A 277831-nucleotide genomic window follows, 5' to 3' on the forward strand; every position below is an offset into this window, starting at 1 on the left:
GGATATTTACAATTAATTGAGTTTTTACAGCTCAGAAAGATGTTTTATCCCTGGTCAAAAAAGAAGAAAAAAAGAAGAAGTATCAGTTGTAGAACTTGAACATGGCTATTTGTTTAGTGAGTAAATTTGGTTTTATTGGTACCATTGGTACCACAAAAAAGGTAAAGTAAATAAATAATAGGCCAAACACAGACCAGTTCTGCATCCATACGTCATCTAGTTTTATTTTTGATATAGATGTGTAAATAGGCTCTATTTAATCTATATACATATATACATATATACATATATACATATATACATATATACATATATACATATATATGTATATATCCCCATCTTAAAGGTTCATCACAATAATGTCTTCAGGCAAAGAGTGGGGCTCCTTCTCAGTAGGTTACATGGTAATTTGGTCATGATATAATAATTTATGTCATTAATATTAATTAATTATATAAATTAATATAAACATACAAAATAGATTTATATACAGTATATTTTAATCAGTATATAAAAATACAAATAATTTTACATCAGCAAGGATTTTAATATCATAGTATTTCACTTTTATTTTTCTCTTTCTTTACACATACCTTTGTTTCATATCTAGAAAGGGGGCTTCCCCCTGTAATTTTCATTCACTCTGTCCAAAGCTCAAAACTGACATTAAGCACTTGTTTATTTTTAATACATCCTTAAATGCAAAAAAATCAACAGAGTATAAATATATTTTAAATATCTAAATGCTAGCACACTGCTCCATAGGAAATACCAGGAAATATCAGCGGATACTTTCACATCATACCACACTTAAAGGGCTTAGATTTTTCTTATCTCCATGAAAAGAGAGAGGGAAAAGACCTATGGGGATAAAGAGGAAGATCTCAATCTCCTTTATATTTTACACTCCTGAAAGTTTGATAGTCCTAATTTTGTAATGCAGGATAAACAAGATGGCTTCCCACACCAAGCAAGATGGGAAACAACTATATGAATGCAATGAGAAATTAACCAAGTTGCTATTAAAACTGCTTTGAACACATAAGGAGTTTAGTAGGCAGCAAGATCTAAATTAACTCTTCAGTCAAAATTTTTATAATTATTAAATTAATGAAATGCGCCTCAGAACATGGATGTTCTAATAAACTGCTTGGGGTTTCAGCCAATTTTACCATTGTAGGACATAGAGCAATATTATGCCAAATAATATTTGGCCAGACCACTCCTATAATCAGAGTGCAACTCATGTGACTCAAATAAGGTCCAAATCAAATGTTTAGATACATAAATACCAACAGACCCAGTCTATTGGGAATGGTCCATAACAAGATCACAAGCTCTGATTTACAGGGAAAACTTGAAGCATTGCCCTGCAGGGATAAAAAAATGAAAGTTGTGAATTCCACACTTTTGTCAGTTCCAGTACCCCCAGATGTTAAAGGCAGTAAACCACAACTTCACCTGTACAGCTTCTCATTACATTCCCACTTCTAAACAATTCATACAGACAGTACATTGTCAAATGCAATTTCAATAGGACTGAACTAAAGAATTAGAATATTTATTTGTTAAGGGCACTGTCAATTTCTCCACAAGCTTTGTTTTGCACACAACAGCTCAGAATAGTGATGATTAACTGAAAGAAGAAAAATGGATCACTGTCACTATTTTTCCAGTTACTCATTATAAAAGGTATGCCTGCACATCAAGTAGACAACATTTCACCTTCCCTTTGTGGTTTGCTGGTGCTGGGGAAACAGAAAAGGACAGAGCTATTAAGAATCAGAGAAACAAACTAGGTGTTAGTTATATCTACATATAATTTATTGTTGTCTGGCAGGATTTCAAGCCCATGACATGCACCTTCATGAATTACAGGCTGTTTTGTAGATTGGTCATCCACAATAAATAAAATCTGAGGCTGAAATCAATTGACCTGACATTTACCCTGCTCCAGTGCCTAAGCATATACCAGGTCTCATGTCTGATTTTTAGGAGGCTCTAAAAGACAAAATTACAAGGGATGATGAACAGTTACTAATGACAAGCCTGTAGGAGTGTGTGAGTCATGAATGGGCCAGAAACTCTGTATGGGAATACTGTGGGCTTTTACCTAGCTGAACTCTGATATCACCATGTGAGCTACCAAGAGATATAGAAATCAGTATATTAAGTGGTAACCTTCACTTTCACATGAGATAGAAAATGATCAAACAAAAAAAGGATTCTTTAAAAAAAATAATGATTTAAAGAGTGACTAGGCCAAGGATAGTGCATTTCTTAGGCAAAGTAATACAATTTTTCTACCTTTACTCTAGAAAAACTCAATTCTTAAAAGACAGTGTTACACTGAGTTGCTCTAAGATTTAGATTATTTGACTTAATACAACACCTATTTTAAAGAAGACAATTCATTTGAAAAAATTAACTTCCTTTTGCCAGGTAAGTTAACCAAGAAATCCCAAGTCCCTTTGTCCTTGGGCAAGTAGTCAAATCTTCCAGTGTCCTAGTTGGGTGCTTGTTTCAGGCTAGATATGAAGGTTACTTGCAGGGCTTTGGTATCAAAACTCACTCATGTTGTCACCCCACCTATTGTTGGTGCTGAAGCACAGCCAGAGTCCCTCAGACAATCTCTGAGACACAAACCTGTCTTCCATGGAACAGATTATTTCTGGTATCAACCTTGTACTGGGACTCATATACATCACTTGTTAAGAAATGTGAGTATTTGGAATGTTATGGTCAGATAAAATCATTCCGTTTCAGATCTGACTGGCTGGGAAGAGCCATGAGGAATTTGGTAACAAAGCAAGCAGCCAGGTAAAAATCCGCTCCTGCCAGCCCACAGCATGGCACATGGACATTGAGCACTCTTGGACTGTCCAGCAAGAGGGTTCCTTCCAGCTTGTCCACATAATTTAATTGGCAGAAGTCCCAACAGAAGTCTGTTCCCAACATCAAATTCATGCCCAAGTTGGATAGAAAGTCATTTGACTCAATCAGTTGCCATTCCTTCCCCTCCGTCAGCGTGAGGCTTTCTGAAGGATCTTCACTCAGCTGCAGTCTCAACAGGTCATTTCTCTCTCATCAGATTCCAAGGCAAAAACTGCTCTAGCTCCATTTACCTTACCCAGCTCTCCCCATTGTCAATTCACATCTGAACAAGCCTTTTGAAGTCTCTTAGTCCTCTTTCTTTGCGTCAGGAAACCTTTGGGACAGTTTATAATCTATATAAGCACTAAGACAGGACCACAGAATTAATCGTATTAATATAATTACAACAAGTAAAACCATCAAAAGGACTGATTCCATATTTAAGCTAGAATAATGAGGTAATGTGAAAAAATATAACCTGGGAGATCTAATTATATAATGCAGTATTCAGCTCTGCATAGCCAGCCCAGCAATTCCTCTAACATTCCAATCAAAGTGATCTCACTAGCATGTGAGAGAAGAGTCCAGCTGACAGATTTGGGACATGTAACGTACTATTTAGTCAAGAGGCCCCATGTGCTATTCATAAAGAATTAACAACTCTTATATTGACAATGACAGTATTGTCAGAAGACCTTTGGAAGGGGGAAAAAAACCTCCATAAACTCAGTCTCTGTGAAGTTGGACTTTTTTCTTTTGGCCCCTCTTTTCTAGTGCTGATGTAATCTCCAAATATCTCCAGCAGCAGCTGCTCAGCGAAACTAGGCACCTTCTCCCCAGTCCCTTTCAGCAGCACACGCAGCACTTTCCAGCTCCCTCAAGACAATCAGGGCCTTTCTTTCAATTAGCTATCACTTTAAGAGTCCTGCGCTGTCCAACGAGCTCTTAAGAATGGTCTTTGCAGGAAACAATGCTGGAGGAGTTGTTTTTTTTTCCCCCTAGACAAATGAAAAGGGGAAGAAGGGGAGGGGGAAGAGGGGGAGACAAAAAAAAGCACAAAAAACCAAATCAGAACACAGAAGCTGTCCAAAATGAATCGCTCATTTAGTACATCGAAAAATGCAGAAATGTCCTCAACAGCCAAGGCTAGAGCAAAGCACACACACACAAACACACAAAAAAATGCTCCTACTTTTTTTAGGAGATAGTTTGTTTAGTCCAATATATTAAAAAGGTTTCATAGAAAGAAGTGCTCTTGTTACAGCAAGTCTGAGCCATGCAAACTGAAAGGGAACGAAACTCCTGTAAGATTATGCTATGTTTCCTTATTTGGCTCTCCAAATGTAAAGCAGCATTATTTGAAGTAGACACTATAGGAAAGAACTCAGTTTAGCTCACTTTAAATATAGATGGATTGATGAAATGAGTAATTACTGGAACTGTTAAGATGTTTTCAGACTTACTAACTAGCAAGTTCCTTTCCTGCATTTTCTGTCTAAAAAGAAATTAAAACCTGATCCAGAGACATAAGGCTTTGGGATTTCTACATTCTTCTTCCCTTAAATTCATGGTACAGTAATACCTTGAGGTCCTTGGACATGCTAAGTCCTCATTAGAACTAGCACAAACTCCAGGACCCAGTTCAGAAGAAAACAAGGAACTGTTATTGATATTTAAGCACTTCCTTACCTGGGCCTGGAAATGTGGAGTTATGAAGGCAAAAATGGGAATGATCAGTAGTAAGTGAAATGACTTGGATATGGTTCAAGCAATAGCCCTGTGTCAGAGCTGCTTCTTTGATTTTTAAAAATTCTGCATTAAACCAAATGTCATACCAAAATACTGACTGACAGTATCCTCTCAAAGTATCACTTTCTGGTCCTTGATTTGGGAAACCGCATGAAAGTCAACATGTTGCCTACTACACAGCCAACAGAACCACATTTACAAAAAAAAAAAAAATACTCTGTTCCTTTTTATTGAATGTGTATCAGAAGCAAAGCCCTGGGCTTTGTGAACAGTTAAATGGCAGGGCAAAGCAAATACTTTCAGGGGTTTCAGGAGTTTGTTCACACTAATGGGTGTTCTCAACTACCACATGGATTCCTTAATGGAGGTGGAAAGTGTCAAAACGGATCAGATTGCTTAAAAGGCAAGAAAGTCTGACATATTGCCCTGCGTGCAATTGTGAAGGAATGGGAATCAATTCAAATTCCTCTGGACAGAAAGGCTCAACCAAGGGATGAGTACACAAAATCAGGATTAAGGAGGAATCTTTGAGGAGGCACACCAAACAATGTCTTTTTATACCTACAGATTCCAAAAGCTGCTGAGTTTAAAGGGACTGCTCCTTTCAACTAGCAAAGACTTTGCTGAAAAAAATGCATAAGGCTGGAGAGAACAAATAAATACACATGTATATGTTACTAGGGTCACCTACAGCTACAGGAAAAAGGATAAAAGGGGCCCAAAAGGTCTACCAGCTTGCCCTAAAGCAAAATCAATTACATCATTCCTGACAGCTGTTTCCCTAACCTGTTCTTTTCTTTTAAGAGATCTACACCCACACAGATGTGAAGAAAGGAAATAATCATCTCATCTGAAAGGGATTTCAGCAGGAAAAACAGTCTGACAAAGTGTTCAAACCTCTATCTTGCTGCAACACAACCCCTACAAGATGGGGACTCCACAGTATGCACTCACTTGGGCAACTGGCTCATTTTGTAGCTGTACAATTCATTATTGGCTGAGGTGATGATATCTTAAATTTTTTCGAGAAGCAATATCTGTATGGCTGCAAGGAAAGCACTTCTTTTGTAACAACCCTCTTTCTCCAGCGTGGTGCAATGCAGCTGTCCGTGCTCCAGCAGCGTTGCTGGAAACCACTGATTTCAGCATTAGCTGTAATCCAGCACATCCCATGCCTTGGCCACCAGCTCCAGCTCACTCTGCTAGTGCTGAGAAGCCCCATAGCTACTTAAGGGCACACTCCAGGGGTGAACTGGGGGCTCATTCCAGTGCCAAGGGAGCAGGTGCCTCCTCCTGCCTGGACTCACAAGCGGCTCTCCGGTGGCTCCAGTGGTCCCTGAGAGGTGTCAGGGCTGGAACAGAGGCAGCAAATCCCGGGTGCCTGGCACCAGGATGTGCCCAGGACAGACTGACACAAAGCCAGGACAGCGTCTCACGGCAGCTCCCTGGCTCCACACGCCATGGCTGGCAGCCTGGCACCCCGCTTGTATTCACACGCAAGAATGCTGCCCAAAACAGAAGGACAGTGCTTTCCTGCTTGGATTTCACTCCTTGGGACAGATTTTCTCCCACGGAAAATTAATGGCATGGCTTGAGCAAGGTGAATTTAAATGCCAAATTAAAAGTGGTGTGGCTGAGTTTTGGAAAATGCAGTTTAACATGGGAAGCTGTTCTTCCCCTCTTTGCAAAGTATTTTGAGAACAAGAGAGGAAAAGCACTATGTAAAGTCTGTACATTGAGCATTATTATTTGGATTTTCCCAAACTTACTTTTTCACACAAGAGATGTTCCTAGTGTCTGGCACCATTTTTAATGATGGGCCTTTTTTGAAGAATGTGTGCTGTATCACCCATAAAAGCATCCTTTCTGTTCAGAGTTTATTTTATTAAAATCATTTTTCAACTAGTCATCTCTCTAGGGAACAATGACATGATAGAACAGTATTTCTGATGGGTAATATTTTATTACTAACATATGTTTTCATCACACAACCAATATTACTACCCTATTCTGCTAGAAATATTTATTAAAATTCTCTAATGTGAAACTATTTCCAGAACAAAGTTCATATTTTGTTTTTAAATTGTCACATAATTAATTGTCCTGGTAAGTGCCCATTGAAGGGTAGTTTAGGGGGAAAAAAAGTACATATTGTGCAGTCTTGTTGACTTTTAAAATGTAAGGCAACAGATTTCGCAGATTTCATCTCATTTTTCAATTCTGTTATAAAGCAATCTCCTAAAATATCACTATGTTCCCAAAATTTTAAAATATCAAGTAAACTTACAAGCAAAGCAGACAATATATCAATAATCCTAAAATGCCCACTGTTATCATAATTTTGAAATATATCCCAAAACGTAAGTAAATCAGAATTTAAAAATAAAATAAATTAGAATTAAATAAGTAAATTAGAATTAAATTAGGATATTTTACTTACTGCATTTTCCACACATTCTAAAGTCAGGATATTTACCAAAGGAAGCTGCAAAGAGTTGCAGGTGTTGGTAAGGCTAATAAGAAGTTCTGAGTTCTTTGTTAAAAAAGAAAAGGAAAAAATTAAGACCAGCACTTATCTGTCAGAATCACATTCCTTCTACAGTTATCAGAGCCAAAAAGGCACCTTGCTCCTGGTTACATATGTGGAAACTCCTGAGCAAGCATTCTACATCACACTGAAAACAAAATACCACTTAAAAAAGAGTCAGATCAAGAAGTCACCGCTTTAGAGGACAAAATCTGACATTCAGAGTCAATTATTGCTCCACCTAAGTTGTGATAACGTGCACATATCAAGATAATTAAATCCTCCATTGAGTCAAAGCAAAGTCAACACCTGCCCCATGGGTTTTCTCCTGGAAAATCCCCAGCAAAAACACTCCTCCCCCACTGCAATCAGCTCAGTATGCCCATGTCCATGATCAAGAACAACAAGAACAGACAGAAGATACTTCATTTGTTACATATTTCATCCCTTAAGACTAACTTCAGCCTCCATAAAACCAGAAGTATTAGTAAAACCCCATCCTCAATGGCGTCAAAAGTGAGATTTAAATGCAACAAAAGAGCACAAATTGCAGGAAACAGCAATAAAAGTGAAGGGAAAGTACTAGGATGAAATTAAACAAAACTTTATAAATCAGTCTTAAAAGTGATTACACAAAGACATCTGTATTTCCAAAAAGACTTGATGAGACCTCTGCTTCATTCCATGACCACCTCCATGTGCTGCTGGATGGGGAAATGCTCAGCAGGACACGTCTTGGTTCCCTTTCATTTATGGGAATTTTGTACTAGGAATGTGATCAGAACATGACCCAGCAGTAGCAGAATAGATCACATACAGGCCATGATACTTAATGGCACCAACCAATTAAAAGATTAGCAATGCCCAAAATGTGCACCTAATTGTGAATAAATATAAAAATACAAAAATACTTTGTGACTTAACAGAAAAAAACAGAGATACATATTTAAGATTTACCTTATAAAGTTCAGAGCAGCTTGTTATCAAGTACTTATTATCTCTTTAGTGATCAGAGAAACCATACACAATTTTGCTAAGTTTTCACACTGAGCTAGATGCCTAATTATTGAGGTAGAAAGAACCTCAGGGCTTTTTGCTGAGGAAATTAAGGAATTATCACCAAATTTGACCAGGCAAAATGATCTAGTCCTAAACCAACTTTTCCTGGTGCTCTCCTTCCATCAGTAGATTTTTTTTTCCCCCACTGAATTAATAGAATTCACATCAATACAGCAGAGAATTTAATGAATACAATTTTTGACAAAACAATGTTTCAACAAAATGCCACTTTTTCAAACACAGAAAGCTGGCATAACACGCTTCAGTTTCGACAAAGTATTTGCCAAGAGCTGCTTTTCAGAGTCCTAAAATTCAAGACCAGTAAAAATCAGACAGATCACAGTCTTCAAACATTATGCAGTCAAGGCACTCATGCATAAAACCACAGTTTGAGCCTTTTGACGAGTGCTGTGGTCACCTGTCTCTGGGCTATTCCCAAGCCTCCCTTCACTTAAGATCCTTGTTTCCTTTTCACTGTGCACAAACCAGACTGTGACTTTCCGAAATGTCACAGGATGGAAAACTCACTTCCCTCTCATCAGCAACTCCATGTCTTTGGCAGACCAGATCACTTGGATTACACTCTGCCTGCGTTATACCAAAAAGAGCTCAGACCCAAACTTGCCTCTGGTTTACAATTAAATTTGGGTGTCCTGGTCATCCTTTGTTTTGACTGCACGAGCCAATACAGATAGAAGCAAACAATTACACAGCTGCCATTTTCCTACAAGGTCCACCATGTGACAAACTTAACAACTAAAGAAAAATTCAAACTTTCTGAAACTAACCATAAGCAAAATGTGCTTTGGCAAATTACAAACCTTGGAAACTACTTTAACATTATATCACCCCACTCATAAAATGCAGTTATTGAAAAGAACTGTTACCCTTTATAAGTGATGGAAGGCAAACATTTCACATGCTGTACTGACACTGCTCCAAACCTCATTTTTTCTATTAAAAAATGAAAGTCGGGCTTTCAGCAAACTACATTGTTCTTTGAAGAAGTTTTTCATTCTACTAACAGGTTATCCTGCTTACTTTCAAAGTCTCTTTGCACACAAAAAGAAGGGGAGCTGGGGCAAAGAAGGAAAGAAAAGAGTCCATTTGAAAAAATTACACTGCTAGATTACAAGAGTTGAAAGCTGGTATGTAACTTTGCTCTGGGTGATCAAACTGCTAATCAGGAATGCTGTCGGGAACAGAATGGAATTCCAAATAAATTAGCCATGTCCAAGAAGCCAATACAACACAGGATTAAGGCTCACAAAGAAAACAAATTTATTCAGCCTACTTTATCAGAATTCTTAATAATGTGTACTACTTTTTCTCATCACAGTCTGAGCTCTTCCACTGGAACAGTGTGGCGAAGGAAAAACGAGTCACACTTCATAAATGTCCTACTTCTACAGACACCTAAAAATGTTACATAGAGCATGACACACAATGCCATTCTATAGGAATACATACGCTTATCACAGACATGGGAGAGTTATGCAGATTTATTTATCTGATTTTATTTCCGAGGCACCTGACCAAAGAAAAGATGCTACACACTTCTGTGAAAATCTATAAAGCTGAAGGAAAAGGTTAGAACTTCATTGACCTCCATGCTAAAATGAGGTTCAATACCACAGTGTATATATTAAATAACTAACTACAAAAATAAACCTCTCTACGACAATTCCATTGCATCATGTTTTTTATCAAGTATAACAAGGAAAATTTGCAGTACTGTGGCTGAGGTACTGTCTGCAACTCAGAGCATTTGCTACTTTCACCTCTAATGGCCTCCCAGAGAAACTCTTCATAACAGCTTATGCCAAAATTGCAGGAACATTAAAAGATGTGCTTAAGCTTCTGCCTCTCCTTGAATTGTAACTTTAATATTTTTCAGGCTGGTTTTCTTCATCTGTGAAATGGAGATTATATTAGGCTCTCACTGTACAGTAATTTGGAGCCAGAACTAAATTTTTGAAGCATTTTTGTAACAAAAAAAAATTTAAAAGGAGATAAAATACTCACAAGAAATACTTCATGCAGGATCTAGACAGAGAGAAAAATCTTCCTGGGATAGAAATACATGTACCATCTTGGCTTCTGAAAAAATTAGATAAATCCTAAACATATTCTCACTTCAGGCCATACATTGTCCAGTACGCTTATTCATTGGAAAATAAGAGACTGAGGACAATACCACTCGTATTTACATGACTCTCCCATATTTCCCTGAGAATTTGTGTATGCAGGCATTTCCTGTAACAAAATTCATCAAGCATACCACCAGCTAAGTGTGAGTGTTGGAGATTCATTTGGCTGGTGGTTCCCAGCCATAGCACTGCCCTGCTTTCCAAATGACCAAACTGTATGAGCCATTTCATATCCATGGTTTGTATACAAGGTATTTTCTAAAGAATTTTTGTCCCAGAAAAGGCGGAGTCCCTAGTAAGACTCTAGTTGCATCCTCTCCTCTTCCCATGATGAAACAAATACTATTTATTATCACCACTGTATCCAGTATTTTATTAAAGCACAAAAACACATGTTTTATCAAGTGTAACTTATGTTTTTATCAAGTTTTTCCTCCTCCATGTAAGAAGATATTTGCAAAATATGGAAAGAAAAGCATATATTCCCAAATCCTCTCCTCTGGAATTGCACCTCCAGAGACTGAGGGTCAGATGATAAAAGCCATTGCTGTGCCATCAAGCCATATGACTGGAAGGGTTCTGTCTGTATATTAATGCCTCCATCAAATGCACATTAAAACAAATGTTTGATTTTAAAAAATATTTTCAATTAAATATTAACTATGTTGTTTGCTCAAAAAAAATAAACCAAGAAAGCAATAAGCACAAACAAAACTTTGCATGAATACCAAAGAAAAGTGCTGATTTTCATTTTCAAAAGGGTCTCCTTGAATAAAAAACACATTTTTATGATTAACTACTGCAAGAAAAGTTTTGATTCAGGGAACAGCAGAAATGGACATTTTCCCAGTGATTTAGAGCATGTTAATAAACTGTTTCAAGCATTTGAGACAACAGTTGTGGCAAATGAACTAGTGGTCTAAAAAATGTTACCTTGTTCTACCTTGACCTGCCAAACAGGGCTGTGTACACTCTGCAGTAATGGATGATCCGTGGGCTTGATCTGAGCACATGTGCAAGTGCTTGAAGATTTGGGGTGGATTTCTGCATTTCCAGGATACAGACACAGGATTTCTGAGGGAAGGGAAGCAGGATGGCTGCTGGCAAGGAGCAATATTTCTCCACTGACTTGCTCTTGACTGATTGCAGGCCAAGGAGATGCATTCTGGGTTACCACAACAAATATTTGGCTTTACAAAATAATGTCATCAGTTACAGCATGATCAGCAAGTGCACTCCTCTTGTACCCTGAAAACAGCATGCTTAAGGTACATCTGAGATTTAAAAAAAAAACAAACCCAGAAAAGAAAGCAAGTAGGTGAAAGGTAACTGTATAACTTTACAGACACAAGCTCCCCTCTGATTACAACTAATTAAGATATTCAGCAGCCTTAAAACAATACCTTTTTTTAATCAGCAGCCTTTAAACAATACCTTTTTTACCCAGACAGCATCCACAGCTTTTTGTGATGACAAATGCCCTTTGAAAGCGTTAATAGGCAAAGGTTTGTACTGGCAATGAATAGGGCTACCTTTAATTGATCCAAGAGCCTTAGAGAGCTGTCTTATAGCATGATGATGTATTTGGGTTGCAAGTAGGCCAAAATAAGCATAAAGAAAATCTGTAAGACCATGAGATCTTTCATTTTTTTTCATTGCAGGGAGGGAGAGGGGGGGAACTGCTGGGGAAAATGAGAGAACTATGATGGGGTTATCTTTGTGCTCTGGCACTTAATATAGATAAATGAGAGAAATTTTGAGGGAAAGAGAGGAAGGGATCAGGCCATAATTCTTAGAACAAAAGTCAAGATGTACGGAAATGTACAATAAAGGCTTCTTCAGAATTTAAAAAAAAGCCATGAAAAAAGAGGAGATGGCCTAATGGTATAAAGAAACATTGATTAAAGAGATACCCAGAGGGAGAAAGATATTCCATCAGCTTTAACAAACACTGCATGGCCCTGCATTCCCTCTTAACTTCTCAAGTAAGGGGATAAAAAAAATATCTGTAGAGGAGGCAGTCACATGGTTCCATTCATAATTTTCCCCTTTCTTCCCTGCTCATCTTTTGCATGGTTTTGTTCAAGATGTACAGGAAATACGCACACTAAAAGTGACTCACAAAATTAAACATGGTAGGTTAGTTGTAAATATTTTACCCTGAGTAGCCAAAGAAGAAACAAAAAAATCATTTTTATAAGGCATATAAAATCCATTCAGTCATATTTTTTCTTGATGAGACTGATTATACATTAATATTACCTAGTAATGAAGGAAGCAGTCTATCCATGCTTACACTAGTCTTCCATCAGAAACTCAATTTTGGCAGAATCCCTCCCTCACAAAGCAAATGCTAAACAGATTTCCTTGAACTTCCACAGGTGCGAACTTTATGTCAAGGTAGAACTTTTCTGGAAAGTCTGAGGCAAATCAGACAAGAAAATTCCTAGTCTAAAAGACTATTTTCAAATGGAATTACTGTGCAAGCATACTATCAGCAACTCTGTAAAAAAAAATCAAACAGAAAGTTGTTGGCATCTGAGATTTTCTTAGAAGACAGCTATGGGAGGAGCTAGGAAAAAACAGTTGACATTGCTCCTTAAAAATAAAGAAGCAGAACGATAAAATATCGTGTTCCAATAAATGCATCCAGACGCATTAGGAAAAGTGAGTCAAGTCCAGTTCCAATCTGAACAGGGAACAGACAAGCTGTTCTCAAATTCCTGTTCATCCCAGAGCCATGAATGAGCCCTCTTCTAGCAGCCACCCAACAGAAAAAGGTACAGAAAAAGGTACAGAGCCTTCACTGTTGTCTGGGTAAAAATGAGGATTGAACTTACCTCTCAAAACAGCAATACATTCCCCCATTAGGAATATTTGCCTCCTGTGAGTCTTCCCCTATGGTACAAAGCTCTGAGGAAAAGATCAGATAAAAACTTCATGTCACACCTTCCAGACATTTTCCCAATCAACCATTCTAAGCCCACATCACTAACCACCACAGACTTACAACAATTTCAAGGTGAGCACCAGCTGCATCCTTCAAAAAAATTCCTCACTTCAGGGCACAAACATCAGTAGGTGAGGAGAACCAGGACATGTGGACAGTGGCAACCTACTATGGAAAGTTGAGACAAGCTGTGTACATCCTTGCGTACTTATGCACGAAGAAACTCAAAACAATGTTTTGTGCTTTGAGTTGCTTTCATTAAAAAAAAAAAAAAGATAATAATTTTGAGAAAGTCTTCTCTCTTTGTTCCATTTCCTTTCAATTCAGACTCCCAGAATCTTCCATTGTAGTTTAAAGCCAAAATATTTCCTTCTACCTTATCAGGCAACATGTAAATTCTAGCTACCAATGAGTTTTCTGAAAAGTAAACAAATAAATTAAAAATTAGGATGTACAAGGACGTTTAAAGGATATCAAGTTCTTTCAGAACAATTTAAAATCAACTGGTTTTTGTGCAGAGGGCAGCAGGTGGATTGCCTATCCCGCTCTCCCCAAGCATGGTGAAGCACCAGTGTTCCACAAAATAGAAGTCAATCATATCACAAAATAACTATGTCCAGTAGCTTCCCACTCAATAGAATAAAATGGCTTCAAAAGTCCCTTGCAAGCTACTTTATAATTCCATTCTATGAACTAGTACAATCAGCTTATTTGTAGGATGCTGCCCTTGGGGACAGCCTACAGAAAAAGAGCCAATATTCAGATCCTGTTCACACACATTCAGTTTCACTAGAGAACACACTCAGAAGGGCACTTTGGTGGCAAAAATCTTTAAAATCCAGTAAAATCTGTGCCATTTTCCCAAATGAAGCCTAAAGGGGGTTTACAGGTCTGTTTGTTTACACAGAGACAAAACATGTCCCACCTGGAAGCATCAGTGGAAGCCAACAGAGTCGTACCAGGATGGTATCTCCCTACAGACTCAAATTGACCACCAAGGCCAAAATGGTAAGAATCTCATAACCACGTGCTTATCTTTGACCAAACAAATACTGTACTGATGAGAAACTGTGGCGTGGAAAGTCTGAACAGAAATGAGCCCAGATTTTCCAAGGGGCATCTACTTTACAGCTGCCTCATGAAGCTAAAAGAAACAACATTTTTAAAGCCAGTTCATGTTGTATTCTTGAAGGACTTTCTGTATTTGGTTAATTTTCACCCCTGCATACACGTGCACATGCACACACCTGGAACAGCAAAAACAAAGACTTAAAGGTGGGGAAAACCGATGAAGAAAGAGAAATGGGTTTTCCAGTGCCAAAGATGGATTCAGTTTCAGAGAGAAGATTAAATCTCATCATTTTTTGTCCCTCATGCAAGTGGTCAGACAAAAGTTTCCCAGGTTCCTTATAAACTGAAATAACTCTCCTGAATAATTTATATTTTTAAAAAGTGGTCTCCAGCAAGCTTTACCTGAGAGCTAGCTGAATCTCCTTGCAAAATGTGCTGTTTAATTGAGGTTTAACTAGACTGTCATCTACAATCCTAGGCCCAAACACAGGGAAATAAAACCCACAATGTTTCCCCAAAGGAGGCAGAAGGCGTTTACACACTGTATCCTAAGAGCTAACAGGCACAGATAAAGTTGTGCTTTCAGCTCCAGCAGAATAAATCTTCAGGAACTCCACGTTGACAGAAACCTCCACCCTAAACTCTCCAAGGACTCTACTCAGCTCAGCTGAGGATACTGAGGAAGCAAACTCTGATCCTCTTTTTCTTCCTAGAAATTTGCTTCACGATTCAGTATCTTTGATGTAAATCTTTTACAAGACTGTGAGGGCATCAAGTCAGGAACAGGATGGGGGAAACGTGTTTCCAACTCCTCTGTGGGGGGACCATTAGGAGGAGGGTTAATAGCCCTGGGCATGCAATCAAATTAAGGTTTGTGCCAGTTCCCCCAGGCTTTCCCTTGCCATCAGCAGCTTCCCCAGGCTGGGCAGTTCACCCTCATCTCCTCCCCAAAGACAGTTCTTAAATAGAAGCACGACAGTCTGCTGGGAGGAAACAGAGAGATAATCACATAACTAACTTATATGGACAAAGTATGAAACGGGCCGAGGGAGGGGAAGGAGGGAGGGAGCCTTTGATAGCTTCACCTTTGGGGCGACACAACCCTAATGCACATCCAGCTTAAAAACCGAGAGGTGGAGGGAGCTGGAATTCGGACCTTCCCAGCATGTGGATTGCAGCACTGAGTCTAAACAAGGCTGGAGTTAGCATTCAGAGCACACAGCCCAGCAAAGTATGGGAAAGGGATCGAGCAGCCAGCCCAAAGAGCTGGCGCCACGAACTGACGAGCAGAGCGCAAGTGATAAAGATTTACTGCGAGAGAGAAGGAAACAGTCCGCTGGCCCGATTAGAGCTGTGAATACCGAGTTGTTCAGGGAGGATTTTGCAGCTGACTGATCACAGGCTGTCGGAGCAGGCCTCGGACAACAGCTGCAAGGCTTGCTGGGCTGCAGAAACAAAAGGCGCCTAGCACGGTGCAAAGAAAGAGTTGACAGGTTGTTGTTAGCAGTGGCAAATGTGTGAGGTATGTCACTGTGTGTGAGAAGGGCTGGGCTGGGGTGCTGGGGAAGAAGGAGGGCAAGAAGCACAGGCAGCGCTCAGAAAAAGAGGGGGCATCGCGGGGGAGGGAGCAGGGACACAGGCTTGGTCAAAGCGTTTTCCTAAAATCAGGCCGGTGTTTGTAAGGAGGACAATCATAAGGTCTGTTCACTGCTGCCAAGATGAATTAGCCCATCATCTCATTTATAGGACGAATCCGGTGGCACAGACTATAAGGTGCATGGCATTAAAGGGACTAATTAGACAATTCTGGCAAATCTGAATTAAGACCCTTTCTTTCTTTGAAAGCTGGAAAGCATTTCTCAGGACTCCAGTCAGATGGCTAAGGTTTTGTTGGACCTTTTCTTTCCCTTCTGAGAAGGGATATCTTGTGCAATTCCCTAACTCACAAGGGTCTGCTCTAAATTCTGCTCCGAGCTTCAAGAACAGTTGTTAGGAAGCTGCTGGCATTTACATAATATCTAAAAAGGTCCAAACGAAAATCCCGGATTCTGCAGGAATTCAGTTCTCAGGGACAAACTTTACAGCTGGTCCCTCCTGTAAGAGTGGGCTAAACCAGAAGCCCACATGAGAACATACCTGAGCTAGGAGACCACAGCTGAATTCTTACTCACACATGCAAAACAAGCGAGGTTTTTCAAAAGCTGGCTTCTAATCTGACACCCACCCCCTTCAAATCCAGTGCCTGCAGCCAAGTGCTTTTCCCAAGCAACTCTGAGTTTTCTGGAGCCATGGTTCACTAAGCATGTGAGTGCTGGGCAGGAACATATCAATGAAACTCCAGAGATGATCAAAGACAGGAGTTGGAGAACAGGAGACCTTACTCCCAGCTCCCTGTTTGGCAAGTTTAGGATCCAGTTCTTGAAGTCTGGCAACACTTTACTCCAATTGTGACCAAAACAAAGTGTTCCAAACACCTCCGAAGCAGTGGTGTATGCTGTTTGCACACAACCACTATATTATAGGGGTCACTATTAAAATGTTTTACAAGCAGCTAAGGTTACCATGGCATTCACAGCATACTCATAGAAGGCAATACCATGAAAATCACAGAAACATCCAGCATTGCAAGCTGCAAATATCAGATGTTTCATAGTAATTAGTGACACTTTGTAAAGCATAGGCTTCTTGCATTTTAACACACATATCTATCACCAACAAATAGGAGATGCTAAGAAAGTGCAGTGGCCTTTATAGTGTTCAATTAATTATACAAACAAACCTTATTTTGATTTTTCTCTTCTAAATGGTCTCTGGGACCCAGTTAGTCTAGCCCCAACGGGCAGCACTTGATACACTGTAAAGGGAACTCAGAACAAGAGGCATTTCAAGTCTTCTAACACAGCTTCATTCTCCCAAAATATATATAAAAAAAACCAACCCAGTGTGCAGAATACTCCATCTAGGGGCAGAAGTGTGACTCAAAATTTCCTTAGCCTTCCCTCTGACATGTGTTAACCTCATTCTACCAGGTCTGAGTGCATGAGAAATAATGTCCATAGATTTTTGCCTTTTTTTTTTTTTTTTTTTTTTTTAAATACAGAGCTTCCAGCTTGAGTTTCCACTTAACAGTAATGAAGAATACTGGCACCACTTTTATACACCTACTAGCACCTGGACTATACTTTAAACTACAAATATTATCTTAGGAACAATTTATAATATATCATCCCCATATGCTCAAAGTTTTCAGCTGAATAAGGGTTACCACTGAGCTCAACTACAAAGAATACTGAAATGTCTGAAGGACTACTTGTGTAACTATATTTTTGGATGTAATTGTGCTTCTGCTGGAGTCAAAGCAAAGTCTGAATTTGAGTGCAATGAGAGCAGAAATAATTCATGGCAGAAGCATATTACTGAATCACAAATTCTCCCTGTAGCTGGATAATTCAGTATCACTTATGATTAATGGAATTTGTTCACCAAATGTATTTGAGAGTAATGTATACAGTAGACAGAAGCAACAATTCACAGGCTCTGAGAAAACCCTGAAAATATAAAATAATCCCCTTTTTTCTTTTTAGGGAAAAATTATTTACATAATCATATCAAGCCTTGCCTTCCAATGATGTTTTCTTTATAAAAATGGCTTTCAGCTGACAAGTCTTCACTGATTTTCCATAGTCAGCAATGGGTTACAGCTTGTCCATAATGCCATAGCTCTCCACTGCACTGTATCTTGCTCTTTGTCTCTCTGGTACTGACAGGCTGCTTCTGAAGGTGCTGTAACACTTTGGAAAGTAATCACATTAGTCCCTACATTTGCTCTCCTTAAACACCTCTGCTTGATCCCCTCCACTCTTCCTGTTCAGCCTCTCAGTCACGAACTTCGTACTTCATAAATGCAGAGGTTAGAATTTTCTAGACACCACTTTAATTTCTCAAATAGCAATCCAATTACTGAGCAAATTGGCGCATGTGCCTGGTTACATAGTGACTTGGCACTGACTCCACTCGCTGCTGGCAGTGATGAATGTGTTTCCCCTTCAGCCCTCCTCATCTATCTGCCCCAGCCTCCGAGCCAACACCAGTGAGCACATAAGGAGAGTGCCTGGCAGCTGCAAGCCTGAGGTGCCAAGAGGCAGATTGTGTTCTGTAGCAGCAGGATCTGGGGCTGTGACTGGCTTCCTGGCTAGTCTTTTGTAAGACCTGTTCCATGGCCTCTAGGTTGGCTCTAATGAAGCCTGTAGAAATGCCTGCAGGGAGCTGGTATAGAAGTGAGTTAAGTCAAAGGTTTAATTTGGTTTCTAAAGTGAAGTGAATGTATATTGGCCTTCTCTTTCCACCCTGCAATTATATTCCTGCCACATTTATGTGAAAATACAGTATTCAGTCAACAATAGGAGTGCATTTCTGGGTATGTCTGCACCACACACTGGGGCAAAGATCCCCAAGCCAGTCTCAATTAACTTTGCTGCAGAACCAGGAGCAATATAGCCATGTTTGCTCGCTGTGACACCCGAGATAATTAACTATGTATGGCAGTAACAGAGCTTTACTGTTTCTGGCATTGACGCTGCTGTCCCTGTGTGGCAAACTGCTACAGACGTGCCAGCTCACTTGGAGGTAACTGGAGGGCTCCCCAACTCATTGCTGCTTTGCACTGCCCAGATGTGTTTAGGAATACTCCGGGAACTGGCAGGAATTTGTTGGCCATCATGTGAGAGTGGTGAGGCAACAGATGTGGTTGCAGTAAATGTGGACTGTTCCATCCCAGTCACATTCTTTTAGTACTCACAACATGATGGTCACAGAGCATCTTTAAGTAATGTGCGGAGCATCTTGAGCAGCATCTGTCACATGTGCTGTTTTCTCAATGTCTCACTTCCTCCTCCAGGGGCAACAAGCTGGACAAAGATAATGTAAAATATTTCTCATATTTGCTTTTTTTTTTTTTTCTTTCCCCCAAGAAATTTAGGTCTTAGTCATAAGTGAACTTCTTTAGACTATTTAAAAAGCCATTTTCAATTGTTGCAATGAACCAGATAAGAACTTTCCCACAACAGGATAGCTTGTCCCCATCTGGTTTTTTTTTTTTGATCCCCAAGAAATGAACTTTCTTAAAATAAATGAGTGCAGGTTCCAACAACCAGAGATGCACTATGATCCCTGTAATTCAAACAGGCTTTGGTGAAGGTAAAAACAAAACACAACTTGCCAGCTATTCCTCTTTTGGAATTCCACCTCAGGCATACCAAGGAGCTACTGGAGCAAATTTCTGATGCAGATGATAGTCTGGAAAGTATCTGAGTGGACTATGAACTGCAGACACAAGAATATTTCACTGAGTTTGCTTGCTTGGACTTTACTGTATGAGTTGCACTTTATGGGTACAATTGTTTGTTACTGATGGAATTTTTCCTATCCCGTTATATTTTTTCCCCTAAATCAGGTATCTTGACAGAGGTACTTAATGAGATGTACTCAGAGGTACTCAGTGAGTGGTTGGATTATATTTAATTAAATCATCTGCATTTATTACAATGCAAGAGCCTTTACCAGTGTTTATCTGTGGGAAGATAAGAAGCCCAAAGTCTTCTGTTGGCTCCCTAGATAAACAAGCCATATTGTAATTCCAAGAACCACCATAAGTATACAAGGACTTTCTCTTCAAACCTAATCAATCACCCCAGATCTCAAGATTGACTTTTCACAAGGCACCAAACATGGTGATGAATTTTAACACACGCACCCCTTGAGCTATCCCTCTGTACTAACACCCACAACTGTGATGCAGCAGTGTGGATTTTAATTAACTTTTTGATATCTGAGTGTGATGTTTTTCCTCTGTGCTCTCAGTCTTTGCCACAAATTTGTATGGAGTCACTTTAAACAAACACTACTAAATTCTGCACAGGCACCAGGCAAGGTAAAGTTACACGTGTTGCTGGTAGGCTTCAGACCATTTTTCAGCACTCTGTGCCTCTGTATTCCAGTGATGTCCAAGAGAAGGATAAAAACCATGGAGCTGCAGATGAAGTGCATCCCTACTGGCATCTTCAATACCTCCTACAGGACACGGGAGCCACGCTCATGGCCACAGGCCTGTCAGATACAGGGAAGAGTTGGTTACCCAGAAGGGCACATGAGCATGTGCCTCTAAGCAGTCATGTGAATGCCCCAAACATGCCAAAGCTAGCAACATTGCTGCAGCCAAGCTGTGCTGGAGCTAAGCATGCACTTAAGAGCTTTGCTGGATGACAGCCATTTACAGATGTACAATCAGTACAGAGACACAGAGGCAGAGACTTCCTTTCATGGATCCTTCTGAATTCTCTTCCTGAAGACACATACTTGGTTATTTCAATTAGCATGTTTAGAAAACCAAATACTCTTTTTCTGATTACATCTCAGACACTGGCATATGTATAATTTTTTCTGGAGTCCTTAATACCATACTTCTTAAAGATTCAGAGCCAGACAAACAACTGAAAATCAAAGGCAGAAAGTAGCTGGATTCTGATAAGACAGAACTCTCCCTGCTCCTGTTTGCCTCCTGCTTCATCCTTGATTTGTTTGAAGATGCTGGTGGGTGCTTGCCTACATGTAATGATAACTATTAACATCAACTTGGTGAATAAGAGAAGAGAAAGTGGAAAAGAAAACAATAGGAAAGGCATTAAGGGCACTAAGTTGTTCTTTCTGGGATGAGCGTTAGGCATATGTTCACAACTCCAGTCTCAGTGCAATCAAAGCTGTCCTGTGCCACTGCCAAAAACTGTAACAGGTGCCAGAAGATTATAGCATGGGTTAAATCCAGTCTTCAGGCACCAGCTCAGGGACTGATCCAAATCCCAGGAGCCAATGAACATCTTCCCCCACATGTCAACTGTTTTCAAATAGTTCCCCTCTTATTTTCAGTGTGATGCTGGGAAGGGGAAGGGGGATAAATAAATTTGGCTGCCAGGAGGCAATCCTCTAATTTCACCATTGCCAGTCTGGTCAGGTGCCAAAGTCATGTACAGCTACTCAAAAACATTTGTAAGGTAATTAATATTTGATATTTGCAACAATAAGAGAGCTTCATTCACACAGGACTATTAAGACAGCTTCTGGTTCCATTCTTCCCAGCACATTACAATGACAACTCCATGCCAGCAGTAGCCACATGGCCTAAAGGTGCCAAGCTGGCAAGGATACTCTCTCTCAGCATTTGGCATCTAAACCCCTTAGCAAAGCCCTCAGCAGTTGTGCTTGGCTGCCATTGGATCCGTCATGTGCTCGGGCTGCTGATAGCACGGGAGGTGCTGTGTCCCCTGGGCACCATTTCACTTTAACACCTGTCTGATTCAGAGGAATGCGCACACATGCAGAGTGAGATCCCTGCACAAATCCTCCCGCACACCCAGAGCACATGCTCCATTTGTTACTGAAAGGGGTCGTTTCCTCAGAACCATTGTGCCTTATTTTTTTTGTTGTTGTTTTTTTTTTTTTTTTCCTCCCCGCTCTCCCCCTCCTCTTTCCCTTCACATATCTGTACACAGCCTTTAGAGGGTCCTACATCCTGCCATGCATTCCACATGTGTTGGAGGATTCCTCTGTGAACAAGGAATACAAAACATAGCCCTTTTGTATATAATGAAATCTCATATTTTACTGTGCTCATATAAGACCATTTTCTTTGTGACTAAGAGTCTTTTTATTTGTGACATTTTAATGATCTACAAATGTTTGGTATAGATGAAAGGAAATTATTATTTCCAGGTCACCTTGCAGTAATATTTTTTGATAGGCACCATAATTCCAATTAAATTGAGTACAAAGGGTGGGAGAAACCCTTCAAATATTTAAAATGCCACTGAAGCAGAAATATTTTTAGGGGAAAACATAAAAACAAGTATACATCCTTTACCACAAGCTACAAAATATCACAGGAGCACAGATAAGAAAACTCAAAACCCTTTTTCCTCTGGGGACCATTCAAACAAATGCAGACCATAAGAATGTGACACTGTGCCCAACAAACACCACGTTTTTGTGTCACGGAATTGGGGCTGACTTGGGCACAAGTTTATTGAGATAATCCCAAGTCTGGTCCCTCAGAGGTACCTGTGAAAAGCACAGCTACTACCCCAAGCTTGGCAGAGGCAGCTCCCAGGAGCTACAGCAGAGAAGTGCATTGAGATGTCACAGAGCACCTCCCCAACCCCTGCCTGTCCCAAAGCACTACCCCCACGAGCCTGCACTGGTTCTTCTGGTACATTCTGACACCTTTGAGCATGGTTATTTTTGGGTCAGACACCCTGAAGCTTGTGAAACACACGCAAGCCTTGGGTCGCTAAGCTCACACCACAAAATAGCTGCTATCGCTCACTCTGGAGGGGAGGCTCCGTGTGCCCATCCCACCCCATCTGCAGCACCCACACACAGGCCGTGGCCCCCCGTGGTCCCCCTCGAGCCATTCCCTCTGCCAGGCACCTTGTCCTGTGATTTTTGGTTTGTGTCAAGCTCAGGCCCCTTCAGCCAAGGCCTCCCTGTTCTAGCACAGAACACAAACCCTGCTGGCTGCAGTAGTATGTACCTATCAGTACTCCTGTGTTTACCCACATGAGTTTTGCTTTTTTTTTAATATTTTTTTAATTGTTCTGAGGGAGCTGATTTTTATAGTTTTGTTGGGCTTTTTTTACCTTCTTGAACAGTTCTTCACTATTCAATCAGGAAAAAAAACCTTATCTGCCCCTCTCTTCTGATACATATCCTCTTCAGAATACTAGGGCAACATACAGGATGGACACTGGGACCATGACAAATTTAGGATCCAGCATCTTGGAGGCTTTCCTGGCCATATGCCATACTTTTCTGGAATGGAAAAAAGCTTTTTAATAAGGTATTTTTTTGTAAGAAATTCACTGTTTAACCCTGGGGAGGCAAGGAAATACTCCAACTTAAAATTATTATTCAGTTGCATATAAAAATGTTATTTTAGATAATTTTTAGGACTTGCTGTAATTGCATTATTTTCCATTTCTTTCCTTCCATGACCTGGGCAGTGAATTTCATTGTGATTAAAGCACCTGGCTTTTGGAGCAAGGGAGACGAAAAATAAGTACCAAATAAACCTATAAAACTCTCAAGCAACATTCCTGGAATAGTTCTTCTGCAAAGTGCATGGCATGCTCAGAACACATGATTTCCAAGTACAAAGATTTCATTGGCTTCAGTGCTCAGTGTGGTCATCTCAGATTCATGCCAAATAAACCTTCCACATCATATTGACATTTTATTTTTCATCTCTGGCTACACCTGCTCTTTCTAAAAAGCAAGTTCCCAGCTCCTGCAGGATTTTCCAGGATGAATGCATGTTTTATGATCTTCCCTTGAAAATTATAACCTAGAAGGCAGCACTGAATGTTACTCTTGGCAACTAAAGCAGAAAGGAGTAAGTACAGGATTTCAGAAGATGAAACAAAAGAACAAAAGCCAGGGAAGAGGCTTTGCCTACATCAGCTTCCTGGCACCTTATTTTGGCAGCATCCCAGTGCCAGGTATCAGGAGCAGACTTGTTCTCACATGAGTGCCAGTCAGAGTGAGCCCTGGGATGAGTGCACCTTACAGCATGGCTTGATACAAATCATGTGGAAGACCAAGGAAAGGAAAAAAAAATAATGTCAAAGTCAGAAAAGCCTTCAGTTTCAACTACATACATGTAAATCTACATGGAAAGACCTTGCCAGGTGTTTCCTTATCATAATCCACTTCCCCATGTTAACTTGACTAAATAAATACAACTCACCCAAATCAAATCCTGACCATTTCCCCATTTTAAACTTAATTAACTTTCTCAGATTTATGCATTTTTTCAGCATGCAATGCAAAGTCAAGAGCTTCTTCATGAGAACGTGCCTGACTGGGAAACTTCTTTTTTTCAGAACAGTTACTGTGCCATAACACAAGGGTAGAACACTGCTTTAAACACTGATGACTCTGGACAATTTATATGCTAATTTCAGAAATGATTCCTCCTACATTAAATAAGGAGCTGAGGAATGTTCCAAAGGTCTAGACAGACCATGGCATTAACAGATTGGGTAAATCAACATTAATACTGCCCACAGCATATTACACTGTATGAACTTTCTTCACTGCCCACACTTTACTAATTTTAGTTCCACGTGGTTCCTCAGCTGACTGGCCAAAATATAAACTACATCAGCTCCCTAAAGCCTCCCTGTGCCCATCTTGACCTTGGACTTGCCTTTAATATTAAACTTGAGAAAAAAAGTCCTGAATGGTCACACTTTCTTATTCAGGGTACATTTATGAATGGTTTATAAAGGATTAATAATGATTAATAGCTTATGAAAATGTTAAAGAAGCATAGACAACTTCAAAAATTAAGAATAGGTGCTTGACACCCAACACTAACTAATCATCCATCTAGAACATATATTCTAGCCCAAACTCCATCAGTGTAAATTCCAAGTCTGGCAAATAATTCAAATATCTTCAAGCTTGTTTGAGCATTGACAAGTTCTCCAGCATTTATTAGCAGTATTCTGTGGCTCTTATTAAAGTACAAGACAAATCTGTCTCTGAATTTATACTTGGAATAAACAAGTTGTTATAAAACCTTAGACTAACAGAAAAATTTCCAGTTTTTGTTCTACTTTCAATGAAAATGATATTTACACCATTTCTCATATGTTGTATGTAATGCTAATAACACAGAATTGAAAAACTCAAAATGCATGCAACAATCATCATCACTAGATGGATCACAAAGTACTAAGACGAATTGAATTTTTAAAACTCCTTCTGTTCCTGCATCTCAGCTTAACAGCTACACTGGTAAAACAAGGCACTGATTAAAAGCATGATGCCGAGTTTAAGTGCTTAGCTGTCACAGAAAAAACAAAAATTAAATCCCACTTGGGATGAAATTTTGGGTTTAGAAATAAATCAGCATGCAAAGCACTTACAGCATTTTGTGTATTATCAAGATGTGATGAGCTCTTGCAGTGTCACTTACTGGTAAACCCTAAAGCAGTATATACTGTCATGTACCTTCACATGACAAAAATCTGATTTCTCTGCAACTGAAGTTAGAGCTGTCTTTCTTTCTTCCACCTTCACTTTCCTCCCCTTTTTCTTTTTTATGTTTCTGCTTAACAGAGGATTATACCAAATCCATGTGAATGACAAAATCCCATCACTTTCTTAACAGACACTGCAACATTTTGGGGGCGCAGAACTGAATATTAAGTCAGAAGAGCACTGGGCAGGCACCTTCTCTCACTGAATTCAACAGCTGCATTTACACAGAGTGCTAAGGGATTGAATTAGGTCTGCTTACCCTAACCAATCATTGCACTAGGAATTAATTATTTCATAGGAGCCACCTCTTAGCAAACTACAGCCAGGTATGGAGTGAAAAAGCCTTCCAAAAATCAGTACAAGCAGGACCCTGAGACCTGACCCAGGTAATAAATACATCACACACAGCAAGAACATGCTTTGCTATACCTGAGACATCTCAGCCAAATGGCTCCTGATAATGATCAATGATGGCAAATTGGCAGCCGGACCACTGGAAAAATTCCAAGCTTCACCTTCCAGCTACAGGAATGAAGAGGATATAAGTGAATGTGATCTTTGGCAGGGAAAGGTACATTGTTTCATTGCTGTGGGAAAAAGTGCTTCATGCCCAAAGATTTCCTTAAAAAAAGATTATAACGAAACATTAGAGGTAGCATTATTAACAATAATCAGTTTTCCTGGCTAAGTGAAAAACAAAACCTTCTCCAAACCCATTTCGAAGATGCAAGACAGAAGAAATGAAATCTAGTGTTTCACCCCTCACTTTTTTTCTGAGCACTTCAGCAGAGATGCTACTGCAAAGAGAACAGGCCTTTGTGCGCTTTGGGTTTTAAAAATCAAGGCAGCTCCCAACTTCCCTGTTCTTTTTCCCCATCAACGAATGAGGAGGAGATTAATTCAAATTTTGGGGTTAGATGATAACACTTGATATACTGAAAACAACAATCCTCACCACCTCAAATTAATTTCTGAATGGTGAACCTTGTGCAGGAAATAGCTCATGTCTGAAAAGAGACACAAAATGCATACAGCTTTAAAAATTATTTGGGGATCTCAGAATCCAGAGTTGTTGTTATGCTCCGTGGAACAGATAAAACCTGAAGAGGCTTTATAACCTTTCCATCAAAACCTAGTGATAAGAATGTTGCTAAATATTCCAACAGGTATTCTTTCTGAGAAACCACAAGTGAAGCTCATGCAGATGTCTGCTCTTGAGTACACATAAATATATGTGTAAAACATCCTATGCTTCTCAACAGGAAGGAAATCATTCCCAAGCCAGGGCTCATCCAGAGGCTCTGACTCATCCCTGTGCATTTAATAAAGAGCCACCTTTCTCAGTCTTTTACCCCAGCTTCCTTCCAACATCCTTTACCTCCTGCAAAGGTTCAGCCAGCTCCTTTCCTCAACCAATCTTCTTAGTTTCTCCCAGAACACACCTTATCTCAACAGGAAAACAAAACACTGGAATGAATGTTATTTTATTACTTCTCTCTATGCCTCTCATGCTGCCTTTTTAGGTTAAAGTTTCTTTATGACAGGGATTAGTTACTATTCTGTGTACTCACACACCACAAGCTGGATCTTAACCAGCCTCAAGGCACTACTGTAAGAAATTGCAAATAAAAAGAGAACTATCTTTGCCCTAGGTAAATGCTCTGCAGAGGGATATCAATCATATTTTTCCATCTTTGTAAAAGGAACCCCAGAAAGCACATAAAAATATGCCAAACATTATAGAACCTAAATCACCAGTTCTTTTGAAAAATATGCATTTTAAACAATTTCTATAGCATGAAATGGAATTACATTTATTCTATGCATCTCTGAAATATTAAACAAGGTGGACATTTTATTTTTGAGTGTTGTTCTTGTATCTTTTCAGGGTACTTAGGAGTAAATTTTACCTGTTCATAATTACCCATTTCTCTTCATTGAGCTACCTGAATATAATTAGAAGAACATTTAAATTGCAAAAGTTTTCCTATGAAAGACCATAATTGGATATAGAAATATTTCAAAATACTCAGGAAGACACCAAAAAAAACCATTAAAAAAAATGATTCAGAACATGTTTAACATCTAATTCTTTTTTTTACTGATAATTTTACAGCAACCATGTACTTCATTTTCTTAGTGGCAAAGCTCTTGGACAATCCAAGAGGTTAGGCCATAGGTATGTTGTCAACCTGTGTTTATCATAGAATGCTAGAATAGTTTGGATTGGAAAGAAACTTAAAAATAATCTCATTACAATCTCCCTGCTCTGAGCAAGGACACCTTTCACTGTCCCAGGTTGCTCAGAACCCCATTCAACCTGGCCTTGAACAATTCCAGGGATGGGACAGCCAAAGCTTCTCTGGAGAGTATGCTAGGGCCTCGCCACCCTACAATAAAGATTTTTTTTTAATACCTAATCTAAATCTACTCTCAGTCGGAATCCATTCCCTCTTGTCCTGTCATTCCATGCTCTTGTGAAAAGTCTCTCTCCATCTTTCTTGCAGGCTCTGTTCAGGTACTGGAGGCCACAGTTGGGTCACCCCAAATTAAATAGGTGATCAAGCCTTCAGCCCTCTGCTGGTGAATTGAGGGAAACAGACAAAATTATTGAAACACTATTTTATGAACAATACATAATGATTTCCTTTCATATAGGGCCACATGAAATTCCAGAGGTCTGTGGTACACTGGAAAAGAGGGTAAACCCTAATTTGGAACAAAGTGTCCCAAAAATGCATTAAAGGTTTTTATGATTTCAGGTGCCTTCCTTCACAATGGCAGTACCTTCTTTCCTCTTTGTTTGCTCAAGAATTTGTGTAGGGTCTTCCCTAATTGCACATTCTGAAACTTTCTAGCTAAAACAAGCTTTCATTAAAAGGAGCAAGCCATTGAGGCCAAAATTCAACCTTTTAAAACATGTGAGGTTTGGACTTTTGCCACATCCACAGCAGTTCCAAAGTCACCTCCTGAAATTCCTGCCAGTGTTACTAACAGGAATGGCTTTTGGTTGTAGTCACTGAGCCTGTAAGGGCTCTACAGTCAGTGCTGACCTTACAGATCCTCATGTTGTTTTGTTAACATGATGGTTTTATGCCTATTGGAGATTAGCCCCAAGATACATCCTTTGAAACAGGTACATGTGGAATTATCAGCCTGCGAACTGCCCTTCTCCACCCACTGGATACTATTGAGTATCTTTGACACAGGGAAGCCGAACTGGGAGGAAATGGTGGCTGTCCTCTTGAAATAACCTCTAGAAAAGATGAGGGTGTCATTGCAAACTTGTGGAAAAAAAGCAAGTTTTCCCATTGTCAGCATGCAAAATAGGCACAGGACAACAGGCACCATGATTTTTCTGCAGTAGGTTGGCAAATCCTTGAATGTGAGGAAAATGAAAGCCAGAGGCAGTGTGTTCCAAAGAACTATTAATTAACTAAGAGTTATAAAGCTGAGATTTAGAGAGCTGACTCCTCAAAGAGACAGAAGCAGCACAGAGCCTTGAACAGAACATTAAACTTCAGTATTAGAACAGGTATAATGTATTTCTCTAATAAAACAGGCTTTTCCAGTATCAGCCTCTTTTCTCAAGCAATGTCTTTGTCCAAAACAAAGTAAGAAAATTCTGCTACATGTACTGCAAATTAAAAAAATGAGAACATTCCCATTAATCACCAATATTTTCCTCCACCATAACCCCAAAGTGACTTCTAATCAATTCCCTACAGATAAAAAGCACAGATGTTACTTACCATCACATTATCGCTGATGACTGTGTTCCTAGGTTAGTGCCAAAGTGGGGTATCCCAACAGTTTTTACATTTGACCTTCAGTACCACACTTCCTGTTATTTCCTGTCTACCACGTTAAAGTTCTGCAAAATGGAATAAATGGAATAAATAATGGAACACTGCATAAGGTGACATTTCACCCATCTATAGGCAAATAAAGACAATCCCAGAGCTGTGTAGGTGCAACAACTAACAAGGGAATTACTTCAACTAATAAGAGAAAAATTCAGGAATTAAGCCAATTCACTGTAGTTAAATCACTGCAGAGAGAACCAAGATGACCTAAAGTAATTATCTCATGACATCCAGTCCAAATACAAGGAACCTTCCTATGACAGAACAGGTTTCTTTTCTCACATTGATTCTGGCCTAATTTTCCAAGCTTTTCAAGACAAGGGACATCTGATGTCTTAGTCACTAAAAGTTCTCATCAGTTGAGAACCTCTTGCAGTAATCTGTACAATCACAATAGCAATATAATTTTAGAGATACCTTTCTTCAGAGAGTTCCCAACAGTACTCACATGTGGTATCAAAATAGGCTTTATTAAGCTCTGCAGGAACCAAAAGCCATTATTCCTTGAAGAGGATATATGCCATCAGCAAACAGGGGGCTCCAGGGAGTTGGGATCCAGAAAATGCTGCCTCTTATTCATGCAAGATCATAACTTTTGGAGACACAGAAGCAAGCACTGAATCCTGAGCTCAGTAAGAGCTTCCAAAACAGGACAGCTCTTGTTCAGAGCTTGTTCTTATTTCTGTGGACTGGGGGCCTTGGGATTGAACCCAACAGAAATCAATGTAGTTCAGAAAAACCTCAGCATTACTAAGGCAAGATCATCAGGCCAGACTGTAAGGATTGGTAGCTGACATTTGGTGCTCAGTAGGAGCAGTGAACCACAGAGGTCCCTCCCTATTTCAGGGACAAACAATTCCCAAAGCCAGACTGTCCCAGATGCCTGAAAGAAGTCCATGGGGACAGTTTTAACTTTCTTATTCCCAGGAAAAGTAGCAAAAGAAAGATGTTAAATTCCTTCCAGTCACTGAGTTTCCACATTTGTAGCGACATTGCCCATAAAGTAGGAGATTGATGGCATTTCCATGGTAGTGACAGCAGAATGGGCAGTTGGAAGGTAAGAGGTTTACTTACAATAGCATCAACTCACAAACAATTTTTAAAAAGCTAGCAAACAAAGATGTAAGTCCATAAAGGAAACAGGCACGTTTGTATGTATGCCTGCTGCAGTTTGTGTTCTCCTTAAGGCCATAACACAATCCTTTATGTGAGCTACATGGTGAGGTGTTAAAGGAAAACACAAAAAAAAGAAAACCAAATGCTCTCTTTACCAAAATGAACACACCCAAAACACTCTTAGCTCCTAGATCCAAATATAGAACAGATCTTTGAAGCCTTTCAGGCACTGTCTACATTCTCCAAAAACTCCAAATACTCACACTGAAGAATAGAGAGCTTAGCTTCTGCCTTACAGGATAACAAATACTGTCCTGTTTGTCAATTTTGCTACAGAAAATCAAAAATTACTAATAAAAACAATCACTTTTTCTGGCAACATTCACAGACCCACTTGATTCTTTCCAGTAGAAAAATAAAGAACTTTTACATGCTTTTATTCACACCAGCTCCAAGATGTATCTCTTGGGGACAAGCTCGGTCTGCCAGGGATATAGGATCTAATTTGGGAGCTGGTAGTTGCAGTTATTGCATTAAAGCTCCTCACTCACTATCACAGAGCAAACCTCACCTGCAGAGACATTGTTTTTATGTTTACATGCATATGCATGCTTATATATAAAAATGTATTTTTTACATATATACACAGACACACAGACACATGCAAATGCACTTTTGGAGAGAAATCTTGTGTCTCAAACACAAAAGGCTGTCTCACCATAAATACTATTCTGAGATGTCATCTGCAGTTACCTCTATCACAAACATGCGGAACTGCAGTTCTTTCTGGCTTTATTTTACTGGGATGCCATAGCAAGTGGTAAATGTTCTGCTGCCACCCAATGACATTTCCTGGGATTGATCCTTTCACAAGAACCTTTTCTCCTACTCTACAATCGGGTTAAAAAAAAAAAAAAAAAAAATCAGGTTAAATTAAAGGCAGCACTTAGAGCTGGAGCACTTTGCATACCTCTGGGGAACACAGGACATCACCACCTCTCCTCACCTGTATATAAATGGCTCCAGTCCTTTTCATCATTCCGCCAATAGCAGCAAAGCTTTATCTGAATTCCCAGTCACAAAACCATCATTGTGCTGTGGCAGTTAATTTTTACTGGTTTACAATGTACTTTCCTGTGCACAAGAGATAATTCCAGCTAAGCACAGCAAACCTCTCACACAGCTGTTATTATGCTTTATAGGCCATCAAAGCATTGATTTTGTAGTGCTGTGTCAATGCCAGACACGCCGACTCCCCAACACTGTTTTCACTGCTCAGTTCCTTTCTTCACCCTCCTGACAAAGTGCAATTTGTTTTAGTCCTTACTACTACGTCCAAATTTAGCTTGCAATGCTGTATAAACACAAGTGATAACCCATCAGGTTTGAGTGAGAAAGGGGAAATGCTGTAATGTGGGCCTTGAGGTTCACCCCACCTATAATTAAGTCCTCAAAAGTATGAACACTTCAGCTTTCTGTGCAGTAAAAATAGACATTTGTACAGTGCCAGTTTGAGGAAATCCAAGAAACTAGGCAAGTAATTTTTGTCAATATGTATTTGCACACAAAAACAAGCTGCTCAGTTCTGAAGAACCTGTCCAGAATTCTAGGGCAACAACATGTGCATCTGCTCAAATTAGTGTAATTTAACATTTGTCAGCCCAGAGTATACAATGAATTACTTTGAAATGTTGTTTACATTTTCAGTTATCAGCTTGAACTGATATAAAAGACCCTGACTGCTCAGGGGTGAATGCTCAATTGAAAATTTATTGTCACAGAGGAACCACAATTACAGGTTTAAAGGAAGCCCAACAGGGCTTGGTTTATTTTCATCTATTTCATTACTATTCTTGCTTTGGCACACAAAATGTAGCAGGATGTTCCTCTCGCCAGAACAGCTACAGATACATTAAAAACCTAAAGGAAGAACTAACTTCTTTCCCAATAAGCATCTACAAGAATATTTGATCACTGCATTAAAAGATAGAAGTTATTTCCAAAACATCCTGTCCACTGCTGCTCTCTGTGATTCTCAAAGATCAGAGATTGTTTTGAGGCTCATTAACAGTTAATGGTATTTATCTATGGCTCAAAAAAACCACAAAAAACAAAACTGGATTTGGTGCTTTATAAGAAGCACCACTTTCTTACCCTTACATTTTCATACTCCAAGCACAGTGCAGAAGTGTTACAGATACAAACATCTTGGTACAAACAGATATGTATTACTGATAATTCACTGCCTCAAAACATACCTTTTTATGTTTTGCCTTTAAAAAACAAAATCTGATTGTAATACAACCCCCTTGATTCAGGCCCCAGCACTTAGTTAAGCTCTTAGTTAACATGCTGAGAATGTTCCATTAAGTGCATCCAGCAGTGCTGATCACACAGCCCAGCCTGTACGGTCAGTGTAAAATAGGAGCTTGAACTCCCTCTGCTGGCTAAAAACACAGCTAAAGAGTTCAAAAATCCTCTCATGTCCAAAAAAATGAAAGTATATAAAAAACTTTTTAAAAATAAAACAAATAGAATCTTTTCCTCCTCATTAGAGATTTTCATCTTTTTAGTTGTTGGCATCTCAAAGCAATTTTGCAGTACCTGAAAGGAAAATTCCTGACCTCCCATGAAACACTGGTCTGTGACTGGGAAGCTCTGCAGATGAGGCCTGAACAATTTCCTTCTTAAGCACTGACAACAGATCACAGAGAGGATGGTAACTGTGGTGAAACACCAACCAGTCTGTACAAAAAAGATGGAAAACTGCTGGGAAAAAATACACCATCAGAGTAGCAAATTAAGATGTATTTTGAGAAGGACCAAAATTACAACTTTAGGTCAGATTTACTGAGAAAGGTCTTCTAAAGGTAATGGAGTGGCATATGGGGTTCAGTCCCCAATCCTAGGAGATTTTTTTGTGCTCCAAGTCATTTTGGCTCAGTTTCTTCCCTGGAAAGTGCTCTTTCTCTTTATCTATCTCAATTTCCAGAGAGAGGAATTCTGCCCCAAGGAGCCTACAGAGCAGATTCTGTGCCTTCTGTGACAGGTCAGATAATCCAGCTTTTTAAAATTCTTCCATAATTATTTTAAGAGCATTGTGTCTGACCTACTACTATCTTGCATGGAAATATTCATTCCTATATCACAATTAAACAGCCAAGAAGATATTGTACAGTCAGAAGGACTGTGACAGCAACTCTGTAAAATGACCTGAAGCATAAAAGCTGGCAAAGCAGCCTTTGCTGGTCAGAGGGCTCTATTCCATTAACCCTACTGGTAAACCCAGCTCAAATAACATTGTTTAACACATATTCTGCTTAAGCCTGAACACCACCACAAGTGAGATTCAGACATGCATTGATGGGCCACAAACCTTTCAGTCCAAACTTCCATCTTATCTGTGTGGGATTGGGATATAATTCAGCTTTCCCTCATTTAATGAACTAGATGTGGTCCTCCCCCAAACACCTGGTCATGAGTGTCTGGCGAAAAGCCAGGTAGCACTTCTCTGTGCAGATCAGAAACAACACACATGGACATTCAGTGCAGATCTGAATGCCTCAGACCTACATTTCACAAGGTCCACCTATACAATGCATGTGAGCCTTAGAACATTTAAGCCTGAACCCAAACTTTCCTCATACCTCACTTTCCAATATCTACGCACTTAGAAAGTAGAGGAGCCTGCTTTACAGATCTCCAGAGGACTGCATCAGGGTCCCTCAGGAGATGAGAAGAGAACCAAGGGCTTTGGAAAATGTCAGAGGCAAAAGTTAATAGTCACTGTGGAGGGTCTCAAATAAGCAGATGTTTCAAACATGTGCCTAATTTTAAAGAGCTGTGTTTCATGGCAGTAGATATTACAGTGGGCACCGACCCAAGACAGAGCTAAGGAGGAAAGGCTAGTGGACAAAACAGGAAGAAAAGCAGAGCATGAAAACCATTTTTTCACATGCTCTCTTAATCTGTGTAATCTACCCTAAAGAGGCCTCAAGCAAGCAAGTTAACCTCAGACCTCAGTTACAACATGTGGGCAACTTTATTGTCCAACAAAAAGTCCATTACACATTTATAATCTTATTTTATTAAATTTTCCTACTTGTGGTATTTACTAGTGGGTGTGTATGTGTGTGAGGTTAGTACAAAAATCTGTATTATATTTGTATATTAACAAGATTAAAAGCTCACCAGCGTGGCAGGTGTTGCTGTGGGCACATACTTGGATTATGGATTAACCAACTCCTATCAAAAACTGGGGTCTATCATCAAATCTAAAGCAAGGAAGGTAGGTGCTTTTTCTGCTGATCATCTATCTGAGGGCTTTGTTTGAATTATATCAGGAAAGAATAGCTTTGCTTCCTTCATGAAGTCTGATTACAGAAAGAGAGGGGTGACACCTCACACAATACAGTGAAGCTTAAAGGACAACCTGTTCCTCTGTGGCCCCTTCTGCTGGCTACTTTGATCTAAGTTTTATTGTCTGGGCTTAACACCTTCACCTTTGATTTCACAGGGAACTTCTTTGGAGGCATTTTCCTATTGCAATTGTCCAAGTCTTTTCAGAGAAACCACCAATTATCCAGGATGCTGGGAACTGAACACTTGTAGTTTTGGTGAAATACAAGATTACTTTCACTGGTATTAAACAGGTATGGGAAGACACATTAAAGACTCAAGTTTTACTTTCTAAGAGCAGTACTTATTTAAAAAAAAAAAAAAGAAAAAAAAAAAGAGCATTGTCAGCAGCTCAGCACATCATGTGAGGAACCAATTCACTCGTAAAGGCAAGAAGACCTAGCATAATAACACAGTAGGGGCCAGACTGGCTTCCCAGCTCACCTTAGAAGGATGCTCCTTATGCAAGGCCATTGTTACACCACCACCTCCACCCAGCTCAATGCTAGTGTTACAGATTTGCAGCAGACACAAAACAGCAGTTCTTTCCTGGGAGCTAACAAATCCTGTCTGCTTTTAGCCAGAAACCTACACAATAACCCTAATTTTAAGCAAAAAAATCAAAATCCCTTCTGCTCTTACCTAACGTGACAGGCTGTATAACACAGTCCTTACAATTCAATTGTAATTTCTGCATCCAGCCCAGCAACCTGGGGCTGTATTAGAGGTCATATTTCACACACCTGCTACACAGCAGAACTTGGTCTTAAAAATGCACTCAATTTTCTTCTTTGATGGGAATCTCCACCCTCTTAAATGCTCATGATCCTTTGCCAGTGAGACTATGCAGGGCAGCTGGCCTCCTGGGCAGTTTTCCACATTCAGTGTGATGCTGCAAACGCACACTAGATCTGAAAAAGACTGTTTACTCACCTCCAAGAACAAAATACAAGAAGTACAAAGGAAGATGAGGCTAAAAGCATTTTTGAAGTGTGTTTCAGGTCCAACAGACTGCTGAAGCTGTTGCTTAGGGTGGTCATCCTGTATTTTTCCTCTAGCTTGTACAGCTGAAGTCATGACTTAATAAGCAAAATCTATCAGTTCACTTACACTTACCAAACTTCCAGCACGTGTGTTAGCCTCAGCTCATTCCTCCTAAATATTTATAAATATGATGGCAAACCAGCGATAGTCCTTCCTCCTCTTTGGATAAGATAGGAAATAAGTAGATTTAGAAATTTAGAGGTTCCAGGATTTTTTTTTTTATACCTTTGAAACAAAGTAAAAAAGTTATATACAAGAATAGGCAGAAACAAAATTAAAAACCAATTACTGTGGAAAAGTCAACATCATCTTCTAAACATCCAACTGAAGCTCACAGCTGGTGCAAAACAAAAAAAAAAAAAAGAAAAGAAAAAAGAAGGCAGCATTGTGTGTTAGCAAAGGCAGTGAGCAGGGACTGCAGGTTTTACTCTTAACTCTCCCATGGATTTCAAGCTCGGCTGTGGGCAGATCACCAAATATCTCAGCTGATCATCTACAAAATAAGGATAGCAATATTTTCCTATCCCAGCAGGATGTTTTCAGAAGAGTCCTTGGGAGGCACTCACTGCAGTGATGGGGTCCATGAAAGTCTCTGCACAGAACAAAGACAACACCTGCTCCACCGGTTAATGGGAAAAAGATGACTGACACTGTTACAAGGAATTTCTAGCATTAAAGAACAAGCTATAATTGCCTCTGGCTTACAGTTAAGAAATTCAGCATCAGTGAACCATTCTTTCATACAATTACTGTAGAAAAATTTAAGTATAGGACTAGATAAGAAAATAATGGAAATAAACTACATCAATGGCTGGAATTCCACATCAAAAGCAATATTTAGGTTTTCTCTTATAGTGGGCAACATACATTGTTCATGACAAAAATATCCTTTTGCTTCCTTTGGCAAACAAGTTCATAGATGATGGAGGTAAATGCACACCACAGTTTCTCCTCGAGGATTGCAACAATTTTAGTTAACTAAGACACTTTTGAAAAGCATTTATTATGCCTTGTGACTTCATTTTATACAGTTTTGAAATTTTTCTCATATTCTCTGTGGGACATAATGATAGGTGGCTCTTCCAGTGGCTTGCTGCACATATCCCCATGTATTTAGCATTTGAAAAATGCCAGCTCAGTCTTGAGGGTTTTTTTTTTCCTGACCATCTTCTTTCACTTTATGCTGGGAAAATTGTAGCTCTACAAATATAGAAGAGGTTTTGAGTTTATAATTAAATATGAACTTTAAGATCAAGGAAGTTTGATGATCTGGTGTTTATCTCTGAATTTGTAACAGATTTCCCATGACCTTAACTTCATGACTTAGATACTTCATGATCTCTTTTATCTTTTCAAAAAAGAGTTTGTATGTCTGGAGGATGCAGAAAAGAAACCAAGAAAAGCTTCAGATTCTACTCTGCCTTGGATCCAGGGAAACATCAGACCTATTTCAATTAACAAAATTAATTTTTAGTCATCATTACCTTTGGTAAGTTAAGGTTCTGTAATATTAATGTTAATTACTGTATCTTTGATTTTTGTAAAGTTTCCTAGTTGTTCCTAGGATGTATGCTGCATCAGTCCCCTGGTATTAACTTTTGAATTCATTCACCAAACCAAGTTGGAAAGAAAAGCTGAAGTGTGAGAGGTATGAATGCCATGCATTTTGTGACATGCGGCAGCAGGCAGAGCAGAGTGCCTGAACTAAGTGTCCTCATCAAGGGAAAAATTAAGTTATCCGACCTACTTGTCTTGTCAGTGAGCCAACACAAACTGGAAGAAGGGCAACACATGCCTTCTTCTTGCCCAAAAAGCTAAAGGATTTAGAAATGAGATTAAAGGGAACCCAGCAGAGTGAATTGCATGGAGAACTACGGGGAGCTAGTGCAAAGTCAAGTACCAGCAACACAGCACACACAGCTCAAACTCATTTTCCTGTGTATAATGGGAAGCTGAAGGAGCATAATATTGGTTTTGCTATCCCTACTTGTACAACGCTTGCACTGTAAACATTTGTTAGCCATTAGCTGGACCCAGCGGAACATGCTGTAACAACAAAAGCGAGGTTTGTTACAGCCACGGGAATTCTTCCCAGAGAAAGCACAGACAGGTGGGTGGGACAGGATCTCAGGGAGCAGCTGAGCCACCACAACGGGGCAGCTTCACAAACATCCAGACAAAGCTGTAGGAGGTGACTGTCAAATCCCTCCTGAAACAGCTCTCGAGCAAAGAGGAGCCTGCTCCCTCTCAGATACAGTGCTCAGAGCTAGGGAGCAGCCTCAAATCCAAACTACAGCTTCTCCTAAAACCTCACACAGCATCAACACTTCACTCCTCTCAGCCATTTACATATTTCGAGTATTGTTTTTAAAAGCATTTGCCTGTCTCTTGTTGATCTGAACAAAATGTTTGTTCTGACCATCTTCTTTCACTTTATGCTGGGAAAATTGTTGCTCTACAAATATAGAAGAGGTTTTGAGTTCATAATTAAATATGAACTTTAAGATTAAGGAAGTTTGATGATCTGGTGTTTATTTGTGAATTTGCAACAGAACTCTAAAGTTCCTCTAAACTCACACCTTTCATATGTCGTAAGGACACTGTTATTGTCCTGTAATGAACACCTTCCCCCAACTATGTATTTTAAAATGCAGGGCCCAAAATGGACAGAGAGATACAAAGGGAAGCACTATTAAAAATTACAGCAAAGCAATTATATTTTGATCTCTTTCAGATGCTGTTAGCTCATTGAATTTGCAGTACACTATCAGCTCTACAATATTTGTCTCCTAATACTACTTTTTCCCTGCCATGTATTGGTAAATTGTAACAGTGCACATTTATCTCAAATTTTACTTCACTAATTTTCGTGCTTTCCCCCAGTTTATCAAGGTGATTTTGCAACAGTATCAAATAGAGTGTATTGCTTAGAGATGGACTAAAAAGCCAGTTTTACCCCTACACCCTTGAACTCCAAATTATTCTTACCTGGAATTCAGAAAACAAATGGTCTTGCATATTTATAACAATGTCGGATTAAGTCAAAACCAGTTGATTTCTGGAAAGCTCCCAAGAGTTATATACACTTTTAATTAGAAAAAAAATCTAGTGGAAATAAAAATCATTAACACCTACATGCACAATACAGGTAAACAGCTTTTTTTTTTTTTTTTTCAATAAAACCCCAGGACAGAGCACTGGAATGACTGATCTGATGAAAGCACAATGTTAAACTACAAAAGCTGGGGTAACACTCCTGAAAAGATAAGCCATCTAGCATGGTAAGACATAGCTCTGAAATGTGAGGTGAAGGTAATTAATCTATACCCTGCACCATTTTCCTATAGGCCCTCTTTTTTCTTCTAGCTTTCTATGTCCTTTTATTTTCTTTCATTTTTTCCTGCACTTTAAGAAGTGTTGGAGTGATGCACAGAAATATTCCCCAAAACGTGTCAAGTTCATAGCTGAGTGTGCCTGTGAGGTTCATCACTGTATTTCTGTATTATTACTAAAAGAATCAAGAACGTTTCAGTTGAATCCTTCTTCTCCCTCCACTCCTAAATCTTTAAGCAATAAAAATTCATAGCAAATCAGGAAGGCAAAAAAAATACATGAAGAATCTCAAATTAGCCTTAATTAGGTGATCAAGGTCTTTCTTCAGAAGCTAGAAAAATCTGATTCTGATTTAATAACACAAGGTGATAATATTTTTACTTTGGTTTTCACATGCTCCACCTAAGCTTCTGCAACAACCACTGCCAGAGACATCACCCTGCTCCAGAACAGATTTTGTTCCGTCCTTAATAAAACCCCACCATCTTCTAAACCAGACGTGCTACTAAAGAATACCACGGACTCTGCTAAATTACATGAGCAATCTGCCCCAGCTGAAGTGCTATGAGGATGCTTTTCCACCAGTCTCTTGAGGAAAAGAGAGATGAAGGAATACCTGGTGTGTAGAAATGGAAATGCAAATGAAAATCAACCTGCTCAAAACCATCAATGCTCGGTTCCAATGAGGTTTCATTGGGTGTGCCAAGTACCAACAAATGATGCTATGTGCCTCCACAACTGGAAAATAACAGAGGAGCGTCCTCTAGGTCTGCATTTTGAAACTAAGCACTTATGTCCCACTTGCACGTAACCTCCTCCGTGGGCCCAGCCTTTAACTGGCAAAAACAATGGGAGCATAAATGTCTGGCATTACAGAAATCAATAGCAAGGGAAAGGCAAAAACAAACCACAAAATTCAATTATTTTCATGGTTTAAGAAGAAAAACTTTTTTTAATAATACAAACCTCAAATTTTACCTAATGGCGTACATTCATTTCCATGATTTATACAATTATTGCATAAGATTTGTGGTCATTTACATCTTCCAGTTCAAGTGACACAATTTTGTATTAAATTCTAGTTACACTTTCAGTCAATTACACAACTGTGAAACAAGAGCAAGACAGGCTATTCCCTTCAGAACTCCTTCTCCACATTTGTCCAGATGTAAAGATGGCATAATGTGATTTTATGGTAATCCCACACCTATTTGTGTTGCTTTGGTAGATTGTAGTGTGATGTTTTAATGTAATGGAAAAAAAAATTAAAAAAAAAAAAATCAATCACAAAACCCCACAGAACCTTAAGAGGCCAGGAAAAATAATCAAACTTGTAGGCTGATAAGAACTGGACACTTTCTTTTTTGCAAGGCAAAGCTACTTCAAGTATTCAGAAAAGTGGAAAACAAAAATAATGTTTTTTTCAGTAAAAAGGTAAAGTAAGAGTGTTTAACTACTATCTAATAAGTCCCAATACTTTGGTGGAAGTGATTATACACCACGCTAGAAGGAACAGAAACTATCCTGCCGTGAAGACATACTGAACAGAACAAACTCAAAACTAGGAAAACCAAGTGCTGATGCCTTTATCAGCTTGGCATGTTGAGTGTTTTAAGTGCATGACTGACAATAAGCATGATGATGCCACTGAAACAGTGCAAATAAGTTACTGGGTGGTTTAATCTGCAACAGAGATAAGAGACTGCACACAGACAAGGGCATGGCTTCAGAAGCAGGATTAGAGCAGCAAAGATAAACTGCAGGAGTAGCTCAGAACTCAGCTCACATTTGTCCTACACATATGAAAGCTACAACATATTTTGCTCCACAGCACAAAGGAAATACAAGCAGAAAGGTAAGGAAAGACAAGGATCATTAAGTGATTTCTGAGCACTGAGACAACAAGGCAAAAACATGGTTTTGACCTCAAAAAAAAAAAAAACATCAGCACCATCATCCTGGGTATTTTGCTCTCTTTCATGCAAGACAAGGGAAATGGCAAATGAAATAAAAATATGAGCAAAGGTACAGAAGATGACTGGCACTTTCAAAAAATGCTTTTTAACTAGAAAAATAATCAAGGGACTTATAAATAGTAGCCAATTACCTCGCCCAATCCTTTGTCAATACCGAGATGACCACAATAATGTCTATTTTGGTGACAAGTGTCTCAATGAGAAGGCAGTGCCCCAACAGGCAGTTTCATTTTTACATCTAAAACCAGTATTTGTGGTAGATTCTATTCTTCATAGCAGTTTACTAGTTATGTGGCAAGAGATTCAAGCAGAAATCAGTTTTTAGAGGAACACTAAGGGATAGCAAAAAGCATGTGGACACAGCTTACTGTGAATCCTCCACTTTGGATTTGCTGAGAAACCAAAAAGTTTTACCCTGGTGAAAGTTAGTGGTACAGTGGTTATTAAGCCATAAAATAATGTGATCCTGCAATACTGGTTGAGCACCTTCAATTCCCACGGGCTCAAATTAAAATTTCAACTGTTAAGTACTTTCATTATCCCATTCAACCTTTTTTTTTCCCCTTCCCCTTTGAGTGGGCAACTCCACTGATCATGGTACAACATTCCAGCCAAAGATGATTCCCATTAGCTTTTTCATGGAATACAACACAGTGTAGAACATGACTTGGAAGAAAGTAAAAGGAAGAGGTTCAGAAAAGAGCAACATGAGAACATTGTCTCTGAAAGAGAGCTTAGTTTTACCACATTGAAAACCATGAATGCAATTGCTCCAGTCCAGGTTCCAACTGCTCTCAGTGACCTGAATGGCTCAATTAGCATGAACCCCCCCATGGAAAGCAAAGAGAAAAGGAGGATGTGCAAATCAGGCAGTCCCTGTTACTAAGCTGGAATTGATTGTGCTCCAACATGATTAACTCCTGAAAATTTGGTAAAATATGCTGGTGTCACATTACAATAAAAGCAGCAATCCAGCTCTCACTACAGGAAGATTAAGGATTTTGTTCTGGTCCTGCCTAATCCATTCATGAATTGCAGGGCACAGTCCTTGCCACACTTGCCTGCCAAAAAAGGCAGCTCCATCTCCTTGTGCTGAAAAAAGTAGTAGGCTTAGTGGTTATAAAGTTCATGTTTTAAAGTGCACTGTCATTTTAAAGAGACTTTCCCTAATAAAAAAAGTAAATAAAACCTGATATCAACACCCTACAAAAATAACAGCTGCAATACTCCTTCTAAAATTGCAACTTAAAATCAAGCTGGCAGGATTCAAATCTTTTTCAAAAAAAAGATATGAACCCAAAATAAAAAAACATTTCTGCAGAGAATTCCCAAGCAAAACCTCATGTAGTGTCCTACAAGTCCCCCTTCTAACAACATCTCACAGAAAATCCACTCAGTTTCTTCCAGCTGACAACCTCAAGAAAACAGAGGTCTAAATAAATCAGTCCTTCCCACTAGTCACCTACATAAGTGCAGGTGTGGGTGCTGGTGCAGTTTTTCCATCAACTCCTCTTCTGTAGGTTCTTCCAAAACATCTCTACAAAGAAAAAGCATGAGTTGTTAGGTGCAGCCAAAGAGAGCTTCCCAGCATTTGTTTTTGCATTGCTCATACAGAGATGTAACGTGTGCTTGTTTCAGGAATGAAACAAGGAATTAAAATTACAATAAGCTGATGCTCCCTAAAGATGCATCTAGTTGCAAGTGATCCATCCTCTACAGATGTGTCATGGAAACCAGCAGCTGTTTTCCCATAAGAAACAGGGAAGCAATTTCCTGTACACAGTAAAATACAACTGAAGGTCAGTAGATTTGTTTTCCTGAAAAAAACTCCCAAATGAGAACATGCTCCCAATGCTACTATTGAGTATCCAACATGCACCACAAGTTCCACTAATGCACAATCATCAAGTATTAACTCACCACCCACAATTTCATAATAAGCCAAGAACATGCATCACTTCCCTCATCTTCCCTTTTCTTCTTTCCCTTGTTTATTCCACCTCTGCAGTTGTTCCCCTCACCCCCAGCACCTCCTCTCCCATCCTACCATGAGCACAAAGCATATAAAGGTTAGGCTACCATGTCAGCTTAAAGCAGGCCTAACTAAAGCACTTGCTGGATTTCTCCAAACTAACAGATGAAACAGTTTGCTTCAGAGGGAGGAAACAGAAGACATCTTGCAGCCAGCACACATTCTTTAAAACAGATAAAGAAAAAAAAAACGACATTGATTATCAAGTCCCACCCAACTCACCTGAACATGAGTTCAACTGTCCTCTGGTATTCAATATCTGAAAGAGACTCTCGCTGGCAGCGACGGTCCCACTTGTGAATAAAGTTCTGAAATGTACAAGGAACAGCAAAAGATATAAAGAATTCTTCTGATGGCACCAGAAAACGGGTTATATCTGGTCACTATGTGTGCAGATAAGGTTTAGGAGGCGGTGAGGTTTGATTTTACATGGAGAACACTGATTTATTTAGGCATCAGCTTATTTACTTGCTGCAGGTCACTACTTTACACCTTTGTTCAGCAATGAAGTAAGTTTCTCATCACAAACTGAAAGAAGAGCAGAGCAGAAGACAGCCCTGCTACCTTCAGCTCCTAGCAAGGACTGCCTCCCCAAGACAAGATTGTGTGAACTACCCACAAGATTTCACCTGATTTTAATTTCTTCATCTTTAAAAACCCAACAACATATAAACATACTGCTTGTCCAGTTTTTGCCATGTTCCCTTACACATTTTGAATAACTCTGGCAGATGAATACCTAGGGACTATACACACAGCTCAGGAAAAGAAATAAAAAAAGGAGAAAAATCGTGACACCCTGCTCTCCTGCTATGGAATGTTGCATTTAGCCACAGCCCTGCAGAAACAAGCAGGTAGAAGATGTCCTAGACCAAAAGTTTTCCCTTCTTCCTACCATAGTAAATTTTAATACTCAGTACACTCAGCAATGTCAAGAACATGTCCAAAATAAACTTTCATAGGGTTTGAGATGGGTGAAGTGCCCTCTACAGGCTCTCAGTACACTCCTTCTATAGGAGAAGTCTACAATGGTGCACCTGGAGGAGATGATTATGATTAGCATTCTCTTCTCCATCAGAAATTTGGATTTGCAGAAAAGTATGCCATGAGTAACTAGCAGAACCACACGTTCTTCATGGCATTGCTCAGGCAACTGCACTCCCACAGTTTCTCTGAAAAACTCTAGAATATGATCTCTTGAAAATAAGTAATAGTTCCATGTGGGAACTCAAAATGTCTCTCAGACATTTTTAGAGGTTCCAGGCCTTGGTCAGAAGCATTTTGGACCCTGGCAGACAACTGAAAAACAGCTGTGATTTTTAGTTTGAGCCATGGAATGAGTTACCAACTTTGGAGTTGGAACAAGCAGTCACAAAAGGTTAGATAGTATAGTAAAAGTAATTACAAAGTAGAGGGGAAATTTTTTAGTATTGTACAGGGGGGGTTTAACACTTGTACAGGGGGGGTTTTACTTTGTACATGGGGGTCAGAAGTTCTAAGATGGAAGAAAGTGGGTTGATCCTGCTCTTCCTCCTTCTTCTTCCTTACCTCCATGTTCTTGGTGATGTTGGCACTCACAGATTGGTTTAGAGTAGAAAAACACTTGGCAACGTAGGTAGTAGGTATTGGGGAATAATTGTAAACATGTTATACGTAATATATCTTATAAAAGAGAGCAGCAGCCCTGGGTGGGGGGAGAGACGAAGAAGACAGCAGATAGAGAGGATGTCAGGGTGTGTGTGTGCCTCTACCCAGGCCACTGATCAAACAGCTGCAGTCCAAGAACATAATCTGTTAGATAACTAGCAATAAACTGCCTTGAGACCGAACAGCTAAGCCTGCGGAGTTTTTCTTTGGAAGCACGGGTTGGAGGAGGAATTTCATCACCATATGAGACCCCAGAGCAAGGCCGGGGTTCTCACAGTTCCACTTCTCTAGAGTAGCATTGAACAATGGTGGTAATTCAAACTGGGGTGGGAAGAAACATAAGAGAACCAAATAAAATAAAAATTTTAAATTTAAATTGCTCATTTCAGTTGCTGACAAACTAATATGCAAAAAAGCCTGCAGCTTGAATAACTAATGCTGAATTTAAATGGTAATGTATAAGAGATGAGCAAATTTATAATACTTTAAGTATATCTCATTTTTATAATAAGGAGAGTATTACAATGAAATTGTACATACCCAATGAGATACAACCAGGTTTGTGACAAAATTGCAAATAAAACATACAATTCTCCAGGAAAAAAAAACAATTCCTCAGCTCCTTGGGCATAGGGCAGCAAGAAAGATAAAGTAAGCACACACACAGACCCAACAAAGTTTTTTGGGTTCTTTTCATTTCCTGCACAAATTAGAACCCATTTTCAGGATCTCACATCAAATAAACATACTTCCTTACCTCCAGAAGTAAAGCTACGAAGAGATTAACCCAGATGACAGAGGAGATCAACCACCAGGCTACAAAATAGATCTTTGACCACCTGCATATCAGATGAACAGACAATACATAAAGGAGGCAGTAAGTAACTTCAGCCTGAGCAGAGCACCATGAAATCACATTTTTTTTCCTTGCAATATAATACTACTACTTCCTTAATGGAAAAGGGGGCCTGAATCAAAAAATTAAAAATAAAAAATGTTTGCTTTTCATTAAGTTAGCAAAACAGACTCACTCTCCTGGGTTAACCAGCCAAGGGTCACTGGAACAGCTCAACCCAGGCGCTATCCAGTTCATTCAAACATTCCCCATGAAGTCAGTAAATACAAAGGAAAGATATGTCCAGAGTTTTAAATCAAGAAAAAATTCTTCATCCACACAGAAAACACAGAAGCATTAAATTTATTTCCTATATATCAAAATTGGTCCAAAAGAAAGGTAAGCAGCACCCTTCTGAGCAGATGGTAGGAATTGTGCTATGTGTATACTTCTTGTTCAAGTACACTATAAGCTGGATTTATATGGGACTTCATCAGTATTACTACAAATATTAAAGTACTTACGGACTTGAGTATCTTGAAAATGCATCCAAAAAGACTTGCCAGTTGTTCACCACCATCACATCCCAGAGGGTCACCACTGCTGCCTAAATAACAGAAATAGAACAGCGTTTAAGTGGCTGTACCACAGATCCAAGCCTCAGAAAATGAGGAGGAAAGACAAGCAGAGAGAGGAAAAAGGAGGGATTTAATCCATGATCAGACTCACAGCAAAGTCATCGAAGTTGTTGGGCCAATATTCCAGTTGTTCATAGGTCCCACACTTCAGAGTGCCATTGCCATGTGTGCTGTTGGCAGCACTGCAAGATATTACAGGCTGATGTGAGCACAGCTCCCTGTGAACTCTGCTTTAGAATTCCTCTGAGCCCCTTGTAGGAAGTTAGATTATCTCACATGGGCAGAAAACAAGGGAAATAGTTCAAAAACATATTTCAGATAAAGCAGGGTAAAACTCCAAGCTAAGATAAACATTCCTGCAATTTCAATGCAGCAAGAAGAAACAGAAAGAGTAATAGATAACGAAGCTGTATGATTTAACATTAAAAGTAGGGTGGCTCCAAGAATGAAAGAGGAAAAAACCCAACAAAACTAACCAAAACAGCTCAAAGGTACAAAGGTGCAAATGCTTTTGAAAAACAGATTCTTTCTGAGCAGGGATAGTTAGAATCTTACCTGGTATTTCCCAAGGAAACAACAGCACCTTTAAATAGTATTATTCCAGTTATAGCAAATGCATAGAAAACCACCTGGAAGGAACACAACCAACTATGAGCTTTGAATATTTCTGCCACAAAATAAGAAATCAAAACACAATTAACACAGAATTTATATTAGTACCACAGTTGGGGTAATTGTATCAAGAACAGTGCCTGAAGCTTTTAAAGAGAAAATACTTCTCAACTGCTTGCTCTTTTTAATATTCTACCTAATTTTTCAGTTATTAAAATGCATTAAATAATTTTATCATCTATTTTACTTCTCTGTGTCTCAGAATGCTGATACTTAACCACAAATATAGCAGAACAGCAACTTAAAATCAAAGCTCAGTACCAGCATTTACAAAGCACAACCCAAATATCTGAGTTTTCTGCCAGAGTCATTGAAAATAAACTTTTAGTATGCTTACCTTACTAAAGACAAAACTATGTCATTATTTTATATTCCATCAGCAACTTCCTTTAAAATGCTAATTAGTCTAAAAATAAAGTTTTAAATAACACAAAGGATTTGGGAACTTCTGTCTTCTAATTCTTAGAAATACAAACTTCTTTTTAAAGAGACACTTTTCAGTCTTTAGCCATTGCCTAGGCAATACTGCAATTTTATCCTAAAAAGATTGTTCTAGAAATAACCCACAGTTTTGCTTTGCTTCTCTGAGAAGGAGCCATTTATCCCAGGAAAGCTTGAAGCAAGCTGAGTCTTCAAACAAAAAGTCTGGTGTGGGTGTTTTTTTTGTTTGTTTTTGGGGTTTTTGTTGTTTTTTTTTTTTTTTTTTTTTTTTTGTTTGTTGGTTTTGGCTTTTTTTGTATTTTGCTACAAAACAAACCCAAGAATGGGAAGTCTGGAAGGAACAGAAGAGAGATGCCCTGGCCTACAAACTCTGAACACCACTGGAGTAAGCTGAAGCTGACATTTCACAGCCTGCCAGAAGATGGGGTATCAGGCTTGGCAATAAAATTAATTTTATTCTTTGAAAAAAGATGTATTTAAAACACTCACTGCCTGAGAAATTGACTAATCTGTTACATTATTTTATCTGCATATGTGTTCCAGGCTAACATTAGGAAAGATATTTTGCATTAGCTGGCAATGGAGTCAGATTTCACTACAGCAGAAGCCCAGTGAGAGCTTCCATGTAATCTCAAGTAAAAGCAAATTGAATTAATGGAAGAGGCAAACACTGTGGCAGACTTGTCTCAGAAGTGTGAGTTGTACAGCACAACAAGGTTTTTACCACCTCATATTTGCCCCAACCAATATCTTTATTTCAAAGTGCAACACAAGCCCATTTAAGGCCTATCCTTTACAGATAAAAGCAGAGATTTTTAATGACAGAAATAAATATTCTGGGTAAATTGTACACCAGGTATATAGACTAGAACAACAAATCATTGATCTTTAACCATTCAAATTAAGGTACCCTACAAAAACCCAGGAACAACAGCAAAACCAAACCTACCCAGGCACTTCTTTGCCCTACCAGGAAGACTTGGTTGCAAAGCCAGGAACTCAAGAGTTGGGAGAATTTATGTAATGGACATCACACATTGTGATCCACCCTTAAATCACATTTGTTGAGTCTATGTTTTACACAGACACACCTAAAACAGGATGGCAGAGGTTCTTAAAAAATCATGTCCACACACACCACCTCAAGACCTTCTCAGCCAAAATTTTAAAGTTTTTTGTTATTTAAGTTAACATATGCAAACCAGGGTAAGGAAAACTGGTCTACTTTTAGCATGGATTAATTTTTAATTTGAATCCATACTACCCAAGTTAAGGCAGACACTCAAAGGAAGCTTTAATTAATCTTTTAAAGATACTCCTCCTGAAGGAGGCACTGCCACTCCTGTGCTGGCCATCACAAACCAGCAGTTTATTGCAGCTTTCCAAGACATGCCCTGGAGAGAACTGGCTGGTTAAGGTGAAATGTTACTGCTTGTGGTGATTGTACAAGAACCTTGTTAACTTTGTTGGTGACATACCCTTACTAAACTATAACAAAGGAAATTACAATCTTGCATCATGACTTACCACAAGGATTCCTGCAAAGGCTCTTAAGTTTTTCACCAGATCCAGCAGTGTAGTAACAACCAGAGACATGAACTAAAACAGAGCAGAATTTTGTACCTATGAAATTCATCACACTTCCAATCCATATCAACTTTTTACTAAAAGGACAAAAAATCACATCAAGAGAACCTGAGCTGGTTTTCTCTGGTGAGGGAGCACGCAAGAGTAAGTGATTTTGTGAGGGGCTGTGCAAAAGTCAAGACAGTTAGAGCTGAGCTATTCCACTCACGTGCAAGAGAATTGCAACCTACTGTCACTGTAAGACACAAGAAAACATCATGCATGTGTTACAGAATTTCTGAGAGAGAGAGAGAGGGCGTGAAAATAAAAAGGAGACCCAAACATTTATATTTTTCCAAAGGTGACAGTGGTTTGGAGGGTGAAAGTGCCACCTCTCCAACGACACTGGAAAAACTACCAGTCCATCAAATTTCTCCTCCTCTAAGAAGGAATGCAAAACAATAAGTTATTTACAGAAAGTTGTGTGAGAAAGTTTTCTACAAGAATATAAACTCAGAAGGCTTAGAAAATCTTAAAAAATCAGAGCGACAACCTACCCTGAAAGGCTCTAACAAAATTTATAGCTTGACCAAGAAAGAAGTGCAAGTTGTGGAGGGAAGAGCAATCACCTTCATGTTGGGGATAATCCGCAGGAACCTGAAGACAATTAACATGTTCACCAGCCGCACCATATCCCACAGGGACAACAAGCCCATGAACTCGGGCCTCCTAGAAAAGGCAGAAAAAGTAACAAATCAGAAGAATGGCCAATGACAGAACAACACAGTTAAATCTACTGGCTACAGGTAGATACATTGATTTACTTAGCAGGAATCTCAGCTACAGTAAACTAATAACTGATGAAGGAAGGAATCCCTTTAGCTTGGCCTCTTAAATATGTACAGAGAGCTCTTTGAAGTGCACATTTGCGCCTTCTGCTGGGGAGAAGGCACCAAAGAGGGTCCTTTCAGAAAACAGAGTGAATCAAAAGGACTTCTAGAGGGAGGTGTCGGAACCCCAGCCTGGTTCAGGGGCTCCGTGTGGTGGTAAAGTCTCTCCTCCAACCCGTGCTTCCAAAGAAAACTCAGCAGCCTTTTGTTGTTCAGTCTCAAGGCAGTTTATTGTAAGCTATTTAAAAGATTGTCTTCTCTGGCTACTGCGGTTTGCTCAGCAGCTCAGGCAGAGGCACACACACGCCTGACACCCTCTCTGTCTGCTGTCTGCTTCTTCTCTCTCCCCACCCTTGGCTGCTGCTCTCTTTTACGTGATACATTACATGTGACATGTTTACAGTTTTCCCCCAATACCTACTATCTATATTAAATGGTGCTTTTCTATTCTACACCAATCCATAAGTGCCAACATCACCAAGAACATGGAGGCAAGAAAGAAAGAGGAGGAACAGGGCCAGCCTACATTCCTCCATCTTAAAACCTCTGACCCCCATGTACAAAGTAAAAACCCCCCTATACAGGTGTTAAAACCCCCTTGTACTAAAAAATTCTTCCCTCTACTTTGTAACTACTTCTACTATAATATCTAAACTTTTGTGACTTCTTGTTCGACCTGCAAAGTTGGTAACTCATTCCATGGCTCAAACTCAAAATCACAGCTGTTTCCAGCTGCCTGCCAGGGTCTCAAATGCTTCTGACCGGGGCCTGGAACCTCCAAAAATGTGTGAGGGACATTTTGAGTTCCAACAGGGAGATACTTCAGGAACTTGCACAAAGATGAGCATTAATCCTTCAGGACATGCCTGGCTGAAGAAGGGGTTTGAAAACAGCACAAGGTTAAAGGACTGTCTTGTCATCCTTCTTCCTTGTGTGTTAACATTTCACAGGACATACACTTCAAAACCCAGCCCTGAATTCTGGCTTTTACATGAGCATGCTGAATGCTTCTTGGCTGGAAAGGAGGGCAGGTGGTGGGGAGCTAAAGCTGTCAATGACTTGGTAACACTGATGCTAAATTGTGATTTTTACCTCCAATATATTCATCCCCAGTCATGAAAGAAATTATCTAAGATAACACTGCATAGAAGGCACAGTCTAGGTAACAGCAACATCATTGTCCTGCTTGGTCTGTGGATGTGACAGCAGCACACATCAGGACTCAAGAGTGACTCATCTGGGTTGTAACCTGCTTGCAGTGACTGACACAAAGACCTAACAAGAATTACTGGTGCTCCAAGATGATAGAGCAAGCAATTGCCTACATTTAAGAATCAAAGGGCAGAATCAAACACAAACATAATGATAACATAACATAATTAGTCTGTAGCAATTACTCTTCTGGCAACTATCACTTCTAGGTGATAGGAATACAAGTAGTATTCAAATAAAAACCCTTCTAAAACCATAAGGTCTGACTTGTTTAACTCTCTTCAGAGTTTCTAGTGTAAATTAAGAGAACTTCTTGATGGCAACATAACAAATATCCTGAAAAAACAGGGAGTGCCAGTGTCTTAAGTGTCAGCTTGCATGAATACACAAAGTAACAGAATGTGTTAGGAATCACTTGTGAAGATTCAGGAAATCTTCCAGAATTCCTTTGCTTTCCTCTCTTCTTGTGGAGACACTTTTTAAATCTTAAGCAATGATTTTTATGTTTTTTACAACAAAAAAGAAATCAGGATAGTTATCCAAAAGCTGTTTGAACTTAAGAAAATAAAAAAAAAAAACAAAACCCAACTGCTTGCTATTACAATACCAACAAAGAGTGTTAAGTCCATGGGAATTTTCTTACTACATTTTACAGCATGAGAAAAACCTCAGCCTTTAATCTACATACAGGGTTGAAGAGGTTTCATCAGCTGTTTGGGAGTTCATATAACTGGATTTATGGACAATCTGATACTGAAATCTGATATCAGGTTGTTTATGCGGTACCAAATTCCCACTCCTACATCCCTGGTAAGCACACACCTGCCAAGATATTACTTTATATTAGATTACAATTTAAACAAATGCATCCTTCTCGGAAGAGCTACACAGAACTCTGAAACACTAGGAACAAAATAAAATTCTTTCACTTACCCATGTTGCATGGTCTCTTATGACTACAGGGGTGCAAAATTCTACCAAATTTGGTAAAGACTGGGCTGACAATCACAGCATCATGACATGTATATGACAATGTGTGTGTTCCCCTGACCCACCCCAGCCACTGAGCAAAGGGCAGCAGGTCACAGAGGTTACTCACCAGCCAGGATGAGGAAATCCATACACAGCAAAAGTTGCAATCTCCAGAATCTTCAGTTAGGAAAGAAAAAACAAAACAAAAAAAGTCAAAACTTTACTCTATAAATCTGCGTACCAGAAATTATTTAAGCTTCTTGACAAGAAACATTTTCAAGGGCTTTAAGCCACTAATACAATTCACTTTAAAGCTCTGAATTATCATATTTGCCTAGTCATTCTCCAAACCGACCAAATGTACATAGAGCATCTAATACTGACTCATAAAAGGATATACAGTGAATACCATTAACCATGAATTTGTCCTAATCTGCCACAGGGGTATCAGGGTTTGACCAAATAATAATAGTCTGACTTTTTTTTTTTAATATAAAGAAAAAAAATGGTTTTAAACTATGAAACAGAATACCTCATGCAATTATTCCAGAAGCTGAATATTTTCCAAATAAAATTTAAGAGGTTTCTTATCAGAAAAGCACCTTTTCCATGGATTTAAATAAGCCTATCTTCAGAACACAGACCCTAAGAGAATCATGTGCTACCATAAAAACTTTCCAGCCACAGAAACCCACAACACTGGCTTATGTTGTTCAGCTCAGCAGATCAGTGTGGAAAAAAAGCAATCCCACCAGCTCCTGTAGTCCCCTAACCTCCCTAGCCAATAAATCCAAGAATGTGTAAGCTAACAAAGCACTTACCAGTAAAATTACAGTCAGAAGTCCATCAAATCTATTGCTTGGGTAAGACAAGTATCTTTTCAAGCCCATTGCTAAGATTTTCAGCAACATTTCCAGCAGATAGTACAGGATGAAGAAGCAGTTGATAGCCTTCACCCCCCCAAAAGAAAAACAACCATTAGAATTCCTGACATCTCAAGGAACAGCAATAACTGCATGGAATATTGTTCTATCTTACCCCCAGGAAGAAGTCATCTCTTTCAGATGGCTGCTTATCTGCATCTATCACCAAAACCACCTTAAAAAAAAATTATTTTATCAATGTTTAATGTAGCTTTACTGCTACATTAAACAGATTTTTAAGCATAAGAATAATCTTTTATGTTTTGTACAGAGCTTTTCAAGCAGCTCAAAACACCTTTTTAACTGCATTTCGCATGACTAAAGCATGCCAAAAAGCCAACTGCTAGAAAAAGCAGTTATTTAAAGAAAATTAAAGAACAAAAGCAGAAATTAAATTCAGAAGAGAAAACCACAAAACAATGACAAAAAGAAAAAGAAAGAAAACCACTGCCCCACAACAAAAAATCCTTTACTTACACAAATAGAAATAATGTTTGCCAGGGCTATCACATTCCCCAAGTAGCCAAAGTAGGGATGGCCAAAGGCAAACTGCATTTTCTGCATAAAATGGGATTGGTACTCTGGACTGGGAGGGTGCTGAAAAGAACACAAAGGATTTGCTTAGTTACAAAGCATAAGCTTTTTTAAAATAATACAATAAATTTTAAAACACACCCCATCTCAAATTTAAAAAACCCCAGACAGTTTCAAAGCAAAACTTCAGGGCCACAGGCTAATTTTGACATGTCATCAGGAAAACGTTTTCCACCTGTGGCTATTAACAGCAAGAGGCCATTTCCATGGCACAACACAAGGGAATGGCAAAGAAGGAAGATAATCCAACCTCTCTCTAATGCCCCAAGCAAATAACTAAACACCAAGCTACTATTTGTATACATCCCTTCCCCATTTCCCAACATTTATTCACAAGTCTTAGATACATGCAAACATAAAAGAGAACATTTCCTAACCCTCAAATAATTTAGTATTTTGGTTTTTTTCTTTCTTCAAGTGGAGAAAACTGCTTTTTGCCTATTTTCATCTGAACACTGAGAGAATCCACATTTTGTTCTTCATTCAGGGATTGGAGGAAAAAGACTTTGAGCTATTTTGCCTGAACACCTCACTTTCAAATGCTGATAGAATAAACAAAGATGCATTTTGTACATTTAACACCACCTGGCAATCCAAAACTAATGCTGTAGAACTCCCAGAGCAATTTTGTCTGTGGCTATAAAAGTTGCTTACAAAAAGCTTAAAATTCAATGCCATGTGATCACACCTTGTGCTCACATGTTGCAAAGTTTGTTTATACACATTATATTAGAGTACTCTCACTTATTTTTGCACAAGGCCAGAAAACTTCTGATGCTTTATAAATGATGATCACATACATACTTGCTTAATGGCATCTTTGTCTAGTTCTTCAAAGAGCTTCTGGAACTGGGCAGCTGACAGCTGGTCACAGGAGCACATTTTGAGTGACTTCACATGAAAGAGAAACATTCAGATCAACATCTGCAATAGGAATATCTGCAAAGTTTGCCAAAACCCCTCAGACTACCTTGGAAATCTAGGAATAAAGATGTAATTCAAGCTGTTGGGAGTAAGGTTCAATATTGCTCTGCTTTAACATGACACTGCCAAGTGACTGAGGACATGTCTGGCCTCTTCTATTTTCCCTCTCTGGGATCACATGCTCTTTTGACTAACTTAAATTTTAGTCCCATGTAGTACTGCCACTATTCTGTTATGATCCAAGGAATGCTGCAACAGAGAGCAGATCTCTGGATTTGCTAGTCAGGATTGACAGTCATCAACATAAAGGCTAAGAAAATTCAGTTCTTACTCTCGTGATGGCTTGCTTGCAGCGAGAATCCATCTCAGCTTTCTGCAGCACCTGCAGTAAGGCCCCAACACTGACACAGGACCTATTTAAATGAAAACAGAATGGGCCCTGCTACAGACAACTTCACAGATGGCAAATTGAACTGTTCCAAATGTGTTCCTGACTCTTTCTTGTTTTGAAAAGCAAAGGAAACTAGAAGCAGGAAAAAAGGAAACAGACCCCATAAGCGTCACAAACAGTGTGTTAAGAACATCCAGTTACAGAAAAAAAAAAAAAAATAAATGAGATGAACAACAAACTGCCATTTTTGAGAATGGAACATCAGTAAATATATTAAAACAAAACAAGATGACCAAAATCTATTTTTTTTTTTTTACTAGATAATCTACTGTTTCAAGATCCTTCACTTACTGTTGTCCACTAGCAGGAGTCTCTTTCAGGGAAGACAGCACCTCAAACGCAGCCCGGATTCCCAGCCGCCTCCTGAGGAGGGAGGACTGAACTGATTTCTGAGCAGTAAAAACACCACAGAGGAAACAATTTACTCACACTTCAGGCACTACTGTGTCCTATGGCTAAATATTATACTGATCCTTGGGCATACATCCCAGATTTGTGATTAGAGATCAGAACAGGAGACTGCCCTAGGCTTCACTCTTTCCAAGAACACTGTGTACAAGGAGGAAGGAAGCAAGTAAGCAAACAAGTCCCTGGGATTCAAGTAAACATGCAGGTTATGGTTTATTTTCAATTCTGGAGTGCACAGGCATATGCTTCTTCCAGAGACACTGCAACAGCAAAGCTTAAGCACTCACAGAAATTCATACTAGCATGCAGAGAGAAGAGTTAGAGAACTTGTCCTACTCCAGCTTCTTGCCTAAAATCACAAATCCAGAGCTATGCTTATTCATGGGGTTTTTATTTACAGTTATCACTTTCAAACTCAGTTACTTTATTAGTAGCCAGATTATGTCATCCTGTCATGTAAGAAAGAAGAAAATTGAGCAAGAAGGGATGAAACAGAGGAGGAGGAAAGGATTACCAAAAATCCTTTCTGCACCCATTCTGTTTATGCACTCCTCTGCCTCAAGAAGGTGGGGGCCATTCATTCTGAGTAATATTGCTTTGGGCTTATTATTCCAACAAACTTCACCTTCTCTCTGGAACTCTACTAGAAAAGCTACTGGGCCAGTCTGGGTAAGGTCCCTTCCCATCCCTTAATATTCTATGATCTACAACAGCAGCTATATAAACAGCACAGCAGATTTCCTTCAGACAGTTTAAGTTACTCAGCCACTTGTCCTTGTCCAGTCACACAACAGTTCCTTTTTTTTCTCCTACAATAGTCAAAACTGCAGATCCACAGCATTCTTGGAAATATGCAAGAAGATAATTTTGTGACCAGAGGGGATCAAGCTGTAACAGCACATAAAGGGAGAAGTATCTGCATCAAAGAACATTTAGTACCTTAAAACTGTATCTGCAATCAGAGTGGGAAGGCTCCTTTAATACACAGATGAAACTTAATTATTCAAAGGTTCAAGGTTATGGCAGAACACAGAAATTAGGATTGCTTTACTCACCAGAAGATACCCTCGAAACTGGTTGTATATTATTGCTGTAAGCAAATTCATCAAAAACAAGTTGCCTATTGGAGAAAAAGAGGCAGTAAAATTTACTGAAAAATATCTGTTTATCAAGGAAGTTCCAACGTATGCAGTAAATCAAATGTAAAACTTAAAGAGGGTTAGTTTTCTTGTGTTTGATTTCCAAAATGTTTTTAATGTTTTAGTATACTGTAAAGTATCCACTGCCCTGTGACATGCTACCAAGAAATTCCAAACCATAAGTACTTTCCATGAAAATGATCTCACAGACATTTTGCAATAACTGGAAGAAACACAAAAGTTAGGAATTAATGACTAAACTTTCATAGAAAAATAAAAGACTGTAGATGGTATACACAAGTGTCAAAGTTGAAGTGCACTGAAGACAAGAGGTAACTTACCCAATACAGTGAAGAGAATGAAGAAGATTGAATATGCTCGATTCTTAGAATATGCAGGCATCATCACTGTAACAAATTTTACAAAAATAGGAAATAGTATTTTAATGCTTGAGATGCACGGTAGAGACCTTTATGAACTTTTGGTAACTAGTAAAAGCTCTCATACAGCTGGATTTTAGAGTGGCATATATAATTATACCACAGAAAGGCAAGAATCAAGCTACTAAAGGCATGAAAAACCTTTACACAAACTTCCTCTGGCTGTACTAAGAACCAGCAGCTGAAAGAATGGTTACAGTAGTCTGAACAGAGCAATATTACTCTGTTGTTCTTCAAAAAGAGAGACAAGAGTTATTTCTGAAAGACTGCTCACCATCAGGATTATTAGCAGTGGTCAGCAGGACCAGCAGTGACGTCAGGGAATCCGGCAAATTCCGGAAATACACCACCCATTCCTTATCCTGCTGGTTATCCTGGGCAAAGATGTGTTCATTGTTAAGAGAAATACCAAGGAAGGGGGGAAAAATTCTAATTTTTTTTAACAATTAACATCAGTCAACAATTTCTTACACACAAGAAATCAAATCTTAATCAAATCTACCCCATGGAAAAAGCAAAAGCCAAATGTAAAAATTAAAATAATAGGTATGAATACAGAGCAATCACATCACTTATTAATAACAATTTAAAAACACAAGTAAGAACAGGAAGGTCTACATGAAGTTATGTCTTGTTAGCACCTCAGACGCCAGAACAATCATGCCACAATCAGACAATATGGAACTAAGAACCTTCATCAAAAACACACTGGGAGGCTGATCTTGGATCCTTGAATCCACCACATACTTTTTTCTTCTGGAGGTCAAGGAGAGACAGATAAAAAAAGATGCAGAGTGCAAACAACACAAACATGAGTCAGGCAGCACAGGACAAACAGCTCTTTAATCTGCTGCAAAGACTGGAATATGTAACCCTAGAGGACATACAAAATGTAATGCAAAGAGTCATTAATTTCATTAATAAAACCTACTTTTAGAACTTGCCTGCAGTATTTTGCCATGTTAGATAAAATTAGTTTGTATAGATGTCAGAGCAGCACACCAAAATAGGAAAGGTCACTCTTTAATTTGTTTTTTTTACCTCAATGTACACACAAGTGATTGGTTTAGGTATACAAATTATAAATATACATTTGCTGGGAAAGCTCATAGCTGAAATTAGATGTGACAATCAGAGATAATACAAGGGTCCAGAAGACAACTAACAGTGGGAAAACTGCTTTTTAACAGTGGGAAAAGACCTCTGCTTCTAATTCCAAAGGTTCTGTATCATGGGAATTCAGGGAATTTGCAGATCATAAGGAAGACTAGAAGCTGACTCAAGTGCAAATTACAGCAGAAATGAAGGTGCAAAACAGAGATTAAGGACGGCACCAAAATTACTGGGAGAAGCATGCAAGAAATTTTTGTGTTTACAGTAACATATTTATGGAAGGCCTTACAAAGTAAGAATGAAAAAAAACCCACAAATAATCTGAGTGTGATAAATTAAGATACAGGAAGTTTAGAAGAGAAAGTATATATCAAGATTACCGGAACACAAAAATTATTTTAACCACAAAATTTCAATTTTACTTTTCAGAAGCAGGAAGAGAAAAATAAGAGGAAAACCCAAAGGGATCAGAAACCAAAACTAGTAGACGCAAAAACCTACCAGGGTATGGCCTGGTAGGAATACCAGTATTGAAAGGTGAGAAAACACAGAAGAAACTAAAGTTAGCAAAAAGCTAGATAGAGAGGATAAAAAAATTAATTAGTGACAATATAAACTAAGAGTGATAAGAGCTTTGGAGACAGAACAGCACAGAGAGTTTCAACAAAAGCAGAGAAAGTAACTCAAGGGATCAAACTGGGTAAATGTATAAGGAAGTCTCCTGCATATGATACTATGCACATGTTAGAGCTCTCCAAATGGACTTCAAACTCAGCACGTCTGACAACGTGACCTTTTTCAGGGAAAACAAATTTCTCTAGTTTGACTATAAAACTAGACAAGAAGCAGCTGTGCAAGTACAGAAAAAAGGCACCCAGAGCTACGAGATAATTGATTACCTTTGTTCGAACAAAGAGCAGCATGGCAAACATGGTGAAGAGAGACAGATGAACAGCCAGTAGTAGAAGAACACTGTTGGAAAGGAAATATATCATAAGTATTAATAGTAACTTTGACTTATTCTTAATATACTGTGCTGAAAATGTAAAATTATGCCATATAAAGAAAACCAGGGATGTTTTTAAGAAGTTATATGGAGATTACAGGAGGAGATGGGGGTTTTGGTAGAAAATAAAAATCACACTTATGTGCCTCAGTTCTTCCCTTACAAAAGGGCTTAGAAAAGCAGAATCAAAACCTCCCACTCCACTAGCATTAAAAAACCACTGCTGGTCCTGCTGACTACTGCAAAGTGTGTCAAAGTCTAGAGATCCTGTACAGACCAAGGGGAATCAAAAAGTTACCACAATCTTCACCCTCTGTGACCTGATCTCACTGAGCACTTAGCTACCCAATCCAGAAGGAAGCTGCTCAGATGCCCCACACCAGAACCCAAAGGATAACAACCTGTCTGCTACTAGCCATCCTGTGAAAGGATGTTTTTTGTGCTATAACCCACCTCATCATTTCAGGCAATGTGCTGTTGATACTTTTTAACGTTTTCTTCATCATAGAAGAATTCTGGAGGAGAAAGAACGGGCGAAGGATTCTTCTTATTCTCACACTCTGCAAAAAACAACAGATCAGACACTGAGTTCCTGCAAGACTGGCAGCTCAAATACTCTGAATGCAAGTTTGTCAGAAAGCACTGGACACACACATCAACTAAGCCAACAGTGGAACAGAAAAAGAACGTAAGCTCTTCTCTTCTGAGCTCACAAAACACCAAAAAAGATTCCACACCTCATTAAAATGAGGAGAGATTGCTTTAAAAACACACATTGACGTTTCAATAGTCTCGTCAGGCCACTAATTGGAAACAATCTAACTTTACTGCCCAGCAGATGTAACAATCTGGCAAGAGATGGCATTTCAGTATATTCTGCCAAGCTCCATTTCAAGAAAGGGATTAATAGAGAGCTACTTTCCATAAAAACAAATGTATATTCTAAAAATAATGCTTAACTTCAATTTTCAGACTGCTTTATAACTAAAGGGCCTGCTAATTACTTAGCAATTTCTGTCTCTGACAAGACTCAAGCTGTAAGTGTTTTTTTTCCCCACACCACTGCAGTAAATAATCTTTTTGATTCTTGCAGTCAAGACATTTGCAAGGGAGAGTACAGTATTACATCAAGGAGGGCACTTCTTGAACCTTTTCCAAGCCTGATGCTCCTCTCAGGACACAACTGTTTTGAACACAGCACACCTCACCTTCAGGTTAGAAAGCAGATGTTAAACTACCTGATTACCTTTTTCTTATACTTCACTACAGAGGCATTGCCATTCAGTCAAGTTAAGCACATAATTCTCCAATTGCATGACAAAATTGGTGCCAGGCAATGAATTTTCCCTGCTCTCTTCAACTGCTGACAAACTAAAGCCATGAGTGCTATTTAATTTTACCAACACAAAATTTAGATTAAGAATCAAACAGAATTCTTTGCTGAGCTACATTACACCAAACTTTTTCTGTGCTTCAGTGAATTATCCAGCTATGAAAGACCAAAGTAAAGCTGTTCTTACCTCTTTGCAGAAAAAACTCAGTGACACAATCCAATCAGCAAGGGAAACAATTAATGTCAGTATATAAGCCATTAGCCATTTATTTTTCCAAAATTCTTTCCATCCAATTAAGTAACTCTGGATAAGGGGAAAAAGAAGAACAACCATAACTTACTTTAATAATAAAATCCAATAACCTAATAAGTCAGCACCAATTTTTTTCCAATTATCTGCAATTATACATTAGTGCTCTTAAAAAGCTCTCCAAAATCCAAACAAAAATACATTGTTGAGAGATTTTTTTTTCTACAACAACTAAATAAAGGTCAGCAAAAGTAAAAGAGAGAAATCCTTTGCATGCAAGAAAATTCTCCACTTAATAAACATAAAAAAGGAATTTCCAGAAATAAGTATCCAAAGAAATGTCAGTTTCTAACAACTTTTATTTTGTGTAAATGAACTGACACATATTTATTATATACCCTGATTTTATAGCCTAATACAAGCAGCTAAGCCAGAACACTTGCACTCTCAGTAAAATTTAATTCACTCACTTAGGAAAATTAGGTTAAAAAAAATGGAATACATGTCTTAAGTAAATATACACTTGCTAATTTCTTCTGAAATGAGACTCTAATAAAGCAAGGCAAACTCAAGATCTGAAAAACAATTCTATCACACACCTACTGCTTCATTCAGTACCAGATGAAGGAGATGCTCACCTTCACAGATACATCAACCATGAACACCAGGAAGCAGAGCAGCTCCACGCTCTCGGTGAGGCCACAGGGAGGATTCCAGCTGGGAAGGCGGTACCGCACATCCGACGTGACAGTGAGTGAGGAAGGCTCTTCAATGAAAGCCAAAGCCAAGATTACAGTAATGGTTAAGCTCAAAATCCTGTTTGGACAGAGATTAAATCAAAAATAAAACCAACAAAACCATTAAAAAAAGGTACAAAAAACCACTACCCCAAAACAAGCCCCATAAAATAGCCACAAAATGAGTCAAAATAATAACAAAGTCTTTACAACTAAGCAATTTTCTTTGAAGTAAACCAAGCTTTCTAAGACCATATTTCACTCAAATGGGTTAGACCACAAGGCAGCACTTGACTAGCATGTTGTTGCTTGCACTGGAGATGCAACTGCTGACCACCAAATAACCTGAGGTGTTGTCCTTTTGAAACTAACAGCACCAAACAATCTTGCTAGTATCCAACATGTTTAGAAACAGACACTTTGAAAACTCTTAAAGCACAGTGTTTTAAATCATGCTAATTAGTCCACTCATGCAACAGTCCTGTGGCTGTTTGCAAACAGCCATCTACATCATCATACTTCCATAAAACTTTCTGCTTTCCACTTCAATCAAGTTCACATGTGGCCACAAGAACTTGCTTCTCAGAATAAGTTCTTATAAAGGTAAAAACACAATTACCTAATTATCTAGCAAGTAAGGAAGAGGAAGAGTAGTTTTTCAGGAAGACTAACTCCTAAACAAAAAAGCAAAGAGAATAAGCAAGTTCTTACCACTGGCAAGTCCTGGAATAGTACCATCGATAAAGCCACAGGGATTTGGAGTCCACACGGTGATTTATAGATCGGTACTGAAGGCAGGAAACAAAAAGGCTAATTCAAACATTACATTCAGTGTGTCTCAAAAACAAGTATCAAGTGACCAAAGCAAACCAGATTAGCACATGTTATTAACTATTAAAGTATCAGGTCACCCTGACCACAGAGGTACTCTATCATGTGTGAAAAAGGCAAGATTGTAAAGACATTCTGCTATCTAAAGACCACAGAGCTGCTCAGATAATTCAACTGTGTGCCAGTCACCTCAAGGAAGCACTGTCATAATTTCAAATAACAGCATTTATTCAGTGATTTTTCAGTGACTATTCTATGTACTCGCCAAAATGGTCCACCCACTTAATTCCTTTCTCCAACATTCACTCCACTCATGGATCTTCTTTTGTCTTTCTCTTCCAACAGGCCATAAGATGCAAACAAATTAATTCTGAATAGAAGAGACTGCAACCTATGTCTTTGAATAAAATATGCTTCCAGATCAGGAAGTGCCTGTGACTCTTAAGGAATCCCCAAAATATGTCCCTCTTCTGGGACAGCTCCTGGGCTGTTCTCAATCTGCCCCCACTGAGTAGATGTTTCCAGAAAGGTGGCTACACCTTAAGGACATCTGGCCCCAGAAATCACCCAACCAAAAGCCATCTAGATGCAGCAGGAGAACTCAAGAACTGCCCTTCAGCATTCCCACTGCCTGGGAGAAAACAGGATCTAGGAACCTGCAGTAATGGCCAGTAAAGGAGAGACAAAGAGGGAATCAAGACTTCCAAAGGCACCAAGTTCAGCTGAAGCCGAGTTCCAGCTTCATGCTTAAAGCCAGCCTTAAACTCTTGAGCTTTTACCAGCTCTTTAGATGTGCAAGTAGTCAGATTGAGAGGCAAATTACAGGGTTTGCTGAAATTGTTTATCTTAGCAGTAGGTTAGTCACTAGCAAAACATCCACAATCAAACCAACCCAAACAGGTAAATAAACAAAAAACCACCATGAAAATCACGCCACAAACCAGCATGTCTTCTCAAATCCTTAAAGAGATTACTTAATTGTGGGGAAAAATATATTTCTCCTAGGCAGAAATTCAATGAGACTTGCATACCACAGGAATTTGGAATTCTGATTTTGCTTTGTGAATTGAGATGGTGCTTACAAACGTTGCCTGAACATAGAAGAACTTAAAAACTGGCAGAGTGTGTCACAAACATCCAGCATGGGAACCATAACAGCTAATAAAAACGTTGTTACTTACTTGTATTGCATCTTCAATAAATACTATGGCTTGGTTTATATGAAGGTCATTATCAGCTCCAGCACCTATGAAGTAAAAAAGAAATAAAAATCTCTTGCTGTATTTTGGATAAACCCACTTATCAGTTAACAGAAGGTGCACAGTCATTGTTCTCACACAAAGGGCACTGTACACACACACAAAAAGAGAGAATTCCTGCCACATCTACTCTCAGCAGCACTGTGCATTACATTAAATAAGTAATAATATCAAACACATCATGCACCTTTCTGTGTTTGTTAAAAGGTTCTCTTTTAGGTTTAAGTAGCCAGATTACACTGGTAGTTAAGTACCAGTGTAGTAATTAATAAAGTATACAGAGACAAGTCCTAACAGGCAAAATAATTGAGATTCAAATTGTTCTTTGACAGAGTATACAGTCAAGTGAAGCCAGGAAAATCAGGCACTACTATTATAGCAATTTTTATTTTTGTTTAATAAAGATACTGCGGTCTAGAGTGATCTTGTTCCTCCAAAACCAACAGGAATCTCCAGTCATATGAAAACTAAATTAAGTGCTTTTTAAATTCGCTCTGAGAGTTACTATTACCATATCAAACAGATCAGAGCTCAAGACACAGCAAGGGTGAAAGAACACCATTTGAAATAAAATACCACTGAATTACTTACTATGACACTTTTCAAAACCCATAATTAAGAAGTCTATGTGAAGATAGACACATAAAAAATAAAAGGCAGCCACTTGTGTTTACTTGAAGTAAGACCTTTCAGGAACTAACCTGGCAAGTAAGCCAAGGAGAGAAATAAAGGTAGTTAAGGTCAAAACAAGGAAGGAAAAAAAAAGGAGATAAAAAGCTGATGGGGACTCTAGATATGAAAAAGATATGCTAGTGTAGCCTTCCCCCACAGGGGAAGAGTCCCAAGGAGCACTTCATACCATCTCAACCCAGGAGACAGCAATCACAGCCCGGGATACTACACAAAAGAGGCCATCCCAGCAGCAGCAAAATGCCCTCCTCCACACACCAAGCAACGCCAAAAACACCACTGATCAGAGTCACAGACAATTTTATGTTCCACATGATTCAGCAGCATCAATTTCCTACAAAGACTGCGAACAGTTTTTAAATGTCACTCTTTATCTGAGCATCAGCAACAACAATTTTGTACTGATCCTGCTATGAACCATGACACAAGAAAGATCTGACCACAAATAGGAGACAAGCCAGGCTCATGCAGTAAAGACTGTTTTTTTTTACATTTCACACTAGTGAGATAAAAACAAAACTTGCTTAAAGGAACCACTAGCTAAAAGCCTTGCAAGAACAGCAAAAGCTTTAGGTACTTGAAGCACACAGCAAGTCACTAGTGTTGATGCCAAGGATTTTGGAAAAGCAGAACCTAAGTGGCCGTTCATAGTATAAAAATAAAACAGGGAAATTAGCCAAAAATGTTTACTATAGCAATTTCTCCATGCATTCTACCATGGATATCCAACTTATTCTGCAATTCTTAGTCACAGCAAGTGACAGTTAGTCACAAGCGATGATTAAAGCACTGCTCGCTTTGGGCACACAGAATCCATCCGAGACTCCGCTGCACTTCGGGAACTGCACGAAAGAACGAAAAGCGAAGGCTCCCTTAGGCGATGCAATATCCTGAAAAGAGAGAACCTGAGGTCTCCAAAGAATTCCATTCTGGGGGAATTGCGATGTCAGACCTACGACAGCCACCGGGTTCGAGAAAACCCTGTCAGCACTTTAGAGGAAAACCCTAAAATTACATAAGGAAACCTGGGGCTGCAGCAGCAGCGCAAGGCTCGCACCCGAGCGCAGCGCCAGCGGCTCCCCCGGGGCCGTGCCCGCCCCGCAGCAGCCCGGGAGCTTCCTGCCGCTCCCGGGAGCGCCCCAGCTCTGCGGGAAAGGGACGGCTCCTCCCGCCCCGGGCACTCACCGTCCCCGCCAGCCGAGCGGGCACCGCCGCGCTCCTGCCACAGCCCCCGGCCCGCCCGCCAGCGCCGCGGGGGCAGCAGCGGCTCCACCTCAGCGCCGGCCTCCATCCACAGCGCCGACCGCACCGCCACCGGGCTGCGACGGGGCAGGACGGGGCGGGAGGGAGCGGGGCCGGAGGGAGGGAGCGGGGCGGGGCGGGGCCGGAGGGAGGGGAGCGGGGCGGGAGGGAGCGGGCTCCGCCCGCCCCGGGCGGCTCCGCCCGCAGCGTGTGACCGGCGGCGAGGAGAGCGGGAGCCGCGGCCCCGCCGGGCTCCTCCCGTCCCCGGGCTCCCCCCGCCCCTCCCGGGCCCCTCCCCCCGCCCCTCCCGGGCTCCTCCCGCCCCTCACGGGCTCCTCCCGTCCCCGGGCCCCTCCCTCCCCTCCCGGGCTCCCCCCGCCCCTCACGGGCCCCTCCCGCCCCTCACGGGCTCCCCCCGCCCCTCACGGGCTCCTCCCGCCCGGCCTTCACCGCCCCGGGCGCCCTTTCCCAGCCGCCCCTGGCTGCTGGAGCAGCGGGGTATGGCGGAGAAAGGTGTTGGGTTTTCACATCCCACACGTCGCTTATGGATTATAAAATACATCCCTGATAAGGAGTTGCATCTTTGTTGCCTCAGGCTAGCTGCAGGCTCCTGGCTGGGTGCCTCAGGGCAGCTGCAGGGCCGCTTCCCGCATATATCACAGTCCTAAATAACCATTTGCATCCCTGGTCGCAGAAAGTACTTAATTTATGTTTAATCACCTAAGCATTCCATAAGCAGCCATGAAATTCACTCGTGTTGCTTTCACTGTTAAAGATGCTTCACTTGTGCTACTTGTCCGCTTTTCTCACGGTCCCCTTCATACCCTTCCACAGTTTCATACAGCTGCAATTTCAAAAGAGCCACCAGGACAATTTACCAACGCTTTGCTGCCTCATACTGGGATCTGCGGCAGCATAATAATGAACACAAGAGTTTATCAATCCCTCATTTTAGTATTCCAGTTTGGGAAGTAGGCCCATCCGTTGCTCTTTAATTTAAAGCTACGTGTTTATCAAATGAGGTGCTCTTTACTTCAGTGAATATTTTACACATTTACTAGCCAAGATTATAAGGTGAATCTTAATTGTAAGAACTAGTTGAATTGCAAATAAAATCATGGACCAGGGAGCAATGTTCGCTGTGGACAATGGTGTTGCAATAGGCCAGCTCTCTTTCAGAGTGCTGGTGGTATCCCTACAGATAACAATAAGCTTACAGTTATGATGTGTCAAATTCAGCCAAATGACAGAAGACTGTTTGGTCTCTTAAGGGCTACCTTTATTTATCTCGGAGAGGAACATGTATAATTTTATATATGTGCAATAAATAGCAATGGGGTAGCTTTTGCTTTCATCTGCACCACTGTTTAGTCAAAAAATAAGTTTAACACTGACTTACAAATAAGCCAGGGTAAGATTCAGCTGAAGATAAAAACAAAAACTCTTTGATGTTATCTTTACCATAATGGTTGTGCAATGGATTGATCTGGGCTGCTCCATCACTCCCCTCCTCAGCTGGACATGGAGAGAAAATACGAATTAAGGGCAGAGAGAGGTCACTCACTGAATACCATTACAGGCAAAACAGAACCTACATAGCAAAATTATTTGAATTTATTACCAATCATAACAAAAAAGTATAATGAGAAATAAAGCAAGTCCTAAAGACATCACAGCCCTCCCTCCTTCCTGGGCTAAACTTATTGCTGATTTTCTACCCCTCTCCCTCAGTGGCATAGTGAGGCCAGGCATGGTGTTACGGTCAGTTCTTGTTACTTCTGCCACTGCTTCCTCCTCAGGGCAATGAGTCCTTCCCCTCCTTCAGCTTGGGGGTTTCCCTCCCACAGGAAACTGTCCTCCACAAACTTTTCCAACACAAGTCTTTCCCTCAGAAGTTCTTCAAGTCCTGCAGTTCTTCAGGAACAGCCTGTCGTGGGTTTCCTACAGTGCCACAAGTCCTATCAGGACACCTGCTCCAGCATGGGCTTCCCACAGGTTCACAGCCTCCTTTGGGCAACCCCCTGCTCTTTTTAGAGAAAAATTTTGGATTCAGATGAACTCTTCCTTGCCTTTGTCATAATGATGTAAATCCACAATACAAAACTCCTTCTCACCATGATATCAAAGAACTTATAAGAATGTAAAACAATTGTTTTAACTTTACCTGATCAGCCTCCAACTGTAACACAGATGCTAACAGCTTGCAGTAAGCTCATCTCTCCACAACATCTTGCTAATGTGCAAGGTAATACTTTTAGAAAGCACAAGAAAATCTCAAGAAAAGTTAGGAAAAACATTGGGAGATAATTTGGCAAAAGCTTTGGGAGAAAATTTGAAACAACAAACGGTCAAACAAGCCGTAGAAACACAAAAATTTTTGAAAAATCTGTTGGTACTGTACAGTTGAACTCAGATAAAAAGGCTTGGTGCTTTGCTTGTGAGAAACCAGGACATGTGAAAAGGGATTGTCCTACAAAAACAATCCAATCTAAACAACTTCCTATTTGCCCTTGATGTCAAAAAGGGAAGCATCTTGTAAGAACTGTCACTCTCAATTTGACATCGATGGGAAACCTTTGTCATTAAACTAAAAAAAGAGCCGCGCTTTGACACAAGTAGTGGTACCTCCTTACAGTCAAATGGTATTGGTACCTCAGTCATGTATCCCTCAGTCAACCACTCCTCAAATAGCCCCAGCTGGAATTCCCAAATGGAAGGCTAGAATTGGCCTCCTCAAAATTGATACACCTTTTAAATATTTTTTTGTTATGAAAGCATTTCTACTGGAATTATCAATTTTTTTCAACAAAGACAAGATTTTTTTATTCTAGGCAAAGCCAGCAACAAAATTTTGGGACTTTCAGTCCTTTCAGCTGTTGTTTTAGTAAACTGTAGTGAGGAGTTAGTAATTTTAGCTCTTGCACTTAATTCCTAAGATAATTCCACCAAAAACACTTATAGCTATTGCATTTCTTTTACCCACTAATACACCTAAGCAAAACTACTTTACAGAGAATTCAATTATGTCTGTGCCATTTGGTACAGGTCTTTTGGCTGCAATGTTTGGACCACAGCCAACCAAAATTGATTTGTAGTTTGACTCATTGTGATAAAACAATTTATATTACAGGTATGCTATATAGCAGTGCAGATGTCGCTGTAATTACTCACAGGTTTTGGTGCTATGATTGGGATTTGGTAGCTCCTGCAGGTTCCCTCACAGGGATTGGAGGTGCTACTGTGTGTTTGCAAAGTGCGTCCATGATTAACATTAATGGTCCTGAAGGAAAGACAGCAACAGTGCATCCTTTTGTTGTTCAGAAGCCTTTCACTGTCTGGGGGAAAGACCTCCTGTTCCAATGGGGAGCAAAACTGGAAGTAGAACTGTGATGGAAACCACATCAAAACCTGCCACTTTAAAGCTAAACTGGAAAGCTGATCATCCTATATGAATTGATCAATGACCTTTAACAGAGAAAAAATTAAATATCCTTAAAAGATTGGTAAAGGAACAATTACGGCAAAGTCACATCACACTCACGAAGAGTCCCTGGAATTCACCAGTATTCATCATCCACAAGAAGACATTGGACTCCTGGAGGTTGCTTCATGACCTTCTGAGGTCATGGACTTCCTTTTTTAAAAAATGTGACTTGATGGTTTCATCTTTCAATGGCACCCTTCTGAGAGAAATCCTTTGTTGACAAGAGAATGGGTTTTTCTTCCCAACAGGTTTCAAAAACAATTTTTACAGTTTTAGAGATGATAGCACAAATTGTAATGAGGGCCAGAGCAAGACTGTTACATTTAGCAGGTCAAGAATTTGCAGTTATCTATTTACCATTGAAAAAATATTATCTTGATTGGGCAATGCAAAATTCTGATGATTTCCCAGGTATTTGTTCTGTTCATTACCTAGCTCACTAATTATTGCAGGTAAAATTGAGTTTTAGAGATAACCTATATTAAGTGAAGAACCTTTAAATGTAATAACTCTCTTCACTGATGGATCAGGCAAAAGTCACAAATCTGTCATAACTTGGTTGAACCAAACAACTAAAGCTTGGGAATCAGATGTCCAAATAATAGAAAGATCTCCTCAAATTGTTGAACTTGCCCGTGTGGTTTGGGGTTTTCAGCTCTTTCCACAACTTTTTAATTTAATTACACATTCTGCTTATGTTACTAATGTGGTTAAAAGACTAGAAGGATCAGTTGTAAAGGATGTTAGTAATGACACTTTACATCATTGGCTTTCATGTCTTTATACAACTTGGCAATATAGAACTAGACAAAGGAATAAGCCTATCCTTTTTTATTGCTCCATGAAGTTAAAAATTAAGTTTTTGCAAACTGTAGGTGGGATGTGGGTAACACTGTAATTGAGCTCAGAGGACAGTGGTTTTATACTTCATTCTGCAATATTCAGCAAAACAAGAAGCTGAATTCTAAATCTGACCCCACTAACATGAAGATTACCCATCTGCTTCAAGACAGACGTGCTTCCAATACCTTGCCAAGTTTGACTTTGTGGCCACTCAAAACACTGGACCAGTCTACAAAGCCAGGGCCAGGTAAATAAAAAAACATGCAGAATAGGAACTGAGTGAATTAGCATGACAAAATTACAGGTTTATTGCAAAGTAAGGTGAGTTTCTCCCCCTCAATGGCACATGCCAGAACTGTTAAAATTTTACACATTCAGCTGGATGTTACTCAAAAGTCATATCTGAATTATCAGAACCAAACAAAAGACTATCCTGGGTTTATTTACCATTATCCAAATATTTTGAATTAAAGGCAATTAACTCAAGAAGCTGAAGAAAATCCTTAATAAATGATCTCTTAGCCAAACTACAGTTTAAGTATATTTGGGTGTAAAAGAGGGAGTCAATTTAAAAAAATTATTACAACAGTCAGCTCAGGAACTGTTAAGCAGGTCATCCGTGCTCATTATCACAGTATAATCCAGTTTTGAACATTCTGTTTGACAAATTAATTTCCACAGTTTAACAAGACAGGAAGTCAGTCCGTATCTTCAACTAAAGAAATTCCTTCCTTTTTTTCTAGCTTGGATACCTGCAAGTAAAAAAGAAAACAACTCAGTAGCAAAAATAAGCTTCTTCTTCCTACTGGATGTAAAAGAGACACGCAAAGATCAGGTTTTTATGAAGCGGACAAATCTTTTGGTTTGACCAAATGCATCTAATCTTATGGTGTAACACTGGAAACAGCAGAAAATGGCCTGCAGATATCTCATCCTTACAAGCAGATGTGCCAGCTTTCTTCTGAGCTGCATCACAGTTCCTTCAAATTATGGCAGCTATTAAAATCCCAGTGAATATTTTGGCACCTGGAAGTGCATCATTGGTGCTCTGACCACAAATCCTTTACTTCAGACACAGCTCCAAGGCAGAAGCTACAGACAGCATTGCCAGAGTTCCAAGGGTTGTTGCAAAACCCCCTGGCCAGGTAGAGCTGAATGACATGAAGACTCCAAGAGTAAATCTGGTAATTCCCAGCAAGTGCTATGATCTTAAATTCATTTTACCCCTGTTCCTTCTACAGCAAATGCAAAGGGAAGTTTGCACTAAAAATGGATGGATAACTAAACTGACTTGACTACACTACAGACATCCAAAGCAGAAAAGTACTTTCTACAAATCCAACAGATTTCTCTATCATTAGCACTCCAAATTGTTTCAATTCACAAATGAGCTTGAGCTGCAACATGACTCTCCTATAGGAAAACCTGGCATTACCTAAGTAAAAGTGGATTTTATGTCAAGTTTATGCCATATTTTCACAGTCCTGTTACTATGCCAGAAAAATCTTACGTGCAGATTGAGTCCCAGGAGCAGAATCATCAGTGGGACACTGTCCTAGAGTGATTCTCTTCAGAATTACAATTGTGCTGAACACCTACAGTAAGAGGAAACTCTTCCTGTATTCCTTTCCTTGAATAGGGCAGATTTGACTCAAACCACTGCAAGTTATTATTTTTCAGTCTTGCAAAGAGCTGTAGGAGTTATCAGTTCAGGCTACTCTTATCTACTCAATAAAATCTTCCACAAACTTGCCTCGTGGTTTCCAGGAATAAGTTGCCACTATCCTTGCAGAGCACAACTGCTATTACATACAAATTTAGTTATAGAATGCAACAATATCTGCATCATTAAAAGATCTTAATCACATTTACTGTAAGCATAAAATAATTTTATTTTGGTCCAGACCCTACAAAAATATTTTGCCTGACTCCCACTCAGACCAAGATAACTTTTTTCCTGGACTTCGGTGGAAAAAAGTTCAATATAATGTAAAAAAATCCCCCACTATACATACTTTACAATAAAGTACTGCACATAGTAGCTTTTATCCCAGGTTTCAAGGTAGTAAAATACTATTACAACATGTCTGGCATTTCACAGATGAAGGAATTAGTATTTTATTACATGTATAAACATAGTTTTAAAAGCAACTGGCAGAAAAAAAATCTCTGGCAGAAAAAACTTTAAGGGGTGCTAAAATTCTTCACCCCAGCATATGTGCCATAAAAGAGGCATTAAAAATAAGTTTGAAGGAGTGGCTTAAGCATGGTTCCAATAATCGCCTGGGCCCCTCCCCATCTCAGTGCTCAAACTGAGCACGGTACCATTACTGCTTCTGTGTTTGAGCAAACGTGACTTTGTGAGTCAGCTAACTTGAGTTTCAAAAAAGGAACTGATGCAGAAGCAGGTGGGAGAAGTGAATTGCTGCCTCTTACACTGGCTTTCTCCACGCTGATGTAGGTAAAGTCTTAATTCTGCAATTCAGCAGATCCCTTAAGACAGGCCCTGAACTGAAACCAAAACACAAAAGCTTGTTTCTCCCATTACCACAGGACTTCATGAGTCTGGATACACCTATTACTTTCTCTCCTCAGTACACCAATTCTTTTTTTTTTTTTCTTGTTCTTATTTTCATAGCAGTATGACAAAAAATAACCTAAACAGCCTACACTGAAATCAGGGGATTTAACATCACAGTTGTGTGAAAGGAACAATCAGAGCTATTTCTGTAATAACTGCTACCCTAAATGTTAGTTGTGTTTTACTGGAGATTCACTGGAACCAGGCTTGACCCACTTTGAATAATTTCAATGCAAGATCATTCCAGAAGCAGATTTACCTGTTTGTCTATACACCTGAACTGCCAGGACCACGAGGTGTTGTAGAGGAAAGGCCTCAGGTCAAAACGGTTGTCATCTGGACTGTAGTTTTCAGCGTGGTAGGAAGGAGTGAGGGTGGTCATTTTGTGCCTGTTGACTGAATACATCCTGAAGAAATGCTTAACCTTGAATGCCACCTGGTGTACAAGGAACATAGCTTTTAACTAGATGAAGTTTCTTAGTATTTTAATTTAAAAATTGAGAGGAGCACAGTATTTTGGAGACTTTTTTCTATCTTGACATGGTCCAGATATTCTTTCAAAGCACGAGTCTCAGAACACATAACAAAAGGCTTCAACAGTAGTTGGTCATCTGTATTTTAGAGAACAATTTTCCCTGAGGTGTAATTCTGAAGTAATTGTTTTCAAATTACCCAATTAACAACTGTTTTAAAAATTTGCAGCACAAGACAGCAAGCTCCATTTAAGAGATGCAGACCAGCTTTTCCAACATATTCTGCTGCAACTGTAGAATAATCTCTAAACACAAAATAATTAAACTATTACTTTCAGTTAAAAGGAACCTGACCTTTCACCAAACATACTTTATTTTGGCAAAAGCATTAAACTATTTTATATTTTTTTCTCTTTGGTATATTACCTTGTCGCTATAGGACAAATGAAAGCACGACGTGAGCTACCTGCTATTTGCAAGGTAAAGAAGAAAGTTTATTTTCTGACTCCGACTTTTTTACTTTCCCAAAGGTGACATTAGATTGGAGAGTGAATGGGCCACTTCTCCAAAGACACTGGACAAATTACTAGTACATCAAGTTTCTCCACCCCCATAAAAGAATGTAAACAATATGTTGTTTACAGAAATTGTGTGGGAAAGTTCTCCAACAGAATGTAAACTCAGAAAGCTTTAAAATATCTTAAGAATCAGGGTGACATTACCTCTCTTGGTGTACAAATTTCCTTCCATATATTAATCAGCTTACAGAACATACTGTATGGTCCAGCCTTTGCAATTTTCCTTAATTTCCCATACATTGAGAGCTCTGCATATGTCATCCCCATATCTTCCTGAAAACAGGCACACAGAATGTCAAAGAAAATCTGTGCAAATTTTAATTAATACTTTCATGAAGCAATTAAAACAACCCAGTTAAATCAAAGAAACACCAAAATGAAATTGTCAAAGTCAAAAAGACATAGTAATACTATGAGGAGAAATAAAAGAAACCCACTGGAATCTCTCTGAACTGGGAGATTGGAGGCCACAGAGGTAGTTTTATCTGTCCTCTCCAAAGGGATAGCAAAGAGAAGGATGTGGGCAGAAGAGTGCTTTGCCACCAGTCATTTTTATAGCAGCAAGGCCCTGACTTTCTTTTGATATTAAAAAAACCATAAAACAAACTGCATTTTACAATACTCATCCTTCTAAGTGTCCAAAAGTATAAAATAGTTCGAAAATTAATTTGCTGTTTTGGAAACTATTGTCAACTATTGTGAACAGTGTGGGGAATTAATGTTGGCAGCTTTAAGACTGTTTATAACATGCCTGTCAGAAAGCATGGTTACATACACCTATGGGACAAACCCCAGATTTTGGGGGAAGGCTTAAAGCATTTTAAAGGCACTGCCCATTATTACCTCATCAGTTTGAGCCACTTGTCCATCCACCAGGGGCTCCAATTCCGCAGTGGGTGGAGCTGACATGATACTGTAAGGGAGAGGAAAAAGGAAAAACGTGGATTCCATGCAGTCTTATTAGTGTTGGTTTGTTAAAACAGCGCTTCATCCCAAAAATGAAGCACCTGGCTCAGATAGTTCCTCCAGTGGAATGAACAAACACAGTCACTCAATCATTGCTCACCTCCTGAGGGCTGTGAGCTGGAAATTTTCAATGCAGTAATGAATGAAGTTCTTCAAATCAGTCTTGCTGATGCCACCAATGGGGTTGATATCAGCACTGGAGCAGTCGTACTTGGTCAAGTAACCACGGAGACTGAGCAAAACAGGAAATTTTATACAGCAACAGTTAATAATAATGTAACTGCAGCATAATTTATAATCCTTGACACTATAGAGAATTTATATGCAGCATGAAGAAAGGGAGAAACAGACTGCAGATTAATAACGTATTTATAACTAAAGGACAACATGTTTAACTGCAGCAGGGTGTCCTGGCTTGTAAAATAAGCATGTGTTCTATTTGCCATCTGTTGGAGGTTGGGCAGTTTTCTTATCTCTTCCAAGAACAATGTCTCCCTCTGGGGAGACATCTTGTGTTAATGGGCCATTGAATGACTCACTGCATGACCAGTAAAGTTACATCATCCCATGGTGAGATGCTCCACCCAGAGGGAGGAGTCAAGCATCCTTACCTTCATGAAATCAGCATTTTTGGGATATCAGGGGCAGCCCTTCGCTGGATTCCCAGAGAAGCAGTCTTCCTCTCTGCTGGATTCCCAGAGGAAGATCAGGCCCATCACCAGATCTTCAGAGAAAACTACACCCTTCTACAGATCCCCTCTTCCAAGAGGAACAGCTGAGACCTTCTCTACACCAGACCTCCAGAAGGAAACTACATCAGTCTACAGGACCACAGCTTGGACAGAACCATATCTGCTACCACTGCTCTAGCCAGCAAGTATCAGATTGTATCTCTAACTCTATCAGTGGTTCTTCTTTTGTGCTATTGTATTTGGTTCTTTGTTCCCTTTTTTCTAATAAATTGTATTTCTGACTTTGAGCCTCTCACTGGTTTTGCTTTTCAAACCAGAACACAGGGTTATCCTAAAGCCCTGAAATTTTCAGATGATAACTTTAAACAATCATAAAGCACTGCAAAACTGTCCATGCTAAGGCAATATGGGCAAAACAGTTAAAACATTGTGCTAATTAAAACAATAAATCTCAAAACATCCACACAACCAGCTCACAGCTTTAGAGGTTACCACTCCCACAGTTTTACAGGGATTGTTTTAATCTTCAAATGCTAGCTCTAGTAACAGTACTCCAGATTTTAAGCTGGTTTTTCAGCTCAAAGTTCACATTCTCATTCCTAATGCAGTTACTGAAAATTCAACAAATTGGGAAGTTAGCCTAAGGAATGCACAGGTAAGCTCTACTGACAACAGAATTTTATGGGAAAGCTATAACAATCCTTTGGGCTAAACCTCTGAAAAATACACCATTTCCCACTCAAGCCGATTTAACTATTTTCATTGATTTCACTGTTACCAGTGCATTCTTACTTAGGTTGTTACCTCTTCTGAGTCAATCTACAGTGATATTTGGTAGAGTTGCAGGACATGACAGTGACCTGTTTCACATGGGTTTGGATTCTCAATTTTTACCAACCTTTCATCCACATTGGCTGATCCCAGCACCAGCAGTCCCCCTGGCATCCCACGAGCCCACAGTGTCAGCTGAGCAAACAGGTAGGCAAGGACCATTCTTATTCTAGCCTGCAAAGCAAAATGAAAAGGAAAGCAAAATTTACATAGCAGAGTGATTTCTCTCCAGTCATTAATCAGTTGTCTAAACAAGCTCATGAAGAACAAAATGGGGGCAGGGTAAGCATGACTGCAGGAAGGATAGTCTTTCGGAGAAATTGCTGAGCACACTCAGGAAATCCAGGTTCAGTATCAGCTACTGCCACAAACTGAGGAAGTTTCTCCTGGCCAATGGCAAATTGGGGAGTAGGTGCCATCTGCTACCTCTGATAGCACTAACAAGGATCCATGATGGAAGAAGCATGCAGATAAACCGTATTCTTTTATAGTGTAAATAAATCCCTCTAGTCTAATAGAAAACATTTGCAAAAAGTTTACTTTGCTTTTGTCCCCATTTTGAAACAATTTTTCTAACAATGCCTGGGATCCAGCCTTCAGCTCCAGCAGCAATTGTGGGTGATGTTAAGCCAATATCCAGACTCCCCTGTGACTTAAACCTCTCCTGCTACCAAAAAGCTGACAAAGAATTCAATGTTTGCTTCCAGAGCAAACAGCTGGATTTGTCCAGTAACAGAGAGAGAAAGATCGAGTTCCTCAAATTAACAAAAGCTATCAAACAGGATAACCAACACTCGGAACTAAAGCAGAATTGATGGTTAGGTTGGAAAACCAAAAAATCAACCCAAAACCCACAGAACCAAAAGAGTGTGGCCCGATTCAGCCTACAGGACACATACCTGCACATTCTGGAGTGCCAGGTTCTCTCTGCTACTCCCTCCATAGACAGAAAACCGGGGAGTTCGACCTGTCACCACATTGAAGATCCCCACAACAGCTTTCACAGCCACATCTATGTTCAGGTTGATGTGGTAGCTGAGAAGAATTCAAGCACAAGTGACTCAGCCAGCACAATCTGACTATATAAAACAGAAAAAAACACCAAAATTCCACCCATCAAATGAGGCTTTAAAGCTGCTAAACTCTCAGATTTGGTAGGAAGAAAATTAGGAAAGAATAACACTTTTCAGAGTCTGTTTCCAAAATTCCATGTCCTTTGCCAAATGCTTCTAAGTCTGCCTCACTTTAACACTTTAGTAATACTACCTGTAGCATTCCTACTTAACCCACCTCCTATTCCTCTCTTATTTTTTTCCCCTTTTTAAGACTGAATGTTTTAGATGTAAGTCTTTGCCAGAACATGCTGGTTTTTCCCACCACTTTCTGAGCTTGTACCTGCCTATTTGCTCAGCCAGCAGTTTGGCCCTGTTGCAGGTATCCTGGGAGGAGTTCTCACTAGCCATGTAGCACGTGGTGAAGACACGCCTGCAGAATTCCTGAGGATCCTCAGGGATGTAGGTCTCATCATTCACAATCCTGCGTGCATCAGCCAGCACATCTGCATCTGAGAACAGAGCAGAAGAAACAGAACAGGAGTGGAAATTATTGTGCTCCTCCCTTTGCAAGATATGCAAATAGCTTGTACATCCTTTGTATTCCAATTCAGCTTTACAGTGCCCATGACAAATGACTACATCTAATGTCCCAAAAAAATTTTCATCTATCAAATAAAAGAATTACCAATTTTGCTCCCGATTTTGAGCACAGAAATTTTAAATCCCTTAGATCTACTGAAGAATCTTCATAGAAAACATGATCCAGTATGTACAAAGACTTAGCTAAAAGCATGAAGTCTGCTTAAAGCCAGAACTAAAAGAAATTAAACCATTCCTAACCATGCACTGTAGTGCTGCTTTTAATAGAAGGGGAAAATTCTAAGAATAAATTGAAGACTGCATCAGCCAACATTTGAACAATCGTCTAGACAGAAAAGAGTCTGAGTTCCACATCCAATTCTTAAACTCAAAATGGAAACTATTATGCCAATTCAGAGAATCTGAATCTGGACACACATTTTCACTGGAATTTCTGAAGAGATACAAAGGACTCCATTAGAATGACACAAAAAGGGTCTGCCATTAATAAGCTCTTGCAGCTACTCCATCCAGCTAATATTAACTTATCCATAACCATTAGTAAACACAGATGGCCAGCCACACAGACCTACTTACTGCCATTCTTGACTGCCAGGCAAACCTGGTGACACATGGAATACACTATGCAAGCTGTAGCAGAGCTGTCAATTCCACCACTCAGAGGTAGGAGAAACCCTGCCTTAGAAACAGAGCAAGGAAGAGGTTCCACACAGTAAAATTAGAAAAAAAATACGTATTGTACTACTCAGAAACACACTCCAGTAGAAAAATGACAGGCATTGTTCAAGGCTTTATGTTGTTCAAGGCTTATATTGTACTGGGGAGAAACAGAAACCACCCAGAGCAAATCCTCTGAAACTCTCATCAACTGGGCAATCAAACAAGTAGTCACTGTAAAACCCTTTGTCTAGAAAAACTTCCAGTTGTCTTTACCCTCTAGCAAGACAGAAATGCTAAAAAAAGGATTACATTTTTCATATATACTTTACTATTACACTGAATAACTACTTCATGTCACTCTGCTGCAATTCCTAAGGGAAGGGTGCACAGAGCATACTGAAGTCACACTTGGAATACAATTTTTAAGTCTGACTGAGCTACCAGTGAAAAACTCAGACTCTGCACCTTGGACTAAGATCAGTTTGGGTTACCAGCAGCACAGAAAAACAATTTTGATTGTGCCTGTGCAAAAAAGTAGCTGTGTATGCCACGGGAAAAACAAACCCAGTTGTTCTTACCTGTTTGCTGCGCCTTAAATAGTCCCAGAGCCAACATGCAGGTCCAAGGCTGAAATTACACAACACATGATTGTTCTAAGAAGGTTAGAACAAGTCAACATATTTACTGCGGTCTTCCAATGAGAGTTTCCTTTACTTAAATCTGAACAACATCTTATGTTTATCTCTTTCTTTGAGTTTTGGAGGGTTTTTTTAAAATCAAAATAATTTTCAAGCAACAGATGCAGCATTTGATTACCTGATCTCCTCCTCAGGACTGTGGTGTCGCCACTGGATTGGCATACAAGTAGGAACAGCTAAATCATCAGGACACGACAGAGCAAAGTTCACTTTTATCCTGGGATAAGGATTCACTTTACTTGCCTAAGCAATAATACAGAAGAATTCAGAAGACACCAATTTTAACACAGTTTAAAAAAAATATCAGCTAAGATACCGTGAAAATCAAGGCATGCAAATACTTCTTACATCCAACGATGCTGTGGTTTGACACGGAAAAAGAATTTTTCTGGAAAGAAGAGGTTAATTTGGATATTGATCACTTGAAGGTAGACATGCTTCTGAGAACACAGAGGGGTTAAAAGTAGAATTCCCAGAACTCGCTCTCTTTGGCTCCGGTCAGAGCAGGGGAAAGCTCATGGCCTGACTGAGGTGGGCCCAAGGTGGAGGGACGGGAACCGGGCTGGCCCCTGCAGATGGAAGGGTGGAGGAAATCTGGGATGTCTCCATTCCCCCCACCAGAGTTTCTCTCCTGAGAGGGAGAGAGAAAGACACCAGCAGTTTTTGTCAGCAGTTTCACCGTGGGGAAGGAGGAGGGGGGGGCTGCAAGGTGCCCAGCCGTGTGGGAGCCGGAGTCTGGGCATCGAGCCATCCTGGGAGTTTGGACTTTTAACCCTTCCTTGAGAAATTAAAGCTTTGTGAATTTCTTTTTCCCCTCCTCAGTTTGAAAGAGAGGAAAAGAGACACCTTGGACCCTGGGATGTTAGAAGGAGAAATTCTAGATGGGAGGGGGACAAGGAGTGGCTTTTGGCTGGACTTTTCCGTGTTGGCCACAAAACTGAACCAATTTTTTTCTCCTCCAAGAGAGACTGTATTTTAGGAGGATGCCAGTGAGTCAAGAGACCTGCTTTATCTGGGAAAAGACAGAAGTGGAACGAACAGAGAAAAAATCAGGGGGTTTGTGGTGGTGCCCTCTGTCCTCAAAGAAGGAGAAGAGAAGATCTCTGTTCTTGGGCCCCTGGCCCCAGGGAAAAATGGAGGGAGGACTGTGGTCCCAAAAAATGAAAAACTGAACTGTTGTTTTCTCCCCCCTTGGCAGGACATCCTTGAAAGGAAAAATCCTAAAAGCAGTCTGTCCATCCATGCATTGGTGGTGAGAGCACTGGTCATGGAAAGGAGAAGGGTCACCATGGGGACCCTTTTTTTCCCTTTCTTTTTTTTCTTTTATAGTAGTAGCTTAATAAAGTTTTTTTTCCTTCTATTAAGCTTGGGCCTGCTTTGCTCTGCTCTCGATTGCATTTCACAGCATTCATTTGAGAGATTACATTTTCATAGAGGCACTGGCATCGTGCCAGTGTCAAACCATAACAAATTACTATTCAAACTTAGCACAGTTTACAAACACAAAGAGTTCTTACTGCCAAGTTGCGAGATGAAATCTCTGCTCTGTAACTTCGAACATCCTCCAGGTCCAGAGTGGCAACCAGCACCTCCTGTGGAAAGGTTTTCAACATCAGATCACTCTACACAAACAGATAAACAATGCTTGGCAAAAGATTCAGCATCAGCTGTGGCAAAGGAAAAGGCAAGAAACGTTACTGGGGAAAGTGATGGAGCTTGCACATAACATGAGGAAAGCTAGATGACAAATCTACTGTTTTCTAAAATCAAAGTGAAAGCTTGTGTCCACAAAATTGGGTCTTAATTAGAACATTGCAGTCTTTGCCCTTTCTTCCTTTAAATAAGATAATCTCAATTAACAGGGTCTCTCCTCCTCATAGTGACTGCATACAAAATTGTTTTCATTAAGTTCTTCCACTGTGACAATTCTTCCTTCCTCACAAAAGCAGGAGAGCTACTGTAGGTAATCTGACTAGGAAAACACTCAGATCTAGCTGAATAATAATTAAAATACACCTTTTTTAGTCTGGAATATCTGGGAAGTGTTGAGCATAAGTGTCCTAGCAGTATGAGGTGAATACATTACCACATCATTGAGTGAGAACTGGGATCCTTGTGCAACAGTTTCTCCATTCATGGAAATCATGGCACAACCATCATAATAGAGACGATCACCATCACAGCCTTTCTGATTTGCTAATATATATATACCACCATTCTGCCAGGGAAACAAACATGCAGGGAAGAGAAAAAAACTGTTCAGAATGTAGCACCTGACAGGATGTTAAAAATCAAAATGTTATTTCTCTGTTCCTGCCCTTCTTACAAATTTCCTCTCCCTTTACATTGAGAATAATTTATGGCTGGAATCCTCTCCTGACAGGAGTCACTATGAGTAACAAGAGTCATTCCCTCAACCCAAAGAGAGAGAGCTGCACTTCTAAATTGAAATTCTGAGTTCAAATTGAGGTTGAGAAAAGCAGGAAGGTGATGACAGCTGTGTTTGGATATTAGAGGAGAAAGCAGATACTGTTAAATATAAACAAAGCATTTTAAATTACAATGACAAAGCATCTTTTTCACAGTGTAATGTACACTCATTGCTTTACTTTTGTTCCCATCATTGTTAGATAGGATTACAGAGCAAATAATAAATGTCTTCTCATTTTTCAAACAAACAGAACTTTCCACACCTTTGCTGTGGCAGAATTCACCAGATCCACCCGGGCATGAGCTTTCCGCAGCACGTGGTGACTCCCGGAAGAGTTGGTGAAAATTTCCACACCATCAAGTCCCATCTCAATGTGAGGGCTGTCAAGGCAAAAGGCACAAAAATAAATCACTACTGTGCTGTGAAAACTGCAAATGTCATTAAAAATCACTGACAAACAGAAATATCTATGTCACTGTCAGTTTTCTGCATGTCTCAGCTCAAACAAGGATAGGGCTTTCAAAACTTTCTTTTTTCTTGCATTGCCCAACTCTTCTGTCAAAAACCAGCAGTGGCTGCAGAGGTCAGGAGGGCTATTGCTCAGTCTGTTCTAAATAAAATGCCTTCTACTCTATAGAAGGCCAGGTCTCAAAGAAAGAGAGAAAACATAATCTTGGTCTGAAAGGGCAACATGGATATACACTGCTAAGTCAGTTGTCCCATTTTCCTTGTCTCTTAGTAAATCCAAAAACAGAACCACAAGGAGAGGATTTTTATTGCTTTTTTTTTTTTTTATTTTTCCAATGTCATAAGAAATAAACACTAAAAAAAAAAAAAATCACATCTTCAAAACACCACATCTTCTGCAGTTACAAGGAAATTAATGTAACTGGGAGATTTGGAAAAGTATCAGGAATGTGAGCACCAGAGTTACCTGTCATTTATTTCCTTGGGTCACTCTTCTCATTCTACTTCTTTTTGGTATTTTTCCCCTACCTTCCTGTTTCAAGTTGATTTAGTTTAACAACCAACATTTCTTTGCCATCCTGCACCTAGCCTAATGACATCTTCCCCGTGATGTATTTGTTGCTCCTAATTATATTTTATCTTACTGGCACTTTCTGAAAGATAAATTACATAGAATAATAAGCAGATCTCTTCAAACATTTATTTCAGGCAGCACCAATGTATGTTTTAGGTTACATTTATTTCCTTTTCTCCTTTACCTGTTTGGTGCCCAGAGTTCTTCACATATTTCTGCCCCTAGGCATGTGTCCTTGGTTGCCAGCACTGCATCCCCAAAAGGAACAGTTTCCTGAGGAAAAGCAAGAACATTCTTACACATATGCAGTAGAATAAGCTGTTCAATTCAAAAACTTAACTACAAATCTTAAGAAAATATAAAAATTGAATGCTTACTTATGTGAAATTAGTGACACAGTATCAATCACATTATACCTTCTTTCATTTCATATCAAGTAGGAGTAAAAAAAAAATCTGAAATGCAAATTTCTGGAATGATTGAAATTTCATGTTTTAATTTCAGTAGTATTCAGATGCAGTGCTTTGATTAAGGACAAGAATTAAACAATCTACAAAACAGAGACTGTCTGTTGTTTGGAATCACACTCATGCTTTAATGGGAACTAACATAAATTTTAGATCCTTCTGAACAAGTAAGGTTTAAACAATTTTAAATTTAATTTTTTTAACCTAAAAACACATACTCAATTCTAGTCTTAAGCACAGATAAACTCTACCAAAATTGTGCAAAATATGGCAATCAAGGTTCTGTATGTTCAAATAACTGAGGAAGATTTAAAATTTACTTGCTTTGCTACCACATACTAACTTAAATAATGTTAAATTATGCTCTCATTTAATGCAATTTACAATTTAGAACCATCCTAAAACATATGAATCCACAACATGTCTGGCAGCAAAATTTTGGAGACTACAGTTTTTAATTGCTGAATCTGAAAGATGCTAAATTAAAAAAACAAAAAAAACCAACCAAACAAACAAAAACCAAAAAAAACCCAAAAAAAAACCCCCAAAAAAAACCCCAAAAAAACCACCAAAAAAACCAGCTTACCTGTCCAGTCACTTCCTGAATAATCCTGGGCAGAAAATATTCCTCCACATGCCTAGATCAAATTTATAGAGTGTGAATACATCATTACATAAATCACAGGACATAAACTGGTTCTCATCTCACCTTCTAACGCTGCTTAAAGAAACCCTGTTGAAGTTGTACAGCGCTGTGTGTGTTTAAAAAATGAAAAAAACACCTTCACATTTCTGTGGAATTAATCAGAAATGCTGACATTTTAGGATAGCAACATCTGTGCTTCAGAAAGGCAAGATAAGCAGCGCCCCATCCTGGCTAGCAAGCAGACCTAACAAAGAACACACCATGCAAGACAAATGCCAGGTGGAAGTTTCTCTTTTTACAGGGCTACTACACGAGCAGCTCAGAACCAGCTGGGGCTCAGAGGAGGGACCAGAAGTGCTTTGCTGAGACCCTCGAGCTGGAAGCCCTCCCTGACTACAAGATAAGTGTACAGCATCAGAGCCAAGTGCCAGACATGTTCTGCAGCATCATAAGGCAGGCAGCTTTCATTCACTGCAGTTGTTGAAGTTTTGACAGAGCTCATCCATTTCAGTGTTTGCCAATTCAGTACCAGGATGCAGCAATCAGGAGATAAACACAGCCCTTTCCAGTCCTGAGCTGGCTGTTCTTAGAAAGCACACACCAGGAAAATGACACTTTACACTGGCTGTAGGATCAAGCAGCCCCACTTTTTCTTCCAGCTCAGCTACTCAAGCGTTTGACTGCTCAATAAGCTTCCTACAACCACATAGCTTGGCTGACTCTGTCCTGCTGCTCTCCCTGTAGCAGCCAATGAGGATTTGCTCTGGATATTTCAACCCTGTTGCTGTGGCTGCAAATGGCAAACTGTGTTTTTTAACACAATTCTTAAGAGTTGCCAGCATACCTTGCTTTGCTCCATGGGGTGAACCATCTAAGTTCCCTGTAGTTTCCTGCATTTGCCAGTGATATTTTTGGTCTGATCAGAAGAATCTTCCTTAAATAAAACAAAACAGAAAAACTGAGTTTACACATGATGTACAGCCAAACAAGCCTATATATGAACATTGATTAAGAACAACTTCTTTTTTTCTATTATAATGTAACATTTTTAAAGTTTCTTGCAGACTCAAGGAGTTTTTTTTAACTCTTCCAGAAAGTAGTGGGAATTTAGTTTCCACAAATCAGAAAAGAAAAAAACAGATAATGAGAAACCTTAGTTATCTCTTTCAAACTTTAGCTAACAGGAAGATAAATCCATCACTCCAGCACTGAAGAATCTTACTTGAAGACTGAACTGGTGTCTTAAAAGAGAATATATTACCTCACAAAACACATCAAGAACTACTTACTTATTCAAAAAGATCACTCGACAATTGTAGCGAACATTTCTGTGCAGAACAGGCCTGTGAAAGTAAGAACCAAAATATGCAGTAACTACAATTACTAAATGAAATTATAAAAAGCTACAGAATCTACTTTACTGCAAAAACTACTCAGAAGACCTCATTAGAGGGAATCAAGTAAAACAATATATGAAGTTTTAGCTTCTATTTTTTTAGTTAAAGTAGTAGTTTGACACCACAGTCAGTAACTCAGATTTTTTCAATCTCAGATATATCAGCTACTACCTAAGCCTTAGTAACATGAGCATACCAGAAGATTCCCCATGGCTGGGCCATGTTATTTAAAAAATGTGACCTCCTGTGATACTGCCAACCTAGTTCAAAATCAAACTAGCTTTACACAATTATATCAGTTCTAACATGTTAATTTTACAGATATAATTTGCCACACTTCCATGTCAGCACAAGGCTTACAATGGCTTCAATGAGTTTCACGTACACTTAATGTTGTTTACAATGTCTGTCAGTGAAAGCAGCCCCTGCATTCCCACAAGACAGTGAATTTATAAAGCCTTTTTAAATTATACCTCATACAAAGTCTGACCTATAGCAATACATATCAGACTTTAAGGTTTCCAATAGATAACTGCAATTATCCTATTTCTCTCTTGAAGGGATCAGCCACCAGCAATCTTTGGAAGGATTATATTTCAGAAAGTGTCCCACACGTTGCAGTCCTGGTCATGGTAATTAAAAGGGGAAAAGCAGTGCAGTTCCTAGTTTGACAGTTTGGTGCAGAGCCCTCACTATCCAGAGCATGGCACAAGCAGCATTCCCTAAGAACTTATCCCTTTATCACAGGTTTACAAAAACAAACAAACAAACAAAAAACTTACATTCCCACATCACAGATAATATCTTGAGTAGTTGGAGACTCCAAGAGCTTTTCCAGAACTTGAAACGAATGCAAGAGTGTGTCTGACTCATAATAGTGATCTGAGCAGCCATAACCACTGTGTATAGAAACAAGGAGAAATCAAAAATGCAGCCAGAGAACCAAAATTACTTTAGACAGGGAGCATTTCACCCACACAGGCAATTTACATAGAAAATGAAGATGGAGTGCTGTCAACACTATCCCTATTTACTGCATTTAAAACTCTGCAGCATTCTGTATCACCCCATGATATTCCTTACAGGACAGCAGCCTGGGCCCAGGCAGAAATCAAAGCACTACAGTTCCCCTGGAGGAAAACTCACTGGCATAGGTTAAAAATTATCGCTACCAGTCAGGTTTCCGAGACAAGAGACCCAGTCCGGTGCTCACGACTACAGCGCTTTCCTTTGCAGCGCCATTCGGTAAGTATGGCTCTGGGCACTGCAGCACCACGGGGCTGATGCTCTTCTCGACTGTTCTTCCACAGGTAACCGGAATCGCACCAACCTAGCGCCAGCAAAGCTCCCTTACCAGATTTCGAGCTCTGGGCCAAGGCGGTACCGGGCTCCTTTGCTCCTGGCGATGTCGATACCTGGAAGAGTGTTGGGAGCGCGCTGCGTGAAACAGGCGCTGTCTGCGCCGCCCCGCCCGCCGCAGGAGGGAGAGAAGGGAGCGGAAAAGGATTCCTGACAGCCGGGGACAGCAGCCACTCACTTCTGAGAATCCTCTCCAGGTTGCCCTCAAAGTCCAGAGCCCACTGGTTAAGGGCGCAGGTGGCCACGGTCACTGCCCGGCCCATGGCGGCGCCGCCGTCTTCCCCGCCGCTTCCGGGGCGGCGCCGGGCCGGGGCGGCCGGTCCCTGCTGCGGCCGGTCCCTGCTCCCGGTTCCTCCTCCCGGTCCCTCCTCCCGGTTCCTCCTCCCGGTCCCTCCCCCCGGCCCCGGCAGCAGCACGTGTACCGCCAGTGCTTCAAGCGCTGGATCCTTGCAGACCCGGTGTCCACCCGCGCTGTGGCTCCTCCGGCGCTGCTGCGCTCCCTTACGCACCTTCGGCGGTTTTATCTCCCCAGAGCCTTGAATAACGGGAATGCAGCCTTAACTTGTTTCTTAGCCCTGCAGCTTATTTAAAGAAGTGTCCCTCAAACCGAGTTCAGAGTGCGGGTGCTGAATGAAGATAACTGGAACAGGGTGCAACCTTCTGTGTGGTTCTCATTTCAGCATCTTCTCGACAGCTCTCAGGGTGCTGACCCCAGAGAGGCTGACTTCTTCAAAGTCCAATCTCCTCTCTTATGTCCCTTGTCACATATTTAGCTGCTGTGAGCCGCCTTTCACACGGGATTCTAATTTCTTTCTGTACTAGAATCAGAATAATTTAGGTTGGGAAAGACCTATAAGATCATTGAGCCCAACCACAAATCCAGCACTGCCAAGCACGCCACTAAAGCATATCCCCAAGTGCCACATACACACGGCCTTTACCTCCAGCAATGGTGACTCGACCACCTCTCTGGGCAGTCTGTTCCAATGCCTGCCAGCACTTTCCATGAAGAAACTCCTTATGTCTGAGCCTTGGTGCAATTTGAAGCCATTTCCTCTTCTCTTGTCGCTTGTCATTTGGAAGAAGGGCTTACAGGCTACAGCCTCCCTTCAGGGGGTTGTAATGTGTAAGATCCCCTCCTTTTCTCCAGGCTGAGACCTCATCCCCTCCTCCCTCCCCTCAGATCCATTCCCTTTTCTGGACACACTCCAGCAACTCAATGTCTTGGATTAAGGTGCCCAAAACTGACCCCACAATTCAAGGTAGGGCCTCAGCAGTGCCCAGAACAGGGGGACAGTCACTGCCCTGGTCCTGCTAGCCACACTACTGCTGACACATGCCAGGATGCCATCATCCTTCTTGGCCACCTGGGCACACCTTGTGTTCAGAAGCTCTCAGCCAGCACCCCCAGGTCTTTTCCTGCGGGACCACTGGAAATTGCAGAGAACAGTGGAACGTGGAGAGTTTAATACCGACTCAAGGCGGCCCAGATTGGCTTAGGGGCTCCACGTTGCCACCCCAGCGCAGGTGCACCCTATTTCCCTGGAGACCGCTCCCACTCCAGAGGCGCTGCCCCCGGCCCGCGTTCCCGACGGAGCGCGCGTCCCGGGCGGGGGGCGGAGCCCGCGCTCGGCCCATGGGACGAGCCCGCGCCACCAATGGGGAGCGGCGGGACGGGCGGGGCCCGGCGGGGATTGGCTGAGGCCGTGAGGCGGGGGCGGGGCCGGTGCCGCCCGAGGGGCCGCAGGTGCGGCGGAGGCGGAGCGGCCGCGGCGCGGCGCGGCGGCGAGCCGTGGTGGGAGAGCGGCCCCGGCTCCCTAGGTGAGTGCGTTCGTTCCTTACCGTGTCGGGCACTGGGCCGGGAAGGCAGTCAGCCGTGTGGGCACAGGGACCGACGAGCCCCCTTCCCCCCGCATGGCTAGTGGAAAGAAGCCTAGGAGGGGAGGACTAAAGGAAATGGCCTAAAGGCGAGGTAGGGGAGATTCCCATTAGATGCGTGGGAATTTTTCGCTGTTGGAACAGGTGGATGCAGAGGGAATGGCCAGGCTCAGTCCATGTGCAGATAATGGATCGGGTTCACCGTGATGAGGCACATAGAGCCGGGATGTCAGTCCATAGTTCCGATTATAGGATGATTTTCTTTAGCATAAGTGTTTGATCAGAACGATACAAAGCATGTTGCACTGAGAGTTAAGTGGTGCCAGGTAAATCATTCTCCATTTCCACTGATTTTTTACTCAGATGGATTTTATCTTGTTTTCTATGGTGGAAATGACATATATGGAGCAAGGACTCTGAGCAAAAGTATTCAGCTGACAAGGTCCCATACAGATAATGTTACAGCAGTAGCAATTTCTCAAATTAAAAAAAGGCAGTTAAGTTACAAAGGCTTAGGGCAGTGTGGTGAAACATGTTTTTTTCCTTTTGCATCTACATGTAATAAGTGATTTATTATTTATGTATCCTAAAAGAAATTCCCAGTTAGCAAGTAGTTTAATGGATTACTTTGATATCAGTGTTTTGATTAAGTTTTGCTGAATGCAAGTTCATAAGGAATTAAATGGTGAAAATTTTTGCTTCCTGTCCTCCACCCCTAAATTTTGTGTGGTCTGAAGTTTATATAATAGATTTTAGTAACTTTTATTTGAGATTCTCTTGTAGAGGCATGAGAACTATTGAGAACCAGCTGGACTAATAGAATTCGTATTTTCTTTCCTAGAGGACATCATGGTAGCCCATCAGGAGAAAAAACTTGCTGAAGAAATAAAACACCAAAACATGCAAAATTATAAAGCATCTCAAGGCCAGTGGGGAAGAGCATGGTGAGAGAAGCTAATGATCCTAAGTAGTCCTTGTATTTCTAATTTCATTCTTACTCTTAGAGATGCTGTATTCCTTTTAAACTTCCCTCTGTTAATAACAGATTTTTGTGTTGCCCTGCTCTGGAAGGCTCACGGGTAATTTGTTGTAGCAACAGGAGCTGAAGAAGAGTTCTTCAAGTTTTTTATGGCAGAGAGTTTTCCAAGATGGTTTGGGTTAAAACACACTCCTTGCAAAAAAACGAAAGCAAATAATAAGAATTGATAACATGTCTTGTTCCTTCAAGGAAATAAAGATTCTGACATCTGTGGCATTCCCAGCTGACAAGTCCTGCTGTTGCAAGATTTATGACTCATATCCCAGTTCCCAAGGAGTTGGGCAGGTATTAGTAGGGCATTGTACTGCAGCTGGGAACAGCAACAGTGGCACAGAAAATTCAACATATGGCTGTCCAAGGTCTGTCTTTTCCAAGTTTCCAAACCGTGCATAATGTTCTAGGGATTCCATTATCACTTCCAACCGAATACTCCACCAGTTAGAGCCATCAAGAAATGTGAGGTCTGTAATAATAATCTGTTTTTTGGAGGGCAGATTCTATCTAATCTCTTGCTCTGATCAACAAGCATAGTTTTAGTGCAGTTTGTGGCAAAGTATGTTCTGTGCTGAGCTTTTTATGGCTGTTTGACCCCCAGACATGTCTGTGCCCTGAACGCATTTTCAGTTTTCATCCAGTTAAGTCTAGAAGGTGCACTGAAAAAATTGTCTGATGTAACTCATCTGCCTGAAACCTGGGGAAACAAAATGCTCTGTTTTGGATTACAGGGAGGTGGACTGGTTTTCCCTGGCAAGCATCCTTTTCCTGCTTACGTTTGCACCACTGATTGTGTATTACTTCATCATGTCCTGTGCCCAGTACCAGTGCTCTCTGACTGATCCACTGCTGGACTTGCTCACAGGGAATAAGCATCTGTCTGAAATCTGGAACAGGACTCCCATGCTTACCTATAGGGCTGCTGCCATTTATTCCATCTGGGTCGCTTTCCAGGTACATTATTGAGTTATGATCTGGATGCCGTGTTTGGTTTCTTCCACAGCTATTGGATGAATCCTTTTGCACAAAGGATGGTGGAATGTTGCACTGGCATTTACTCTTTGGCGTTCCAAAATTTCAAAGGTGTTTTGGATTCCAAATGAAGCCTACATGCTTGGAAAATAAGTAAAATGGGAATATACAGACATATTCCTTAGTGAGGTTTCTTAAGAAAAAGCAGCTATATAACAACACTACCCATTTGTTTTAAATTAATACATGAAAAACAAAATAAAAGGACAAGGATCTGAATGTAGTTACCAACTGTCCTGCCTCCCCACCAAAAAGGGATGACAGCCTTACATGAAATACATCTTTAGAGCTGTAGAATAGTCTAAAATCACAACAGCTAAATATTGCCATTTTGGCCTACCCAATACTTACTAGAAACTTAAGAGAAATGTTATATTTGGTATATGTATGTAAGTGATAGTGTTTTGAGGAGTTTTGTCTTGTCTGTATTTACTGTGAATACATTTTCTCCCTTTTAGGTGTTTTTGTACGTGTCCATTCCTGATTTCTGCCATAAATTTCTCTCTGGATATGTAGGAGGTGTACAAGAAGGTGCTATCACCCCTGCTGGTAAGGTCTTCCCTGGAATACGTGCACACCATGCAAGTTTCTGAAATGATAGTATTTCTGTTCTTAGAGTCTTTAATAAACCCATGTGTAACCAGAGGAAACGTCGATATAAATGCTCTCACCTTCCTCACATGTTCAGTTCAAACAAAACTAGAAAGCAATCTAGGCCATCTTTTAGAATAAGTTGTAGCATTTCTATCTCTTATAATTAATAAAACTGTTGATCTGGTAGGCACCACACCAGCAATGGAAAAGTACTGGTTGATAGCTGTGGCATTTAAAATTGTCAGTGTATTATTGCTGGTATTTGACAAGATAGTTTGATCTGCTCAAGCTCCATTAACCCAAGGGACTTAGACAAAGTGTGTGATGTGAACTGTTATTGGTGGCTTGTTACTCTAGTCAGTTGTGGGGAAAGTCTAAATTCAGTTTGTGAGGAGAAAAACTTAGCCTAACAAAGCATGATGGGTACAGCAGAGTCTAATGGAACTTTCAGAAAATTGCCTCAAGGTATTAGGAGATGAGGAGAAAGAGGTCATTTCATGAGCACTTGATTGAGCTTCTGTGTATTCTGTGCATACCCATATTAATTAAAAGCTGTATTAGTGCAGGGTAACTAACACTCCATTTTTTCTTCACATTCTAGGTGTCATGAACAAATATGAAATCAATGGACTTCAGGCCTGGATCATTACCCATGTGCTTTGGTTTGCAAATGCTTCTTACTTCCACTTCTTCTCACCTACCATCATTTTTGACAACTGGATTCCTCTCCTGTGGTGTGCCAATATCTTGGGATATGCAGTGTCCACCTTTGCAATGATCAAAGGCTACTTTTTCCCTACCAATGCAAAAGACTGGTATGTGGATTTTAGTAGTGAGAGAATACTAGGTATCAGAGATTAAAATCGTTAAATAAAAATCAGATATATAAATTGTACGACAGAGTACATTTCACTGGCACAGAGAGTGTATGGCAGTGATTCTTTGCTTCACCAGCATGATCCCTTGTGTTTCATGCTGCATACCATGGGTTTGGCAGCCCCAGTGTCACAGATATACCCATCCTAAGAATAGTTAGACTGTTCAGAAGTGTTAACAAGAGTAAACTCAGGCACCTCTAAAATTCTACAATTTATGTCTACTGATGTAAAACTTTGGTCAGGTCAGTTTGTGTTACCTTGCATGACGTTACATGGTTTTATGATTTTTATTATCACTACATCAAATTAAACTGAATTGTGTAGTCAGAATAGCAATTGCCTGTATTTGTATATAACTGTGTGCATTTCTCATTTTTTTTACAGCAAATTCACTGGCAACTTCTTTTATGACTATATGATGGGGATTGAATTTAACCCTCGAATAGGGAAGTGGTTTGATTTCAAGCTGTTCTTCAATGGGCGCCCTGGGATTGTGGCCTGGACTCTAATCAACCTTTCCTTTGCTGCCAAACAGCAGGAGCTGTATGGTGAAGTGACAAACTCCATGATCCTTGTCAATGTGCTCCAGGTAAATTCTGAGGAGGACATTAAGAAACAAGTTTGGAAATAAGCTAGTATGAAAGTAAGGAAAAAAACTCCTTCCATGGAAAAATGAGACTGAAGCATTTTTTCATGGCCTGAAACAAGCTCATTCAGTGATGGGACTTCTTTGCATTTATTCCCTGATCTGTGTAAATGGAAGCCTGCTCAGTAGAAGTTCTATCCCTCCTCTTTGTAACCCTGTGACTCTAAGCTGAATGAAATCAGGGTCAGTTGTGAGTTCACTTCCCAAGTGTTTGTCCTTGAGTTGTACACTTGCCTTAGTCATCCTATTGCTTTATCTGTCTAGAGAGATTATAGAGATAGAGAGATTGCTTTATCGGTCTAGAGAGATTATAGAGAGATAGTTCTTCTTAACCGTGTCCAGAAATGTCTGGTTTTGAAGTGCTAACATGAAAACACCAATGAATTTTGAAATCATAACATATGGCAGCACAGACATTAGGCTAATGCTGTTAAACAGGGTTACTGCTGACAGTGCTCTGTAATTAATGTAAAATTATTCTGTTGCAGGGTATTTATGTTCTGGACTTCTTTTGGAATGAAGCCTGGTACTTGAAAACCATTGATATCTGCCATGATCATTTTGGATGGTATTTGGGCTGGGGAGACTGTGTTTGGTTGCCTTACCTCTACACTTTGCAGGTAAAAATATGTAATACACTGTGTATTTGGGCTAACAGGAGTGAAACTTTCCAGAAACATTCTTTCTAGCCAGTTTAATTTGTACCTGAAGTGTTTCTATGTAGTCCCACTCTTAAGAAATTATTTCAATATTCTTTGTAACAATTCTCCTATAGGAAGGCTTCCTGTCCCTGCATGGATTTGACATCTTTACCTCGCCTGCCCTTCTTTTTTGCCTGTTTTCTGTCATTGACAATTGTGGCTGTGTACTTTTCTAAATTCTTTGTTTCCTTTCTTTTTACTCCTGCTTGTTGAGGGTCTTTTGGTTAGTGGTGGTTTGTTTGGGTTTTGTTCCTTAGGTTTTCCTTCTGTCCAGTTTGCATCCTTGCAACTTCTCTCTTCTTGTTTCACAAAGTGCAATTTTGGAGCGAGAAAAAGAAACTCTAGGATGCAGAGTTTTCTGAAAGTTTAGTGCAGTTTTACTATTGCAGTAGATTGTTCTGCTCCCTTCTTCTAGTCTCTTATGGATCACTGTAGTCAAGGAATTGGTCTGGCATGCTGATCCTCTGTTGGAAGTAAATGGCTGATTGTTTTTGTGCTCCTCAGGGTCTGTACTTGGTTTACCACCCTGTCCAGCTGTGCACAGCTCATGCTGTAGGGGTCTTGACGTTGGGCTTGCTGGGTTATTACATCTTCAGAACGACCAACCACCAGAAGGACCTGTTCCGTCGCACCAACGGCAACTGCAGGATCTGGGGGAAGAAGCCTGAGTACATCGAGTGCTCCTATATGTCTGTGGATGGCACCAAGTACTACAGCAAGCTGATGACCTCGGGATTTTGGGGCTGGGCACGTCATTTCAACTACACAGGAGACCTGATGGGCTCGCTGGCCTATTGCCTGGCTTGTGGCTTTGAGCACATACTGCCTTACTTCTACATCGTTTACATGACCATTCTGCTCACCCACCGCTGCATCAGGGATGAGCACCGTTGCAGCAGCAAGTATGGGAAGGACTGGAAGCGCTACACTGCTGCAGTGCCCTACCGGCTCCTACCCAGCATATTTTAAGGCTAACCCAGGATGCAGGGGAAGGAAGAAAGAAGAAATATGCAAGCATGCCATGTTTAAAGTAACTGAAGTGAGGCACTGAACTACCCCATTTTTTTAGAAGACTCTTTCAATTGGAATACCCCTCTGAACCACCCCATTCCCAAATTAACTTGGAGTTTAAGAAAAGATGCATGTATTGAGACTCCTGAGAAATCCCAAAGCTGGGAAGTGGCCTTACCCTTGATGTTAGCAGGGTTCTGGAAGCAGTTTGCAGTGCTTCAGGAGAGAAGAAAAGAGTTCTGTCATCTCTCTAGGAAAGAAGTTTTCTGATGCAGCTGCTTGTGGCCATCGGAACCTGCAATTGAGAACAGCTGCAAAAGAGGTTTGATTGTTGATTTATTGTCAAAGATGAACAGTGGAAATATTGAACTGAAGAAACTGGTTTGAAATAACTTATAATCTAAAACAGAAGTGAAAACTTATAAATTAGTGCTTTTCAGCACCTGACAATAGAGAACATGACCAACTGAGTTTTATTTTGCTACTGAAACCAGACTTTGTGAAACTACTGGGCTGAGCTGCTTGGGCTGGAGTAGAGTTAATTTTTTTCCTAGTAGCTATGGGCATAGTTTTGGATTTGAACTGAGACAGTGTTGATAACACAGGGATCTTTTCACTATTCCTGAGCAGTGTTTACACAGCATCAAGGCCTTTTTTTGCATCTCACCCCACCCACCAGGGAGTGGGCTGGGTGAGCACAAGAAGCTGGGAGGGGACAAGGGCAAGACAGCTGACCCGAACTGACCCAAGGAATATCCCAGGCCATATGACATCATGCTCAGCATATAAAGCCGGAGGAAGAAGGAAGTGGGGGGATGTCAGGAGTGATGGTATTTGTCATTCCAAGTCACGATTACATGTGGTGGAGCCCTACTTTCCTGGAGATGCCTGAGCATCTGCCTGCAGGTGGCAAGTGGGGAGTAGATCCCTTATTGTGCTTTGTTTGTGTGCAGTTTTTCCTTTACCTATTAAACCATGTTTATCTCAAGCGTGAGTTCTCTCCCTTTCCTGATTCCTTCCCACATCCCACTGTGGGGGAGTGAGCAAGCAGCTGTGTGGGGCTGAGTTGCCAGCTGAGGTTAAACCATGGCAGTCCTTTTTGGTGCCTGACATGGAGCTTGAAGGGTTTGAGGTAAGAACAGCTTTGGCTGGAATGTGCTGGATTGGATTTATAGCTGTGGGTGCTGTTGAGTCATCAGGCTCCTGTGCTTGTCATGGGGCTCGTTAGGGGTTTGATTTTGATTTTGCTGCTGGCTGTAGTGTTTCTCTTCTCCCTGTGCTGTACCTGGGGATATGGATGACAGACATGGTGACACACCTGGGCTGGCAGGCAGCCAGGGCATCGCTGCTGATTTTGTGCTGCTGCAACTCCAGTGTGAGCTCCAGTCGAGGGAGCTGTGACCTGTGAATAAGCCCGGTCAGGAGCAGGACACCCGCAGGCATCAGTGGCTGGGAATAAGCCCATGGCAGAGCAGGAATCTCTCAGAGTACCTGTGGCCATGGTTATGTCCATGCCCAAGAAGGGATTGTGGCCCAGGGATAAACCTGAAGCCTCCGTGGCTGTGGATTCGGCCATGCTCAGCAGGTCGCCCTCGAAACATCAGTGCCTGTGCATGGGGTCGTGCTGGAGCACCTGAGAGCCACGGCCATGGATGAACCCCTGGCAGAGCAATTACAGCCTTGGGGGAACTGCAGCCGTGGGTAAGCCACATCCATTTCTTTAGTGGAGATGGAAAACTTCATTCCCTACAGTTTGTATAAAACCATGTTTGTAAAAATTTAAGGTTCTTAATTCTTAGTTTCAGGACAAATAAAATACTGCTAATTTTCCTTCAGCTATTTCTTTTCTTGTTACATGGTTGTCTTTCAGAGTGACTAAAGGATACAAATGTTGGACCTCAAAATGTCCCTCAGACACTTTTAGAGGTTCCAGGCCTTGGTAAGACCCTGGCAGGCAGCTGGAAACAGCTGAGATTTTGAGTTTGAGCCATGGAATGAGTTACCGACTTTGAAGGTGGAACAGGCAGTCACAAAGGGTTAGATAGTATAGTAAAGTAGTTACAAATTAGAGGGAAAAATTTTTTAGTATTGTACAGCGGGGTTTTAGCACCTGTACAGGGGGGGTTTTACTTTGTATATGGGAGTCAAAAAACCCACTATACAAATCAGTACCATTTGAAATGTAACATAAATAAAAATCTTTTACTAAGAAACATATCTCCCAATAAATAAAACCACCCTGTAAAGATATAAGTAATAATCATAACTCAACAAGCTAAAATTTCTCCAAAACCAAAAGACTTAAAAAACCTTCAAATATATATAAATAATAACATTCAATATGTTAAGTGTTAATAAAATCAAACAAAATTAAATGTGAATACATTTAAATAAATACATCAAGTTTCTTTTTATCTATTAAAATTAAGTTTATTATTCCTTACTATCAAAATTCATTCAGTCTAAATTTAAATGTTATTTAATATAACTTATCCTAAAGTTTATTAAATATCATTTATCTAAACTATACAGTATATGCTTAATTTTCTTAAAAAAAATAAAACTACTCCAATTAAAACAACTAAAAGAAAACACTAACAAACACCTATTCGGAAGTAAAAAAATAGTGTATTATATCATCAATTTCATCAAAAATTCTGTTCTTCATTATGATCTCTACTCTTTTTTATCTTTTATAAGTAACACCAAAAATAGCAATTATTATTAATATCATACTATTTAAAAATTTTACTCTATTTACTTAATATATAAATATTTTTAAAAGTTATCCTAACTTCTTCAAACACTTACTACTAAGATGTCGCCGTCGAAGCAGGACGGGAATGAGAACTCTGAGTCAGAAGGCTGCTGAGAGTAAAACTCCAATTTATTCAAAATACACTGCTCTTTTTACAGAGCTCCACAAGGACCAACTCCATTAGTTCTGAAGTGAAAACAACCCACAGCATTGGTGCAGAGTGCTTGATGCACAGTGATAGAACTTAACTATAAACAGTGTGAATAACAAGAGAGATAAAGAATTATTTACATTCTCTCCAGCTCTTTCCCAGGCTTTTGCCTGGCTAGAAACTCTCAGTTTCTTTCTTTGACTGAATCTGAGACCCACACTAATATATATATATATTATATATATAATTATATAACATCAATATATTAATATTTTAATATTTATAAATATTTAAATATTTTATATTTAACATTTACATATTAATATATAATTATACAATATAAATATATTAATTTTTATATTAAACAATATTTATTAAATATTATTATATTTATAACCAACTTTCATATACTTTATTACCTCTTTATAAAATGATCTAAAAAACACAAAAAATTCTAATTCCTACTTTTTTATTCTCTACTTATACAGCTCTTAAACCAAGTTAACTCTCTAACTAATCTCTACACTAACTCTATAATTTAACCTGTTATCTCATAATTTTAAATATTTTTCAAGATTAAAACCAAGATATTTCATTAAAAACCTCCTCCAAACTGTTAATCACTTTCCTCAGTTATTACAAAATCACTTCAATATTAAATCCAACTACAACATTAATTTCTTTTTCTAAGTTTCACACTAAGTAATCAACCTCTCATACATTTCCTCCACCTTCACACTCTCAATATCCAAATCCAAACTTACAATCCTGTGCATAACCACTTTCAAATCTTTAAAAGAAGAGTTTACTATATTCAAAGCATCTGTATTCTAAAAAAACTTGTAAAAAATGCAATTACTAAATAATGTAATTAATCTTTAATCCTAACATTTTTACTCTTAACTACTATTTTTGAAAACATTATATAAAATATATTAAGTAACATTCACCAATTAAAATTTAAACTATAACCTAACCCTAACTCTACCTAAATAAAATAATTAACAACAAACCCAAATATTTTCTACATCAAAAACCCAAATAATTTTAACTTAACAACTTAACTTTATCAATATAACAAATAAAAAAAAACTTAAACCATCATTATCCACACATAATTATCCAATTTCCACTAATTTAACATTTACCAACTGTTATAAATTCTAAAATAATGTACAATCTTTTAATACTTACTAATTATATAATTTCACCTATGTTACTAATTATAGATATTATCTAAGTAATTCCTAATTATTATCAATTTCTTCTTTACTACATGCATTATTTTACTCTTATATTTCTTCATACTTATAACTAAAAAATTATAATAACTTATCTTGCAAATCTCTATACAATTTTATAAAACAAAACAATACTTTATTTCTCATATCAAAACATAAAGTTTACTTATATTTCAACAAGTACAAAAACCCAACTATGTAAATACAAATGTAAATTACACAAGAATTGAAACTTACACCTAACATCTTGTACTACACCCACCAAAATATATAAACTTTAAGTTTCTTTATAAATATAAAAATCAATATTATAAAAATCTTATTTAATAACTTACAAATTATAAAATTATATCAAATATTATACTTCTACTCTATTTACTTTATTTACTTTTAATTATATCACTTTACCAATTAACCAACCTAGAACAAACATTTAAGTAACTTTAACTGAAGTTTCAAGTTTAAATACTTTGTATTTATCTAGCACTACTCAAAAAAATCCATTCTTTACTTGCTTACTTAATATACCAATAAAAAACATTACAAATAATCCATATAATTAAAAAGCTCTTACATTATTAACTCTTAGTATAAAAATAGTTACCAATTTAAAACAAAAAAATAATTTATCCATCAAAAGTAATCAAAATATAAAAGTAATTTTAAGCCTTGAAACTTAAAATAAAAATGGTAGCATCACTTTTTATAGCACCTATTACTTCAACAACAATACTTAAACAATTCAATCAATTAAAATACTATCTAAATAAACAATCTAATTCTACATCCCTCACACTAAATAACTTTTAAACAAATATCAAAAATATTAAATACACAGTTTTACAAAAAAAACAACAATAGATTTTCTTTTATTAACACACAAACATAAATATAAAAATTTAATAAAATGTATAAATTTATCTAATCACACAAAATCTACTTATAAAAGTGTACAACTTTAAGAAATATCAAAAATAAGAAAAAGTAATAAAACATAACAATAAATAAAATCTAACACCATAATTTAAAAACCTTATAACAAAATTATACATTTTAATTATATTATTATATTATAATAATACTACTACTAATGATAATATCTTCTTTATGTTAATATATGCAACAAATGCTTAACAAATCCATGAGTAATTTTTTTTTTAATACAGAAAGAGAGGGGCGACGTGGGAATGGGAAAACCAGAAACTCCCACAGACACTGAAAGATTTGATCTGCAGCCTCGGGAGAAGCTGGGATTGATGTGCAAGTACAAGACGCGGGCATTAAGCAGGAAAAGAATGAAATAAAATAACTTCTGTTTCTGTGGCTGTCAGTGAGAGCCTGCCCTGAGTGAAACTGTGTGGGCACGATGGGGAAGGGCTGGCAGGGCAGGGCTGGGGCTGTGTGGGCTGAACGGAGAGTTTGCACCTTCTGACAGGAGGCGTTGAGCAAAAGTCCCCTCGGTGCAGCGGAGCCGAGCGAAGGCGCTGGGCTGGAAAAGCCAAATAAAGGCCGGGGTCAGAAATTCCGGCTGCCTCGGAACAAAGAGCCGTGAGCGCTCCTGAGCCCCGGCAGCTGCTCGCTCTGTGAACCCCCACGCGCCGGGGCTGGGTTTGCCTGAGCCCCGAGTGCCCCCGGCCCAAGAGCAGCCCCGGCCCTTCCCTGCTGAGCGCGCAGCGATCGCAAAGGAAAAAAGGAAACTCTGGCCGGCAGGGCTCTCTCTGCGTGGGTTAGGGCAGGGCCCTGCGGGGAGCAGGGCGCTCCAGCACGGACAGCCCGGATCCAGAGCAGCTCCAGGGCTGAGCAGCGGGCTGGGGACAGCTGGGGACAGCCGTGAGCAGAGCCCGTCAGCCTCCCTCCGGGGCTGGGACTGCCTTGAGCACACAGCTCCTGCCAGGTGTGGCACCTACAGACCTCAGACTCCTCGCCACAAACAAGTTCTGATCTCGCTCTCGGGGTGACCTGCACCTCCTCCCCAGAAACCGCAGGAATTAGAATTTCGGGCCGCTTTTACAAACTTTACGTCAGCTTTGCAAATGCAAATCCCAGCAGGTCCCTGCTTCCCAGAGCGCCGGTCCTCAGCCATCTCCACTTCCCTGGAAAACTGCTTCAGCCACAGGCTGTACCAAGGTGAGCACAAGTCTGGAGAGGTCAGAACCCTCACCTGGACCGCTGCACTCGGAGCGAGATCCAGCTACAAATGGAATTCCAGAAACGGCCTCCAAAATGTCCATAATCACACCTTTAAAATGGCTCCACAGGGCAACGGCTCCCGTGCCAGAGCGGCACCTGCACGAGTCCTTGTGCCAGCCCTGGCTCCCTGAAAAACACAATAAACCAACATCACACAGGCCTTGTTTGCAGAATTCCTGATCCAAACCCTCACCTGTCCTGCCCAGCACTGAGGGAAATCTGACACAGTATTCATAGGTAACCTTTGCTGAGAGCAGCCATCACCCCAGTCCTCCAGCCTGGGCAAGGTTTTGCAGCGAATGGACCCAACTTCTAACCCTGGACCTAAATTTCTGTCAGCTTTTGTTAGAAAGATACTGGAGAGTAAATCCTACAACAGATTTAAAACGTTGCGCAAGGAATAACCGGCCCAGACAAAACCAAACCACCCCCATATCTGCTCCACCCCATTTCTCCCAGTTTTGGGAGAAATACTGATATAGTTTGTAAATACTCCCCTTCCCTGCCGCACTGTCCATCCCTGCATGTCCCTGGAGAGGATTTACTCCATTTTTTGTGCCCAGCAGCAGCTCTGCAGCCCAAATCCCACTCCTTGCAGACACGGCCTGAGCAGAGCTCAGGCAGCGTTCCCAGCAGCGGATACAATTCCGAGTTCCCTGCATTGCTCATGGGACACTTGCAGCAATCTCACCTCAGCCCAGACTCTGTGCTCAGAGGGAAGTGCAGCCCGATGGGACACAGCTCTGGCCCCACATTCCCCTTGTTCCTGCTGGCCTGGAAAGCCACAGATAAACCCAGATAAACCCAGTCCCTCTGCCCCTACACCCCAGGAGAGCTGGAGCTGAACCCAGATCCCAGCGCCTTGCACAGCTGCGCTGACACGAACACAGGCTGAGCACTGCCAGCACCGTTCCTCATTTTCCTCCCTCTGCCCCCAAATCCTGCCAGCCCTCCCCTGCAGCTCCTGCCCCAGCCCCAGCAGAGGCTGTCACCCAGCCCTGCAGCAGCTGGCAGAGCTGGGAATGTACCGAGAGCTCGGCTCCCCGGGCTCCGAGCCCCAGACCAGCCCTTGGGTGCACAACAATGCCCAGCCTGCCCCCCTGGGCACAGCCAAACACCACAACTCCAGCATCCCCAGGGAACTCTGGCATTTGCCCCTTCCCTGCTGCCCTTTCCCAGCACACAGGGGTAGGGCCGGGCTGCCAGAAATGGCATTTCTGAGGCAGTTAATCCCAGCAGAGTGGAAAAGGGGAACCCTGTGTTCCTCTGACTTACCCCATGGCGTGGGCAGGACCAGGAGCCCTCCAGTGCACACCCCTGGTGCTGAAGCCTCTTGGCTTTGGCTGCTTAAACACTGAAGCTTCTGGCAAAGATGGGAGGAGCTTAATGATTTCTCCTGTCCTGAAAGAGAGGAGGAAAAAAACATTAAGTCCACTGTGGAAGCCAAAGGATCCTGGCTTTCACACTTCTGCTGTGGTTGCTCACTCTGGGGTTTTATCCATGAGAGGTGACACCAATTCAAATATAAAAGTGCCCTTTTCCAGCATTTTTATTCCTAACTATTTCAGACATTAAAAGGAAGCTCATTTTTCTTATTGCAATCTTAGCCTAATTTTAACCATTTTTATCCCAGGCCCCACTTGTCAGTCATTCATTCCTTTACCACAGGACTTCATACAAAGGAAGGGACACCTGGGTGCTGTGTCACCAGAAATCCCAAAGAGAAACGTGTCCAACACCCCACAGAGAAAGGTCTCAAGGCACTCCAGTGCACAGACAGCTGCTCATACCTTGTCAGGCCACACCAGTTCTGTCACATCCACCTGAGCTGTGCAGGTGAGGCAAAGGCTGCCCTTCCTCCCAGGGAACACTGTCTGAGACCACAGACAGCCATCCTGGGTGAAAAGAATGAAATGAAAATGTTTTCTGGCAGAAAATGAGTGTCTGTAATAAGAACTTCTGGACAGATTAGTAACACCACTTTCATATGATAAATAGAGGCCATGCCCATCCTTCCAGGCCAGGTGAAACCAGAAAGGAGAACTACAGGAAAAGCAGGAAGACAGAGTCCCTTATTTGGATATATATAGAATGCCCCTGGTTTGGTGGTTTGCCTTTGCTCCTAAGCTTTGGCTTCACCCCCTCTCCAGAGCAGCAGTGAATTCCTCCAGGGTGAGGGGGAGTCTGGTCCCACTCCAGGATGTGTCCAGTAAAGGAGGGAAGTTGTTTAGAGTAACTGACCAGTGTTTTTGTTACACACAAAAAACAAACCAAACTAACACTGAATAGGACTACACTGAGCTGCAACACAAAGTGTTCACAGCAGGCAGAGGCCAGAGGAGCACACAGGACCCAGAAGTCCCATTTCACTTGGTTCTTCTGCTCACATGCATTTTAATTCTGCTTTGCTTCACAGCTGCTACTCTGCCAAGGCCATTTCCATTTTCAGAAGCCTGTGTCACGTGTAGCCAAGGCTGGACATCCTCACTTAGGATTTCCACATCACACCTGGATTTGCCAGGAAGCACGTGCACACACGTACGCCCATGTCTGTGATATGTCAGTCAGAAGTCATGCAACCCAGCAACTTGCTCCTCACTGCACCACTTAGAAATACATTAAAAAAAAACAAAAAACAAGCAAGCAACAACCCACAAAAGAGAGAGCTTAGTGCAGCACCTTATTAATGTTCTGCTCAGTGGTGGAGAGAAAGAAGGAAGAAAGCTGTTCTTCCAGCACTCCCAGTTCTGGACCAAGAAATGCCAATATTGCCCTCACCTGCAGCTTCCCTCCTTGCTTCAGCCGTGCCCTGACTGCTGAGGGACCAGAGGCACCACACAACCCAAAACTGCCAGCACCCACACCCACCACTGGTACGGACATCTTCATGTTCCACCTCTGGCCAAACAAAGCCCAGGATGTTTCTGCTTTCCTGACAGACTTGGCAAATTTCATTGACACTTATCAAGGCAACAGACGCCCTGGGTGGCTCCAGGGCCAGATCCCCTTTGGCACAAAAACCCGAGAGAAGATGGAGGGAAGACTCCAGCAGCAAACTCAAATCCAGGACAGGCAGTGAAGGCTGCTTCTGGCAGGCTCCTTCTGGCTTTTGGGGCACAGGAAAGGCTTTGACACCGTCTGCATCCATGTGAAAAGCCCACACTGAGCACTTGGTTTTAAAGATGTTGCACTGAATGCTACAGACACAGAATTGCGCTGGGGTTTGGCATTTCCTGCACCCACACAAACACATTAAAAGAATTAAGTGCAGAGTCCTGAAGTTCAGTTATTCCAATTCTGTTTTGGTAGGGTCACTTGACATACCAAAACCCACAGCAACACTTAAAAAATGAAAAGCAACTTCCTCCCCACCCCCAAACTTTCAGTTTTCCAGTTTAGGGGTCCTCTTAAAAGCAGGTTAAAGAAAAGAAGAAGAAAAGCCCAAGACCTACCATCACCTAGTGCACCAACCACCTGTTCTCCACAGATTTTCATTACCCCTGATGGCTTTTCTAAGAAAATAAATTTGTACGTGTGAAAACCCATCCAGTAGGCAGATGTTTCTAGCCCAGACCTCGCAGGTAAAAGATCAGAGGAGTAGTGGCACAGAGGGATCCAAAAGTGCCCAAGAGAGGTTCGAGGTGATGTATTTGGGCAGGATTATTTGAACCCAAAGTGCTCTGCAGCTGCCCCAAGCCTGGAGTTCGCAGAAACAAAATGAGCTTCCCTGCCTGCCTCATTTTCTGCCCTCTCTGCTCAAGGGAGAATCATACCGTGCAAATGATGGCAGAGAAACAGTGAGACCTGTCCAGTGCCCCCAGGAGGGATGGCACCAGGGCTCATTCCCTCCTCTGGCTGATGGAACTTAAACCCAGCTGTTCTGGGATTTAGGGAGCAAAACCTAACTTTGCCACTTGCTGTTCCACTCCCTGCCACATTGCACAGCAGGAATATCGCTGTGTTCTGTGTCACACCCCAAAGCAGCAGCCCTGGGAGTGCTGCTGGAACCCAGACACCCTCCCCTTCTCAGACACCAACCTGACTAGTCAGCTCCACACTCCTCCAAGGTCACAAAAAACACAAACCACTAAAAAATGGGTATTTTATACCAAACAGGACCCATTTCAGAGGTCAAACATCCCAGGCTGTGTTCCTGAGCATTCCCAAGGCTTTCTGACACAAAAGTAGAACTTTGCACATGAAGGACCATTTACCTTGTAACAATATCCTCCATAAAGCTTCCCACAGAAAAGGCCAGGCACTTGTAACACCCTCGGGAACACATTCCACATAAAGCATCTTCTGCCACATTCCAGCCCAGCTTTCCTCCATGAATCCAAGGTCAGCACAACTCTTATCTGTAACTTAGGGAGCCCATGGCCGCAGCAGCCCCGGGAAGAAAAACAGCATTTGGTGGAGCCAAGGAATGGAGGAGCTGCCCTGTCCCAGCTGTGCCTCCTCTGCCAGAAGCAGGGGAGATGCAGCTCTCAACCATAAGATTACTTCAGTTCAACCTTACAATAATCACCTGGCAACGCTAACTATTAGCCCCAAAGTCCAGTGCATCATCTGTGTGCTATCTCAGGAAGTTCAGTGTATCTTTGTGGGACAAAACCTGTTTTGGGCCCCAGAGCTGACTCTAATCCCTGCTAGCTGAACTATCCAGCTGTAGGATCAGTGTTCAAAATAAACATTGGATCCTGAAGGGCAGAGTTTGTAACGCTCTGTAAAACCCCAGGGGAGAGCCAGGCTCCAAGGGCAGCCCTTGGTGCCTCCAGCAGCTGCTGCTGGAAACACTGGCAGGACTGGTACAGATGGGACTGAACCTTCACACAGCTCTGTCCCGTGGGACCCAGGGTGCCAGACCAGAGAGACTCATGGAAATATGACACAAGCTTGATTTAAATGGACACCAATGGGACTGAAAGCCCTGCCCGGAATGTGGGAAATGGATTTGTAGAGAATTCTCAAAGCTTGACAGAAGGCTCACATAGTGTGCATCTGTATGCAGAATTTGAGATACGAAATGCTGACTTAGAAATGCTATGGAATAGGACATTGAGAGAGATAAATCTTCCTCACACAATGCACCAATTTATCAGATTATGCCCTTTTCTGACCCAGAAATAAGGCAACTGAGAAGTGTTTTTAAAAACTTTTATTCCATTTTCAGTCTCACATGAAGGGTAAGACAATACAGATGTTATAATTCACGCCATCACAATCAGAAGCCAACTATTTCCTAATTACATTATAAGCATTTCTTGGCCTTTTAGCTTTTGCTATACTATTCTGTCAATGCCTTGAAATCAATCATCTAAAATTACCCCTCATGAATCTTATTACAACGCATCTTTCATAGTTCTATTTCTCTAAAGTATCTAGTCTTATTTACAAACTCATCCTTTAACACTTGTTTCTAGTTCCATTTCTCTCTCAACAATGTCTGTCCTATTCCACGGCATTTCTAAGTCAGTATTTCTTATCTCAAATTTTCCATTCAGATACATACTATGTAAACCTTCTGTCAAACTCTGACAATTTTCTGCAAGTCCATTTCCCACAGCAGAACTGCTCCCAGCCCAGCACAGGAGCTGCGAGTGCTGTTGCAGGGCACAGTGTCTGAAGGAACACTGGAGCTGTGACATTAAAACCAGCAAAAGCACTTACTAGTAGAAAGAGCTCCTCACCTGGTCCAAGAACTGAACCTCTGTGGCTCATCCTCATGGGGTGACCCTGCTCCAAGGAGGAATCTCCACGCAGCCCCCGAGACCTGGGGTCAGACGCTGCCCTACCAGCAGAAGAACAAGGGGTTAGTGAAGCTTTTTGGACACATTCTGTCCACAGAGTGGTTTGACAGGACATCCATCAATGTGGATCTTTAATAAAGACAGCTTGCACCTATGCTTGCAACAGACTTTAGTGTGTTATTTCCTCAAAGTCTCTGTTTGAATGCATTTTGATATTAAAAGTGTTTAAACAAGATTTAACCTGAGCTCTGCACCCTGCCGTGCTCCAAGCCCTGAGGAAGAGCTGGACATCCTCACACTCGCCCAAGCTGAGGCAGCTCTCACGTAGGGACAGAGCTGCTGCAGCATTTAACAACACTTAGAAATCACCCCTGCCTTGAGGGCGTCCAGAGCTGGGAGAAAGCCCTTCCCACCACCCTCTTGGATTTCCCTCCCTGCCCCTGGCTTTGCTTCCAGCTTGGGAAGGTTTGTCCTGGGGCCATTTCAGCAGCACGAAGGGCTTTTCCAACCTCAGGGGTTCCACGGGAGCCCAGTGACTGACCCAGCTGCGCACGCAGGCACACAGATCGATTATCCTGCCGTGAGCCAGAGCACTCCAGGGCATCCTTGGAACAGCTGCGGAGAGCGGGAAAAAGACACAGCTGCAGCACCGATCCCGCTCCCTGCTTTCCCAGAGGGGCAGGAACACCATTTCCTCCCGAGCCTGAGAGCTCCCAGGGAAATCCCTGTTAGGGTGGCACTGAAGGTGCCACATTTCTGGCACCCTTGCCCTAGAACCACGGCCCAGCAGGTTTCTGTGGGAGCGGGGATTGTTGCTGCAGTTCAGAAGCTGCACATCCCTAAAGCATTTCCTTAGGAACATGAAGCTTCCCACGTGCATTTTGTGTCCAGTTAGTAATTTCAGCATATTTCAAGAGTTTAAATCGCAATGAGGCGACTCGGTGCCAGCACAGCATTAGCTACGGGACATCGGGAGACTCACCAGACGACATTCTCGGCAGAGCCTCCATTCTCAGCGCTCCAGCTGCAGCGTTCGCATCTCTCACGGACTCCGAGCTCCGTTTCCAGGGCTCCCATCGGGAAACCGGCGGCCGCTCCCAGATGCAAACGCCCAGGGCACCGCCGATCCCAGCCCCTGCTCCTCTCCCCCCCGGACCCCCCTTCCTCCAGCCTTTACCCCTTTTAGAGCCACGGCCCCGCCCAGGACACAAACGGAGGCTCCCAGGTGCCTCCTGAGACCCAAATCATTCCAGGGGCATCAGGAAATAAACAGAAATAAGCTCGTCTCTTCTGGGGTAATGAATTATCTTTTTCTCTATTCCCCCTTCTATCTCCTGTTCCTGTTTCCTAAGGCAAAACACCTGGACTAGGCAGGGGTCAGGGGAAACACGCCAAGTCCAAAACCGAGCCAAACTGGTGTACCCATCGGTTTCCATCAGGACTGTTCATGTTTTCCCCCTGACCCTCGGCCGTACCACGGGAGCAGCTTCTCCGTGCGACCCCCGGGGGTGGCACAGGGACCCCATCCCGCTGCTCCCGGGAAGCAGAGCCCAGCCCGCCCACAGAACCGCGGCGCCGCAGCTGGGAGCGCGGCGCGGGCTTCATTCCCTGGCACACGGTCCCGGGGAGCCTGGAGCGCCGGGACAGACCCCTCCCGCTGAGCGGAGCATTGCTGCGGGAGATGATCCTGAGGGGATCGCTGCCGCAGATGTTCCTGAGGGGATCGCGCCCGCCCTGCCCTGCCCGCGGCCCCGCGGCGAGCGCGGCCCCGGCTGCGGCTGCGGCGGTGCTGCCGCCGTGTGGGCGGAGCGCGGCACTGCAGCCCCGCCGCTCGGGACGCGCTGCAGCTTCCCGAGATGGCGGCGAAAAGGGCGGGAAAGTCGAGGCGCCGAGTCCGTCCATGGCAAAGACAAGGGAGCGGCAGGAAGGGAAGGACACGGAGGGGTCGGCAAGGAAAGGCATGGCTGGGAGGGGAAAAGGCAAAGGAAGGGTAGGCACAGCCAAGCAAGGCCAGGGACAAAAGCTGTAAGCAAGGCAAGGCGGGAGATGGGCATGCAAGGCAATGAAGTGCTAGGGAGCGGTAAGAGGCCAAGGCAAGTCTAGAGTTGGCTTTGTCAGGAAAGCCAAGGGAATAAAAGCTGACAGGAAAACACCAGAAAATTGTGAGAAAGGAAGAAAAGGGGTGTTCCTCTGAGAAGGTGACATGGCTGACAGGCAGGCTGAGGTGCCTTCAACCAACACAGCACGGACAAGAAACAGGAGGAGCTGGAAGCCACTGTGCTTCAGGAAAGTTACGGCCTTTTGCATTTCTGGAATTTGGTGGGATGAATCCCATGACTGGAGTGTCACTACTGAGAGCTACAGCCTGGTCAGAAGATACAGGGGAGGAAGGAGAGATGGAGGGATTGCCCTCTACATCAAGAAGTGGATTCCACATGAGGAGCTGTGTTTGCAGAACAGCCATGAGCAAGTCAAAAGCCTGTAGGTAAGAACCAGTGACCAAGGCAGCCAAGGAGCCCTGTGGATAGTATCTACTACAGGCTGCCTGAAAAAGGGGATCCTGCTGACAAAGGCTTCTTTCTAAAGCTACAGGAAGCATTGTGCTCCTAGGCTTTTGTCCTGCTGGAGGGCTTCAACCACTGTGCAGTGCAGATCCTTTCTTGACAGGTGACTGAAACAGTTCCAGTGACCTTCTCAGTTAAGGTCTGTCACATGCAAAGAAATGTTGCTTTTGGCATCACAAGAAATTAATGCCAGCTGTAGATATGACAAGATCACAAGTCTCTTGCCCACTGAAAATTTTGAAAGAAAGCTGTCTTCAGCAAGATTTAGGATCAAATGCAAAGAGCCGCATGTCTTACCTGATTAATTTTGTAGCCACTATTTCACGTCTTTTGACTCTTAACATGGATAGTCTTAAGCTGTACTTTGTCATCATTTGGTCAGCTCATGAGGTTTTTTAGTTTTTAAAATTGTATTTTCTCAAGGCAGAGAAACTGCAACTATCTATCTTTGAGTAGAGGAGCACATACAAAATGTCAGGGTGAAAGATTACTCATACCAGTGTGAAAAACCCTAATCGGTTGTTTTTTAAAATGTTAAAAGTTTAATAATAATAAAATGGTTATAAAAATAATAATATCATTAGAGTACTAAAGTTTAGAGTTAGGCAATTACAAGACAATATAAAGTAAAGAATTATGGACGTCCAGGTGTTCTCAGACACTAAGTTAAGAAAAGAATGACTTGTGAATAAAGGAATCACCCTTAACCAATACACTTGTTGCATATTTATATATCCTTTATGGTTATGCATACATTCTATTTTAAACAAGAAACTCTGTTTGTTTTATGTTAATTGTTTCCTTTAATCCCTTTAATCTTTGAGTCTGAGTAATGCTTGAAGAAATTAGCTTCTTCTGATAAGAAGCCATAAATTCGTCTCCTTTGGAAGATTTAGGTGTTCTTTGAAGTATCTCATTCCTAAAAAAAAAAAAAACTTCCCCACATACATAGTCTCTATTTTAACATTATGTTAGAACCTAAAACTGTATTTAACACACTACTTAAGAGAATTAATACAGTATAACTTTCTAATATTATGCATATAATATTCATTATAACCTTTGCGAAAAGCCAATCATAAAATATGCATTCTTCACACCAGCAAGGACAAGGAGGTATTGAAGGAGACTGTTGAAGGAGAGGTAAAGTCTTAAATGCTAAAACTGAAGACAGAGCATCACTAAGTCAAATAAAAGATTTGTCTATTTGCTTTTAAACTGATACAAAGCAAGACAAAGTACATTATTAAAACTACTTCAAATCTAGTAAAAAATCTGCTGAGGTGTGCATTAAGACAAAGGTGGAAGTTTACAAGTTACAAATGCTTAAGACACTTCTTGCTAGGGATAGATAGCATTGCATCAGGCAGTTTACTATTCCAACCATTTTTGAAAGATTTGCATCTCAAAAAGATATGGCATATGAATTCTTAAATTAGACCAATAATGACACACACCCAAAAAAGAAAAACATTCTCTCTTCTCCCTTTCTTTTCTGCTTTCTTGTCATAGAGTGTGACTAAGGAGAAACTAAAGAATCCACGAGTGACAGAGCTGATTCCAATCAATCCTCCCTGATGGAGTGATCAAAGGCCAACTGTAGTGGACAAAACAGGGCTTTACCCTCTGAAGTATATTTCATCCTGTTGAGATCAGCACAAACACAAGGGATGAAACCGACTTCCCACGGCTGCCATCCAAGCTATGACACTGTAACTCAGTACCACCTGCACATTTTTTTGCTTGAATCCTTAAAGTAATGATTCTCTCCATCTGCATCCCTTAAAATCAAATTCTGTCAGCTTTTCAGTGTTCAAAAATGAACTAGTTAAGATAGCACTGAGGAAAAAAAGAACAAAATAAACATATTTTATTGTGTAAGTAGATTTGAGATGGAATTACTTAAAGGTAAGTACACATGGACCCCCGACAGAGTTCTCTTTTTACAGTTGCACTTAAGGATTGTACTTCAATTATGGTTACACAGATATCTTCCCCCCCTCCACATTGACTGCCTCTTAATATTAGAACCTAATCTGCCACATAATTACATGAAATAAAACAGTGAGAAATATACTTGAGAATGACTGTTGTTTACAAAAAAGGTAATTTATAGTATACAATTACTGATAAGGTAGAACAAGTGTTCAAAAACTGGACTGCATTACAAAGCACTTCTTCAAACATCAATTTTTTATTATTGCTGTAAGGTACTAACTGATCTGTTCGAGACTAATTTACAGACATTCAGAAAATAGTGCAAAATGCATGCTTTAGAAACCTGGGACATTTCATGCCTTTGTGCTAGCAGCACATGAAAATGGAAGTGATTGGCATTTTTCAGTGTAGGTTAGAAGCATTTAGAGTTTTTATTCTGGTGTACTAACTGATTCTTTGTATTTTTTCTCTTTTTTTCAGGTGATTTTTCATCTTCAAGTTTAGTTCATGGAGGGCTGTGAAACTTATGTAAAGGTAAAAACATGGTGCATAGAATACATATTTACATAAACAGAAAGAAAGAAGTCTGTTAAAATTCCATGGCAATGGAATTGCCCCTAGAAAAGGGTCCTGATCTCTATTAAAGAAAGCATAATTAACAACCTTCACAGTGCAAAACCATACAAGTCTGATGCTAGGTACAGCTTCATATCACTGCATATTTTATATATATATATATATATAACAACCATATATGTATTTAATATTTAATTATTTTGGATAACTCTCCTTACTCCTGCTTCCAGGGCTATACACATCACACTGTCAAATTAAGTAATTTGACTACTAATTCATTTGACTACCAGCTTTCCAAATATTGAATAGTTTGCAAATTGTAACCAGCCAGAAAACATTTTGAACAGATCAGTTACAATCAGACACAGTCAAAGTCTGAATTAAGTAGTCTTCTCTTTTGAGACAGAACTTGGTGAAGAATGTGTAAGTATACTTTAAGTAACTGAATTTCATGAGACCTTTTAGTAAAACCCCAAAAATTACTCTGGAAGAGAATACCTGAAAGCTTGTCTCTGTTTCTGCTGCTTTCAAAGGAGATGTTGAATCATTATGATTTCCCAAATATGTCTTGGCAACTGTCAATAGAAATGTCAGAGATAACTACTTCATATTTTTTCAAAAAATATTCTGTTTTCAAAAAAAAAACAAAAAACAAAAACCCCAAAATATCCAAAAATCCCAATTTGGGTCTTCTTTTAAGCCTACTTGATGAAACGGAACAAAATTTTCATAGCTAAGCTTATCCCAGACTCCCATCATCCCTGTAACAATCTTCAACAATAGTCTTGTGACAGCAAGTTTAACAACTTGATACTTATCCAGCTTTTTTTCTTCATCTCATCACCAATAGTGAAGTTTACTTCTACAGTGGTCCTAGGGAACAGAAAATGAATTACAAGTGTCTTTTATGGGTGAGGAAATAGTAACAAACAGTAGAAAATCAGCATTACAGTTAGAACTTCTCTATTACTATTCTCTTGGCTATACTCTGGATCTCTTAGGTATAATAATCCCTGAATAGGAATATAAAGTCACTGAATGGAGAAGTCAGGTGACTCTCAAGGCAGAAAATCTTATTGCATTAATTGCTGTCATTTTATTCAAGAAATAATGTTGTATTCTTTGTCAATATGCTTTTTAATATCTGGGAAAACAGAGTTGCACAGCATAAATAAAATTAATTACAAAGTGGATTTTTGAACTGAGGAAATCTTCAGATATGAAACCAGAGATTTACTCAACACTGAAAATTCTACTGTACTTAAATCCAAGTCCCTTCAGGAGTAGGAGTAAGGATGCCATAAGAAAAGGAGTTCAAAGATGAAATACAGTCAAATATTCATAATACTTGGTCATTGGTCTAAAATGAGTTCACACTGGAATTTCTCTACTTGTTTTGCTATTAAAAGTGACACATTTAAATGGAGTGAAAATGACAAGGGTTTTTTAAAGTTTTAAGTCATCAAGACTCTTTCCAGTGTAACAGTGGGAGGGGTTTAGTCATGTTTAAGCTACAGAAGGCAGCCTCTCAGATGATGCAGATGGATTTGATGTGGGGAACTCTTTTTCATATTTTCCCACTCTAGACAGTAGAAATAAAAATTGGATTACTGTAGGGAATAACCAAGGCAGTATTGATTAAAACAAAGTCTATTGATAAAGCACCTACTCCTTTTATGACAGAAAATCAAACAAAACATCAAACAAACGTGGTTTATGTCTTAGATAAGACTAAAAAGGCAGATGACAGAGTAGCAATTTTTTTTAGTCTTGTAATACTTCAAAACCTTATACATGTGGTCCTGTCAAAACTTCCATTTAAATTATTCACTCCTAATCTAGATTTTAAAAATATATATATATATTATTTATATTATTATATTTATTTATATTATTATATTTAGGTGACTTCTAGGTGTGTGGTTTGAGGACAAAAGATACTATAGGTCCAACAATCAAATAGTATTGCAAAATGTGTAATGAAGAGGATAGAAATAATGCTAATTACATATGATAATTTACATATCCAGAATTTTCTCTGACTGTACCTACTAGAACATGAAATCAGGTGACCTATTTCACCAACATAATTTGTAGGAGATAGGAAGCAAAAACTATTAATTGTATTAATAAAGCTAAAGGTCAACTTCTTAAGACATATGCAAAGGAAAAAAAAAAAAAAAAGTCTGCTTTAGAGAAAATAAAAGTGAACAATAAAACAATGCTGTATGAGTGAGTAGTCTTGCATACTCTTTTCATAGGTCAGATAACAAAGGCTATCTTGATAGGAAAAGAGCAATAAAGAATTATGTCTGTATTATTTCACATTTGTTCACTCAGAGATCTTTTCCTTTTAGTAGCACACCATATGGATCACTGTTGTAGAAAGATAGGGACTTTTTCTTAAGGATTTCTTTATCATGTTAAAGCATAACATATTCATTATTGACTCCTTGTCACTGTGAAACAATGTATATGATTACCAAATAAATTACAGCTTGAACAACAACAGTTCAATAGCCAGGACTGTAACCAGCTCCTGTGGACGAGGTGCAAACACACACACACAGAGGGCTGGGTTTAACAGAACACAAACTGAATCCCACACACATATGACCTCAGGCATATATATATATGTATATATATATATATATAAAAATAAATACATACATATACATACACCCCCACACTCCCACGTGTGTATTTGTGTTTTTATATGTCTATATCTATATGCATATATAAACACATAAATATGCAAACACACATAACACATATATCTTTGTGTCCCTCAGCTAAAGACAGACAAAGAAAGCAAAATATTAAACTTCTGTTATTGTTGTTAGTTCCCTCTATGCTAAACAGTGGATTGTTTTGTATGTTTGTCTGTGTGACTCTCTTTCTGTCTGACAGATTCCCTCCCATGAGAGGTACACTGATTACAAAAGGACAGAATGAGAGCTTGACGTGGCAGAAACTATCAAAAAAGCAAAAACTATTTGCTGTGTTGCTTTCCTCAGCTTAGCATGCAGCCCAATTAACAAATTATCTGTGTGTGAAATTATGGCTATAAAATCTGCATATTGATTGGTAATGTATACAAAATTTGGGAAGTTATGGTATTCAACTGTCCTAGTAAATAACACTGCAAAGCTGGAGAGCTTCACAGCTGGATGTATAAATGACAAAGGTGGATAAACGAAGGGTGCATCTTTATTAAAAAAACTTTAACAAGCCAGTCAGAACTCAGCATGTCCAGTGGCTATTAAATCATGCAACTTTATCTGCGAACAGCTGAACAGTGTAAATATAAGTATTTTCTACTGCATCAACTCAGCAAATCAGAACTGGCTTTATGGTCAAAAATATCATAACAATTTAAGGTCAAATAATCAATTCACAAGCGAACAGGAAATCAAGTTTAAATAAGTGGTATTATAACAGGTTTTGCAGTTAGAAAATAATTCTGCTGCTCCTAAAGAGCATCATCCAGATTTAGCTGACCAGACATTGGAGTTTCCGTGTTCCTGTGCATCACTGCTCCTCTTGGCTTCATAGGGCACAAAAAGCAGATAGGGAGGTTGTTTGTAAAGCACGATGGAGGAGAAAGTACTGAGTTAATTCTGAAGAAAATAAACCAGATACAGGAGAAACGAATGGTGTGGTTAGGTCAACTGACAAACTAGTTATCTTAGTTGTCAGGTTAGGTTCATTGTTTACTCAAAGACACGTTTTATCAGATTTGCTCATGAATTTGTTACAGATCTGTACTGGGAGCTGCTTTAATCACTGTTTAGAAGAAAGATACAGAGCAAGAAGTATGTGAAATGTGCATATACCTTCTCAGAAGACACCTCTGCAGTTTTTCATACACTTTTCCTGTTTTAGATCAGTGTGCTAAGGGGATGGTTAAACTCAGATGATGTAATTTCTTATGACCTTCCTCTTCTCTTCCTAGTCCTCATTTACAGAATCAAATTTACTTTAAGGATTTTATTAGCTTGAAATTTCCTTATAAAAATGGTTCTTTTTTTCTCTTATTACACCCTTTGGAAAACAATTGGAGAGTGTAATTTGACCAAAGCTCTGAAACTGATTTAAGAAAATAAAGCAAAATGCTGTCGTTGCTTAGAAATGTATACAATTTTGGCTCCAATACTGAATATCCTTTGTCGTTGAATGATTAATGAACATATAGTGTTTTTCTACTGCAGGATATTAAGGCAGTAAAGAAAAAGCACTGCCACTTCTATTTATCAGAGAAGATTCTGTAAGGACAAAGCAAAAAATGTAATATGACAACAGAGAACAAAGAATAATTTTATAAATTCTTTGATGTTTTAGCAATACCAAGTAGGTGGTTTAAAATTATATGTTATATGCGTAAGAATTATGTGACATGAAAATGCAATTAAGTAAATGATGGTGTAAAAGCCAAAATCCCAAAAGCTTTTGGGAAGACAGAAAAAGGAAGGGATACAGGGGAAAAAGCTCTGCAGAACTCTGGTTCTGCACAGAGACTTTCAGGAGTCAGACATAGGGAAGCATCTCTGGATACGGCTAAGGAAAAGAAGTATTGACAAGATGCCTCTAATAAAGTACAAATAATCAAAAGAATGGAAACTTCTACAACAATACTGAAGGTAATTTTTTTTTTTTGGGGGGGGGGGTTTGATGAGTTTCAGATCCTGTATCACAGGATATTCTACCTATTTCTGGCTATTACTGGTCCTAGGCCAAATTTCATTACAGGTAAATATCAGCAATATCTAATTTCCAAATTTGCTACTCTGTATCGCATTTGCCAATAAATTTTCATTTTTGTATTTCAGTATTTGTTCTAATGTAAACAACACTAATTACTCTGAACAGGCATAAGCCCCATAAATACAAAATTGCAGAAAGATCACAACTTTAAGACAGAGATGCTTAGCCATACAGACTTAACAATACCAGTGGGAACCAACAGCTAACCATTTTGCTTTATTTTTTGCCTCAGTATCTATAAGATTGCATATTCTTCTCTAGTTAGTCTTCACTACCTTAATTCTTTCTAAATAGAAATCTCATTTTGTTTATCAGAGACACAATAAAAGATCTTTGTAAAGTTCTGCGAAAGGATTACTGAAATATTAGGTTTCTAAGCAACACAGTTTTTAGTACATCTTCACTAATTTTTCTTTAAAATGCTGCATTACAACCTTAACCATCCAACCTTAATCTTCCTTCATTTGAATGTAAGAAGCTGTAAAAACTTCAGAAAAAATTACACACAGTCAAGCAATGAAAAAAACAATTAAAAATCTTCCTAAGTGTTGCATTTGCTCTAAGTAACAGTGTTCACAGGTACAAATTGCAGCTTTGAATTACTTAAGTAATACGATCCTTTGGGTATAAATTCCTTCCAGTTCTTTCAGAACTTAAAGTGGTATTTCTAATGCCAATATATGAAGGCTAATTGTGGAAAGAACATTTTTATTTCAGTTCTCAAAGCTAATAATTTGAACTCTTCCTTGTGTCTTTCTTTCTCTCTATGTTAATGTGAGATGATGATGAAGAAAAGGTTGTTGGACCAATGTCATCACCTGCACTATTTTTATGGCCATTTTAGCCTATGTTAAGATGGACAGTGTGTCTGTCTGCTGACGGACTGAACAGTTGCTGACTGACTAAACAGTTAAAAATACGAGCTGTTAGAAGGACAAAAAACAACCACCTAAATAACTAAACCACCATCTCAATAACTACAACCTTGATTTTATGGAAGGGTGAATCTTTTAGGTGTCTTTCCTTGCAGTACGTGATACAGAAATTAAATACTGGTTTGACTTTTGAAATATATTACCAGTTATTTTCTTTTTCTTTCTCTTTTAATGTATCCACTTCTGTATAAAAGAGCTGTTTAAAATTTCTGATGCAAGTATTTAGCCTAAATTGTTTCAGTCTCAACTGAAAGTATTCTACTATTTCATCAAGCCTTAAACAACTTTTCCAAGCAATAACTAACCTCTAATCATAATCTAAATGGAGTTCACTCCAACTTCACAGTTTTACAAGTTTTTCTTCCCCTTTAAATTTCATTAATAACTGAAGTTTCCTTTACTTTTAGGTATTAAGAAATGTGCAACAGCAAAGTATGCACTCATATGGATTTTCGTAATTTCTCCTTGTTCTGTAGAGGATGTGGTAGAAGGGAGGTAACTTATAACTCAACAAACTCGTAACACTTTTGCAATAAATGGATGCTATATAATTTTTTAAAAATTTATTGTATATTGAATTATCTAAGATCTGTTTTCCAGAATTTTCTTCACTAACAGCAAGCTACTCATTTTCCTCCGTAAGATTTTATCTCGAGATATATCAATATTTTCAATATATATTGAACATTCGATATATATATATTTCACCTGCAAATTAGAGTAGCACTATACTTTTTGAACGATTGAGCAGAAAGTCCTCAACAGTCAGAGCAGACTCTCACAACAAAATCTGTCTCGCTCATTTTCTCTGTTTTTTTTCCTGTTCTATTTGTATCTTTATAATTTCAGCCACAATACATGTATTTGAGATTTCTGTTAAGAGTTCACACCACGCTGTTTGATTGAGTGTATTGGCTCAGTAAAAGCACCAGATTTAGCTTTCTGTCAGAACTGTCATAAGAAAAACACAGCTTACAGTTTTTCTAGACTGGCAGTGAACAGTATCACATTATTTCATCTATTATGCTGTCATGTCTTACATCTCCCCAAAGGCTTTGCTTTGTTAAACAAAACATCTGTGAAGGCTGTGCCTAATTATTAGAAGTAAATAAATTAGTAATAAATATAATGATATGTAAACAAGGGTTTTTCATCTCACTATAACATAGGCAACACTTCAACCAGTAACAAATAAATTTTTGAAATGGTTAAACATCAAACATAATTTTCCAGCACTGCTCTTCCTGCAACAGCTTTACCAGTTCTATTAGGCAGTTTTTAAAAAAAAATCCTTGATAATATATATGCACAGATTGACAGCAAAGAGCATTTGCTCCTCAGCACTTTAATACAGAACATAGCAGGCTTATAAAATATCTCTATCATCTTGAATAGGAAAAGTCTCATTGACAGTTGCCTACAGCATTCATGTTTTCATACAGCCTAGGTTAGGCCTTGTTTTTCAGGTGAGCTAATCTTACATCTTGAGAATCACACTCCTGGGTGCTTTGATTTTCTTCCTTTTTCAAGGCCACAGGAAAATTCTTTTTCTCTGCTGAGACATTTTGCCAGACCTGAAAAATAAAAATATAAAATAATAATTTAAAAACATTTATATAATTGAGATAAAGTACCAAATAAGTCACATGTGGAAATTGAGGATAACAATGAAAAACCAAGAGGTCATATACTGCAAACTGTTAACTACTTTATATACTGCATTTTCAGCAAATTTTATACAGTTTTTGTTACAGCACTCCCTTGTAAATGATTACTTCCATATACATTATCAAGATATTCTAAATGCCAAAGGAGGGGAAAAAAAGCCTTTTCAGAACACATATTCCTGTGACATTTGTGGATTCTGGGAAAGACTGAGGCTGTGAGTTGACGTGTTTATGAACTGCTTTAGCTTACTTTAGCCGTCCACAGCCTCTCTGCTGGGACCTCCCAAGCTGCAGGCTGGCAAAACATTTTCCTTTTCATGCCTTTCTCTCCTTACACACAAAATGGGCTGCTGTACAGGAAAGGCAATCAAATATCATTTTATAAGCAGTGAACTTCCTTCCACTGAATTGCTGCTTGTTCAAGCATTATTTTCTGTATTTCCTGAAACTTTTAAGATTCAAAAGGACAAAAAAAAAAAAATGAGGACATGCACTGAAACTATCCTGAAAGCATCAAATTGTCTGCAAGACAAATTGAAACTCTTCATTCTGTAAAGGGAAGTTAAAACTTCAGACACCAGTTTTGAAACCTTTCTCATGTAACTTATACTGCATTGAATTACTAAATAATATAAATGATGATCAGAAATTATGAACAGGACAAACCAAACTAAGCAGGTCACTATTTACAATTTAGCTTGAACCATGAAAAACAGCTCAACTCATAGTTGAAAAAAAATAGTTCGGATAGTGAACTATTAGTCTCTGAACTAATAGTCTCTGATTAACAGCTCTCCAATGAGGATTTGTTAGTTTTATAGAGCAACTGACTATGGGAGGAAGTAATGTGGAAATAAACAAATTAACAGATCAACATAAATAATTGTTTTGTTAAATAAATGCCATTTAATACCTGTATTGAGCGACCTGTCTGTTTGGACTGAAAGAAATTACAGTTCTTCAAATCTAAATTTCTTCCCATTGAATAAAAGAAGTGTATGTTCAATAAATTATAAAACCTATGTTCACTTGATTTCTTGACTACCTGACATAGTGAAATCCCATGAGATGCCAGCAAAACCAGACAGCTTTAAGCCCTACTGACTGAGGAGAATAAATGCCTATGTATAGTACTTCTTATGTATAGTATACTTATGTATAGTATAGTATGCACAGTACTTATTTCAGAATTTGATTCTTGCTTAAGATTGTACCTTAACAAATGATACAGAATTTCGCAGTGTGTTGTACTCATTTCTACAGAATAAGGGGAAGTTTGAGATTTTAGGTAAGTTATTAAAATATTGAGTCCAAGTGTCACATTTTCAGGTGTTTAAAGCATTTCATATTTCTAAGAAATTGGAAAATGGGAAAATTTCCAACTGTCTCCTGTTTAATCTTCAAAAGATTGAAGTCCATTATTACATACTAGAACTCCTCTCTCCCAAAACAAAAGACAAGATTTTATGAGGTTTTTCAATTTCTATAGTATTGCCTTAGCCAGTAAGATCAGATTCTGTAACAAACTATTAAAATCACTTACCAGAGCTGCACTGCACAGACACCAGCCAAACCTGGGACCAGTGAATGGGACTGCTTCATTCCCTCCATTTTCTAATTAATGGACATTGCATCCCTTCATCTAGCACACAGCCATCATCTCCAATTACTTTTCATACTGTTACCCTAAGGTGACACTGATCTGCATGTCTTAAGTTCAAGGTTAAAGCACCACCACACTTCTCACAAAGGCCAAAGGAGGAAAGCAGAATAAGAGGGCAAGATCCTGGCTGGGTCCCTGTCATGGTTTGACTCGGGCCAAATGCCAGGCCCCAGGAAAGTAATTCACTTACCCCCTCCTGCTACCTGCACAGAGGAAAGAGAAAAAAATTAACAAAGGGCTCATGAATTGAGATAAGGATTGGGAGAAAAACACCCTAAGGGCAAAACATGTTCACATTTAAATGTATAAAGTAAATTTATTATTAAGAGAGTCAAAGAAGAATAATGAAAATTAAAAGAAGCCTTTAATACACCTTTTTTTCTTCCCAGCCCCTCCCTCCTTCCCAATGGCAGCAAGAGAGACAGCATGTGGGGATTTTGGCCAGTTTGTCATTCGAGATCTTCTACTTGCTTATGTAGTCTTTTCTCTGCTATGCTCCCATGGGCAAACAGTCTTCCCACAACTGCTGTGATGTGGGTCAGTCGTCCACAGTCTTCTAAGGATAGGCTGCTCTAGTCTGGAAGCAGATGCCCTCTGTCTCTATCCCTGGAGTAGGGGCACTCTCTCTCCATTTGGTCTCCCACTGGATCACAGCTTTCTCTGGCATCTACCTGCTCCAACATGAGCATTTTCCCACACAGGCTGCAAGCAGATCTCTGCATTCCCTGTGGACTTCATACATTTCAGGGGGCCAGCTTATTTCACCATAGACCTCACTGCAGCTTGCAGAGGAATCTCAGCTCCAATGCTTGGAGCACCTCTTCCCCCTCTTTCTTTTCCACTGACCTTGGAGTGGCCATGTTATTTTTCCCTCTTAAGTCCTCACTTCCTCCTCTTCTCTGGCTAGAAGAAAAACTGCTGCTCATAGGTACCACTGCAAACAAGTTCCATTAATTCAAAGACTCCTGCAGGATCTAGGTTCCATGCTGGGGAGTCACTTGCTGTGTTTTCAGCGTTGGCCACCACGTGGGCAGAGGCAGCCTCTCCTCATGCGTGGCACCAGGAGGGAGAAGCTTGCCCTGCTGCAGCGTGGCTGCTGGGGCTGCCAGGCAGGCAAGGCTTGCTGCAGGCTGCACCACGACGGAGGCAGCCATGGTGCACCCCTGCACCAGGGGTGAGCGCTGGCAGAGGTGCCGTGCCGCTCCTGGGAAAAACTGACCTTGTGCTGTTTTGATTTTCTTAAATACCTTATCTCAGAGGCATTACCAACCTTTCTAACTGGGCCAGCAGCGTGCCCATCTTCAGAGCCATCAGAGATTGGCTCTGTTGGACATGGTGGAAGCGCCCAGCAGCTTCTCGCAGCATCAACCCCTGTGGGACCCCCCCTCCCCCTGCAATTACCAAAAGCCCAAGCTGTGCCAAATCAACACAGCCCCTTGAATCTGAGTTCTGGCCAAAACACCAGAGGGCATACTGCATCTACTTATGCAGTTTTATTCTGAAAAATTTTAGGACTAACACTGACTATTTACAAGAAAAAAAAGTTTAGAGACCTATATACTTGCTGATGATGTGTCAGTCTTACAGGAAGACTTTGCAGACAGGATGCTTTATTATTAAAAATAACCTCTCATATAAAAATGAATATGCTATTACTTATCTGAGTGAAGCCTATTTACTAGAACAACGCCTTACATAATAAAAGTGACATCAAGTTTTCCATAGTGAAATTGTTTGGATAAAGATTATGAGCGCCTTCCCAATTTACTTAAAGCTTTCTAAACTGTAATCAAATCTTTTCAGTATGGGATTTCAAATGCAAATATTTTTTCCAGGCACACAAAATCTTCTATCTTGTTTTTCTCTTTGAAATAATTGAGAAGCATCGTCATGGTGAGACCTTACAAGCTTGACTAAAACCCAAGCTTTGCATTTCAGATCCTTGAAATAATTGTGCTTGCAGAGGAAACTGGTCTGTTGATGACTGCTTTGCTTGCAGCAAAACTTGCATACAATTGCTACAATACTTGAAGGGAAGCAAACTAAACTCCAAAGTTTGCAGTGGAATAAATAATACCCCACTTCTCCTTCATGCCCTTGAAGTAACCTTCAGTTATGCTTGATATATTTTTCATTTCTAATACCAAACAGCTTTTCTCCTCAAAGGGTGCACTATTGTTACAATACCTTCATCTTCACTGCTAAATAAAACTGCAAAATTAGGTCAACTGAATCCCATCTTTCAGAAGATTTTAAAACTTTGCTATATAGCTCAAATATTTGCCATATTATAAATAGTCTTACTGGCTCTTTCTACTCACATGACTTTTTGGCATAACAACACAATCCTTACTGTGTAGCCAGCAGTTTTTCATGTGAGATGCTGGAGTGCTAGGAACAGGACTTGCCAGACAACCTGCCAACACAATATGGGTCACATCAATGCAATTTTTCCCTATTACTCAGACAGCCACAGATTAATCTTTTCTACACTAAGGTTTCTAGTGATAATCAATTTCCACATTAACAACAAAAAAAAAATTATGTGCACTCATACTGATCTAACAGAGGGATTGCACAGCATTTTCAACGTAAGCAAACAAATTAAGCAGTTTCTGGCAGAGTGCAAGTTCATGATACCTGAGGACCAAAAAAACCCCAGTTCACGATGGCCATGATGGCTTTCCTCTAATGATGGGTAATGTCTTGATATGCCCATTTTTATGAACTTATACTAAAATCATGGAGTTTGTCCAGAAACACATTTTTTACTACTGATGCTTTCACGGACCCAAACTGCAAACATTCAAAAACTACCCAGAAAACACTTGCCAGCGTGTCTCTGGTGTGCCAGCTGCCCCTGTCTGCACTTTGTGGTATCTGTTTGGCATGAGGAGTAATGCCAGTCTGAGAGATCTCCCTGCACAGGGGTTGCTCCTCTTTACTGACCTCCACCAAGATTACTAACCCGATGGTCTGCCAAGAGGCTAAAAATAAGGAACAGCTTAGGCAGGGGTCATCCCCACTTCTCAGTGCACTCAGTTTTGTATTCTTCTGGGACATATCTTATTCTTTTGAGACAGAAGTGGCTTTTGTCATGTCTAGGAGGTCACAGGTTGCTGCGATTTGTAGCACTTAAAGAGCCAGAAATGTCACCTTTCCAAAGTCAGTTCTGACTGCTCCTGGAAACCACGTCTGTACATTGCACATACACACACAGGCCAGCTGCCACATTAATGCCTCATATATTAATTTTGGCCAAGGAAAAGGTGCTTAACCTATAACCTTTTCCTTCAACTCTTCTTTTTGGAGTAGCATCATTTGCAATTACAAAAGTTCACATAATTTTGAAGTGCATTATAGACTTTGGAGTTATCCTCTTAGCCCTACAAGTTTCATGGAATCATAGACTGGTTTGGTTTGGACAGGACCTTAAAGAACACCTTATTCCAAATTAGAGACATTGTAAAGTAATTGAGTATCTAGTATAGCTTTCCACAACAGAATTCACAGACAAATATGTAATTGATATGTATATATTGATATATAAAAAGAAAAATTGTATTTTTTTTCTTTGCATCCTGATAAAAAAATCTTCCACAGTAACTCCCATGCAAAAATAAATGAGAAGTCAATATAAACAACAATAATAAATAATAAAATGACATATTTCCATAAGTGAAGGTCACTGGATATGTATAGATATATATTTGGCATGCTTTAGAGTAGAGATAATTAGCTTTTCTCCATTGCATTGTCAATATTATTCAGTAAGTGGGAGAGACATACTTTAGTTTTTATATCTATTTAATGCACATCTACAGAGATATAATTTTATAAGACAATTCATAAATGACTGAAAAGCCTATAATGTACAAGATCTTTAAACTTCTACATACTGAAAGTAAGCATGTTTGTCGTTATAGTTATTTCCTTCTTATTCCAATTTTCACTGTATTCAGCTATCTTGAATGTGGAAAATAGCTGCGTACTTTTATGCCAACACACAGCATTGAGTACGGGTCTAAATTTTGCAAATATTCTAGAACAACTCTACTCCAATTAGAAGTGGAAATTGTTAGGATATATTCAACATGGATCACATTTCATTTTCTTCATATTTCACAGACATTTGTATTGGTTATAAAAGAGTTTCTCCAAGATTAACATCCACAATGATCTCAAATAGCTAAACATCCATCAAAGTGAAAGGACTTTTCTTTTAAATAGATCATCTGGGATGACAGATGAAATATTTAGATGTAAATTTCCTGAATAATTCTTTTCATCTACAAGTGCAGAATTTCTCCTCATACATACAACTGCCTCATATTATGTTAGACATTATATACATTATTAATTTACATTTTTACTGTCTAAGTCTTCTGGAGTGAAAAAAAAAAAAAAAAACTATTCTAAAAGAAAAAAAAAAAAGTTTTGTTTGTCAAGAGCCAGGGAAGATACTGAAGTTTTCAAATACTCTTTTTAGTATTTCCTACATAATAGGTCTTCTACTAACAGTCTCCTTGGGGGAAAAAACTAGTTCCTAATCACCTCAAAGCAGGGGATCTCATGGCTAAGTGAACATCCCTTCTATATGAAAGCTAGCACATACAGAAAGGATGAACTATCCCTGGACTACAGCGAGCTGGAGGATGTCAGTCTGTCAGAGCCCAGAGCTTTGCATCCTTTCCAAGCAGTCCAGCGTGACATGCAGCAAACTCACAAACGTGCTCAAAGATAAGAAAGTACCACAGAAACAGAAGATTAAAAATAATAACAGGACACCTTCCACTAGTAATATACAGAATGTATTTGAATTTACAGTATGCAGTGGAAGTCAATTAACTATTCTCAGGCAGCTAGTGTTTAGGGTGACCCCCAAATGCCTCCAGGATAGCAAGGGGCTGGTAAAGGAGAAAAGACTCCCAAGAGAGGAATGCAATTCTAAAAATGCCTGCCTACACATACAAAGAAGTTCCATGTGTTTGTTACTGTGAACTGAATTCTGCTGTTTTTTTCTAATACACTTAGTTTGAAAGCATTGCATATTTGAGATAATTTCAGTTTTCTAATAGAACCTTAAACCAACACTTTCAGTTGCCTCACTTCCTTGGAACAACTGCAGTTTCTTATTTGTATTTTCATGCAGCTGAGACTGTGAAAGCCCCTGTGAAGATGTATATATACAACCATCTTTTTCTGTATCAATAAGAACATCTCAATGATTCATTGTACCTCAGTTTTCAACAGAGTCAGAATGATGTATTTAGTTCTATTCAACTGCCAAAACAAAAGAGAGACTATCTAAGTCACATGCCTAGACAAAAATAAACAAAAGGAAACAAATCAAAGTTCTGGTGAGATTATACAAGAGAAAGAGATAACATTACTTAACTGAAAACAGAATTTAGAAATACTTTTTCCTTGTATTAACTTTGTGGAATAATAAATAATTTTATTAAACTGTGGACAAAACATCATCATCTTCTTATTGCATAGCATATATTGGTATGAAATGTATGAGACAATGAAAACCTGAAATTATTTGAGTCAGTTGTTGAGGTTGGCTGTTCAGGAAAGTTCTCGCTGAATAGAACCCCACAAGTCACACAGTTTTGTAGCCTAGTGAGATTAAACATTTACAGCCCAAATTGTATTTTAATCAATCATTGCTAGCAAAAAATAATCCAAGTTGTTCTAAGTAGTGCTTAGTACACACATACTTAAAGCATGCCTCTTTACTACTTAAAAATAAACCAAGGAAAGAAAAGAAATAATTTAAAGTGTGGATTGATACAATGTGCTGGTAAGAGAACTAACCTGTAAAAGTCTGTAATTTATTGACAGCCTACCTTGGAGGATATTCAGGTATGTGCTGTGTACAAGGCAGTTCTACTGCTACACACTTTTGGGCAGTTACCAGAAATATTCTTAATAAAAAAAGACATTTTTAGTTTTCTGCAGATAACAGAACTGAGATCTGCAGCAACATACATGTGGAAGTATTCTAATACAAGAAAAATTACTGAAATTTGCGAACAGATGCTATTTCAATATTACTTGAAATTCCATAACATCACTACAAAATGTGGCTATTCATCTTTATGGGTCACTGAACATTAAAATTTTCCAAATGATACCATTTACAAGAGCACCTGTGCCCCGTAATTTGCATCTTCCAAAATTCTCATTTATTACCTGTAGTAATTAGGCTATTGTTTACCTGCTCTGTTTTTGTAGAGGATGTAATTGCAAAGTGAATTTAAAGCACACTTGGCTTATCATTCAGCCAAAACCCAAACAAGCTTTCCTTTGCTAAAAATAGCCTAAATTATTCTTCATGTAGCAAATTCAATCAAAAAATGCTAATATAAATACCAGATTAAAATTTGTACATAGGTAAGAATCTGTAAAATGAGTCCATGGAAATAGAAATTACATCTTGTAAGCAATACAAGATTCCAGTCTTACCATCAGCAACATTTTATTCCATAAGAGCAACCAGTGAAACTGGTGAAATTCTTGCTTTTTATGATCATCTGTAATGAGGCAGGTGTTCCCACAGCCACCTACAGCTTCTGTCTCACTTTAATCATTTGGCTGATATTTAAAGAGGAGAAAAGTATCTCTTGAAACGCATCTATATTTTGAATATATACCAAGATATGAAAGCTTGTGCCTTAAAAAACAACTAAATTATGTAATTATAATTCATATAATCCAGTTCAAAAATTTAACCAAGTCCTATTAGACCTCTACTACTCTGTAGGTAGATGATACTACGTTACACATCAGGAGTTTTCTGTCTTAAATAGGTAAAAGAAATGCTCTATTGCTGCTCAGTTTGCATTCTTTGAAGTCAGCAGGGCTAATGAGAAAAATATTTGTCAAAAGCCAGTGCTGCTTCTAATGATGTAGCAATGTGTGATCTGAATACATATCATGGATTTGGAGGAGACTTACTGCTGTGGGAAAGCTGTCGATGACACACTGGGGGTTTGGTCCTTAAAGTCTAAGCACAAGCACAGCAATTTCAGTGGAAGCTGAGAAGGCTCACTGCCTTCACAAAAAAGGAAGGGCTTCCTGTAAGACTTTCCTCGCCTCTATTGATTTAATCCCCAAATGCAGCATTTTTCTGTGACATTTCTGTTCTGACATTTTCCTGAGATTAATTTTCCATCTGGCACATGCTTCAAAGAAAATGTTTGTGTAGCATTACAGGATTGGAGTCCTGAGTTCAGGTCTCATGGCACTACAGTTGGGCCACTTGTTTATCATAAAGTTATGCCATGGTCGTTTTTAGAACTAATCTGATAGTGTGTTGCTAAGGTCCATGGGCATCATTTGCATAAGTATCTTAAGAGAACAGGGTCCTAAACCCTTTTATTTATGTTGTATAGGCATGCATATGCTGTTGGATGTATTTAAGAGCATAGACATACCATTCCTAAATTGCTTTCAAGGCACTTTACTGTAGCAAATATACTTGAGCCTATAATACCAAGATAAATGGAAAAATAGAAAAGTAGACCTCTAAATGGCAAGGAAGGAATTACATTTATTACTGAAGGGTCTATGTAACTCACCCAGAAATATGACTGGATTTGCCACACAACATATCAAGAGCTTCTTGAATTACTGTTCTTTCAAAGGACTTTGTAATAAACTTTTGTCATGCATATCATTAATCCTTTCTATTTAAATTATGAAATTTTAATTTGTTGTTTTCCTCAGTCAAACAAAAAATTGGGGCAACTTGAGAAATAACTGGCTTTGTGTGTAGCAAAAGCTGCATCCACTTTTGATGCCCTGTAGTTATTTAATGGTTCAGTTCTGTGTAATATTATCTTTGCTACAGATCTGATAAAAAAACACTTAGATATATTTCTTTAGATAATATTTCTTTAAAGGCAGGATAGCTCTACTATGTTTTTCTGTCTGACAGTAGCGAAAGCGTCCTTCAAGTCTCATTTCTGAATATAAACTTCAGATTTCAGGGTCTTCTGTTACTGTCTAGTAATAGATTACACCATTTTTTTTGTTCAGGAGATCTTGCTAAGTATAAAAATTTATCTGAAAATATTTTCCCCAATATACCTTGACTACTGTAGTCCTGAATATGCAACAAGACTGCAGAGTCCCCTACAGCTACTCCCAGTACTTGGAGAACACTCCCACTGTTGATATTATACTTTCTCCCTACTTACACTGCCACCTGCAAGCACCAACCCACATGCATAAGCAATTTAGCAGTCAGAATAGCTGAATAATTACAAAGATAGATATAGGGCACTGTGTAACAGACCTATGCAAATCAGAGCCTTGGGATAGCTGAAAATTCATCACCTAGATAGTGCTACTCATTAAAATAAACAAAATGAAGCAAAACCCCACCCCCCAACCAACCTTCCAAAACCCCAGATAAGAAGGACAAGATAGCAGAAAGCATATAAGGAAAAGGGCATCCATAGCAATATTAAAAAAAAGGAAGAAAAACAAAGAGGCACTGGAGACAAATGAAAAGCTACAAAAAAGAAAATATGGTCTGTTTTGATAACATGCCTGCATGTCACTAACAACAGCAAATATTCACACAATGTTGTCTTCATCTTGTCTCCTGGTTTTTAGTTGTTGCTTGTCACATAAATCAAAACCTATTTGGAACCATGAAAAAGTGTAGGTCTGAGAAGAATCAGCATTCTTGAAAGCGCTTACCTACTGTGTTTTGCAGTGAACCGTGCCCCTGATTTAATAAATGAGAAAACAGAAGTACTGTGTGGCAAAATGCAGGATAAATTGATTAGGGCAAATAATAGGAATAGAGCTTTGTTTCATTCAGTTGCCCATGCTGCATTTTCCAGCCCTTACCCTACTTAGGGGCAGTAAATTAAACAGCAGTCCATAAAAATTAAGAATGTTATGGCAAAATACAGAAATAATTCCATCCCCAAACATATACATGTCCTTTTTCAGGCCCTGAACATGAAAAATGAATGAATACATTTTTGGTTTTCTGAGACTTCACACATCTAAAATAAAAAAAATGGGAACAAATAAAAATCAAGATAGCAAGTAAACTGTGGTTTACATTCTGCATAGGAACAGAAAAACTTTAGAAATACACTGTAATAACACTTAAAAAAAGAAAAAATATCCAACTGCAAAGCACAGGTTGCACATCATTTGTACAATGCAAGCTGTATAGCAGCAGGGTGAACCTGGACTTTCATTTGTATTATGTTTGTATCATAAGCTATGATATTCTATCCCATTAGTATCTTACATTTTTCTGGACCTCCTAGCATTTTGGAAAGAATGCTGTTGAAAAAAACTGTTAAGAGAAAAAAAAAAAACTGTTGAGAGAAAAAAATAAACCAACCACTAAAATTTCTCCAAGAAATAATATATACATTTTAATCTCTAGATGATGTATCTCGACACAGGCTGGGGTTGTTATGTCTTATTGACAGAGATTTAGATTTACTTGCTGACTGGATTTCAGAGTTACCTAGTAATTTTTAATTTTTTTTTCTGTAATGAATGTCTGTGTACTAACAGGCAAAATCTGGACTTCTGTTACACCGGATCTCAGCATGCAAAATAGGAAAGGTCTGAGTTAATGTTTATAGCTCATTTTTTGCTAAATTTCTTCTACTGAATTCAGGAATGAAAGCATCATCTAGGAGTTTTTATACAAGTGGTAAAATGGTAGAAAAAAAATCTTTCAAGGTGTATACATCAAGAATTGTATAGATAATCTTTGTGGCAAATATTATGCCAGGTGAGACAAGATGTCCACAGGAGTTTCTTCTGTCCTTAATGTGTATGATGATATTAAAAATTCACAGCAAAAAGCAACTATCAGTCATTCCAAAATATGGCATCAGAGAGTGGGGATAGAAAGCAAGCCTTTTTTTTTTAGTGGCTTAGTTGCTCATGAACACTTATGGCAAATGCTAGAGTGAAGTTAGCTCACTTCATATGGATCATTTCACTTCAGATTTTTTCTAATAAACATTTGCTTAGCAGTAACTCTAGATGTCTTTTTTAAACTTATCTGTAGCTAAAACACAAAGAAAAGGAAATAGTATTAATTACATTTGAAAACATACAGTTTTGTTGAATACTCATGCATATAATAAATATTATTATTGGATAAAAATATTTGTAAGTTTTTATAAAGTCAGTTTCCTATATTAGATTATATCTAATCCTGTAATTTCACAGTCCCTTATTAATAGCTACATTTTAATATAATTTTTTCTTATAGAGTGGACAAGTTCAAATACCTAGTATTTTGTATATGCAAAACTCAAGGACTGCTAGAAATATGGGTATATCCTCTTGCAAATATATATATATTTATATATATATTTATATATATATATGTAAATATATATATATATAAATTATATATATAAATATACCTTCTGCTTAATTTTTCCACCACTTCTGAAGTCTTAAAGAGGCACCCTTCATCCTTCACTGTAGGGAGAGGGGTATTTGGCATCTTCAGTTGTGTGTGGGAGTTTGATGTTGCAATACTTAAGAAACTGAAGCCACCAAATAAACACATTCATTCAACAATACTCTTCATTTTCTACAGCTATCATAAAGAAAAAAAGCAAATAACCATGGGACAACGAACACTGTATAATATTACTTACACTCAGAGCAGCAATAATACACACCAGCACTTTATAGGCAATTACAGTCTTCCCAAATGAATGAAACAGCTGTTCAAGTTACAGAGACATGAACATCTGTATTTCCAGGAAGACAAAGTCAAAGATGCTTAACCCTGGATGAGGTACAGACCCCAGGAAGACCAGCTTGGTGAAGCTGGAACCCATCTAAATGATGATCTGAATTCCATAAATGAGGTCACTTGGAGAAATGCTTTTCCTTTTGAGGCTTTGACTTTTCTTTTGCAATTCTTCTTTAAAAGAGGCTTTTTTATTGATTGAAGTATGGAAATTTTTATTGATTTAATTATGGAAATTTTACAGATTTAAAATTTACTGATGGAAATTGAAGAGGAAACTTTTTTAAAAAAACCCTCTACTTGCCTCTTTAAGTCCCAAATTACCTAACAATATAATAACATGACAACAGTTCCACCAACAGAGATACAGACTATTGTCTTTAAAAAGATATGAGAAAGAAGGACTTGAAATAATTAATAAATTACCTTGAAATATGCAATTATTAAATATTTAATAGTAATTAATTATATTACTGCACTGCTTCAAACATTCAATCTGAGAACCATCCAAATAACTTTCAAGGATTTGAACCAAAATATACTTGATGTTAGGAGTTTTTTGTGGTAAATGAATGTCTGCTTTTCCATATGAGAGCACACTCCTTCAGACTAAATGATATTTAATTTACTACTTTTTATTTTGCATTTTATCTATTGTTGTTTTAGCATAAAATAATAAATGTAGAAAAGGGGGGAGATTAACCATTTTGGATGAGATTCCAGGTGCAAGGTAGTAAGTAATTTTTTTAATTGCTCAGGGCTAAATTGAACTTAAATGGCTTGGAATTAATCACTAATTCCTTCCTCAATTCTTATGCCTTATGATTTAATGCAATACTTTAAATCAATTTACTAGAAAACTCCTAATAATGGCCAAAATGCCCCATGAATATTTTCTTTATGAATATTTTCCAAACAACATCTTTGCTCAAATCAAAGAAAAGGATCTTAACTCTTTTAACATATAAGAATTGTAACTTTTTCTAATATTTCCCATTTGGCTGCCTATACACATATCAAGGCAAACTATGTAAGATTAATAATACATATTTTATAAAGTATACATGCATTAATAATTTAAAAATAAATCTTCAATATATCCTTGGGTAGCAAAATTCCCTCCGGCATACTTTCAAAATTACACTCTATTTTGTAAACCACTTAAAATGATCCATTAGCTCCTCTGCACATTTTCTGTGTTCATTTACACAGAACATCCATAGAAAAAATTGCTAATATTAAAGAGAATGGGGTTACTAATGTGCAACTACAAAGACACATAAATTCTTTCTTACTGTCACCGCTCACATGCACATATTTTTTTAACAGAACATGTACCAAACACATCACGTAGGAAAGTCAAGATAAAAAATACATTACTACTTTTCTGCTAAAGGCAACTTCAACTAGAATTAGAAATAGTGTACATTTTACCAGTTCTCTCTGCTGTCACCAGGCCAAAAAGAGGAATATTTTAAAAATCACTTTATGTGAGTAGGTGAGAAAAGATCTGTCTAAAATAATAACATCTGAAAAGTAATTAAGAGGTCTTCTCTGTTTCTGATAGAGTAAAAGCTTGTCCTGAAATCTGCTGAGCATCACAACAAACTTGAGGCTGCCCTAGTTTAGCAAAATCAGGTAAACTGTATGTATGCTGTAAATGCTAATCCACAGGTCCATGTGAGACCAATCACTATACCTAACAATCTGGATTTTGATGTTATTTAAAATATTTCTTAAGAAATTTAAATTTTGCATATACATATACCTTTTCTACCACTGTCAAGCAGTAATCCACAGTATTTTGAGACACAATATGTAATAGATTACAGAAGACTTTATTGAAACATCTGAGAGCTAAAGAGTTAATTTAAAAAGGGTATTTGGAGTAAGATAATGGAGTCATTTTAATTTACAGGCAAACAGATCTGCAGTTAACAACCACAAAAAGTGCAGCAATAAACAATTAAAAGTTACCTCTTTAACCCATTAGCACATTGCTAATTTCAGAGTTGAACCCTGAGGTAATGGGCCACTCCAGCTACTTACACTCTGCAACAAAGAGGAGTGATGTCAAAGAGTTAATGAACTGAAGATAAAGATTGTGCCACTAAAACTTGAAGGAAAAGGATATTTTGTGTGTGTGCGTGTGTATGCGCGCGTGCTGGGAGGGGGTGTTACAGACTAAAAAAGAGATACCAGGTACTTTTTTCCATTTCCCTTGACTGTATTCAGATAACTGAAAAAAAAAAAAAAAAAAAAGAAGGAAGAGTACTCTGTATTTCAGTCAAATATCAAAAATCGAATTCTAATCTCTATCTGTATTCTCATGTCCCTATGTAACATCAAGGAGACCCCAAATTCTCCAAAGGCTCTGACCCTGGACCAATCTTAAAACAGAGACATGCTGTCTAGCTGGCCCTTATCCTTCAGTACTCCTCTCATGCCAGAGGCATGAACACTTCCAACCTGAAGAAAAGGACAATAAGAGCAAGCTAAACAATTCTACAGCCACATTAATTAGGAACAATATGATCCTGAGATCCCAGAGAGCTGCTCTGCTTGCATGACCTACAAAAGCAAAGTCTGCCATCCTGTAGAACATGGATCCAGTGAGCTTAATCTAAATTAACACTATCATACCTATGTGCTTCTAATCATAAATACAGTGCTTTTTTTTCCAGAGGTAACAATTTTTGGGAATGATGGTCTTTCCTGCAAAACAGTTATTAATAAACTGACAATCATAATTTTAAGAGTAGCGATGTGACATTCAGTTTTATAATTACATCCTGCTTTCTGAAATTGTATTTTAATTACATATAGAAAGATTACTAATTTTTAGCTTCAGCCTGTGCCATAACAGTAAATACCAACAACTGCCATATACAAACTGCAAATTGGCTATGAGTTAGCAATTCCTATTTTTATTTCAGTTTTGTAATGGAAAGAGGACATTGAAGTGTCCTTCAGTCATTCCTCTGTATAACTTCCTTTTCACTAAAATTATAGATTTCTTCTAGTTCTATCTATTCAATCAGTTGAATTCAGGAGCAAAATGCAACACTGGAGATGAAATTACTAGGACAGTTGTTAATCAACATGAATCTTGACTGTATTATAATATTTGAATTTCCTAACATCTTTTTTTTTCCTCATGCTTTCCCTGAAACTGCCCTTCTTATCTTGCAAAACTGGAAGATTCCCTATTCCCTACTGTCAAGTTCATCGATCCATTTTGGAAATTTTGATTTGGGTGTCCCAGATGATTTTATGGTTTTTATATATATTTTTTTTTTCATTGAAAGAAACTGTGATATGCAAACGCCATATTACTGTTTAGTGCTGTATTACCACAAACTCACTTTCAGTGCCTGACAGGTAAATGATCCTATGAATTAGCACCCTCATTTATTTTAAATGCAAATCCATCTGCATTGTAGATTTGTTGCGCAGACACTATTAATCCATTTACCAAGTGACAGAGTTTTGTTATTCAGTAAAATGTAGCTGCTTCCCAAATAAAAAAAACTACTTGACATCAGAAACAGTGTTAGAATTATCCTCAAAATTTGTCATAATCTTCCAATGAATTTGAAATCCTCCTTAGTTTCAGTTTGATGCTCTTACAGGACAAACTTTCAAAGATGTTAAAAAAGACCCCACCCAAGAGTGAAATCATACCTTGGTGCTTGTCCCTAGAGATGAGGCTTTGGAGCCCTTTGCACTGGAGGAAGGCAGCTTCTCAGCTGGTTTGGAGGAGCTCAGACTCACTGTGGGAGGCTGACTGTGCAGAACGGAGGACAGGCAAAGCTGCACAGTCTCCTTCAGAGCTTTCAGCTGGGACTCCTGGGGAAATAAGAAACCATCACTTCTCTGTGATGTGCTGTGATGAACACAATGGCTTACATTCTCCATCTGTATTAAACCAAACACTTATGAGTAGCTGCTGCTTTTTCTTATTGATGGAAGGAATTAAGACTGTCTAAAACAGTATTTTTATGTGATTAGGTTACAGTACATTAGACACCAAACTGCCTAGGAAGTCACTGCACTCTCTTCCCATCCCTTCAAGCAGTTTTATCCACACTGATTATTGCAAACAGTACTTAAATATATTTTTTCTGAAAAGAAAAATACTTTTTACAAAATATCATACAGTGTCCAGCCTTTTATGTATAATATCTACAGAGAAGTCTTAAGTATCGCAAGGCACAGACTTTGCATGGAGTTTTGTCTATAACATTCCAAATAATTGGTATTTTTCTACATTATACACAGATTATAATCCAATTAAGATGGCTTCCCTCATGGACATATTATACTTTTGCACTATATAGTAAAAAAGCATAGGACTTTTTAACAGTTAAAAATATATTTGTCCAGACCCACTACTGTCCATTAAGCTAAAATAAAACTTCTAAGCAGTGAAGTGCTTGCAACTCTTGATAGAACATTTGTGCTTTACTCTCAGAAACATAGACAGATATATTAATGAAAACAGAAGTCTGTAATTGAAATAAGCTGAGAGAGCAAGAACAATGAGATAACTACAGCAGTGAGGAAATAATATTTTAAATCTTTATTTCATCAAAGCAAGACATGTATCAAATGTTAGCCATTGAGGAAACTTCTTACACTCACTTCAGGGGGAGTCAGCAGCATTTGACATTAAAAAAACATTTAATTTCTAGTTTTCTTCTTTTTATTAAAAATACACCTGTAAATACAGAACGCATTCACATTTGAATTATCAAAGATTTTTTTAAAGGTATATAAATCAAGGGATACCATGGCAAAAGCTGGTGGAAAACATATGTACATATGGTGGAATATGTGTATATAACATTACACATTACATATAATGTATGTGAAATATTGCATATAAAATAAAAATATTTCATAGTCATATTAATCCTAAACAATGGCATACAGCACGTTTTAGTTTATTTTCTTAGCAAATATTTTTGAGAAAATTACAAATATTTTGTTGTAACTCAGATAAACTTGCCCTGAACTGAAAACAGGGAATTTATCTCTTAACTGGAAAAAACTGAGTGTTTCTTAAGAAAACAAACAAAGCCCAGTTAGTAGAAGTGTATTTCAATAGGAGGACAAAAGACAACCATAGAAAGACCATTAATGCAGAGCACAATAGGGAAAATTAAAGAAATGGGAGATGGAACATGTTATGACCTGCCCCTTAAGTCATTAACTTAGGTTCTTGTTAATAGATCCCTTGGGGCAGATTAGAGTGAAAACCACAGAATTATTTGTATATGTTTTATTGTAGAGCAATTTGGTTGCAGAGGAAAGCAAATATGTAACTGTTTTGGTTATTACCTACAGTAACATATCAATATAAAAGCATAAAAATAGAACTTAAGAAAATGAGGAAGAAGTTCAGGGAAGGGAAGGGAGAAAAAGAAGGGAAGGGAAAAGGGAAAAGGGAAAAGGGAAAAGGGAAAAGGGAAAAGGGAAAAGGGAAAAGGAAGCATAAAAGTAAAAAGACATCACCACCCCTGGATCCAGTTATGAGACTTAATCATTGCAATTTTGATGTCCATTGGTCAAAGTGATATCCACAGTCTTGTTTCCTCGGAGGTGAGGAAGCCCAGAAAACAGAGTTCAATGTTTAGGCTTATGTGGGAGTGCCCAGGGTACCTCTCCTGAGGGAACAGTTTACAGTGACTGGTGCAACATTGCGGATAATGCACAGTCCTCTGATGCAAGGTCCCAGAAAGAGTCTGGGGATACAGTGGGCATCTTTGATGATTTATTACCCCTTTGATGGTTTATTACACCTTTTAAGACATGACAGCTGCCTCTCACATTAGCATAGTTAAGCCAGTTATGCCCCATCAGAAGGGATTAACACCCTCAAGATTATTGAATGTCCTGTGTCAATGTGAGTGTCCCCACACCTTCCCTGGGGAGAAGAGTTTTACAACTGAGCCAATAATTCACAGAATTCACAGAATAACCAGGTTGGAAGAGACCTTCAAGATCATTAAGTCCAACCCATGCCCCAACACCTCAACTAAACTATGGCACCAAGTGCCACATCCAGGGATGGTGACTCCACCACCTCTCCAGGGAGGCCATTCCAGTACTTTATCACCCCTTCTGTAAAAAACTTTTCCCTAATATCCAACCTGTATTTCCCCTGGTGCAGCTTAAGACTGTGTCCTCTCATTCTGTCAGTGCTGCCTGGAGAAAAAGACCGACCCCACCTGACTAAAACCACCTTTCAGGGAGCTGTAGAGAGTGAAAAGGTCACCTCTGAGTCTCCTCTTCACCAGCCTAAATACCCCCAGCTCCCTCAACCGTTCCTCACAGGGCTTGTGCTCCAAGCTCCTCTCCAGCCTCGGTGCCTCCTCTGGATGTGCTTGAGCGTCTCAATGTCCTTCCCAAACTGAGGGGCCAGAACTGGACACAGCACTCGAGGTGTGGCTTCACCAGTGCCAAGGGCAGGGGGAGAATGACCTCCCTGCTCCTGCTGGCCACCCTGTTCCTGATCCAGCATCTTGGCCTTCTTGGCCACCAGGGCACACTGCTGGCTCGTGTTCAACTGCCTGTCACCAGTACCCCCAGGTCCCCTTCTGCCTGGACACAGAACAGCCACACCGTCCTCAGGCTATAACATTGCAGGGGTTATTGTGGCCAAAATGCAGGACTTGGCACTTGGATTCATTAAACTTCATCCTATTGGACTCTGCCCATCCATCCAACTGTTCCAAGACTCTCTGCAGAGCCCTCCAACCTTCCAACAGGACACATGCTCCCAGCTCAGTAGTGTCTGCAAATTTACTGATGAAACTCTGAATGCCCTCATCCATGCCATCAATAAAAATATTGAACAGAACTGGCCCAGCACAGAGCCCTGAGGGACACCACTGGTGCCTGTCCCCAGCTGGATGCAGCACTGCTCACCAGCACACTCTGGGCTGGCCATGCAGCCAGTTCTGAACCCAGCACAGAGTGCTCCTGGCCCAGCCGTGGGCTGCAGCTTTTCCAGGAGTGTTCTGTGGGAGACAGAGCCAAAGGCCTTGCTGTAGTCCAGCTACACAACATCCACAGCCCTTCCTGCATCCACCAGGCAGGTCACCCACTCATAAAGAGAGACCAAGTTGGTCCAACATGACCTAGCCCTCCTAAACCCCTGCTGGGTGAGTCTGACACCCTGGCCATCCTGTAAGTGTGCGTGGTGACACTCAGTGTAAACTGCTCCATGACCTTACCGGGTACTGAGGTCAGGCTGACTGGTCTGTAATTACCAGGATCCTCCTTCCCACCCTTTCTGTGAATGGGTGTCACATTGGCCAGGTTCCAGTCATCCAGAACCTCACCAGTGAGCCATGACTGCTGGTAAATGATGGAGAGATGCTTGGCAAGCTCATCTGCCAGCTCCTATCACCCTGGGGTGGATCCCATCTGGTCCCATGGATTTATGAATATCCAAGCAGCTCAGCAGCTCTCTGACTGCCTTCTCTTGGGTAACAGGGGGATCATTCTGCTCCCTGATACCACCAACCCACCCAAGAGGTCAGTTGTTCTGAAAGCAAGTCATCTTCCCACTAAAAACTGAGGCAAAGATGGCGTTAAGCACCTCTGCCTTCTCTTCATCTGCAGTTAAGTTCCCTCCCACGTTTAATTAAGCACAAAGGTTGGTTTTACCCTTCCTTTTACCATTGATCTATTTGTAAAAACAATTTTTATTATCTTTTACAGAAGTCACCATTTTAAGTTGAGCTTTGGTCTCCCTAATTTTTTTCCTACATGCTCTAGTAGTCCCCTTAAAAATTTCCTGAGAGACCTGATCCTCCTTCCAAAGATGATACATCCTCTTTTTATTCCTAAATTCCTCCAAAACCTTCTTGCCCATCCATTTATCCATTTGACTCAGGGACCCTTTAATTTCTAATTGGCAGCAGAAGATACTAGCCTACTTCTTTTCAATGTAACATGTCTTTAATTCTAACTTTTCAAGTTAGTGACTGCACAGACAGCGTAAATCACCATTTGTTATGGTTAAATGGGCAGAGGTAGCAGACTATCTAATTTTGCATGATGATATGGACTCAGTCAATCTAGTCTGATATAACCCTAGTGCTTCCTGCAGATTGCACAATCTGAAATTACTCTCCTCTCATCCAGAAATTTCTCTGGATAATTTCTCATCTCTTAATCCTGCTATCCAGTGCTTATCCTTCCTTGGCAGCAGCCATTCCAATTTTGCTATTCCAAAGGTAAAAGAACAACAAATAAATTTGTTTCCATCCTGTGAATAGCATCATTCAGTATTGACTTTGCTGATAGGAGATCTATAAATGAACATCAGGAAAGCACAGGTGAAAGAAACACTACTGGAACCAGGGATGTAATTTGACAAAGTTCTCTATAACCTTGCACAGATGTGATTGTGATCAAAATAGGCTGCTTACCGGCCAAAATACTGTCCACATATGATGCATTCTTCATATGTCCCTGATCTATTTCAGTCCTATCACATGGCTAGAGCCACAGAATCATCAAGACTGGAAGAGACCTTTAAGACCATCTGTCAACATAGCACCATTTTAATCACCCCTAAACCCAAGTGCCACATCCAGATGCCTCTTCAACACTTCTAGAGATGGTACCTCCACCACCTCCCTTGGCAGCTTATTCCAATGCCTAACCACTTCTGCAGTGAAAATAAAATTTCTTATTTCTAATCTGGCTTTCCCCTGGTACAACTTCATTTCCTCTCATCCTTCCACTTGAGACATGGCAGAAAAAACCAACCCCTGCCTCATGATGGTTTCCTTTCAGACAGCTGTAGAGAACAATGAGCGTGAGCCTCCTCTTCTTCAGACTAAACAAGGCCAATTCCCCCAGATGCCCTCAGAAGATCTTCACCAGCTTCACTGCCCTTCTCTGAACTCACTCCAACACTAAAATGCCATTTTTTAAAGTGAGTGGCTTTACCAGTTCTGAGTACAGGGGGACAGTCACTGTCCTAGTCCTACTGGCCACACTACTCTTGGTATCTGGGGTCTGGTAATTCAAAATTTGTAAACATTCTAAGGGCCATGGTGGGAAATAGAAAACTGCCCTAGTGTAAATAAACTTATGACTGACACTAAGTCTACTGTCAGCACAAACTATAGTTCAATAAATACCTAAATCTACTAAAAATTAGTGCAAAAATTTTTGAGTTTTTTTTTTTAGTAATTTGACCATCCTCTTCTTAAATAACTTTGCAGATGTAGTTAACTTCATGTATCATAATTAGTTCCACTGATTTCAGTAGCATCTCAGGTACAATTCAGATGCAACTGAGTATCCCATCTAAGTAACTGCAAGGCTTTCATTTGTTTTTGTCAAATTACACCGAAACATCCACAGCTGATACAGGTAAACATGCTTACATTACATGACACTTCTTACTTTGTCAAGGGCTGCGTTTTCCAATTTGTCTTTTGCAACTGATAGTTTTTGCTCCAGATCTGTTAGCTGTTGTGCCTGTGGGGATCAAGAAAAAAAAGCTGATGCAATCTCCAATGCATTTTTTCATGTGAGAGAGGAAAGAACAGAAATTTTACAAGTAATATATATGGGTTGGGTCAGATTTGCTTTTCCTGAGGAAAAAAAAATTATGGCCAAATGTGCTCCACTGATGTGAATGCAAGTTTATAAGAATTAAATATCAATAGCAAAATTAATTCCATACTATAAAATATTTAACATTATGCCATAATATCCTTCTGGAAAATTCAAGGTATTCAAATGTCTTTTAATAATTTTGTTCATTTGTCTGACTTCTGAGTGCAATTTGAAAATTATTTTGTTGTTTTAAACATTGTAACGCCAGCATTAAGCTAATTGGGCATAAACAGACAAATCAGAAAACACCCAAACATTCTTGCATGCAGGCACCGTATGAAATTATACTACCTACTACTATACAAGGAGGTAACTCCAGATTTTTTTTTCTCCACGTCTTTTCCTGGAAATAGAGAAGGAAAATGCACAAGAATAGCTAACTCAGAGCAGGAAAGCATTTTGGGAGACTTGTTGTTGGAAGTCAGGATCAGGCTGGTAGCCTGCACCCCAAGTGGAAGGACTTCTGGCTCTGTATAATGTATTTGTCATTCATGGAGCACAGGAGTTCAGCAGATGCTTTTTAAGTAAGTGGCCCAAAACAAAAAGCAACAGAAGATGTTTTTAAATGTTCAGTAAATAAAGACAAGTATTTTCTCTCTCTTTCCCTAGGAGATGTATAAACCCAGCCTGTTCACTTGAAGGAAATACATTCTCTGCAAGACTTTTCTGTTTCAGGAAAGCAGATTCCTGCAGTTGTCAGCCTTGTCATTAATAATGCATTACTATGCAACCAAAAGAAATAAGGATTCTTTTGCTGTTGTACCTGCAAAAAAATCCAGCCTAGTCATTGTTTTCCCTGTTTGAAAAGGGAGCCATAGAGAAGGACACTGGACTAGCCACTTATCTTTTCTCTCTGAAATTCTGATTAGGTAAATATACATTTTGTATATGCAAAATAATAGGATAAAATTGTCAATTTTCAGATAAAATGCACCACATTTTTATTTCAACCCAATATCTGCAAGTGCATTTTCCCTCAACACCATTCCTTGCCCTCAAGTTTCTGGACTTCAATCCCAGACAGCAATTTTTTCTTGACAGACCTTTCAAGATCTCCCGCACGCTGCTGATTGTAGCATAGCTTAATTGATAGCCACACTATGTAAATGCTGTTTAGTGTAAATCCTATAAGGTTAACTTGTTTTCTGCTGGGGTAATGACAGTCCTTCCAGAACATGTCATAGATGAGGTGGTGGGCTTAGGCAAGCCTGCAGTCCTCAGCAGACAGCTAATGTGATGTTCATTAGCAGTAGGCATAGTCTGTACTGCCAGATGAAATGTCAAAAGCCTGGAATTTTCAGTTCCCAACTCATGTAAAGAACTGAGTAGTTGCATTTTAAAACAGGATTAGGCATTTATCTTCAGATTTATCACCAGAGTCACAGTTTCATTAGTCAAAACCAAACTTCCTTCAAAGTGGAAGTCAACTGTGTTACTTAGACGTGGGAAAGTCTCTTGTGAATTGCTGTCCATAATTTAGACTGCATCACATTCCTTACAGCTAACACCAGTCACTGTCACAACATACATATCAGACCATTAGTTTGTCCCTTTAGTCTGGCATCAGAGAGTTCACTACAGAAATAATCCTTCCATTTTATCAGTTTGCAACATTTAAGTGGAATTATTACTGATTTACTAGAGAAAAAAATTACTGATATAAGAAATTGCTAGAATTCAGTAACTTTTTGGATTTTTTTCCTTAATATGGTATACAATTTCACTCACAATAAACATGGACACAGAAAATGTCTGAAAGACTGAACATTGACTCTATGTAAGACATTTCAGACATCATTAACATTTTTATACTGTTACTTAATAAATTATTTTTCAGTACAGCTATACAAATTAATACACTCTCAAAGAGAATCAAGATTTGAAAAGCTGAGTAATTTCAATTGCCACTAAAAAGGAAATTACACAAAATAACATATGACAAACATGAGGATGGCACCTCTGATAGTGTGCAGAATTAGAATCAGATGGAAGATGGTGAGGACCATACAGCTTCTTATTTCAGCACCATCAGTGTTACAGTTTAAATCAGTGAAAAACCAGAGCTACAGCTATGAATTAGAGGGTGTCTGGTTTCCTTCAATACATGCATTACACAGGCATCTGAAAGTCTTGGTAGTTGACAGAAGACAGGCAGTGGTGGTTAGAATTGACTACTGTTCTGGTTTGAAAACAAAACCAATGAGAGACTCCAAAATCAAAAATACAATTTATTAGGAAAAGTGAGAAAAGTAAACAAAATACCTGCAATAATACAAAAGCAAAACCATTGAGAGAGTCAGAATATAACCTGATACCCTTTTTGGTCAGGGTGTTGGTAGCCATCCAAATTGGAATGGCTGCAGTCCTTCTGGAAACCCAGTGGAAAAGCCTGAGTCTGGTGTCCCAAAAACCCAAATTATATCCAGTTAGGAATGCTTGGCTCCTCCCTCTGGGTGAAGCTTCTCACAATGGGATGCTGTAACTTTTATCAATCATGCAGTGACATTCAATAGCCCATTATCAGTTGTTATGCAGCATGATGAAGTCAGCCTGTAGCTTATAGAACTTATTATCCCTAATAATGTGTTGCAAAATCTCTGGAAAAAAAAAATAACAACTCTACTACTTTGCATTGCATTTGTAACTGGTATTTTTATAATAGTTTTTTTAGTTCAGTTATGTCTTTCCTACACAGTTCTGGTAAACTTTCCAAGGCAGGTTGCACAAGATCCAGATGCCGAAAAAACACGCTGGATGAATAAACACACCCCAGACTAAAGATCCTGTCTGAAAGTAAGAGAAATTGCAGTATTCTCTCAGGGAAGTTGGTACAACAAGCCAAAAAGGAAACTGTTCCCAGTTTTCTCTTATCATCTCCTTCAAAGACTGAACTACAGAAATTGTATTTACCATTACAGGGCAATATAAAAGTAGCCACAAAGATAAGAGCATTCTTTCTGAGATAGACACATAAATGCACAAATAAAATTATAGGAAAGTGACCCGTTTTTTTTTTCTTTTTTTGAAAGCTTTCTGCAAGGAAAATAGGAGTTTAATGGTACTTTGAACATAATGAAGAATGCTTTAAAATCTGTTAAATGGACTAGTTTTTCATATATGCAAAGTTAGCTGAATTCTGCAGCTGATAATTTTAATATCAGGGGGTGTTTAGGCTGGTGAAGAGGAGACTCAGAGGTGACCTTATCACTCCCTAGAGCTCCCTGAAAGGTGGTTTTAGTCAGAGGCAAATCATGGGGGAAGTGGATGTACATATGCGGAATGGGGTGGCTTAGGATCAAGCCTAGTCACCAGAAGTATACAAATAAAACTGTATTAGAAAGCCTGAAACTTGCATCTTCAAATATGTGCCAGTACACAAAGTACTTCTGTAAAAATTTATCACAAATTTAAAATATGTAATCAATTATTACAAGCCCAGAAAGCAATCCTAATGTTTACACAAGTTCTCTGCCAAAGCAGGTGGTTTTCTGCTTGTTTTTTTCTTCCATTGTTTTTCTTTCATTATTTCATCTCTTTCTCTGTATGTAATATGGAGTCTCATTGCCTTCATTAGAGAAATAAATTATTTAAAATTCCAGGAAATCAGTTTACTGTGGTGCGTAGTTAACTTTGCTAATAGAGAAGGAAACACACATGGCATCAGTTTTACTTCAGAGGGAGGAATGGTACAGATATTTACCAAATCCAGTCAATACGATGCAAAAATAATTTCACATAGTTTTGTATTTGACTCTACCACAGCAATTATTTAAATGATTTTCACATGTCAAATAATGACCTAATTTGTGTAGAACTAGGTGTTTCAAAGAATGTGGAAAATAGTCTTGACACTAAATTTGCAATAGTGATATGGTCCTTAGCTCTTTAGAGGCATTGAGCACTCATAATACTTGAAACATTAGTGAGGAGTGTAAGAGTACTGAAGGTAAATTACAATCCTGTTATTTTGTGAAGCTGCACTTCAAAGAAAGATGTGCATTCAAGAGTATCATCATGGGAACAAGCTAAAACGACTGTAAGGAGCAGCAGCAGAGGTTGTCAAGTGCTGGGAATAAGGTTCTCCATTACCCTCCCTCCTCCCTGTCCATTGCTCCTCTCTCCCAGTCATCCCCACTACAATTCCTGCCTGCCTTCTGCTTGCCATTCATATCTGCACACCTCTGTCTTTGCTGCTCCTGATGTCATTGACTCCAGCCATGCACTGGACGTGGCAGACATCCTCTAGTTTAACACTATTAACTGGGCACCTGGGGGTTCTGAACATGTGGAGAAGCCTGAGGGACTCCCCAGGGACTCCCCAGGGCCCAGAGCAGATCTTTGTTCAGTGCACACCCACCCTGACCACAACGTTTCAGCAGGAACTGATCATGTCTGTGTACCCAACTGCATTGCACATGGTTTGCTCCTCAGAAGAAGGTGCCAAATTATAAACCAGGCACTCACGGTAAATCCATCTACAGAATACATATTAGCAGTTACCTGACTTGCTGTCAGCTAGTGTTTGCTAAGGTACTAAGTTGTATTTTTTGTTATAATAGCCAATCCTATTTGCTTGCTTATTTTAAGTTAAATTCTACCATGGAACAAACATTTAATACATTGTTAGGCCAGGTGCTGTTAGTTGCTACTCACATTTGAACTTTTTCTTCTTTTTCTAGGACTGCCTATCAAGATACTTTATCTTCGAATTTGAACAAAAAGGAAAAGAGATGAAGTGGTACATCAAATATGTCTGAATCTGCAGCAAAAGCTTTAGAAAAAAGCAAAGATATACTCAAACCATGCCACTGAAGCATGGTCACCTTTTACATTTACAAGAGGAATGTCAATAATACAAGATACTTGTATAAACTGACATTGGAAATCATTGCTGGATTTATTTTTACTCATTTCTTATTACTATCATATATACATGTATGCATTTCATGAACAAAAAACCAAACTATTTACAATTCTTTCCTATTTTAGTAAAACATGAGACTTCTTCCAGGGCAATACAGCCTAATAATGGGAAGGCAGTTAATGAAGGAGAAGCAATTTAAAAAATAAGTGGTCTGAAATGTCTTAAATAAATGCAGACCTCAATCTAGCAGAGCACTTAAACTTAGAAGTACTTCACTGAATCAGGGGTTGGGGTTTAGGATGATAATTTAAATTATTGCAATTCAGAGTAGTGTCATTCATAATTAGTAAGTACCTACTTACAAATACAGTGATAAAATTAAGAATATTCAGTGGCAATTTTTATTAATAATTTCTTGGTTTTCACATTGTAATACAAATCAAATTTCAACTTGGGTCAATTCTTTAAGGATGACATGCTAAATGCTTTAAGAGACTGAGATCTGAATAAGACACAGAACCTCAAATTATGACCTCAGTAGAGATACAGACAAGCTCTATTGCCTTGGGTGAACAAATTAATTTTTGTCATGCTCATTACTCATCTGTTCCATGGCTTTATATCACATAGGGAGAGTTTTAAAAATATAAACATACGCACATATGCTCCCTCATTAATCAGCTAGATTGTAAAATACTTTGAAAACATAAGAAGTGTAAGTAAGATATGATAAAGGAGATATGATCTACCAATTCACTGGAATGTTAAGGAAAAAGCTGCCTTTTTCCCATTTTAACTTCCTCTCCCACTTAATCCCCAGAGGTCCAGTTCAGACCAGAGCCATTGACAGTAATAAGTACCAGAATTTAAGAAATAGTTTCTTGATGTCTATTATGCAAAATAAAAATCAAACAATCCGTCCCTATTTATTTCACATACAGCTGCAGAATTATTTCTTCAGAGAAAGAATTATTTTGATGGACACGAACTGCAGCTTTCCTTGATGCCCTTTAGAAATCTAATAGCCCGCAGCTTACATCCTTCTGGTGAAGTGCTCCAAGAAGCTTGCAGTGTTTAGATCTATATTGAGAGCAGACTTCCCTGAAATCCTCAGTAAGCCACACAGAAAATAAAATTTAGTGGGATGGGAAGGGAGTGGCAGGGGAAAAGGTAAAAGTCCAGTAACGTGAAAGTAGCTAGCAGCCAGGATTTTATCCCAAACATTCATGCTGTGCCAACAGGAAGACTACCTATTTCATTTATCAGAAAGAGTAACAGCTTCATAAACCAGCCACAACAGCAATGCTAACATTAAATCTGTTCTGTTTCCAGTATTAAAGCAATTAGAAATGAAATATCACCTGTTCTTGCCCAAACCTAGCAGCCTCTCTCTGATCAGTGTCCTGGGTTACAACATGGGGTGCAACTGAGGTTTATATTCTACCACCACCTACATTACCTTCTGATGAACTGTTAAGGTGGGTGGAGCACTGTTTCTCTATCTTTGCCATGACTCAAGCATGGTAACTCCTTCTGGGGAAACAGCAGCCACCCTGAGGGGTCGGTCATCTCTGCTAATGGGACATCAAGGACTCCCCAGCATGACTCACAGAATCACATCAGCCCACTGTGAAATTCCCCCACCCTAGGGGAGGTACTGCCTCTACATAACCTGGGGTTTGGGACAGATGTACTGCTGCACCCCCAAGAACCACAAGAACTCTCCACCACCACCACTGGACCTCAGAGAAGGACCAGACCTTCCCATAGGCTCACTGCTTTGACAAGACCACATCCAATAGGACTGCTACCACCATTTGGACTGCTACCACCACGCTGACCAACAGGGTATCAGGTCGTGTTCTGACTTTGTCAGTTTAAACCAGTGTTTCTGTACTATTGCCATTATTGTAATTTTCCTATTAAATTGTAGCCCTGACTTGAAATCTTTCACATAGCACTTGTGTGGGGTTCATTCCCTCCATTGGTTTACCTTCCACTCAGCACAAGCAGATACTTAAAAAACTTTCCAGACTATACGAAATGGCTTCTACTCTGCTTAGTGTGTGTGTCTTCAGACGTGAAACACACATGAACAAGCACACTGAACCTACCATCCCCCCATCTCATATGATTTAGGAGAACAGCATAAGGTTGCTGCTCCCTCTGCTTCACAAATCAAATTTTCTTGGACAGGAAAAGTATTTATGAATAAACCTGCAAAAAATATTTCTGGTTACATATAAAGGATATAGCAATATTAGCAAAGCAGGCGTTCAGTTTCATACAGAATTGCACACTGTCGAGAGATGTTTCAATTATTTACATATAAATATATAATACATAGTTCTTAGTGTGTGGGGCTTTGGAATTCACAATTCATCAACATTCTCCATCTAAAGTTCTTAGAATTTTTTAAATTACATAAGATCATAGCTTACCTAGAAGGCAAGTAACTATCCTTATTTTGCAATAAAAGCACTCAGAGGAGAACCCACACTACCATTACCTACATCTCAGCTGGTGGCTCTAGTGTTCATTCATAATCAAGAACAGTGGAAAATGGATTTGTAGAAAGTTCTCAGGGCCTGACAGAAGGTCCACACAGCATGCATCCATATGTAAACTTTGAGACAAGACTTACTCATTTAGAAATGCCATGGAATAGGACAGATATTGTTGAGAGAGAAATAGAAACAAGTTTCAAAAGATGGCCTTGCAAATAAGACTAGCTACTTTGGACAAACAGAAAACTATGAAAGATGTATTGTAGTGGGACCCATGAAGGGTAATTTCAGATGATTAGATTTAAGGCATCTACAACATGGCATGGCAAAAAGCTAGGCCAAGAAACACTTATAGTATATTTTAACTAGGAAATATCTGGCTTCTGATTGTGATGGTGTGTATTATAAACATCTGTGTTGTGTCACCCTTCTCATGAGACCGAAAATGGAATAAAAGTTTTTAAACACCTCTCAGTTGCCCTATCTCTGGGTCAGGAAAAGGGTATTGTCCTATAAAGAACCATGTATATTCAAAAAAAATCAAAGACTTTAAGGTGTAATTCATGTGGTCAAATGTAGACATAGTCTTCAGAAGATAACCCTCCAAGAATTTGACACGGAGACTATAATGGAGAATGCCATATTCAGTCAGATGAAACCATTCCTATTCACACGAGACACATTTCCTGCCTTTGCAGTTCCCCACGTGTGCCTTAACTCCTACACTGCCACAGTTCACTGAAGCAGTCTTAGGAGAGGGTGGATTTCACTGCACGTATGTCAGTGGCTTGCTGGACAGCCTTTCTGCCATGTTCACTTGTTTATGTGCCCGTTTTCTTTTTCATCTTCTGTAAGCTTTTTTCAGGTGGGCAGTACTTGGCAGGAGTTCCCTTGCTAAGCATTAGTAAACACCCTACCATAACTCAGATCCTTTTTTGGGATCACTGTGTATTAGCATAATGAAAACAGCAGGAAGATAATAGTGCTGAGCAATCCCACTGCTTCAGCCAAAGAAAACAAACTTTCACAGCAAGGCAAGATTAGAATTTTTGATCTTAACCTCCCTCAAGTTCTCCATGATACTGAATTTGAAGAAAGATGTGTTACTTTTTTTAATACTACCATTAAAAGTTAAATGCCTAGATCTATAATATACCTAATTTTTGTCTCTAAATCTGTTTCCCTGGTTTTGGTCCTATGGAGACCAGAAATAAATGTCCCTGAAGAATCTTGGAATAAACCTATGCACTAAAAAAAAAAAAAACAAAACCAAAATCCAGGGAGAAAAAAAAAAAAAAAAAAAAAAAGCACAGAAATCACACTGTCTTTTTAATGGCCCACTATATTTATTCTCTGTATTTACATATTCACAGCACTGTATATACAATAGAGAAACAGCAGAGAGAGTTAAATGCTTCCAGAAGACAATCTGGAACTCATATTGACATGAATGACTTGTAAGTAATTCTAGGTCTAGTAACTTGGAAGATGACTACTTAATGTCCATCCTTTGTGCTGGGAATATATAAAAGGACTACTCCACTAACAGTCATCGGTCAGATGACCCACATCTCTCTCCTCTTTCTTTTAACAGGGATTATCTTCTCCCTGTGCTAACAAGGACTAGATGCCCTTCAGCATTTTGTCATGCCCTCCTTTATTTTAAAAACTTTTATTATTTTTTAAAATGTGCTAGCTAGAGCAGACTATTGATTTGGTTTGTTTTAGCAGCAGATGTTTCTTTTTTCTTAAATCTTCAGACCTAAGGAACACTACATTGCTCAAGCTTATCATGAACACAGAGATTTACTTTAAATGTTAACAATAGTTGACTTTGCCATGGAAGAGTACTAATTAAAGGAAAAACAAGAAGCAGCTGTAAAATATTATATCATTCAGTTAAAAAGATGAAAGATGTTACAGAATGTATGGAATAGGGCAACAGGTTTTATTCATCAGCAGTAACCTAGAATTTTGCTTTTTGCAAGCACAAAAATATAGATATAAGTATATTATATTTCTGAAAATGCATTATGGTATTAAGTCTGTCTTGATGCTTTGAGCTCTTTTCAGAACAAACTTATTCCTGAGAACTGCAATAATAAAGGCAGCTATCATATTCCTACTTCACTACAATGCTGTATAAATGCTAATACTTTAGCTAACTATAGTGAAATAAAACTTACCTTAAAAATCAAATCCTTTTTCCCATAACGAAGCTCTTTCAGCTGGGCTTGGATCTTTTTTGACTGAAAATGAAGATAATCAAATCAGCTTTTGTGTTTTTTAAATTTTAAATATAAAAAAAAAATTGTGAATTCTGAGAACAGCAGAATCTAGATCAGATTTAAAATGTAGAATGCCCCCCTCCAAATAATTTTCGATTACTTTTCCAGTTCACAAGTCAAATCAACCAAAAGTACTGAGGAAAATGCAAAATGGCACACAACTAAAGCACATACCTGAGTTAGTACTGTAAAGAACAGCAGCTGGGCTTACACATTTTGGACATGAGCTGTTATTAATTACAGGGAGAGACTCTAATGAAGAAAATGCTTTCAATCATCATTAGTAAAATTTTAGTACAGAGGAAATTTTATATGCTTTGGTTTCTTTCTGGCAAGGTGAGAAATTATATATGCAAAAAACCCAGACTAAAGTAATGTGAGTAAATCAGATTCACATGTAATAACTTTTTTTAAAACTAAAAGAAAAATAAAGGGAATGCTTATATGAGTACTGGTACTTCTACATTGAGGAATTTGCCAAAAATAGGATCTTTTTCCCCTTTAAATAAGGAAACAATCAGTAGTAATAGGTTGTTCCTGTCTCAATGTTAATTTCAAAACAGGCCTTTGGCAATTCCTGGCTTAGTGTAGACATGGAGTTCATGTAAATGAAATCAGTTTTATATATGTTCTAGATGCATATATCTACAGAGTTATATCATAGGCACACCTAGATTATTTTATTAGTCTAAAACTTGAGTTTGCAACTTGCTTTCTAATACATTTGAGCTGCTTCTTGTGAAGTCACAAAAGTTTAGATGACAGCACTTCAGGAACACTCACCATATAAGCATAATATATATTCTGTACTCATATATATTCTTGTGTATATATATATGATACACCAGAACCTCAGTACAAAATACTTGGATGCAAATTTTTTGGGTACATAGATTTAGAACAGAGAAGAATCTTCCTTACCTCTTCTGTGTGCATACCACAAAGCTTGTTTCCTGACAAGAGCTTGTTTTTGAGGCTTTTGTTCTGAGAGTGGGACAAAAAAAGCCAAAATAACTTATTAGTGTTACAAAGTATTAAGAGACCCTTTAACTATTTGATCAATACTGGCTTTATTTTTAAAATGGATAACATCTTCAATTCACCAATAAAGATAGAAATAAACAAGAGAGGTTAATCAAGGCACAGTATCCTCTTACAGAATTCTTAAAGGCATTTGCATTACAATTTGCTTCAGCAGGAACAGGACTGCCCATAGAGACCTTCCCAGAACACTGGCAACTGAAAGCAACTTAGATTTAATACGCTGAGGTGCAGCACATTAGGGCAGGAAAAAACCCTCTAATCCTTTCTTGGTATCAACTCCATAGCTCAGTATCATTTTCTGTAAATCATTTTAACATCTGAGTAAAAGGGCCAAGGTCTCATCACTTGACCTTGATGATCAAAATCAAGGGGTGTTTCTGCTAAATTTTATAATTTAAAACTGAAAATAATAAAACCAGTACAAAGTTAGTTACCTGAAAGCATTCTGCCAACTCAATATGGTTTTTCATTTAGGAGTTTTAAATGCTTTTCTTCTCATTTTCAGGGAAAATAGCAAACCCTAACAAAATTAATTCTTCATAGTAATTATTTCTCCATTCCTCACTCGTATTATCCCATAACTGACAGTCAAAGGTGAAGATTTCTCTGCAGTGTGAACATCTTTTAAAACTGGTCAAAACCGTAAGTATTCAATAAGCAGATGTACAACTGCTGAACATGAAAAAAAAAACATGAAAAAAAAAATACAAAACCCAACTATTCCTGCGTTAATGAATGTAAATACACAAACAGAAACAGAACCCACCACATTTCAGTATGTTTCTTACTGAACAGAAATAGCTTTCCTGCACAAGAACAAGCTGTCATTAGAGCAAAAAACGTAATTCCATCCAGTTCAAATATGGCTCTGCATCCCACTGAAACACTGGAAGCTTTAATTCCAGAATTGGAAGCTTTGAGTTTCTCTTGAAAAAAAAAAACCAACTTTTTTTTTTTAAAAGCAAATGCAAAGAAACTAAAATTTTATTTGAAAACTCACTTTCATAATTCCAAAATAAGGAGACCTGACACAATTTCACATTTCACTGCAGAAACAATAAATGTTTCCCAGCTGTTTGACATGGATGCCCATAGTTCTCTGATTCAGAATTCAGTAAGGAATTAGGATGTTATTTTGAATGAGACAATCCAACAATCCGGATTCTATCTTTGAAAACATGATTTGCAAAGAGCTGGATGTTGTTCTAGTAAGTGTCACAGTCAATTACCTATTTTAGTTCTTTGTTTGAAAATTTATGTTGAAGCTCGCCAAAGATAAACAGCCTATTGTACTAACCACTATAAAAATATTGAATTAGACAACCGGCTCTGAAAAATTGGAACTGTATAGCAGATACAAGATGAACAAAGGTAAACAAAATGAAAATCAAAGACATGAAGCACACCTGACTCATCTATTGCTCACCAGGGGTACACACTGTACTTGTGAACACAAAGTGAATGTGTTTTACACACATCTTAATGGTTTGACATAAAGATCAGCATCACCTTTTGGGATGATGTTAAAACAGATGTGCCAAAGGCACTGTTTCATTAGGGACTTGCACTTAATTAACCCAGGATAGCAAGTCATCCTTTTGGTTTGACTAACTCATTATCATCCAGTCCTTCTACAGGCTGGTGATGGTTGGGTCAGTAGCACTCTGTCCAGATTTCAGAAGCAAAGAAAGTAGGAATTGTAATCACTACATTTTGATTCATTTATCTTCCTTTTGCCAGTGTTAAACTATTATAAGAAATAACGTCTACTAATACATTAATATTTTCTAAGTAATTTCTACATAGGCTATTTTGAGAATACCATGCAGTAACCCAGAATGTGAAAAACTGTGTGGCAACAGGACACACAATGTACTAGATGGTTGTCCAATTTCCAAATTTTGTGGCAAATAAACCAAAAAAATCCAAAAGTATATAGTTATATATATACACACAGAATTTGTCTGTTGGAATCCTGGATGCTGAGAACGTTAAACTTTCTGTGCTTAAAGGTACAGACCCACAAGAGAACATTGCATTTGACCTGAGGTTGTGGAACAGGCTTTTAAAATTGATTAATAGCACTGGGATTACAGGTGTGTAGTTGGTTAAAAGTGCATAGTACCACAGGGTGGAAAACTTAAGAGTTTGGGATTTTACAATATAGAAATAAATATGAAGCAAGGTGGAGGTTTTAGAGCAGAGGCAGGTTGTTCTTCTTTACCTTCTTCTTCATGGGTTTGGGTGATGTTTCGCGACTGGACAGAAAAGTCCACATTGCAGGTTTTGGGGGATCAGTTACTGGGTTAAAAGGGAAAATACTCTAGGTGTCTTTTCTTAATTGGATAGTTCAGTTTTAGCAGACCTTGTAACAAGAGTTAGTTAGCCATTCTGTGCCTTGCTAATGAAAAAGCTGCCGAGCTCACAGCGGTGAGACTGTACTTCAGGTAAGAAATGAACACCTGAGTCTGAATGTTAAATACCGTCCCCAGCGCCTTCAACTCCGACTCGAGAAACCCATAACTGCTGCCTCTGTGTAAAAGTGGCAGCTCACTAATGAGAAACTGTGCCAGGAACGCTTGAGGAAAACCAGAACTCAGGAAAACTCCTCCTCAGATGAACATCCCGGTGTTTGCAACTCGGAGACCCAGGTGGAAGGAGCCGATTCCAAGGTCGCAGCATAGACCAGACCCAAGAACTGCAGACCCGGAGGGTCGGGTAAGCTGTGAAGGAACCAGGATGGGGGCTAGCCTCTCAAAAGCTGGGGACAGGGGACGTTTTGACCCTGCGGAAGCGCTCCCCATAGACAGGGACCGGCCGAGAGCGGGCGCACCGCCCTGCGGCGACCCCAGCTGAGACCGCAGAAAGCCGCAAGGTACGCAACCTGCGCAGCCAGGAGCTGCACGGGCACATCGGCTACGCAAGGTGCGCAGCCAGCGCAAACAAGGAAACAACGCAGCCAGGAGCTAGAGACACGTGAAGCTACGCAAAGTGCGCAGCCAGCGCAAACAGCGGAAATAAGGAAACAGCGCAGCCAGGAGCTGCACAGACACATCAACTACGCCAAGTGCGCAGCCAGCGCAAATAAGGAAACAGCGCAGCCAGGAGCTAGAGACACGTGAAGCTACGCAAAGTGCGCAGCCAGCGCAAACAGCGGAAATAAGGAAACAGCGCAGCCAGGAGCTGCAGAGACACATCAAGCTACGCGAAGTGCGCAGCCACCGCAAACAGCGGAAGTAAGAAAATAGCGCAGCCGGGAGCTGCACAGTCACATTGGCTACGCCAAGTGCGCAGCCAGCGCAAACAGCGGAAATAAGGACACAGCACAGCCCGGTGCTGGTGGGACGGTGCCCAGTGCCAGCGGGGCGGGCTCAGCGGCTCCGCGGCAATTTTTAAACGCAACAAACACAGCTTTGCCTTTAGCAAGTTCGAAGAGACCGGCGGGGACGAGCCGGGAGCAGACGGAGCTTGCAGGAGAACAGGGACCGAACGAACGGGAACACGGTTCGGGTTCCGGACCGGGTGTTGCAAACGCAAACCCAGAAATCACAACCGGTGATTCACTAATGCTCATAGCACCAGCGCCAACTCTTCCTTCGCTGCCTGCTTTCTCTCAAACGCCGACAGACCGCGCGGCAGCAGCCGGGGTCTGCCCGGGTCCTTAGATGTCCTCAGGCATCTCGGCAGCACCGACAGCCTTTCCCTTCGCACAGTCCGCGGTACCGCAGGAATTCTTCACAGATTTCTTCTTTTAGCGCAGAGATTGCACGCAGGAGCTGTCCGTACAACAAAATGGCGGCACCTGGCAGACGTGTTCCGTACGGAAAAATGGCGCTCCCGTGAGCAATGCCACCTATTTCCGCCGCCGCCATTTTGCAAGCAGCAAGGTGGTCGCGCTCCTGCTGCAGCGCCCCCTCCGGCCGCTTCTCGTATCGCACCTTGCAATTCTAACGCAACACCGAACGCAACTCGGGGAATGAAGCGTTCCACAGCAAACAGGATATATTTCTTTTTCGCTGCTTATCTCTGCTAATGCTAAAGGAGGTTCATTTTTTCTTGTTTTCATGTAGTCCAGCTGACCTGAGCAAGTTGATAAGCAGCACACAAAAATCTTCTATTCGAGCTTTAAGCAGGTGGTTTGTCTTGGTTGTGTTTGTGTTGATGCTCTAATAATTTCAATGATTGCTATGGGTAAACAAATGCTATTTCTAATACTTTCTGTGTCAGACAATCTAAGTAAAAACAGCAGCATGTTAGATACAGAACTCTATTGTACAGAATTTATATTTGCAATGAAAGGCAATTGCCTTTCATGCAAGGTTATTGAGAAAAAAATCCTAGCAATTCTCGGATCTTTCCTTTTGGTAGTGGTGGCTAAGTGTCTTGTGGATGTTTTGCAGGATCAAGGAAGCAGAACACCTAGATGTTAACCTGAAGGTCTTTCCATTTGTTTGACATTTGTGAACAGAATGATGACAAGAAGCTGGTGCTGCTGCAAGCTGTAGGTTGAGTTTTAAAAATAAAAATCTGTTAGTGTTACAGGAATGAATAATGTGCTGTAAACAAATATGTAAATAAAATAATTTAAATATAAAACATATTTCTCACTTTGAAAAAATTAGGTCCTTTATCACGAGTAGTAAAGGGTCATGACTTTCTACGATGTCATTTTTTCTGATGTACAGCAGCAGGACGTGAAACAATTAAGCAGAATTGTAAACATCTGTCTTAAACCAGAAATGACATATTATAGAAGTTATGAAAGGAGAAGGGCAGGAGATGACTAAGGAATATATTTATGTGGCTCTCTGTGGAGTCATACCATTCGGTTATGCTTTAATTTTAATAGGCTCTGTCTCCTGAATTCTCTCAGTAGCACTATGCTGAATATTTGTTACTACAGAAGTTTTTGGCAAATATATACAATTTTTAGAAGAAGTTTTGCAAGTTCAGTCTACAGACATCTGAAATTTATATAAGCTGTATTGAAGAAACTACTACAATATCTTTCAGTAAGAAAAAGAGGTATTCCTGAGGCAGTTTTACCAGATTGATTCACATACTAAATGTATTTTCACCATGCCATAGTCATTCAATGTACAGAGCTGTAAGTACCTACACAATACGTACTAGATAATACTTCTTACTTCCATCCTGATATGGTCTATCCACACTTAGAGAACACAACATGATTTCCAGAAGCATAATACCTCCATATTAGGATATTCCAGCACTTTCTAAAATATTATTTTTAATTCACAAATCCTATGCAAGCACTGTCACCAGTGCTACGATGTTTGAAAGATGAGAATTTTCTCAGCATAGAGTTGGCATTAAGAGGCAAGGTGTTTAGCTCCATCTTTGGAACAAATGGAGTAAAATTGAAGTCACATTCTCTTGTATTTTGATAAGCAAATCACGGTAGCAATTTACCACAAGTAAGAATGTATGTACCAAAACTGTAAGTTAAATCCCTGTATATTCAAAACGTCAATAGTGGAAGCCAGGTATCATCCATGTCCTACTGTGCAGGCAGCAACACATTCTATCAGTGTTCAAAGCTGGCAGGGCCTGAGATACCTTCAGCCTTGAAGTGCATTAGCAGGGAAACTCTGTCCTCTGCAAGGATCTTCCAGTAAGCCCATCAGCAGTTCACTTAGTGAAAAAAACACAGACATGGGACTGTGTGGATGAGCACCTAGGGGTATTCTTAATCTAGTGACACAGAACTCCAATTTCATCACCATTCATATTTAATGATCTCCTAAAAGTCATTTAACAAGATGAAGCGAAGTCAGCAGTAGGACCTAATTCAGAGGATCCAACTGACTTTTTCTGAGCCATTAACACTGTGTCTTCATGCATCCTTGACCTATCCATGATACTGAATTACATTTTATGCCAGAATCCCTTGTCTTGGGAAAAGGTAAGAAAGCAGAATATTCTAATTTAAAATTAGCTATTTTTTCTTTGCTTTTGAAAAGTCTTTCCCAGTATTTAAGCTCAGCACAGCAATATCAGATAAGATACTCTGTATCAGGCTTCTAAGTATTATGAAAAAATAAAAAGAAGGCTCAGAGTACATAGTAAACTTCTCTGGTTTTTGAGAGTAAATAGCATGTATTTACTAACTAAACATTTTCAGAAAAAAAACCCTCAAACCAAGCACACTAAATAATATTTCAGCAGAAAACTGAGGAAGTTAAGGACTAGCATAAAAGAGAGCTGGAGACGACATTTCTTACTACTTATAAACCAGCCTAATCTATGAAGGGACACGTAGCTGCTAAGAACACCTGGAACACAAGGTGATCTGTCTGATCATCTTCTGATCAGTTCCTAGTTCTGACATGGATATCACCTTTTCATTCATCCTACTGTGAATATGGACCTGAGTGAAAACCGCAAAGTCGAGGAGGAAGCATTTCAGGGAGATTGGGGTCATGCCTGAAAATGGTAACAATTGCATATTTAGAAATAAGCATTTTCTTAGTAATTTTTAGATGTATTTCATGTGATGTGATAATCCAATGCTCTTTAATATCATTTCCACTAAACCTTTCTTGTTGATATCTTGATTCACTACTTATGCTCAGCAAAGGAAAAAGGTAATTTGTTGATCATTACCTCAGACAATGTATTATTTAAAAACAGAGGCTGTACTATGTAACACTGAAATTAGATAGATCACCATGCTGAATGATATTAAAAAGGACAAAGTCCCAAATAGCCAAAGAAAATATGTTGGTTTCCATTCTGAATATCCACCCCAACACACTATAATATTTGGCAAAGATATACCTCCACAGTTTGACAGTGAACTGTGCCTAGAAAAGAAAAGCACATGCTTCTGTTTTCAGTAAAATGCATTACTAATATTCTCCTATATCTTTTAGTATAGTCAAAGAAGTCTTTTCCCCTCTAACCAGACTATTAGTCTTTATTGTTATCTCCTGGCATCCTGCTTTTTGTGCACATTCCAAATGTCACCTATTATAGATAATATTCTCTGAACAGCTGCATTGATGCAAAGGCTACAAAAAGAAATTAAGCTCTATGTACTGGAGCTATTTACTGTAGCTGAATGTAAAAAAAAACAACTCTAAAATTACTGAAGGACTTAAAATTTTTCCCTGTATTTTTTTTTCTGCAAAAAGCAAAATTCAGACTGCTTGATACCAACATTTCCTCTACATCTATTTTCATAAATTAGATGATAATCTCTTCAGTTCTAGTTACTGAATTTATGTCAGCATGTCAGACTTCATATGTCAAAAGCTCAGCCATGAGTCCATCTAGTTTGTAATGCTTGGCATGTTGAATTAGCATCTCTAAACCAGCATCTTCCCTTTTTTGACATACTATCACCTTCCCAAAGCAGAGGAGAAATGACAAAATGAATTTCATTCTACTCTGTTTTGACTTTCCTGTGATCACCTTTGGCAAGCATTGCTAAGATCAAAAAAAACTTTCACTTTTGGTGAAATTTCCAAAATAAAAATACTGGCATTTCAGCCAGTCTACTATTAGCTTCAGCATATCTAGTGTAAATATCCACACTGCATTTTGTATATACCAGTGTGTGTAATTTTACTGCAAACAATGTAATAAAGACAAATTATTAATTAGAAGAAGGAGCTTTTTATATCAACGATAAATGTGTTCAACTCCATACACACACAGAAGGAGAAGCTAGACTGGAAGAGCATTGCTCACCTCACAGACCAAGTGTCAGTCATCTGGCAGATGTAAAGGTCTGTATAGGCAGATCAAAATGCTTGAAGACATGTGTTTTAAAACAGAAAATAACTATTGCCCTGACAAGCTATAATTTCAACATTTTTGACATTCTGGATGGGAGCCACCATTCAGTCAAAACAGACTGCTGAACATTTCCATTACTTTATCAACCAACAATGGCCCATTTGTTCAGCTCTTCATGATGCCCATTAAAAGGAGTCTAGATTTTCCCTTGAGACTACAGCACTTCTCCTGGCTACAAATATCCAAGCCAAAGCCACATGGAAAGCTTGGCAAGATCTAATAACAGAGAACAGAGCTGCCAGGATCTGCAAAGTAGGGCAAGAACTACTCTTTCTACATTAGGTAGAAATGAAAAGACTTTGCTTTCATAGTTTGAGTTTAAATGCTGTGTTGCAAAGTATTTAAAACCTTCCCTTAAGAAGTTTAAAAGGAACTGCATGATTTTACATCCATTCTTGAATGGTTATAGTTCAAAACATAAAGCAGGCAAAGCAGATTGTGGTAAACAGCATACTAAGTAAAATGCTGCTATGCTCTTACTTTCCAAGTTAGTCTGCTCTGTCTTTTAAGCACAGGAGAGTGGTTTGCAGGTAGAAACTTTCTAGAAGTGCTTAGTTCCTTACTTTAATATTTGCAAAACATCAACTCTCACTATGTGATGACTCAAAACTGTATTTAACTCAGTATTTTTTTCAAATGGTATTAACAAAATCTGCTTGACTATGTTTTCTCTAGATTAAGAGCAGTCTATATACATTGGCAAGGCATTTTTAGGTCTGTAAACATGCTTTATGAAAAACAGGAGCTTGCTGTTGCTTATTTTGCTGAATAGAATATAGGCTTATTAATTGTAACAGCAATTATTCTGACTTTTGATTCAACCTTCATGGGACCTTTTATACTAAAAATAGAACCAAAAATATCTGGTGAATGAGAGAAATAATTCTTCACTTCTACCTCAACTCAAAGCCACTAAAATATTCAGAGGCCTATAAACGTGCATAAAGAATGCTTATATTCCTCCTTGAGATTATCATCAGAATGCAAAATAATCTGCTGAGTGAAGCAATTGATCCATAAAATTATATCGGAATTAACCAGTTGTGCTTTCTTGAAATACCTTCTGGATTAAAAAAAACACTACATGCTGATGATTGGAAAACTTGAATAAAGTTTATGAACCTGGAGGACTATAATGGATACTTTAAAAACCTCATCTGGTTAAGACAAAAGTGTTGCATACCCCAAAGGAAAAAGACAAATCTCTCCTAAGAAAGGCCAGGAAATGACAAGAGAAAGAGCCTTACAGGCTGTCCTCTGGGGACTGCATCAGTGTGTGCTGTGTCTGCCAGGACCTGCACTCACCTTCTGCCCAGGCACCAGTCAGCAGTGCAGCTCACTGCTGCGAGGACACACGGACATCATCAGTGATGACAAAATAGCTTCGAAGCAAACCCAAACTGTCAGACCAAAAGGAGGCCAGGGAAGTGATTTATTTGTCTCTCTGGTTACTTAAGATGACTATTCACCAGGTCCATCGTTCCTGTGTAGGGCCTTGAATTAAACACTGAAATTTTAGTGCAGACAGGTTGGAACTAGATGCTATTTAAGGTCTCTTCCAACCCAAACAATTCTATGTATCTAAGAAATACAAATACATTAAGAAAACCCATGTGCACACAGATGTGAGTGATGCCTCATCTACAAATGCGTGGGGAGGTAAATTATGTAGAAACTGGTTCTGTTAGAGGAAAAGCCTTACACAGAAAACGAAAGACCAAGCATGTCAACTATGCTATTTAGGTGCAGGTTCTGGAACATCATGAGAATAGTAAAATTAGCTAGTAAGGACTGAGAAACAATAAGCAAACAAACAAACAAACAAAACCCCAAAACAGTGCAAATACAAAAAAAAAATCTTCAATATTGATCTGAATAATTGCTGTACAGTCAGGTAGCTTAGCTGAAAATAGATAAATGAATTTCAGTGATTTAAGGCTAAGCAAGTGTTGGATAGCAGGTCTTACTGGGCTTGTGTTTTTCAATATTATGTGAAATCCAAACAAGTCACACCTAAAAAGTTGTAACCACTCTCAGAGATGCTTTAAATACATACATTCTAGTTCATCTTCTCTCTCCCTCTCTCTGTTCTCTAGTCCTTCAATTCACAGTATTTAAACCTCAAATTACAAATTAGTGAGTGCAGATTTGATGCTCTAGTCCTGATTTTTTTTGTATTTCAGAGTCATGAAAGAAAAAGCACAGAGATTTTAATCCCCTCTTTGAAAGTTTTTCCATATTGCACAAAACAAAAAAATCATTGAAGACAATTAGTCTAACAGAATACCCACAAAAATCTGTGGATTAATTTTTCACCTTTTTTAAATTCAACTAAATTATCTATTTCAATAGGTACATTTCAATACATACTAGATTTTTTACTTGAAATTAATCATTAATAGCTTTGGGCAAGAAAGCAAATCTGACTGCCAGTAGATTTCACATAATACTTCTTTGGAAAAGAAGGGATATAAAAATGCAATTTATCCAGCCAATTATATCAAACTGAATATTGATCTGTCAGTCATAGGCAGACAATCCAATCTAGCCAGGAAATATCCTAATTTTCATGCTTATATTCTTTTCAGAACTATTGCAAAGATCTGGGTCTAGGTCACAGCAAGTGTACTTCTCATGAACGTTTCTTAACAGCTGACTATGCACATTATTTAAAAGTGGTACATTTTTATCTGCAAAGTATATTTCAAGATTTTTGAAGGCAGCTGAATTTTCAGAGAAGCAATCTTTTAATGAACTTACTGCTCAAAAGCTGCATGTCTCATTACCCATAACTATTTCTCAAAGTCCAAACTTCATGATAAAGCTGTGTCATTCCAAATTTCCAGCAGTTCAGGATTTAAATAGAAACATTTACAAGCTTATATTCCTGGCAAATATGAGTAACTATCAGACACAATACAGGCACAATTTCCCACAAACCATATTATATGCTAAAAGTGAGCTGCTCACTCTGTAACAGGCCATCTATAAAGGAGAAAATTTTTAAAGAATCTCTTTTTATACATATTCTATTTTATTCTACATTTTTGCAAGTATCTTAGTTCTACTGGTGCTTCTGCATTTCCAAACTTCTAGGTTTCTCTGTCAGTAACAGAAATTGCTTGAAATAAGAGCATATCTGTTTACATGCCAATCCTTTAAGACTAAATTAACACAATCCACGTGATGTTACAGCTGGAAGTCTGACAGATACTTTGTGGTATTTGCAGGAAGCACTTAAAGCCTTCTAAAGCACAGATGCTTTTGAGACACTAATCCTTTTTGCTCTACCTGGCACATTTTTTCCTCAGTACCACAGACAATTTTTTGTGTTAATTTTTTTCACCAAAGCCTTGAATAGGCTAAAAATTGCCTTTCTGTACAATGTCCTCTCCTCACACACTACATGACACCTGCTGCATTCAGCTGGGAGGCTGCTGCCATCTATTTGTATCTCCAAATGGCAAAGCTGAATGGCACTAGGGCATGTGCTGAAAGAGCAGAACTAAACAGGAAATTATTTTTACAGTCACAGAAGAGCCTAAGATTGCAAAATTCACAATTTGGCAATATAAAATGAGGGTGAATGCAATATTCAAAAGAACAAGAGCAGCTATGAAGGAAGCATTTTCCTTATCTGTTTCTATACAGCTGTATGCAGATTATTGTTTCAAAACCTACACATCAATTGTTATCAATTATTTAAATATATAGCACATCCAAATTTATGAGATTTTTAAAAGCAATGTGTAGTCAATGTTTGGAGGCAGGACCTAAATAACATAATATCTTCTCAAAATCAAATAATTTAAATTCAGTCAAATTTCCAAAAAACTGAGAGAAGTGGTTACTTTCAATGAACTAATAAACATGGTATAAAAATTTAATAGAAAGCCATTAGATAGGTATAGCTTTTGGTTCCTTTTCCACAGAGTAGCAGATATTTAGTGCCAAAAGAAAGATTCCTTTCAAAGTATATTTTCTAAAATTTGCTATAAATACAGTAAATACTAGAGAAGTCTACTGACCTACCTAAGCAAATCATTAACAGTCAGACAGTTTGAATATGTGTATTCAGTAAGAGAAAAGATTTTTTAATGACTGCTCAATAGGATGAGACTGATAGGATTTATTAGAGTTTAAAGGCGCAATTGAAAAGCATCCAATGAAAACAGATGAGAATAGAAAGCAAGGCACTTTTGACTGTCAATAAAGGCAACTGAGAGCATGACCTAAATAACATGAGCAACTGAAAGAGACATTTCCTGTTGCTGTGGTTTGGGATAGTACTCCTCAATCCAGCACCCCAGTGAGACTCTCCCAAACCAGCTTGCTCGCTCACCTTCTTCCCATTCCAGGACAGGATTTGGGGATTGGAGGCACAAAGGTGAAAATTACAGGTTAAGATAAGAACAATTTACTAGAACTAGCAATAAGGTAAGAAAATGAACAGTAACAGCAACAATATTAATAACAAAAGGTGTAAGAAAAACCAATTATGTGGCAAGTAAAAGAGTACCAGACCATTTCAGTCACCATGCCCTTCCCTCTCAAACAGACCCAGAAATGAGAGTCTCCTCTTCCTGCCTCAGGCAAGTAATGCAAGATGGGATCAAATAACATTATGGCTCATCCATGCCCCCTTCCTGACTACTGTAAAAAATTAATCCAAAATTAGGATACATTTATGACTCAAAAACCAATGTATGCATTTTTCAGATTGACCATATATAGCTACAATCTCATAGGCCAAAGAAATCAGGGATTCCTGTATATATGACAGCTTTAAAAAGATCAAGTTTTCATACACATAGACTCAGAATAGTTTAGAAAAGCAAAATAATTGAACAAAGTAGATAAAGACAAGAAGCCTGGTTGGCAAGAGAACAAGGCATCATATGAATAAAATATTTTCAAGTGCAACATCCTTTGCAAAAATGAAGGAATGGAAAGAGAAACTGCATCCTGATTTAGGCAAATTATGTGGAAGAAAAGGGATAAGGGGGAAAAGAAATATAATGCTGCTCAAATATTTCATATTTCTATACGAAGACCAAATTTCAAAATAAACTCAGTTTAATACCAATAATCATTATTTAAAACATGTTTTATATTTTATTTGGAATTCTGGAATCAATCTGGGATTCATATTCATGGCACACAAAGCTTAAAAAAATGTTTTAGGAGTTTGAGGTTTTTTCCAATTTTATTAAGAATCTCAGTTCCAATATTGCATTTCCTTTTTCCTCCTCTTGCTGTTTATTTCTAAAGCAATAAGAACAAAGTTTCACTGTGTGTCAATAACCGACAGAACTTCCTTTCTGAAAAAGCAGCTAAAATTACAGAAGTGTGCTATCAAACTAAGCACCACTAGCATGGAGTCAACCACTGCATTCAATGAAACACTATTTCTATATGCACACAGCCATTTTTGTTTGCATTTCTGTTCAGAGAATTTCACTGGTGCCTTTTTTGCCTACTACAATAAGGTGCTTTACATATGAAGCCAAACCACACTCTCTTCCAATATGAAATCTGAATTGAGATGACAATCAAATGTTCCTCTTACCTCGTTTTGGAGATCTCGTATAATTTTGCTCTTCCTTTCCATTTCAGTCTTCAAAAACTTAATCTACAATTTTAAAGAAATGTTGAGTTGGAGTTGTTGAGAAGTAATAGTAAGCACTAATTATTTTTTGATGCTTTTAAACGTTTTGGAAAAAAAACAACTTCCAAATCAAAATCTTTGCTTACACACCAAATTGGTACAGGCCACAGTCAAGTATTTGATAAATCTAAACACTCAGCATATTTACTAGAAAGCTTATAATAAAAAGAAGAAAATTACTGTATGTTAATAGGCTTACTTTTGTTTTGTACCAGTAGACATAGTGTTTATTTTTCATAAGCTAGTTCAATGTTATCTTCAAAGAACTAATATTTAAAACAATATTAACTGATTTTCTAACAAAAATATTTTTCCCCTCTAAGAACATATCTATCAGAGCAGGTTTCTAACACAGTTATATTATTTGAATGCTACAGTGTTGGTCCTAATTAGATAAAGACCTTGCTTCTAGTCAGACCCACCTGTGGAATTACGTGTTATATATGAAAGCATTCAAATATGGCCTTTAGATCCTGCTTAAGTCAATGACTTGGAAAGTAGAAATTCCAGTCACAATGCTTGAGACTGAATTTAATCAAACACAGTTTAAAAAATTATTCTTACAAAAGAGTTCTTTCAGATCTGAGCTTTAATCACAGCTTATGGAATACAATGGGAGGAAGGAGGACATAATTATAAACTAGGATTAAAAGAACACATTTCGGTTACTTTGAAGGAAGATGTTTTTGGATTGTTCAATTAGCAAAATCCCTATTTACCCTATGTCCCACGCTGTTGATACAAAGCTCTACACATGGTCAAGGGAAACTACAGTTGTTCTGACATTGCAACAGAAAAACAAAACTCCTGTAAGAAAACAGATTCAGATTTTAGAGACATTGACCCAAAGGTTAATGGTTTGGATGTCATGTACATAAAAAAATGAACACTGAATTTACATGATAGGACAGCTGTTCTTATAATCATGTCCCCACTCAAATAGACATGTCAGTAATTTAAAAAACATCACTGAAATGACAGCACTCTCACCTGTATCAAAAGCGAAGTCACAGAATGCTATCATCACTTAAGACAGAAATGTAGGTAGGGGGTCCATGAAAATAGTGCCACCTGACATACATAAATAGAATTTCTTTTACAAACTCTTCCAAAGTTCTAAGTGCTTTGACTGTGGAAATACTGATTTCATATCCACCTACTGGAAGAGAATGATGCTTTATTCAGCACCTGCCTAGTAATGACATCCAGAAATACAGAAATTTAGAACATGTATAGATAATAAATATGAAGATTTTGCACAACAAAAAGTAAAGGTCATAATCAAAATATCAGATCAAGATAAATGGAGAGAAGCACAATACAGCTATTTATTGTGGTTACTTTGTTTTTTCAGCTGTTCAAAGGAATTGCCAGCTACCTACCATTAAATACTGAAAAAAATATACTGATCTCTATTAAAGAGTTCTCCCTTCCTCAGATCTATCTCTCAGGAATATTAATACTCCTTCAAGGCACTTCACTTCTACTTATGAATATATATGAAATAATTAAAGAGATGTGATACCAAAATTATTATCTCTACATAGCTTGGATCTTTTAGGGAAGAGACATTTAAGACAGTCCAGTACTATAAATCTATCCAGTAATATATGTTAGTTAAATTTTGTTAATTACTATTTACATACACATGCATCTTATACCACTGATATGGACACCTTACATAGAGTAAGCATACCATTTTAGCTTAGCTGAAAAAAAACCCAAAATTAAGAATTAACAAATTAAAAAATTAAGAATATTTTTACATTGCTTCCTTTTTCAAAAATAATAGAAGAATTATTTAGGAACTGATTAATTTTTGCCTTTAAATTATAACAGCATTTTAAGGGTCTTCTACTAAATCTTTAACACATGAAGAACCACTTAGTCACAAAGTATAGGTATGGAGAGTTAGATAGGAGGGATGTATACGACTTGTTTACTAGAGCCATTAAAGGGATAACTTCATCTCTCCATTTAAGTGTACCCATATGTATAGCTTCATGTTCTAAGGCAGATCAGTCTGTATTGCACCATTTGTATGATGCTTTTAGTAAGTCTCAAGGACAAGACAATTTTCCAGAAGAGATGTAAAAATAATCCTTTCAGTCATCAAATCCTGAGAGTATAATAAGCAAGAATTGACTTTTATACCCAGCTCTAAATTACCAGTGAAAAAACAACATTCACCTCTTTCCACATGTTGTTTGTCTTCAATTGCTCTCTGGCTGCAATTATGACAGTACATAATGAAAATATATTGTCTTAAGGCTGAACTTTTCAGTACTAAGCAAGGACACTGCTTCCATACCCTGGAGAGAGTCATCCAAGATACTCAGAGTTTTGTGTGTTTCAGAGCTCATTATGTTTATTAAAGACAACAGTTTCCATCCAGTGCCCTTTACTCACAGCAGTTGGTGACCTTGGAATGTTTAAATTAAATTTCCCCCCATCAAAATAGAGAATGCTTTAGCAGATGGCAGTGACCTAATTCTAAGAGTCAGACAATTGTAGTTATCCATGACAGGATGGTAAAACCCCAATATAACATCATTACTGCACAGCTAGGACTCAGCTGCAATGATACTCGCTTACCTCCAAACTCGTGTATCTTGCTCAGGACTAAAATGAGCAGTTAAGGTTTGACTGAATTCATCCATTAACATCTGACTATTTTGGCCATATCTGGAAACCCTAACATACTCAATGTTCATTTTCCTCGTCTACTTTTCAAGATACAATGTAAAAATTGACTTCAAAATATAGTGTAAAGATTGACTTCAGAGGAAACTGTCTAGGCTATTATGTAAAACACATAAAATATTCTTTCCTTTGGCAAAAAGTGTTCTACAGAGCGCTAAATACTTTTAAAAGCAAAGCTAAATAGATTTCACCTATTAGTCTTTCTAAGAAGAATGTAACTTTTAAGCTGCAAGTTATAATTTGATTAGTAAATGAAACTTCCATCAAAGGAACATTTAGGACTTTATGAATAGTCATAAAAGCTTTTACTAGAAAAAAACAAATTATTTTTTTAAGGGAAAAGAACTTCAGAACTTTTTATTAAAATCTTTCAATTATGGGGATAATACTGAATCAAATTCCCCATATTCTATTAACCTTTTATTACATAACCCTTTATTATAACATTTTATTACTAGAAAACCTTTTATTTGTATAAAATAAAAGAAAACCTTTTATTTGCATAATCTTTTATTACTAGAAAAACCCTACTGATTTAAAAATACCCATATTGTTTATGGTTCCTTTAAATAAGTAATATATAAAGTGTTACTTAATTCTCATTTCTCATAATGAACACTGAGGAAAAAAAGGAAATTACACAGACAAATTTTATCCTTTATTTTGACAGACAGTACTGTAACTGCACTGCCAAATAATCCATTAGCGTATCTTCTTTAAAATTGCTAGCATGATATAAAATACCAACAGAATAAAATAGAAAAGGTAGATTAAACTTACTCTATTTAGCCAAACTATTTTTGAGTGTTTCCATATTTCTCTTTCTCCCTCATCCAGAGCCAGCCAGCTCTTTATATAAACTTTAACTGCAGTTAATGGGAAATAAGTTTTCAAACTTGCTAAAAATGTAACTACTTCTTAACATGCAAACATTAGCATGAAGTACAGCCAAGCAAAGAGTCAGTCTTCCAAAAGCTCTAAGAGCCTTTTAACCTAATGAAGACATACAGAATCAATACTTATTCTATTTATTCAAATTCATTGAAAAACCTCAAACAAACAAAACAAGACACTTTCAAGTTACATGTGCCACTTGCTCTGTGCCTTTTAGTTAACAAAAGTGAAAATCAGTCTATGATCTCCAACTCTGCTTCTGGAAGAAGTGGCTCCACTTCACATTTAGAGAAAATAGTTTGACTTTATTAATGTTTTTTAAATATTTTTCACTGCATGAAAACTTAATACGAATTGCTTAGGTATTTGATGCTAAATACAGAAAAAAGAACTTTTTTAACCTTCAATGATTGTTAAAGAGGACATCGGGTTATTTGGAATGATGTCTTACATATTTTATATGCATATTGTACACCTAAACCCAGTATGGTCCTTCTGAAATGTTTTTAGATATAAAAATAATCTACTGCTCTAGTGTGAGACCATCTGTAGAGAAGCTCCTTCATAACCAAAGTCTTTCTGGAAGACTGTATGTGACCTTGAAGTTTGTAATGTAGAACAAGTCTAAGATTTAAACCATCCTTAAAGTTTTTCTAGTGTTTCTCTGCACATTTTATTATCCCAGACACAGCTGTTGAAACAATAGGCATAAATGTATCTGAGATCTGCCATAAGTTTTCTAGGAAAGGCCTGTCCCAAGACAAACTGCTGCTGCTCTTTGTTAGTGCTAGAGATGCAGGAACAACCCAGAAAGACAGCACTCACTGCTGTTAAGATCCCTCAGTGTGATCACTGCTCTGGAGGACAGGAATGTCTTTCCATGTCCTTTTATGTTCCACATGCCTCAGCTGCTGCTTCCATCCTCAGGAGGTTGTTTCCTACCCAGCAGCAGCTGCACCAGCTGCCCTCTGCCTGTACCTCTGCCGGTCCCCACCATCCCTTGAGCAGCTGCTCAGAACAGCAACCTTTTTGCTGCTTGCAGTTCTTGATTTGTCTAGCCTTAAAGGGTGAGAAAAATGGTTATGCAAGCATAACAACATTGATACCTCTGCTTGCAACACTAGTAAAAAGCCTTGCCACACATTGCACCAGAAGGCATGAATGTAAAGTCTAATGAATAGCTGATGTGACTCCCTTTTTCTTCTGTTTTGGTCAGAGTCCTTGAGTAATTTCCCAGTTAGTTTTTATTTAATTTTACTTAATTCTTGTGAATTCTTACTTGCACTTTTACATTGGCCTAATAAAGAACACCTTCAGGCAGGTGTTACATGTTGAATTACATACATGCAGTAAGCATTGTATTACGTCTCCTGTGCAAATGCAGAGAGATGTATTTCCACTCTTCCCCCTACCACCAGTGCTTCATTAGTCTTTGTGAAATGTAATTCTACTTTCATTTACTCTGATGAAAATCAAGATTTCTTTCATCAAGTCCTATAATATAAAATGTGCTTAAATTGGACTAGAAACAAGTTTAGCAATTAATTAAGTTAGAATTAAATTCAAGCTCTCACTAGTATTGCATTAAAGTACTTAGACCTTCTTTCATAGATTTCACATTGTTTTCAGAAAAACGTGGAACACGTAGAGAACCCAGGTATAAAATAACCTTGTGTGTCAGTAATAAAATCTATCTCCATTTCTATTGCAATTTTCATCTGAGGATCCTGAGGTACTGTTTGAATATTCATTCAGCCTCGCTGTACTGCTGAGCTTCACTATGTACATTGTGTTCCAAGGAATAAAGAAGTAAATCACAAACCAAGGACACAGTTTTGATTTCCTTAGAATTATTAGTAAGTTTAATAGACTATTCGTGTCGAGTATTGGAATACAGCTCAAGAATTCAGATTCTTTAAGCACCTGGCAACCCTCCAAGCTCCCACAGGAGCTTTCCCTGGTTTCTACACCAGGTGGTATTTTGCTACCAGTTAATGGCGGATATTGTTTCATGTAGAACAAATCTTGTGCTTTTCAAAGTGCTAGACTGGGACTGAATGTACACAAGGCACTGTTGCTCAAACAAGAAAAGCAGTAACACCAACAAATCCATTCATTGTATTTGAGATTTATGCAATCCACACCTGAATTAGTCTTGAGGATCAAAATCTAATAAAAAGATTCAATAATTAAATGTTTTCCACCCTCCATTTGTAGGACTAGAATTCATTGTGCTGATAAAGTCAAGAGGAATGCATTCAATACACCTGAAAATTGTCAACTTTCAACTAGTATGTTCTGACTACGTATCAGAGACTACTAGATACTGATTTTTTTCCTTATTTCAGAGCTATTTTGAAGGAAGTGATTTTTTCCCCCTGCTCTGCTCTTGTGAATCCCCACCTGGAGTACTGTGCACAGTTCTGGTGTCCCCAGTGTAAGAATGACACGGAACTGTCAGGGCCAGTTCAGAGGAGGACAGCAAAGCTGGTAAGAGCACTGGAGCACATCCCCTCTGAAGACAGGCTGAAAGAGCTGGAGCTGTTCAGCCTGGAGAAAAGGTTACATGGAGATCTCAGAGCAAGCTTCCAGCATGGGAAGGGACCTGCAGGGAAGCCAGAGAGAGACCCTTCAAGAACTGCAGTGCCAGGGCAAAGAGTAAAGGGTACAAGGGTCTATTCCAGGTGAGGCACTGGAACAGCTTGTCTGGGGAGGCTGTGGATGCCCAACCCTGGCAGAGTTTAAAGCCAGGTCAAAAAGGCCTTGAGCAACCCTAGTGGAGGTGCCCCTGTCCCGGGCATGGTGGGGTGGGACTAGAAGATCTTCAAGGTCCATTCCAACCCCTTAACAGTCTAGGACTCTAGTATTTGATATAGACAATTTATAGACTGCCTCAGTACAAAAGGATCTTAAAACAAATGCAGTTTGTTTCATTTTTTTCTGGAGATACACTGTCCTGGCTAAAAAGACCATCAAAATATGCTGTCCTTTTCAAACTCAATACTGCTTTCAGATTACTTCTTTTCACTCTTGAAGAGGATAAAAGTTCTTTTTTTTTTCTCTAGACAAAAATAGAAGTCCAAAAATACACTAATTTTATGTTGTATGGTACACAAGAACAGGAAGTATCTTTACTCTTCAGATTTTTGAGCAACAAAGGGAAAAATTTGTTTTCAAAAATGAGATTAACTGAAAGAAACCTACAATAGGAATAGTTTGGTCCACAATCCAAGCAGTTTATAATTAGAAGGTAGGAAAACATACACTCTCACATTTTGTTCACCAAGGGAATAAAGCCACATATAAATCACAGTCATATGAAATAAGGCACTGTAAATATTTGTTGAATTTAATAATTACACTGTCTGTCTTGGACAAACCCTTGCTTTGGAAGACAGCAAAATGTTAGTAAAGAAATCTGTAGTTATCCAATATGAAATAGAAAATAGATCTATAAACACTTCTAGCAGGTTGTTTTCAAATCCAGAGTTCAAATCATAAAACACTTAAGGTTTGAAGGAACCTCTGGAGATTATCTAGTCAACTTATGCTCAGTTGTGTCCATGTTACAGGAATATTAATAACCAGCATATGAAAAATTTCCTTTTTTTATCTTAGTAAACATGATTCTACCTTTTTTTCCTACAGTAGCAAAATGTGTCTATTTTTGCTACAAAACATCACATTGCTACATGAAAATCAAAACAATTGTGCAGTTTGTCCAGAAACAGAATTTCAATAAAGCATGAAATCTTAATAGGACTTAATAATACCTTCTAGAATGATAATTAGTTCCACTATGGTCAAAATCAGATACTCTACTCTCTATTTTGTCGCTGAAAATCCATAGTAATATCTAAAAAGTCAATAGATGTATGACAGCCTACATTAGTATAGATGAGACATGAGGGTCCATAAAGATCATCTCCCCAGGGAGAAGACTTAGGCCTAAATTTCCTGTCTAAAGTCTCCAGAAGTGTATAAACATCCATAAACTCCACAGAAATAAGGGAAGATATCTTAATATTTTAGAACATTAAAACTTCTTCCAGATCCTTTCTTCTGAAGTTTGCAGAGTACTAACACATATATGAAATCCATTCTTTTTTTACAAAGTTTTTTAAGCTAATAAATTCTCAAGGCAAGATTAAGAAAAAACAGAAGAAAAACAAAAATAAGGAAAGAAAGAGAATCACTCACGGTAGCCTGCTGCTTCTCTGCCTTCTCAGCTGCCTCATTAAGCTGCTTTTGAAAGGCTTCCTGGAGAGATTTCATTTCCCTAGGTTATTGAAAACACAGAATACAAACTTCAACACAAGTGTCCACTAGGAAATACTTATTCAGATTAAAAAATGGACCTTTAATTATTCAGAGTAGGAAACAGATGTACTTTGTCTGTGAGTCTCCCAAATTAAGTCATAATGACTCCATGAAGTATAGTGCCAATGCAAAATAAAAATCATCTCTGATGCAAAGTGGCCACCGTTTATGTCTGCTGAATGGCCTGCTGTGCAAAACATCTGGTAGTGCATAATTTCCAACAAAAATGATTCACACCAAAAAAGTGAGAAAAGTAGGCAAGTGAAAATCCACTGTCATCGAGACATACTATTATCAATAAGAACTAGTTTATATCTGCTTTAAAATAAACAAATAAATCATGCTCTGATAAAATTCAACCTCATATGGCACCTTCTAGAGACAAGCAACAAAAAATTCAGCAGAAGATTCTGGTATAAAAATAAAAAAGAGCAGGATAATTGCTTGGATTTGGTTAATTTGAATCAAGTGAAAACCCTCTGCATTACTGATTCAGCCAGAGATTTTCTCCAAATTGTGGTAATTTTCTACCCACAGCACATGAAACAATTCGGAGATGTAGCAAAGTAGTAAAATGACAGATTTCATAACAGCTGCAGGGCTTTTGAAGGATTGCTGCTTGCATGGATAAACTCTCAGTGAAGACCAAGACAACTGGATTTATAGACAGTAACATACAATAATTTAGTCCTGTGAAAACTAAACTGAATGGAAACCACATAATTTTAAAAGAACTTGCTACCTGTTGGATAATTTTTTTTAGCTGATAACCCCTACTACTTTCAGCAGTTTTGGCAGCACTAGTATAGAACAGATTTAATTTAAAAAGTGACTGAGCAGCATGAAAACAATATACCATCAGCACTAAAAGATGCCATCATTGCACAGTGTTGATGATACAGATAGAATAAAACTGGGGGCATCATAGTAAGTGACTAAGTTTTACTTGGAACTTGGGAATTATTGAACAATTTGCACAAAAGGAATTAAAAAAAAAATCTATTTTGAAGTCAACAGAACATTTACTTACAAAAGCTGACATTCTAGTACTCTAAACTTTACTGTACTGTAGAGTATAATCAAAGTTGTGCTCAGACCAAGTCTGCAGCTCATGTTTGTTCAAAGAAAGATTACAACATTAATATTGGGATGTATTTTGAATTTTGGCTTCAATGCAATAGATTTAAGCATAATACTATGTTCATTTTTATTTACTTACTGCAGATATAAGGTAGCCTGAGGACCCTGGCAAATAAACTGTGACCCTTCCCCAGTGAAATTCTATGAGGAAGATTGCCTGGCACATTTTAAATTCCTCTTTCATACACTGAACTTTTACACCTCTCTGGAAATGAAATCTAGTAAGTCTGTAAACTGCTGGCAACAGTATAGCCCCAAAGCATTTCCTTGTAGTATACTGTAAAAACCTTTCATTTTCTGAATGATGGAGTAGGCTGCTCAGCAGCAGATTGCACTGATCCACTTTTTATTTCTGGGAACTGCTCTTGTGCAGTACACTCAATGTCTGGATGCCCTAGAAGCAAAATCAAGATATATTTTAGGGTGGAACTTGAGAGACAGCGAATGGTGATTTACAGAGGAGATTAGGAAGAATATTTGAAATATGTAATAAAATTTTCTTTCAGCAGACTCAATTTTCCCATATGCAACTAAGATCTATTTACTAAAGAGTCCATTAATACTTCTCATCAATTCATGTCTCAATTTCATAAAGGAAAACTGCACAACAATCAAACCACCAAAAAACTGCATTCATGTATGATGAAGGATTTTGTCTGTGTGAAGGACAGCTATGATGCTGAGATGTTACAGCTTCAGTCATATTCAAGCCACGTAAGTATTTAAATAGGACAGTAGCTAAAGACGTTCCTCTAGAATTTATTTGTCTGGAATACCTGAAAGATTGTTATGGATCACAGTAAAAATAAGAAATTCCACTGGTATTGTATTGCAGACCTTATATATTGGGTATTTAAGATATGAAGATAATTTTCTCACAAGGTTTCTATATAGCAATGCAATTTTATTTATACTTTCATGTGTGTATCTACACTGAATGTAGACGTAAGATGGCCATGGAATTTAATTATTGCATTTCCAACAATGAAGGAAGTATGAATTTAATAATTTTTCTTACTAAACATTTTTCCTAGGGAGAAATACGAAGTATAGATGCACTCATTATGTACTATTTTTCCAGCAAAAGTGGTCACTACATTAGTTATGTTTTCTTGTTACTAAAATTGTATTGATGTTGCTATTTTTTGGACTAAATTTTAAAAATGAAGAGACACAGAATGATGAGACTTACTCACAATGAAGCACTAGGGAAATGGAGACTAAGGACTGGGCTGGGAACTTGCATTCCCAGCCATGGGACATAACTTTTTAAGTGCTCAATGAATAATTTGAAATAAATACTCCTTTCTCTTTCTAACTCCATTCATCACTAATACCCAGTGGAAGTATTCCTGTTTGCACATGGACTAGTGATTTTGAGTGTCTACACATATAAACATTTAATTAAGAGCTTTGAATAAATGTCATCATATCCAAACTTAGAGATTTAGACACTTCAGTAATTTAGTTTTCTAAAAATCCTGAATTTATTTTTTAAGGAATATTTCATGACTAAATTTTCCTTTAAAATTCAATGTCTTTCTTTAGCAGATACCTTACCATACCATTTTAATATATTTTCCTATCATATGTCAAACATCAGTAAAATCATCATTTGTTTCAGAAAGAGTATTTCCTGCCTTTATTTTACTGTTACAATTAGCAGATTCTGGAATACAGCAGTGTTTATAGTAAAAGGAAAGGTGAAATTTGCTAGTCTGACAGCTTTTAGTCAGGAAATGGAAAGAAAAAGAAGGAAGTGAGGGTCTTACCTTTGGTTTTGGCCCATTTCCAGAAGTTTCTGTACATCATTTTTGGTTGATGCTTCATCATTTTTTAAAGACTGATAGCAACAACAACAACAACAAAAAAACTCTATTAAGAGATCATTTTTATTATTAATCTGTAAAAGTATTTAGCCCTTGTTCCTAAAATGGTCCTGGTGAATTGCAGACATTACCACTTAAGAAAATTGGAAGAATAGTCTGATTTTTCTTTACTGTAGCTCAAACACAGTTAACTGTATACAGCTCTGTATTTCTGAAACATCAAATGCGAGATAAATACAAGCAGATTTAGAAACAGATGAATGACTGAAAGCATTAGAATTTTATGACCAAGTAAATGTATATATACAGAATACTACAGCTCTTTGCCTATATCAAGATCTCTGTAGTGTTGAGTTTAAAATATTTCACAGTGTAATTTTGCTGAATATTTCCTTCAACTGTGCTACATTCTAAAATAAATTTGCTACAAGGAGAGCATATTTCTATTAAAAAAAAAGTCTGCAGTAATGGTGATAAAGCACTCAAAAAATCCCCAAATTAAACCCAACTCCCAAACCAAAAACCCCAAAGATCAAAAGGTTGATTAATTAAAACCAGGGAAGTCTGGAACATAAGAAAATATAACACAATACTATAATATAGCCCAGTACTGATACACACCACTGGTATTCTCCTGGGAACAGATAAGAGTGCTTCTTCTCCTTTTATTTTTCCCAGCTAGCTTACAAAGACGTATTGTCAGAAAAATAATTTGCTTTAAAATGGCATGAAATACAGAGACCAATTTTAACTGATAATGAGTCTAAATATTTTCACCAGACCAACAGACTCTACTGGGAAAAGACAGGTGCTCCCTCAGCTGAATATCTCAAATCCAGGGAAGCACTTTCAATTTAGTTTTTCCTCTGAGGAGCTGATTGAGTTCAGAGTTATTTTATTGCCCTTTCAGCCTAACCATGGCATAGCAGTTAAATGAAGACGAGTCTCAGCTCTCACTTCAGGCTCATCTAGCACAGATTGTCAGCCAATTTGTAAATCAATGCCCTGCAGTAAATCCAGTCAGACTGTGTAGATGGCATGTCAGAAAGGTAAACTGAGCAACTAAATTAAGTTGAGTGTATGGAATTCAGCAGCAAAGATCCAACCTGCAACAGCAAAGGCCATCCTTTTCAGTAGCTGCCAGTACAAATGTGAGGCAAGGGGCCAGCTGGGGATATAATTGGGATGGTAGATGATTACAAATTTCACTTAAGATTTTAAAATGAGTTAAGAAACTAAGTTAGCTAGCAAAGACCACGTACCTCAGTTAAAGAGTAACAAATACATTAAGAAAGAGAAGCTAGAAGTGACAAAGACAGATGAAGCAATTGTGAAGAAGCAGAGACCATAGAAATACCTCGCCTCAAGAATAATCCAACAGTTAAGAGAGGCTCGGACTGTGACCAGCAGGTCAAAAGGTCCTGCTAACTGGCTGTAGGCTAAGAGCTCACCATGAGGAAGACAACTTTCTTCCTCCCATACGACCCCTCCCTGACTTCAAACTCCCACCAACACAATTCAGCTGTAATGAATATTCAGCTGATTATAATACGAAGTGGGCACGTAATGATTATGTATTATGCGTCCTTAGAAACTGCCTGGATATGTAAAATCTTTTCTGTAAAAATAGAGGGCAGGAGTCCTGGACATGTATCTAGAAATGATTCCACATGTGTCCAGCACTGCAATAAAATATCCTTATTTTCAACTTTAAGTAGTTGAAGAGTCATCTGTCTGTGCTTCAAATGTGTCAGCTCCATTAATACTCTGTATTTCTTGTCCTTCCCTTCCTCCTTGTATGTTCTATTTTCATATTTTCTTTATTTTTATTGAGTTGGTAAAGGCCCAAACACATTAGGATGAAATTTTCTATGAAACGATCAGGTTTATGTTTAATAGAAGATCAACAAAATAAACAAAATAATAACTATTCAAATATTTAATGATTTTTAAAAAGAAACATATTTTTTTGTAATTAAAAAACACCAAAAAGAAAATGTTGAGGTAATTAAGTAATGTTATAGAAACTGAGACAGAATCTAACCTGGAGGTTTACTTTAATTCCCTGAAGTTCTTTAGAAGTCTTTAACAGTTGATGAAGTATGTTGCTCCTCTCTTTAAAGACTTCTTTCAGTTGTCTTTCCAGCTCTTCATAGCCCTGTCTAACACAAAGAATAAAAACATGAGATCATTTCACAACATTTGTCCATGCAACTGAAAACATATCTTAGTTCATCCAAATTTAATTCCAACACCCTGTGTAGATTTCAAGGGCACTATGTCCCCTTGCTCACCTGTAGAACTTAATTTTTCCTAATATTGATAAGTAGATGTTTTATACATTAAAATGATGTCCTGATTTTGTGTGAGCAAATTACCAGATTGAAACGCTGCAAATGATGGATCGTCTGTGATGAGCGGGAGACATAAAGGGATGTATTTAGCATGAGTGACAGTGTGAGGATTTTTCTTACCTTAAAACATATACCATACAAGAAACAAAGAAAAACTTGGTAAGTATGAAGATTTGAGACATCAGTAAGAACAATTCATATCTATTATAACTTGCTAAATGAAACACAGCACTCCTTCAACACAAACACCTTAGTATAAAGCATAGATTAATAAAAATCAGGTGTTACCAGCAGCTTTTGCAAAACAAGAAGCCTAGTCCCAGATGATAAGCAAATGGTAGGTGCTATGCCTAATGCTAACTGCTCTTGGAGAAAAACAAAAACAAGTGGACTGAGATGATAAGGGAAAGGAATGTGAGCTAATGGGTTTGGCTAACTGCTTTTTCTGCAGGACAAGGGCTTAGCCCGCATGCACTAAGCAATACTGAAGAACGCTTACTAGCTGCTACTGGTCGTTTTTATGACTAATAGAAGAGCTGTCACAAAGCACAGAAAAATGTAATAAAAGAATAGGAACATAATTATTGCACAATTTCAGATGAAGTATAACTGATACAGCAATAAAGTGTGCAATAATACAAGTAAGCATTAGGAAAATAGGTGTGATGAAAGTATTGGATAAGAATAGTGTGTCACGTTTGTAACGTAAGATAAGAAAACCACAAGTTATGGCTGACTCCAACTCCTTAAGATTGCAACTTTTAGATAAATGAACAGGGCAGGTGCCAAACTTGTAAAGCAATAAATAACCACTGTAAGATGAGCACAACAGAGATGCATGTGGAGGTGTGGTGTTAACCAGGCTGCTTATACAGCTTAGGTCAATGTTACAAGGTGCTTATACAACCTGAGTAACAAGACATCAATATAACCTGAATTATAACTTTATACACTTATATAAATATAAAAGGGTTATAGGTTATGTAACTTGAATCATAGCTTTTTATACCAATATAACCTGATATAAACTTTCTACATAATGTGTATAAATACCACAGCACTTGACAAAGGTGGGTGAGCAAGGTGGAGATATCCCACTCACCCACCAGCGCTGCAATAAGCAAATACCTGCTCTATAGACATCAGTCTTGGGGGATTTATTTCCAGCCTATCTTTTGGGTATCAACCCCCTGCATGCCACATGCTCCCACTGACCAGGCCAATAAAGGTGTCCTTTACTTTACAGCTCCTTACAGTGGACTGGAATTCTTTGAATCATAAAGTTTAACTCATTCTATAATTTCTTCTCGCTTAAATCTTACAGTATAAACTAGAACTGACAAATATGCTCAGTGGAATCAAACTTAGTTATTAATTAATGGATAAGTAAAAAAGCCTATCCTTTTCAAAATGGAACTTTTACTTGGAATGAAACCTTTTATTTTCAAGTTTTTATAAAATCCCCAATGAAATGAATCCAATCCATATTGCTTGAGGTTAAATGAAATGCAGATCAAGCTCTCATATTCCATTTCAGAAAAGCAGGTAAACTTCACAATTAATGCTAACGCAACATACCTTTTAATTTAAAATTGCTGTTTTGATAAACACCAAACAGCGAATTTAAAGACCTTTTCCTTTTGCAACTTAATTTCTTTTTCTTTCATGCAGTACTTCTAGTTCTAAAAGAAGGGGAAAAATCTCAAATTTGCAGCACAAAAGTTGTATTTTACCTGGAGATTCAGGACCTTGAGATTAAGCAGGGATCTTAACACTCATGGACTTTGAATACACACTTCAGCAGAGAAACTTAGGAAAGCAAATTAAATGTCCTATCTAATATCAGTACTATCTACTTTAGCAAACGACCACCTCACAAAATACGACAGACTTAGCAAAACAGAAAATTATTCTATATTAAATGATACTTTAAGTAACTAGAAGTGATGACAGTGACTTGACTTTTCTAATAAAATAACTAGATAACTGGATGTTATCAAAACAAGTTCAAGGCCAGCTGAATGGAGTTTTGAGCATCCTGGACTAGTGGAAGGTTTCCCTAGCCATGACAGGGGATTGGAATTGAAATTCCCTTCTAATCCAAACCATCCTATGATCCTATGATCAAAAATAAGTTAGCTCTAATAGAGGTCATGCAGCAAAACTCACATGGGTTTACAGGAAATGTGTATGCCAAAATTATGGACCTTCCAAATTTAGCATTATTTACATTTATAGTTTCTTTTTTTGGTTCAATTTTTTTTCTACCGAATTGTATAAATAAAATAATATGACTCAAAATTAGCTAGTGCTAGATAAATATAAATGATAAATATAAGCATTCTCATTATTACCTGCAATATATATAAAATATTCTGTGTAATACAGGAACACCTACAGTTTTTTTTTTTCCATGCAAGCTACATATGATTCTAAAGAAGGTATCACTGTAATAGAGCTGCCTTACCTTAACATTGACATTATGTGCAGTCAGCCTGACACGTTTCAGAGAATACCGTCAGTTTAATTTGCCTATAAACAGAGTTCAAGGAGGAATTACCTCTTGCTAAACTGATCAGGTAGTTTGAATAAGATCATAACTTCCATTCCTTTTCAAGTAATAGAAAAACGTGTATTAGTCCTGATGGTCTCCTTTTCCTATTGCTATGTTGGGCTTTAAAAAAAAAAAAAATTACATAATTACATGCTGGTGGTAACATTGTGTTTTAGCAATCACTTTGAAGTACCACACTCTGTCCCCTAAACATGCTTGAGCATTTAATGGTCATCTGTCCATCCCAAGCTGCCCCATGGGTAGTCAGTTGGCTCATGTTTTGCTCTATTACCTGATAATTAGCAATTTGCATAACCTGGGAGATTTACAGAATTTAAAAATTTAATTCAATTATGCATGCACTTGTCTTTTCCTTCATATTATCTTCTATGACACACTGTGAAGAAAGGTGCAGATAAAAAGCCAACCACCAATTTACCACAGTGAGTCACAAACCAAATCAAACCCTCAGAACTGTTTGTAAGGACTTAGAGAGCACAGCTGCCTGTCTCAAACACTGCCAAGAAGGAACCTGCCATAAGGAAAGTCACCACAACAGAAACTTCAGATAAGCACAGAAGTGAGGGATTCACAACAGGAAAGTTCTAATTCCAGGCCTGGCAGGTGTGTGTGAGATCTGGTGAGCACATCCTGGTTAATGCATGCAGACAGAAATTCCCACTGGGGCAAACTGTGGGAAAGGAAGCCACTGTTTATGGACATATCACCCCAAGTTTTGGGACAGATGTCACCTGCAGCCACCATGACCATCAAAGCATCTCCATACTCATTTCTGGAGTCTTCCACCAGAGAACTCTGCATGATCCACAGTGTTAAAACCTCCTCAGGGGAGGGGGCTGGGCATTCCCACCTAAGCTTACACTGAAATCTTTGTCTCATGGGTTTCCCCCAACCCTGATCAGGACAGTGACCGTCACTTTTAACAAGATACTGAAACTGCAACAATCAGGTTTCGTTACTGGATCCACAAGTAGTGATACTTTTTCTCTCCACTATTTAGTCTAACACTTCCTTTTTTTTCCCTTAGACATTTTCTTAAATGATATCTTTATACGTGTATTACTACAGATGATGATAATAATGGTTACATACCTCCTTCCTGTTGCAATCAAATTGTTCTAATAGATATATCTATAACTCATTCAGTGCTCTTTCACTCTAATCTGCTTCCCCAAGGGATACCTCACAAACCTCAGTTACCCTGCCTTCAGGAATGGGTTGCAAAACTATTAGAAGATTTTTTTTTTTAAAACAGGAATGGAGATACAAGACAGAGTAATTAATTAACACTGAGGTCTCAAAGGTTTTCTGTTCTGGGCAATATTATCTCTAGCATCAAACTCTGACTCTGCATTGTGTCCAAGAATAGTACCCATAAATTTGAATACAGCGAAATTCAACCCTGCACCCATGTGATAACCCACAAACCCTCAGATCAAGCCATCTGTTTTGGTCACCTCAATTTCTACAGTAAGAACTTGTGTTATTTAAACTAACGAAGTGCAATTCAAGTGAAAAACCGTAAATTTTGGTGATCTAATCATGAATCACTTAGATTATTCAAGATCTCTCACATTCTCAACAAAACTGACTATATTTCCACATCATTTACAGCAAAGAGGAAAACTTACCTATTATGTCAACAGTGTGGTTGACATTGACCTCAGTGGAAGGTACATTAGGAGCTATACAACAATCTGTGACTGTTTGAATGAATACTTATGCATCAATAATTTATGTTCACCTAGTATTAAAACTGGTTGCTACTAACAAAAGTCAGGTTTTAAAGTCAAAGTTTGTTGAGCACCATACCACCCTAATAAACATTTTGTCGCAATCATAATGAAACTTTTCATTATTAGTCAAGATCTTCCATTTTCATCAGTAAAATCCCAGACAGTTCAGCATATTAAGGGTAATAAGTATTCTAAATATTTTAATGGAATTTTACAGAAATAATACTATACAGAACATTTTTTCAGTAACAAGATGTCTAGCAAGAAAAATAAACATGTACACATCTTGTAGACATGAAGGGGCAGAACTTCTTTAAATCTGCTTGAGTGAAATAGATCCAAACGTTTTGCAGTGTAACATGTGCTGTTTATATTACAAAACCAGTGGCAGTCACCAAAAATTACATAGTCTTTACACAACTCTGTGATTGTTAACTTACTATCTTTTGGGGTTTTTTTAATAAATAAAAATGTGGAGTTCTTATGTTTATCCTTCTATTGTGATGAACTTTCTGAACATAAGAGGTAAAAACAGGAACAGTTTTAGAATTAGCTTTTTCCCCTCACAGCCCTTCTAGACATGAAAAGAAGTGTGCCTTCCCATAGCAACTGTGCATTTGATGTTCTGAATGCAAAATATGACAGCATTTCCCTTGTTTTCCTTACACAGCCTGTTAAATTAACACTTAGTTTTAGGATAATGCATGTAGGCAATGTCTTTTCTTAAAGGGTCAGTTATTTATTTCTAACAATTTATAGCTGAACTACTCTTGCTCCTAAAGCCATTCTCACTATTATTAGTGCTGTGTCTGCATGCACAAAGTGGGCAGTAATGCAACACTGTGTCATGGTGCGTCACTAGATGCTTTCCAAAGAAGCCTGCTGCACTCAATAAATCGTCTTATGAAGGCACACAGATTTTTACTGCCAGCTGGAAAAATATGAGAAAAGAGAGATTACAACATTAAAAGATGAGGTATGAGCAATTTCAAAACTATTTTAATTTGATCTGATTCATTAAATGGCTATTGCTGGAAGTAAAAAGTCTCAACAAATCTGTAAGGAAGGAGGAAGAGCTGTAACCCTCATATTCAATAACCCAGTTATTAGTATGTAGGAGATGTGTGATAATATTGCAGTTCCTTTAGTTCTTACCTCTGGTAATAATGTAAACAACACAGTTTTAAAGCACTTACAGGTAACACCAGAGTTCTTGCCAATGTGGCTCACACTTCATAGAGAATTAAGCATTCGTCATGGAAGGAGTAAAACTATCTCATCTCATGTGAATGGCTCTTTGAAAAAGAACCATTTGCAACGTATTAGCCTATTTGGTAAAATAGTAAACCAGCTCTAAATAGATGGGATCAATGGGTACCTCATCACACCTTTGCAAGTAACTGAGCAGCTTCTATTTCATATATTAAACGTCAAGCGTAGTACAAATCCACACCCAGCACAACACAGAGAACACTTCAAAGATTCTGGAACATTGCAGAGGGCGAGAATGTCGTAGTTAAGGAATCAGAACCAATTAACATTCTTCCTTGCTACTTTTAACCCATATTAAAATGTTTATGCTTAAAAATAGGAGATGCTTAATGCAGCTTATTATTTGTAAAACCCCTAACCCTAGAAAGGAGGAGGAGTTTCCTTTGACGCTCCTAAGATTGCTTTGTTTTGATACACTTTTTCACCGGATGTAATCACACCAAGACTCCAATATACCTTTAGGGTAAGAAAAACAAATGTCACTCATAGGTAGATAAAAAATTGGGCTCAATAATTTTGCTCTTTTTAGGTGAGTATGACTGGAAGAAAGGTTTATGAAATCAACAGCCAGCTGGCAGAAGATCCTGGTACAGTATGTCTGAGGAAGGGAGAAAAAGTGTCTTAGTCCTGAAATACTTAGTTAAAACAGTCAAAACCTGGCATGCAGGGCCCTGCTAACAGTGCTTCAGAAACAAGTGCAGTGCGATACTAATTCTTCCTCACAACCCTTCCCAGGCATGCTCCTAGGGGAATGGCAACTTTGGCATCTTCTGCTAATTTTTTATTTCAGCCCTAAGGAAAGACTACCCATTATGTAAGATGGCACAGCTCACTGAAGGTAACACATTTGACACCAAGTTTTTGTTGAAGACTTTTCAAATTCTTCTCAAATTAGTTCACTTTTACTGCTTAGCTATAGAAGATTAAGGAAGATAAAAGACAGGTGGACTAGGACCAGTCAATTATTTTGTGTTTGCAGCCTAGTGTCTATGTGTTTCCAAGTCTGAAGCGAGAACTTCCTCAACTGCAACTTTTTGATACACACTGTTCTTACAGGTAATTTGAAAAGATTTCTAATTATTCATCACTAATTAGTATGACAAACCTTTGGAAAGCAATCAAATATTGATAAGTAATTTAAAAGAAAATTCAATAACTTTTTTTGTCAATCTCTTCAACTATTTTACAAAATTATTGGTTTAGTCCCAAATTTTGAACGCATTGATGAGTTCAAAGGGCACTGTTCTGAATTCAGATCTACAAATTAGAAAGCAAATTTCCCTTCTGCATTATTTAACAGCTACAGAAGTCAGTGTTTGCAAATTTTAAGACAGACATGAACTGCAATCTGGATTAGTTCAGAACAGTCCATAAAATAATAACCCTCACTTTCTGTAAAAGATATCTAACGAGTATCTTAAGTGTGGTTGGTTTCTCAGATAGCTTCTCCAACATCATTTATACAGGATATAAATTTCTTTGGGAAAAGAGGGACTGGCAGTGTCCAAAGCACTCTGCTATCAGCAATACACTAGCATTTTACAATAAAAACTGTACAGAAGTGATTCACCATTATCAAACTTTCACAGCTGAAGTGCCTTTGGCTAGCATCAGACATGCAAAAATTAGAGGAGTGTGGGGGAGAGTTTTATTTTCAACAGGACAGCTGTAAATGGTTAATTTCTATATAAACTTTATGTGCATGTAGCCTTTGCTTTAGCGCTGCATTCAGAAAGCTTATACTTCCTTGAGAGATCTCTTAATAGTTCCCTAATCCCAGTTTCCAAAGATATTTTAAATTAACAGCCATTATCAGTCACACTGGGATCTGTTTTTTAAAGTCTGGTATTAATATCATATAGTTTAATTTAAGTATTTTAATGCTACTGCTTTTAATGTATCCAAAACTAAAGCAATTATAATCAGTGAACCCAGGGTGTTCAAAAACTGATGTTCAAAACATCATTCATGATTCATTTTCTACTGCACAGTCTGAAATGGTTTGTGAAGTTAAGACTCTTCAGCACACGTGATTACCAGGGAAAAAAGACAGGAAAAGGAAAAACATTGCTGGTACAATTGTTTGCTTTGTTTTTCGTTGGGTTTTTTTTGTTGGTTTTGTTTTGTTTTAGGTTTTCTGGGATTTTTTGTTTTGTTTTGTTTTTCTTTTTTTAGCAGAGGGAGCTGTGGAGCTACATTTTTAATTGCTCCCAGCAAAAAACAATCTAGTTGTCTAATGAACTGGAACTCTTCCTGATAAATGCAATTTTCTCATCTATGTATTTAAGCTTGGCCCTGTAAATCCCGATTATAATTTGCACTTAAAAATATCTTTAGCAAAGCTATCTGTTTATGTAGTGTAGATTTTTAATTAGAACAGCATGAAAAATATTTACATTAGCAGAAAAAATTGAGCGGAAAAGGAGAAACTTCTGGGTATGATGGCTTCAAAGATGAATCTTAAAACAGAATATCTTTCACAGACATTATTTTCATCTAATGAGACAAACTCAAGGAGGAAGTTTTCTTTGCTCTGTAATATGTAGGTATTAAATGCAAGACAGAACCTATTCCTGGTGCTATAATAATGTCTGGTTAAGATTACAATTTTTTTTTTTCCCATAAAATTTAACTTGTGAAATCCAAAGCCAGTGAAGCACCTTGTGCCAATTAAGTCCACCCACCATGTTTCTTACCCTCTTTCTCTGAAAGTTGAAAACCAGAAAACAGTTGGAACGGCATCATATTTAAAGTATATGTGAGGATGATAGGTACAGAAAGCAGAACCCTAAGGCCTGGAGGCCTTTTTTGCAACTACTCTTTCATCTACCAATGGAGCAGAATTGTTAAGTACATCATGGAAGAAACAGGCAAATAAAACCTTATTTAAAAAAAGAAAAAAAAGTCTGCGTCTCTTTTAGGAAGTATTGTCCATTTTATTTTCACAATCCTGAGCACAATACTGCTATCAGTTAAAAAGATATTTTTAAAGACTAACAGATGATCTAGTATTATGTTAAGCAGGTTTTCTGCACTTTCTTTTTGTTGCACTCAGTTCACAGAATTCAGATGCACTGCCTACAGCCCCCCTAAGTAAGCACATCACACTATCAAGGAACACATAAAAAAAGTAATTGTCATCAGGGTTTTAGCAACTGAACAAAAAATAAAAATGCACTGTATTCAGGAGCTAGGATTTTATTATTAATTTTATGCTAAAAGGTGCAAAGGCTAATTTCTTTAATCTGTTTATTAATGATTCAGATCCTGGTTGTCAAATTCTTCATACATAAACCCACCTCAGATGTTCTCAGACTGTAGGTTCCAGAGGTACAAACAGACTATTTTTATTACTGTTATAATTAGCATTCCAGGTACACTGGACAACTATGAATTGACATCTAATATGAATTGTACAAACAATTTACACCCCAAGGAACTGAATTTTTATGTTATATATGGCCACTAGCTTGAAAACAGACGATGTTATGACTTCCATCATAGTGAAGGACACCTTCAGAGAACTATCAAACACAATGAAGGAGGCTAATATGATACTATGCAAATTATGAATCTGTAAGTCTGCTTTAAATTCAAATAATTATGGTGTGGAAAACATAGGAAATGTAAATCTGTATAGCTCTCAAATTCTCTTTTTTTAAGTTAGGAAACCATGAATTGACAACAGGATAAAATATAGGCTCTATTATTTCATTCCCTATAAATAATTTTTAAAAACAGTTTTAAATTAAAAAAGAAGCAAAATGCAGAAGCACCATTAAGATGGCAGTCATATTTTGCACTTATATTGACCAAGGAAAACACAAATTTTTCTGATACACAGATTTAAAAGGTATACCTAAACTCTGAAATTAGGAGAGAGTAGATTTGTCAATTATTATGTTCTAGATCTGTAACAAAGAAACAACTTCATCCCAATATTGACCTAGAAGCATTTATTTAAAATATTATCTATCTAACAATCTAATCTTTATTTTCTGTTCTGTACTGAACATATATAGTACTCATTAACTTGAAAGAGAAAAGAGGATCAGAATCTATCAGGTTACCAAATAAAAAAAGGCAAACTGAAAGAATGCAGAACAGAATAATCTGATTTTCAAGGGATCCATAAGGATCAGTGAGTCTAGCCCCTGGCCTTGCCAAGGATGATCCCCAAGAGTCACCCTTAGCTCCTGCCACTGCAGAACCATGAGTTTAACACAAAGTTAACAGGAGAAGTGTTTCACTGCCACCCCAAAATGTTCCAATTTATTTTGAAGTCTCCAGCTACACAGTATTTTTTAAGAAGGGTACAGATATCCCACTTATTACCAGTACTGTTCATCCTTGTATTTGAGCAAGAGACAGAGAAAACTCTCATCTATTTAAAGACCTAAGGAGTCCCCTCTCCTTTCCAGGAAACTCTTCATTCTGCTGCCTGCTACCAGGCTTTACTTGAATTCCCTACGACCGGTAATGAGAAACTAAAATTCATATGGCAGGAATTCACATGCAGAAGAAAGAAAGGAAAATAAAAAAAGAAAAAAAAACTAGACTGAAAAAAAAGAAACCACAACATAAAGTACATAGAGGTTTGATTACTTAGCTCAAGAAATTTATTTGAATTAGATGAAGCAACCTAACTCCTCACCCTTATCAGAGCCTTGCCAATACCACAGTAAGTAGTTGCCATAAAAAAGACAAGATTTCATCTGTTTCTTTGAAATAATGCCTACCACTTCTATCGTTAGTGAATAGACCTGTTTATTAATGATAAGATAAACCCTGAAGAGCATCACATGAAGTATATTGATTTTGACATTTAACACCACCTTCTGCCCTGTGTGCTAAACCTCAGGAACCGCACAAGAACCATTAGAACAAATCAATAGATTTTTTGCTGGTTTCTAAATTCAATAGGTTCAGAAATTATACAGAACACACATCTATAAACTTTAACTTAATGAATTCTAACTGAAATCCTGTTAATTTACCCCTCCCATTATCATATTTTTCCCTTTCACCTACTGAAAACTATTTTGCTCATAAATTCTCCCCAAAACACACTAATAATTTATTTTCATAACATAATACTAAGATTATGCTAATCGGATCATTACAGTACCCCAGAAATAAACTTATGTCTGAGACAATCTGAACTAGACCATGTAGAAGACTGGCATCTAAATACTTTTCTAAATATAATAATCAACCTGATCAAATCAATACAGATAATTTTAAAGCTATGTAAGCTGTCAGATATTTGCTCTGACAGCTAAAGTTGTTAAAAAAAAAATAACTATATATAATAGATATAACTCATCTTGTAACACCCTTCCTACCTTTCACATTAAGAACCAGAGATATCCCAGTAATATTTCATCATCAGTAAGTCACCATATCCTCTTCTTCCACTTCCTTTGTTGAGATGTGTAATTCACTATTAGATGTACATGAACAAAAGCTTTTTCCTATACAACCATCCCTCCAGATTTCTGCAACAGAGAGGAGGTTAGGGATTGAACATAAGTTCAGAAGCAATACCTTTACTGAAAAAGCTGAAAAGCTGTAAGTTTGACCTGAACTTATTTTATAGATTATTAGAGAATCTGTCTTAGAAAAAAATGCCAAAAGCAAACTGATTTTCATGCAGCACTTGGCCTTTGAAAATTCAAGTATCTTTAGATGATTCAAGAGTACACTGAAGTAGAATTTTTCTCAAATTTAATAATGAAAACATCTTCAGAAGTACTTAAATTGACAAACGTTGATTCTCACACATGAATATAACATTTGCATATACATAAAACACTAGAAGATTTTCTGTTAATCAAATCAACAGGATATTCTACTTCTGCACATTCTGACTTCGCACAGAAGACTCTTGTTTCAAGCCCTTTGTCCTTAATTCATTTTCTGTTCTTAGAATATGCTGGCACTTTAAATTCAACATGATCATCTTCTGCCAGTGTCTGGGAATTCTGTATTCTGGGAATGCTGGTATTCTGCAGCATTCAATGGGAGAAATAAACGTGATCATAAATAATTTCATAATATTTCATATAGACTCTTCATCAGTACTAGCTTTTACTGTAGTTTCTAACATTTTTTCCCATTGGGGAACACAATTACTTTGTATATGTATGTGTATACATACACACTCAAATACAGCCACACCAATAACTACATGTACATACACATTTATGTCAAAGGATTTTTACGTATTCCCAGCAATCTGTTAAGCATTTTTCTTGTTTATGCATTGATTTTTAGGTACATCATGGAATCTCTCAAAGCTTTTCCTATTTTCACAAAATTAGTTTTTATAAAGGTTCCCTGTCCTACTCCTGCTACCCGCCTTGAGTGTTCTCAATTCATATTTTGCTGACAGGAATAAAAGACTTGGCTTTTAAATACTTATTCCACGTTTAGTAAAGGAGAAAAAAAACCTGCAGTATTTGATAAAGCATATCATAAGTCTTTAATACAGAACCAAGTCAAAGTAGAAATATTTTAGCTGTGTGCCTGCACATAACAGAAATTAGTTCCCTATCTCCTCTCAGAGAGGCTCAGACACTGTTACGGGGTTTTCTACAATTCAGCTATTCTTTTAAATACATTTACAGTTTAAATATATATATTTACAACAAAAGTATATATGCATATATGTATATTTAAATTCCCATATTGACAGTTTCAGACAAAGAACCATTCAGCATTTGCTTCCATTAACCAGCCATTTCTATTTGTCTTTTCAGACACATATGAACCATCTCATGCACAAGAAAATACTCTCACAATCCTGATGACTCACATCTTCCTTGGAATCACAATTCCTAAATCACTGCATTATTTAGGAAATTTTAGGAAGGGTAGAAACAAGCATTGGACCTTATTCCCAGCTGATGTTACCTCTTTAAGTGAAATCTGTGTGCTAACATTTGTTTTAGCGATTCAATGAACACCAAACAAGCATCTCCACCAAACACGAACTATATAGTTTTAATTACAAAAATAATTATTTTGAGAGATCTGCTTGCCTTTTGTACTAGCTACAAATAATTCTTTCAGCTTTTTTGTTTGCAATTCTCAAAGGAAAGACAAATTCTAGTAATATTGTTGATACACCATTACTGAAAGGACATTTGTACAAGAATAAATGCATACACGTGAAAATATCAAAAATATTTTCACCAAAAAATGAAATTTCATGAAATTTTTCTGTACTTTTGAGCATCACTCCATAAATTTGTGTGACATCATGAAATTAAGAGCTCCAGAAAGGTGACCTGACCCAAAATAGATTGATTTCAAGGGCACTTGCCATTTATTTTTTAATTGGACTAAGATCTTAGATTTGAAATCAGAATTGGAAATCTAGCTTCATTATATAATAGTTTTTTGACAACTGCCCTTTATACTGGATATTTTTTGTACAAGTGTAAATATATCAGCTCGTAAAAGAATCACATTAGAATTCAAATGCTTTATATCTCCTTAGTTTTCTTCAGGTTAAATAAATACATTGAATCAGAAACTGAAATAAAGATTTGACCTTGAAGTTGTCTTTTAATTTCTACAGCTCCCAATGGTGCCATAGTAGCAAAAGTTTTCCTGCTGAGATATAAATTTAAGTCAGGACTATCTGCATGTTCATTCAGCAGAGAATCTGGGAACTCTGCTTCTGCAGTAATTGAATCAAAGTGTTGGTTTTTCTTTTGCTAAGGGCTGTCAATGGCAAAACTGTCTTAGTTTGGGAAGATTTTTCTTAATTTAACTGTTATTTAGCCTCCACTTCTGATTGCTGAGCTGGGTATTTAGAAAAGAGTGGAGCATTAAAAAAACAAACCAAACAACTCCTATAAATACTCTTCCTTCCTCTTCCCCATATCACCCTGCACCAAATCTCTTCTTTCTCCTACACCCTATCTCAACTTCTGATATGTGCAAGGCAGGTCATTCTTGAGCCCCTCCAGGAATCACAGGATTTTGGGGCAGTGCACAGCAACCTTCCCCTGCTGCTCATGGTCTGTTGGTGCTTTTTCTCCACTCCAGTATGAGTTCTCCATGGACTGAAGTCACCCGGGGTGGTCCCACTCTGACATGTGTGGCCCACAGGTGCCATTCCTCAGGTGTGTCCCTGACCTAGTGCTGGTGACCCACAGCTGTAACTCCTCAGAAATGCCCCCTTAGGCACTACACATTTCCAGCCACATTTACGGCAACTCATCTTCATCAGTCAACTTCCAAGGCCACCTCCTCCACATCTTCAGCAACATTTTCCTGCCCCTTTCTTAAACATATATGACCATCTCCAATAGGCTGCAATGTTGGCATGTGATGGAGATGGAGTGTTTACATCTATAAATGGAACCAGAAGAAGCAGCACACAAGAGTTTGTGTCCTCCTCCTGTGCAGGGAAAACTTTTAAACCTGTGCCTCAGAAAACTTTTAAACCCTACTCAATATACTCACAGAAGTTGTGAGAAGTTTAACAAATATTCACCAAAAATTGATTTGCAATTTGTTTTAGTAAATTCAGACATAAAGGCTCTCTGAAGCAGACTAAATATATTTTATAATATACAAGACAACGTACATTTTGCACATTCTGTCTTGCTGCAGGTCTACAGATTGGTTTATGGAGATTTAATATGAGTTACAGACAATGTCTGCAAACTTAAGTCATGTCCCACAAGTTAAGGCAATGAGAAGCAGTAGGTGCAGTTTGTTTAACTCCTTTACATCACTGAGCAGGCAGGGGAACACAGCAGCTGCAATTAATCAAGTAGTGACTAAACCTAGAATAAATGTTTTTGAACTCAATATAGAATCGTAGGATCATTTTGGTTGGAAAAGACCTTTATGATCACTGAGTTCATCTGTTAACCCAGCACTGCCAAGCTCACCAGTGAAACATATCCACAAGTGCCTAGAAAAACAGCATCCCTCTAGATTTATAACAGAACTAAGATTCCTCTTGATTTTCACAACCACACCCTTGCCTCATTTATTCCATGAGTATATGCTAGCAAGAAGATCTTTGACCCGTTCATTTACAATAGTTACAATATGCTTATTCTACACATTTCATTTTCATTGCAAATGAAAGCCAGGAAGACATACAACTTATGTTTATTAACACTGACCAAAAAGAGATTTAGTACTATTTAGGCCCTTTGGCAAGAATCAGTTCTTATTCCCTAGCAAGAATACAGATCAGCAACTATGTGTAAATTACAAAAAAAAAAAAAAAAAAAAAAAAGTAAAAAAAAAAAATAATTAAATTCAGCCATCATACCTAACATTCTAATAAAACTTCAATTTCCTTTCCTCATTCCTGACTCCTTGTAAGGCCACCTTGTAAATTTAACACTTACACTGTTTTTCTGAATGGGATAATTTGCAGAACTATCAGTTACAGTTAATTCAAAGCAAATGTCATCAGTTCTGCTAAAGAATCTGCTGAAGTACCCAGGTCTGTGTGGCTCTTAATGGAGAAACAGCATTTTCAAAATTTGATAAGGAGCCCTTTATATTAGTAATCTCATAGCAGAGTCAAATTAATATGTATGTGGACAAATAAACTGCAGATACAAATAGCTAGAATTACTGATTTTAATTTCTTCAGGTTTCTCTCCCCTTTTTCAGTACTTTAAAAATATGAAATCAAGTAAAAAAAAACATTTGTCCAGAAGACATATAGAGATGGAAGAAAGGAAAATAAGGGTCTGAACCAAACCCAGCAACTAAACTAAGAGCACCCAAAAGGTGGTGGTGTTGATTTTGAAAGGCAAGACTGCACATAGATATCTCTAAATATTTTCTTCTGAGGGACAATAGTCGACATCCTCATCCATGTTTCAAAATGTCTGTCAGACCTAACACTTGCAGAAGTCACAGAAGATAGGACACACAGGGAAATTTTTTTACATTATTCCAGTATTTGTTCTTTGACATTTTGGCCAGTGACAACCTTTAACAGACCAAGCCTTACACCACAAAATCTACAAGATAACATGATGTTGCTACTACTCCCTCCTTCTAGGGAAGCAGAGATATGCTAATTATATCTGGAGCTAAATATAAACTGTGATCCTTTCCTAGAATGCTCATCACACACATAACTGAGCTGTAGCATACCATCAAGCTCTGAGCCAAGGCTATATTCAAACTAGTTGGTGTCACTTACCTAGGAAACACCCAAAGTCAATCAGAACATCCTGACCTCCTATTATAAATTAGGAAAGGATACATCTTAATATTAAAAAAAATCTTAATATTTAGGAAGCAAAGTGAGGCATCGAAAATTTCACTCCAAAATAATCTGATTATGTTAGAGCTTGTAAATACCTAAAAACACACATTCCACATACAGATCCTACTGCTGGGAAGCTTGTTTCTAGTTTCTTAGTCTTGTCCCTGTCACTCTGAAAAACAGAATCTCTCTAAAAATATGATGCAGGTAATTCCTCAGGAAGATTCTATTATTTTTAAATGATGGATGGCTCTCAATAACTTAATGACATTGCTTTCATAACTAGGTCCTCTGCAGTATTAAACATCCTTTTTTAATATTATACTGAAATACAAGAGATAAACGGTAAGATACAACTTTAGAATGGAAGTTATATATATTTCCTTTCCTTTCAGTTTTTGGTTTAGGTTTTTTTCTTGGTTTTAACCAAACCTTATAATATCCTTACAATTAATATTCCTAAAGGCTGTAAATTTCAGAGCTTCTCAAGTCCCTATAGTTTCCACAGTTACAAAGACTGCAAACATGAATTTAAGCCATTGCTATTACTCCATTTATAAAGCAGTATTTCATATTTTGCACAGATAAACAAATTAAGAGGTCATAACACCCATCTCTTCATCAATTAAAAAGACTCAAGTACTGCGCATTAAGCATAAATCCATATTCTTCAAGCAATTCAGATGTTGATAGTAGCAGATATATTTCCCAGTGCATTTAAAATTTTATTTAAAATGCAGTTAATTCCTCCATTTCATTAATTAAACTACACAAATGTAGTGGTGTAAAGCTGTGTCTGCTTTGAGAGTTAGTCATTTTGGTTTATAAACTAGACAAGCAAGAGACCTCTGTATGGAATTACTCTTACCATTCAAAAGGACCTATAGTGAGCTGCTCAGTGATCATGTAATCAAAACATCTAGATTAATGTCTATGCCTCTGATTTTGCTAACTTAAGGTCTAACTCTGCACCTATTGGTGCCAGATTTATGTCAGTTGTACATGACAGAATTACAAAAGTACTAATGTAATCAATTTTCGTGACACGGTATTCTTGGTGTTTACAGAACTCCCACAGCAGTAGGGCAAAGTATTGTCTTACAGAAGCGAGTTTGCTTTCACTTCTAGTGCCATGCCTACCCTGAGTACCAACTGTAAGTTACTTTTAATAAAAATTACTATGATAACAGGAAGAATTTGCCTGCACATTATTTGCACAGTGATGGACATATGAGAGACAGAATAATGGGAACCTGCTGAAAAAAAGAGCTCTTTTTGAGTATTTTTAAATTAAAATAATGTATGGGGATACACATATATAAACACACTTCAGGCAATGATGATGGTTGCATATTTTCACACAATTTTTAAAAGGAAAGAAAATCACATCATCTAGGAGCTTATGCGGTAGGAGTACAGTGGAATTCAAACACTTCAATACATTTTATGAACAAATTCATTATTTGTTATATTAATAAATATTTATTATATTAATCTTATGTCAAATTATCTGTGGATGTACCAAATAAATAAAATTGAAACTTAATGCTGTCCTGCCTTTTTTTAGTTACAGGACTATATTGCAAATATTATTATATTTATGATATGCAACTCCCTCCCCCCAAACCAAACCCCAATGAATTAAAGAAAGAACCCACAAAAAAAAGAGCTTCCCACATTGCTCTATTTTTAATTGGTTATTTAAGTTTTTAATTGTAATCTGAGAATTTAATCAGAATATTTATTAAGCTCTTTCGAAATTAATGTGCATATGTAGGAAAATATAAAATGATTGTCAAGTTATCACCTGGCAGAAGAGATGAAGAGATTTTTGCCATTCTTTATCTCTCAGATAAAGATTTTTCTATACCCCAGTTAATGAAAAACAAGAATATATAGGAAATGCCATTCTTTCTAGCATCAGAAAAATTACATAACTGGCAATATTTCAATATTTTATCATACACATGCATGAGTAGCATAATTTGCAATCAATTAGTGCAAAACAAAAGGCAGCATCTATTAGGTGACCCAGTATCAAAAAATGTCAGAGACATAAAGTAGCAAATGTCTGACACAGTAACAAGTAGAAGTTAAATAGTCTAGTACATTTCACCACTCAAAAGGAAAATTATAAAAGACAGTGAGTCTATGAATAAAATCATCCACACAAAAAAAATGAAGCATCTTTACTTTTGAGAAGCTATGAAAATTCAACCTCATCTTTAACCAGAATTGCCATTTAAAAGACAGTCAGAGAGCTAATACAGATGGAGTAACAAAATTTGAGCAGTTCAGCAAGCAAAAGGGTGCTGGAGGAGAGTAAAATCACAGACATTGTGCCCCATTTTAGAGGAAAAATTTGAGAGGGGTTGAGAACTATTTTCCTATGGAAGCACAAAAGTCTCATCACTGCTGAAACTGAATGTAATGCCTCATGAAACAAGTATTTCCTTTGCCACCATTTGTCTTGTTGATAAGCACTTCCAGGAACTTGCAGTAGAGATGACGAATCACAACAGATCAACCAGAAAGGAAAAGACTTGCAAGTCCTTTTAACAGATTTCAATCGTTACAATATCATGGAACTCAAAAAGGGATGGTTGTATAACTACAAAACAGAGTTCAGCTCCAAAATAACTGCCTTCAAGGTTTAGTCATTCCAGAAAATACACAGAAGAAAAAGTTAGGATAAATCAAGAACACAAATTTTCTGATTCAAGTTGAAAGACTGGAAACTAGTCCATAGTGCTCCATTTTTATTTCTACTACCAGTGACCAACCTGCATCCCTGAGCCTGCTGTTGAAAAACTTTTCCCCAGAAGAAAATGTAAAAAAAAAAATAAAACCACACTGTAAAAAGCACTAACAAAAAAATTGTTTTCACACATCCCCGAAAATGAGTAGATATTTTGTTTACATGCTTCATGAAAAGTATTTGGGTTTGTAATAATTTTCTCCCACTCTGAAGTGATATGGCCTACATGTGAACTTTAACAAAAGGTGTACTGGCTCATACTTCCCAAAGCTAAGTGACAGGAATTGCAGAGGGCTATGCATTTTATCTTCTGAAGAGACTCAGGAAAAGTACTTTGGGAATCGGTCCAAAACTGTTTATGTGTCTTTTGCAGACAGATCTTTCTCCTGCAGAACTATGATGTTATACTGGGAACAGGAAAGTGTACTAGAAAGGTCTCAATAAATCATTAAGAAATAAATAAGCAGGAAAACAAGCTCAACCATTCTCTACTTCATGCAAGCAGTTATACACTTGTACAAGGAGATTGGAGATTTTCCATGTTTTTTAGTCACCCTGGACTCATACTTACTTTGTGTTGATATAAAACCCAAGAGCTGTACCTAATATTGTTATACATAAAACCCTATTAGGCACAGACACAAAGAAGACTTTCCCCCTTCCAAATGGTCACTTTAGTCTTTAATTCTCTTTCATTTAAATGAAGGGACTATAATTCAGCATAAAATCAAAGATTCCAGTTTTCCAAGTAATTGAAAATACAGACATTCTGTCTCCATGGCATTCTCACTTCATGGCATTGGTAAATCTTGTTCCTGGAGTACTGGATCTTTTTCTATAGAACTTGTTTATTATTACTCCTTCCAATGCACAGCAAAAAAAACAGAGGTGATAAGAAGCTTATTACAATCATCTGAGTATGATTTTTATCTTGAATTTCTTATCTGAGAAGCTCATATCTACTGTTTTATCTCAGATTAGAAACATTAAAAAGTAATATTTGTCCAAGCATAGCAGCATTGCCTTTCTTCCATCATATGAACTATCAACCTTACATATAACGTATAGAATTGATTTTCCTCTCTTTTTTTTAAAGTTCTTTTTAATAAGTTAACTCAAGCAAAGCCAACCAGGAGCAATGTACTGCAGTGGATTTGCTGTACATGATGGACATTTTTCTCCATTTCAGTTTAAACTAAAACAGCAATTGCAAACTTCTCCAGCAAACAACAGCTGAAGTGTAATTCCAGAATCAACAAATCAAATGAGACATTTCATTCACTCTGCTACTCTCAGCTATCCCAGAATTAATCCTTCTGGGCATCTCGGTTTAGAGGCAAGTTTAGGGGAAAACACTCTGGAACAAGTGTTTCCTCCAAAGAAAAAGTGCTTCAGCTATCCCTTTTCTACCAAGTGAAAATGAACAGCAGTAGATGAAAGTGAAAAAGCCCAACTGTTTATTGAGAATGTGCAGGCATGGCATGGGAAAAAAAACTGAATACATGCTAGATATTAAACCATCAGAACCCCACTTCCCAGCCCCCACACACCCACCCACAGCAGAGCAAAAAACTCCAGGGGAGGAAACAAACTGGCTGGCTGCATGGTGGGAGAACAAATGGCACCCTGCTTTTCTCTCAGGGAAGGAAAAAAGTTCATGCAGCAGCTCAGGCAAAACAGATGGGAACCTGCTGAACCTCTGGCACTGGTCTCCTCCTCACAGCAGATGAATTTTGGTGATTTTGGATTTGTGCTTTTGGATTCACAGCAGGTGGATTTTGGAGATCTTTCTCTAGTTGGTTCAGCTTTTCCTGAGGTCTAGGGCCAGGCAGAGTGGTTGCCATAACTCCCTGCAGGTCCCCACTGACAATCTCTTGGAGATTGTCTGATACTGGACTGAGAGCACACCAAACAGCTCAAGAAAAAACAAAAGCTGGCTGAAGGACTGCTGCTGCACTATCTACAGGCCAATGCGGGGAAAAAAAGAAACTTCTTGCTTCAGCTAATAAAACCCCAAGTTAGCTAAGCAACAAAGTACCCACCGATCTGCACCACAGTAAGCAATCCTGGGAGTAAGGCTTTGAACAAAGCCCTTGCAGGAGCCCCCACAGCTCCTGTCCCTCCCCAGGACCCACCTTAAATTCACAGCAACCTTTTCTAGACTCACAGCAGACATCAGGAACAGAACACCATAACATCAACCTAAGACTGGGTGAGTGGGTAAATGAGAACAGGCCTTACAAGAAAAGAACTACCAAACCCATTTCCCAGAGTGTCCTACTTTCAGCCAGGACACGGCTAAATTGCTTACAGTAGCTGGGCATAGTGGCTTGCAGTCCCAGCTACTGAGAATGATCCCATAGGATCACCGAAGCCCAGGAGTTCTGGTCTGCCATGCAGAGTGGGTGTAATTCCATACCACCATGTCACTGCCAGGGGCAGGAGTAAGAGACTCGTGCTTCCCAGAAGGACACACTTTCTGTTCCGGAGAAAGCATAATGGGAGAGAGCCAGCTGTGATTTGTCACAGTCTTTCCACGTAAATAGTTTCTTTGTCATATACCTTTTGTTACTAATATTGTTGCTTTACTATTCCTTTTCTTATATCACTGCTCTTTCCAGTAAATCGGTCTTATCTCAGCCTGTGATTTTTCACCTTTTTTGCCTCCAATTCTCAACTCCATCCCACTGGAATGGAAAGGGGGAGTGAGCGAATGCCGTTTGTTTTGGGAGAATCTCAGTGGGGGCACTGAATTGAGGAGTATTATTCCTAAACACAACACAAAGATATCAATGCTAAAAGGCCACAAATATTAAATGTTAATCTCACCTGAATTAAGCTTTTAATTCTGATCAAAAATAGGACAGCGGACAAATCCATTAAGAAGTCACATTATTTTAAAAGCTACGCAAAGTCTATTCAACTTTGTTACTAATGAAGTACCACAGTTAACTACTTCCCACTAATACAACTGCACTAGTCTTACTGAGCAACGAGTTTGAATTTAAAACAAGCACTAGCTAGAACTCAAAGAGATTTTTCAGGAAATGTAGACATTGAAGACATATATAACATATATATAACACTAAGAATACATTGAAAATGTATGTCCTGTCTAGTCTTGATTTAAGATAAAGTTTATAATTTTTCAAAGATAATGAAAATCTAAGGTGGCATGATCTTCAATGGGGTAAGGTGCCTCATTGATAAATTTCGAGCCTTAAAAATTAAAGCTATTAATTTCTGATTTTGTTTTTCCAATAACCAAGGTTTGCAGGTAAACAAAGGAAAGGGAACAATTTCTAATATATACAGTAAAAGCAAGATAAAGTTTCCGTTATAATTTATTGTGAAAAACTTAGAACTCAGGTATTCTTTCCACTTTACCATCCAAAATTCTACTACTATTATTGTTAATATTAAACTTAGTTGCGCAACAGTAGAGACCATAGGACTGAAATACTGACATTGTTCTTTAGGCACTTATAACAAAGGCTTAACTCCATATCATATGAAAAGTAATTCTTTCTACCCTACACTGTTTAACAGATAAAACACACAAGTGACAAACAGCCCAGAGAGGCATATGCGAGTGCAGTAACTTGCTCAAGGTTATGTAGCAGGTCTGCAGTAGAGCTGAGGATAGGGACTGAGTATCTTAGTATCAACTGGACTACTGTATTTACTAAAATAAGCCGATCAAGTGGATAGAAAAGGTGTGTCCTTTATAGAATTAAGGTTTTGATAAGTGAAGAAATATTTCAACACCATGTCTAGGATTAGCAGTCATCTTCCTTTTCCAGCCTTCAAAAGCTGATGGTACAATGATAGCTTCACTAGATAAGAACTCTTTAATAAAGGATGTACAAAAATGACAGTCTCCATGCATGTAAAAGGCCGTTGACTTCTAAAATAATTACATTGAGGATGATTACTAATTCATAACCTTGGCCAAAAACCTACGCACTGAATGTCATTCCAAAATTTTCAGGATTTATATCTAAAATTATATACTATACACTAAAAGTATAGGGGAGATTGCTTTACTAAACTAACATTCCTATTACTTTCCTTTAGAGGATATTACCTGATTATAACAGCAATTAAAAAAAAAAAAAAAACCAACATTATAAGTGCCTTCATTTTTAATTAGGTGCTAGTTTGAAAAAGAAAACAACCACTCCAAACCAATGACAAAAAAAAAATCCTTGCAAACCACAGCCATGAGAAAACCCTGAGAACACTCAGAAAGAAACTGAATTGTAAGCATCTGGAATGTTTATAACTATCAAGTTCCATTTGCAGCTATTCTGTCTCTCTACTTCAAATATTGCTATTACTGTTTATGAAAATCCTGTCTGACAAGGATCAAGGTTTCCCAAGATGCTATACTAATACCTCAGAAAACAGCTACTTCACTGAGATCACAAGCAAAATAGAAGAAATTACATCAACAACACAGTTGCACCTACCTGAAAGCTGACATTCATATTAATAATTACTGAGATTTTATGTGAGATGGAAAAGTTGAGCCAAAAAAGGGGAAAGGAGATAAAGACAATCTGGGCAAGCTTTCTGGAAGTGCAGGTTACCTATACTGCAGTAGAAGATACTCAGGTGAAATAAGGTACTGTGCCTGAGCCAGTACAGCTCCTTGCTCAGGATAGTTTCCTCAGTTTAAGGTACTCAGAGAAACCCTCTACACTAGCAAAAAATTGGAATTTTTATATTACACATCCAACTTCATATTTGAGAGGACAGATTTCTATACTAGGGTAAACTGTGCTTTTACAAGCCTCAGTATCTATCCAGAAAGAGATTCTATGGTCCAGCTTTAGTGACACTTAAGTGCCTTTTGCACAGGAGATGGTTTGAGCTTTTATGGGTAGTGGCTAAGAGCAATGGAGTACTGATAGCTGCTCTCAAAACAGATTTTAAAATTTTCAACATTCTAAGAATGCTTTTTCTGGGCCTTGCTTGATTTATAGCACTACCTACTGTACAGTTCTGTGAACTTATTCCCCTGCAAAGATTAAAATATAAAATGAAAAATGGATGTGCAAGCATTATGAATACAGTTTTATATTACATTCTTATAGCTGTGATTTGTACTTGTAAGGGCATTCCTCCTGTTGCAAAATTTGGTTGATGTAAAATTTTCTTAAGAAAGGATGATTTGTTCTTTATACACTTTTCAAGCCTCATCAACAAGAAGGGAGATTTAAATCATGGAACAGAGAGGAGATAATATCTAAGTGAGATCCAGGTGTTAGAAAGGCAAATTACTTGTTGGCAGAATTACTTTGTTACCACTTCGGACTGGAGATGCTTCAATGAGCTCAGACCTAGGGGGAGGTTAACAAAGCTTGGGAAGAAGGATGTACCACTGAGAGCAGACACAAAGAATTCAAAATTTACAGGCCAGAAGGACATTTGGCAGAACCCCCAAGGAAGAAACTAGTAAGGACAACTCAGCAACTGCTGAATCAGCTCTGGCTGGGTAAAAAATAATTCTGGCAAGGAAAGATCACAGCCACTGACCCAAGAAACCAACCAACACAAAAGAGAAAGAGGTACTTACAGACTACTTAGAATGAGAAGTGAGAGAAATATTGACCAACAGTAAGACAATATGAATTAACAAAAGAACCAGGTACCTTGTATCCAATGAACATTAATGCTTAACTGTAAATAAATCATACCCCAACTCTGAGTGTGGATTGGCCTATTGCACACCAGGTGAAAGAACCTATTTTGGGACAACACTTTCTCTGCTTCTGCACTGGAAAGATTGGAAGTCTTATTCTAGTGCTTCTTCACATGGTACTTCATGTCTATAATTGCAGGTACTAAATAAAGAGATGTAGATCCCTGTACGTAAGGACAACTCCACTGAGACCTGTAAGAGCAAAAATGAGCGAAGGACCATTTTTTATTTCCTATTTTATTTTACCACGCAAACCTCTCTCTTTTACTTAATTGCAGCTTCATGTTTATTAATCACACCACACAGATTTTTCATTCTAACTGAAGAAATAGCTGATTATCTCTTCCTTGGAGAAGGCCTGCCAAGGAATAACAGGTTTTAAAAAACTAAACGATATATCAACCCAGTGCAGACTTCTTTAACGAAAAAAAACCCCTCCTATTCGTATCAACTCATACAACTGATGTTTTAGTTTAAAGTTACATTTTTGCTTCTACAGTTCTTGTTTTGTCTGCTTTCCTAATTAGCACATCATTTAGGAACCTAGTTGATCATGCCAAATTCTAGCATTATTCATTCTTTTCTACAGAGCAGCATTGAATAGGCAGACTGTATGGATTCCTCTACCGTTTCCTTGACCATCTCAGGGATATTCAATTTCTTGTATTCTGGAGAGTCATTTGAATGCAGAGCACTGTCACTTCTCTATGTAGCATTGTTAGCACCAGGATGCAATCTTATTTATTAAAACACAGTACAATTCCTGTAACCCTAGGAGCTTCCATCAGAATGAAGACCAGAAAAAACATTTCACATGTGCAAAGCAGACAAGCAGGCTGGGTTTTCTTCTTTTTTGTGTTAGTAAATAAGGTATTTCCTTACAGCCTCACAATCTTACTACATATTTGATACAAAGCTACAAGATATTTCTGTTCTTCCCCTTCCTCCAGAAATAATTGTAATAGGGCTTTTCTTGTTCAATCATGAGCCCAGCCATCAATACCCAGTTCTCTTCTGACAACTTTTGCTCAAATAATTGAAAGGTCTGCTTACAAAGATAAAACCTGTGCAACAATAAAACCTGTGCAGCTAGTGCACAGACCTAAAATAATTCTGCTAAAAGGTCTGCTACTCTTGGCTATTTTGAGTGCCTGTATTCAGCTCTACGGACTCACACAGTCGGAAAGCCTTGGTCCCCAAAACAGGGACAGAGAGGCTTGCTAGGCAATCACATACACATTATTTACTTTGAAATCTCCACTGTTCACTAGCCCACCCTCACAGAGGAAGCAAAAGCTTGAGCACAAGAAATGGCACAAGTAAGAAGGACCTCATGGTATTTTCCTAATGTTTTCTTACATCAGTACATCCTTCTCAGCTGCAACTTTCTATTGCCAGAAAACTTGCTAACACACTGAAGAGTCTCCTTATGGGAGAGATATAATTACCAGAAAAATGAACCATACACATAAAGAGCTGGAAAACAGTAGATGTACATGCAATCAAAAACATTTAGTAAATATGAAGAAATAGATGTGATCCTAATTAATCTGCTTGATATGCTACAATCAGTTACTAAAGTACAGTCATGAAATCTGACATGTTCTCAGTTGGAAAGACACTTAGGCATAGAAAAGAGGTCTTTCCAAAAGATAAGGTATTTCAAACCGCCAGTTAGACCATAATATTTTTAATACTGCACTTGAAAAATAATTTTATATCTTAAAATTGACAAGAAAATTTAGTTGGCATCTCAAAATACTCCACACCAGAAAAACTCAACTTTTATTAATTCCTCTACTTGAATTTGATAGGATTTTTACCCCTTAGGTTTGTTTTTGTGTGGTTTTGATTTGTTTGTAGTATTTTTTTTCCTCCCTCCTTCATAGTTTATGAACTACAATTGCTTAAGTTGGTGTTTTACCTCAGACTAAATCACAAAATGCTGGCTATTTTCCAGACTCAAAACTGGCTGCAGCTTCTAGATAAACTGGTTGAATGCTTTTCTGTAGGGTACAGATCCATGACCAGTATGCTGCTCTAACATGTTTGCTCCATCTAACTTAAAATGATAATTCTTTAATTGCTCATTGAGTAGAAAAGGGAAAAAGCAAAAGAAAGTGTTATCACATCAAGTAAGTATATTTTCTGATTTGAGAGAAACCAGAAAAAGTGGTACTCAACCAGACATAAAATGGCCTGTTTGGAAGGAACCTTAAAGATCATCTCATTCCAAACAACCTGCCATGGCCAGGGACATATTTCACTAGACCAGGTTGCTCAGAGTTCCATCCAACCTGGCCTTAAACACTTACAGACATATTCAGTATTACAATGCTAAAGTAACCATGGGTGGCTATTACTCAGATTTCCACATTTCAGCAAAATTTTTAGAAGGTAATCCACTAACACCTTAAAGCCTAAAACACCAGTCTAAAATTACATTGCAAGAACACATAACATGCTTCAATTTCTTTTTAAAAGCCCTTTCAAGAAGCTCCAGGTCCAGTAACCATATCTACTTAGATCAGAGCAAGTACAGTTAATTCTATGTATAGAATTAAATAACTGACAAATCTATTCTTCCAACAAAATTGGTTTTTTAGTTTCTTACAAATACACAGTGATTAACCTGTCAAAATGAGCTTTCAAACTTCTTTTCTATCCTTCACATCTACTTACAGAAAGTAAAAAGTGAACCTTAACATTTACCTATACTCTAAGTTAACAAAATTTATAGGTACAAAATTTCTGCCCCAAGAGCAACAGTCAGGGTAAAAAAGGGATTTTGCATATTGATATGAATCAGATTTCTAGTAAGCTTTAGCATCTCGAGTACTATGGGCTACTCAGCACAAGAAAGGCAAGAAGGCATTGGAGAGGATCCAGCAGAGGTCACAAAGATAATGAGGGGTCTGGAGCATCTCTCCTATGAGGTGGCTGTGGCAGCTGGGGCTATTTAAACTAGAGAAGACTGAGAGGGCATCTCAATAATGCATATAAATATCTCAAGGTCACTTGCCAAGAGGATGGTGCCAGCCTCTCTGCAGTGGTGTCCAGTGACAGCACATAAACCAAGTTTCACCCCAACGTGAGGCAGAACTTTATGCTGAAGGTGACAGAGCACTGCAACAGCTGCCCAGGGAAGTTGTGGAGTCTCCTCCCTGAAAATGTTCAAAACGCACCTGGGTGCATTCCTGTGCCACCTGCACTGGGTGAGCCTGCCTTGGAGGGTGGATTGCACCAGATGATCTCCAAAGGTTCCTTCCAATCCTAAGAATTCTGTGAGCAGCTGAGATCTCATAAAGTGAAGATTACTGAATACAACATGGCACTAAGCAAGAATTCAGCAATTAAAACACATTAAATGGTTTGGGGTTTGAGGAGATTGGAGTTTTGTTTTTACTTTCCATTAAATCACTTTTCTGAGTATGAACATTCAGCAAATTACTGTGCTCTGCAGTACACATTCTCCATATTTTCAATCTCACGAAGCTCATATAGCTTCATTTGCTGATTTCTTTTGTCAAGATTCTCTAGTGCACACTGAATTTTAAACAAAACTTGTTTACTGTATTGAAATAGTAATCAAACAAAATATCCAAAGTGAATGTCTCTAATTTAGCATTTCCCTGACCAATATATTCACATTTGTAATGATTAATAATGTAATGTAATGATTTGTAATAATGTCATTTTGCTTAATATGCTCATTAATAAATGAAAAAAATCCATTGCAATATTGACTTTAGATAGTTGATGAATTTTTTCTCCCTGGAACTGTCAATGTCATAACTTTTACACTTTTTATTTTCATACTACATGAAGAGTCACTGCCAAACACTGCCACATAGATCTTATTCTTATATTTTCTAAATACTTGCTTTACACTGTAATACAAAATTTACACTGTTCAGGCAGAATATTGAAAGCAGTCTGTTCCCTCAACAGCATCAGCTGTGCAAGAAGCTACTTCTATTTTACTGTGGTTCTTTATAATAAACAGGTTTTGCTATGCTTAGTATTTTTTCAAGCACTGCGGGGGATACATTATTCATACAACATATCCTAAATATCCTCCAGCTAGTAGAACAACTGTGGAAGAAAGCTTGCAATGTGCATATTTCATGGGATGGTTTGGTGATATCCATTGAGTTTGACAGCAGGACTGCTCCATATTTGAAATATTTCTAACTGCTTCACAGTGCATTTTCACAAATCAATCCCAGAAACCTGAAGTGTCTTGTGCAGAAGCAGATATTCTTGGAAATGACTTTTTACTGATGAAAGGAATGCTTGCCTCATCTTGTGACTCAGGACCTGGGTTTTTACTCTTCTGCTGCCTGCACTGGTGATCTTCCTGACTACTCTTCCTGTCTCTTGACCATGTTCACCAGTTCAGGATAGCTCCAAGATAAATTCCTGCAAACACACACTAACTATGACTTCTTTTTTTGAGGGGGAGACTCAACACATTTCAGTGGTTTCCACAATCAAATGTGTACTCAGTCAATTTTTAAACATAGAACATTCAAGAATTGAATATTGTCATGTAATTTGTATCTGTCATGTATTTCTATTAATGCAAATAGCATTGCACCAGCTGTTATGGGTAGGTGCTTTGGAGACTTCGAGCAGAGTTTTTGGAGTTTTTAAGTTTCCATAAACACATTTACTTAGAATATATATACACAATAAATACATGCACATAGAATATACATATACAATGTAAAAAAAAAAAAAAATTTATAGCTTTTAGTGCTTCCTTAAGGAACGCATGAAAAATTTAATTCCCTACTAACACCAATTATAAAAAACTGTTCAGCTTCACTTTATATTTAACCAAGATTACTTTGTGTTCCAAAATTGCATTTTTGAATAATTTCTGGAGTATAAAATAAGGTCTAACTTTTAGGACTCAGTGTAACAATATATAAGCAATAATTCCAACAACTCAAAACACTACTTTTATGAAGGTCTTACAAATACATTAGTATGAAAAATATTACAGGCCTCAAACTGATTGCTGAGCTTTATGCAAGGTGGGTGACAGTGCTTTCTTACTTCATTCTGCTTGAAGAGAACAACTGACCATTCTGCTCAGATACATTAAATTCTCTTTTTTATTTCAATCCAAATGTATTCTAGAAGTACAGGGAATGGATTCTGGACCTGAAACTACTATTTTTCTGCAATGGAATACAGAGATTTCAGGTTAACCCCAAACCAAAAAGCAGCTTGTCTCTAGTCCCACAATTTAGTTGCTATCTCTTAGATAATTTATAACTTAATGTTCAACTGGTCTGCTAGTTCACATTTTGCCGCTGCAACAGATATGTCCTCTGCTACATGAAGCATTTTGTCTAGTCAATTAATGCTGTTGAACCCTCAAGTATTTTTCATAAACATACTCTAAAGAACAGTAGAAACACTAGAAGAAATAAATAAAAAATAACAATCTCATAGAAAAAAATATGCAGAATTAGAAATACACCCCACATTGTTTGAATTCTTGTCTTCCGTACTATTTGATGTTTTTCCTGAACTTTATTATTCTCTCAAGAGATTGAAATTACTTCAGTCCTTATGTAACTCTATGCGAGGAGGTTTTATGGGAAGAAATACAGAAAATAATACACAACAAAAGAGGTAAAAGCAAAACTAGCTGGTTTGTTTTCTATTGTTTCTTATACAGCAAGTTTAAGCACATTTTACATTTATAGAGTATTTTTACGCTAAGATTAACCCCAATGTAAAGACAAGATTAAATGATACACAGAAACTAAAGAAACAGCAGGTGCCACCAGAGAATCCTAGCAGAGGTACTACTGAACACTTCCAGTCCTTCTTAAGAACCAGAACAATCCAAGTACATGAATTACTTTTTCTGGCATAATTTCAACAATTCAAGGAGTCAAGTTGCTTAAGCCTTCAGTGAGAACCCTAAATATTTTCTGCCTTAAACGAGCTCACAAACATACTTTCACAGAACTACATTACTTCCATAACACCTATGTACAGAAGGAAGGGGAAAAAACAATCTTTCAAGGATCATTATGTTTGTTAGCCATTCATTCAGTAAGAATTCCTCTACCAATAAAAATGCTCCAGACAGCATTTTTGCTCCAGACAGTAACCCTCCCTCTACACAGCAAAAAAACCTCTTTCCAAAGAAACCCCCCAAAGTCAGAAATATCACAACCTCCTCCAAAGTAAAAAACCCCAGACCGCAACAACAAAAAACAACACCCAGCACCCTGAAAAAACAACAACCAATCAAAACCCTACCATTGACAACGAGCTTCTAGAAAGTTTTGTGTGCTTTTGTTTGGGTTTTTTGTTGTTTGTTTAGGGTTTTGTTTTGTTTGCTTGGTTGGTTTGGTTTTGTTTAATTCTGAAAATAATGTATTTTCATTCCAAGGAAGTTCGTAAACCACCAAAAAATCCCTTCTTTGGTTTAGGAAAAAAGAATCTTAGTACTAACTAGGAAACACTTCTCTGAAAAACTGGAAGATATTAAACCAAATGACTAAGTACTAAATTGAAATGAACAAGTCATGAAAAAAACTGTTTATCTACATAATGCCTCTCTCATGCCAAGTCATAATCCCCATTTAATCCCATAACACCCTAATAACCCTAATACCCTAATAACATATATGCTAAAACAGTTCATTTAATAATCAGGCCCATTTTCCTGCCCTCTGTCTTCCAAAACTGGTTGATTGTGTAAAAAAAATAGAACTAGAGAATGTGATGGAAGTTATTTGCAAGTCAGTTATTTGCAAGTAGATCTATCACCTTGAAAGGGAAAGAATTGGAGCTGATCTGTTTTTGCAATGAAGGAAAGCAGCACAGATAGATTTCTACACCACAACAACCACAATCTGCACAATCAAGTTATGAAAAAACATAACAAAAAACTATGGAAAGTTAATACTCTTGTTAATACATTAATTATAATAATGTTTTCTAACATTTACAAAACTTCTGCACAAAATTTCCTCACTTTCAGGTCAATTTCTCTACTCCCATCACAGGATCATCAAGAAAACCTTACGGGGGAAGTCAGTACAGTTATCAGCTGTTCAAATTGTTCAAACAATTTTTCTTTTTAGTTCTCAACAGAAGAGTTTCTATGGTCCCCTGAATAGCCAAAATTAAAGACAGATTTTTTTATTCCAAAGCTGAATAGCCCTCCGTCCGAAGTAATTATTACAAGCAACAGCCGAGCCACCATGAAACAGAAAAAGCAGCATTTTCACTTAAAAGAAGTGAGGTAGGACCAAAATAGCCAAACATCCAACATGAGAAAGGAAACGTCATTATACAGTCTTTGTATTTTCTCTCTTCAATTTTTAAGTACACTCCAGGAATTCTCTACAAGTATTTGCATATGCTTAATCCTTTATCCTCTACATGTATATATATATATACATTTAACCAAACATTTAGCCTAGAAATTATAAAAATTAGTTCTTCTGCCTCTGACAAATAGGCTTGAAAGCTAGGAGCCCATTATGAAATGGACTCCTCTGTATGTGGGAAAGACAGTATCTTCCCAAATAGTTTGGGTCTACCAGTCTAAATTAAATTTCAAAGTCAGGCCTATTTTTGTGGTATCCTTCAAAGTCTACAATCTTAATAATTGCGTAAAAATCAGAATTTGCTAAACTAAAATTGTCTGAGATTAAGTCTAGCAAGTTGCTTCTGTTTGATGCTGAAGGTAATGTAACTGTTTAGTCAATACCAAATATAGTGTGGCAATTACTTTAAACCTGAGGATTAGTTTATCCTTGTGCACAAAGGTCAATATCATTATAGTCTGTATTAAACAGCACAATTATAAATACAAATTAATGTTCTGAAGATTTGTTCACCCTGGCTCTAGTTAACAGTGTTACTAGAAAATCAGTATTATATGCTGTGATGTTTAGTCACATTAATTTGCAATCTTTATGTAACATTTACGTGATCTACCATTACTCACAGTACATAATACTAGTAGCATGAGACACAGTGTAGAACAGGGCTGACACAAGATGCTACAACTCCTGAAACTGGCAAATGTTTATGGTAAAGCTATAGCACGAATTTCAATGCATATTCCTGTGAGAACAGGTTTTCCTAGAGCTTTTCTAGACAGAACATAAAATCTTGATCTTAAAATCTTAGCTAGATTTAAATGAAAGGTACAATATTACATCTTACTAATTTCTGATTCTTGGATGACATTGTAACAACTGCTTTAGATCCCTAATGTAAATGTATCTTATTAAGCATAAGGAACATATTGTGCACTTGACTTTTTTTTCATACCTTTTATTAGTTATGTTTATTTCTAGTAATCTAGAGAAACCACACCTGCACGGGAAATCATAATCAATTAGTTGGAAAAGACACCTGAGACAGAGTTCAACCTTCGACAGAACACCACCTTGTCATCTAGACCATGGCACTGAGTGCCACATCTAGTCACTCATGAACATCTCCAGGAATGGTGAATCCACCACCTCCCTGTGAAGGCCATTCCCATTCTTAACAACCCCTTCTGTGAAGAAATTGCTCCTGTTATCAAACTTGAACCTCCCCTGGCACAGCTTGAGGCTAACTGCCTGTGAGAAGAGGCTGATCCCCACCTTGCTGTAATTTCAAGTAGCTCCAGAGAGAGATGTGGTCACCCCTGAGCCTCCTTTTCTCTATGTTAAACACCCCAGCTCCCTCAGCTGTCTCCCATGGGACTTTAGACCCTTGGCCAGCTTCACTGCCCTTCTCTGGACTCGCTCCATCACCTCCACATCTGTCATGCAGTGAGGGGCCCAGAACTGGACACAGGACTCAAGGTGTGGTGTCAGCAGTGCCAAGTGCAGAGGGACAATTGCTTGTCCAAGGCCTCGGTCCTTCTGGTCACACTGTTCTTAATACAAGTCTGGATGCCACCGGCTGCCTCAGCCAACTGGGCACACACGGGCTCATGTTCAGTTGGCTACATACCAGCATCCCCAGTGTCTTTTCCACTGGGCCACTTCCCACCCCCTCTTCCCCAACCCTGTAGTGCTGGGAGGGGTTGTTGTGGCTGAAGTGTAGGACCTGGACCTTGTTCAACCTCATGCACTGGCCTCTGTTGGTCAGTTTATCTACCTACCTATTTATCTGTCTGTCATTCTGTCTGTCCAGATCCTCTAGCAGATCAGCACCCCCACCCAGCTTGATGGATTACAGGGAATATATTCTGCTCCCTGGCCCTGCCTACCAGCTCATGGGGTTGATTGCCCTGAAGATACCGGGCTTTTAAAGAACAAGGCAAAAAATGTGTTAAGTATTTCAACCTTTTCCTCATCCTTGGTCACACTGTTCTCCCTCTAAATCCAATAGAGAATGGAGATTTTCCATGCATCTTCTTTAATGCATTTATAAGAGCTTTTCTTATTATCTCTTACAGCAGTGGCCAGATTTGAGTTTTAGTTGAGCTTCAGAGTTTCTGCTTTTCTTTCTACATGGCATAACAACATTCTTGTACTCTGAGTCTTAAGCTCTTTTTATTTCTTCCCTGAGTTCCTGCAAAAGCTCCCTGTTCAGCCAGGTCAGTCTTCTTCCCTGCTGGCTCATCTTGCTGCACAATGGAGATGGCCTGCTCCTGCACCTGTAAGATTTCTTTCTTAGTATTTCTTTCTAGCTTTCCTGGACCATTTTGTTATTAAGGACGGCGTCTCAATGGATTCTCCAAACCACTGCCCTGAACAGGCCAAAGTCCACCCTCAGGAAGTCTAAGATAGATATTTAGTTGACACCCTTCCTTACCTCCCCACAAAACAAAAGCAATCATTTCAGGGTCACTGTGCTCAAGACAGCCTCCAACCACCACATCTCCCACCAGCTCCTCTCTTTCTGTAAACAGGAGGTCTAGTGAGGCACCACCCCAGTAGGCTCTCTCACCAGCTATGTCCAGAAGTTCCCTTCCACACACTAAGGAACCTTTTAGACCACCTTGCCTCTGATATGTTGCATTTCTACAGACATCTGGCAAGTTAGTCTCCCAAAACAAAAATGGCTAGGAATCATGAAACATTAGCCAGCTACGTACAGAATAGTTCATCTCCCTCTTTATCCTGGTTGGATTGTCTATTACAGACTCCCAGTCACGGTATCTACCTTGCTAGCATTCCCCTAATTCTTACAGAGGCTCAATCCTATAAGGCTTACAGTCAAAATACTTCCTAAAGTACAGAGCCACCCCACTGCCTCTCCTTGCTTGTCTGAAGAGCTTGTTGCCCTCCATTGCCGAACTCCAGTCATGTAAGTCATCCCAACACACTTCTCTGATGGCAACTACATCATGTCCTACTGCTGACAGCTGGTATTATCTAACCAGAAGAGTGGGTGGCTTAAAAACTGTCAAGATTCCCGAGTTTAAAAGCTAGACTTTTTCATGGTGAACTTATTTAAAAGCCTTACCCAGTCCTCATTACTTCATGAATGCTGTGCAGGTTAAATGCATAGCACAAGTACTAGTTGGACTGCTTTGCTATTTTTTCCTCCCTGTACTTGACACCTCTACAGCACTTTCACAGGTCTAAATCTATACTGTAACTGGAAAATTTTACAGGCTATATGAACAAGTTTGACAATTGTATCTGTAGACTTTTTTAGCATATTGGTTTTTTTCTTTCAAACAGGGATGACTCCTTCTCCAAGTGCCCTCCACAGAGCACCATGTCACTGACCTCAGATAGTGGGTCTTATATGCGGAGTATTGTTTTCTTCTTTTCTCAGTGCCACAATCTAAACATTAAATATCTAGATTCAATTTTCAACAGAAACATCCTTCAGCTATGATGTGCAACTCTTCCTATTGACTTCAATGCCCAATTACTTACAGATACATACCATTTTTTTTGCCTTGCCTGTTAATTCTGAGAGAAATGGAAATACAGCCGTGCCATGGCTGCATTCTTCACTTTATCATATTAGAAGGCACATTGTTAAACTCAGTACTAATTTGATGAGTGCTGGTATTTTCCCTACTTATATTATGCAGAGGGCTAGCAATATCCTATTTCACTCTTAAACAGAAAACATTTAGAAAAACAAAAGGAAAACAACTTCTAAAACAAAGGCTTAAAATGTTAAATTAATAAATGAACTGGAGCTGTTAAAGTTGTACCTGGGACACTAGGTGCATTGCAACTACTGCAACACCCATTCAGTACTCATTAAGGTACTGAATTAAGAGCAAAATTAAGGTACTCATTAAGCACAAAATTTTCATAAATATCATTGAGAAAAATAAAAAAAAAATTGCACAAACTTGGAAGAACAATGCCTTTTATTTCCCAGAATAAGATGACTCTCAGATAAATATAAAAGGAAGGCAAGTTAGAAAGGTTTGTATACCTGAGAGCTCTTGTGTGTTTGGCAGTGGGATGCCATAAAATTGGGACAGATAATTCTTGAACTCCTTACACAAATAAGTTGTAAGACTGCTGAAGAACAGTCAGAATACCAAATGTTAAAAGTAAAATGGGAAGAGGGCAAAGCCTGAAAGAGTACTTCCACAACATAAGTGACAAAATCTTACATCAAGAGCATCCCTTTTTTCCTTATTTCCCCAGAATGAAATGAACAAGATGCATGAACTTTTCCCATAGAACTCAAGTTAAATATGCTAGCTGGTTACAAAACAAGAAACCTGTTGACCAAAAAAAGACATATCTGTATATTAGGCATTCCACAGTTACTGTTGTTCCACAGACTTTAAAGTGAGTAGTAAATCCAGTGTGCATTAATAAAATATAAAGGCTATAGAGAATGAAGAACTGGAATTCACTCAATGTATGTCTCAGTACTTCAAGGATCTAGATATGAAGCAAATTAAAAAAAAAAAAAATTAAAAAGCTGATTTTCACATAAGAAGCTTTAACCCTGAGATTTTCTGAGATTTTAACCCTGAGATTTTAGAGAAATTAGAGCAAATTATCAAAGGCTGAATTTAAAAAAGTCTGTAACTTTCTTGTATTTAAATAAGAGCATAATTATATCTTTTAAAAAGTCTGAGTGTTGTCTTGGTTCTGGTGTTGTTAAACTGAATGCTAATTTCTTATTCTCTTTCCACATGTGCTAGGAATATGCTAGGATATCGTTATACCATCAGCAGGGATTTGTGAACTCAATGGATGTCACAATGACTACAAAGGGATCAAATATGTGATTTACTTAGTAATTATTGAAGGTAATCAAATAATTTACTTAAAACTACAAACTGTTATTCAAGTCTTACTTTAGTGTAATCCTGTCAAGCCACTTAATATTCTCAAGGCTACACATCATCTGAACTAGGCAAATTCCCATGACCTTGTGTAGAATCCCAAAAGATGGTATAATGTGTTTCAACACACTGTGGGAAAGAAAAAGAGGCTACTGGAGAAGGGAGCCGTGCAGAGGCAGGGCAGCACTTTTCCAGGGCAAACATCCTTATTCTAGTTCTTGGAAATAAGCACAGTGCAGCGCAACTCAATGGCAAGAATGAGGCCAAGAAGTGGGCACGGACTATAAAGGTGGGATTAAGACAACCAAAGACCTCTGAAGCCCTCTGACCCATTTCCAGAAAGATCTGAAAGAATGGACTGAGTATGGGAACTAACTTGAACAGAAAGTGAGGAGCTTAGGTTTTCCCACCCTAGAGCTACCTGTAGAAAGGCATCCCCTCATTAAGCTCAACATCCCTCCCTCTCATTTTCATCTTACCACACTCCCATGTCCTTACACAGTAGGACAGGCGCTAAAATACCAATTTCCATGCCAATTGTGTCATTTAAGAATAAAACTTTGGTGAGATTTTGTGGTCTCTGTGACTTTTGTCACCTCTTTTAACCATAACCACCTATGGATCTTGGGTGCACCCTTCCACTTGAGGTTGGGATGTCACACCTTAATCCATAGTGCAAATCAAGAGTTTTGGTGGTTTGCTGTTTTTAGGCTAAAACATCTAAACTCAGTGGTCCTCCCTCATTTTCAATGTTAGTATTTTAAAGACTGCATCTTGACATTCACTATGAATATATAAATATATATGTTTTAATATATTACTGAAAGAGTTATTCTGTTATTCCTGTTTCAATAACGAGAAGATAACAACCTCCAAAACCAATCTCCATTTCTTATACATAGCCTAGACTGTAGCAACAAACATGGATTATACAGGTTTAAACAGAGAATCAGTTTAGTTTATCCAGACACATAAAAAAACATAAATTAATTTTGTTTTCTACCATTTAAAAAAAATTTTTATACTCCAAATGAAGCTGTTGTGGAAATTCCAGGTCTTCTGGATATTTTAAGACACAGGCATTAACACAAGCCTATTAAGAATGATCCTTGGATTAGCTCCAAGATGAAAATACAAATCAAATGCAGAAGAAGCAAACCTTACCGTGCCCATAAACAACCATAGCTGCCTCTTTATAAAGGCAGGATTTCATCAGTTTTTTCACCTAAAACAAGCTTTATATATTAATTCCAACACCAGCTTTTGGAAGAAGAAAATAAAGGAAAGAAAACAGGAAAAGCAATCATCTCGCTTTTCTCCTCCACACAAGTAAGATTTTGAAGCCAAACATAAGCCGCTTCATTTGCTACAAATTATCTTGACTGAAAACTATGCTGCAAGTCAATGAAGTGATGGTAAATGAATGAGCACTCTTCTTACCCATTATCACAGAATGGGTAAAGTTGGAAGGGAGCACAGCAGGTCATGCAGTCCAACCTCCCTGCTTCAGCAGGGTCATCCCAGAGCACATGGCACAGGACCATGTCCAGAGAATTCTTCCGGATTTCTAGAGAGGGGGACCCCACAATCTGGCTGGGCCACTTGCTCCAGTGCACAGTCGCCTGAACAGTAAGGAAGCTCTTCCCCATATTCAGCTGAAGCATAAAAGCACTGGAGCTCTGGAAAGATTCACATCTTTCTATAAAGAAGATTTAGAAGGTTATCTCCAAGCAAACCTTGCAAAAGCTTCAGAGCCTGTTAAGAAGAGAGACTTTGCTTAACACCCCTGTGAGAATTATTTGGAACAACTTCAGGATGTCACACGCTGCTGCAACAAGAGGTTATACTGATAACTGGGCCACGAAGAAACACACACCAAAATTACCAATAGCTGAGTGAGCATTTAACAATACACCAATTGCTAGTTTCTCTTTCAGCAGTGTGACCTATGCTATAATGACAGGAACTAATGGCCATCATCAACATAAATATAAAACTCTGTTGAAATACAAGAAATTTAAAGAAAGTGTACATCTTTTTATACACTGAAATGCAAGACTGTCCAACTGAAAGACTGCAAAAGTGGAAGTTGGCAGAATAATTCCAGGTTAATATATTTACCAGAAACCATACTTGTCTCCAATATAACTTCTTGCATTTGAAGGAAGTAGTACGATATAAAAACCCTCAATGTTACCTGTAGAAATAATTTGGTATTTTTATCTGCAAAAATATAGTCAAATTTGATGCCTTAGCTGTTGAAAAAAAATTCAGCTGTCTTGAGGTACTTAATTCTGTAGAAGCAGATATATACCAATGAAAATTATTACAATTCTGCAATTCTTAATTTCTTTTTACCAGCATACACAATTACACAATGACCTTCTGGTATCTGCTCCAGATGAGGAGTCTTACTGCCAGTTGTTTTCATTAAATTAACAAGAATCAGGTAGGAGTTCTCTCCCTCCTCATTAGTAATGAACACTCAGATTTCCACACATATACAGTATCTATAGAACAGTTTTATCTGTAGAACCCCTAAAGTTTTAGCACTAGGTATATATAATCTATATATATCTATGAAGTTTAAAATGTATGGAGAATAGATATCTGTAGCACAAGAGAACCTGTTCTATTGCCCAAAATTGAAGTGAAAGTGCTAGTTTTTTTACAGCTTTCTTATTAGGAGACTTTCAAGACATATTTTTAAAACATTTTTTAAGCTTTTAAAGAATAAAGCTATGTAAATACTATAATTTCTAAGTCCTGAACAGTAACATGAAGAGCCTAACAAGTCTCTTCTCCAATACTGTCTCTCTACACAAACAGCATTTTTTAAAAATCTTTGTTTATAAAGAGCAGCACCAGATACCTTTAGCATCTGGTAAGATACAGGTAAATAATGTGAATAGTATCAGAATAGCAGCGATATTTCAACTTATTCATTCACTACACAATGTCCCTTTTTACCTACCTCCTTCTAATAGGCACTGAAATTAGACTGTTTTCCCATCACCATCCTTTCATATCCTACCTCATCCTATCAGGTCCTAGAATGGCTCTAGCAGCTTCACAAATCTGACTTTGTAAAGTGATTTTTCTCAATGGTTTCCTTGAATATCAGGTGGTTGAGGGGATTGCTCAGACATGTATGTTTGTTTCTGGCCTACTTGGCAGTTAAACTTCTGAAAACACATCTGCTTATTTCTCCAGATAGGTCCATGCACATAATAACACAAAGGCTCTGTTACAGATACTGAATATTCTTCTAAAGGAATCGTGCAAGCTACATTAAGGATCCTTTAATTCCCTAAAACACTAAAATAATTAAGGCATATTAAATTATTCCATACTGATTCCAAGGTATCATCAAGTTTAATCTAGTGTGATAAAAACTTCCATGTTTTCGTAATTACTGGATAGTATTGTGAACAGTTTCCCATTACATTTAAAAATACCATTTTAACATGTGACATTACCAGCAAGATTAAGCAGCAAAGAAACAAACAATGTTGAGTGAACACTAAAATATTAAAACCTGACTGCAGTATCACCTTCTGTACATCGCCTGTTTTATGGGAATGTCTTAAACATTTACAATTATGTTTTATAAGCCAGTGATGTAGCAGTCATCTCATACAAAGGAAACAGATACTCCTTAAATCCTTGGTTCTGCTATACATGTCCTGTATCTCTTCCTAGTTCTTTTCAGAAGCTATTTAAATGTTGTCAGTTTTCGGTACATATGCAACTGACAATAGTACACACTGGGACATTAAAACAGACAGAAATGCAAGGTTTTTTCTGAGTCAAATGGACTATTATTTCTTTAAAACTAGTCTTACTATTTAATTCTTACAGCATTTTAATTCTTTCTGTGCCCAGGAACAGATAACAATTTGCCCTTGTGGCAAAGGAGCTCCATCTGAGTAAAAATTAGGGAAAAAACTAGAATGTTTGAAACAGGAACAGAGTAAAAGAAATTCATTAAATTAAATTAAATGTCTGCTTTCATGAACTTCCCTGAGTCAAATACAGCACATCTTTGTACCAAAGAGCAGATGGTGATTTTACAAGTAAACAAAAAAGCAGATGAGTCTCTATTCACTATCTATGCACTTGAGGACAGTGGTTTTTTAATATATGAAAGCATATATTCACATATATATGAATGCAGTGATCTCACAGAAAGCAATATTTGAGACTGATTTTTCACCAAATTAAATTGCATAGGCTGCACTAATTCCAACATTAAATATGCTTAAGGAAACAGAAGGAAAGCAGCAATGCTATAATAGGTTCTGACTATTCCTCACTTCACTGTCATTGAGGCACCATTGGTACAGACTAATTACCCAAGCCTTACCCTTTCCATTAAGCCAAATAATCTTATTCCTCAGCTGAGGGTAAAATGAAGACAGCTGCAAGGCTGAACTTCCTAAAAGAGGTCAGAATGAATTCCTAACAATCACAACTATTTGGAATCCCCCATGCCATTTGGCACCTAAAGAATAGTGTAAGTTTAAAAGAATATAGCTCTTGTTTCAGAGTTTCAAAAGGTTACTGAAGTCAACCAGCTGTCTCCTTCTGAAATTCAAAAATCACCAGATTAGACTCTTTCAGCTCACTTGAAAGAAAATCCATTGCAGATTACAGGTATTAAGCCTCTCAAAAATATCTGAGCCCTTGGCAAATGTTGGTTCCTGTCACAGAAGGAGGAAGAAAACAAATCAAGACCAACAAAAAAATCAACAGTATCTATTTTCAGACAAAAGTAACAGGAGCCTCTGTACTCTTCATAGAACAGACGGGTAAAAGTACAGCAGGACTGATGGATTATGCAGCCATTGATAAGCAGTAAGAGTACAGTGGCTATTTTGGACATTTTGGCACTGAAAGTAACAATTAATTATCAACTGATTCGCTTCAGCATAGTATCTCAAAGGTTCAGCTACTAAGCACCTAAACTTACTGCACTCTTGCTGAGTTTCACCTCATCCTGAAAAATACTTCTTAACAAAAAAAACTAAGTGAAGCAGTATAAAAATTAATTTTATTTCTCCCTTTTCAAGTGAGACAGTCTCTCTTTGCACATCGAGCACACATTTCATTACACTGCCTCGAGAGGAAGAAACTTCCTTAACAGTCTAATGCTACCCAGAGCACAGCTGCTGCTTTCCAGTCTTGTCAGCTCTGTTCTTCCACATTTCAGTAAAATCTCAATTTTCTTCCCCATGTTTATTGCCACAGACTAGAAACAAACACATGGCTGCAAAGTCATTCAAACATGATGAGTATGTTGCATATATGGTGGGCATAGAGTAATTTTTGGGTTTATTGCTGCTCTCGGTTCACTGAGCAATTCTGAGGTACAAAGTCACAGCTCCTACTTCTGCAGTCTTTCATATCAACAACAACACAACCACCTGAAGAACTGTATCAACTATAGAGAACTCAACAAATATAAAGCATGAGTAAACTATTTTGTTTACCAGGTACACCAGGTAATTTGTCTCCCTCTCACTACCAAAGGAAGTTACATAAACACCCATAAAAACTACTGATGATTTGTTTATGTATGATTTTACAGTGGTGAAATTACAGAGACTGGGCCCCACCATAAATCCCTGTTTCCCTGTAGTTGCATAGAAGGTTTTGATACTGTCAAAGCAAGAGCATATATCTGGGTCATGGATAGAAGTGTGGTGGCCTGGGAGACTTCTATATGGAGACATTAGAAAGATATTCTCCTGCAGTTCCATCTCCAGCTAAAAGGGAAAGGTTTTAGTTCTGCAATTACATGTGACTCAGAAAATACATACTCCATTTTCTAAGTGTTCAATTTGTCCAAAGCAGATTTACTTTGCATTGCTAACTATGAAAGTGGAAAAACAAAGAAAATCTACCTATTTCCTGCAAGGAAACTGACCACAAATTGACCAAGTATGACCATTCAAAAATAACAACAAGACTATGTAAATGGCTGGAAAAATCAACAATTTGGGTAATACACCCTAGCTGGCAGCAAATGAGTCTTTTCTTCCTAAGACAGCACATGAAAAATACACCAGAATTTTTTGACACTTCTCTACTTTTTTCCATAGAAACTATTAACCAATATCAACAAGTAAGATATCAGTAAATTCTGTACACACCTATTTCTTCAGCTTGTAACATCCATGTACTAATTTTTCTAATGACTGACTGAAGTATTGGTTGTAGCTACAAATACAGCAGAAAAAGAGGGAACACTACAAAAAAAATACTGCTAAGATAAAAACCAGTAAAAGTAAACATTAAAAAAACACCGTAACTATGTAAAGGGGAAGATGAGCAAGTAAGGAAAGAGTAAAGAAAATCATAAAAGTACATAAAAACTGCTATTTGATGAAATATCATATTTATTCTTCAGTTTTTCTAAAATGTACTTGCCCTCCAATGTGTTTGAAATAGCAAATATAACAATGCACATCTTAAACCTTTGCACAATACTAATACTGAAGGATGGTATGAAAATTTTCTTTTGCTTTCTGACGAACATATTCCTTGACTTCCAAATAGAGAATATTTACAACCTGACCCTTACAAGACAGACAGCACACGCATTGTGCAAAACTAGACAATGGGAAGAAACACTGCTTTGACAAGTGGCATAAATGAGATTTCTTTGTCTGCAGAGTGGTACATCATAAGGAACATTGACTGTGAACAGTTTTCTATTAAATATAGAAAATACTATTGAGTTCACAATCTCACTGAAAAAGGGATTACAATTCAGGTTAATATATCCTTATCTTATGTCCTGACTGTAAATTAATAAATGAGACACAGAAAAGTGTCAGCAATCTAATTTTTCTAAACACTAAAGAATACACTAAAATGTCAGAAGTAACTCCTTGGCAAGTCTCTTGGGCAGAAGTGCATTATACACAGCATAACAAGCAGAATTCCAGCATCACAGAAGAATTTTTTTATTAGTTTTTCTGGCCAAACTGAGACTTTCTTTCTGGATTTTTAGTTTAGGTTCATCATCTTAGGTATATGGAGCACCATCAATATTGCCAATGCATTTTTCTCCGTTCCTTTGGCAGCAAGGTGCAAGTAACTTCTTGTTTGCTGCATTAGGCACTTTCTTGTAAGTCATCAAAATAAAGCCACCAAGCCAATCACATGCCATGAAATTATGTAGTTGCACCACTGGTTTAAGCACCCATTATACTTAAACACAGTCCACAACAAAAGCACAAAGTTTACAGGTCTAGTAAGGCCACAAGTCACATCCCATTTAAATACTACGTCTGTACTTAAAAAATAAATATTTACAAGCCATTAACCAAACAATCATCATCATCCACACTGATAGAAATCAGAAAGCTTTTAGGGCCCAGAAAATCTGGACAACAAAACTGTGAACCCTACACAGGAGAAAAATTGTACTTATTACCCTGCATTTCTGAAATAATTCAGAAAGCATGTTAAGAACCTACAGAAAAAATGGTATCACATTTTCTCCTAAATAAGCAGCCTACTACCACTGTGCAGAAATACTCTTCAGTTGAAGGGAAGAGAAGGGACACTACTGGACCTCAGTCTGAGATCTCACAAGTGAGAATCAGTTCTGGCTATTAACATTCAATGAGCCTCTTACTTCAAAGTTTATAAAGAAAGGCTCCATCTACTCTCATATCAGTCTAAATGAAAAACAGCTACTTTCAACATCTGATGATGCTTTTATGACCAAAATGATCTTAAAAACTAGAAACAAAGATTTTCAACTTTCTCTCCATGCCACTACAGTAACATCAGACAGGTTCCTCTGTATCTTTTCCTCAAGTCACAGGCTGAGTTATTTACACACCTTTATCTGAAAGGAGGGAAAAATTATTTTCAAGTCCCTTAAAAATAATTACCAAACCCAACACATGCACAGAAAATAGCTGACCTTAAAAATACATCCAAGGAAAGCTCAACCATTCTCAAGGTTAAATAAGAAATTCATAATTTTTTATCACTTCCAACAATAGGCGTATACCAGATCAACACTGTACATTCATTAATCAGCCTGAAATAAGCACACTACTTTTATCCTGCTACAGAAGATGCATTTTTCTTAAGCCATTGTATTACAGATTGCTTTGTAACACCAGTGCAGTAAGACTGACAATGAACTATACTTTTAGGAAAAAAAATTACTACCAGCTACTTCTCCACAATTAAAAACTTCTGCCATTTACATCCCTGTTGTTTTTACATTTATTTATTGAGTTGCTGTAGCAGAACTATTACAATTGTTAGTGAAGTGCATCTTGTTGCATTTATGGTCCTGTTCTCTAGTAAGAAGCATTGTACTGCAATCAAATTATTCAGTGTCTTGTACCTTTGTCATATTTCACATGTGGACAGAAAGGAATGCACTGTCACAAGAAAAAAAAAAAGGAAAAAAGAAAAGGGAAGCTCTGTTTCACATGAGGCTTCTTCTAAGGAGCTGTATTTTGTTGTTTAGGCAAAAAAAAAATTGGTATACAGCATTTCAATAGTAATGTTCAAATAATATTCAGAGAACTGTCCTTTTAGCTAAAAGTAGGGAGGTCTCACTAGACAAGATCATCTGGACCATAGTTACTGACCCCAATGACTGCCTTCATGTAAGATTCCCTTTTACAAGCATTCCAGCCAGACCATTCAGGTGTCTGGGGCCACAAAAGCAAGCAAGTGGCCACAGAATAAGACCCTGAGCTTATTGTGCACCAAGTCTACCCCCTGAACTCTCAGAGCAGTGAGACTCATTTCTGATGCCATATGAAAACCCTCTATTGTCTTCAGCATCATTTGAAAAAAAAATCAATTTATAACACCACATTAAATCTGCCAAAATTGAAATGTCAAAGGAAATGGAAAAGTGGACAGGAAAACACCAATTTCATATTTTTTACCAAGCTAAATTAATCTTCAAAAATGTTCCTCTTTACATTTTGAAAGACAGATTTTAGAGCAGTAATTTTTACTTTTGCCATCAAAACATACATGTTTAATTGGATAGGCAAATTCAGTTCAATCTTATGACCACTTTGGCACCACAACCAACCAGAAATATGATTAAGACTTATCACTGTGTCTCAAAGCCATACCAAAATCCAGTTTAGATAATGCAGAAAAGATCATTCATTTCAAAATCATGAACTTTCTGTAATTTTATGGGCAATTGATTAATGCGTATGGTTTTAGACCAAGTTTAGAAGTTACATACAATTATGAAATAATGGTGATAGCTTTCCTCTTCTTAACAATGGTATCAAATAAAAAAAGATTACATATTGCCTTAACGTAGCTTAACTCATTAATTCATATTTGGTTGCAATTAGGCTTGAAGACATGCTGAGATCTTTCAAAACTATCAGCATAACATGATGTAAAAAGGATCCCATCACTGCCTGACAAGGAACAAAAATCCAGGAGTTGTCCAACCTCTGCAGCAAGTACTGTGTTCACTATTTTCAGTACCAATGTATGAAATGGAGTACAAACTTTTACCAGAATGAATCCTCATGATGGAAAACTCTGTCCTGTAAAGTTAGTATTTTGCCTTAGCTAAACAATTTCACATGGCAAGATATTGTACCCTGCTTTACTTCAAGAACAACTAGTCCTGCAAACCTACCTTGTCGGGTCCAACCAATCAATTAGGCACAGGTTTACAACAAGCATTAATTGTCAGAGCCAGAATTGCCTTCTGCTGAAAGAGATTAAAGCATAATCTCTTTCCATTAAATGGCATGCTGACAGCATTGCATTTTTTAAACTCCTGTATGTGCTGTTGAAATGTTGAGCTCTATCTTCTACACAGCCAGCTAAAAACTGTCTGAAGACTGCTGAGGAGATTAGACCAGGACTTTTATAAATCTCCAACTCTACGACAGAATTTCAGTCCCCTTTGCAATGAGATGACCAATCTGGTACCAAAACTCACTTTGCAACACATACTATACTTGGGTGGAATTTTAAGGGGAATTTCTCTCCCACTGATCATTTTCATCTCTCAATTACATAACCATCACAGGCCACAACATTGTGCTCTTATGAAAATAGACATACTCCTCAGAATTATGATGTCCATAATTAGCATCCACATGCCAATTTCAACTTCTTGATATTCTTTCCAACGATTTTTTGAAAGTTGAGGGAGGATTTGAATGCATTAAGTTTTTTTAGAACTATCCAGCTTAATTTCTCATACTGGTAACATTTGCTCAAAAAGATAAGGACTCAATTTAGGGCTCCACACTAAATACCTTGACTCTCATGAATGTTCAGGCAGTTTTTAAGCTTTCTATATCTCTTTTCTGTACAGGTTAATCTGCACAAGCTCATGAAAGATACAAACCTGAGTCTGCAAAAGCCAGTTTGGTGCTTCCTCTCCATTTTAATTCTTCTTCCAAGGATGCATCACTCTTTAATGAGCACAAAATTATTAATCCAAATTAATTCACATGACTGCTAGTGACAGTTTCCTTAGACCTTTTATTAAATCAGAAGAATTGAACCACAATCTATTTCTCCAAGCATATATTCCAAAGCACATCAGCATGGCTCACATAGACCAGCACTGTGGAACCCCTAACCAGAAATGTCACCAAAAAATAACAATAAACATTCATTCTAAAGTAAGGCTGTTACTGGATAATTGAAGCAATGCCCTGATTTCTTCCTGCATTCAGACATTTTCCTGTTCAGAAATTTTCAGTTATTATTTGCCTGTGTATGCGCTCCTGCTGCTCCTTACTTGACTATGTAGCAGGCACACATATTTTTTCTTTCCTTTTTACATCTCAGTGAACACCTCATGTTTTAAGCCTTAAAACATGCAGTGCTTCTGCAAAAGGCTGCTTTGATGCCCATTTCACAGGAAGAGACACAGGATAAAAGAAAAAGTCACATTTTCCTGAAAAAATGTGCACACGCTTTACAAGAACATGCTCCAAGAACATGCCTTAGAGACTAATTTCTATTTATTACACACTTATTTCTGTGTTATTATTCCAACACAGCAGAGAAATACCATAGTCAAAATTTTGGTTTGATCTACTGATGAGGAACTGGAAGTTGAGCAGTCTAAACTGTAGTATCATAATAGATCTGGTCTGTATCCAACATTAATTTCTCATCTGTGTACATCAAGACAACGGGACAAAGCTTCACCTTTTCTTTGCTGACAACATAGACAATATACTATCTCTGAGCAACTGAGCAGAACAAATAATCTTATCAGAACACTGCATGGTCAGATCAGGTTTATTTTTAAGCTGCAACAGATTTTGTTCATGTTTTCCTCACACCTACACTTTCACAGAAAGGAATTATTCTAGATTGCAGCAACTTTTTATACATTTACTGGGATTGAGATAATGCTAGAAATACCTTATAGCAAAAAAAAAAAAAAAAAATTAAGTCCCCGGTCATTATTCAGATAGAGAATCCTGAGATGAGATTTTTCAAGTGTTTTTAATCTTTTGCACTCTATAAGGGAAAACGTTAGCAATTCTCAGTTTCACCTGTCTGTCGTTCTTCACAATGAAACAGAGTCCGGCTGGTTTAACTGCTCTATATATAAAGCCTCCATTTGTCACTGCCTTGTTACACCCCACAAGCTGTGGATCAAATTACACAGGAGCATCTCTTTCTCAGCATTAAAATAATAATAATAACAATAATAAAACCGATAACCAAACCAAGCCAAAACCCAAACAAACAAACAAAAACCAACCAAGAGCAATCAATCTTGACACGATCAGTAGCCGGCGCGAGACAAGAATCAGAGACGATCTTTGCTCTAAACTTAATACCTCAGTAACACCTGAAATCTGTATTATTTCTCTTCAAAGCGCTGAATCCGAGAAAGGAAACAAAGCAGGAGCACTCTAAGGAAAAGAGCTGCCGGTACTCACCCAGAGCCCAGGACCAGCGCAGGGAAGAGGGGCAGCACGCAGTAAGCAGCGAGGAATTTCATCCCGGCCCTGCTCCGCTTCCTTCACACCGGCTCCTCGCTCCTCCGAGCCCACCTCTCCGAGGGAAGGACCGCGGACAGGCGGAGGGCGTGAGGAAGCTCCGAGCGGGGCCGGAGCTGCGGGCGTGTCACCGGAGGCAGAGCCGCCAGCCCGGAGCGCAGAGCCCGCAGCCCGCCCCAGCCCACCCCGGGCTGCTCCGGCCCTCCCCGCAGCCCGCCCCGCAGCCCGCCCCAGCCCGCCCCGGGCTGCTCCGCCCCGCAGCCCGCCCCGCAGCCCGCCCCAGCCCGCCCCGGGCTGCTCCGCCCCGGGCTGCTCCGGCCCGCCCCAGCCCGCTCCGGCCCGCCCCAGCCCGCTCCGGCCCGCCCCGCCGGCTGCGCCAGGCCGCGCCCCTCAGCGCCGGCCGGGGCGGGATCGCGGCGCGCTGCTGCGAGCTCCGTTCCCTGGGAGCGCCGGGGCACGGCCGAGAATCCTTCCTGCGAGGGAAAAAAAAGAAATTTAAACATTGAGAAACCGCAGAGCCCGCAGCTCGCCCCGCGCTGCTCCAGCTCGCCCCCCGGGCTGCGCCAGGCCGCGCCCCTCAGCGCCGGGATCCCGCCCGTGCGCTGCTCCAAGCTCGGTTCCCTGGGAGCGCCGGGGCACGGCCGAGAATCCTTCCTGGAAGGAAAAAAAACAAAATTAAAAAATTGAGAAAGCGCAGTAAAAACAGCAGTATTCTGCAGTTAGTATCTTTATGTGCTGTGATGCACAGGACAGGTGATCCAGAGGCAGGAGCCCCAGAGGAGCCCGGCACTACACACAGCCACGTGTCATCTGCAAAGCAGGAACACGCAGCCTGCTATTCCTACTGTTTCAGTCATTCACCCCGTATCGATTGAAGGTAGGAGCACAAATAGCTTCCAGAATAGGATTTAGAACAATGCCATCTCTAAAAGCTCTCCGTAACATGAAACATACAAGCCCTTGTCCATACAAGACCTTCAAAGAAATAAATATCCTTAAGCCCTCCGTAACATGAAACATACAAGCCCTTGTCCATACAAGACCTTCAAAGAAATAAATATCCTTTTTCCCGTTTCGTGTGTTTGTATTCTCCCAAACTTAATCATAAATTACATAAATCAGCAAATTTGGTTCAAAATGTTTTCAGTGTGTAGATAAGTGCCTACCTTAGCACAGGTTCGTCTGATTGCAAATCATATGAAAGTGTAACATTTAAACAGAAGGAATCTTTCTCTGCAATACTGCAAAACCCCAATCAAACAAACTTGTCTCCAAGTGAATGAATTGTGGTCATTACAAGAAAGGTGTCTGGCCACCTATGGGCTTCTCTGCTCTTACGAAAGACATCCATTATACATCAGAAACTACATTATACATCACAAACATAAACCAAAAATTTCCTTAGCTTAAACTGGTTAGTATTTGCATTCAGCTGTTTACTGCAGAGTAATTTTGTATTCCATCACAGAAAACAGAAATTCACTGTTTGAAATGAATGGAAGACTTTTTAAAATTAGTATTGTCCCTTAATAAGATAGGTACATGGTGAATACAAACAAAATTAATAAATTACATCCTTCAATAGCAAACTGAGAGTGATGGGAGGTAAAAGAAAAAATGAAAAGGTGATATACACAGCCAAGAAGGAACAAAATAATTAATTTCTGACTTTCTGTATCCCAACTCTAGTATCTTTTCCAGCACACCTGGCAGTACATTCTGTTCAATCACATTCATTTAAAACTTTATTTATTGTTATGCTGATGCTACGTACCAGCTTGAATGAACAGTCATGTTACCATGGATACTTATGATAGCATGGTAAAAAGGTCATAAAAAGAATTGTTAGCTTGTCATTTTCTCTTCTAGAATAAGCCAGCCTTTCCAGTCTACCAGGCACTTCATAGTAATTTACCAGCAGCTAATACTTCTTTTATCTTCCTTTTATGTGCATTCCTAGAGGGTGGAACAGAGGGGAAGGTATTGGTGCATCAAGGCAGTAAAAAAATGCTGAGTAGTCTTAAGTAACCTTGTGAAATTTTTCAACTTGAGGAACTGTTTTTAAATCCTGTTACTGCTCTGCCCCTTTCTTTGGGAAGTGGGGGATGGAATAGAGAGGCCTACTGCTGCTTCTTGGTTTCACCTCAAGGGGTTTTAGCAGGCTTGCATGGGAGACTCTCCACAAGCGGTGGAGTGACTTCAGCACGGGCAATCTGCAGCTCACAGTGCTTCATCACCCAGACGTAACATTGCCATTCCATGCAGAATTTCTCCATCCTGCTCAGAACTGACTGAACAACGAGGAAGCTTTCATGCTTCCCAGCAATGTGACTTTAGTTCTGCTCTGATGTGAATATCCTATAAAGACTATCACAGCTCAGTTTGAGCCTGTAAATACCTGAAGAACTCAGCGTACAGGGTTTGTAACAAACTTTCCCAACTCAGACTGGCCCACAGGAACCCTCAATCAACTTGAGCACAGCATATACACAGCCAGGCTAAGCAGAGACTGCACCAATTGCACCCCTAAATACTGAGCTAGACACAGGTACAATTGCATCACTGTGAAGACAATGCTTAGCAGTAAATGCATGTGGGAAAAAAGGAAAACCTGCCCTTTTAGAAGCAAATTTCTGTAATTAAGGGCTAGGCACTTAATCTTCAATGCTGGTCTTGTCAGACCTGATTGTACTCCAGCTGCTTGCCTAAAGACACAAAAAAAGCATCCTTTTCCTCCTTCCTATTGAGATAAATCACCTTGATCTTGACAAGTTGGAGGGGTTTTTGTGTTTTGGTTGGTTGGTCAGTTGTTTATGTGAAAAACGAGGTTCACTCTCCTGGAAAAATTTATATGTTTAATAAAGGACAATAGGATTCAAAAATAAAGCAAAGCTAAATGGCCAGGTGCTTGGCATTCAGCCAAGGGCACACCTGCTATTTCAGAGCCACCCTTTACATACCTTTGCATTTCATATTCATAAACAGTTCTGCATATAACATTTCCCCAAACTAGATTACATGTTCCAAGAACTGCTTAGCATGGCTCCTCCTCAGGGCTGCCTTTTTAGAGGATGCTCATTCCTGGGCTGTGGTTTTAGTCCATTCTTATTCCCACTTCCAGCTTGGACTTTGGTCCGTACTTTCTACAGGCAGTAGGTGCTGATAGTTGGTGTGTCAGTAGCAGGGGTCTTCATCATATATTCACTGGATGTTATCCCAACCAAGCAGGCAGTTCAATTACCACAAGCATAACTACATCAGCTATTTCACTACTATTTTATGTCTAAGTTTAGTTAATAGCAGAAATAGAAGCTGTATCTTTATAGCAAAGTTACTTTAACATTAAACATACAGTATGCGTTTTAATATTTGCAAAAAGCCAATATAATAGAATGTAATTATAATATTCATTTGAGAGGAGTAATGTGCATCTTAACATCAATATATCAATACCAAAAAATTATAGAGAATCGCTTGCAGATTTTTCTTAGACACAGACTGTAGTTGATTTTTTGTGCTGTGTACACTTAGAGATCAAATGTTACTGTGCAACAGCTTCCAAGATGTTATAGAAATATTCTATATAAGCACATAAGACATGCAGAACTCCTCAGAAATATCATATTTTTCTATTGTAATTAAAGGCTTTCCATTTTTTTGGTTCAAATGAATTGACAATATTACTAAATAAATAATTACTCCCAGCTTAGCAAACAAAAGATGATTTTATATGCCATTAAAAAAATGCATAGGAAATATAGAAGAATTACTACAAAATTAAATGGGAGAGGTGAATATTCTATTCCCCCAATGAAGGCCACAGCCTTTCTGAAAAATATTGGAAGGACAGAAACAATGCATTACACAAATAATACCCTATACTATTGCAGTTTAAAATATATAAAAATTAGCAACCTCTGGGTGGACCAGTTCTTTTTGCATTGATGAAATATTTCCATCACAATATCACAGCATTTCGGCACTGTTGAAGACATTTCTTCTTTCATTTTCATTTCTCAGCTCTTCAAGTGTATACCATTATGTTTGAATATCAAACATAACACATAACTCTGCAAAATTATGGTCATTCTCCCAGTTCTTCTGTTTCTGTTGACACATACCACGCTTCATTTCCAATGAGTTAAGTAGCACCAATCAACTTCAGTAATAAATAGAGTGAGGCAACAAACTTTAAATTTGAATGAATGTTTATTCATTACCCAAGCGTAGCTTTACTGTTCACTTTAGCTGGGGTTTCCTTATTTTAAAAAATTGGCAAATGTTTTACTGGCTGCTTTCTTTCCTTGGAGTCTCGGGTGCTGAGAAGCCAGTGCTGCCAACTGGAAGCTCTGAGGAGATGTTAATATGGGAAATACTATGTGGGAGCTGTGAGTGACGTGGTGTGACAGCTCCTTGGAATGGGAGTCCATGGCACTCTGGGAATGCTGGCACTCTGCTGAGCTCAAACTGTTTCAGGCTGCAGAATGAATCAACTGTCTGACAGACATTAGTATGTCTAAGAGGCAGCAGTTCCCCAAACAATGCTGTGTGAGGAAAACTGAAGCTACAAGCTCAGTTGCCAGAATTAAAAAAAAAATTATCAGAAAACAGAGATGGGATAAACCTTTATACATAGAAAATAATGTCCAAAATAACATAAAACAAAAGAATTTTCATGCATCTGTGCAGGGGAAACTGAAATATTAAAAACTGTGACCTTTCATGTGCTCTTAGGGAAAGAAATACTGCACAATGAACTCCTTCTCCTCTTGATGCCCAGGACACCCAAACATTTGTTAGCTGCACACTTATTTACAGGATTTAAACAGCACCTGAAACAGTATCGAAAGTCTTCTTAGCACGCTCCTTCATAGCATATATGTATCTGTGATTTTGCAGATGAAAGATTGTGTTTTATGTTGCGATTCTTCACTGATTAAAACACCAATTTGGATGTTCCAGCCAGGAAGCAAAAGGAAGGATAGAGTCAGAAAAAAAGCATAAGGGAAGGAAATGAAGACAGATGAAAAAATAAAAAATCAAAGAGAGACAAAACAGCAAAAGAAGAAAAAAAATCATTCAGAATGAGGAAAAAAAATTACTGCAACTGATAATAATAAAAAAACCTCCAAAGCTATTTACTAATCTTCATCTGGTGTAGTCCTCCAAATATATTTAGCAATTACTAAAGACTACCAATATGAAGCAAGGTAGCCATTAGGAAAGTCACAGTTACAATGGCAAGGTCTGCTTTGTTTCTCTTATTCCAAAGATATTGAGAGATTCATCTTAGCTCAATGGAGACACCAATTACAAACACCTAAAGTAAAGTCTAAACCCTCCCTGTAATTGCTACAGTCAATGAAGCCTCTACAGAGGACAACTGATTTCACACACTCTAGACAGACAAACTGAAGACAAGATCTTTCATTTTCTAGAGTCCCAAGTTCCTTGTCAAGTGCAATTAACTGTACATGACTTTCACAGAGTTCTCTGCATTCCCAGAGTCAAAAGTTTAAACTTCAACAAATTTTAAAAAAGCAGTTGAGCACCAGCAAAACAGAATAATGTGTTCTCACCATACTTGGGTTTTCAACACCAGGTCAGATTTCATTCACTGAAGAGCAGTCTTTTTATTACTTCATAAAATAATAAACAGTAAGAGCAAGAATTGCCCAGCGTGTTTAATCAAAGCTTGATGCTGCTCTTGTTGCTAAAAAGATATATGTAATGTACACTTATTTTATTTTTATATATATACATATATAAAATATTCACACCTTGTGATCTGAGTGGGTGGAAGCACACAGCTTGTTTAATTTGACTATGATGACGAACATGATAATGATGCACACTAGACAGGATTGCCTAGTGATAGTTTGAAGTGCTTAACAATGCCGTGAGACTGCTCTGCTACCACTATCAAAAAACTTATCATGAAGGACCACCCATTTTAATATGTTTTAATTAATATTCTGTGGGTAAAGGTTTTGTCTGGCTATATCTTACATTTCCAATTTTACAATGAATTCAGAGGTCTCTTGCTAAAAACCAGAAAACGACAGCTCCTTTCCCCTCCCACCCACACACTCTAAAAGCCAAATAGGTTTCCTCTGTGAGTACCCTAAGCAAATAGAGTTGTAAGATGTCAGGATCCAACCAGTAATTCCAGACTGTCTGGAAGATCTATGGAGATTTTTAATTCCATATCCAGCAGATTGTAAACTGAAACTTCGGAAGAGGAAGCTTGGAAGCTCTTGAGTGCAAACAAATAATTGATAATGTTTCCTCCCCTAAATGTCTTATCAAAGCATGGATAGACTTATTTAGATGAAGCTGCATCTTCTCCAGAGACAAAACAATGACGATTTCTTCAAATTTATAATATTTTATCACAAGTTTTATTAGTACATTTATATATTTTTACTTGTAGGAAATAATTTAAAATTTAAATATTTTACATTTTCTTTCACAGATGACTTACAAAATCTTCTCCACAGAAAAGAATACAAGATTAATTAGATGGCTTCATTCCTAACTACTGCAGGTGAGTGTATTTAAATCCTTTGTTAAGTCCTCTCCACCAGAGGTGGTAGTGCAGTGCTTTTAAAGCTAGTGCTTCAAGCTTTATTGCACTTTTCCACAGACTGTCATGAAAAGCAAAAGACTTGGAAGGCTGTTAATGAACGCCTTCAGACCACCAGGATCCCTCCCAAGCCAGAGCAGTTCTAACTCAGATCCTAAAGAACAAGAAGGGTGAAAACCAATGGAAGTGAAGAGCCTGGCTCAGCTTCAGCAGGAAGACTGTAACATGTTCCAAAAGCGTTCCACGTTTCCTCTGTTCCTATTATTTCCTCTTTCTTAAGGAAGCCAATTACCTTGTAGAACATTTTTACCCTTCCCTAAATTGTAAATACATTTTCTACCTCTCTGAATTTCTACTTCATTCTTATTCAAGCTTTCCTATTCTGTATTCAACACACACTCATACTCCCACTTGGTTATTCATCTTCAACTGCCCTATTTCTCTCTCAGACAAAATATACCACATTTCCTTTACTTCCCTGGAGAGATTTCTCTGTTCTCTAACTGCCCAAACTAAATGCCCACCAGGTGTGGTATAGCTATAGGAATAATATATTTGGCACAACTACTGTATTAGAAAAAAAAAAAAATCCTAACTACTTCTCTATAAAATATAAAAACCAAGTGAGGATAAAAGTGTTCCTTCCTGCTTGGAGACAGAGGGGACCTTGCAGAACCTCCCCTCAATTACCACAGTGACACCCCCTCCAGGGAGGAGAAAAATAAAAATTATCAAGAAAAGGACAAAGGTTCCCTGAGCTGTGCACAGCTCTGGACTAGCTTTAGCTCTGCAATCTATCTAGCTCACAGGTTCAGAAATTCTAATTTCTAAAGTGCTTCATTTGGCACAACCTGTGGATTATTCAGTTCTATTATTCGCTCTGAGGAAATTTATTACTGGTTCTGGCATTCACTTTTTTTTGCCTTTGCAAGCATTGAAACAGAATTCATTTAATTTCTTAGCACTCCAATTTCTTTTGTTAGTAAATCAGAACTGCAATTGAACAGATGCTTAGCTGTCTCCATTACTGACCTTTGTTGCTCATAAGTTCCATCTTTTTACCATATCCCTTTCTGAAATCTTCCTGTCATTTTCACCTTCGCTTTCTGCATTTTTATTCTCCCTTCAAGTTCTGAGCCTTCAATATTATTAAATACTCTTTACTTGCTGGTTTTTGCCATACATTTGATTTTTACATATAATTTATCATTACCTCAACTCAGCTAGAAACCCCAGAGTATGGCGGTATACTGATCAAGAGTAAAGGGCAAAATATGTTCCAATCATAACTTAAATTTGATTCTGGTCAAGGACTTTTTACATTCAATAATTCTGTTGTATTCCAACACAGCACACTCCAGGCTATTTTAGTGCCTTGAACTCAAATTTTAACTGTAGTTAAAAAGAAGAAATATTCCAGTTTTATATGTAAGTTGAAATTCAATGACAAACTGAGAATTGAGTCTATGGTATTATGCAAAGTAAAAATAAAATTATACCATAGTCAGACTGATCCTGAACTGTATAGACCTATAGCAACAGTGACCTACTTTTACAATGTATAGTTCTGCTCTCATTCACTGGTAAATGTTTGTCTTGTGTAATTTGAATGCATTTCTGCAATAAAAAACAATCTGCAAGACTAATTTCCTTGATTTCTTCTTTCCATACCAATGTTTCTTTATGTCTGTTAGATTTTCTCCACAATGAAATTCAGAGATAAATCTGTTGTCAGAGCCTCTTTTTATTGACACATACTTCTCTCAGTGCTGACTGCACATGCTAGTTCCACTGCTGGGGTTTTTATTATTTTTCAATTTAAGCCTTGTTATATTCAGAACTTGTCTTGCATACAAATCATTGAATAGTTATATATGGAATAAATTATAAGCATTAGAATTTTTCCAGTACCAACTGTCAGAACACAGAAAGGTCTGAAAATCTTACAGACCCTAAGTAATCCAACAGAATGGGGGGCCCATGAGGATACACAGGATCACACTTCCCATCCCTCGCTCTTTTTCATAGAGAGTTTTCACCACCAACCTTGCCCATGTCTTAAAAACAACAGCAAAAAATAAAAAATGATAAACCCCATACACAGAGGATCCAGTGTGTGAACAGTGGCTGATAACCAAAATTTTCATAAAGAGAAAAGTACTGGTTAGCCAAAAAAAGAACACTTGCCCAAAGGGGCAAGAACATCAGTTTCATGGCTGTTTAAAAGCTTAGTGTCCTTTGTGATTTCACAGAAAAGATGAAAGATTTAAACAACCATGCAACCAGGTACAACAATATCAAATCATACAATGTATGTAGATACACCTTTATACAATCCACCTGAATGAAAGCTACCTGCTGATGACAGACCAAAAACTTTCTACTAGAATTTTCACCTTCTGCTCTGCTGCAAGTCTTCTTTGAGTTCAGTACTTATGAGAGGTAGCAACTGAATTGAATACAGTCCCAGATAACTAGCACAAGTAGGATAAGCTATTTTTACATCTAACATAATTACACACAATAGCCTATGTCATGACCTTGAAGTCAAGACTGATATTTTCCCCAATCATGTTTCTTTGTATTTATTAATTACTTTAGTAACACCGAAAATATTTCAGAGAAACTCAATAAAGCTGTAATTCAGCACTGTCCTTTGTATTAGCATAATGGCAGCAAGATGAATTTTAAGTTGAAATAAAATAGCTGCCCCTTTATCCCCCAAAAAGATAAAACTGCATTTCATTTCCTTTTTCTCTCCAACAGCTGCCCTGACAAGAATCATCTATTCTAGAAACATATCTTCCGTTATGACAGAGCTGATGAGTGTTTGAATGACTGCAAAAATATCTGATTGGGAATTTTTATTTCCTTCCTTTGTATAATGCAATACATACTTGTGGATAATACATACTTTTTATTTTTTATGTATATTATTTGGTTGAGGGTTTTTTTGGAAATATTATGATAGTAGGGTAAGCATAATGTAACAAAATATATAGCTATAAAAACAATTTCTGTGGAATATATAGCACTATGATGAAGACACAATAAAAAACCAAAGGATTTTGGATCCAGGCTAAAAGATTCCTTAATTTTGTTTTTTCTAACCACATTTCATTAACTGGATTCTTCTTACTAGGTATAGAAAAAAGACCATAAATAGGAAGGACCTGGAATTGGGAAGAAAATAGCAAATACAGTCTTGGTTCACAAAGGCTGCAGAGCAATTAAAGGATCAGGTTTTACTCACTTGCTACAGATACAGTAGTTAAGCCTCAGAATTCAGAGCCAGGAGATGCATGCTTATATTTTTCTACACCCTCAGTTTCAGTAAAACAAGTTCAATGAATGCCATTTAACTTTTGGGACCTTGTGTGCATTTCTTTAAATGATGAATGTTATTTATTAATGAGGCAACTATTTTGAGCAGTGGTTACGCATATGGTGCATGTTTATGTACATGGTAAACCTATCAGCATCTGACATGTTACAGAATTAATCACTGTATGCTATGATAATTACCACCTTGCTAAATTTATTCCAACTCCTGAAATGTATAGTTAGGTATATGAAATCAAAATGTACTCTCTGGCTAAATATGGGACACTGCTGAGACTGAGAACCACAGTAAGCTAGCAATATTATTCATAAATGTACAAACTTACAGTAGAATTTATTTATAGATGTAAAAAATTAAATGTGTTTCTAAAAATCAAGAATTTACCAGAGAAAGCACTTAGGTGGTGCTCATTTCCGCCTTCTCTTAAATAATACATTCTATCAGCTGTTTAATCTTATTTATAATTGGAATCACAGAATCATTGAGGTTGGAAAAGACCTTTAGTGTCATCAAATTCCCCAAATGGATTTCTTGTTTCTCTTGCTTTTCTTGCTCTAGAGCCAAGGCAGCAGGGCAGAGGCTCTTCCCTTTTTTTAAATTTTTTTTTTATTCTCTTTTGTTTGTATTTTCTCAGTTCAGAGACTGTGGTTAAAGGTTTTGAACAGCCTTGGGTTGAATTCCACAAGTGCCTGCCTGTCGCCGCCACACCAAGCAGAGTGGCCCCCGCTTCACCAACAGTGGCTGCAACTCGCCAACAGTGCCCTGCTCCAGGAGAGAAGACTTTGAGTTACCCCAGCCCAGCCACCCTGCCTCACCTGCTCCTGCCATCTCTAACACAAGGAGGGTGAAATCCCTGCTCAAGCGCCAGCCCCTTGCTGCAGACAGCATCAGCTGGCACTCCAGCCAGCAGGGAGATAAGCAGTGTGGGCAGGGGTTGGCTACCATTTTCCCCTCTGTCCTTCCAACCACGGGTTTGGCTGTGGAGTGTCATCTTGGAGGGTCGTGCCCAGCATTTTTGGGTGTCTCTTTGTTCTGCAGAGTCCTCAAAATTTAGCAGGTTTTAAAAATCTGGTGGTAATTTCCAGTTACGTCTTGACTGTTGCTGTTTCACTTGTTAGTCAACTCTTATTTTTTCACTTGCATCTAGTTGTATTTGATCCTTATTGGTGTAAAAAGATTGGTTGAACCTCTAAAGGGAGGCAACTTGTTACAGAGTGTTCTCCTTTAGATCGTCTTAAACCAGGACAGGGAGAGAAGAGGGGCAGGCATTGATCTCTTCTCTGTAGTCACCAGTGACAAGACATGAGGCAATGGCCTGTAGTTGGGTCAGGGAAGGTTTAGGTTGGATATCAGGAAAATGTTCTTCACCCAGAGGGTGGCTGGGCACTGAACAGGCTCCCCAGGGAAGCTGTCACAGCACCAAGCCTGATAGAATTCAGAAGTGTTTGGAACATGCTCTCAAGCACTTGGTGTGACTCTTGGGGATGGTGCTATGCACAGTTAAACATTGGACTTGATGATCCTCTGCCTTGCAACTTAGCCAGCATATTCTGTGGTTCTGTGATCTTGATTCAATTACTTCTCCACAATTACAAAGTCTAAGAGAAGCCAGCTACTTGCTTCTCACCTGTTTTGTCCATCTCCATTGCAGAGCTCCGTATAGCTTTGCTGTACTTAAAAAAAAAAATTTCCCTCACCATAAAGGTAAAGTTAACGGGCAAAGCTGAAATACCTTTCACTGTCTCTGGGTCTGTGAAATTTTGAGAGCATGCTACCCATCTTCATTAGAGAAAAGATTCCCTTATTATTCTCAAGGATTATTATTCTTAAGAATCTTTACTATCCTCAAGGATTTCACTGCATACCCCTTACTACTTTTATCATTCCAATTCACTCAAAATCCAATCATTAGAATGAAACTAACTCACATTATTCTGTCCTACCAGGTTTTTCAGCTGGTTGGTTGGTTTTTAAAAACTGTAGTTTTGTTGTTGTTTGTTTTCTTTTCCTTTTTTTTTTTCCAATCCAGACTCTCCATCAAACTTCTCTAAATCTCAGATGTGAAGTAAACAAATATTAACCTGACAGCAAGTTGCATGATCAGACATTTGCCTTGAAAACTTTTTGCTGGACATAAAATGGAAAATGGGTACTAACCTGTCTGATTCTGCTATAAAAGAGAGACTTGGCAAATATTATTTTTGATAGATTTCTCAGACAAAAATAAAGCACATATGCAGCGATATTATATCTGAGAACCATTTATTGATAAAAAAGGGTAAGTGTTCCCACTAAAGTGGGATAGAAAAGAGAGCAGAGAGGGGGAAAAGAGAGAGGGAGAATGAAAGAGAAGACAGGGACGATGTTACCAGAAGAACCCCAGCGGTCTGTCAGCATCAGCTCAGCAGGCAGTGTGCACAATCACAGCAGGCACTTTCCTTTTAGTCGATGGAGGATGTCTATCACTTCAACAAATCCTACCAAATTTATGGATTTTTTGAGTGCATCTTGTACCATCATTCTTTTTTTACATTACATCTGAAAGGTGGGTCAATATGGAAGTAGCCAACTTAATTAGCTCATCGACCACCTACATTTCTGTTCAGTCACAAAAGTAATTTCCTACTGTACTGGCAGCCAAGAGCTAAACTTTTTACCAGAAGATCATGAAGCATTTTGCAAACTAAGCAAGGACACTGCAAGAGTATTTTAATGTCTATTTACATATCCTTCCATTTCAGCTAAACTCCCAGAAGCTGAAGAAATACACAACCTTTACTCAACGTCAGGTTCTCAAGAAGATACTTCCAAATAGTGTTAAAGTAACATTAAGACATCAAAAGCAGAACTGTCAGGATACACAGCAGAGTCAGAGGCCTAAATCTGGCTCAGAGTGGTCTTCACCAGAAACTGCATTTCCAGAGTGAGCACACAATATTTTCACCTACTACTTTTAATGAGAACTCACTATTCATTTGTAAGATATACTGCAAAGGCTTAAAAGAAAAAGCTTAAAAAGACAAAAAAAAAAAAATGTAAAGCATTTTAAATGAAGTTTTAAGGTTTAAAAACCTGTATCTCTCATATCCTCAGATCTAAGAATGCTCTTCTTCCCTCCATGTCCTGATGCACAGTCCTGTTTCGCCCTTTCTTCTGATCTAGGTAGCAGGATAATCCACAGATTATCCACAGGATATCACAGAATATTCTGAGTTGGAAAGGACCCACAAGGACCACTGAGTCCAACCCTTAAGTGAATGGCCTGTAATTCCCACAGGGAAGGTGTCCTGTTTTCAGCTGGGATAGTGTTCATTTCTTCTCAGGAGCTGTTACACTGCTGTGTTTTGTGTGTAGATAACACAGTGATGTTTTGTTTTTTTGCTAAATTGTGTTTATCCTAAGTCGATACTGGGGAGCAGTACTGAACTTCAGAGGACACCACCAGGTACGTGCCTCCAGCTAGAGCCTGTGCCACTGATGACAGCCCTCTGGGATCTGCTGCTCAGCCATTCCTCAATCCACCTCACTGCCCGCTCATCCAGCCCACGTTTCCTCAGTTTGCTTATGAGGATGTTGTGAGAGGCAATGTTGAAAGCCTTGCTGAAGTTGAGGTTGACAATATCTACTGCTCTCCCCTCACCCATCCAGGCAGTTTAATCATAGAAGCAATCAGGATGGTCAAGCATGATTTGCCTTTAGTGAATCCATGCTGACTGCTCCTATCATCTTGTCTTCCATGGGGATAGAGATGGCCTCCAGAATGAGGCACTCCACCTTTCCAGGAATTGGTGTGAAGGTGACTGGCTGGTAGTTCCCTGGGTCATCCTTCTTGCTGCTTCTGAAGAATGGGGTGACATTTCCAGTCCCCAGTCACCTCTCTTGATTACCTTGACCTTTTAAAGATGGTCATAGTCTACCTGTGGTGTCTACCAGCACTCATGAATTCATCTTTTCAGGGCCCATGGACTTGTGGATGCCAAGTTACTCCGATTCTCCTTGACCAAGGAAAAGTTTTCCTTCTGACTGATTCCTTTATTCTGGTCTCCTGGGTCAGTGATTCCTGAGGGCTGTCTTGGTCAGTGAAGACCAACACAAAGAGAGCATTCAGTACCCATTTTCTGTGTCCTCTGTTACCAGGGTCCTCCCTCCATTTAGTAATGGCCCACGTTATCCTTAGTTTGCCTTTTGTTACTGATGTGTTTGATAAGCCCTTCTTGTTGTCTTTGACATCTTTGTCCAGATTTAATTCCAGATGGGCCTTGTCCTTCCTTTCTACTTACTCTGATAACCTCTCTAGATGCATTCCAAGGGCCTGACCCTGCTTCCATCTCCTGTGTACTTCCTTCTCACACAGGAGTAATGGCAGGAATTCTTTTTTTATCCATGCAGGTCTTTTCCCCCCTTCAGTTCATTTCTTGTTCATCAAGATGCAGCACTCTTGAGTCTAGAGGAAGTCATCCTTGAATTTCAGCCAGCTCTCCTGGACAATCCTTACGTACTTCAGTAACAATAGGCTAAATTAACAGTTGAAGAACAGGTTAGACCATCTTTGTTTCAGTTTACAAACAAATGTTGGTAGTCTATAGAGCCGGGTTAATTTGTGCCTTATTTTAGTATTTTCTTCCTCTCCCCGGTCAAGTTTTCAGAGCAGGTGAAATATCTGGTTCACACTGTGCCATCTCTTTAACTCAGCTTTTTCCTCTCTCCTATTTCTATTTTTTCCTTTGCACATCTACAAGCCAAATACCTGCTGGAAAGCAGAAACTAGAAAGAATTCCTATTTCAGCATAGCAAGTTTTCAGCAAGCTACAAACGAGCCAAGGGGTACCTGATGCTAAGCCTCAGAAATAATTACCTCCAAGCTCTACATCTCGCAGCATCCCTGTATTACCTCATGGCAGAATTCTAGCAAAATTGTATTATCTTGGGCAAATCCAATGCAAAACAAATAGAGAACTTCATCATAACATGCTAGAAAATCAAAAGATAAGAACACTCGTCTGCCCAAACATCAGTGAGAATTCATGCTGATCTTTTCACCAAAGAAAATTAATTTCCCTTCATTTAGATTTGAAATGTTGTTGCTAAAATATCTTTATTTAAACAAATAACTTTATTTTCCCTCAAATTATTATTTATTACCCATGGTAACATAAGCTAAATCTCATTCATAGTAGATAGAAACCTATTAAGGAGAATTTAGTTGCTTGTAGTTTCATTTTTAAGACTAAAATTATTATTAAAAAGGAATAACAAACATATTGAGTAGATAATTCAAAATTATGAACTGGCATGTTACTCTAAACAAATTGGCACAGCTATTATCCTCACTGAACATGATAAGATATAACAGATAATGGGCAATGTAAGCCCGAAGACTATCCAAATCTTGCAAGTGATAGTTCCCAGACAGAAAAAGTTCTTGCCTAATGTAAAACGTAACTTGAAGACAAACAAGGAAAACCAGACAACTTCTAATAAAACTTTTTGGAAACTGAAAAATCCTGATAAAGAAGAGTCAAAGATGTGTTCATGGGGTAAAGAAAATGCTTAAGGAATTATGGTGTGTAGAGCAGACATATGTAGAAACACAATGGACTGCAAGGAGCCAGGCTTAGGAAACAAGACAGCAAGCTTCTAAGAGTATTGGCAGTAAACCAAGATATTTAAAGAAACAGAGAAAAAATGATTAAAAATAAAAAAAGAGGAATACTGAAGTCTGAAAAATATCAAAATTAACAATAAATCTGAATAAAATTACCTGAAAATTGTATTCTGAGATATAATGACCATATTCTGCCGATATTGCTATACATATATCAAGATGTATGAGAGGACTTCAAGAGGTATGGATGTGGTACAGTCAGAAGTGTTGGAATATTTTTGCTTACTGGAAAGAGCCACCTGTCATCATAAGATCAAACACTATCAGATATCTCTAGTCTGGATCTGGCACACTTCAGTTCTCTTGTTCATCCCTAAGCCACCTCTGCCACAAAAGGATTGTTATTAAGTTGGTTCATGTTTCAAAAATTTAATAGAAAGTGTAATTTGTGAAAGATTAGGTTCTTTTGTACAGAAAATCTACTGGGCAGAGCACTGTTTGTAGTCTACTGTTCCTTATTAGCAGTGAAATGCTATGTCTAGTCCATGTAATTTGTTCAGTCACTCCTAACCAGCTAGAAGCTGAGTAATTAAGTCACAAGGCCTTCAGGTCCAAAATGGAAACTGAAAGAACTCAGGAAATATGTATACTACATATTTCCTGATATGAGGGAGGGAGAGAGAGGGATATGGATATAAGCCCAGGTCCCCACTGTTAAGTAACTAGAAACAGCAAAACATCTATCCAAAGAACATTGAATTGAAAACCAAGAAGAGAGATAAAAGCAAGAAATCTCCAGTAAATCAGCTCTTCTTCGTCACCTCAGCTTTTAAAGCATTTCAAGACTTGTCAACTGACTGGCATTGTGTATCCTCAAATGTATGCATAAGTTACAAATTTATAATAAAATTCAGAGTAGAAAGGGAAATAAGCAATGCCTATGCTGATCTCACAGATATAGGCTCCTGCTTGTGAACTAGTTTTACAATTTTCTTCACAAATGGCTTAGAAACAGACCCAGCTCTGCAGAAGCATTTATTTGAAAGAACACTCTGTGGCAATGCCAATTCTATTTTAACATGCATTTCTTGACTGATGTGCCCACTTGAAAAGTAATCTGAGAAAAATATTGAGATGTTATAAAATAGTTCAAGCTATTTATACAGTCATGCTGTGAAACCTGATAATGGAATGCCATTAATAAATATAAGAACAGCAGAAGAGTGGAAGCCTGAGTGTTGAACCAGTCAGAGGATGAACAGCTGCTAAGTCACAAATAATATTTTTGATTAATCAGAACTAGAGGAGGTCCCAATATCCTTCTTCAGTTTCATTTGCATTCAGTGACCACCACCACATCCACATTATAAAACACAGTCCAAACATTTTTTGGGAATTAAATGCACTTTAGAAGATCTATGCTTTGCCCTTATCTAAAATTTGTGTTCATAAAGCAATGTTGCAGGTATCATCTGGCTTGCTATGGAGCAGTTTAAAACCAATAGCATGGCTCTTAATTTCTCCTATCAACATTTAAGCAAAAGTCCCCAAATTAGATTCATCAGACTTGTGAATATCATTACTTTGTGATCTACACAGTAGTGAAATAAAGGCACAAATAAATCGAAAATATTTATATTATTCAAACTCCTATTATATTTCTAACAAGCATGCCAAGAGGTATTCCAAATTATGCAGATGGAAATATACTTAGTGTGTTAAAGTTTAGGACTTGTGGACTTGATCAGAAAGAAATGGAACATTTTAGCTATATAAAAGGAGACATTGCTTGATGTTGTCTAGAACTAAAGCACAACTACCTACATTGAAGCATCTATTATACATACAAAAACCACAAACAAGTAAATCATGCTGTATGACCTAGTCAATCTCTTTCCCTTGTTCTTCATAAAAAATATTACCATTTTTTTCAAGAATAAAAATGTGAAAGAGACATACATAGTCTGAGCAAAGATGCACAAAGGACACTTGAATAAAGCAACAGACCCTCCAGAAACTGAGCCCAAGAGTCTTGAGACTACATTGTTCTGATGAGATAGTAAGAATGAAAAAGAAACCTTGTGAAGAAAACCTTCAGTCCAGCAGGTTCTTTTCTACCAAGCCTTGTTTCCAGCCATGTAAACAGTGAGGATAAAAAACATTGATTTGCATTTCTTCAGCATATAGTCTAAAACCAAAAGCAGTTTATATGGTGAATAATATAGCACTTATGGATATTGCTATGCCAAAATTTTAACAAAATACTCTTTTAAAAATATTGTTTAAATAAAAATGCCAGGTACTATCCTACCCAGTAAGAAAGTTTTCAACTTTAATATAGGACAGATCACAAGTAAATTTTATGTTTTGTAATCTAACACTTCCAACTACATTTTTTCTGAACAGAAAGGTATTTGTCTTCTCTCTTTCATTGATTAAACTCAGAACACCTGGTGTCCAAATTGGTAATTTGCCTTCATTATCACCCCATGCATTTTCTAATGATCCACTTGCAAATCTGAGGGATTTCCAGCTTGTACAATTAACATGCTTTAATTTTTTCAGCTCCCTGCTGTTCAAATCTAAGCAAACATTTTTGTCTGTGCAGCACTCCCCTTTCTTATATGTGAGTTACAGACCACATATTTGTAGATTGTTCAGACAGTGTAAAACAGGAGAAGAAAAATAAAATCTTGTCTCTGCTTAAGTATATAGTCATGTGCTTTCTCCCATTTAGCTCATGAGCTCCCTGTTGGGGCTTTCATACAACACAAAGCAAGATGAAGGAGCACCATCTGGAAAAGTGTTATTTCTATTTTCTGCAAAGCCTATTTTATATATTCCTTCACCACCTCCTATTAAAGAAAAAGGACACTTTGAGCTGTGCTTTTTTTACAAACACTAGAAGTTCATAGCTCAAGTGATGCATATTCAATGTACAGGAAAAGTTGTCTAATCTTTTCAGCTTCCTGGAATGTTTCTTCATTCTCTGACTGCGCAAGATTTTCTTTCTCCCATCTTCTCCACTTTCCTTCCAAAAGTGTGATCAGTTGTTTCTTGATATGAACAGTTCTAGTTGTCATCACCATCCATCTAATATGGATTTGTGGTCATGTGAATTACATCATAAACTTAGTGGGTGATATGAGCTTATTTACTACGTGCCCTTTTCCTACCATGGAATTCCTTCCAGACTAAAGATCTTACTTCCTGTAGTAACCTAAGCTGCCTCCCACTAAAAGGTACATAAACCCACTTAAATTTAAAGTTGTATAATTCATTTTTGATTACCCTAATTTAATTTTGGTTTCAGAATTTCAATATCTCAACTGAATGAAAAATGATCCTGGAACTTTGATGCCAAGAACTATTAAAATTTGAGAAATCAAAAACACTATGAGAGATTTTTATTCCACTGCTTAAATCATATGATAGACTATGACCTTTAGCCTTCTCATTATACCACTTCATTCTACTGACCACAACCAACTGACAAGTATTGCTTTATCAATAAATTCTCACAACCTGCAAAGCACATTCAGTATTATAATAGCACAAAAATATCTTCTCATCTCTTAATACGGAATTTAGATCAATTTAGACCCGCAGCAGAATTCCCTCTATGCAGGCACCAGTAGTGTGGTTATGGTGCTGTTAAATGCTTACTGGAAAGAGAAATGAGAGAGAACTCTATACCTGGCTGCAGCTTCAGGGAATGCTGAAATGCCTGCTTGCCCAAACATGCCATAGGTAAACACAACTTTCAGATATAAAGCCTACAAGTATGTGCAGAAGCTGTAAATTACAGAATTTCCTTGTCTTGATAAGCACACTCTACCCAGAAAATTTCAATTAGGTGCCAAAACAAATTAGGTGCCAAATACAATGGTATTTCGATGGCCTCTTGAGCTGCTGTTTTAGGTGGCATGGAACAGCAAACTTCCTAACCCCAGAAACATCTAAAATATGTACATAGAATAAGAAACTGGTCGCTGATAGAACTCTCTTCTTTTGGTTTCTTTTTTTTGTCTCAAAGGAGTTTTCAAGGAAACATATTGTGAATATGGTGTCCTTCAACAATACTTTTTTCTTATTGAAGCTCATAAAGTGTTTGTTTTGATATTTATTCATATGGTGTGATCCAAAACCAGTAATTTTCTCATTTCCTAACACTATAATAAGGAAGCGCAAAGATTTTTTCATACAAATTTTGGCAATATATGCTGGTATTTTAATGTTTAAGACTATGCCTTTTGAAGTCAGCAAAAACCCCCAAACTCCAGCAAAAAACACTGCACCATTGATTTGTAGCAAAGTCGGTAGTGATAAAAAAGATATCTACTGGATTCTAGCCAAAACTGGAGTAGACAGGTGCTGCATTATAAGAAGTATTTTCAGTTTGTCATTAAGCAAAAGTGTTTAGCTCAGTATTTTATATAATCATGGAATGGTATGGGTTTGAAAGGCCATTAAAGGGATGTGGGTAGGTACACCATCCACTAGACCAGGTTGCTCAGGGCCCCATCCAACCTTGAACACTTTCCAGGGATGGGGCAGCCACAGCTTCTCTGGGTAACCTGTGCCAGGGCCTCACTGTTCTCACAGTAAAGAATTTTTTCCTAATTTACATTCTAAATCTGCCTTCTCTCAGTTTAAAGATATTCCCTTTTGTCCTATCAGCATATGGTTTGTAAAATGTCCCTCTCCAGCCCTCTTGTAGTCCCTTTAGGCACTGGCAGGCACCGGAACATCTCCATGAAGCCTTCCCTTTTCCAGGCTGAACAGCCCCAACACTCAGCCTTTCCTCAAAGGAGAGTCAGCAGTCACTTTCTTCACTTAAAGAAGTGAAGAAAACATTTTTAATATGTTTCAGCAAAGCACATGATTTTGATAAAAAGATCTAAATAAAGTACCATAGGGTACACACATCATGTCAGAAATACAACAAATTTTACCATACTAGTATGTATCTATGAAGTAACTCAGATTTGAGCATAGAGAGGAAAACACACTGAGCATGCAACCATTCAATCCTTCTGCATTTGAGGAAGTGGGACCTAATCCTAAAACCCATACTGCATGTGTCTGCAAAGTGACATTATTACCTAGAGTAACCCTAACAAGCATATTGCTTAAGAGTCTCTAGGAAAAATCATACATTCCCCCTACTCAAAATAATAGCAAAATACACAAAAATAGCATATAAAACACCCTTCTATTAGAGATATTTTTTTATCTTTAAAACTCTGTACTCTAATATCCTATGTCTTGTTTTTAATCCCTCAACAGAGCATCATTTGCCTTTTTATTTTTGGAGATACTGACTTTGAAAGGATGAGGCTTGCTGTCGTCCTCAGTCTGGCCATTGCTGTGTTTTTAGACACGTTCTCACAAGGAGAAGCAGAGTCAGAGTTCAGCAATGTACTTTGGAGTCCCAGCCTGTCAGTGGATTTCCTTTTGGGCACCATCTGCTCAGGAGTCTGAGGAGCTGAGAAGGAGGAGGTTTACTACCATGACAGCACCAGCTTTGGCAAAGGAACTTCATTCCTTCAGTGGAAATACCCATTTCAAAAGGCTTGATGCCAACCATACTTCAACAGCAGCCTCAGGTCTTTTTCTCTCCCCAAAGAGCACCCTTTTCTCAAGCCTTTGATAAAATTTTAACTGTTAAATGACACTGACTAAGCCTTTGTCTCTTTATAATTTGAATGGAAAGTGAACAGAAGTCTTTCTGATAGAAGAAAAAAATAGGGCTCATAAGCTTTCATGTTCACACTAAAACATGCTGTGGATGGGTGATACAGAAAGAAGTCATACAGCAGAGCTACCCAAGCTAAATTATTTTGCCAAGGCCCAGTGAAAGCAATGAGCACAGAGAACTATGCATTTACTTGTTTTTAAAACAATGTATAAAAGCAAAACTTCATCATTCTTTCTAAATCTACTGGCATAAACATAAAACAAAGGAAATGGCTCTTACAATTACCTTCCCACAACTAGTAGTTTAATGTTCAAGACATTTAGCTGGCACAAACAGATATAGAGATAGGATTTAACCATACAGCTCAGTGTATTCTTTTACATGGTTCTGCAAAAAATATGCTCTATCTTTCTAAATTATGCTCACTTAATTACTTGCTAATGTTAAATTAAGCCTAATCCGAGAATTACAATGACAACAACAACTACAAGGGGCAGTCATTATTCATTTAAACAATCATGACAAATAATTTGCCTGGTTTCAGACTCAAGATCCAAAATTAAATTTTGAGCAGTGAGCAGAGGATATGAACAGTGAATAACACATGGATGTAAAAATTCTCTGAAGGAAGGCCACAAAGCAATAAGAAAATTTTCCTCCTGGATATTTTTACTAGCTATGAAACTGAATTATCTACCCAGATCTACAGCTCAGTGACATGCCTTGTAAAAACTATCCCAGATATTGAAATAGAGCATTTAAATACTAAGGCAGAGTCCATTACCACGTCTCTCAATGACTGATTATATATATATATATACATATATATATATATATATATATACATATACATATATATATACATACATATATATATATGTATTATGTAATATCTTGTTTCTTAAAAAACCCATCAGTATTGCAGTTTCTGTAAAGATATTCAGAAGACACTTTCCTTGTTCTGATTTCTTATTAATTTATATGTCAAAAGCAAAGGCCAAAATCTCAGCTGTAATCTCAAGTGTAAAAAGAAAGGATTAATGCTTTGAAGAAGTCTTACACAAGAAACATTAATTTAGAATATTGATTCAAGATTGAGGTTATATACTCAGCCAGTGAAAAATTACATTATAACATCTGAGAGGCTAGGTGGCTCAAAGGCCAACTCTACTTTAGACTCTAAAATGAGCCACTTCTAAAACCAGAATTTTTAACAATGCTTCAGCATCAGGTACATATAATTTAACAGCTTTTAAATTATATTTTAATCAGAAAACTATCTCTTGATCTACAGATTTGTAACAGAAAAAGGAAATATGTTTTCCTTTGCATTAAGGTACACTAGATTATCTTATTTTCTTTCTTGTGGTGCAAGACTGACTTTCAACCTGTTTCATTTTAGCTTGCTAAAAATAAAAAATATCTTGCACCTTCAGGAACCAAACACCAGTGTCCTACAGACCTTGTCACTTAATGAGCACCATGACCAAGATATTGCTACACTGGAGGACTGGTTCAAATACATTCTGATACGATGCTACCCTATACATGGTGTTCTATGTAACACAGAATTTAATTCCCTCAAGAAAACTGTTTCTTTTTGCTCCTGTTCATTGTTCTACTAAATGGAATTTCACAGAATAGCTAAAATAATACTGTTTTTAATATTTCTTTCTATATATGTTTAAAAAATAGAATTTTATTTGTTTAATCTGTCCTGTTTTTAACTGTTCTTGTGAGATGGGAAAAAGACATTACATGTGTTAGGAAAGCTTTCCAGACATTCTGGACAGAAAAAAAAATGCACTGAAATTAGCTGCAATATACAGTAACAGTATAATCCTGCTACATCTCTCAAACTAAAATTAATCTTGAAAATTTAAAGGTTTACATTGCATTTTGTCTTTCTGGCAAGTCTCACTCTGCTTCCCTTTGAGACTCATTAGCCATTTAGAGGATGGCTGTGGTGCTACAAGTAAAAAAAAATTTTGGTCAATTTAATTGGTGATGACTGAATAAATTTTGGTTTGAGTAAATAACAGAATATTTTAATGATGTCTGATTAGATATAAAAATACTTTCTTGCTTGTTAACCACACACTAATATAATACAATGTACTGTAAGAGAGCCATTCCTAGAAAATTCGGAATAATTTAAGAACATTGTTAGACTTCACACAACTCTCAGGAAGAGTTTTTATTTGTCAAAACAAAACATACTAGAAGCTTATTAAAAACGGAATATTCAGGAAGAAGCAGCAGAATGAGTGACCCAGGTCTGTAAAGCAGCCCAGCTGATTCCAGCAATATGATTCACTTTAACAGGTGTGACTCTGCTTCATATGCACATTTCCTTATAAACTGATTAAGTCATACTGAAATAGCACCCAAGATCAGCTTTAAAAAAAAAAAACAAAAAAACAATAAATTCTACAAGGTGTAATGCAAGTATCAATTAGCTAGCCACGGAATGAGTGGAATCAGCACACATACATTCACCACCCTTCCCCCTGTTATAGATGAGTAATGAGATGGTTGGCTCTCACAATTAAGGGGTATGTATGTCAAGAGAAGTTTTATTATTCTTTTATTATATATGTCCAGAGAAGTTTTAGAGATGCATAGTTATGCTACTGCAAAGTGTTTCACCCCCCCAGCTTTGCTATCCCAGGATTGTTATCCTTGTTTCATGGAGACTACAAGGCTGTGCCCTTGAACTGCAGCAGTTTAAATTAGCTGAGCACAACTGAGAGCCAGAATGATTAGGTGAAAGATGTGCTGGAATTATTAAACTAACCAGACTCTCAGAAAATTCACGTCTGTCCCACAAAGACCTTGAAAGCCGACATTGGAGGTTAGGATTTTTCCTTTTTTCTCTCTGTGAATTTTCCCCCATTTGTTGCTTAAGAGATGATAACAATGATACTTAAGAGACAGAAGATGTGGCTGGGAAGAGGAGGGTGCGGGTGGCTACACTCCTGGCTGTGGGGCTTTCTCTTGGGAAGTGCAGATACCCCGAGATTTTGGATTTGGGGTGTGGGGCTGGGCTCGGCCCTTGCTCTGGGAGGTGAAACAATCATGGTTTTGGTGGCAGGCGGCTGCTGCAGGGACAATTCACTGCCACCACAGAGCTATGTCCTGCACTGCTTCTCCTCACTGTGGGTGAACCTGTGCCCATAAGAGCAGCTCTTCAACAGGGACCTTTTCAACACCCTATCTCAGAAGGGAACAGAACCCTGTGGTTCCATTTGCTGTTGCTGCCAGTCTTGTTGTTTGCCTTGATATACATACATATATTTTTTTTTCCCTACTAAAGAACTTTTCCCATGTATTTGCCTGACAGCCCCATAATTTCAAAGTTATAATAGTTTGGGGGGTAGGAGGTCACATTTTCCCTTCCAAGGGAAGTTCCCACCATCCTTGGCAGACACCTGTCTTTTAAACCAAGGCAGCTGCAAGAAATGCTTTGACATTCTCTCTCTCACAGATGCAGAATCATAGAATCACAGAATATGCCAAGTGGGAATCCTGATCATTCAGTCCAACTCCTGACCCTGCACAGGACATCCCAAGGGGTCACAACTGTGTCTGACAGTATTGTCCAAACCCTTTTCAAATCTGACAATCTTGGTGCAATGACCATTCTGGGGCGCCTGTTCCAGTGCCCAGCCACCCTCTGGGTGAAAAGCATTCTCCTAGTAATAAACCAATAGTGTGATGTTTGCTCTCGTGAATGTTAAATGTATAAGGTTAAAAAGTTCTGCTAAGATCTGGTGGTTTTTTATATAGGTTTTGTAATGCTGAAAGTTGATCTCTGACCACTGGGAAAGTCAAAGCAAGAAGGACAGCACAGACTCCAAGAGGTGGGATGAAGGAGGAGCTGTGTCAGAACTGCAGGAGTGTGGAGAAGGGTGGCTTAGCAGGGGCTAATTTACATTCTAAATCTGCCTTCTCTCAGTTTAAAGATATTCCCTTTTGTCCTATCAGCATATGGTTTGTAAAATAGCCTTTGTAAGGATTGTTACAAGTGTGGCTGGTGTGCCCCGGCTGCAGCTACATACCCAGTGCTTCCCCTTATTCCTTGTTCAGTCCTTTGTTGTGGCTCAATAAACCTTTTAAAGTCTTAAAAATTGAGGCATTGTTTCTCACATCCTGATACCCAGCCTAAAAATCCCCTCACACAGCTTCATGCCATTTCCCTGAGTCCTGTCAGTGGGCACCAGAGAGAAGAGATCAGTCCTGCCCCTCTGCTTCCCTGCACAAGGAGGTCATAGACTGATGAGGTCTGACCTCAATCTCTGCTTCTCCAGGCTGAGCAGCCCAAGGGACCTCAAGTGCTCCTCAAAGGGCCTCACTGATTAGTTACAGCCACCTACCATGGTATTGTGACACACAGCTCCTTTCAGAGGTCACTCACTGACAAGCAATAGATTTAAGCATTCTGGACTGCTCCTGAACATATTCCGTGACACAGCTTCACTCTGAAACTGCTTGGCTTATGACCACTAGCTCATGGCACTCCAGCATCTTCTACTTCAGGCCACTGTTGAATAATATTCACATGTTCAGACTTGAGTTACCTGTTGAAAAAACTCCTGGGGCTATTTCATGCTTGCCACATTTTGCAACCTGTGCTCTTAAAAAAATAACCCTAGTAAACACAGAGAGGACTGAAATGTTCATGCCTGAAATCACTCTTTATTAGCAGAAATTCTGTCCATAAAATTAAAGTAGAGAAGGAAATAACAGACATCAGAAGACGTGACCCTAGTTTAGTACAAAAAAAGGGGCAAACCACTTACTTCTTCCCTTCCCAAACACCCATCAAGCTAAAAGCAATTTACACTAGGTGGAGTGTGTCAGGTTCTGCATCTAAACCAGGAGCAAACTCTTAACTGAAGCAATTAAGCTTTTTTTTAGGAAATAGTGTAAAGGCTGCTTTCTCCGTAGGTTATCTTTGAGAGAGGCAGTAGCCTCTTCAGCTAGAACATCTTAATACAGTTGGGGAGGAGTAGTAGACAAAAGGATTTGTTATGATTTCTTTGGTCGTTAGCACAGCACTAAGACTTTTTTTCTCAGTTATTCAGAACTTGGAAATTGAGGTGCAAATACCACATAAACACATGGCAATTATTTTAAAGTAAAGGAGTTCCAGAGCATATGTTGTTTGTGTAGCTCACTTGGAAAAACATAGCACACAAATTTTTTATAGTACTTTTACTGCAGCAAAATTTAGCATTCTGTGCTAAACTCTGCTTGCAAATAGAGCTGAGATAATGTAGAGAGTGACAGAACCCTGGACAGAAGCTATCATACTCTCAAAATGTGACCTGCAGATGTCAAAGGCAGTAACAATTTTAGGAGTGCACTAACAAAGTACACCATCCTTTGCTTGAAGAATTCTGCAATTACACATTTCTAAAACCAATCATATTTATTTAAGCAAAAGTGTAACGAAGTTTAAAATGTGCTTCTTGGTTCACGAGTAAAATTTTAATTTATTCAAACTAACATAGGATTAAGTATGGTTGTTCATAAAGCACAGTTTGGTGGTTTGGTTGTTTTTGGGGTTTTTTTTTGCAAGATACTATAATATCAAAACAACATTAAACAGTGGACAAACACAAGAAATTCCAATATTTTGGGACAGTACAGCATACAGATCTATATTCTCAACTAGAATGACTTATTTTTAGGCATTCAGGTCTCACCCAAATATTAAAGATGTCCAGATCTTAAAAACTACTTAAATGCCAGCTATTTTGTCATAGTTCAAAATCTCCTGTTATTGTTCAGGTCTTGTTTGGAGACCCTGGGGGTGTCCCCTGGGCTGGGGAAACACAAGAAGCTTCCTTCAAAGCTGGCATTGGCTCCTTGCCCTGTTCTGTGCCTGTTCCATGCCCCTGAGCCACTCCCTCCCTGCTCCCTGACCAGCCTTTGCCTCTGCACTGCCCCGAGACCACCCGGCCCTGGGGAGGGAGTAACTAAATTATGCTTCACTACATACTTCAAACACTCACTGCTTTTGCTGCAAAAACATGGAACTCTGGTCATATTTAAACAGCAGCCTCATTTCACCTGCTTAATGTGGAGTGGTGCATAAGAAAGTAGAAAGTCAGGGTAAGTGTGCACGGTATTATCCTAGTCACAATCATTTTACTCCATTTAGTCCTGTTTCTTATCTACACACAAATGTATTAAAGATTTAATGGTCTTACACAGATGGATGGTTTTGAACTACCTTCACATTAAATTTTTCAGTAGACTGAAGAGCTGAACTAGTGCTTTTTCTTCCTACATCTGTAGGAGCACTAGAAGGATTTTGTATTTTTAAGAAAAATGGAAAATTATCACATAGCCACCAAGAAGGACACACTACCTGGCTTGTTCCCAACACAAAACAGTTGCAGCTCTGAGGGAACAGCAGCAACCAAGTACTTTAATGGAAATCCTTTGGTTCCTAAGCCAACCATGCTTACCTTTTGAAATGAGTAAAAATTCACACCTGATAGAATAGCCCTTCTTTCTTTGAGGATTTCAAGGAAAGTTTTAAAACATCTTTTCTTTCTGCTAGGCTTTGCCTTGCCAGGGGGCCCAAAAACCAGCCTGCAGCTGCCTTGCGCTGTCCCACTGCCTCAGCACGTTTTCCTCATGGACAGCGCTCAGCCTGAAGGAGACAGAGCACTGAGCAGAACCATGGAGCCATGGTCCCCCCCACCCTGATGGACAGCTCAGCAGGGCCCTTTCCAGAGGATGCTGGAGTCATATTTTGGCAAATAAAAGCATGCTTCAAATGGCCCTCAGATTTTATATAGTTATGAAGGTATGAGTCAGCATCCTCTACCTGTGCAATATTATTTTTGAAGTAATATAGGGGTTTTCTTTCCATCAGTCTGACTGCTATCTGCCAGGCTGCAAAGGCACCCTTGTCACATACTTGTCACTGGCTTTCTGGCACCAGCCTCTCAGCTGTGACATCTCCCACCACCAAAGATAGAAGATGTGTTTTCCAGGGGAACAGAAGTAGTGGAGATGGATGTGATCAACAAAGCAGCAACAGAAATGGTCAGCTGAGAAGCAGGAGATGCTCATCCCCTTTCTTGCTTGTCTTTCCCTAATGAGCCCATTACTTCATTGTCAGGTTCTGGAGGGCACATCCCTCTTGCTTGGAGGATGGTTTGATTTATTGTTACCCTGAAACCAGAAGCAAAATTTCCATGAATACAAGGACAGATGATCTGTTGACTGACTTTGCTGTATAACTTAAATCTCGGGTCTAGATGAACCCTTTCAAACACACAGAGTTTCCAGCACTGGGATATGCAGAGGGATTAGGCACTCAATTAGCACTTTAATCCTGATACAGCAAAGTACTTAGCACTGTTTATCTTTTAACACATGAAGACTTAGAGTAGCTTACTCAGACCTACTAAAGCTAATGACATATTTCACTGTCCTGCATTACAGCCATGATGCTGACAGGGCACATAGGAGCCCAGTGTTCTGCCCAGGTTCACAGGCATGAGAGCCCACAGTAAAATTCTGGTCAGCCCTTTCATTCTCTCACCATACATCACACTGTCTAACAATAAAACACATCTGGCTGGCTGTAATATATTATTGTGTCATTTTCCCTACCATACTAGACACTCCATAAGAAATTATTCTACAACAGCATTGATTGTTTGGGTCCATGGACTAAACTCTGATGATGTACTCGTGGAGAGATCACAGAACCAGAGTTAACTAGGTTGGAAAAGACCTTTGAGATCATCAAGTCCAACCTATGACCTAACACCTCCTCATCAACTAAAACATGGCACTAAGTGCCACATCCAGTCTTTCCTTAAACATGTCCAGGGATGTTAAATCCACCACCTCCCTGCGCAGCCCATTCCAGTGCCCAATCATTCTTCAAGTGAAGAATTTTTTCCTGATATCTAACCTAAACTTCCCCACGTGCATCTGTGTCCTCCTACTCTTGTCAGTTTTTGCCTGGGAGAAGAGACCAACCCCCACTTGACTACAGCCACCTTTATAGAGTCATAAGGTGTGGGAACTCAAAATGTCTCTCAAACATTTTTAGAGGTTCCAGGCCTTGGTCAGAAGCATTTGAGACCCTGGCAGGCAGTTGGAAACAGCTGTGATTTTGAGTTTGAGCCATGGAATGAGTTACCAACTTTGAAGGTGGAACAGGCAGTCACAAAGGGTTAGATAGTATAGTAAAAGTAATTACAAAATAGAGGGGAAATTTTTTAGTATTGTACAGGGGGGTTTAGCACCTGTCCAGGGTTTTTACTTTGTACATGGGGGTCAGAAGTTCTAAGATGGAGGAAAGTGGGCTGATCCAGTTCTTCCTCCTTTTTCCTTACCTCCATGTTCTTGGTGATGTTGGCACTCACAGATTGGTTTAGAGTAGAAAAGCACCTTGTAACATAGGTAGTAGGTATTGGGGGAAAACTATAAACTATATATATTATATCTATAATATACCATATAAAAAAGAGAGCAGCAGCCCTGGGTGGGGGGATAGAAGAAGAAGACAGCAGACAGGGAGGATGTCAGGGTGTGTGTGTGCCTCTGCCCAGGCCGCTGACCAAGCAGCCACAGCCTGAGAAGACAATCTTTTAGAGAACTACCAATAAACTGCCTTGAGACTGAACAGCAAGAGCCTGTGCTGTTTTTCTTTGGAATCACGGGTTGGAGGAGGAATTTCACCACCATATGGGACCCCAGAGCAAGGCTGGGGTTCTCACAATAAGGTCTCTCCTGAGTCTTCTTTTCTCCAGGCTAAACAGCCCCAGCTCCCTCAGCCATTCTTCATAGGGCTTGTGTTCCAGACACTTTACCAGCCTCGCTGCCCTTCTCTGGACATCCTTATTTCAACAGAAAAGTCCCCTGTACCAAACAGATAACCCAAATTCAGCCAAAGACCACGTGCTTAACTTGGCTCCTGGTCTTCCCATTTTCATGGATATTGAGTTCACCTTCTCAGCACGACCCAAGGTGCTGCAGGAGTCCTGCAGCTTTATTATGCAGTGACCAGATGAAAGGGAATAGCATCAGACACTGACCCAGGACTGTGACTGCAAGCAGGTGACTGTGCAAGCCCCAGCTGCAGCTCTGCTCTCCCAGGCATGCTGTCAGCACCAGCCTCCTTCACAAGGCTGTTCTGTGACAGCCACAGGGACAAAGCCTTTCCTCCTCATTCCAAGACTGACGCTTCCTAGGGCTCAAAATTAATTATTTCCAAATTATTTCCAAATTATTTCCAAATTATTTCTTTCCAGAGACATTCCAGGGAACAGTGAGCCCTTACTTAGAGACTATTCTTATCTGTTGGATCTCAGCTTTTTTAGAAGGACAGAGCAACTGGGCAGAATCCAGGACAGCTATGCACATCCTGCTATTCTGATACAATTTTGTTGCAAACGCTGCTATTCTGCACAAGCTGAGTATTCAACCCTTACTACTTCTGACTTTTTAATAAGAGACAACTTTCAGAAAATCATTGTTATCTCCAGTTTAACATCTAAGACTTGATGATAAGGAAGAACTCGGAGGGATTTTTTTTTTTAAAGACTCACTAGAATAAAAATTATTCAATTGAGGCCCATGGCTACAGGCTGTCATGCATGCTGAAATCATTCCATACTCACCATGGCATAGGAACACTCAGTTCTAGTGTAATCAGTCTTTTTACAGTATAGAGCTATCATTATAAAGTGATTTTGTTTTCAGAAATGGCATTGCAATACCTCACTTAAAAATATCCTCCCTGAAAATAGGATGCTAAGACTTTTTTTAGCAGAGGGACAGTAAGTTAGGCATCAAAGCAGACCTTGGCAAGGAGGAAGCCAGTCACTTATCTGGCAAGAGACTTGGCTAACAAAATAAGGATGAAATGCATGCTGAATTCTGCTATGGAAGACTTTCATACAAGTTTTGAATTATGTTTTTTGTACTAAAGAGAAGTAAGGGGGAAAAAAGGATAAGGCACAATGGATTGTTAAATAGCAAGCATGATGTATCCCTTCACTAAGCACAAGCCAGGACTGAGGCATGTGTCAGATGGTGCAGGATGTGTGATTCATCTTCTTCTTTCTAACATTTAAAACACTTTCAACAACTCAAGACTATTTTCTGCCACCAAGTCTCTGATGGGAATGTAAGAGAGGCAGCACTGACGTTCATCACCTGCTCTCAGAAGTGATGTTCCTTCTCTGACCCAAAGCCATAATATAATTATTTTCTTTCCACAATTCAGCTGAGTTACTGCAAGAACAAAACACTCTCCCCTTTCTTGTTATGCACACCAGGCATCATATATATTTTTTTAATCACCAAAATTTATATATTTTCTCCTGAAAAGGCCAAAGAGGCAGCTAATCCTAAACCTGTAAGTAGTTTTGTAATGATCAAAAATATTATAAGGCTGCTCAGCCAAGCACAAACAGCTGTGATACCAGCAGTAAATCTATTTTCACAAGTTGGCTGGGCTTGATAAACCAAAATATAGACAGAAAAGTAGTCATAATTCCTCTCTTAGGAATAAAAATACTTATTTTGATTTAAATATATGTATGCATCTCACATAAGCTAACAAGAACTTGAAAAGACATTTTTGTTATGTGTTTGGACACATTTTAAGGTTTGTGAGAGATTGCCAGGTTACATTTCACTCATCTTTTATATTTAAGTACTTAAATGACAATGCCTGCAGCTGGTAGCTTTTCACATAGCCAAGCACGGTTCAAAGTCAGAGTGTAGTTCCAGGTCATGCACATTTTAAACACCCAAAAGGTAAGAGTAATTTCTTCCCTTTCTATCTCTATTAGGTTCTACTAAAACAAATGAAACATTTTTTACCTCATTTTTAAATTCAAATCTGCAAAACTGATTCACCTGAAAGGTAATGTCACAACTCATATTATCATAGAACATCTTATGATGGAAACACTAATCACCCTAAAGTATCTCCTTGTATTGAACTAAAAATCCTGTAACTGCAATACTATTCTGGGAAAGGATTCAAAGATCTGCCTTAAAAAATAGATTATTCCTTTAAAATATGCACCTTTCTAGAGTAATTTATGTAGAAAACCTTATTGGGCTCCTTCCTGTAAAATGCCACAGGATTCTTCATAATGGAGTTAATTACAGAAGAAAAAATGCCATTTAATTTATGCAAACACATGCATTAATAAAACCATTTTCTGGCCTAGATTTAAAAAGGACAGGACCAGCCTAAAATGAAGACAACTCCACTGAGATTTTTTCATTCCTTTGTAAATTACAGCACTTGTTTAATAGATGAACTTACACATGAAATTCAACTCAGACCCACATCTTCTCATTCACACAAACAACTGAGTGTCCAGTATTTTAAAAGAGAACTAAAGCGGAATAGTGAGCATAGAATAAAAGTATTAAAAAACAATGAGCATTTACAAGTAAATAAAAATGCAACACTTCTTCTGCTGCAATTCCTAGAAAGTCTCCAAAACAATGGTTTCTACATTGAAAAGAATAATTTAAACTATGCAGTAATCCTAAAAATCACTACTTAATCAAGAATAGGGAAAGAGGTGAAACTTAATAGCTCTCAAAACAAGCTCTGCAAATTAATTAACAGTTCCTGTTAATCCAGAGATTAACAAATTTGATAAATGAGGTTTGTGCTGTATTTACATCTTCAATGAAAAGAATAACAAGAGGAGCTGTAAAAACACAAATAAAGCTCAAAATATCTTAGATGAATCATCATGTGAAGATGCAGGGTGCACAGCCTTAACAAATAAGTTATGCTTCATTCTGGAAAAGTCTCAAGACAATTAGTTATATACCTGAAGAACAATACCACCCATTTGCATTCCAATTAAAATTTCCAACCTCTTAATTCGATAAAATAGATAAAATACATTGCAGCACTCACTGTGGCCACGGATAGCCAAGGCACTGGGCAGCTCTCTGCCCGTGGGGCCGGGGGCACCCCCAGAGGGGCACCCATGGGTCTCTGTCAGGACTTTGGGTGGCAGCGCTTGCACGGGAGCACTGCCAGGACCCGAGGCACAGGAACGAAGGAGAGGACACCTGGGTGAGCTCCAGGGAAGCTTCACCCCCATGATGGGCCAGAGAAAGCACCAGAGAAACAGGGGCTGGCTAGGGAATATAAAGGGAGCGGGTGTGAGGGCGGAAACATGACCCAACCAATGGGGAGATGCCAGGGAGGAGCGGGAGGAGCACAGGGCTCAGCACATCCAATGGGGATAACAGGGCGTGGGCTTCACAGGCAAATCCTCCTCCAAACAAGGGGGACTGGCACAGAACATTCTGGAAGAAAATGGGTGGAACTGGGCTGATGGGCAGGAGATGGGGGCAGCACAACTCGGATTGACATGAACGTGTAAGGGTAGAAGGGGTGGAACAGGGAGATGGACAACTTGAGGGACAGCCAAGTGGCCAGAAAACTAAGGAGTAAACACCTTGGGACAAACTGTTGTGAGGGGTACACTGTGGAAAACCACTGGAACTAACTAACATCCAATAACTGTCATAATAAAACAACTGTAAAGCTATAAAAATACACCACCATAATATATAAAATATATAATATATATATAATATATACACTATATATAATATATGCAATATAAATAATATATATATAATATATGATATATGATATATGATATATGATATATGATATATGATATATGATATATATTATATATATTATATATACCATACATATTATATATATTATATATATTATATCTAATATATAATATAATGTATAATATAGATAATGTTATAAATTTTATATATATAATCTAGATAATATATAATATACAATATATATTATAAATATTATATAATTACTGCATTTTCTGAATTATAAAACACATATTTTGTAAATATTTGAGGTACATACATATATGCCTTTTTCACACAGCTCATTTGGAAGTCATTCATATGCAAGTTCTATGGAAGGGATATGCATCATGCCAACAGCTGTGGAATATCTTGGTCTTTCCAGGAATTTTTAGCTTTTTTAAGGACTCAGCGTGGGGCAATTATGCTTTCCACTTACTCTTCCACTTTTTCCACCTGCACAGTGTTTTCTCATAACCAGTCACAAAATCTCCCATGTGCTCCCAGTGCTGCCAAGGGCTGGCTGGCATCTTAATCACTGCACAAGTCCAGCATTTCCCTGGAAAGGCTCATTGCCTGCTGATTTAGAGCTGGTAATGAACAAGAACACATTTGATTCACCGTGAATGGGAATCAGAGGACAGTAAAAGCCTGGGAACGTGAAATCCTCTTCTCATTGCCACTCTTTTCTAGTATGGGATTAAAACATTAACATTCTCAGACTGATGTGCCCTGAAAAATATGGTAACCATTTTTGGAAACACCACTGAATAAAGATAATAATTGCAACAAGATTTATTGGCAACACAATACATCAGCAAAATTCTGAAAGTTAACCACATCTTTACTTATTTCCTGATTTTCACTATGGTTAACGGGATGAAACCTATATGGCCTGTGTGATGATTTCTGTTCAATTATTCCTAGAGACTTTGCTAAATATAGTCAGTCACAAGGAAAGCAGAAGTTTGATATAATTTGATGAAATTTTTCTTCAAATCATGCTATTTCAAATTGAAAAATAAAGATATTACATGGTTCACTTATTGTTAACTGACATACCAGAATTGTATTTTTTCTACCAGTGTGTCAGATGTTCTTGCTTTTCCATATAACTCTGGCACTTTAATTGTTAGAACTTCCTAGAACTTCATTATCGTGTTATATAATTGATTTTTAACTTTAGTTTTCCAGTTCCTATTCTCTCTTGATTTGACTTTGATGTAGCATTTCACTGTAAATGAAATCCTACAATTATTATTCATGTATTTATCACTAGATATAGTCCATGTGTCTAGATAAAGTTTAGGTATATTCTTTTCTTCTTTTAAGGACACAATTGAGGGAAAGAATATTGGTATTTAATGGAATCATGTGTTACTTTACATTTCTTATACATGTCAGAACATGCACCTATGGTAGCAGACTAATGTATATATCAGTAAAAGTTTTATCCCTAGGATCTTGTCTGATACTCTTGTCTGAGGCTGGAAATACAAGATGTGGGCAGGGGTGTGTTTTCTATTGCCACCTGTTAGACGTGGGGCAGTTACCTTCTGTTAATTGGGCCACCTCTTAAAAACATTTGCGGCAGTTTTCTTTATCTCTTCCACAACCAATCCTCCCTCCAGAAAATATCTTCTGTTCATGGCCCTGAGTGTCCCTGCATGGCTGAGAAAATTCCATCATCCCACTGGGAGATGCTCTGCCCAGGGGGAGGAGCCAAGCATTCCTACCTGGATAGGATCTGAGATTTGGAACACCGGAGGCAACCTGTTCCCACTGGATTCACAGAGGAGCAGCTTTTTTCTACACTGGATTCCCAGAGGAAGACCAGGCCCATCTACACCACCACTGGACCTTCAGAAGAAAACTCCACCCTTGTCCAGGATCCCTGCTCCAGCAGAAGCACAGCTGGCACTGCAGGAGCACTGCAGCCACCATTTAATGGGACTGCTGCCACCACCCTGACCCACAGGGTGTCAGGCCCTGTTCTGACTCTGTCACTGTTGTTTTGTATTACTGCATTTTTTTTTTCTTTATAAAGAACTGTTTTTCCTTGCTTGAGAGCCCCTTAATTTCAAAATTATAACAATTTGGAGGGAGGGGTTTTTACATTTTCCATTTCAAGGGAGGCTCCTGCTTTCCTTAGCAGACACCTGTCCTTTCAAACCAAGACAACTGTACACAAAAAAATGAAAGAGAAAAGTGGTAGATTTTAGTCAGACATTCCATCATGTGTTGACTGCAAGGATTAACTTGTGATGCTTTCTTTTGGTAGAGAAAATCTCTATTACTTTTGTCTTAAAATAAAGGTTTAGCTTTTAAGTCACATTTCCAGAATGAAAGAAAAAGAAATGCAAGTTTGTGTCCTTCCCTTTTTGCATTTCTCCCTTTCCCTGCAACACTTATTTAAAACATGTGAGTGAATCCAAGTGTTCCCCAATAAGCAAATTAATGAGTTTTTTATAAAAACCCAACAATGGAAATGCACTCAAACAGCACAGTTATGTATTAAAATACAAGAGCCTTGTAGAAGACTTTGTAAGATGTCCCTGCTCTCACAGCCCACTTTTTCTATGCCACTCTCTTTGGCTAGGGTCAAAGCAATTCTCAAGTCTAAAGATGCAACTCTACAGAGTGACCCAAATTACTGAGCGGTCAACCAGTGGAAAAAGAACCAGAAGGTGTTAGAGCAGCAGTATCAAGCCAATTTTGAGCAGGACAAAATTTCAGACAGAATATATTTTCTAATAGGGTGCTTTATGGCTGTACCAGTCTCTTAGAATCCAGACTTCATAGCAGGAAATTCTCTGTAAACCTGTGTCAGACTGGTGAGGGTTATTTGACACACAGAAGCAAGATGTGCAAGAGCTTAATTCCTTTTCATATCCAAGATATGTAAGTGGTGCCCCAGGCAGGGCTAGAGAATATCAGGCGCCTACAGAAATCAAGCAGAATCTATAAAAGCCAACAATATCTGCTCCCATTCTCATCCAGATGTGGGGAAAAATTTGTTTTAGAATTCATTTTATAGCAAATAATTCCAAGTCTACCTCTGCTAACATGCTTGAGGGAGGAAGCATATGCATTCCTGTATAGCTTGGAAAGGAGTCTGGTGCACAGTGATTTTTCAGACTCTGTAGCAGCACAAAGGCAAGCAGAGTTCAAAGTGACCTTGAAAATAGTGAAATCTTCCTCTTAGTTTTAACTGCACTTTTACTCAAACAGAAGCTAGTTTATGAAGCAAATTTATGCTTAGATATGGTAACTGTAAACAGATTTCTTTTTACAGTCCCTAATTACTGTCTAACTGAGGTATTCCGGACTGACAAAAGCATCTTATGAACATACTCAGCACAGTATCTATAAGTTTAGTTAGTATCTAAAAGTTTGGTTTAGTAAGAAATTGGAAAGGAGCATCACGAGAATTCAGAGTTTATCATTATATGCTTTTATAGATTTTATTCAAGGATATGGTGCTACTGAGTTTTACACTGAATTTTTCCAGACTTTCCAGTGCTTCATACATATGCTTTTTTGCACATAAGGAAAAGGCTTGTATTTAGTGTGCATGTTTTCAGTCACCAACTAGCAACACCCTTAACCCTGTAAAGCTGTCTTGTTTCTGTGGAGCAGTTGTGACAATTTATAAGAAAAGATGGGAAGCTAATAAAAAGGGATTCATTGCTGATGAAGGAAAGCTTACAAAGCAATTTAAGACATAGCTTTAAAAAATGTTCCGTTTTCATGGATCTCAACAAAAACTGTATTTTCAGAAACCTTATAGAGATTGGACAGCAGTCTGACATTCACAGTGACTTCTACACTAAAATGTAAAAGGAAATTTGAGGAAAATCATGAAGTGAACAATGAATATCTGCATCTGTGCTTAGAATTAAGCACTACATCATATTTGCTCATTTCTGATTAGAAAGTTTGAATAGTAAATGAATTTTAAAAAACAAGCCTTGCTACTGTCTTTTAAAAAAATCTCAATGATATTGAGAATTAATACATTAAATTTGCCATGAACTATTAATCGTATATATTCATCAAACTGCTCCTTACAGATCTCCTGTCCTTCCCTACATTTTAAGTTGAATCCCATATAAGTAGAGGGAAAAATTAACGTTATTATTTACCTGCTAATATTCTACTAAGGACATACATAATATCTTCTGTCAAAAGTTAGGGATATACCAGATAGTTTTCCAAAATTTCCAAAACCAGCTACTACCTGGAAATCTTTGTCAAATGTTTCCACATAGGTAGAAATCTAAGGTTCTTTTCAGAAGGAACTCTTGAAAGTTCCTCTAAGACAACTCAAAATACTAAGTCACTAAATTGTTCTCATCCTCTGCAACCGTCTCTTTTCTCTTGGCCCACAATCAATTGATTAAAATAAAAAGACCCTAAGGTGGAAGCAGTAAGAAAAAATCCAGATCTTTTTTTCATAATGAATGCCAGCGAAAGTACCATAAAGTCCTGAGGTGACATAGAACTTATGTTTTAAAATTCCATGATCTTTGTGGAGGCAATCAACCTCCTCATAAATAAATAAAATATTACGAATAAAAATAATCAGTCACATTGTTTGTTGATTCCTGACAGCTATACTAAGAGCCTGAGACTCCAGTAACCATGCTTTGGATGGAAGACTTTGTGCAAATGGCTGCTCTTGATCCCCTCAGGAACAAAGGGGCAAGAACAAAGTAGCTGAGGTTCTAAAACAAAGTACTATTGACATCTTCAATCTGTTCAGCATGCCTGAAGTGGAGCAGGGTTTTTTGGCTCAATTATACATATTTTATAGAGTACTGTCCTGGTTTGACACTGGCCCAACACCAGACACCCAGCAGAGCTGATTGCTCACCCTCCCCTGCTAAAGCTGGGCAGCAGAGAGGGGGAAAAAATAATGAAGGGTTAATGAGTGAGATAAGGACCAGGAAAAGTATTTCAAGGGCAAAATAGGCTCAATGTAAAGTTGCAAGGTGCATTTATTACTAACAGAATCAGAGGAGGATAATGAGAAGTAAAATAAGCCCTTAAAACACCTTTTCTTCCTTCTCCCAGCCCCTCCCTCCTTCCCACCAACAGTACAGGGAGACAGGGCATGATGGTTTTGGTCAATTCATCACCAAGATTTTCCTCTGCTGCTCAGGGAGAGGAGTCCTTTCCCTGTGAGGCTGTGGGGTCCCTCCCACAGGAGACAGCTCCCAGTGAACTTCTGCAGTGCTCTCACAAGCAGCAGCCAAACCACCCCTGCTGCAGCCTGGATTCCCCCACAGGCACACACTGCTCCCAAAGCTGCTGTGCCAGGCTCACTCTGCCACGGCTGCAGCCTCCAGGGCCAGGCTGCTCCAGCCTGGGAGCAGGGCCCCTCTCCCACCGCTCTGCCATGGATCACAGCCTGCTCCAGGCACCCCTGCTCTGGCATGGGCACCTCCCAGGGGCTGGGGGTGATCTCTGCATCCCCATGGATCTCTGCATCCCCATGGATCCCCAGGGGCTGGGGGTGATCTCTGCATCCCCATGGATCCCCAGGGGCTGGGGGTGATCTCTGCATCCCCATGGATCCCCAGGGGCTGGGGGTGATCTCTGCATCCCCATGGATCTCTGCATCCTCATGGATCCATAGGGGCTGGGGGTGATCTCTGCATCCCCAGGGATCCCCAGGGGCTGCAGGGACACAGCTGCTTCCCCATGGTCTGCAGAGGAATCTCAGCTCTGGCACCTGGAGCAGCTCTCCTTCTCCACTGACCTTGGTGTTTTCCTCACATGTTCTCACCTCCTCCTCCTCTTTTCTAACTAGAAGCAAAACCCACGTGACTTTGTTTTGATTTTCTTCTTAAATATGCCACCCCAGAGATGTTACCAGCCTCTCTCGTTGTCCCAGTCTTGGCCAGCAGCATGTCCATCTTCAGAGCCACCAGCCTTTGGCTCTGCTGGACATGGTGGAAGCTTCCGGCAGCTTCTCACAGGAGCCACCTCTGTGACCGCCCTGCTGCTGAAAACCAGGCCTTGCACAACCAATCCAGGTACCAAAATGGTCCTGAAGAGGCCATTACAGAGGTGGAAATGCTCCCTTCCAGCCTGACCTGCTGGTCTGTACCAGAAGGACTCCACAAGTACACCCATCTGAATTAGAAGTGGCGTTTACAGAGATACAAGAGCTCTTTTACAGACAGAAATTGATTATCCCCTTTGATTTACTACCCTTCAAGGATGGTGTCATGTAACCATACAGACAGAGAGGGATCAGCAGAGTGGGACTGAGTGAGTGGAGCTGCTGCAGAGTGCCAGCCCTGGAGCCTCACTGAGCCAAGCAGCCAGCCAGCAGCCCCACATCGCTGTCCATCAGCGTGCATCTGCTCCCGTGGCACCAGTGGCAGCACTGATTCCGTGCTCCTACTGCCATTTAAACGGGTGGCTAATGACTGAGAGTGACATCAGGGCCACAGAGATGTACCTAAGCATCTACAGATGCTGCAGTTCCTTTCCCAGCAGAAGGCCAGGCACTAAGCTGTTCCTTTTTCTTTTCCTGCAAAGCAATCTCTGTCCTTATTGCTCTAAGGCCTGCCTATAACAAGAGCAAGAATTTCTGACTCCCAAATATTGGGATATTGGGACACAAGACAGATGATGGACTTTGGCCCTGGTTAGCACGCGAGATTTGAAAACAGGATGCCTTGGCAATAGCAAATAGAACTTTGAGTATTAAATCAAGATTGCAAGAAGATTAAATCAAACTGGTTTACCGTAAAAAGAGAATTACATCAAACTCCGCAAGCAAGAAATGTAAAATGCATAAGTTTGTTTATGTGACTTTTTAACCTAATCGTTGCATTTAAACATTACTAGACTTCCTAAAATACTATATAAGCATTTGTATCCCACAATAAAATCTGATTCTTTGACCATCTCACCGAGTCCCCGTCATGGCCACTCTTACAGGCACTTGTTTTCTCTTGAATAAAGAGTCCTAAATTTTAAAATTCAAATTACTACAAGGTATATTAAGTAACTGAACAGTCCCAAGTTAAAATCCAACTATCATTTAATCATGAATGAGTTTTAATTTTTAAATAATTAAATAGGCATGATAACTTAATAAACTATCAGCCAGAACTGGTTTCTCTCTCCAGGCTCACATGCAATAGAAATAATACAACTGCCTGTAACATCAAACCAGAACAGTAAACTGAAGGTGTGATTACTGATTTGGAAAATACAGGATAATTTTGTGTCAACAGTACCACCTGCTGGATATCATGAAGATAAGAGGCAGAGACTAATCAACATTTATAAAAGTCAGATTGTGGCACAACTCAGTACTAGTCTTGCACAAATGCCCGCATAACTAAACTGTTAGAAATGAATAGATAACAAATTTTCAGATCTTCTAATGCACTCCCAAAACCCTGCATAATGGCCACAGACATTTTCAATACATATTTTTTCTTAAATCAGATATTCAAAACTCATTAAGCATAATTAATCAGATGAATAAAAAATTCAAACCAATCCACCTAACAGCCTAATTTAAAAGCAAAGCTACTACTATTAATGACTGTATTAAGTATAGGTTTTTTAAACTTAATTACACAACTAATATGTTATATCATTACAATCTTATTTAGCAGGGTGGGAGGAATAGACAAAAACGCCCTCAAAGCACTAAGACAAACAAACCCGCTCCCCCCATCTATTGCTATTAAGGTACTGAGAAATCCCAAAAATAAGCAGCTATTAAAGGACCTCAATCCAAGTGACTTCGCTGAAAGGTTAAAGCTTCAGCAAGAAAATAATTAACCTTGAAACTCCCTAACATATAGGCCCTCTGAAAAAGAAAATTGTTATCATGTTTCTGCTACTTCTCAATAGAGAACTTTCTGACTATATTATTGTATTGGTTTTGCACAGCCTGGTTTTCATCTGCTAGATGTGGGGCAGTTACCTTCTGTTAATTGGGCCACCTCTTAAAAACATTTGGGGCAGTTTTCTTTATCTCTTCCACAACCAATCCTCCCTCCAGAAAATATCTTCTGTTCATGGCCCTGAGTGTCCCTGCACGGCTGAAAAAATTCCATCATCCCACTGGGAGATGCTCTGCCCAGGGGGAGGAGCCAAGCATTCCTACCTGGATAGGATCTGAGATTTGGAACACCGGAGGCAACCCGTTCCCACTGGATTCACAGAGGAGCAGCTTTTTTCTACACTGGATTCCCAGAGGAAGACCAGGCCCATCTACACCACCACTGGACCTTCAGAAGAAAACTCCACCCTTGTCCAGGATCCCTGCTCCAGCAGGGTGTCAGGTTGTGTTCTGACTCTGTCAGTATTGTTTTGTATTACTGCATTTTTATTTTTTTGTTTCCTAATAAAGAACTGTTACTCCTACTCCTATATCTTTGCCTGAGAGCCCCTTAATTTCAAAATTATAACAATTTGGAGGGAGAGAGTTTTACATTTTCCATTTCAAGGGAGGCTCCTGCTTTCCTTAGCCTTTTCAAACCAAGACAGGGGTCATTAGCATCCCTTCCAACCCAAGCCACTCTACGACTCCACCGCCACGCGATTCTATGCTTAATTACAGATGTACGGAACAAACACGACGCCTTAAAATTTGTACTTGACAAAAACTGACAGAAACAGAAGAGCCAGAAAGCGGCTTCAACCAGCGGAGCCGAGACGGAGCAGCGCCGGTCGGGCGGGGCAGAGCACCGGGAGCGCCGGTCCCGGCGCTCCCGGTGCTCTGCCCCGCCCGACCGGCGCTGCTCCGTCTCGCATTCCCGGAATCACTGCCGGGGCACGGAGCACCGCCGGGACATCACTGCCCCGTTCCGCTGTGCCGTCACAGAGCGGAATCACTGCCGGGGCACGGCGCCTCCCCGTGCCGTGCCGTGCCGTGCCGGGCGGGCGCTGCCGGTTCGCCATGGGGCAGTGCCTGCCCTGCTTGGGGGATGCCGGCAAGGACGTGGTGGAGACGCCGGACCCGGTGAGTGCGGGACCCCGGGTTATCCTTTCCCCGGGTTTATCCATCCCCGGGTTTATCCTTCCCCGGCTCTATCCGTGGGCACCGGGAGCTCCGCCTTAGTGCGCAATTGTGACCCCCGTTTTGACAAGGAATAGGAAAAGCTGCGCTTGTTTTTTGTCCCGGTGGATGGTGATGCTCGCTTCTAACTACCCTTCACTGCATGACGTTTTTTCCTAGCTAAGACCTCTGGTTTGTGGGACAAGGAGAGGAGCCTGCTTTGCCTGGGAGAGCAAGCATTCCCCCTTTCCTGGCTCTAAAAGAATGTTTAATGCGCTGCTTGCCATTTCACTGCAGTCCGGATGTTTTGAGTGGAGGCGCAGAATAGCGGGTTTCACTGTGTGTATGTCAGCAGCTGCTCTTCTGGCGTATTAGTCATTAAAAACACTTTTCTTTCTTGGCAGTGCAGGAAAAGATTATGCTAATTGAAGTTGTCATTTTGTGGGAGGTAGCATCAGATTTGAGTCGTACTTAAAAATTAAGACTTTAAAAAGAATGCAAAGACTATATTGAAGTAGAATTTCACCGTCTTTAACATTTTATCTAGGAAATAAAAAGAAGACAACTAGCAGAAGCCGCTGAAAAGAGGCAGATGGAGGTAATGTCTGATAAAACGTCATTTGTTGAAATGATTTCTAGATAAACTGCTTTATAGGGAGAATGGCTGTGGCTTCTCTGGGTATCATGTTTGGATTGTGGGAATTGTAGCCGAGTACTTTCCTGGTATTATTAATGTTGTACATTTATATGTTTTTTATATATATTAAGAATTTCACAGGTAGGTGCTCTAAGACCATTGCAAAGTAACTGAGCTTGTTTGAATGGGAGATATTTTACAGTAGTTTATAAAACAGCCTAAAAACTGGAAGAGCAACTTCAACATTATTTTTTTCCTTGTTCTAAGAGTTGAAAACAAGAGATGGAGAAGTATTCATATCAGAGTGGTCAAACAATTGTTGCAGTGGCAATTTCAAATACACTTGTACTTTTCTTAAAAACACAGGTTGTATGCACTTGCAGGTTATTCTTTATCAAGAAAGCAACAGTTTGAACATGTTTATCAGCTCAGATTCCAGCAAAGATGTAGTATTAACTTAGTCTTTCGTCTTTTTAAAGTTGCCAAGCTTTAACTGCTTAGGTATCTTTAAAGTTAGAAGTAAGATACAAATGTTCTAGTAGAACAGCCAGCCTGTATTTTTTCCTTATATGCCTCTAGAAAGACTTACAGCATATACTTTTATTGCAGATTTTGAATTATGTGTCTTAGAGACCACAGCTGAACTGTGAAGAGAAAGGATTGTTATTTGTGTGAATGTTGGTGACATTACATATTGAATTATGAACTGGCTGTTATGCATGAGGACCATGTTGACCTGGGCTACCTTTGAGGTCATTTTAGCCTCTGAATGTTGGGCAATGGAGATGTCTTTCAAGCAGCCATACTTAGTTTCACCCTTGTGAGGGGACAAGACAGTAGATCAGATGTCCTTCCTTCTCTGCTTAGTGTTTTCTTGTACATGCCTGTTGGCTGCTCACTATCCCTCCTGACATCATATGAGCTGTTCTTCCTTTTGGGGTGCTGCAGACAGCTTGGGTGCCTGACTCACTTGGAAGCCCAGTTTCCTAAGAGGCAGAGAACATGTGGTCTAAGGAGGTTGTTATTTGGTGGTAAGATTTGTCTTGGTACCCCACTGACAATTGAGCTTATTGCCCGGACCTTGAAATTCAGGTGAGAACATCGCTGTTTTGTCTTGGTAGATTTTAGCATCTTTTGTATAACTTCTGCTGTGTTGTTACAACCCTAAACTTGGATAAGAATCAGTTTTTAAAACTTTTTTTTTTTTCTTACTTCATGGTGTTAACTGTAATTCTGATGCTCTTGCCATTTGGTCTAGATTGTCATTAAACAGTTCCACAAGGAACTGAAGCAGACAGTTCATGACAGAGTCTTCATTTGGTACTCCTGCTACCCACACACCCTGCGACATTTTGAAGGGTGGACCATCATGCAGGGTATTTTTCACAGATCACAGTTGAAAAGTTGAACTTCTTCACAGCCTGGGCTAGCACTGCAACACAGCTCTTTTCCTCCTCTGTTCATGAGGGTAAAAGTAGGCCCTGACACTGAAAAAAACAGAAAAAAATTTGTGGACTTTTGGGAAGTTCTGGTTCTGCATCTGCGGATCAAATATCTTCACCTGGATGTAATAACAAAGGGAAACAAAAACACCCTCATTTATCTATGGGACCAAGACTTCACAGAATGAGAAAATATCCTGAAAGGGCTACCTTGATGTAATAGTAGCATTAATGAATACTTCAGTCTTTTCATGCAAACCACAGTTCATAAAATAGTGTTGCCAACACTTGCAGTTTGGTTTCTCTCCAGAAAAATAGCTAACTTGGTCTTACTGAAATATGTTTTCTCCCAGGCTTCCTCTCGAGGTATTAAGAATGCTTACTCTGTAGAGCAGAAGAAAAAGAAACAGGAAGAAATAGAAAGAAGACTTGCAGCTTCACGTCCTGGAGAAGGAGGTCTGAGAGTAAGTTGAAAAAAGAAATAATGTGATGCAACTATTCTTATATTCACTGTGAAAATCTGTTTTGTTACGTAGAAGATTGACTAACTTGAGGAAAAACCAAGAGGAAGGGAAATGGAATAGAAATGGAAGCATGTGTCATTATCATGCAGTGTTCTTAATGAGACTTCATCACTAGGACAGAAAGGCAGCAGCAGTGGCAGAGAGCTTCACCCCCACCTTCTTCCTAGTTTCTACATGTATGATGTGTCACTTTTACAGGTCCCTCAGCACTGGGGACCTCATCACTGTTATCCTGCACTCAGTGTCCCTTTTCAGTGCCAGTTAAGATTATCTCTCTTCCTTCAGAGCTTATAGAAAACATCTGAACTAAGTAGGGTGATGGTTTTGTGTTTATATGTCTCTCATTATAAAAGAAATATAGTGTTGGCATAAAATTACTACTATGGCTACTCTAATGTGAACTTTACCTCAGAAGGCCAGGCAGAGAGTTAATGAAGAATTACAGTCTCTCCAAAACAATAGATGTATCTTATCACTGAAAGTCAGGCTTTGTAAACCTTCACCTTTTGCCCTCATTACCATATACGATTCAGAAGGCAGGAGTTTGTATAAGTTGCCACTGATACACTGCATGTCCATCACTTGCTGGGCTAAAGATTGAGAAATTAAAGGTGAATGGAGAATTCACTGCAGTTCGACAACCTTACGGTGTTTGTTTGCTTTGGGACTTTTTCCTTTCTTTTCCTTACCTCCGTACAAACCTGTGGTGTGGTTTGTTTGTGTTTTTAGTGGCAGGTTGGATAACACATGACTGCTGAAGAGAAGATGATTGATGTTTACTGCCAGCAACTTGTCAGGTTTTGCAGTCAAGTGACACTTGGTCATCATGTGCTGTTTACCTCTGAAGACGCAGCAGTACTTTGCCATTGTGGGACAACGGATGTGGAAGCAATTAACAAAGAAACTTAAGAACTAATTCTGAACACTATGGTTTTGCCAATTTTGTTTGTTTGTTTTCCTTGCATGGTTTATTGCTTCCCTGACAAGACTTCCTGTCAGCTGGAAGTGGCCTCCTTATGTGTAGCCAGTCAATATGTGTACACTGTCTGGTCAGCTGATGTCTGTCTGTCTGTCTGTGTATGACTGGCTTGAGCAAGCTCAGGTGCCAAGTGTTGGTTTTAATGCTTATTTCAAGCTCTGCAATTAAACCTTTCTCCAAGTCCTCATGTAGAAAGTTTTTCATATTTATATATGTATTTGAATATGTGGATGACAGCATTTCTTTTCTGTTTCCTAATGACTCTTGCACTGCTTAGGAATTAGTGCCTTTTTGAAAAAAGAAGAGTAGAGTCATGGTGGGTCCTTAGAAATGGAATAATTTTGTGGCTAGTAAAAGAAAAAATAGAAAGCTTTATAAATCCTGTGTACTTAGATAAAGAATGTAATTTTATTATGTGTATAATAATTGTTCTCGTTTTCTCATGTGGGTTAGAGTCTAAATATTTATACTGAATACTGAAAGTTAAACATGAAATTAAAAATCCTGTTATTAGTTGTGTTCATTTATTACCACAAGAGGGCAATGCTAATCTTCTCAGGATTTTGAAAAACAAACAGGAAAACAGCTACTATGCCACCATCTTGCCAGTTCATTTCCAAAAGTTTCTGTGTTATCTATTTAGGTGGACTACTTACGTGCAAAAACATTTTCTTTTCCCCAGAGAGCACTGTGCACATTATGCATGGGCTCAGTACCACAATTGCTGCATTTCTGACTAGTCAAGATACAGAGGCTTTTTTTCCACCCCCTGAACTATGTATTTTGTCTTTCACATCTCAGTACTGCCCAGTGTTGTCCTGAGAGTGCAGTCCTGACACAGTTTCCTGGCTTAGCCTTCAGAATTGAGCTGAGAAGGGAGAACTTTCAATATTAACATAATGGTGTTTGGGCTAAAAGAGGCTGTATCCTTGGCTGAAGACTGCCTTCAGTTTCCTTTGATTGCTGGCAATTGCTGTCTTCAGTGTATTAACTGTTCATAATAATTTTTTTAAAGTCTAGTGAAAATGCTTTGAGTTATAAAAAGGTACCTCAGATATTAATTTGAAATGAGAATTTCAGGCTAGCATTACAGTAGGTGTCCTACAAGACACTTAAGCAATACCTGCACTTAGTTGGTCGCTTGGGGTATTTAAAACTTTAAACATTTTTCTCTTCATTGTCTGTTATATGCTCCTCTGAAACTGCAAGGGGAGCAAATAACCATGTCTCTTGTCATCCAAGCTTCTGCTTCCATTAGTGCTATGAACACTTTCATTTAAAGCCATTTAAAGAACCTAGAGAAAAGAATCACATTCTTCTCTCTCTCCATCCTTTATGGAAAAGCCAGAGCTGTCTGTGCTTCTTAAGAGACCTAATTTTGAATGTTGGATTTATTCTACGGCTAAGGAACCACATCAGATGATGTGGGAGTATGTAGTTCTAGCTTATGAATCGCCTACAAAGCTGTTTTAAAAGATGTTCCTATATCATACATATCCAATTGGCCAGGCTCAACTGATTGGGAATTATTTGAGTAAATAAAACCACTTACTGTTAAGGTTTAAGTTTTGTTTCAGTTGACAGTTAAAGCAGATCAGTACTGTACAGCTAATAGCAACCTGACCTGTGCCACAGAACAGTAGGGCTGAGAGCTGCTCTCTCCTTACAGATGTCTTCTCTTGTCTTCCTTATTGTTTAGTGCAGCAGTTAGTTTATGTGAACCACAGCAGTTTTGTCCTTATTTCCCTCAATCCTGGTGGTTTACTTCACCTCAGAGGCTGTCAACATGCACCTTTTCACACAGATTATCTAGATGGTTGATAAATTTTGTTGACATCAGTGCAACTCTTTTTCCTTCATCTTCTCAAAGCACAGTCTTGTACTTCAAAAACTGACAGGCTAAAAAACAGTGCTAAAAACTGGACTGAAAAGCTGACTCTCCATGACTGTGATAGCATCATCTTTGTTGCAGCAACAAAGTGAAACCATTTGCCACTCCATATGGTTAAAATACGAAGATCATGCTAGAGAGAGAGTGTTTGTAGTAGATGTCCTGAAATTTGGGAAGATACAGAAGCTGTGTCTCCTCAAGTATGGGCAGCATCACAGTGGACTCTGAAGAGCACAGATGACTTCAGCATGTGGATTTGGTGCAGTGACAAGACCAAGTACTTGAGATGCAGCTCATCAGGCACAAGCAGTGCCAGCAGCTTTTCCAGAGTCTGGGAAAGCCTGTCCAGCCCCATCAACATTGGTGTGGTCCCACCTGTCTGTTCCACCTTACCTTAGTCGACACACCAGAGGCTAAGAAAGCAGGAGACACAGCAAAGCAGCAGCACTGTGCCTCCTCCCTTGTCAGGTACTCCCAGGCTGCTGCCAATGAGGCAGTACAATGGGTAAGCCCAAAAAGAGCCCATCCCTTGTCAGCATCTCTAGGAGATGCTTCTGTAACTCTCTGCTGTGGCAAACAGCTCATCTTCCAGATCTAAAGTGAACACGAGTAATAAATTCAGGATTATGTCTTCAGATACAAGAAACTTGCTGCACTTTTCCCACACATATAGTGCCTTCTTGTTTCACTCATCCCCAACAATCCTTTAACTAGCTGCCATAGATTTTCCATATCTTCTCTGAAATGCTGCTGGACAAAAAGGTGGTACTGCAAAGGAAGGATCAATTATCCCCATAATAAAGATGTGTAAAACCCCTATCCTCAATCAGTGATGTAAATAATCTTGCTTAGAAAAAATCTCTAGGTAATGTATGAATAGCAAGGTGACAGACTGCACTTCCTATAAAGAGTGGTAACAGATATCACAGTCACATTTCCAAACTAATTTTGAATGGCTTCCAGCATGACGAGTCATATTTGACATTATACAATAATAATGTATTTTTGTAAATAACTTTACATCATTTATCCGTTTTGAAATTAAGCACAATTTATTTACACGCATCTCCCATGGGGTTTGGTCTACAAGGACTTTGAGAAAAGGCTTTGTTGTAGCTCCTATCAGTTAAAGTTTTTAGAACTTCAGCCTCCTCAACTTTCACATTCAGCCAATTTACACAGCAAGACAGTTAAAATCACTACATAATGGAAAATGACCTGAATTTGTTCTGCCCCTATCACTGCAACAAGGGCTGTATGCCTTTGAGCAAGATTCTGCTGCTCAGCTTTATCTTTATAAAATGAGCCATAGGTTCCTAACAAATTTTCCAATTCCTACCTTGCTGCAGGACCTGACACACTATGAAAATTCTATTGATCAGATTAGCAACACTTACCTCCAACCCCTTCTTCCAGACTAACCAGTTTACTGCATTTCTTTGGTTGTTTTATTGATGCTTTCACTTCCTCATCTATTATTCGCACTCACATCAATGCAGTCAAAAGCAGTAAGTCCCACCTGCATGTTTTTTTACATCAGGTGGTACTGGCAGTACTTAAAATAAAATCCTATAGTCTCACATTCTGGAACCTGCAAAGTTGAAGTTTTAAGTCAGGAAGTGTTTTAATGTGATTTTTTAAAAGACATTTGAGTACCCCCCAAAAAAAAAAAAAAAAAAAAAAAAAATATTATATGTACAGTCCAAGCACATAAAGGGATTCATGTTTAGTTTAAAATATTGATTTGGATTTACTGGAACTGTTGAAGTTTACTATTAAAATAAATTTACAAATGCCTTTTTTATAATTATCTGCTCTGATTTATTAATAAACAAACAACTTCAAATATTTTAAAAACCAACATCATAATAAAAACACTAACTTAGTCTTGGATGATGGAAATAAAGGTTGAACTTTAAGATCTTGGAAGTCTTTTCAACCTCAATGATTCTGTGAAATGCAATTAATTATGTTTAAAAAACTAGCCATTATTTCTAAATAAACATTTCATATTTTTACGAGTGATTTTATTTCCTTCCCTTTTCATTTGAAAACAGATCTCTCATTGCTTATATTAAGATCATGGGGTTTTTTCAGCTATGCTACATTTTTTATAAAGTTATGTTTCTTGTGGTCTGCTTTCTGCTCCCTTATGGAGGACATATGACAACTTCTGTGACAACTGAGACTTCCTATAGCTTTTCAAAAGATTTATTGCTGAATATGTGTTTAATCTTCCTAGAAAGTGTTTTAAAATAATGATAAAAGGCTGTAACTTTGGAATTTTGTCCTGCTACTTTGCCTGCTGCACCAAGCAACTGTGAACTGTTTGCATTCAGCAGGTATTTTTACATGGTGAGGTGGGCCTTTTCCACAGAAGCCAGATACAACGTGCTGATTTTAATAAGGCATGGAACATGAAAGATGGTCTTGATCCTTTCTAGCCCACAGACATTTTCCTGTTAAAGACCACAGGAGCAGATCATAAGACCATTAAAAAAAAAAAAAAATTAACATCAGAAAATAGAGGAAAATACTAGTCAGGACTAAAAAAAGTATTTCCAGGATGCTTTTGAATTTTTTTCCTGCAAAGAAAAATTAATTTTCAAAAAATACAGGTATTTCTGTGTTATCTGTTTGCCCCTTTCTTTGTGCAGCTCATTATTAGGGCAGCAAGCAGTCTTGTGCATTGTAGGCATCCATTCAGTAGAAGCAAAGCAGATATGAGTGATTACAAATAATAAGAGATTCAAAATGTATGAGTATTTAAAAAAATTTAT

The 277831-nt window shown here is 38.6% G+C and overlaps 7 protein-coding genes across 8 annotated transcripts; 2 read left to right on the forward strand and 5 right to left on the reverse strand.

Moving 5' to 3' along the window:
* Positions 1-3127: 3127 nt before the first annotated feature.
* Positions 3128-3341, reverse strand: SMIM38 (small integral membrane protein 38). The gene has a single exon (XM_031504869.1). The coding sequence runs from the start codon at positions 3310-3312 to the stop codon at positions 3181-3183; it is 132 nt and encodes a 43-aa protein (XP_031360729.1). The 5' UTR covers positions 3313-3341; the 3' UTR covers positions 3128-3180.
* Positions 3342-41257: 37916 nt separating this feature from the next.
* Positions 41258-65523, reverse strand: TPCN2 (two pore segment channel 2). The gene is made up of 25 exons (XM_021528549.3): positions 65396-65523; positions 63443-63507; positions 62142-62218; positions 61332-61509; positions 60631-60747; positions 59564-59670; positions 59004-59076; positions 57266-57365; positions 56893-56958; positions 56468-56532; positions 55296-55393; positions 54885-54966; positions 54434-54520; positions 53513-53632; positions 53151-53210; positions 52934-53062; positions 52240-52289; positions 49668-49767; positions 49000-49071; positions 46915-46988; positions 46451-46541; positions 46246-46328; positions 45644-45725; positions 43462-43547; positions 41258-42744 (listed from the first exon to the last, which is right to left on the reverse strand). The coding sequence occupies exons 1-25, from the start codon at positions 65499-65501 to the stop codon at positions 42666-42668; spliced, it is 2247 nt and encodes a 748-aa protein (XP_021384224.3). The 5' UTR covers positions 65502-65523; the 3' UTR covers positions 41258-42665.
* A 4178-nt stretch (positions 65524-69701) lies between these two features.
* NADSYN1 (NAD synthetase 1) lies at positions 69702-86582 on the reverse strand. Its single transcript, XM_021528542.3, has 21 exons — positions 86434-86582; positions 86251-86311; positions 85679-85795; positions 84789-84842; positions 84344-84433; positions 83440-83491; positions 82571-82659; positions 81607-81724; positions 81000-81131; positions 80431-80505; positions 79032-79156; positions 78794-78842; positions 78132-78234; positions 77296-77464; positions 76800-76935; positions 75968-76074; positions 74478-74609; positions 74255-74324; positions 73556-73684; positions 72620-72796; positions 69702-70531 (listed from the first exon to the last, which is right to left on the reverse strand). Exons 1-21 carry the CDS (start codon positions 86516-86518, stop codon positions 70478-70480), a joined length of 2124 nt encoding a protein of 707 aa, XP_021384217.2. The 5' UTR covers positions 86519-86582; the 3' UTR covers positions 69702-70477.
* A 1409-nt stretch (positions 86583-87991) lies between these two features.
* On the forward strand, positions 87992-95016 carry DHCR7 (7-dehydrocholesterol reductase). The gene is made up of 8 exons (XM_021528541.2): positions 87992-88076; positions 88975-89077; positions 89898-90120; positions 90657-90747; positions 91394-91607; positions 92055-92259; positions 92805-92936; positions 93522-95016. Exons 2-8 carry the CDS (start codon positions 88983-88985, stop codon positions 93984-93986), a joined length of 1425 nt encoding a protein of 474 aa, XP_021384216.1. The 5' UTR covers positions 87992-88076; positions 88975-88982; the 3' UTR covers positions 93987-95016.
* A 5214-nt stretch (positions 95017-100230) lies between these two features.
* Positions 100231-106192, reverse strand: LOC144246509 (uncharacterized). The gene is made up of 3 exons (XM_077784366.1): positions 106059-106192; positions 101644-101769; positions 100231-100495 (listed from the first exon to the last, which is right to left on the reverse strand). Exons 1-3 carry the CDS (start codon positions 106093-106095, stop codon positions 100254-100256), a joined length of 405 nt encoding a protein of 134 aa, XP_077640492.1. The 5' UTR covers positions 106096-106192; the 3' UTR covers positions 100231-100253.
* Positions 106193-109201: 3009 nt separating this feature from the next.
* Positions 109202-226844, reverse strand: LUZP2 (leucine zipper protein 2). Of its 2 annotated transcripts, XM_077784367.1 has the most exons (12): positions 226593-226844; positions 177767-177884; positions 175666-175736; positions 172634-172712; positions 164738-164800; positions 151222-151284; positions 150199-150261; positions 140426-140500; positions 134678-134842; positions 118377-118469; positions 111695-112069; positions 109202-110521 (listed from the first exon to the last, which is right to left on the reverse strand). In XM_077784367.1, the coding sequence occupies exons 1-11, from the start codon at positions 226652-226654 to the stop codon at positions 112037-112039; spliced, it is 885 nt and encodes a 294-aa protein (XP_077640493.1). In that variant the 5' UTR covers positions 226655-226844; the 3' UTR covers positions 109202-110521; positions 111695-112036. The 2 variants fall into 2 exon arrangements, with proteins under 2 accessions (XP_077640493.1, XP_077640494.1); XM_077784368.1 differs by lacking the exons at positions 109202-110521; positions 111695-112069; positions 140426-140500 and having other exon boundaries at positions 112268-118469.
* Positions 226845-269347: 42503 nt separating this feature from the next.
* On the forward strand, positions 269348-273665 carry SVIP (small VCP interacting protein). Its single transcript, XM_021528540.3, has 4 exons — positions 269348-269542; positions 270126-270176; positions 272011-272121; positions 272911-273665. Exons 1-4 carry the CDS (start codon positions 269480-269482, stop codon positions 272923-272925), a joined length of 240 nt encoding a protein of 79 aa, XP_021384215.1. The 5' UTR covers positions 269348-269479; the 3' UTR covers positions 272926-273665.
* The last annotated feature ends 4166 nt before the right edge of the window (positions 273666-277831 follow it).

Source organism: Lonchura striata, chromosome 6 (assembly GCF_046129695.1).
Source record: "Lonchura striata isolate bLonStr1 chromosome 6, bLonStr1.mat, whole genome shotgun sequence".
Classification (NCBI taxonomy): Eukaryota; Metazoa; Chordata; class Aves; order Passeriformes; family Estrildidae; genus Lonchura; species Lonchura striata.

Coding starts and splice junctions, on each gene's coding strand:
- NADSYN1 (XM_021528542.3), bottom strand. CDS start 86,518: ATGGGCCGGGCAGTGACCGTGGCCACCTGCGCCCTTAACCAGTGGGCT. Junction 85,796..86,250: donor GGCCCAGAGCTCGAAATCTG/GTAAGGGAGCTT, acceptor TTCTATACACAG/TGGTTATGGCTGCTCAGATC. Junction 80,506..80,999: donor AGTTCTCACTCAATGATGTG/GTAATGTATTCA, acceptor ACCTTTCCACAG/GAGGTGCTGGTTGCCACTCT.
- SVIP (XM_021528540.3), top strand. CDS start 269,480: ATGGGGCAGTGCCTGCCCTGCTTGGGGGATGCCGGCAAGGACGTGGTG. Junction 269,543..270,125: donor TGGTGGAGACGCCGGACCCG/GTGAGTGCGGGA, acceptor CATTTTATCTAG/GAAATAAAAAGAAGACAACT. Junction 270,177..272,010: donor CTGAAAAGAGGCAGATGGAG/GTAATGTCTGAT, acceptor GTTTTCTCCCAG/GCTTCCTCTCGAGGTATTAA.
- SMIM38 (XM_031504869.1), bottom strand. CDS start 3,312: ATGGAATCAGTCCTTTTGATGGTTTTACTTGTTGTAATTATATTAATA.
- DHCR7 (XM_021528541.2), top strand. CDS start 88,983: ATGGTAGCCCATCAGGAGAAAAAACTTGCTGAAGAAATAAAACACCAA. Junction 89,078..89,897: donor GGCCAGTGGGGAAGAGCATG/GTGAGAGAAGCT, acceptor TTTGGATTACAG/GGAGGTGGACTGGTTTTCCC. Junction 92,937..93,521: donor CTTACCTCTACACTTTGCAG/GTAAAAATATGT, acceptor TGTGCTCCTCAG/GGTCTGTACTTGGTTTACCA.
- LOC144246509 (XM_077784366.1), bottom strand. CDS start 106,095: ATGAGGATGAGCCACAGAGGTTCAGTTCTTGGACCAG. Junction 101,770..106,058: donor AGGTTCAGTTCTTGGACCAG/GTGAGGAGCTCT, acceptor CCTCTCTTTCAG/GACAGGAGAAATCATTAAGC. Junction 100,496..101,643: donor GGTCCTGCCCACGCCATGGG/GTAAGTCAGAGG, acceptor TGTGTTTTTCAG/GGAGCCAGGGCTGGCACAAG.
- LUZP2 (XM_077784367.1), bottom strand. CDS start 226,654: ATGAAATTCCTCGCTGCTTACTGCGTGCTGCCCCTCTTCCCTGCGCTG. Junction 134,843..140,425: donor AAAACGCAGCCCTTGACAAA/GTAAGAAGTGTC, acceptor TTATTTCCCCAG/GAGTCCCAGCTGAAAGCTCT. Junction 118,470..134,677: donor CTCTAGGGACAAGCACCAAG/GTATGATTTCAC, acceptor TTTATTTTTCAG/GTCTGGCAAAATGTCTCAGC.
- TPCN2 (XM_021528549.3), bottom strand. CDS start 65,501: ATGGAGGCCGGCGCTGAGGTGGAGCCGCTGCTGCCCCCGCGGCGCTGG. Junction 53,211..53,512: donor CAAACATTATTTCTATTTGT/GTAAGTAAAGGA, acceptor TTTTTTTTTAAG/GTGGTTTTGGTGATAGATGC. Junction 45,726..46,245: donor TTTTCAAGATACTCAAGTCC/GTAAGTACTTTA, acceptor TCTGATATGCAG/GTGGTCAAAGATCTATTTTG.